This window comes from Trachinotus anak, unplaced genomic scaffold, assembly GCF_046630095.1.
Source record: "Trachinotus anak isolate AG129_WGS33_773 ecotype Australia unplaced genomic scaffold, CSIRO_AGI_Tana_v1 ptg000013l, whole genome shotgun sequence".
NCBI lineage: Eukaryota > Metazoa > Chordata > Actinopteri > Carangiformes > Carangidae > Trachinotus > Trachinotus anak.
The window spans coordinates 20,261,008-20,478,458 of record NW_027273864.1 but is presented as its reverse complement, the minus strand read 5'-3'; the positions used below and the strand labels follow the sequence as shown (position 1 = coordinate 20,478,458).

General features: G+C 40.4%; 12 protein-coding genes and 1 long non-coding RNA gene across 33 annotated transcripts; 8 read left to right on the top strand and 5 right to left on the bottom strand.

The window, feature by feature from the left end:
- Nucleotides 1-13,624: 13,624 nt before the first annotated feature.
- Nucleotides 13,625-35,860, bottom strand: LOC139630299 (uncharacterized). 4 transcript variants are annotated; one of them, XR_011693143.1, is made up of 6 exons: nucleotides 35,639-35,779; nucleotides 35,398-35,473; nucleotides 35,016-35,200; nucleotides 22,518-22,902; nucleotides 20,493-20,601; nucleotides 13,625-18,206 (listed from the first exon to the last, which is right to left on the bottom strand). It is a non-coding gene; the product is annotated as an uncharacterized lncRNA (long non-coding RNA). The 4 variants fall into 4 exon arrangements; XR_011693145.1 differs by lacking the exons at nucleotides 13,625-18,206; nucleotides 20,493-20,601 and having other exon boundaries at nucleotides 20,608-22,639; nucleotides 22,823-22,902; XR_011693144.1 differs by lacking the exons at nucleotides 13,625-18,206; nucleotides 20,493-20,601 and having other exon boundaries at nucleotides 20,608-22,902; nucleotides 35,738-35,860.
- On the top strand, nucleotides 24,400-29,107 carry sp7 (Sp7 transcription factor). Of its 2 annotated transcripts, none has more exons than XM_071493579.1 (2): nucleotides 24,400-24,532; nucleotides 26,266-29,107. In XM_071493579.1, the coding sequence occupies exons 1-2, from the start codon at nucleotides 24,512-24,514 to the stop codon at nucleotides 27,616-27,618; spliced, it is 1,374 nt and encodes a 457-aa protein (XP_071349680.1). In that variant the 5' UTR covers nucleotides 24,400-24,511; the 3' UTR covers nucleotides 27,619-29,107. The 2 variants fall into 2 exon arrangements, with proteins under 2 accessions (XP_071349680.1, XP_071349679.1); XM_071493578.1 differs by having other exon boundaries at nucleotides 24,412-24,547.
- A 106-nt stretch (nucleotides 35,861-35,966) lies between the features above and the next one.
- tarbp2 (TAR (HIV) RNA binding protein 2) lies at nucleotides 35,967-41,831 on the top strand. The gene is made up of 7 exons (XM_071493593.1): nucleotides 35,967-36,108; nucleotides 37,084-37,398; nucleotides 37,642-37,711; nucleotides 37,867-37,984; nucleotides 38,463-38,590; nucleotides 38,839-39,034; nucleotides 40,160-41,831. Exons 1-7 carry the CDS (start codon nucleotides 36,056-36,058, stop codon nucleotides 40,315-40,317), a joined length of 1,038 nt encoding a protein of 345 aa, XP_071349694.1. The 5' UTR covers nucleotides 35,967-36,055; the 3' UTR covers nucleotides 40,318-41,831.
- Nucleotides 41,832-42,335: 504 nt separating this feature from the next.
- tespa1 (thymocyte expressed, positive selection associated 1) lies at nucleotides 42,336-52,062 on the bottom strand. 2 transcript variants are annotated; one of them, XM_071493574.1, is made up of 12 exons: nucleotides 51,531-52,062; nucleotides 50,419-50,629; nucleotides 50,055-50,097; nucleotides 48,993-49,033; nucleotides 48,444-48,497; nucleotides 47,221-47,260; nucleotides 46,583-46,633; nucleotides 46,230-46,325; nucleotides 45,874-46,082; nucleotides 44,520-45,715; nucleotides 43,679-43,748; nucleotides 42,336-43,095 (listed from the first exon to the last, which is right to left on the bottom strand). In XM_071493574.1, the coding sequence occupies exons 2-12, from the start codon at nucleotides 50,561-50,563 to the stop codon at nucleotides 43,004-43,006; spliced, it is 2,037 nt and encodes a 678-aa protein (XP_071349675.1). In that variant the 5' UTR covers nucleotides 50,564-50,629; nucleotides 51,531-52,062; the 3' UTR covers nucleotides 42,336-43,003. The 2 variants fall into 2 exon arrangements, with proteins under 2 accessions (XP_071349675.1, XP_071349676.1); XM_071493575.1 differs by lacking the exon at nucleotides 51,531-52,062 and adding an exon at nucleotides 51,359-51,511.
- Nucleotides 52,063-54,585: 2,523 nt separating this feature from the next.
- Nucleotides 54,586-62,280, top strand: sp1 (sp1 transcription factor). Of its 2 annotated transcripts, none has more exons than XM_071493572.1 (6): nucleotides 54,586-54,675; nucleotides 55,324-55,397; nucleotides 56,275-57,697; nucleotides 59,141-59,282; nucleotides 59,645-59,838; nucleotides 60,247-62,280. In XM_071493572.1, the coding sequence occupies exons 1-6, from the start codon at nucleotides 54,669-54,671 to the stop codon at nucleotides 60,555-60,557; spliced, it is 2,151 nt and encodes a 716-aa protein (XP_071349673.1). In that variant the 5' UTR covers nucleotides 54,586-54,668; the 3' UTR covers nucleotides 60,558-62,280. The 2 variants fall into 2 exon arrangements, with proteins under 2 accessions (XP_071349673.1, XP_071349674.1); XM_071493573.1 differs by having other exon boundaries at nucleotides 54,587-54,675; nucleotides 59,648-59,838.
- Nucleotides 62,281-62,329: 49 nt separating this feature from the next.
- Nucleotides 62,330-66,442, bottom strand: LOC139630294 (cell division cycle-associated protein 7-like). Of its 2 annotated transcripts, none has more exons than XM_071493581.1 (10): nucleotides 66,419-66,442; nucleotides 65,813-65,890; nucleotides 65,651-65,737; nucleotides 64,994-65,356; nucleotides 64,637-64,732; nucleotides 64,225-64,377; nucleotides 63,761-63,904; nucleotides 63,316-63,465; nucleotides 62,793-62,929; nucleotides 62,330-62,499 (listed from the first exon to the last, which is right to left on the bottom strand). In XM_071493581.1, exons 1-10 carry the CDS (start codon nucleotides 66,425-66,427, stop codon nucleotides 62,454-62,456), a joined length of 1,263 nt encoding a protein of 420 aa, XP_071349682.1. In that variant the 5' UTR covers nucleotides 66,428-66,442; the 3' UTR covers nucleotides 62,330-62,453. The 2 variants fall into 2 exon arrangements, with proteins under 2 accessions (XP_071349682.1, XP_071349683.1); XM_071493582.1 differs by having other exon boundaries at nucleotides 64,994-65,353.
- LOC139630291 (anti-Muellerian hormone type-2 receptor-like) lies at nucleotides 65,958-73,277 on the top strand. Of its 2 annotated transcripts, XM_071493576.1 has the most exons (12): nucleotides 65,958-66,142; nucleotides 66,993-67,161; nucleotides 68,024-68,230; nucleotides 68,548-68,715; nucleotides 68,970-69,071; nucleotides 69,626-69,732; nucleotides 69,849-70,070; nucleotides 70,806-70,920; nucleotides 71,908-72,065; nucleotides 72,169-72,313; nucleotides 72,865-73,001; nucleotides 73,093-73,277. In XM_071493576.1, exons 2-12 carry the CDS (start codon nucleotides 67,125-67,127, stop codon nucleotides 73,207-73,209), a joined length of 1,515 nt encoding a protein of 504 aa, XP_071349677.1. In that variant the 5' UTR covers nucleotides 65,958-66,142; nucleotides 66,993-67,124; the 3' UTR covers nucleotides 73,210-73,277. The 2 variants fall into 2 exon arrangements, with proteins under 2 accessions (XP_071349677.1, XP_071349678.1); XM_071493577.1 differs by lacking the exon at nucleotides 65,958-66,142 and having other exon boundaries at nucleotides 66,582-67,161; nucleotides 68,641-68,715.
- Nucleotides 73,278-73,987: 710 nt separating this feature from the next.
- On the top strand, nucleotides 73,988-82,787 carry prr13 (proline rich 13). 4 transcript variants are annotated; one of them, XM_071493595.1, is made up of 4 exons: nucleotides 73,988-74,197; nucleotides 74,905-74,970; nucleotides 75,073-75,542; nucleotides 76,670-77,838. In XM_071493595.1, the coding sequence occupies exons 2-4, from the start codon at nucleotides 74,955-74,957 to the stop codon at nucleotides 76,709-76,711; spliced, it is 528 nt and encodes a 175-aa protein (XP_071349696.1). In that variant the 5' UTR covers nucleotides 73,988-74,197; nucleotides 74,905-74,954; the 3' UTR covers nucleotides 76,712-77,838. The 4 variants fall into 4 exon arrangements, with proteins under 4 accessions (XP_071349696.1, XP_071349695.1, XP_071349698.1 ...); XM_071493594.1 differs by having other exon boundaries at nucleotides 73,990-74,197; nucleotides 74,896-74,970; XM_071493597.1 differs by lacking the exons at nucleotides 74,905-74,970; nucleotides 75,073-75,542; nucleotides 76,670-77,838 and adding exons at nucleotides 80,288-80,344; nucleotides 80,463-80,914; nucleotides 82,114-82,787 and having other exon boundaries at nucleotides 74,013-74,197.
- A 439-nt stretch (nucleotides 82,788-83,226) lies between these two features.
- On the top strand, nucleotides 83,227-95,124 carry LOC139630296 (poly(rC)-binding protein 2). 6 transcript variants are annotated; one of them, XM_071493586.1, is made up of 14 exons: nucleotides 83,227-83,403; nucleotides 84,812-84,940; nucleotides 86,167-86,190; nucleotides 86,293-86,325; nucleotides 86,489-86,605; nucleotides 86,707-86,838; nucleotides 87,016-87,144; nucleotides 87,747-87,821; nucleotides 88,637-88,678; nucleotides 89,564-89,701; nucleotides 89,946-90,045; nucleotides 90,823-90,875; nucleotides 91,118-91,287; nucleotides 93,844-95,124. In XM_071493586.1, exons 2-14 carry the CDS (start codon nucleotides 84,872-84,874, stop codon nucleotides 93,878-93,880), a joined length of 1,119 nt encoding a protein of 372 aa, XP_071349687.1. In that variant the 5' UTR covers nucleotides 83,227-83,403; nucleotides 84,812-84,871; the 3' UTR covers nucleotides 93,881-95,124. The 6 variants fall into 6 exon arrangements, with proteins under 6 accessions (XP_071349687.1, XP_071349690.1, XP_071349693.1 ...); XM_071493587.1 differs by lacking the exon at nucleotides 83,227-83,403 and adding an exon at nucleotides 83,636-83,658; XM_071493589.1 differs by lacking the exon at nucleotides 89,564-89,701 and having other exon boundaries at nucleotides 83,235-83,403; nucleotides 89,973-90,045.
- A 49-nt stretch (nucleotides 95,125-95,173) lies between these two features.
- Nucleotides 95,174-123,199, bottom strand: LOC139630288 (mitogen-activated protein kinase kinase kinase 12-like). Of its 2 annotated transcripts, none has more exons than XM_071493570.1 (14): nucleotides 122,134-123,199; nucleotides 108,734-109,266; nucleotides 106,007-106,190; nucleotides 105,638-105,829; nucleotides 104,708-104,866; nucleotides 102,793-102,951; nucleotides 102,522-102,630; nucleotides 100,559-100,668; nucleotides 100,284-100,400; nucleotides 99,792-99,929; nucleotides 98,972-99,683; nucleotides 98,315-98,382; nucleotides 97,828-98,128; nucleotides 95,174-97,611 (listed from the first exon to the last, which is right to left on the bottom strand). In XM_071493570.1, the coding sequence occupies exons 2-14, from the start codon at nucleotides 109,224-109,226 to the stop codon at nucleotides 97,525-97,527; spliced, it is 2,829 nt and encodes a 942-aa protein (XP_071349671.1). In that variant the 5' UTR covers nucleotides 109,227-109,266; nucleotides 122,134-123,199; the 3' UTR covers nucleotides 95,174-97,524. The 2 variants fall into 2 exon arrangements, with proteins under 2 accessions (XP_071349671.1, XP_071349672.1); XM_071493571.1 differs by lacking the exon at nucleotides 122,134-123,199 and adding an exon at nucleotides 111,449-111,799.
- A 5,144-nt stretch (nucleotides 123,200-128,343) lies between these two features.
- On the top strand, nucleotides 128,344-149,485 carry myg1 (myg1 exonuclease). 3 transcript variants are annotated; one of them, XM_071493585.1, is made up of 8 exons: nucleotides 128,344-128,438; nucleotides 128,597-128,717; nucleotides 129,976-130,088; nucleotides 135,851-136,010; nucleotides 137,112-137,261; nucleotides 139,645-139,767; nucleotides 140,667-140,848; nucleotides 148,974-149,485. In XM_071493585.1, exons 2-8 carry the CDS (start codon nucleotides 128,625-128,627, stop codon nucleotides 149,161-149,163), a joined length of 1,011 nt encoding a protein of 336 aa, XP_071349686.1. In that variant the 5' UTR covers nucleotides 128,344-128,438; nucleotides 128,597-128,624; the 3' UTR covers nucleotides 149,164-149,485. The 3 variants fall into 3 exon arrangements, with proteins under 3 accessions (XP_071349686.1, XP_071349685.1, XP_071349684.1); XM_071493584.1 differs by having other exon boundaries at nucleotides 128,352-128,438; nucleotides 128,563-128,717; XM_071493583.1 differs by lacking the exon at nucleotides 128,344-128,438 and having other exon boundaries at nucleotides 128,445-128,717.
- Nucleotides 149,486-153,062: 3,577 nt separating this feature from the next.
- LOC139630506 (leucine-rich repeat-containing protein 3-like) lies at nucleotides 153,063-159,492 on the top strand. The gene is made up of 2 exons (XM_071494033.1): nucleotides 153,063-153,268; nucleotides 155,244-159,492. The coding sequence occupies exon 2, from the start codon at nucleotides 155,311-155,313 to the stop codon at nucleotides 156,166-156,168; it is 858 nt and encodes a 285-aa protein (XP_071350134.1). The 5' UTR covers nucleotides 153,063-153,268; nucleotides 155,244-155,310; the 3' UTR covers nucleotides 156,169-159,492.
- Nucleotides 159,493-160,247: 755 nt separating this feature from the next.
- Nucleotides 160,248-208,023, bottom strand: col2a1b (collagen, type II, alpha 1b). Of its 2 annotated transcripts, XM_071494030.1 has the most exons (54): nucleotides 207,795-208,023; nucleotides 204,416-204,625; nucleotides 202,891-202,907; nucleotides 202,435-202,467; nucleotides 201,208-201,240; nucleotides 200,934-200,987; nucleotides 199,362-199,463; nucleotides 198,461-198,538; nucleotides 196,128-196,172; nucleotides 194,475-194,528; nucleotides 192,684-192,737; nucleotides 191,498-191,551; nucleotides 190,828-190,881; nucleotides 190,663-190,716; nucleotides 190,344-190,388; nucleotides 190,166-190,219; nucleotides 189,732-189,776; nucleotides 189,485-189,538; nucleotides 185,769-185,867; nucleotides 185,493-185,537; nucleotides 184,949-185,047; nucleotides 184,668-184,721; nucleotides 184,267-184,374; nucleotides 183,955-184,008; nucleotides 182,192-182,290; nucleotides 180,386-180,439; nucleotides 179,476-179,574; nucleotides 179,198-179,251; nucleotides 178,840-178,893; nucleotides 178,348-178,401; nucleotides 178,120-178,173; nucleotides 177,512-177,556; nucleotides 177,333-177,431; nucleotides 175,338-175,445; nucleotides 175,173-175,226; nucleotides 174,924-174,977; nucleotides 174,678-174,731; nucleotides 174,382-174,435; nucleotides 171,743-171,850; nucleotides 171,315-171,368; nucleotides 171,158-171,211; nucleotides 170,296-170,457; nucleotides 168,434-168,541; nucleotides 166,796-166,903; nucleotides 166,484-166,537; nucleotides 165,832-165,939; nucleotides 165,079-165,132; nucleotides 164,784-164,891; nucleotides 164,565-164,618; nucleotides 164,340-164,447; nucleotides 162,784-163,072; nucleotides 162,331-162,518; nucleotides 161,333-161,575; nucleotides 160,248-161,102 (listed from the first exon to the last, which is right to left on the bottom strand). In XM_071494030.1, the coding sequence occupies exons 1-54, from the start codon at nucleotides 207,886-207,888 to the stop codon at nucleotides 160,956-160,958; spliced, it is 4,476 nt and encodes a 1,491-aa protein (XP_071350131.1). In that variant the 5' UTR covers nucleotides 207,889-208,023; the 3' UTR covers nucleotides 160,248-160,955. The 2 variants fall into 2 exon arrangements, with proteins under 2 accessions (XP_071350131.1, XP_071350132.1); XM_071494031.1 differs by lacking the exon at nucleotides 204,416-204,625.
- Between the last annotated feature and the right edge of the window lie 9,428 nt (nucleotides 208,024-217,451).

The window sequence follows — 217,451 nt, the reverse complement described above, 5'->3', positions numbered from 1 at the left end:
AGGGGACCACACACATATCTCTTGACACTGCCAAATAATTCAAGGGTTCTGGAAAAGTGTTAAAGAAGAAACTGACAGCATTTTAGAGGCGGATGTCCCCATGGAGCCATTATTATTATTATTATTGTTAGGAGCTGAACCTAAAGGAATGTATGACCCAGATCAGATATATCATTTTGCAGTAACATAGGATCAGAAGATGATTAATGAGAGTTGAAAGAAGAAAAACAAGCTCTGTTACACTAACCGGTTTTCTTTTCATGGGCTGTTTTCATTTGATTTCATCTTTTTTTAAAATCTTGAATAAGAGTTATGGAGGAAAAAAAAAAAAGCTCCTCATCCACCTGATGATGAAAACCAGTGTGAAGCTGCAGCAATGCCTCTGTCCTGTCAGGTTTGCAAATGAAAGGGGAATTTAATCAACACCCATTTGCTATTTTCCTATGTGTGATGAGTGATTAAATTAAAACAAATGAAGTTTCATTTTCACATTTAAAAATGCATCTCTGTCAAAGGGTGTATCCAGTTACAATGAAAATGAATGGTACCTAAAATGCTAACTTGGCTTTTGCATCTTGAAGTGTATTTCATGTCTGAAACTAATAAGAAATCAAACAAAATTTTCATTAAATGTCATTTGAGAAATGGCAGCACTCACCCACACTTTAAGAGAGGCTCTGTAGGCAGGATAACACTCTTTTGTCTGAGGACGCTGTTTATGATTAAGGTTTCCAGGTCTGTCTAGTCAAATCTGGGCTTGTAGTGAGGCACTTCTTTCTTTAGGCTTGTTTGTCTGTGGCTTAATAACAGCTGACACACAGACACATCACCGATGAAATAGCCATATCCTTTTACTGGACTCTTTGGTGTAATCGCTGATACGTTTAAGTTTCTGTCCTGAGCCGGCAGGTTCAAGTGTGAGCAGCGCTCTCACGGGGCTTGTTACTGAAATCAAAACCAGGTTTAGAAATCACAGAAGGAATCTCAGGACTCTCATCTCATTTACGGCTGCACAGATTGCTATATTACCTACAATACAGATTATATACCACACTTCTGCTTACTAGAACCCCTGTCCTCATCTACGTCCATACAGCTGACATGTGATACATCCATGTGACACCAGTATAGAGTGTTATTTCTAGAATACTCATGGGAAATACATTTTCAATGCTATCAACACATTCTTGGTTTTTGTCCGGTGTCTGTGCATGTCTGTGTTTTCACTTGTATTTAGGCTTCCACAATAGGCCTTTTTCCCAGAAGACATTTTGACATGTCACAGCAAGAAAAGCACAGGTGTAAACAATAGAATTAAAGACGGCTTATTCCCAAATCCAGTTTCAGGATCATGGCATTGTCCACATTGGCTCTGCATATCAAACTGCCATGACTAATTTGGACACTTGAACATAACAGAACTGTCATTAATGATAATAACACCTGTGTTTTTCCTACTACGACAAGTCAAAGCTTGAGATTGAAAAATACATGTTGCTCATAGTTATTTCTGCATGTTTGAACAAACATGCATGTATTACATTTATATTTGTGTGGGTTTAGAATATTTGTGTGTTTGGTGTAAATCGTGTGCTGCCATAGATGTGTGTATTTTTTTGCAAGCTTGCTCACAATTGTGCATCGAGCATGAATCACACCATTGAGTTCAATGGCTATGAATGATGCATTCCACCACAAGATGGCGACATTCAATTACCAGACCGAGAGCTCCAAGCATTTACATCATGTACAGGGACTGTGTAGGTACCAGGAAAACTTCAAAATAATGACAATTAAAATTATCATTATTAAAGAATTTTCCAATATATTGATATTAATTAACACATTTGTTCTCTCTCTCTGTCAGTTAATAGGCAAATAACTGCTGGTGAAAAAGACTGCATAGTCACAACCATCCATATACTAATACCAATATTTTTAGTTCTTATTTCCTAAAACCCAAATCATCCAAATGTGAGGTTTTTGCAAGAACAAATTTCATGAACTGACAGTGATGTAAAGCAGCGATAAAACCCAGCTAACATTTCTGTGGCCTGGAAAAGCAGCACTGCTTCATTCCTGCCTTCTCTGCCTCCCTGCCTTTTTTTGTAATTCCCTCAAAGGAAGAGCAATAAATGAGTCTAATCAGTTATTTATAGATTTTTCCACGCTTGAAGTGGAGTCAGGAGAATATTAAGGCACACAGTAGAAAAATGGAGCAACATTACAACTGAGTAGGGCCGGATATGGTCCCATATGTGGTTATGAGTGTAATGTATGCTGGGTGTTCATTAGTGGACAGAACCACTCAGATGCCTCGCTCTCTGAGGAGGATTTATGCCATCAGAGCACACCTCATTAGTGGTGCCAGTGGTCCTCCAGTCAATCTAGTTTCCTTTCTTTTCCTTTCCTTTCCTTTCCTTTCATTTCCTTTCCTTTCCTTTCTCCTCTCTTCCTCACTCCTCTCTCCTCATTTTTGGCTACATGGAAACATGGATGACTTCACAGTGTGGCCTGACATGGAGAGAGGGGAAGTCATTTGGGTATTCTGGGTTAACAAGGCGGCAAGCAGGATATGCAGACTTCAGCAGGAGCCTACATCAGCGCTGAGGGATGGCACTCATGCAGAGTAAACTTCCTCAGACGCAGCCTATGGCTTCCAATGTATTGCAATTTTTAACCGAGTTGGACAGTTAGAGCATGATGTAGTCTGGGCCTTATCCAGGGAAATAAATCTCTAAAAGCTGAATTGATCTGCCACACTGTTTGCAGCGCATATGTCTGTGTATTACTTATGACAGGCAATCTGAAAATTCCAAACTCCTTGCTCTTAAAGTCTGTATTCTTTAGTTGTTTAAATTCAGATGTAACAACTTCTAGTGCTTACAAAATCTGAAATATCAGTTTTGTCAGAAAGTGACTCCACATCCTTACTCTAGTAGGCTACTCTGATTAAGTACATTTTTTGGGTACCTTTACTTTACTTTAGAGGCATATGTTGTACTTCTACCCCACTGCGTTTATATGACTGCTATAGTTACTAATTACTATAGGCTACTATTACTATACTATACATCACTTTATGTTTTGCAACGTAGTCAAAACTTTCCAAAGCTTTCCCTCAACCAGCTATAACATTAAAATCCTGCTTACACAATACATCAGTAATAATAATAATCAAGTAAGTCTCTAGTAATATATAAAGTTAAATCATCCAATGAAAAATATATAAATTATGATTAGAGCAGCCTTTTACAATGTGGGCCATTTCTACTTAAAGGCGCTATTTGTAAGTTTTGCTATTGCTACATAGCCAGCGTTACCACTAACAGCTGTTTACTTACCAGTCTTGGCAAGAGCTTCACCCATTGTTGTGTTTATAAGAAAGAGGTTATAATTCACCCTCTGAGCAGCGCTACTTACTCAGGGCAGACTGGAAGCTACAGTGACTCAGTATCGGAGAGTGACGAGACGGTCCAGGGCTAGCTGGTTAGCATGCTAAACTTCAGTAGAAGAAAAGAAGCGATAAAAACAGAAAAGCCAAACAAAAGGGTTGCTTTCCACCGCTGGAGACAGCTCTTGGTGAGTAAAAGGAATGAAGTCTAATGCTGAACTTGCAAGGTTTCCTCTAGACTAAACAGCTCTTAATGCTAATGTTGGCTACGCAGCAATAGCAAAACTTAAAAATAGCTCCTCGAAGGCTGCGTTCTCTCTTTTTTTGGCCACTTGGTGGCAGCAGAACCAGCTGAAAATAAAACATCTGCCATATTATCACCTAAAAAAATTTCTACAGGAGTTGTATTGCCAAACAGTTCACACCCAGCAGCATTTATCTGGAGACGTCTTTTTGGCTACCCAACATTCACTCTCTTTTCAGCTCTGTAGGAAAATATGTGTCTCCAGCTTGCTAGTCGTTTGACTTTCGTCGTCAGTTGTGCAGGTCACACTCAGCTTATCAGAACATTTTTGAAGTTGATGAAAGCAGACAGCTCTGAAGAGTTCAGGAAACCTGTAGAGTCAGGCGATAATTCTCTGGGGGTTCATCGTTGTGTGTACGACTTTTCACATTATACGCAGCAATATAATTCCACTGTTAATGTAAATATAGATAAGGTAGAGCTTTTTTAAAGGCTCTAAATACTTCCTCCGCCACAGAACGTAATTCTGCTGCAGGATGAAGTGTCTTTATTACATCTTTCCATATTCCTTCTTCTTACCTTCTTCTTTGTGCACTCACTCCCACTCTGTCTCTTTTAAGGCCACTATAGACTAAACTGTGACCTACTGGAGACTGTCTCTAATTACTTTCTACTACAGTCACTACAGCCAGACAAACACCCCTGTCATCGCAGGGACCTCACCATGACCGTCAAAGAGGATCCTTTCACTGTGTGTGGCATTGGTTCATATTGTAGCTACATGCATAGGTTGGCACCTTTTGTTCATTCATTTTGTTCATCTTGCTCTGAAAGTATTTTCACTGGCACACACTTTCTGTCTCTTGGTGTTTTTTCTTTTTCTTTTGCCACATCCTTTCACCATTTCTCATGTCAACCGTGGTCTTAATACTTCCTCTCATACATAGATACACTACATGGGAACACATCCTGGTACTGAGTATACATCATCCTTCACAAGTCAAGCACATGTACACATGTATTATATATGGGCTCCATTTGTTCACCATTCTTGTCAGCAGTTTTTTTTTTTCTTTTCACAAGGCTGTCTCAGTCTCACCGCTACAGGGGACACACACCCAGCCAGCAGTGGTGGTGGAAGGACCACTGCTAGACAAAACAAAGAGAGGGAGAAGGGACATGTATGCGTACAGCTAATTTACTGCTGACAGGATATTAATAACTTTCTCTCAGAGGGCCTTTGGTTTTGTAGGTTTCCTTTCTTCATTACAGAATGCAATAACAATGTTTAGCTAAGCATTTGACCGCATCATTTGGGCTTCTTTTGGTCACTGTCTTGGACTGGAAATGTGTGAGGTTGATCAGTCAGTTTTTCTTGGAACAGATGACTTTTTTTGTTTTTTAAACATCCCTTAAAAAAGACATTACAAAGAACATATATGTGCCAAAGCCAGATGTCATATTATCCCTTAAAAAAATACTTTGTACAAATCAGCTAAAAATATTTATATTTATTCCTCAAACACAAAAATTGGCATTTATTTGCCAGAGAAGGTGTTTTCCTGTTTAGAGTGTATTTTTTGGATGGTAAATGGTAATCATAAATGAAATATAGGATATATGTGTATGTTGCATTATCCCCCCCCCAAAAAAATGTTTCTTCGAAATGCATATGTGTGTGTTTGAGGAGGACCTAGCTGGCTGCTGGCAGCCATGTGGTATAAAATGTTAGAAGTGGTCTCCTATGGTGTACTTGGCACGGACTGGAGGATAGTTTTAGCTTGCTGCCACGCCACAGACAGCCCGGCAGATAGACAAATAGAAAGTCTAATGGGCAATTTGGTGGACATGGAGGAAGAAAGACACATGGAGAGGAGAGGAGAGGAGAGGAGAAGAGAGGAGAGGAGGGCAAGAGGAGGCCAAAAGAGGAGAGGGAAGGTCTGCAAGGGGGAATTGGAAACATATGCAGTGGTCTGACTGCTGTCTTCCCCCCTCTGCCTCATCCAGACAACCACACACTGCAGAGACGGGAGATGGGCCAGAAATGGTGTGAGGCAGAGTGCGAAGGTGATGATACATGGGCAGTGACTGGCAGTATTTTATGGAAGAAAGACGGCAACTCGCAAACGCTAAACAAATGCAGATGCTATAAGTAATATATAAAAATATGCTGTGTTTTTTTGCAAAACCAAATAAGTCTTGTATGGAGGAAGGGAATGATAGTTGTTTGTAATTGTATGTTGCATAAGAAACAGGGAGTCTGAGGTTGTGTATGTAACCACACCTCTAAAAAGGTGCATTTTGACTACGATGAATATTCTTTCAGACAAGTTAAACGTACACAGATTGCCTTCTCTTCTTTAGAAGGCAGATATGATATCGCTTCAGCTGTAGCTAATTAATTTGATGAGTTGGCCAAATTAACAAAATGAGGTTCTTGGCTGTTGTTTGTCAACTTTGACTTTGGTAACACATCTGTGTGCTCTGCCAAAGATGGTTCCCCTAAAGAAAGACTCACCAGACTGGATTGTTTGTCTTTGTTGCCGAAAAACCAAACCGTGAGAATGACACATCAAATTTTGACTTGGTTTACAACTCATCATTCCAGGCATAGTTATGGTAACCAAGCCTGTCTTGGTGGCAACTAGTTAGGTAGTGGTCAGATGTTACTGACAGACAACAAGGGGACAATAAACAATGACTGGAATCAAGTTAAACTTTTAGCATTGTAATATCAATATTTAAGCTTGTTAGTGGCAAAAGTAAACAGCTGTCAACAATATAATTTATGGTTTTCACATTTGAACATGATGATAGTATTTGATTTGGAATATACATAAAGTTTTATATATAAAACCCGCACTCTATTTTTGTATGACAAAACTATTATTGATGAATTATTATGTATTCGTTATTTGATTCATTATTTGATTCCTGTTTTAAAGGATGTGCTCTGTTGCACTTTTATGATTTTGTTTACACGCCTTGTTTCAGTGTATTTAATGACATTTCAGATCTCATACTCAGGGTGTAGCCTCATGAGAATTTACTGAAATCTTTACCAGAAAACCCCCAGTTTTAGCAAAATGGATTATAGTTGTAGAAAGACAGTAACTATTGAAGCCTCAAGCACATAGCAGTCCATACTCAAATGTGGACGGAAAACAACATACTTCATTTTTTTAACTTCATATATTACTGGCCACAACAGCCCCAGCTTATCCCTGACTCCCCCACTCTCCCCTGTCAATCCCTTTATTTTACTCCAATAAATGAGGATTTGACCACAATACAATAACAATACGAGACAATTCTGATTGTGACAGAATTTGCCTTTGTAATTTCACTTTATGTTTGTATGTATTTTAAACTGCATTTTCAAAGCATAGCTGTATTTAAAACAGTGCGGTACAGTTTTTTTTCAATATTTCGAAAAAACTACAGAGCAGCTTTGAAGATTGGGTGAACTGTGTGTTAAACATTCAAATTATGAAATGCACAGACAAATAGCAAATTCTTAGCATGTTTTTACTGTGAGAGAAAAGTCATGAATGTAGCAGAACTGGAGAACATGTTAACATGTTATTGATGATTTCATGCAGTGGCTCATCACAGCAGCTGAGGAGCCTGCTGGCCCGAACTACATTTATCCACTGTATTATAATCATTTGCAACCCAAACTCTTTTCTCTCGGAGCAGTTTGCTAATTTTAAATCACCTCCAACAAATGTGAGACTCATTGCAATACTTTACAGCTAAAGTACATTCAGTACATTGATTTAAGGAAAACTACTTGCTAATTAAAATGATTGTATCCTGTAATAATCTGAAGGAAATCATTTATGCACTGTACCTTCATTTATCTGTTTTTATTCACTCACTTATTTCTCACTTTTCCAGCAGCTAGAATTTAAATAATATTTAACAACACCATATTTTCACTGGTTGTAAAGTTTAGAAGCAATTGTTGGATTTTAATGACCAAAAACCAAGTGACCATCTGGAACAGAATCAAAAGCGGTTCCTTTGTACCAGTGACTTTGTGAATTCATGTAAATTATTGTGGCATTTTTCTTGCTTCACAACAGTAAAACAGAACTGAAGGCGGAAATGATAAATTATTCATGTATTCTTGAGCAAATTTATGCCAGTGTGTGCGTGTTTACAAGCACATGTGCATAAGATTCAGCAGCTTGCAAGTCGCCCCACCTGCGCACGGCGGATGCTTATGCGTGTGCGCACAGTTTGTGCACTTGCACAAGTGTGCCCGGAGTGTGCCTGAGTGCGTGCAGTGATTAAAGTCAGGGTCCACAGCGAGAGAGTGAGAGAGTGTATGTATCATCAGTGCGGTGATGGTGGTGGTGGTTAGAGGAGGAGGAGGAGGAGGAGGAGGTGGAGGAGGGGGTCGGACACAGAGAGACAGACGCCAGCCTTGGTTTGGAGCTGAGCCTGAGGAGGGACTGTGGCTGACAGAGAGCAGAAGGACTGGGGAGCGAGGGAGAGGAGGATGAGGAGAGAATTTGGGGATTGAAAAGCTGAAATATAGATGAATTATGGAGGACAGGAGGAAGCTGCGTTGGCAATGAATGAGCTGAAAGAGCGGAAAGAGGCAGCAGCAAGAAGGAGAGAGATGTGTTATATTAGAATACCTCAGTGTGGAGAGGCGGGGGGGAGAAGGAAGGAAGGCAGGAGAAGAAGGAAAAAGAGAAGAAATGGGGGAGGTTGTGTCGTTTGAGCTTGCCACTGGAGGGATGCCGGGGCTGGGAGGTGAGGGGGGTGGGGGGGTGAGGAAGAAGAAGAAGAGGAGGAGGAGGAAGGGGGAGAGGGGGCTCATTAACCAGTGCGAGATTGGAGCCTCAGTGGCTTGCTCGCATTCAACCACACTCGGCCTTTGATGAGGGCTGGATCCTCAAGCTCAATCAGTCCCACATGAGTCCAACTGAGAGGGAGAGGGAGACAGAGAGGCCAGAAAGACTGAGAGAAGGAGACAGAGGGGGTGGTAGGGATGGAGAGAGGGAACTGAGAGAGGGATGGAAGGCAGGAAAAGAGACAGGAAACGGTAGATGTATAGAACAGGAGGAGTGACAGCCCAGGGGAAAGAAAGTAATAAAGGAGGCTAACGTCAGGACACGGCTAAATGGTCCGCTCCCAAAAAAGCCACAGAGAACTGGTTTTGGGACTTTTCCTTTTGAAAAACAAACTACTGTCCGGAGTGAAATTGTTTTCTTAATACAAAAATATTTGAGTGGATATATGAGTCACTCTGAGGGAGGATTCTTAAAAAGAAAACACACAGGGTTGTTTGTGACTGTGCATATATTTGCATCGAGCAGAACAGCATTACTGTGGACTGGATGTTTGCACATCGTTGTGTTTTCCGGCGTGTTAGATGTTATTTGCTTGTGCGTGAATCTGTGGGTTCAGTTCAACAACAACTTTAACTCTTTTATTTGATTGAGTCTGTGTACAGAAAACTCCTCTCGAGTCTGGTCTACACAAACTTCCCGTGTTGTGTTTAACGTCTCAGCATGCGTGCGTTCATACACTCAGATACATGTGTGTGAATGGTGAGTGAGACAGCTGTTGTTTGCTGTATTACGCATAAACAAAACAAAACAATCCGGACTCAAGATCCAAACATTAGCTTTTTCCTCAGCTGGCAACCATATCTCACAGCTTTTTCAGTTCTCCCAGAGGTAGTCCATTGATGTGAGCTCAACTGTTATGATTACACCCATAGCACTTTTGGGACTCCTTGTCTATGTTGACTGAAAAGTTAAATTAAAGGGGCTTTTTGTAAGTTCTTTCTGCCACTGAATGTGGTTTCTTGCCAGGAGCGAGCACTGAGCAGCGCTACTTCTTCAGGGCAGATTGGAGGCTACAGTGAGTCGCACTGGAAAGTGTTAGCTGGGCTAGCTGGTTACCGTGCTAACTTCAGTAGAAGAAAAGATGTGATAGAGACAAGAGCTTACATTGGTGTTGCTTTCCACCTCTGGAGACTTGGCTCTTGGCAAGTAAAGGAATTAATACTGATGCTTAACTTGCAACTTGTTTTTCTACCAAAGAAAGCTGTTAATGCTAATGCTGGCTATGTAGCAATAGCAAAACCTATGAATAGCTCCTATAATTTTTGACCTTAAAGAATGTAGTTTGACAAAACAAGATAAAGATCCTCTTAAACAAAACCATCTCCATGATAACTGGGCAAGTTCCATTCACTGATGAAGACAATGTGACGCGGCTGAAACTCTGAAGAAAAGATAGTAAGTGGACCATGAGTTGGCACCGTTTTGTCAAATGTCTGATGTTTTGTCTGACTTGCAGTATTTTTATATTTAATTAATGTCTTCTGTATCTGTGGTGCGTTTCTTTATGATCTTTCAAATCTGTTGTGACATTGGTAAAACTGCTACTTTGCTTTTGTTTAATTTATTTGCAAGGCAATGTTTTGTGTATTTGTTTGTGCTTGTGTGTTTTTTAAGCGGTATTGCATTGAGTTTCCTGGCAGCTACATACATGTGGGTTTAGGCTACCTGATGCATTTCAGCAAAAGAGAGATGTCTGTGTGTGTCTGCCTGTATGCGTGTGTGTGGCTGTGGGCACATGCTCGTACATGAGCGTGTGCCTGATCATGTGACTGCTGTGTGGCATGGCATGACTGCTGTGGATGAATGTGGCAGTATTTAGTGGTTCTCCTGAAGCTCAGGTCTCTCTCTCTTTTCCTTTCTTTGCTCTCTCTCTCTCAACACCACATCAGCACCAGAGGGCCACGGGATCATTACCCCATTACGCTGTCTCTACCAGAGGCAGGATTAAACTTACTGCCCCATCTGCCTCCTTCCTCCTCCTCCATTCTTATATACAGTCTTCTGCAGGAACCAATTAATCGCAGCAGCCATGAGGGTCGCAATTAGTAAGTGTTTAACTAAATCAAAACATGTCCCTCTCACTGCTCCACTATTAGTTCACTGTGCTGTCAGGGGACGCAAACATTGACTTACCCAGTGAAAGACTATTAAACTGGCTGAATGACTCCGTCTTGTGGAGAAGGACTGTGATATGTGAGATAATAAGACATTAAACCAACAAGGAACAAGCTCATCTCAAGTGATAAATGATAAGTGAAAGTACAATGTGATGTCCTGTGTCTGGTAAGGCAGAGAGGAGAGTAGCTGCAGAGCTGTAACTGCATCTATGGTATAAAACTGGATGATGTTATCTGGATGATAACCTAAAGGCTGGATGTAACTATATACTCTCCAGTTGAATCCCCTCTACCACTTGGCAGACGTATAGAACTGAGGTTGCTTTATTGGTTTCCCTAATTGGTGCCAGTTTCCATTTTCATTTCCAAAAATTACAGTGGCGTAGCAGCGTTCTGTTCATTCTGCCCACATCCATACTGTGCGTGTGTGTGTGTGTGTGAGAGAGAGAGAGTGAGTGAGTGTGCATAAGCGCGAGAGACACTGAAAGCAAGAAAGAAAGAAAGAGAGAGAGACGGGAGGGTGAAAAAGAAAAACAGATAGAGGGAGCTGAGAGACACTCTGCTGTGCTGCATGTGTAAACGTATGCAGTATCTCTGTGATGACTGTTTGCGCTTTGTTCTGTTTATGTGTGTATAATGAGTCATCAGTGATTGGCCAAGTTGATGTGGTCAGCGATGGAGGCAGAGGGAACACTTTACAGTAAGTGCATCGATGGAAAAGAACCTCTCTGGGAGGGAAGAGGAGGGGAGAAAGGAGGGGAGGGGGGGTCTGGGCAGAGCAGAGGAGCACATCATTCCTCCAACTGTAGGAGTAAATTACACAAAAATACACAAAACTCACCACAGTTGAGCACAAAAGCCACCGTGACGGAGGAGCAGAAAAAAAAAAAAGAATACTTTAGATTTGGATAAACACACGTGCAGGGGCTGCGGGAAAAGTAAACAAGGCAAAGACATTTTTTCTGGGACGAATGCATCACTGGAGACGGTGAGGTCGAGATGGAAGAAGGTAAAACTGCATCAAACTGTGTGATTTCAAATGTAATGTGTTATAGGCACGTTCAGGGCGGGACAGTGTACCAGAACCCCACTGTGATCTGGTTTAGCGGAACATGCTCACTATTCAAACATTAGTTTATCACAGTGCAGCTTAGCCTTTGAAAAAAGAAACTGTAAATCAAATGCCTTCAGGTTTCTCTCTCATGCACACACACACAAACACACACACACACACACACACACACACACACTGGGAGGGGCTGAATAAGGGAGGATACGCCACTGCCCCACTACTACACCCACTATGACCCATTATTCAGCAGCTCTTCCCCGTAAATGTGATAATTATATCCTTGCCCATTCGCAGAACAGCATAAATATACAAACCAAGCTGCTTCTGTTTATTCTCCCTGTAATTCCTCCTTTATTTCCTCCAACACTTAGTTAATCCATTATAAACCAACATTGTTAAGCAGTTTGTGCACTATTATGTGTATCAAGAATGTGAAGTTATTAGGTAATGTGAATTTTAGAAAAAATATACGTGTGTGTCCGGACTTCCATGCTGATCTATGTGTGTGTGTGAGTATATGGGTGCATGTGCGTGCATCCATGTGTGTCAAAATGTGTGTGTGTGTTTGTGCGTGTGTGCTGGCACGCCAAAGCGCTATTGTGCAGCAGCGACCACAGAGCACCCCCCCACCTCCAACCCCCCCCCCCCAACCCCGCCACAACAAAGAGCAATTAAACACCGCTGCCTTGCCAGCTGAGGAGCCAACCGCCAGCCACACTTCCACAAACAGGCAGATCTGTTTAAAACCAAAGGGGAGAAGCAATAAAAGCCAACCTACCGAGAGCAACCCCCTCCAATCCCCTTCCGCTGATTCAAACCAGAAGGTGACTGGCTGGGTTCACCCTATCACTCACAATCACCGTTCAGGCCGCATTACCATCAGATGTGTATGCAAAACTTAACCCGTGCAATGGCGTTCTACACACGGTTAGTGCACATCAGCTGCATGGGCATGGTTAAAAAACAAGGTTATGAGAAATGCAGCATCTCTCACAAATTGTGTTGAAGCATAGTGAGGCTATCGTGCTCACACTGCATATGACGAAGCCTCATTCCCTCCAGTTGTCTCTGTATTACAGGGCTTTAAGATGTGAGAAAATGAGCTCAGATGCACAGTGTCCTTTCAGGGTTTGTTGCTGTATGTTTCTTTCAATGACAGGCTACTTGTCCACAGGATGCGTACATGGAATTGCACTGTGTTTGTTTGACCTGCCAAAGATCCTTTTAAGGATTAAAGCCTTTTCCTCACCACATTAAAACAGTGGAAATGGTAGCACATAGCATACCAGCTCATTTCATTCTCTCATTTTTTGGCGTCAGTCTTTGCCAGGCACCTACTACTGACTGTGCATACTGTCTGTGTTTTGTACTGTCCCCTGTTTGTTTTTACTTCAAATGTCAAAGTGATTCTCTGGTATTGCTAGGGGTAGTACTCTATTACAAGTTAAGTCCTGCATGAACAATTACTTATGCAAAGTACAGATGTAATGAAGGCAAAATATACTCAAAGTATCAAAAATAAAGGTACTCAGGATGGTGCAGACTGGCTTTTATCAGTGTTATCATTGTATATATTGGAATATAACTATTGATGAATTAATATGTAAGTGGCTTTTTACTGTTGGCTTTGTTTGAGCCACTTAATGTAATGTTGGCTAGTTTAATTTATTGCAATGTATTATATATATATATATATATATATATATATATATATATATATATATATATATATATATATATATATATATATATATATATATATATAAATCTTAATCTTCAAAGTAACTGGTGACTATAGTTGCCAAAATGCAGTGTTGCTGAACTATAAGGTAGCATGAAATATAAATACTCAAGAAAAGTACAAGTATCTCAAAATTATACTTACTGCAAGTATGATATATAACTAAATGTACTTACTTGCATCCTAGGTGTGATCAAATATCATAATTGACCAATGTAAGCCAAATCTTTGAAAAAGTTGTTTAGTGTTATAATGCTCTTTATGTTTATCCTTTATTTTGAAAGAGGAACATGATTATTTTATTTTATTTTATCATTAAATACCAACATGGACATAAATAGATCAACAAATACATGAAAACAAATACACAATAAAAACAGAAAACACAGATGAAGACATTTAAGTTTTTGTTGAAATATTTCTTGGTGTGTCCAAGGTCCATGGCACTGATGGGCAGGTCTCTCTTTTTTCGCACATAATTTGTCCTGCCTTATTCCACTGTGACCCCAGCAGAGGGCAGGAGTGCAGGAACCTGCCATGAAGCAGCTGTGGATCCTGTCCTGGCCCTGGCCTAGTCCAGCCCACCCTAGCCCGGCTCGGCCCAGGTTCAGCGTGGGCCGCATCGCGGTGTCTCTGGTCAGGCAGCCTGGAGCCCTTGGGCGCTGGCAAGGGGTGCGGGCGTCCGGGAGGGGCCCCCTCAAAAGCCATCTACGAGGGGCCACACCCACACGGCCATTACGGTGGAGGCTGTTCTGGGCTTCTCCCGAGGCCGCCCGCCTGCCATTTTTAGAGCAGCAACAGAGTAGACCACATGCTGTGGCTTCAGGAAAGTGGGGGGAAGGAAGGTTTCTTCTTTATTTTCAGTCAAAGTGCCATTGGGCTTTGGGAGAATTTCTACATTTGCACTCCAGTTGACTCAGTCAGTGAGGAGAAATTGTTTATCTCTTAGATGAAACTAAAAAAAAAAAAACCCATCTTGCTTCCTGGTTTAAGTTTCTGACCCAGCTTTTGCTCAGCAACAAGGAACCTTTCATTCAAGACAAATGAAATTCCACAACCCAGTACCTTTAATGCGTCTGTTTTACTTGTGTGGTTTGGTGTTTCTTCCAATCATAAAAGAATAGATGAAAGTATTAAACTTAGTTCCAAGATCTTGTGAAATATGTGAAGCTTGGTTGATTCAGTCCTGCGCAGTCTCAGTGTTTTTCAGGAGAGTGTGTGGGTGAAGCTTTGGGTGGTCCAAAGGAGAGAAGACTTGAGCTTCCTCTTGCACACATATGGTGTGGCTTGGCCTTTTTGTTTTGATTTTAGGGGTTTTAGGTTATAAGTAATAAAGTCCCCTTTAGGTACGACCTGCTTATTTTACCTACCTATAATGTCATTCTATTTCTGTATTGTATGCCCTACCCAGTCCTCTCATCATTTCTGTCAGCACTTACAGCCTTTTTCCAGCTCCAGCCTGCTGCACATTCAAAATCTACACTTTTTGCATCTTGTCAATCACGTGTTTTTGACACTTTCAAACCTTGCTTTAATCCACAACTCCTGTCTGTCTAACTTCGCTTCTGCTCGTCTTGATCCTCCTCTTCCCTCTTGATCAGTATCACCAGGAAGTCCCCACATCAGTCTCCTCTCCAGAAGAGGAAACACAAGTCAAGAACACTTCACTTCTGTTCCACACAATCACTCAATACACAGGGACATCTGATACTCTTGGTCACCCATCTAGAACATAGAGGCAAATGCACTCTTTTGACCCACTTGAAGATATTATCCCTCTCCTGCAGTGCAATATGTCTTTCATAAATAAACGATAGTTCCAGTCCTCCAAACCACATCGTTATGGCACTAAGACATCAAATGTAAAGCTTTGAACGATCCACTGTTAGGAGTAAAAGAGCTAAGAGAGATGGAGGCTTTGTCTTGTGAGTGGTGGACCACAGAGCTGAAGTGGATCTCATGAGGGAGAGAAAAATGCTATACAGAAACAATCAGCGTCAGAGTTATACCATAGGCCCTCACAATGCACAAGATGTTTGTATTTTATGGGATTCATTTAGTAAAACCCATAGAAAAAAAATATTATAATTATATATATGGTGTGAAGACTGCTGTTTAACTGTAGGAAACATTAAGCATGAAAAAGAAAACAAGGAAAAGTAACAAAAAACACTACAAAACACTTCTTAAACTGGGAAAAAATCTGGTTATTTCAATACAATAAGAACATCCAGGAGGGGAGTTCATTAAATCAAGGAGAACGGAAGTTATTTCCAGTGTGAGGGGACTGCTGGTGGCACACACACGACACATGGAACAGATCACACGACGCATGGAGTTGGATTTGCCGTACGAAATAAAGTAACCCAAAAAAGAAAACCTCAATTTACTCCTTTTAAAAACCCTCCCCTCTTTTTGGCAGGGCTCCGCCAAGGAGTAATGAGCTCCCACCCAAACCTCAGCACCAGCTGCTGTCAGGGTCTGGGGGCACTGACTAAACATGTATAAACCAGCAGGGAGGGGTGGGGGGTGGGTGCTCTGTCCTTTGGAGTACAGTACAGCTCAGTACCTTCTGACATGACAGCGTTCAAAGGAATCGATAAGAGTTAACATCCGAGAGGAAAAAAGCTGCTAACACATAAAAAACACACAAGAAAACTGACAACTCCTTTCTTTTGAAAGACACCCGGGGGGGGGGGGGGGGGGGGGGGGCTGCTTTCAACTCATCCAGAGCAACTCTCATGTCAAGTCTTAAGGATAAAAACTGACTAGTTTACAGGCAAAAGTGTTTAGAGCAAGCGGCAACCTGCGGAAACCAACACAAAAGTGCCAGAAAACTGCAGTTCCTTGAGTGGCCACTTGAGGCTAGCTCCATAAGTGAGTCAGTCCCCATAGACGCCCATGTTAAAAGCAGATCATGAAACGTTTACAGCCTAATACAAAAAAACGTTTTGTCTGAATTAGCTAATGGAGGTGAGATTTTATAGATTGAGTGAAAGATGACATTTCATACAAACTGAAGCGTATACTTGCCACAAAATGGCATGCTCCGAAAGTGCCCCACCTCTTTGCCCATCTTTTTGGATTAGCCAGGAGTTAGGTGCAGTCAGGCACTGCCAAGATGGCGACAACGCAGCAGCCCTCAGAAATCTATATGTGACATCACCGAGGCTATGTCCGTCTTTACATATATGATGTATATAATTTGAAAGAGAATTGTGTGTACTCTCTAACCTCTGCACACCTGGCAAATTGCTGCATGCCCTTGTTGAATAGTCAGTTTTAGAAAGTACGACAATCATCTCGACAGTTACAACAATCCTACATAGTTAGTCCTACATTTTAAAAAAGGCAGCCCTATCTTTGATTTGAAAGAAGTCATTCCAGGTGTGCAGTAATATGCTCCAGCAAAACGACACAGAGGTTGTCTGGCAAAAAAGCTGAGCCAGGCTCAACCTTGGAAATGATGCAATATGACATCATCCGGCAAGGTGCTGTATTGACAACTTAGATACCTGCAAGCTCACATTTGTTCAGTGAATCTTGTAACATGAGCAAAGTATTTCAAGTGTTTACCTTGCAATGGTTGTGACAAAAGATAAAATAACTGCCACCTGATCATTTTCCAGGGCTGTAAAATCCTGTATAATGGGATGAAACAGTGTTGAGCCAGAATTGGAGACATCTTCAGATTCACAAATCTGTTCCTCAGACTGGACTTCCTGGATTGAATGGCTCACTAGTGCCTGAAGTAACATGCAGTGTTACTGTAACGTGTAACATTCAGTCAAAACATCCACCCAAACGATGTTTGATGATCTGACAAGTACCTTATTTGAAGCATATTGAGACCTTTAAGACCTTCAAGCAAGTCCACATGAAGTCACAATCTTTCAGATCTCAATGCTGACCATAAATATAACAAAATTTTCAAAGCTTTGTTAATATTGACTCAAACTGAGATCAATAATACAGAGGTCAAATAATTAAATGTAGGACCTGTCTGAAGTAGGTTGACTGCATGTAAAGCCTGAAATCCTCATTTCTGTGATGAATTTTGTACATGCTGTGCCTGGGCCCCTACTCACAAGCTTTTAAAGCTACTCGGGATGTCCCATTTTCACCCATTATGACTCATGATTATATACTTTTATTGTGTGTTTTATTTCTGTGAAATAAATCCGTAAAAATGAAATGAAATTAAATGTAGGGTTGACTTGCATTCAAGAGTCAAATATACAGCACTGCCATAAAATAACATATTCTTTAACAAAGACACTGCCATCAAACAATCAAATATTATATTTTCTAAAACACAAAATTCAAGATCAAATCAGTTCAATAAAGAGCCTAGTGTGGTTGGGGGTTACCATCCACATACATAACACAACATGCTTTTTATAACTTTCAGCAGAGGTTGCCTTAGATATTAAGAATCACCCACATACTCAGCCCTGCCACTCTGCATGTATGTTGCTTGAACCTGCCAGTGTCCAGCCAAAAGTGGAGTGCTCCTCCAAGTCCCTCTCATTTCACAAAGTATGTATAAAGAGATATTGAAACAGACTGTCATTGCTGTCATTGCGCCATCTTGAGCAATTGCATGCATGACGCCTGTTGGGGTCATTAGGTGGCCACAGGTCTCCTCGACAGACAGGGAGATTACAGGCCAGATGTCGGCTTGTATACAGCAAGAAGGCGGTGGACTGGGATTTGTTTGGGAGTAGATGGACTTCTGTGTTTCTCGAGCTGATACTTGCATGTAATACTCTGTATGACAAACAGCATATTCAGCATGTTACACAACATTTGCAATTCCAGAGTGGGATAATAAGTCTGACATTCTGCAAACAGTAAAAATTCTTCATAGAGGAAAACAATTAATGTCTCCCCAGTGCCATGTGGGATTATTTCTGACATGTGTGGTCACTGAGACATCACAGCGAGACGGGCGCAAACTAGACTTTGCTGGGGGTGGGGATGTCAGACTGAAATTATGTTGCTCTTTTAGAAACAAGATTCAAAGTAATAACAGGCGGGAAACTTTTTTGCAGCGTTTCTATTTGCATTTGCTCAAAAGTTCATGTCCAAAAAGGAAAAGTCTTATAGGGAGAGCATTTTCATCGCACTGCTATATGTGATCACCACCATGTCTGGTGCCTGAACATGTTCTGTCCATTGGTTGAAATGCAGCCTGTTGGTGGTTGAATTACTCAAAACCACCAACATGCCCCAAAGTAGAGACAGACCACTCGATCCGGGCAGGTCATTTTATTAAAAGCATGTTGTTGCTTTTCATGTCTGACATCGGGCTAACATCTGATGCCATAATCAGCAGCATCAACAGCAGTACAAATGGACATGATATTCACTGGTACGTTGTATATCCCACCACCCTGTCTCTTTCTCTCCCTCAGTCTCTCTGTCTATACGTCTCCCTCTTTCTCTCCTCTTCCCCACTTCTCTCGCTCTCTCATTTTCCGTTGACAAGCTCTCTGAATCTTTGACCACACAGCCTGGAAAAATAGCACGGAGTCATGCTGCAAGGCAAGTCTATCCCTGACCCTGATTCCCTCTCACCACATTTCCATCAGCAGCGAAGTAAAACACATCTAATCATTTCAATTTTCCCCCTCCGTCGCAGTATTATTAACATTGTTAATTTTCTGAGGGTTGCAGCCCAGAGGGGAATGTCAAGGGAAATGCATTATGGCGAGATATTCCATTGATCCACCATTATACACACTTACTTGGTTGCTGTAATGGCCTAATGATACCAAGAGGCCAATTTAAAACAAATGTAGAAAACAGAAGGCTATTCACCCCCCCAAAAAAAGATTTATTAAAAAGCATGTGATGTCAATGTATAGACATAGCCTCACAGCGAAAGAGTCCCACTGCTTTGTTTCATGCTTATTTGTACTGCTGCTGCGCTTTCCTGTTACCACCAAGATGAATTATCTGGCAAAACTTAGATTACTATTTCAAGAAAGATGCCTGCTGGATGAGCTTGCCGGTACTTAAGTGTACACAATGAAGCTACTGGGAGCACAGCAGAAATGCAGTGCTCCCAGTAGTCTGCTGATATTTTAATTTTCTTCATAGGAAGAAAAAAAAAAAAGCTGTCATATAAGTTGTAGTTTTATTTTATTTTACTATATCTTAAATATAGCAACTTTACTGGGATACTGATTACCTCTGCCAAGGAGGTTATGTTTTCACCAATTTGTCAGCAGGATTATGCAAAAAGTACTGAACTGATTTGTACTTGGTGGAGCGATGGAGCACTGGGGCATGGGCCATTACATTTTTGTGCAGATCTGGACCATTTACTTAGAATTTTCTTCTCTTAACTCTGGTGTATGTTGTTTAACATTGACGGAGGTCTGCTTCAGGTTGGAAATGAAGACCTAATGATTTAGGAAGTTTGAGGAGAGTGTTCAAAGATTGTTTTACAAGGATAAGTCTGAAAGTACAAAATCATAAACAAAGTCATGTGACATTATTTTTACTTACTGTATTGAATGTGAGCTACCCAAAGTTTCCCAGTTTCTGACCTAACAGGATTGTCCTTTGCAAACAATGTGATTTCCACTGCTTGTACACCTCTTCACTAGTTACTTCAATAAAATACCCAAGTATAATGTAGCACATCTATAATATAGTACAAATATGTTTTGTACTATACATTTTATTATAATTATTAACAGGTCTTTCTACAAAATATATAAATAAGCCAAATGTCCCAAAGGAATTAGTGTTTAATGCTCTCTTAACATAAAACATGAATTTTGCTTAAGTAAAATATAGTCTAAAATTCTGATTATATTTTCAATCTACCAAGGCAGGTGCACAGGTGAACTGTAATCTTGAAATATCTGATTAAAATATAAGAAACATGACCAAAAATTTGACCAAACATGCAATGCCAACTTTCTGTTTTTAAAGGTTTTCAATACTTGGTGCTATGGAAACACTGTGGGACTCAAAAAGTGTTGAGATTCATTATTCCTTCCATGCTTCATCACCTTTGTCCTCTGATTACCCTTCACTCACTTGAGCCTTGTTGGCACACATGTAGACTCCATCTCTGCTCAGAAGACTCGGTTGTAAGCAAACAAACTGCCATCTTCATTCAACTCGTCACTGGGAGTGGTTTCATTTTCTATGGAGCAGAGCAACCAGAAGAAGTTTCGCCAAAGTGAAACGGCTCAACTACAATGTTTGCATGGAAAAGTTGACCACTGGTGAGCATGATGCAGACAGTCCATGTTGGAGACAGTCTTATTGCTTCCTGTTTTTTTTTTTTTGTTTTTTTTTTATTATTATTACCAAAGCGAAATATCTTCTGGGAAAAAGTAAAGATTTTGTCAGTCAAAAGGCACAAGGGTATGGAACACTAATGTCTTTTCAAAAAATACAGTAATGAACGTTATGCGAACACACAGAGTTAGAGCATCGTTGTGTCTGTTCTTGATGGTTGTGAAAAATTGTGACAGCTAGTACATGGTGGATATGGTAACTGGTATATAGCCTGCAAGCACAAACAGGACTACAACAAAGTCAGTGAGAGTAATGAAGTGAATTCATTGCAATCACCTTGAGCACCCTGCACACCTACAGTAAATGTCTGTATATAATTTGGGTAATAAAGAACTTACTGTCTTAAGATTTGCTTTGCTTTTTCTGAAGTTGAAACAGTTGCGCTTTTTAATCCATACTTTTTGATGAAGTAAAATTGGTTAATTTTAAACGAGGTTCAAGCAGTATCGAATATCTCAAACCTCCTAATATACAAAAAAGAATTATATTACAACATCTGCAAAATGTGACTTAAAAAAACAGAGTATTTCCATCATGGAAACAAGTTGTGTTGACAGGGGTCCAGTGACAGATTTTTAAATATTTTGTCACATTTTGACATGTTTTTGTTTTCTTTGTCCAGGCATTTTTTTCCCCCTGTGTTATGGAAAATCTGATTAAAAGAAGTAAAGTTCAGTGTTTTTCATTTCAGATTCTAATGAACTATCAAACACGATGATCAAGTCCAAACCAAAGCACCAGTGCATCTAGTTCATCGAGGTCGCAGCACTGAGACAACCTTTGGAAAGCTGAGGTCTTTACCCAGAATGCCTGTGCTTCCCTGCACAGTAAGAAAAAGATGCAACACTCTTGTTTGAATAATGTGTCTCATCAGTTGCCTTGTTGAAACATTATTACTATATAAACCACAATGAAGTTGATACAAATACATTGATATTTTTTGTTAATGCAGCGATCATGAGCCTGGGCAAAGGTGCCAGCAATACTACAGAAACCTGGAACTACTAATACCTGTGATAGCTGTCATATGGACAATAACTATCCAAATGAAACATGTAATCAGCCCAGGGCAACATAATCATGCCCACCCAACGCCCCGAGGTTCATCAAGCCTGTGCTGCCTACTGTACGACCCAAAGACCTAAACCACACAGGGCAGAAAATAGTAAATAGAGCAGAGAAAGCTTTTTGAAGAGGCTGTTAAGAGCTTAACGCATTCTCTAATTATAGATCTCACTTGCTCTCTTTTGAAGAGAACTGTAAATGGGCACACGCCAAAGTTTTAGATTACTACAAGTCTTATAAAAATGAGGAAAAGCGGCCCATTGGAGACCACTTTTTAGCAGTATAGGAGCTTTTTACCTCCCCTCTCATTTCACTTAAATGTAAAACATATAAAGCATTAATGAACGCTAAGAAGAAAAGGAACACTTCACTTAAAGACTTACACCAGTGACACAATATGTGTCAAATGAGAGGGGAAAGAAATGCCTCAGAAAGTCTGAAAAGATTGCCACGTAGAACACATGTATCTGTGAGGATTCTGGCACGCTACAGTGCACTTACAGGAGGCCTTATTGATTCTATTTCTTATGGATTTCAGTAGATAGATACATAGCAGGTGTTGTCACGGTTTGCCTTCAGTGACACTTTGCCCTTAGTTTGAGGTGAGGTTTATATGACTGCGAGTACAGTCCTGTAGGAGTGTGTGACAGTGTAAACTACTGGATGTAGCAGCCTTTGTTCTTCTACTCACACCCCTTCTGGGATAAGAAAATAAAGCAATGAAGGTCAGTTGGAGAACAGACTGCCAAATATAGCTGCTGTGTTCATGTGAGGGCCAGACTCTCCAGAACGACAAGCCCTGCTCCAACCATGCCCTGTAATTGAGGAGAAAATAAGGACAGAAATTATATGTTTATTTTTGACAACAATTTTAATCTTCTGTGCTCTCCTTCAGAAAACGAGACGCCCACAAAAAGGCGCTGAGAATCCGTCTTACTCGAGACTGAAAGTTGAGTTTTTAAATTTTTCAACCAATAAATGAAATCAATGAAACATACACAGTCGTAGAAACCTGAATGACAGTTTCAATTTCAGCCTTTTTTTTCTCCTCCTTTCGATTGAGATCCATCTTCAGCACCTGTAAATCACACAGGTTAAGAGGAGCATATAAAGCATATTTTGCTTTCCAAACACTATGATCAGGATAGGTTTTGTTTTTCAAATAATACTTAAATTATCAAAATATTGCTTTTTCACTTTCATGTATTGTGACACTTATGTTATACCATAGGTGGACAAAAATGCTTAAATTGAATGGTTTCATATATTTGCACATTTTTAATGTGACTGTACATAATACTACTGTTTCTACTATGATGCATTACTATTTGTTATATGCAAATTTATGCAATAAAAAGAACAGTACAGCTTAATTGGGTTTGTCACAGTGCATCCCTTAATGCAGGTTAATTATTTTGTTTCTAAATAAAATCAAAAGTTGAATGATTCTCCGGAGTGTACAAGTTTATAATGAATTCGTATAGAGTTATGATTTTCTTCATGATTTTAAAAAGGTTTATACAAAGTTTGACAGACAAAAAAGACCACTGCCATAAGTTTACATGCTTGCAAGCAAACTGGGGGAGACATTTGAAATTGGTAAGTCAGCAAAATCAGGCAAATACACATTTTAATATTTTCCTCTGAAAAGTATTGACAACAGACTCGATTATCAATGATGACAGTAAGATATTTGGACGATTCTGAAATAGCACGCTGCAACCGACTTTGGCCGACTTTTTTCTTTTTCTTCTTCTTTTTTTTTTTTTTTTTTGGCACTTTTAAACTCTGTTTCAGCTTTCATCCTTCATTTTCTTCCTCTTTCTTGAGGAAACAATCCTGCGAGTCTCTTCCCCTCGTCAAATCGCCGTATGAATTCATTTTATTTGATGCGATAATCTCTTCTTTATTTTATTTAACGAGTTGATCCTTTACTTCTTCGCTTGTCTCTGTGCTTCAGTCTCTTTAACCATCACAGTTAATGTCTAAAAAGGCAGTTAACTGCATTTAAGAATATTGGAAACAGAGAGAGAGGGTTGAAACCAGAATAATAAAATCTCAGATGGAAACCACAGACTCGGTCAGCTTCATTTTTTTGATTTATGTGGCGTAGGCCGAGGGTACATGTTCTTTTGTTATTTTTCCTCTCTCAGAGGAGTCCGGGAAGGAGTTTTATAGTCCGACTTTTTATTTACAGTTCTCCTACAGTGATGTGTCTCATAGCATGAAAGCAACTGACAGTGTGTCTAGATCTGTTATCTTTATGCAGAAACCCGGCTGCATGTTTCTCTGTGAGATGAAGTTAAGTGTAATCTCTTGCCTCAGACTCCACTGCACTAATCCCAGTGGAAAAAATAATGCCAGTGAAATTGAAATAATGTCCACATGGTGATTGATGAGTAACCCATTCATGCGTTTATCTTGAAAAAGGATTCGACACTCTCCGTTTGGGGAGGTGGGATGTCCCCTTTTCATCCACCAATCTCCGTCCGTTTTCCTCCATCTCTGGGTTTTTATTGCTTCTTAGCGAGTCTTCAAAGAGCCCGGAGCCTGTAATTAGGGGGCGGGCTCCCTGCGCCTCAAAACACTTCCCCGCGGTACTGCCCGACTTCTCCCAAAGTGTCCCGGGACTCAGAGCTGCGCTTCTCCCGCTCCCCTCAGCTTCCTTAGGATTTTGTTTCTCAGGGATGGCCGCATCTATTCTGGAGGTAGGGAATGTAATTGTAAGTAGATTTGGGGTTTTTTTTTCTTCTTCTTCTTCTTCTTCACACGAAACCCAACTTTTATGATGTGAATATTGCTGAAATTCCGGCTAGAGCTTATTAAAAGAGTCAGGCAGTTGTAGCTTGATGTGAGGAAACTTAGCCCTGGAGTTTAATAAGAAGGTATCTGGCATATGGCAGATAATATATGACTGACTGTAAATCTGTGCCTTAACTAGATAATGGAAATTCAAATTTGCATTGATGAAGAAAGATCTTGGGTTTTCATTGTAAGTGATTTAAAGGAGCTTAAGGTTTGGCTGCTGACAGAGTTGCTCAGTCCCATGAAACTTTACTACTCACATTTTACCCTCTGCCTAAGCCTAAGATTTACATTTCCTCTATGCATTATTCATTCTATAGCCTACAGCAAACATAAAACTGTAAGGATCGCTTAACAAAACATAATCTCACATGGCCACAAGAAGCTTTACAGAAACCAGCAGTGGATGGAAATGAAGAAGACAGCAGGGACTGAAGGAGCAGTAAAACACCTTAGAGTCAGCGATGAAACTGTATCAATCTAAAAAAGGATGCAGAGGGTCAGACCCCAGGGCTTGTTGTAAGAGAGGGCGATAACTGCTAACCCCTTCTGAATGGGAGGTCAGTCTGCATAGAAAGACCAAGGTTTACGTGTGAGGATTTCCATTCACGCTTGTTCAAAGTTATCGGCTACAATTAAAAAGAGAAATAGTTTGCCTGAACACCAAAAAAGTTGACTTTAAAGCATATCATAAGAATGTTACACTAGATGAGTGATACCACATCAGATAACAAACAATTAGATACAACGAAGATAGTATAAACTCAAGAGTACATGTTATGGAAACACAGTGATATTCAACAGAAATATGATGTGAATGTGTAGTGATATTTCAGTCATCCACACCTACGGTGAGCAGTAACAAACACAGACACAACGCCTCTGATACGTCGTGCTGTGGTGTTAGTTACCCGCCACATGGAGAAGGAAAATACTAGAGAGGGAACTATTTAAAAAAAAAAACATCACATAATTTTTTTTTTTTTTTTTTGTCAGATATGCCCAAGAATTCACCACTGTTTTGTTTTCTAAAAGAGCTTATGAAGCTTCTGAATGTTTACAGGAAACACCACGGCATATATTGACATAAACACACACAATGGTTACATCTAAATCTGTAAGAACTTAAACAGGACAATGGTGTGACTGTTGTGACAAAGTGTACCACGTACCACCTTCAGTGTCATGGAGACCACTTAAAAAAAAACATGTGTGACTAGATTTCTGTGTCTGCTATAACTGAGACACAGTTACAGTTAAAAGTGCAGTCCTTAGATACATGCATACGCATTTTATTTTTATTTTTATCGTATGTTGCTGACTGTGGAGACAGGTGGAAAACTTTAAAACAAGCATGAATGCAAAATTAAGAATAGCTTGTAGACAGTGGTTAAAGTGAAACAAAAGAGCGAGGGAATTCCGCCTTTGCTGAGCGGAGCAGATCCTTCACAGGCATAAACATTCACTGCTTAAAATTGCCCTGACCACTTTGAAAACGGAGCGAGCAGGAAAAGCCAGCGGTGGCAGTCAGACATAAGTTTTTTATTAGAGTTGACACTGACAGAAGCAGCAGCAGCAAGCAGCCATTTCCTGCAGACAGACAGTCTCATTTTGTCCCATGTCTCCTCCTCCCCAGGAAGACGCACGCTATGGCTCCAGTCCTCTGGCTATGTTAACTGCTACCTGTAACAAGTTTGGCAGCACCAGCCCCGTCAGGGATTCGGCTACACCCGGTAAGACCGGCAGCACCACTCCAGTAAAGAAGCCCTACACCATGACCTCTGACCTTCAGACAGCTAAGAACGGACGGACCGCAGACGGCAGTGGCCTGGCAGACTCCTACACTGGCTCCTTCACCACAGCTGCAGGAGGAGGAGGAGGTGGCGGGCTGCTTACCCCAACTGGAAGCCCCCCTCCTTCAGCCGGAGGCTACACTACAGAATATAATCCTTTCTCCCACTCCTTCCAGACCTCTGTCTCCCAGGACCCGTCTCTTTTAGTGTCCAAGGCCCACGCTACGGCCGATTGCCTCACCAGTGTCTATACCTCACTGGACATGACACACCCTTATGGCTCCTGGTATAAAGCCGGCATTCACCCTGGCATTACTGCTGCCCCGGCCAATGCCACATCCTCCTGGTGGGACGTCCACCCCAACTCCAACTGGCTGTCAGCAACGCAGCCCCAGGCAGACGGAGGCCTCCAGGCCTCCCTGCAGCCTGTAGCACCGCAGGCCTCTCTGAGCCCACAACTACCCAGCTACAGCACCGACTTTACGCCCCTCAACCCAGCACCTTACCCCTCTGTTGGACTGGGCTCCTCCTCGCACCTCCTCCAGCCTTCCCAGCACATGCTGCCCCAGGACATGTACAAGCCCAAGCCTGTGCCAAGTGCAGGGCTGATTGAGAGTCCCATGGGCCTAAAGCCTGCTAGGGGATCAGGGGGCTACAGCGGAGGAGCAACACCCACTAGGTCCTCATGTGACTGCCCCAACTGCCAGGAGCTGGAGAGGCTGGGAGCCTCTGCTGCATCCCTGAGGAAGAAGCCCGTCCACAGCTGCCACATCCCAGGCTGTGGGAAGGTCTATGGCAAGGCCTCCCACCTCAAAGCCCACCTGCGCTGGCACACTGGAGAGCGGCCCTTTGTTTGCAACTGGCTGTTCTGCGGGAAGCGTTTCACTCGCTCAGACGAACTGGAGAGGCACGTGCGCACCCACACACGGGAGAAGAAGTTCACCTGTCTACTGTGCAACAAGCGTTTCACACGTAGCGACCACCTCTCAAAGCACCAGAAGACCCATGCGGATTCTGCAATGCAGGGGAAAGCTGTAGCCGTGGAGGGAGACACAGATCCTCGGAGTGAAGAGGCCGCAGAGCTCAACACCAGCGCTGTGCCCACCAATCCTGTCGCTGACCAAATCACCAATGGAGATGAGAAGACTGGCACACCTAACGGAGTGGAGAACAGCAGTGGACTGTTGGAGATCTGACTTCATTAAATCTTCTGTTCAGTACTATTTGAGACATGGTGGGTTAGTTTATTATGGTGAAAAAATCATCTTTTAAATAAAAAAAGACAGTATTTTGTTTCAAGATATACAAAGGACACCAGATCAAGTTTAAAAAGACTTGATATGATAAATGACTGAACATGTTGCAGGTAGCAATCATTTCATTTTCTCTGGACCACACAGACACACAGACACACAGAAACACACACGCACAACAAGAGCAAGCCTGCAAACATATACCAATGCATAAATGTATGCAGGCACACACAAATATGAGCAACCAAACCAGGATGTACATGAACACACGTACACATGCACAGAGATAACTATGAACAAATGTGCAAGCATATATTATGCATACATACAAGCAACCAAACACACAATACTCTGCCTGCAAACACACATGCACAAACACATACAAGTAAACAGGCTCATGCGCACATTTTGTAGCCTCCACACATTTTCTGCCTTTCAAATGAGACAAACCACTGGGGAAATTTAATCTGCAAAAGCAGAAGGAAAAGAGCTCTGAAGCCACAAAAGGAAAGTAGTTTTAGAATGAGACTTATGGTTGGGATGATGGAGTTGATGGAGCATTGCATGCCTAGAGAAAAATCTGATTTACAGCTGTACTTTGATACTTATTCATTATTCTTGAAACAATCAAAGGACAGTCTTACTTACTGCTTCTTGTTGCCAAAGACATTTTGATGTAAAAGGTTTTGCATTTCACTTTTGTTTGCTGTTTGCTTCTTACTATGTCTAATTTAATTTCATATTTACATAAATAATCTAATTTATGTCTTAAATTATACACATGGAAGATTATCTTGCACCCTGCAGGAAATATAATGCCTGGAAAGAAAACAACAAAAAAAACCAAAAAAAAAAAAAAAAAAACGCAAGATGGTTGAAGCTGGCCAAAAAGAAATTAAAATGCATTAAATTAATACTTTTTTCTTATTTATTAGTTAAAAGGTGGAGTTTGGGGCTATGTTTTTTAAGATTTATTTATAGATCTTGAAGTTAGATGTGCGTGTAAACTATTTCTCTATAATCTTTTAATTGTGAAGTCTTCCACACCTGGCAAAGTAATGATTAATAAGGGCTTCTCCTTGTTTGTACATACTATATATTTGCAACAATATATAGATATTGTTAGGTGTGTTATTTTTCTACTTTTTTATGTATTTTCTACATTTTGTATAACTTCCATGATGAAAAAGATGTCTATGTTGCTTCAGTTAAAAGAAACATAAACATAAGAGCTTAATTTGTTGTTCATAATTTGGCTCATTGTGGTAGTGCTGAACTGCCAGTGTTTTCTGATTTGTTGTGAAATGAGTGTATAAGATACTGTAAATAGGGATAAAGCATGAAACCTGGCGAAGGTATACATGTTGTAAAAGTTATGGTGTGGAATCATGACAATTTTGGTGCTTTTAAAAGTAAAGAAATTTCAAATGCATTTTCTTCGCTGGTGTTATTCTTATATAAGGACATTCAAATATATCAGTTTGACTTTAAGGTGCAAAAAATGAAAAGCAGTTGTCCGTTGAGCATGAAGCTCACTCGTCCACACTTCATCCCCTCCTCTCCTCGCTCACCATCATTCTTTTCATATCTTACTTTATTTCCATCTGACCACGGCCAACCAAATACTTTCATTATCTTTTGCAGCACAAACAAAGCCGTCCACTGAAGTGAAGTCTTAACTCCACACAATGACCCCCTTTCAGAGAGCCACTGTAGTTACACTCAAGACAATTACTCCACTCTCCAGCTTGAGAGGGGTAATTACTGAGAGCGATGCTCCAGCAGAATCAGGAGAGGGGAGAAGAGGGGATTAGGACATGGGAGCTGTGGTTGTATTGTTTATTGAGGGAGGTGGTCAAACAAAAGACCCCAATTAAGTCAGGATGCAGGACGAAAGACATGATGTGGAGATATGAACGCAGAGAAGAGGTTGGGCGGAGCATCAAGTATGTTTTATAGCCTGTCAAAAACCTCAGATTCTGCTGCCACTGCACATGGCATTTTCTTGTGTTTCTGCAACAGTTTAAGCCACTTTTTGTCCAGTGTTCTGTCAAGTCACTCAAGCTATACTGCAGACTAATAAAAATACTTGAGGTGGGTGGACTTCCCACTCTGCATTAAAGAACAGATAGCCTCAGGAAAGACTAAATGAAGCAGGCAACAGATGTGTTCTGCTCTGTAGTAACACCAGGCATAGAATTAAAGGAGTTCATCCTTACGACATGCTAATAACCATACTGTTAACAGGTGAGGTTTTAAAAGAATAAGCACATAAAACAAGCTTAGAGATTTGTTAAAATCCTTCCTCACCTTGGTGAAAAATTCATTTACTTAACCAGTCATAAGAAACAAATGGGACATGCAATGGGAAACCAAACATTTGTTATATAAAAGTAAGGATTTTCATCACAGAAGTGAAAACCTGTACCTAGAACCCCTCTGAAGCTGCCGACTCTCCTGTTGTAACATTTACACTTCCCTGGCTGCATGGTTCCAATTTAGGGCTTCTAATGAGCTGTAGTTGAGGTCAATTTATATAAAATGTCCTGAGGCCGACTCTGTCATCAGGGACCGACATGTTTATGGTGGTCTGAAGTGGGCGCACGGTTGAGTCCAAAGCATAAAAAGCAAACAGGGAGAATGGGGTATGGGTAGGGTGTGTCAGGCCAGCGAGTGAGGGTGGGGGGGTTAAGAAGACGGTCAGTGGCTTTTAAAACCTCTGCTGCTACTGGTATTTTCTGCCTTTTTAAAATACACTCCCTGAGCAGTGGTGGTGGTGTACTGTAGCCTTAACTTTATTTTTACTTCTTTTATTTAGAAAGCCAGGAAACATTAAATGTTGCTTCAAATAAGGTCATAAAAAGAAAATATACATGCAGTGACACATAGCAACAGAAGCTGGACAATCTGTTCCATATGGCTTGCCCACTCATGCCCCTGCACTCCATTTACAAAATCAAATTACTGTAGACTTAACAGGACTAAAAAGGTTATTCCAGAGGATCCCAGACACACCTGTTAAAGCCATCACACAGCCCATTTCCGACCTGACACAAAGAAGCAATTTTAAAACATTCACTCAAGCAGTGTTTACTTAAGTCTTGATGAGCTAGACAAACTTACACTTAATGAATTACTCCAGGGAGTTTCAACTTTCTGAGAGACTCCAATCCCAGCTCTTTAAGAAGGAGAGAGCAACTCATCATGATGTGTTGAACAAAATGCTAATGAACACTGCTTTTCCTGCTATTATCTGGTCCTAACTGAGTAGTCAAGTAAAACAATGGACTGTGCTCTGACATAGCCACAGGCACAGGTGCCTACTACTCAGTGTATACAGGGCAGGGGCTGGGGGTGGGGATGGGACTGTGGGATGCATGAGGCAGGACAAAAGCACAGGTGTCTGCAGGTGTGGCTGGGGTCTCTGTGACAGAGAGGGGGAAGAAAGGGAAAAGAATGTCAGGACGCCCAGAGGCTCAGCGGTCAGGCCAGAAGTAAAAACAAGATAAGGTTTTTTGGCAAAGGGGAAAGGCAAACTGACCTGAGTGAACCATAACATGACCTGGAGAGCAGAGGTCAGGCTAAATAAAAGAGGGGTTAAAGAGGAAAACATACCAGATAAGAGAGGGCAGGAGGTAAAAAGGTCAAGCTACCTTCCAGATGTACTTTATGTCTTCCTTGCTTATCATTTTAAGCCATCATTTACATGTCAGGAGAGGAAGCAGGGCCATGTTACAAAGACATGCAAAAGATGTGCCTCAGTCATTAAGTATCTTCATGTGCTTTTCTTCATTCATGCAGTAAATTCAGTTCAAACAACGTGCCACAGTCTGAGTCCAGCTGATGCAACAATGCTGTATCTTGCTGCACTACTTCCTATCTGTCCTCACTGCACTGTAGGAATCATTACTACAATGGTGATGGAGGTTAGACCACCCTCTCTTTTGACAAAACAAACAGCAGCCCGCGTGCCTTGCATCATCAAAACTCGAGTGCTTCTCATATTTCCAACTCTAATCATACAATATCGCAGCCTGTCCTCGCCTGAGAGCTGCCTTTAAAGTTTAAAGGGAGTCCTCCCTTGCTGCCCAATGCACCAAATGCACCACTAAATGAGGCCATTTTGTTTATAGGAACTGTGGGAGGGTTGTGGGTGACTCTGTGCCCCTTTTAAAAGATAATATCCTTCCCATTTAATGGCCTCCGGATGACAAATTGCTTCCAGGGGAAAATTAAGTTAAGAAAATTGCATGTGTGACACATAAAGTAAAGACAAATCCACTCTACTTAAGATGTTTGACATCCATAATTCAATTATGTGCAGCAGTAGGTGCAGATTTTTTGGAAAAACCACATTTGCCCAAGAGGCCTGAATAAAGTACATGCTTTAGCTCTTTATCAGTCATCTCAAGTATATCTCATCAAGTAGCATCAATGTACACTTCTAATTAAGGCAAACGATTAATTTTGCATACAGATTTCAAATTCAGTCACGTACGGAGACCTATAGTGAAAGCACGTATTGTAAAGTTCACTTGATTTTGACCTTTTTTTCATTGAAAAGAGGAACTGAGATGAGATATCTCTTGAGATGGTTGGAAAAACACTTAGAAAATTGATGGCCCATTATAACCTCATACTCTTACAAATATCTAGAACACCCATAAACTGTTCTTTCCTTTTCAAAATGCTTACTATCTTGATGGTATTCTGACTGACGTACAACCCAAACCGTTTTTGTTTGCTTTTTTTTTCCAAGTTCAAGCCACTAAATACTTCCTTGGAACATTTAAAATGAAGGGATTTAAGAGAGACAGTACAGAGCAGGGCTGGTGGATATGTAAAAACACAAAACCCTCAGGAGAGAAGGTAGAGAAAACACAATCAGGGAAACCTGCCACTAAAAGTACAGCGGTAAGTGAGAAAAGAGAAGGCAGCCAAATAGCAAATGAATCTGGATTTGGATCAACTGAATGAGGAAACTGTAGAAGGAAAAAGAGTCAGGGAGGAAGGAGGGGGAAAAGAGAGAGAGAGACAGTGAGACAGACGGAGAGAGAGAGAGAGAGCGAGAGAGAGAGAGAGAGAGAGAGAGAGTCAAAATGCAGAAAGAGAACTGAGTGATTTGGGTTGGAAGCGGGAGCACAGAGCCAGGGTTGGCAGGGTTTTGGTGGAGGAGTGTGGTGGTTCAGAAGTCCTCCAGCGCGAGGCGCCAGTGTGTCCAGCGGGGGCCCTGACCATGAGCTGCCTCACCCCCCCAGAGCCACGGCCACAAACTCCCTCTCCCCCTTCACCACCAGCACCGCCACCCATCCAACCCAAAACCCACTGGCAGTCAGCGCTTCACTGAAGCTGCTGCTGCTGCTGCATGTTTATTTAATATTCTGAAGAAATTGAAATATCTTTGTGGGTTAACTCACATACATACACAATTACATATCACTCACCCGCACACACACACATTCACACACATATGTACATGCACGCATACGTTCACACACATTACCACCACAATATATAAATAAATAAAGTAGAGTAATAACGTTCTCTTGATCTGAGGCCAAGAATAGAGTTGGAGAAAATCTTTTTCAAATGGTGTTTTCAGAAGTGTAGAGGGAGGAGCGTGAATGTCTGACACTGCATGTTGCCTGAGCAGGCGGCGTGTCTCAAACTGACTCCCACAGAGGAGAGAGAGCATTAACAAAGTGGTTTTACAAACAAGAAATAGTTCCCATGTGACAGGAACAGACTAACTGTGGCAAATAAATACGGGCAAACATTTGAATTTGTTGGGAAATCTAAATGCAGGTTTCATCATACATGGATGCCATTGGCTATATGAAAAAGTAAGCATTTCACATGTTAAGCAATTTAAAAACTCTGAGTGTGTGGTCTATAAATGAGAACATGTATATGAGGTGTTTGTGAAGTGCTAAATGCATGAATGTGCATGCCGGCCTTTTTCTGTGTGTGTGCGTATATTCATGCCTGAGAGCACACGCGCACACATCCATAATGAGACTCTGATCATTACAAAGCAATTCCTTCAGACAGAAATCCCTTAAACAGCCTTGGTTTTGGGCTTCACGCTATCCCCCTTCTGTCTCCTCTCTCCTCAACAGCCACCAACCACTGCTGCTGCCAAAAATAACACAGGAGCGCCACTCGAACCCGCGCCTCACCACAGCACAGCTTGGCCGCAAGAGAGGGATCAAAACACACACAAAAAAGGAAACACATCATATTGTGGAAGGAGGGAAAAAAGAGCATTCATACAGCTCCATGCTTGAAGATATCTACTGATGATTTTGGCAACCAAGGAACCACATATACTAATGCGCCAGGCCAAGACAGGGAAAAGGAAAGTGTGTTTGTGGATGTGTGCGTCTTTGTGTGCATACATTTCGGATGAAGTATATTGTCACTGCTGAGACAGTATTCATTTAAGGTCTCATTCACTCAGTGTTTTAACCGCTAGCTCAATAAAAACACTTACATTATCACGTTATAGGTCAATAAATTAGGGCTTTCAACCTACAAATGAGCGCCCGGAGAACAAGGCAAATTAACACTGAAAGTATGAATAATGAGCAGGAGGGGTATACTCTGGTCACAAATAAATCATGGTACTTTGATTGTAGGTTTGGGAGTTCAAATGGGAGACAACTTTACTCATTGTCACGGCCAGTTCACTTTGTGTTGCATTTGGCAAAACGTGCTTATCCACAGTGACACACTGATGCCAGTGAATGAAGCCATCAGAATCCGAGCTGTTTCAACGGTGGCCAGCAGGGGTTTACGAGCAAACCATCACGGGATTAATTGTCCAGCCACAGAAATAAAGGAAATGATGGAAAGGTGGAAAATGCACTGAAATATTTTATGGAAGTGCTGCTATATTAGTTGGGCAAGAGGTTCTGTACTTATGGGTCCAAATGAGTTTAAGGGTCTGCATGAATCCTCTGGGTTTTCACCGAGGCAAAGGGATTCAAACTAAACAAGAGAAACTGGACCCATGTTGGTATTGTTGTCAGTCTCTGATGTTATTCTATAATTAATTTCACTGCCATCAATTTCTTTCTAAATTATATATAATATGTTATCTAGTAGACCACACATTTATTTTCTTGCGTTGTATTTTGTTTTTTAATACTACTGGGCTCCACTTTGACTTGTTTAGACCAGGAACTCTCTATTTCATTTTTTGCTTATATTAAATTCTAGTGCCAAGAAGTGTGCCCATGTAAAAAAGCTTTTAACTTGTTAAGATGCTGTATAAGTAAAGTGTGTAACTACTATTATTTATCGTGGAGCTTTATCTCTGTAGGGTGTTCTTGACATACTGCAGTATGCTGTATGTCCAAAGCCTCTTTGTCTCTGTGTTGGTCTACAGTGGAGATGACAGGTGCCGGGGTACCTCGGTCCCCAAACCACCGACACAGTCCCGACAGAGGCTTGTCAGCCGCACAGATCAGCGACGAGCTGTCGCCCTCTTCCGGCCCTTTGTAGTCGTAAGAAATGCCAGGAGCTAGGGTGCAATAAAACTTGTGAGGCACAACAAATGCTTTTCTTTTTATTGCTGTAGCCTTTAATTGAGGAGCAAACTAAAAAAAAAAAAAAAATCTTACAGTTAAATAGCTACCCCGTGAATTGTGGGATGATTACTTGCTCACACGCTGAGCAAAACCAAGGTTAGCAAAAGAAACAACTGGTGCTGGTACTTACTTGAAAACTTCCATTTTGTGGTACATGTTCTTTTGAAGCAGTTGTTTGACAGCAGTGTTTTTAAGTTTTTAGTTAGCTGAAAAAAGAAATACAGTTATAAAAAAACAACGTTACACTCGTTTAGTGTGTTTTTGTAATGCAACAACAGTTCCTGCACTAACGTTAATAATTAAAACTCATGAGCGTTCATTTTACTGCACTAGCTAACGTCAGGTAAGCTAGGTTTGAACATTAATCCTACCTTATCCACATTTTTAAGTGGAAGTGTTCTACTTTTGGCGGATTATTTCCATATTTTAGTGACAGTGGTGCTTTTTTTTTTTTTCATCGGTGGATTCACCTGCTTCTGTCGTCGCTGCACATGGGTACCCGCCTGTTCCTGTCTCCTTGGTAAGACGCACTCGCCGGCGGTGGCTCCCGGCGTTCAAAACAAACGACGCCACTGCTTCTTCGGACCAATGAGAGTCCGAGTTTTGCCGGGGTACGTTATACGTCATAGCTGTTTTCTGTCGGAGCAGAGGGCGCCCGGTCTGCTCTTCACATGTCGCTGGCTCATCATCTGTCTGGGAAAATATCGTCTAATGAAAAGCACAGTGTGTGTTTTGGTGGGGGGATTCGCCATCCGAAACCGATCGGCTCTGTCTGCGTGAAATAGGGAATGAACGACGAGACAGCATCGGACAGCTGGAAGAGAAACTCCGGGTGCTCCAGGTGAAGCTGCACAGAAGCTAAGCTAACATAGCACTGACTATTACTTACTTCTGTTAGAAGATTTTCTGAACGGCTGCTGGTATTAAACAGCTGGCTGTAATTCTTTCTAACAGGCTGTAACTTTGCTAAGCTGGCTACTAAAATAAGGTGCCAGTTATGTGAATGAGTGTGACTGATCAGAACTGTAATCGTGTTGATTGATTAATAATACTGGAAGCTGGACCTCTTGATCACTGTGTGATTACTGATTCACTGAATCTAGAGAGACAAAAAGATTTGTAAGTACTATTAGACATCTGTAACCCCACATGTAACTGTATTAACAACCTATAGCAGTGTCCTCAGCCTTTTAAAAAGCTCAAACTGAGCACAAACTCTAACCGATTAACTGCTTTGATTATAGATTGCAATCTGTACTATTCATACAGTGTGTACCATACAGATGTCAATGCACAGACTTGCAAACTCTTGCTTCCTGCATATCCAGATATTTGTGAGCCTTTTTCCCCCACAGGAGCATATCTCCACATATATTACTTTTGTGCAAGACATTATTTATTCAGAGGGTCATTTCACCTAATATCACAACAAAAAGTTTTTTCTCAGTCATCCCTCTGGGTAGTCATGTGGATATATTCAGGTTCATATCCACTGCTGCAGTTTCTGTTGCCACAATAAAAAGTAGATATGTAAAAGGTTAGGTTATAGTTATTTGGTTCAACTTAAAGGTGAGGTTTTCTGGATTTGTGTAACCAGGACATTGTTTCTGGAGAGCTACAAGCTCTGTTGTATTGAGGTGTTGAGAGAAGTCTTGTGCCAGATATCTCAAAACCTTGTGTAATTTAGGCAAGTGCATACATTTTAGGATTAAAAAGTAAAAAATATAGGCTAAAGGACAAAAACTGCGTAGCCTTATTTCCTCTGACAAGCTGCAGTCAACTGTCCATCTCATGCTCTGGGTTTCCTTTTATTCAGTATTGAGCAAATGCTGGCTGTGAATCCCGGAAAGACGCCCATCAGTCTGCTGCAGGAGTATGGAACGCGGATAGGCAAGACCCCAGTGTATGACCTGCTTAAGGCCGAGGGACAGGCCCACCAGCCCAACTTCACTTTCCGCGTCTCCGTCGGAGAGATCAGCTGCACCGGCCAAGGGCCCAGCAAGAAGGCAGCCAAGCACAAAGCAGCCGAGGCTGCTCTGAAGATGCTCAAAGGAGGTCTCGGAGGTCCTGCCGGAGTTGGTGTTGGAGTAGACGGGTTTATTGGGGTTGACGTGTCTACTGATGGAGATGGGTCAGCTTCCTGTTTATTTGTTTTACTGTTTCTTTCCACAAGCTCTCCAGCAAAATGATACATGTAATGAGAAAACATGTGTGGATCCAGCAGCAGCTGATGTTGTAGCCAAAATAATATCTCAGTATGCTCTGTACATCTAATGGCTTGTCATCCGCCTGATATTTCAACATTGAACAAATGCAAGATTGAGGTCTGTGTGGTTTCTTTACTTCCTCTTGTTTTATCTCATCTTTTGTGCAGCTCCCCGTCGGAGATGAAGACCTCAGGCAGTTCTCAGCAGTCTGAATGTAACCCTGTTGGGGCTCTGCAGGTAATGAAACAAAGAAAACTGCATTGGTTAAAGTTAAATTTTGTTGTTTGACTTTCTTCTAATGAATACTGTCATTGTTTCATTGGTCCTTCCAGTCCAGTATGTCTCATTAACAATATCTGCAAATTGTTAATGTCTGTGCTCTTCTCTGCCAGGAACTGGTGGTGCAGAAAGGATGGCGTTTACCAGAGTACACGGTCACTCAGGAGTCTGGTCCAGCACACCGCAAAGAGTTCACCATGACCTGCAGAGTTGAGAGATTTGTGGAAATCGGTAAAATGCATAATCTTTCATTCTGAGTGTGCGTGTTGTGTATGTTTGCAGATTTTTGTCTGTTTTCCTCCACATTTCATGGTATTGAAATTTGTTTTAATAACCCACATGTACCATCTTCTCAAAAATACCATGTAGTTGGCCGTCGGTGATGAAACACTGAAGCACTTATGCTACTTAAGAAATACTGATGATAGAAAATAGCTCATTGAGACTGAAGAAAATCATACATACTTCCTTTTATAGGGGTGTTGAGTAGTTTGTGACCTTCACTGACCGCCACTGTTGATATGTAAATTGCAGTGGCACAGTTGCCACTAACAGACGGAAATATTGAGGTCCCATTTAACAAGATATACAAGCAAACTCTTAAGTTGCTTACAAAGTTGCAGTGAATGGCAATCATTAGGTCAGACCAGTTATCAATCAGTGGTCATTACTTGTGCAACATGACTGATAATTTCCAGTTCATCTGTAGGAAGTGGTACGTCCAAGAAGCTAGCCAAGAGAAATGCAGCAGCAAAGATGCTATCGCGTATACATGACGTCCCAGTAGACCTGAGGACCAGCAACGACGCCGACACAGAAGATGACACGTTCACCATGGTGAGAAACTAACAGAAACAAAACTTCTCTGTGCACCAGTTGGCAACATATACAGGAATACTGTAGGGTAACTTATTACATCCTCAATTATATTATATTTGCATCACATAGTGCTTAATAATGTCTGCTGCTTCCAGTCGTTTGTCATTCCAATATGCATCTGACATCCCATTACCCCTTTTCTTACTCACCAATCTTCCTGACAGGTAATAATGGTGTAATTTCATCTCTCCTGCACACACACACAGCACATGGGGAGCAGAGCTGAGTCTGGCAAAAGTAAAGGCTTCAGCTGCACATGGGACTCTCTGCGTAACTCTGCTGGAGAGAAGATCCTCCAGCTCCGCAGCCACCCTCTGGGCATGCCCTCCGACTCCAACTTCTGCTCCTTGCTGAGCGACCTGTCTGTGGAGCAGCGCTTTGACGTCAGTTACCTGGATCTAGGTGAGTTCACAAAACGGCAGCATTCAAATGAATTACAATGACATTTACTTGTGATGAGCACCACATTCTGACTACAGTGGAAGGCTGAGAGGAGTGTGTGACTGAATGGACATCGTCAGCTCCACGTCTACACACATGAAGAGAAGCATTTCAGTTAGGAGCATTCTCTCACTGCTTTCACATCTGCATCACAACACCTGCACAAACCAAGACTTGCAGAGCATCATGGGTACATTTTGATGGCGGCATTCTGTGTGGTTGCTACTACTGTCACCAGATATGGAGGAAGTAGCCTGCAGCTGCATGTTGTCACCTTGTGTGAACCACTTCATCTGTGGACAGCACTTCAGAGATTCACGAGAACGTCACGTTTTTTTTACAACTTGGGACTAAATTTGTTAAAATCAATTGCAATTTAATCGAGTAGAATATTTTCTGATTTCAAAATCAGAGTTGCTTGGTTTTCTCAGTATTGTATCATTAGATCTGATGTTAGTTAAAACTCTGCAGAAAACATTAATGATCAAATATTTAAGAAATATTAATTGATAAGATGATAACCAGTAGTTTTAGCCAAATACCTCAGTAAGAAATTAAGAAAACTACAAATAAATATTTATTATTTTCATACCTATATTCTGGCGAATACTGTTATAGCAAAATATTATTATGATACATTATACAGTATATAATAGATGTAATATCTGATAAGATCCTCTATTATACACCACTACATATTTCTATTTTTATTTTTTTTATTCTTATTTTATTTTACTTATTTATTGATGTATTCATTGTTTTGCTATTCATCTGGACAGATTTTCAATAAAGGCTCATCTTATTGTATGAAATGTCAAACCTGGATAGAATAAGACCTTGTCGACGTGCAGCTGGTATCACTTGGTGGTGTCACTTCAGGCATGTAAATGTTGTCACTCATATGTTTATGGTGAGAAAGAATGAAAAAGAATCACAGCTGTCAAATCCCTCATCAGATTGATAATGGCAATGAAACCTGTCTGTGAAATGCCACTGAAATGTCAAACAGATGTGGAGGCTGAGACACATCATCATCATCATCAGCTGTTCGGTGCTTTTCAACATTCTTGTTCTTTCCCATTTCAGAGGAGCGCAGCCTGAGCGGCCTGTGCCAGTGTCTAGTGGAGCTGTCCACACAGCCAATCACAGTGTGCCACGGCTTTGCTCCGAGCATAGATGCTGCTCGAGCCAACGCCGCCCACAATGCACTGCAGTACCTCAAAATCATGGCTGGAGGGAAGTGATGTCATCTTCCTCCTCACAGACTCAAACTTGCAACTACACATTGCCAGGATAAATTTCCACTTTGGACAACGGAGGCACTTTTGTGATGAGTTCAAATACCGTGAATCACCTCAAATAGAGAGAATGGAAATGTTTTCTGCCCCCAAATTAACCCCTGGAGCCCCTTTTTTGGTCATTTTGAGTTCTAATTGTCGCCAATGGACATTTACTTGCCCCAAAAACTCATATAAACTCCTCTCCTTGACATTTTGCATATTTTTCACAAATTATTTTAAAATGCATTGTCAGTATTTTTAGTTTTTGTTGTCCTCCATACACAGGGCTGTGTTTTCCCAAAATCTAGAGTTGAAAAAGTCTACCTGAAATTTTGAATGGTGCTTTTGGAATCGGTTGCCAAAAAAACTGGAGTCAAATTCTGGTGCAACAAAAAATTGCAAAAACGTCAAAGAGGCTCGTAGAAATTGGGCTATGGAATCACTAATCTCATCGATGGATGTTAAAAAAAATTACAGCCATGCTGCTGAAACATGGAGAAAGAGACTCTGCTGAATAAATAACAGAGGATAATTATTTTAAAGACTGCCCCTTTTTACACATGAGCTTGTGCGAGGCTTGAAAAATGTGGCTTCTCTTGTATATTAATTTGAATCCCTGAAACTTAAACTGTTTGTCTCTGTGATGTTCTTAATGTTTGGCCTTAAAGATTTGGATTTTGGACATTTTTCCCCCTCACAGTTAAAACTCACTCTCTCATTTTATCTGTATTTAACACACATTTTGAACTCATCAGGTTTTGTTTTTGTTTTTTTAAATGAACCCTTTGTAATCATGTTATTCTATTGAATTCACTGAAGTAGACTTGTGAGGAAGCTCCGTAGACTCTTTCATGAATTGCCCATATAAATTTGTGTGATTTTGCCCCTTTATAGAATTCCTTGCAAAGTACAGTGGGGACCAAGTACAGGAATGTTGATGCTGAATTCTTAATGCAAGGTTTTACATTTATGAACACTACGAGAGAAAACAATCAGAAGACCTCTTTTAATTGTGTGGATAGTTGAAATAACAATACAGTTCAATTTAAAATCTACTTATTGGTTCAGTTCACTTCTGAATGTGCAAACAACACAAAATGTAATTATCACAGCATCAAAATTTGCCATTTTCTCTAGTACCCTTGCATTAGGACCCTTGTAAATCCATTTCTGTGTAAGACAAAGGGCTTAAAAATCACTGAGTCTTCTGATAAAGAATTGTTGTTGTAATTAATGGATCACTAAACAAATTTTCAATTTTCAATATAATTGACCAGACAAATCAAGCTATGTGGAATTTCAAAGCAATTAACTGAAGAATCTTTTAGTGTTTGTTGTATTGTTTCATTTTTAATTTGTGTTTTTTTTTTTTTTGTTTGTTTGTTTGTTTGTTTTTCCTTTCAACAGTGTGACTGTGATTCCTGTGATGACATTTGAAAACTGATGATGGTCATTTTTCAGATTATATTCTCAGACTACCTGTGTCTCTCTGTGAGGTTTCATTACCACCTCTCTTACTGCAGCTGAATCTCTGTGGACATACCGCCTTGCACTCTGCTGAAGTGAGTATTGAAAATAGTTACCAGTTTGCACTACTTGAAAAGATAATGTCCTTTGCACAATGCAGGCTGACCGCGTTTCTGTACATCAACTCTGTCTGGTGTCAAGTACAGTACAGTGCATTTGATGTAACACTGACCTCATTTTCTCTGAAAAGGCAGATCTGCATGTTGGTTGTCCTTTTACTGAAATAGGGAATTTAACAGCTGGTTTTTAGTGAATTTTAACATTAAATTTGAGATATACTTCTTTTTCTTTTGTAAAAAATGTTGCCCCCCCCCCCTCCTTTTTTTTAACAGTGAACTACAGTATGAGCTCTATGTGAAATAAACTTTTTTTTTGTGAATTTACTGAGAACTGTTGTAATAAATCGAACATGCTGTAATTCCAGATTGACTGATTCAAATATGATCCACACAGTATTTTACCAAAACTTTAAAATAACCGTCTTTCTTTATTTACAGTATTCTGTATTGAGAATGACCACTGGGGGAAGACTTTAGGCCCTTGCATGGACACAATTTCCATATCATCGGCCACAGGTAGGGTTGCCACCTTCTGTGTGAAGAAATAAGCCCACCCCCCATAGCCAGTGATGCAAACATTTCTGGAGATTTCAAAATGCTGATACTCTTTCATTTTCTTAGAACCCTAAAATATCAAGTGTAACAGAAAAATGCAGTGTACTACTGATTTACAGTTAAGTATTAGAGAGGAAAGCAGAAGTCAGAGCAAAGGGCTGCAGGTCGGACTCAAACCCGGACCACTGTGGTTAAATATAAGCCATTAAGACCACTGGCGCCCCACACAGCATTGTCACTTTTATATACATAAAATGCAACCATACATGTATTTTCTAACAGAACACAGAGCTTGTCAGTCTACTGCTCATGATAAACTTCTTCAATCCACTTGTAGGCTATAACCGGTTTGGTTTTACTTAACATTACATTATTCACAGTACAGCATCACAGCACATTTATATTCCAATACGGGACAACGCTGTATTACACAGGACAGCTGGTAACACTAGCCACAAGCGAGAAAACTCTACTATGAACGTTGTTTACACGGAGCTCTGTGTTTCCTGTCATCTCCCATGTCTGTCTGATGAGGGACTGACTTCTTCATCTGCGTAGCCGCTGCTGTCTGACTGCACGCTGTCGCCACGGACCACTTCACCTAGGATGAGGACAGGAGCACAGTCAACTAACATATCCATGCACTGTATACCATCGCACACTCGCAGCTGCAGTCTGACCTGAATAGATACACAAATGCACGTTCAGTATGTTCCCAGTGACAAAGCCACCTGCACAGTGACCTGTATACACACGTGCCTCTCAGTCAGAAACCTCCCCTTTCCTCATAAATTCAACACATACGCACTTTTCTACATACAGTAAATTAAAACGTAAAATGTTCCAGTTCACCGAGATATTTTTTTGCTCACAAAAATTTGCATGTCTAATAACATCCTTCTGTTAACACATAGAGAAAGCTGCAGCGTGAACTAACAGCATGCTTTTTTTAACTACGTTTATAATCGTCTAAACAGCCTGAACGGTGTTTTATGAAGTTAGCAATTTGGTGGCCACACAAGCTGCTTATCAGTGGAAATAGACATTTTAAAATTATGATGAGTCATGTTCCTGTAAAGCACGACTACAGTGTAGCAACAATTGTAACTACTGACTGTGGCCGTCTGTGTTCATGCAAAAAAAAAATGTCACTTGCACACAAAGAAAATATAAATATACTTCACCTTTGTATTGTAATTTGGTGGACAATGTAGCATCTGAGAGTCCATAATCCTCCTCTCCTGCACTATGCACCTATTGTGAGAAATGTATAAAGCATTTATTATATACTGTATGTCTGCTGTGACTCTTGAATAATTAGAAAACAAGAATAAGAAAATCTGTAAAACCATTGGGGCTGGACAATACATTACAAACTGTTACATAATCAAAATAAACAAAATATGCTATGAGATAATCTACATCATGGTTCACTATGTAAACCTATTCACTGATAGAATATCAGAGGTTCAGTGGTATCACTCGTTCCTGGTTTCCTTTTTGATATATTAAAGACAAACACTTATTTAGCCTGATCTAATTAGATTCTGTTTATTGGTTCTGCAAATCATGCTTAACTTGTTTGACAAATAACCAATCAAAATCATTCTGACAACTGAACAACTGACAACTTAAAAAACGAAAGAATAAACTTTTTAATAATTTTTAAACTTTTTTTAATAAAGATGTTGATGAGCAATAACAGGCCCTGCGCTGACAGTGCACCAAGGAGCCATCCACTGGGGACCGCAGTAGGATGATTGTTTAAACTAATAATAATATGGGTCCTAATATGGGTCCTTTTTTCTACTAAATTCTTTCACCTTGTTTCTTTGACCCATTTACAGAAGAGGTCCCTTCTATTAGAGTATATCAAATTTGTTAAAACATCTGAAAATTTTTGTTTATTTCTTCTTTATAACCTCGCAATTTGTGATAAACTAAAATATCTCAAGGTTTTTTTCCCCACCACTGTTCAGTTTTGCATTCCTGTACTTGTGCAGTAGTATTGTTTCATGAACGTACCTCCTCCAGCTCAAACGAGTTAACCTGTTTTAGGTTACTGGAGAAATCCCCCAGGCCCCGGTGTAACAGTGGATTCAAGTACCGGCTTTTCCCCCTGTTCAACGACTCCTTACATGTCCGGACAGGAGGGATGGTTGAAGTATGGCTGGAATCTGGTGTGTTCAAGGAACAGGAAGAGGCATCGTCCCCCTCCCAGCCAGTCACAGTGATACAGTAATGGGTATGGCTGCCATTGGGGGCCAGGACAGGAAGTGATCTAGATGTATCCGCCTCTCCTGAGGAGGCAGCATCAGTGCCAGAGATAGGGCTTTGTGCATGGGGTTTATGTGATCCTGGACATGATGTGTCTGTGCTTTCTGTCTCAGAGCAGATAAGAGGTAAAGTGTTGGTTTTCGGGCCGTGTGTGTGCTGACAGCAGAAAGGCGCCTGGTGTACACTCTCGACTATCTGTGGACAGATGAGATCATACGTAACCTTGGCAACAGGCTTTACCTCAGCTGTCCTTGTGTCACTTTGAGTGGAATATGAGTCCTGCTCAGCCTGACATGAAAGAAAGTGATGATCTGTTTCTATCACAGTTTCTCCCGATAATGATGAGGCTAGAGATGTTCTCATGCTGTGAGTCCTGCTGTCAGGGTCTGTTGATTGGACACAGTTTTCATCAGTGCCATGGTTATCTGTTTGTTTACCACCCTGCATCTCATTATCACAGATTTTATTTCCATTTTGAAGAACGTGTATGTCCACCACGGTCTGCTGTGTTTGCTCTTCTTTGCCACTGTTACAGGGTTTATCATCCTCCACGACAAGCCTAACATCCACAGCTGAATTACTCCTGTTAAATTCCCCCAAATCCAGTCTCTTTGAAGCCCCGGCCTTGACTTTCACCAGGACTATATCCACGACATCAGGGAGGCTGGACCTTTTCCTGGGTGAGGGCTGCGGAGAGGTGGAGTCCGACCCGCGAGGAGAGCCGGTGTAGAGGCACATCTTGGAAACGGTGTCCTTCAGCCTCTCCACTGGAGAACGCGGCTCGCTGCGGACACTGCTCCTGAAACGTTCGATCCTCTCCACGGGAGAGGAGAAGGTAAACTCTGGTGTGGCCAGTTTCTGAAGAGGGGTACGTGACACATGGGAGTAGAGGGAGTAAAAAGCGTTGGCCATTGCTGTGAGCACTTGGACTTGTCTGAAACGGCCTGTTGAAAGAATAAGATGTAAAATAATACAAGTGATATGGATCTCATTTTCTACATCCCTGAATTTTTTTTACCATATCACACATCAAGCAATCTTACACAAGTCACATGACAAAGATAACCTACAGCTGAGTGATTCAGTAAATCCATAGTCTTACTAGCAAGAGAGAGGCTGGGGTCCTCCTCTCGTATCCGCCGTAGCTGTGAATCCAAGAAGAGGCGGAAGTTGATGCCCTGAGCCTGGGAGGGGAAGGTGAAGAAGCGAGGAGGGATGCGAACGGTGACCTGTGGCTCATCGCAGCCGAAGCCCAGCTCATACAACGTCTCCTCTGCATCCTCCGAACACATCTGCAGGACCTCGGACACACTATTGTGAGTGTGGGAGAATGGTAAAAGTCAGGTGAAGGCCAGAAAAAGAAAAATGTTAAGAAGACAACATTCAAGAGCAAAGAGTCTGGGGATGACTCTGCAGACCTACAGAGGAATGAACCTTTTGAAAGTGTTGCAGCCTCACCTTGATGTGGTTTTACAGGTGGAGGAGGAGAGGCAGCTGGAGGCCATGCTGTGGCCCAAGTTCAGTGACGGCAGACATAGTCCAGCACGAGGGGTGCTATAGACACGACATGTGAAAAGTTATTGTTGCGTGTGACCCACAAATAAGATGAATACTAAAACAAGTCATACAGCTGTGCTTTAGAATGTAATCAAAGACATTTCAGCTGATGTCTTTGATTACATTGATTACGCCTCATTTCTAAAAATAAAAAAATAACTTTTCCTCTAAAAAAAATCCTACGAAAATAATTTGATATCAGTGCTAGTTTTTCATCTCATCTGTTCACTTTGGTGGAGGAGGTTGTTACTGACCTGCTGGTGAGTCTGCTATGTTGTCGTGTCAGGGAAGGATGCTGTGAGGGGCTTCACAGTCAGCACAGAGTGAGAGAGGGAGGAAAAAACTTCCTTTACTATAGATTTACATTTATGTTACATTTACTCATTGGCAGACGCTTTTATCCAAAATAGATAAAGATTAATATAGACATAGATTGATTGATTTAACCAGTTCAGAAAGTCCCATGTCTTCACATATTCATTCAAAACTAAAAGAAGTGCATGAAATGGACCATATTTAGCCCACAGTGAAGTGATACATTTCTGTCACACTTCTTAATCACATTCAATAGAAACAGCATCAGTGTGCAGGGGTGTAACCACAAACTAAAAATATCAGTGAAGAGACTTGTTCATTTGCATCTAGATCTGATTAAACCTTGAGAAGCATCAAAGGCAGTTCATTTTTCTTCTAATTGAATTGAATTATGTTCTTCTTCAGAAAATAGGACATGGACTTAAAAATACAGAGTGGCCACTGTCAGTATAATGATTAAAGCAAAATGGATTTATATTATTCACTAATACAAAATTACATTCTTTGTATCCTGTGGGGTTTTTTTTGTTGTTGTTTGTTTGTTTCACTGACTGATAACATCACAGTTGCTACTCACCCAGCTTCACATAAAATTTCTCCACCATTTATGACGGAAGCTGAAACAATGAATGAAAGAGAATGAAACAGTGCTGAAATGCATCGGAGTGCCAGTTTCACAGTTAATTTACAAACTCATGACCATACGAATATCCCTGTGTTGTGTTGGCTTCCCCGGTGAAATTTAGATTAAAAGACCAGTGTGTAAGATTTAGTGATATCTAGTGGTGAGGTTGCAGATTGCAACCAATTAAATACCCTTCCCCTCACTCCTCACTTCCCACGCATGTAGAAGGGCCTACGAGTAATGTAAAAATGTGAAGGGCCCTCTCTGGAGCCAGTGTTTGGTTTGTCTGGGCTACTGTAGAAACATGGTGGTGCAACCACGGACCTGCTCCCTATGTTGATATGAAGGGCTCATTCTAACCTAACAAAAACACAATGATTCTTAGTTTCAAGCAATTATACACTAATTGAAATAATTATGAATGTTATATCCCATTTCTGCCAATAGATCTTAAACACCGGTCCGTTAACATCACAGCACCTCAGACCAGGATGTGACTCAAGGATGAATTTTTTGGTCATATCTAGTAAAGGTGAACTGATACAGATTATATAATATTACACATATTTTTTTACACTAAAAGACATACCTTACACTTTAAGTCATTAAGCAATTAAATTACAAGCATTATGTAATTCTTTACCCTGTTGATTTTAGTCTTACCACATAAAATCATAAACAGATGTTCAGATGTAACTTTCTTTTCAGATATAAATACTGTATGTGTGGCCCTGATAAGATATGGCAAATGAATCTCAAATAAAAACCAGCAATCATTTTTGGATTATTCACTTTTGAGTTGTTAAACAAACCAAAAAAAGAACTCTCTAAGTAACTCTTTCTGAAAAAACATGGCGGAGGCACAGTAAACCTATGTAACACCTGTCTTTTCTGTAAGATATCACAATTGATTTGCACAAATGGGCCAGTGTTACCACTATAACAAACACAACGATAGTAAGCTTGAGCAGAGAAAAAAAAAAAACATTCATGATACATACCTAATTTTCCTATAAGAACATTTCCTGCTTTGTTAATTTCCTTTGTGTGTGTGTCTGTCTGTCTGTCTGTCCGTGTGTGTGTGTGTGTGTGTGTGTGTGTGTGTGTGTGTGTGTGTGTGTGTGTGTGTGTGTGTGTGTGTGTGTGTGTGCGTGCGTGCGTGCGTGTGTACTTACCATCAGCGCCAAGAGTCAAGTCATCGTCAAAGTTGCTGGCTTTGAGCACAGACTCTGAAGAGAGGACACAGTCATTGATTTAGTTCCTTCATATCTAGTTGCACATTACATGTTAATTTCTGAGTGTGTGAATATAAGATCATTAGAATTAGCTCCACATTGACCAGCTGCTACTACAGTAAAATGCTACTAATGATCCACTAGTATGATGTTTAATAGCACAACCCTCATATGGGCAAGTTTTCTGAATTATGTTTTTTGTTTGTTTTTTGATACAGTAGGTACATTTTGATAATTATATTTTTACTGGAGTGAGATTTTACAGTATGTTAATATTGCAGGTCTTGTTACTTTCATTTAAGTAAAGGGTCTGAATACTTCCTCTCCAGACAGGGTTAAAGGCAGAAGAAAAGTGTATTTAAAACTGTATATTTGATTTGCATTAACTACAACAGTTAGTATGTTAACTACAACACAAATCCCATAACTGACTTATGGTAAATGATATGTTGTTATTCATGACAACGCTTTATTTCAGTTCATACTCACCAAAACTCAGCTGGCCGGTTTTCTCTGAGCAGGCCCCTGACCTATCAGACATATTTCAATATTTACTGAATAAATACACACACAAAGGCACACACACAGACACATGTCTATTCAGCGTTATCTGCATGTTTCTTCTGTCAAATAAGTCAATGTGTTTGCATATGATAGCAGCCTATCTACAGCCTATGACTGTGAGAATCACTCAGATCTGCTCTCTAATCAGCTCTGAACAGGCTGCAGAAGTCTGTCAACTTCCCCCTGTAGAAATGTTCACATGCTGAGCAGAACTATGGCCAACACCTCCAAACTAATGTGGTCATTTTCATGTCGACTTCTCAGCAGGCATAAATCACCAAGCCACTCCTTTTACTGTACTATGTCACGGTGTGGGCTGCCATTTAGATGCACACATACTGTATGCAATACCTCACTGGATTACCACTAGTGCATCTTGTTTTTCAATGACTGATAGAGGAAGATATTAAAAAAATTCTCTGTGTGCTCACCTCCTTCCTTCAATCAGTTCCATCCAGGAAATGGGAACTGTTATTTCTCTCTACTTACATAATTATTTTACTTTAAAACACACGGAAATGTTGAGAAAAGTCAAATGACTTAGGTTGTGTGAATTTTTTTGGTGTAACAGCCTCAGGGCTGGAAGACTGGTTAAAACGTTTGTATCTATATTTGAGAGTAACATTTTTAACATATTCAGCACAAGCTTCAAAAGCTGTGTGTGTGTATGTCATGGCCTATACAACGTCAGGCAAAGTCAGTTCAGTTCAGTCATAGCTTTTAAGAAATGAAAGAAGCATATATATATTTCCAATGGAATTATAAAAATGCATCATCTAAGACTATTGTGGTGAAAACAATGCAGCGGCCTCCTTCCTGCACCTTCTTCCTGGAACACCTGACCTCAGAGAGTTTCCACTTACTACTTGCTGTTGTTTTGTCAAATTGGTTTCCAGAGACTGACACCTTGACCTTCAGAGCCTGCTAGAGTCTGTACTCAAAAAATATTATCTTTCAAAAGCAAAACACTGAAGTAAAATGACTCACCCACAACCAAGGAGCCAGTTCTCAATCTTTCCTGTGAAGCATCCTGTAGAAATCATACACATGCAGCGCTTAGCTTTGTGAGTAATCCTCATTAAGCAAACAACTCCGCAGGTTCTTTTATTATTTTCTGTCTATAGCAACTGTAAGCAACACAGGCCTATTCTGTTATGAAAAAGTGGAACCTCTGATTGCATTTAAGTAATCCTGTAAATTATGCCATCTCTAAAAGAAGAAGTGATCCAACTTTTTATCATTTGGGCAATTTCTTTTATTACACGTATTTATAATAAAAGGCTCACATCCTTTGTTAACTGAACTGTATAGATACCGGACAGATTTGTGGATGGATCTCTCACACACTTACCATCAGAAAAAACATCGTCGTCCGCTATAGAGGCAGATTGGAGGTTGCACAGCGGCCCTTCAGGGTCCAGTTCCTCCAGAGTGGGCCACTGTCGGCTGCTGTTGATCCAGGCTCGCCGCCTCACAGTGGAGGACGGGCTCTCCATTGCTTCAGGTCACAGACAGCCGGGGGGACATGGTAGGACTCAAGCTACAGAGACACTATCACGGGCCTGAGATGAGATATGGACAATATGTCTTAGTTTTTTTACAAAGGATGAGACAGATACCACTTTTACACTGAAGTACATCATAGTTTGTATTACGTGTTGATCCTCATAGACTGCAACATTAAAGTTGGCAAAGAGTAAACTATAGTGTGACATTAAAACAATTAATAAAACATGTTATACCTTTTCAGACATACATGTTACAATGATGACATTCTCTGACATGGTAAAAGTTAACTAGTATAATATTACTTCATCCATAATATAAATCAAAAGAGCACAACTCTATCCAGTTCAGGTTCGAGGTCAAGTTTAAGTTTATTTGTCATTTTAAGAGTAAGAACATGTAAAACATGAAACATGTGAAGGTCAAGAAAACCCTGGTACCATAAAGATTATAGAGCAGAGTAAACATAAAACAAGATATATATATATATATATATATAAACACACACAGTGCATAGATGATAAATGGAAAATATAAAAGGAAGGAAGATATATAAAGACAGATCCAAACACAGAGTGACAGAGAGATCTATCCAAATCTATTTTAGTAAGAACATAATTTTAATTCATGCCTAAGTGAAAGTCATAATTTCTGTAATTCCTATGAGTCCAGCCAAACAACTGTTAGTTTAGATCAATACAATTTTAAGGAACAGAGATCATGTATCATATATATATATATAAATGAATAATACAGGTTGTGATTATAAAGAGAATACAGGCTACCTTTTTGGAAGTATAGGTGAATGTTTCGCAGATTTTCTTTTCGATTATAAAGTCTGACAAATAATCCTCTCGGTGTTTACAGGTGGCACTGACTGTCAGCTGAATGAAGGAAATGTGCCCGTTCAGAGAGCTAAAGGGCGAACAAAGTTACCAGAAGAAAAGCAGCTTTTACCTCCACCGATGCAGGTTTCAGTTCTGCGTCAGCGGCGCTCTTTCTCTCGTTTCCTGTTGTCGCAGGCTGAGCTGCCCGAGTCCTGCTCTCTGCATTCTTCAGAAACTCTGCTCCAGCCTCCAGCCTGCTCCGGGCTTTTCAGCGATCGACGCACGATCACGAGTTTCGTGTAATTTCCTCCAGCGCGATGCTCTCCGGCCGCTCGTCTCGCTGCATCCGCGCGGACCCTTCCTCGCCGGGGATGGTGTGTGCGAGCGAGCCGGAGGAAGTGACTTTGCATCTCATCTGAAATACAACAGTTTTACCAGCGTGGGACGCAGCTGCGGCACATCCTGCAGAGACAAAAAGCCGACAGACTGAAACCTGTTGCTGGAAATGTCAGGGGTGAAGGTTGAAGATTATGATCTCAGCAGCAGTGTAACGCACCAGGCGGGCAAACTCCAAGAGACAGCAAAGCAGATCCTCAGTTGCATGAATTTAGCTCCCCAGTGTCATGCATTTTGATTTGGGGTCTCCTCTCCAGTGTGTGTAAGGTAAATCAACAAAACATGGAGAATGGAAACCGTGACTGAAGACCCTGCAGTGGACAGTCATCATTCTCTGTGGTGATTTGTACATGAGGCAGGTCACACACACAAACTTTCAGATTAACTTTTTGCTGCTTTCTAATAAGTCACCCATAAAGAGTTTATATAATCTGTATCAAATGGGTTTATTAATGATGAATAAATTAGCCTACTTGAACTTCCCAGATCAGTTAAAAGTCATCATTAGCAGCTTTTTGGTTGTTGGCTGGTGTTTGTCCTCCTCCAGCAGTGCAGTTTTTTTTTTTCTTTAGTTGATCATGAAGATTGTACAACTTTGCTTGATCATTTCTGTGGTTATACTCCACTGCAGTTGACAGTTATAGTTTGCAGGTTAAGATTGTATGAGCTCACACAATATGAAGCATTATGGATTAAACTACACAAAAGTATGTAAAATAGTTATAATTTGCTCCACTGTGACATAATATTAGAGTAAAATGCTTTTTACATATTAAATCATTCTGCGTGACCAGTACTTTTCTTTAAAAACATTTTGCTGATAATCAATCAATCAATCAATCAATCAATCAATCAATCGGTCAGTCGAACACAGATCCTCCAGTTGGCTGACATGAAATGGAGCATTTGTGATATTTCCCCACAGACCCCTTTCTTCTTCCTTTCAATGATGCAAAACTAGAATTAAAAACCTTTTAAAAACACACAGACTTTTTTAGCCTGCAAACAGTGGGCGAGTAAATGTGATTTCAGATGGACTTTGAGTAAACTTTAAGTAAAGTTGAGAGGGAAGTATTTATATTGACTAGATACTTTACATATTTTTACACACAAAACATATCAGCTGTGATGCACTGTTACAGGTTACTCAACTGAATACAAAACTATTAAAATTAGCTCCAGCTACTAATGATCCACTAATATGATATTTAATGGTACATCCATACATGGGCCATTTTTCTGAAATATGAGTTATTTTGTTAGATTCATTTAATTACATAATACTTAAATACTTATACGTGAGTGACATTTCGATGACTTTGAATTTTAATGGAGTATTTTTGCATTGTAATATTGGTACTTTAACTTAAGTCAGATGAAGTCAAATTTTATTCATAAAGCCCAATATTCAAAATGAATACTTTGCCTTAAGGGGGTTAACAATCTGCACAGCACATGACAACCTTTGTCTGTAGACCTGGATGAGGAAAAACTCCCCCCAGAAAACTAACAGGTGAAAATGGAAGAAACTTCAGGCAGTGCAACCAAGAGGGGTGTTTCTTCCAGGATTGACAGACATGCATTAAATGATCTTAATAAATCTTCCATCACTGCCGGGGTAAATTAGAGCCGGGGCCTGTGGACTGAAACATTACACTCTTAGTCCTTATACTGTGTGGTGTGGTGCTGGGGATGAATGAGAGAATTTGGTCGAGGAGAAACAGACTGAAGACACATGAGTGCTTGACTGCAGACAGAGTTGGGTGGATGCAGGCCTGGGTTGAGGATGAACTCCACCCTCCGTGCTGTTTACATGGGCACATGTGCTGCTTCACTGACAGCCCCCTCATACATCCCAATAATAAAAGCCCTCCCACAAGCGAGCCATTTTTCTCCTCCCAGCGCGGTTACAGCCAGTGTGTGATGGTGGTGGGGTCTCCTCTCCTCCACCCTGGCTGACTCCTCCCGCCTCCTTGCTGTTTCCCAACCCACAGGGCGCCACCAGGGAGTGGCCAGCGGCCACGGAGGCAAGACTTAAATACCCAGAAGTCCGCCTTCCTCCTTCCTCACCTCCGTGTTCAGAGCAATGAGCATCCATGCGCTGAATTGTGAGACAATATCACAGCTGGAGCAAGCGGAAACATCACCATTTATGTGAACATGTTTACTAATGGCGCCTTTTGAGCGGAAAACAGATAACCCAACGTCAATCATGCTCAGGGATACACCCTAACATGCTGGATCCCGCCCTAAACCCCGCCTTCGCTCTAATTACATTGGCGGGTAGAGACTCGTAGGCAGAAACGACCTTTCCCATTGGACAAGAGCAGCGATCCTTCACAAGCAGCTCTCACAGGGGTGCGTTTGTTTTACTGATGAGTAAAGTGAGACATCACGTCCACCCAGTGTCAGAGGACTAAGTTGAATATTAAGCACAGCGCGATGTCCTTTCATGACTGGACGGTTATGTGACTAAAAAATATGTTCAAATCGAAACTAAAACCAATCAATGAATCGATTGACAGAAAATGGATTAGCAACAATTCTGATAAGGTGAAAATATTAACAATTTGCTGATTCCGGCTTCTCAATTGTAAAAATTTGATGCTTTTCTTCTGCCACACACAACAGCAAAGTGAATATCTGTGGGTTTTGGGTCAAGTTTATTTTGATAACCTATAATTCTTAGTTAATAGGAACATTTGCTGGTTGGCCTCCGTGTTTAGCGCAGGTTGGCTGGCTGCACGAATTCATTAATCGAGCGCACCCGTGTTTTTCTCCTTCATAGCGGGCGGCCCGTCAAGTTAGTGTGAAGTTGTGAAAAGTTGTCAACCCGAGAAAAGAGCAGAGAAACTCCTCCCGTCTTCAAATTATGAGCAGTAAGTGAACTTTTTAAACTCAGTGGCGTGTTGTGAACCAAACTTTAAGTTAACAGTTCGTAGTGAAATCATAGTACAGCGTTTTGAGTGTACTCACTGTTGTAAAATATGATGTTCTATTGTTTTCTAGCTAGCGTCTGAAGCTGTTTTAAAGTACCAACTACTTAACTGCTAATTGTCGGCACTTAGCTAACAACATTTAGCCAGTCAGGCAAAGCTGGCTAACTGGTGACTATTAACGTAACTTCTGCTCCTAAATGACACTGCCTGCTTACACAACAGTTCATCTTAGTCCTATTTCCTTGAGCTAGCTAACTAGTTATATTTAATAGTGCAGCTGAAACTCGTTAGCTAATACTTAGCACTTTTCCTTCGCATTGCTTGTTGTGGTGAGTTTACGTTAGCTTAGCTAACAGGCTAGCTGGCCCTTCGAGCACTTGTGGCATAAATTTCCTTGCATTTTCCTGCTGAATTTCTTCACGTTCACAATAAAAAGGTTTGGTTATTTTTTTTTGTGAGGTCGACTGTGCGTCCACTGCGGGGTTTTTACCCGGTTGTTGGATACAACGTGAAGTCAATGTAGTGGTGTGCTGGTTGTAAGTGACGGAACTTTTCTGAGGACTGATCTTACAAACTCTTCCTCCGCAGATCAGCAGCAGGGTGAAATGGCCGCTGTGGGGAGCGGTGGAGGCTTCAGTCAAAAGCGAAACACAAACTCTCAAGTAGGTTGACTGGTCACATTCACTTGCTTGATTGCCAAATCAGATGGTGAACATTTAACTATACTCCTCAGCCATACTCACTGAACCTGGTGTTTATTTCCTGTCTGATTAATTGGGTCTGTAACTCATCTGTGTCGGGACTAGTGCGGGGTTGTTGATTTTTCTCTCCAGAGCACATGTCACTGGGGTGGGGAATGGGCAGGTAAATTTCGCCCACACGGGGTGTTCCCGTCAAACCCCGGCACTTCGTGTGCATTTCGCTCGGCCCATTTGGCTGGCCTTGGAGGGGGTGGCTAGAGGAGTGTGTCAGTTTATAGGGCAAAATAAAAGTGTGGGAGGGAGATGGGTGGGTTTGGGGGGAGGGGAAGCCGAGCCCGCCGCTACTCCGGAAAAAATGTGGTCCCTCCCATACTCTCCCACCCGGCTTCACCCCCCCCCCCCCCCACCCCGGACAGCCCACTTCAAATGAAGTGCTGCAAAGAGAACTTGCATGACAAAAGTGGGTTAAATATTTTTAATGGAGCTTTGGGAGTGTTGCAGTGTAGCATGTTCAGATTTTATAAAGCAAGTCACACAATTTCTTTCATCATATTTTTTAGAAAGTTTTCAATACAATTTCTTTCAAAGTAATTTTTTTTATTTTATAATCCAAATGTCCTTTGGCTTATCTTCTCGTTTTATGAGTTTTTAAGAATGGCTCTTTTACTATAACTGTGTCTTTGCTTTTTTATTATTTTTGATCACTTGTGTGATTATCAATTATAACAATATAACAATTATATTTTACACAGCTGTTATTATTTCCTTTAGTATAAAGTATTTGCATACTGTATAAATTCTCTCTCTTCTCTTCTCCTTTCGTTTATACTCTTTCTAGGACTCACAGCAGCCATCTCCTCTTGCCTTGTTGGCAGCCACTTGCAGTCGAATTGACACCCCTGGAGAGAACGATTCACCTACAGACCAGCAACAACAAAACCAGCAGCAACAGCTGGACCTAAACCAGGGTGTTTTCACCTCCAGTGCCAACGGCTGGCAGGTTATCCCTCTCAGTGTTCAAGCATCCTCAGGCACTAACACAATCACCACTGACACTTCAGGGGTGATGACAGGAGGAGACCCAGGAAAGAGCAGACAGGTGCTGTCACCCTCAGCAGCTGTTGTAAGCACTCAGGGACAGCAGCAGCAGCCACAACAATATGTAGTAGCTCAGGCACCATCGATGCAGGGTCAGCAGGTGCTTACCACCATATCAGGTGTGATGCCCAATATTCAGTACCAGGTTATTCCCCAGTTTCAGACAGTAGATGGCCAGCCACTGCAGTTCGCACATGCTCCGCAGGATTCTGCTGTACCTGCTGCAGCTGGAGCAGGGCAACAGTTTCAGATTGTGTCTTCTCCTAATGGCCAGCAGATCATAGCTGCAACCAACAGAGCTGGTGCAGCAGGAAACATCATAACAATGCCCAGTCTCCTTCAGGGAGCCATCCCCATACAAAACATAAGCTTAGGTAATAGCGTGTTACAAAACCAGCCCCAGTTCCTGGCAAATATGCCTGTGTCACTAAATGGAAACATCACTTTGTTGCCTGTCAGTACTGGAACAAGTGGTGCAGGGGGAGATGCAAATGGTGGAGGGGATACAGGTGGAAACCAGCTCATACAACAGCAATCGCAACAGCCAGTGTCTTCCAGCAGTGGGGCAAGTTACATGACAAGTGCATCCGCTATCACCACCCAGACCCCCTCTTCTTATGGAATGACCCAAACACAGAACAGCAATGGAGCAGTAACAGGGACATATCAGCAGAACACAGCATCTTCTCTGGGTGTCCCAATACAACCAGACAACAGAGATGGACAGCAGCCACAGCAGATCCTTCTCCAGCCTCAGCAGGTTATCCAAGGTGCCACACCTCTCCAGACCATCCAGGCTGGGACTGTCACGACCGCAGGCGGTCAGGTATTTGCGGCTCCAACGCTCAGCCAGGAAGGGCTTCAAAATCTTCAAATTATGCCAAACACAGGCCCCATCCTCCTGCGTACTGTAGGTCCAAATGGTCAAGTGAGCTGGCAGACCATTCAGATCCAGAATCCGGCAGGAGCACAGATCACGCTGGCACCAGTACAGCCTCTTCCTCAACTCAGTCAGGCTCAGGGAGCTGCTGCAGCTGGAGGAGTATCTGTCAACACAGTGCAGATCCCAGGCATCCAGACCATAAATCTCAATACACTTGGAAGCGCCGGGCTACAGATGCACCAGCTGCAGGGAGTTCCCATTACCATCGCCAGCCCAGCAGGTCAGTCAGTAGCCTGTTGTTCAGGAATAATTTGTATTCAGTGTAAAAATGTATACATACTATTATGCAAATGTTTGCATAATATTTTGAGGAGTGAGCTATGTTAACATATATAATATAATTAGTATAGTTTGTGACGCAGTTGCCCCATGTGTAAAGAATAGTCTTATTTGTACGAAATGGTTATTTGACTTTATTGACTTTATATATGGTTATTTGTCATCATTATTCTTCAGAAATGTTCTCTCTGTTTATTTTGGCCTGGTTTTAAATAACAGAGGCTGTGTTAACCTTTAATTATAGTTAGTTCTTGTTATTTTAGACAAGACAGATCATTTCAGCTATTGTAGTACACAGCATTTGTACAGCAGTTAACTGACTGGCAGTTGGGCTGAGTTAACATAAATTAAAATTAGGTTTACTGGCTTTGTTTTTTCTTCCTAGATTTTTCCTCTGAAATGCAAACTGTCTTGTATCTCTGGATTTGATCTCCCTTGCTTTGTGTGAAGTGCACAATACTGGTTTAACCAGTTTAGCTGGCCCAGAGTGTTTGTGTTCAAACATTTTTTCTCTTTTATTTCTTTTCTTGGTAACACTGCATCTCATCAGATGATGGTCACATTACAGTACTGTAGCTATGAGTTGGCCACAATTTCTTTGTAATTGTAGGGATGTAACCTGACTCATTCCGTCTTAAAGGAAGGAAAACCCTCCTTGAGTTAAGTCACTGGCAGTCCCTCCCATTATTTTCCTATGTTTGTTAGTCTTCTTTTTATCAAATACTAACATTTTTGATGAATAATTGGGTCTGTCAGCCTTATCATGTAATAATGTGCTGCTACATATGTAGCAGGCTTTATTTGGGCAACAGCAGAACTGAATGGCTGATTTTTTTTGTGTCAGTGTCAATACTGACCTTAAACTTTTACTTTGCATAGTAGTTCAAATCTTAAGAGCTCAGGCTTATTTAACTGTATATTCAAGTGTACTCAGAGTACATCTTACCTGTACTTTGAATACTCCCTGCATTTAATATTGTTTGATTCTTAAGCAATGTTGAATAAAGATATAATGAGTACCCTAAATGAAGAAATAGTTGACATTAATTGGCGAAATTCATGTATCCTCCTGTCACTGGAAAAGACTTAAATTAGATCTTATCAGAAATTACCAAAATCTTGTAGTTGCAGGCAACATACAATTGTGGCTAGCACACATTTCTAATATACAGTGTGATCCAAAAAGTCTGAGTCTCTTTAACATCTGAGTGTTTGACATTTTCATAGGTTCTGAAAAACAAGCTGTGATCTCCTGTGGATTTTCCTACAGAAAAGACTGCAGAAAAATTAGATGTATGAATAAAATAGTATATAAAACCAAAACAATCTCAGACTATTGTATTAATGATCTTGTTCTTGAATATTTCCTGTTCCATCACTACAGGAGAGCAGGCGTTACAGACAGGCGGAGAAAGCTTGGATGATAGCACAGCCATGGATGATGAGGATATAAGCCCACCACCTCAAGGACGACGTAACCGAAGGGAAGCCTGTACCTGCCCCTTCTGCAAGGATGGAGAAGGACGGTATGTCACTGAAGCATATAATTTTTTAGAATGTAACTTCTTTTATCGTCATTTGTTGTTCAGATATTCTTAACTCATTGTCATTAAAGAACTTTGCACTTAATCAAATACTTGAACGAAAAGTAGTTAATCAGAACTGCTGTCCATAGCTACAAAAATAAAACCAGAATTATAATAAATCATAATTTTTCTTAAGAAAATATCAATGAGAAGAAAGTATTTTGCTGTAGTGACCAGGAAAAAACACAAACATTTTCACCTGATTGTAGACAGTGTCCTTACAGAGTGTAAGTGTGTTTGTAGCAGTATCACATGGAAAGGTCACTGTCTCTCTAACTCCAATTTGTGGTTTTTACATCAAGCAGTGACCCAAGTAAAAAGAAGCAGCACATTTGTCACATCAGTGGCTGTGGGAAGATCTATGGCAAGACTTCCCACCTGAGGGCTCACCTCCGCTGGCACACAGGAGAACGACCATTCGTCTGCGGCTGGTCTTTCTGTGGCAAACGATTCACCCGTTCAGATGAGCTTCAGCGCCATAAGAGGACGCACACAGGTACAAATGAGGACCTAGTTTATTGTGAGAAAGACATTGTGTCATCTTTGTAGTAGTGATGGTGATGTGCATGTTGGCTCATGTTCATACTGTCATTGCTCACTGGGACAGTTGAATAGAACAGAGACATCATTCATGTTATTAGTAACAACTGGGAGAGTAAAGATACGTCTCTGTGCACAAGTCGACTTGTGAAAGAGGCACATTTCATCATGAGGGAATCTTTTTTTTTTTTTTACCATGATTAATCTTAAATTTTACATCATCTTGAGGTCTTGAAGATTATTTTTCATTTCAGTGCACTGCATCAATACTTCATAAATGGACACTTAACAGTGTAGCTAGTCATGGTCTGAAGAAGTGCCAGCTGCAGCAGTTTTACTGATTTTTATTACTCCCCCTTTCCAGGAGAGAAAAAGTTTGTCTGCCCAGAGTGTCCCAAACGCTTCATGCGCAGCGATCATCTTTCAAAGCACATCAAGACCCATTCTAACAAGAAGGCCGCAGCCGCCACCACCAGCAGCACCACCACAGTCTCGACTGACGCCGCCTCTCCTGCAGCAGGAACAGAAGCCGGCACCGGGGCAGTGTCAGCCAATGACCAGCACACCATTGTCACCATGGAAACCTTATCTGCAGAGAGCATAGCTCGATTAGCCAGCAGTGGGATCAACATGATGCAAGTAGACCTTCACCAGATGAATGGCAACAGCTACTAAGGACGGTGGAGGAGCAGGAAGATGGCCTTGATGGATGTTGCTTTTGGACATTTGGGGTTAAAAAGGGCACGTCTTACTGCAGAAGCAGAACCTCTCAAAGGCTTCAGACTGGAGAGGTGGTCACAGATGCAACACAGCAGATGCTATTAAATTTGAAAAATGAGGCAGGAATATGATTTCTATCTTGTTCTATCTTGATTTCTAACCTGTGGCATTTAAGGGTCGGAAGTGGATGAGTTGGATTAAAATGTTAGATTAGAGGAGTCATCATGAAATTTTCCCAAATGGAAATGGCACTACACTAACATTTGTCCCACACAAAGACCCAATCTTACTTGATAGTGGGACTGCAATAAAACACAGACCAGCACACTTGATGTTGAATTGATAGCTAGTAATATTCTTTCTACAAGTAAAGAGGTGACACTACTAAGTCAGACACTCACACTTGTGTCTAAGGCTGTGTGCTTCGCTACTTGTCCCTCTTCACCTCAGGTGTTCACTGCCCTCTCAAACTGGGCTGCTGTATCAGGCCCCTCACGCTGATTGGCCCACATCAGCCCTTAATGCTCAAGTCCCCCCTAAAACTGAAATTGTAACAATCTGGAGCAGCAAATATGTTTCTCAGATTTCTGTGTTTTGGTAGAACTGGATGTGTTCACAAACTAGCAATCTAAGTATCATAGGAATAATATGCAAAGTTTTTTAGGGTGGACAGATTAGAAGGGGGCTGAAATACATGAGGTCACAACCAAGTCAGAGCCAGAAGCACTAATCAATGTGAGGATGTAGGTGTCAGAGCACTGAAATCCTGAGAATAACTCTTTAACCTCTTATGTAGGTACACACATTCAAGCCATCATGCTTTGATATGTTTATCATAGCAAAAACATTGATTTTTTTTTTTTTAATATGTGTATATATATATATTTTTGGTAATGTAAAGGCTACAGAAATCCTTAGCATAGGCAGGGTCATCTTACATGATTGCAAGAGAATGCCTTTCAGTTGTATGAACCTCTCATGCACAATCAATCTTAATCTTATGTTATTACTTTTATATATATATGTAGACAAATGTGTAAACTTAAGAGCTTCTCTGTCATAGAATTATGTTTTCTATACAGTCCAGATCTTCCCAGTACTTCTTATTCTGTGGTATACTTATCTTCCGAGACTTTGCCTTGCAGTCATGTTGGTTTCTATTTTCTTTCTGCAAAAAACTATTTGTTTAGTCATATCTGGTCAGAGTGAATTATTTTGTTATTTCCTGACAGCATAAACATGTAAGCTCAAAACCAAAGTTTCATACTCATTTTATAAGAAAAACTAGGAAATCCTTCTTTGGTCCATGAACTTTCTAATAATTTTTACGCTTGGTATGCATATGTTAAAGTTCTAACTGGAAAAGATCCAGCTTGAGGCAAACCTCGGACACACATCCCTTTGTTGTTTAAATAAATAAGTTGCAAAAGGTGACTTAGTGGTTACATCCGTTTTTCTGAACAGATCTTTTTCACCACTGTTTTCTTTGCTTCAGCATTCTGCTTAATTTTACATAACTTGTATAAAATGTGTTTAAAAATGATCCTGAAACTCGATAGAGTAGGTTCAGACAACAAGTGCTCTTACTTTCTTTTTACCCCATTTTAAATAAGGGATTTTATATTGTGTGTAAACAACTACTGCAAATGCCAACAGCTGGATTAAAATTATGAATATGCTTGGTCTCATTTCTTTCCAAACTTGTGTCTCAATCTGACAAGCAACAATCAGCTGACCAAAAAATACTTTATTCATTTAAAACCACAGGTTGTGTATGTTTGATGAAAACTTATCAACTTAAACACAGAGAACATAAAACAGTTTGAACAATTGCTCCCCCTAGTGTTGAAATCACATCTCTACAGCATCATCCTCACTCTTCAGTTTGTTACGGAGGCTGTAAGGAGAGAAAAGATACATTTTAGAAGTTTTGTCCGCTTGAGTTATGCAGAATTATAACCAGAGCTTTAATACAGATTATTAGTCATTGTTAGTCCCTTAGACCAGGTCAAATTCCTGGTCTAAAGGACCACTTTGTTGGGCCTGGAGCATCTCCATATAAATATATAGTTACACATTATTTTCCAATGTAAAAAAACCCATTGCTTAAATTCTGTGTTCCTGCTAAATTAGTCAGTAGTTTGAGAACACTGTAATTTATCAAACGTAGTCTTATGGTGCAGTACCCACCTGCTGAGGTAGGAGTGGACGTCAGAGAAGCCGTGGTATTGAGCCAAGGGGAACAGGATGCCAGTTGGGCAGCGGCCCTCACGCTGGCGGCAGAAGCTGCAGTTGCAAATGCCTCGACAAGGAGGACACTTCCACTCCTGCAAAAAAGAAAACGCAGTTCACTACATTTTCCTCATATCGATCAAGGAATGACAGTAAACAAACAATGTTTATATTTATTTAGTACACGGAAGGATTACTGAACAGGTGTATGGGCCTGAGGCTCTGTATGACTGTTAGTATTTTTTGTTTGAAAGTCACAGAGCTCAGTTAAAAGACAAGTCTCAAACTGCATGAAAAGAGGAAGTGTAGTGCAGTCTTTGACTTCATTTTAAGTGATCACATCATTATATCACTTGACCTTCATATATAAACTGTGTTTGTAACCCTGCCCCCTAGATCTCTCTATGTAACTTTGTCAATGTGCAAATGTCAGCGCTAACATACAGGTGCAGAGTGTGTGTTGGTGTTTCAGCAGACTGACCGGATCGAGCAGCGCCTTCCTGACGTCCTCTCCGTATCTGTTCCTCAGGCACGGCCCACAGAACTGACCCTGAATCCCGCGACAGCCCTCACTGCGGCAGCACGTCTTTGTGTCAACAGTTTTCTGACGGCACTGATGACATGTGGAGCCCTGAAAGTACACGAAGATCCCTCAACAACAGAGATGGACAGGTACACTGGCTGTTGTATTACATTTGTGCACATCTGTCAAAATTATGTCTGGTACACAGAGGGGGAGCATGATTTCACCTGGTGGTGACGTGATGACTTCATCAGCTTTTCCTATGATGTCAGTACCCTGAACTAAAGCTGCCACAGGGATTCTGTTAGTGGTCCCTGGCAGAAACTAACCAGATATTGGCACTAATTTGTCAATGTACTGTATCATTCCCATATATTTCAGGACAGTCTGGCTGGTAACTCACTGTGACTCTGTTGTAGACTTTCTCAGTCATGTTGTCTGCAATCAGCTGGAGCTCATCCTCTGTGATGTCGTCCACGGGACGGATAAAATGAGGTTTGCTCTGATTCGGCCGCGGGGTGCCACGGCGCTGTGGGGCTCGGCGTACCTGGAATACAGAGACGAAAATAATGGTCTGTTTAGAAGGTGTCGCACAGAAACTGACATGATACAGTCAGCCCTACACAAAGCTGAACACATGGTCATTTCTCATTATACATTACATATTTCAAATACAAAATGGAATAAAAATAGAGGTCCCAAAACATCAACCAAACTTGTCTACATTTCTGACGAGAAAAGTTCAATCAAACTTATTGCACAGTTTGTTGAGCAAACACATAAGATATGAATAAACAAAGCACTGTAGGGGCTTCCAATCCTTTTCTAAATATTTCTACCTGGTCCTTGATAAATGACAGAACTGACCTCCAGTAGCTCCTCCTCCAAGCTAAGCTCTAGTTCTTCCTCCTTGGGGGTTAAAAGATTCTCACATCCCCCCATCGAGCGGGTCTGTCTGCGGGACGCCCGCTCTGGGTTCCTCCTGGACTCTCCTCCAGCCGTACTGGAGCGCGGTGGACGCTGTAGGTGAGGTTGAATAAAAATCACTAAAGTACATCGGTCTGCAAAGAAATACTGATATTCAGAGTTTGACTGGCTGAATCATGAAGATAAGAGGATTAAAGGATTTTGGCCACTTCGTTTAGCTGAAAATGTTGAATCACCTTTTGTTTAGTGGAGACTTTTATCAAAATGTGGACTGGTCGGGTCTGAATTTCTGCCCACTTTTCATCATAACAAATATTACCCATTGCCCCTTTCCCCATCATCTTCTACTCACAGAGCCCCTCTCTTTTGTCTTCTGTTTGCCTGCCTGTTTTTTCAGAAACCCTGCGCCTCCGGGCATTTTCTGCAGGTCTGCCATCAGCTGAGCCAGCTGTCAGAAAACACGGAAGATAAAAAAGCGTTACAGCCATGACAGATGACAAACATCCTGAGTCACTGTAGAGGTGCAATTTGACAGCACTTGAAATTAAACGTAGTTTTGCATGACAAACAATATCACAATTCCCCGAACTCTCTGTGGGGTAATGTCATGAATGTAATTTTGTTGGGGACCCTGATCATTTTTCCAAATAAACCTGGGTATTCTAAGGGAACCTGCATGTGTGTATGCGGTTCAGTGTTGCCGGTTTACCATGGCTTTGTTGGCCTTGATGTTCTGCTCTCTCTTTGCCAGGAAAGAATCAGACACGTCCTCTGCTGAATCAGATCCACGCTCTTCAGAGGGAGATTTCTGAGCCACTGCCGTCTCTTCATCCTCAAATTTAACACGTCTCTGACCGGTCTTTCCTGCCTTCTTCGGCCCTCTCTTTTCTGTCCTCTTTCCCTCCTCATCACCAGTGGACTGCTGGGTGGAGGGAGTGGAGCGGAGTGCCACCCTCAGCCTGAAGGGCTGGGCGCCAGCAGATGGTTTAGATGTGACTTCCTGCTTCTTGGGGGTCAGGGCAGGCTTAGCTTCATCTTCATCTTCATCTTCATCTTCATGCTTTGTATTCTGCTGGACATAAACCCAGGTGATTTCTCATTTGGCAGGTGCCACAGCTCTTACACGCCACACACCACAGCATTCACAGTAGAATTGATCAGTTTCTGTCAAAAAGCCTTTTTGTGGCAGAAAATAAAAAGCGTGGTCTCTGTATTGAAGTGACCATGAGTGGGCTACCTGTGGCAGATCATTACAGGGCAGTATTCCTGATTCAACACCATTATATCATAACATAATCGCAGCTGAATCTAAGTCTCACTATTTCCCTGTAGTATGTAAAACTGCTTCTGGAGACGAAACACGCACCTCATCGCTGAGTTCACTGTCAGAAAAGCCGTAAAATGTTCTCTCACTTTCAGAGTCCTCCGCAAAAACATCAGCTAAAGCCCCCGCCTGAGGACAGACACATCAACAAAATTAGGTTCACGACATTATATTGATGAGCGAATAAGTACGAAGTTGCTTTACCATTTGATTCGTGACAAACGTGGACTGTAGGCGAGTGCCAGCTCCTGAGTTTCGGTCAGACCCGCCCGGCTCCGGTACCTGTCCAATTAATGTGATTAAAAATTGGATGCGCTTGATTTGTAGTACAGGGCAGCGCAAAGAGCACCGATTAGCCCGGGTGCAGTAACTCCGCCCTCCGGGAGTGAACTGAATAGCTGAACTTAAAACCTTTGAAACAGAAAAACAACAGCGGTTGTCTTTAAATTTTGTTAAATTGTCTGGTTAATTTCGAAAAGGAGGTCACAAAGAGCTATCTCCTTCAAAACGCACTTGGTTTGAGCGTCAGCAAAGGTGAGTTTGTTTATGGAGGAACATTCCCGCCAGAAAAAGAAGTGAGTGAAAAGTTATAAATAAATTTACTCCTGGTAAATCATAATTATGGGACTCTAAGTTAAATGTATAACAATAAATAATGTAAACCAGAAGGGCACTCAGATGAGTCTGAGCCAGTGTCAAACAACTTACCCCAGATTTCAAATAAAAAATTCAAATTCAAATTTCAAATTTCAAATTTCAAATTTCAAATTAAATGATCCTAATCTGCCAAAACATTGAATGGGTTCTTACCTGGCTCATGTCCCATCCCTTCACCCAGTTCAGTGCAAATCGGTTCAGTAATTTCAGTAATTTGTAATCCTGCTGACAAATAAACAGGCATGGGTGAAAACAGTCATTTCAAACTTAAGGTTAAAACTGAGGAAGTCAAAATTCTGACTTTTTAAGATAAAATTATGATTATATTTATTATATTTATTATATTATTAAAACTCAGGTACAGCTGAGCCTGGTGGAAATGTGATCAGTCACTTTGACTCAAAAAGTCATTCTTTGACCAAGTATCTCATCATCTGCACATAAATTTGAGATGTAACTTTGATTTAATATCTCATGGTTGTGACTCAGTTTGGTAAATTTTTAGTTAGTAAGTCAAAATGATGAGATCTGTTCCTATCTTGGTGCAAATGCTCAAACCCAAATTCCACATTTGGTTGAGGGACTATAGTAAAGAGGGGGAAGATAAGCAAAAATGCCTGAAAGGTAAAGAACCGAGACAGCTGCAGACAACACCCCACTTGACTCCAGATGATACTCCTAAACAATGGAAGATTATTATGCTGATAAATGCTCTGTATTCCCACAGACTGATATTTGGCCGACAGTATGTGTAGCACACGCAGGTGTGTGGCAGTGGGAGTGATGCTGGGAAACGTGGGAAAGTCCTCTCACATTCCCAGAACACTCCCTGCTTGGCTGCTCTGGTCTCAGAGGGACCATGATCCTGCAACGCTGGCTGGTGATTTTGGCTGTTGGTGAGAACACTTGCTATTTAAAAAAATGACTTCCTTTGGAGCGCTGATGCTGTATGTGTATGTGTTTCTGTCCACTTTTTGGTACTTCTGATTGATTATTTACTTCTAATTTGCAGTCAGCTGATAGTATTTAATTGCTGGGTTGCTGAAGCATTGTGCTCTGTAAGTGGCAACTTACAAGTGTGTCTGTTGTAACTCCTAAACTTTACAGTAACATCATCATCTCCCCACAAAACAATATTAGATCATGAAAATTTTGAATATAGGAAATTAAATATTTAGTTTTTTTTGAAATTGTAGTAACTTCTTTGTGTCAAAAGCAGTAAACTGGTGCATGTAGGGGTGTTTCTGGTGTTTTGTACTGAGGCTGCTGATAAGATGCACGTTTGGGTCTCTTCTTGACTTATCCACATAAAAACTACCCAGAACCAAGTCTTTATATTCAATCTACAGGCAAACATTTGCCTGAGCTAAAGTGGTTACACTTTGATAAATATGTGCACCTTGTCTATTTAGAAAGTCTAGTTGTTTCCCCACTCAGTGCAATGAAGTTGATTGCCTGTGTAAATAAATTCAATAACTGTAATAAGAAGTGAAATTGTTTCCAGTAAATCCTCTCATAATGATCAAAGAAGGTTAGAGAGCTAAAACTGTAGCTTATAATTAAATATTTACTTACTTTATTTAAGAGGCTTTTAGAAAATGTTGTCCGCTAGAAAGACAAACTGTGAGTGCAACAGTAGATAATAAGCTTAAGATTCATGCCAGCAAACTATAAATACATACAACCAGAGAGAAAGAGTAAGTTTGCCCAGATAAACCACGTCTACAGCAGCTGTTTGTCTTTCTTCCTCTTCCCCAGAATGCATCTTCATCTGTATCTCTGACCAGTTTTTACTTCAGAAGAGACGGTGTGTATTCCAAGTGAACAGAACGGCAAATACACAACAGAACAACAGATACGGGACTGCAGGCAATGTGAGTGGGTCGGTGCAGGTCTGTGAGAACACCCATTGCTGTTTGGGATATTTTCTGATCATCGATGGCCGGCCCGAGGTTGACCTTCTTGGTGAGAAAACCTTAAATCTTATTAGGTGTCTGGACCTGTGTTAATGAATTGGACTTGACTACAGGCTGGATTGTTGTTGTGCCATTAGAACGAGTCATAAACATCTTTTTCCACTTTGCATTTTTGTGAAGTCAGTGATTTAAGATTTAATTTAAGCCTCAAAGCCGATCAATATCAGAGCATCCCTGACTGATAGTAGCTGATAGCTATATAATCTAATATGTAATAAATATAGTTGAGTCTACAGACATAGTGCAGTTCTCTGTTTTATGTTTTCTTTAAATTGTCTGTTGCTGTTGCCGATTTTTCTGTCGCAGCTTGCGACGTGGCTGAAAAGTCTTGCCCAGATGCAACCTGCGAGCCTCAAACGCGGTTAAACAGTCACTTCATTAAATGTGTATGCAACACAGACTTCTGCAATGGCAACGTCACTTGGCAGCCACATTCAGCGGAACAGCCTCGACTCACCTCCTCTTATTCTGAAGGTATGATAATAATAAGACCACTATACAGTCATCGACTATCACTTGCAAGCCACATAGTGATAAAATGCCATTCTGACGTTATACCAGAGTTAGATACGTTATCATTGCTTCAGAAGACATCTACCACCACACCTTCACCCTTACATTACATAGATAAACATTTAATTGATGAATTGACTGAAATAAAATGGGTATTATTCATCATTCACAAAAAAAAAAAAAAAATCAGCGTATGCTTTTTGTTTTCTTTGTAGGTGATTTCATGAAAGTTGGTGTAATAGTTGTGATTGGAACTTTGCTCGTCCTGTGCTTCATGATCACTGCTGCCAAATGGAAAAGCTTCTTCAAAGAAAAAAGTAAGGTCCTTTTTTTATTCTGCTCTATTACTTTCACTGGAAGATGAGTTTCAGTTTCAGTTTTCAATTTAACCACTATCCACTTTAGTGGATGACATTGGGAATTTAGCTTAATTTGACCGTGCTGATTGCAGTATGCATCATGTAGGCTTCCACATACTGCTCACCCTGGGGAGATGGAGTTAATATAAAAGCTCCATATAATCCCTCATTATTCTTTTGGACTGGATTCAGAACAGACAGTCTCTATAGCTGTTTCTCTTAAAAAGTTAAATAGTGTTGTTTTGTATCAAATATCCTTTCTGCTTTTCAAAGGATTAGAGAAAAACACTCAGATTCAGTTCTCATGATTTCTTTGTTTGGCCTTGGAACTGTTTCATTCTTTGTGCTGGACTGACCTTGGTGTTTATCTCTGCTGTAATACTCCCTTTTACCTGTATCCTTTCTTTGTTACTCTTCAGCCAGGCTTCTGTGTTGTCTGTGGCTATTCAGCCAGGTTATTCTAAAATCAAATGTGAGTGTTAATTCAGACTTGTCTACTTTCATTATTTTAGAGGAGAATCTGGAAGCCTGCCCTCATGATTACAGTGTCTCACCACTGTGTTCCTGCCAAACAACAAAAACCTCTGAGATTGACGTAGTTGAAATTGAACTACAGCGGGTAAGCTTAGCTATCAAATGGATTTCTATTGGCCGTGTGCAGAATATTGGTTAATCAGACAGTTAGGTGATATATTTTACAATGTTCTTTTGCCCTTATCTTCATATCTTTTTCAGATTGTGGGCCGTGGGTATTTTGCAACTGTCTGGCAGGGGAAATACCAAGGATCCATGGTGGCTGTGAAAGTTTTCCCTGCAGGCTGGAAACATAAATTTACTGCAGAGAAGGAGGTTTATGAGCTACCACTGATGAAGCATGAAGGGATTCTCCACTTCCTGGGCACCGGGAGGGAACCGGATGGTAGCAGCTGGCTCATTGTTCTGCAGTTTGCCGAATACGTAAGTGGCAACCATTCGTTAATGGAAAATGAAGTTGTTAGTTTCCCCATTTTATAGGACATCAAAAGTTATTCAAGGAACAGGAAAAGGAGACAGGGTGAGGACGCAAAGAAAGACCATAAGTATTTGACTCTTGTAAGACAGCAAATATCTAATCTTGAATTCTAAATGTCAAAATTTAAATACCACATATATCGTTCAAATATTTTACTCTGAAAATCAGTATTACTTTCAAAAACTTGATGTTAAATATATTTTTTTTATGTTGTTTTTTCCAAATTGTTAAAAACAAAAACAATTCAAGTTGTTGAGATTCAGTCAGTCATTTTTAGACCTAGAAGTTCAAGTCAATTCACGACATTACATAGGTTGCACAAATCGAACGTGTGCACTTCAACCAAGACATTCAAACTGAAAACTCAGTTGCTCATACAATTTAAACTGTTTTGGCCTTTCTTTACTTCCATATTAAGGGTGCATGTAACTTTGCAGTCACCTCATATTTATGGGCTACTGTGTTCCCATTGTTCTGACCAGGATAATTAGCATTTCTCCAGCTGAGAGCTGGTTGTACACAGACTTCATGTCATACATACATTTTGAACTTAGCTCAGCATCTGCAGTCTATCTTACAAAATCCTCTCACATCCGTACGTTTATTGTATACCTGAAGCCAAAGTGGCCAAACTCTTTAATGTTCACATTCTTCAATAACTGGTGTGCCTCTGTTTTCAGGGTTCTCTCCATTCCTTTCTGTGTGAACACAGCACCAGCTGGATGCTGTCACTGAAGTTGTGCCACTCTTTATCACAGGGACTTTCCTATCTCCACTCTGACCTTCATAGAAATGGTATTGTCCATAGTATTACACGTTTGTGTCTGTGTGTAATAGCCCACCTAAAGTGGCATGAAAAAGTATGTGAACTCTTTGGACTGACCCGGTTTTCTGCACTGATTGGTCACAAAAATGCAATATGATAATATCACACAAACAATTATGACCTTTTGTGTCAGAGTATCAAACACAGCCATTAAACATTCACAGAGCTGGTGGAAAAAGTAAGTGAACCCTTGGATTTAATAGCCTCAAACAAGCATTTCTGGTAGCTGCTAATTAGACCTGCATAATGTTCAAGTTTAACTTTATTTCCAGGTTCATCTGTGTAATCCGCTGTATCTCTGTGCACTACTTGGATATATACTATACCTTACCTCCAGTATGATGATAAGTGTGTTAAAATTCATGCGGAGGCCTCCACCTGCGGAGAATCGCTCCACAGCATCTGTTGCCTTATGAATCTGAGCTGGGAGGTAATGTAACACTGGAGAGAATTTGGGGCCATTTTTCCTACAGAACGGCCTCAGCACAGACATATTCTCAGGATGTCAGCATCTTTACTGGATTCACGTGTGGGCTGTTGCTGGGCCGTTTTTTTAGGGTCATTGTCCTGCTGCATCACCCAGCTTCTACTGAGCTTCGACTAGCAGACAACCACCCTGATATTACACTGTGAGAGACCTTGATAAAATTTGGAATTCATTTTCTCCTACATGACAGTGAACTGTCCAGGCCCAGAGGCAGCAAAGCAGCACCAAATCATTACGCTCCCTCCACCCTGCTTCAGCTTTGGGATGACGTTTTCATGTTGGAATACAGTGCTCCTTTTACACCATACATAGCGCTGCATGCTCTTCCTAAACAATTCAACCTTTGTTTCATCAGACCACAAAACAGTTTCCCAGTAGTGTTGTGGAGTGTCAAGGTGCTCTTTGGCAAGCATACATATTCCATAGCCTGAGGTTCTTTGTCACCATCCACATGTGCCTTTTCTTGCAGATGTGCATAAACCTCCTGTGGCTCATGGAGACCTCAGCAGCTCCAATGTGCTTGTAAGAGCCGATGGTACCTGTGTCCTGTGTGATTTTGGATGCTCCACCATCCTGCGTCTTTGTTCAGGACATCACAGCTGGCACAGCAACACAACAAACATGAAGGTGAGGCAAAGCTGGAGTCCCAATTTACTACTGTTAATTAACAGTAAAATCTAATGAAGATAGAGACGCTCACATTTCTGTCCATCTACTGGGTCATCCTCAGTTGGGCACACTGCGCTACATGTCCCCTGAGTTCCTGGAGGGGTCTGTGAACCTCAGCAGCAGCTGGTGTCTCATGCAGGGGGACATCTATGCTCTGGGACTGCTGCTGTGGGAGACCTGGATGCGCTGCTCTGACTTATTTGAAGGTAAATTTCCTTTCAGAACGACCAGGTACAAAATAATCAGGTATCTTGAATTATCATGAAAAACCATCAGTAACTTAGATGAATGTGCATTCTCATCACCCTTGAAAATGCTATCGTAATTCAGTTTGATTCTGCAACTCTAGATGTAATCATTCAGAATTTGTGCTAATCGAGTCAGTTATGGGCATTTAATCTGGTGTCTTGTAACGCTCAAGAACAACACGCATCATAATATTTAATAAAAACTAGTTTTTAGATAACAATCAGATCCAAAAGACTAAAGAAGGAATGTGCTTCAAAAAGTTTGTAACAGGAAAGGGAATGATCTTCAGGCACTGTTTTTTAGGTTATGCGAGTAGGAAAGCCTTTATTTATTCAGGCATAATGGTCGTAACATCAGTCAATACTGTCAGATTTTCCGTTTTAACTTTATTTTGAGGTTCATCTGTGTAATCAGCTGTATCTCTGTGCACTACTTGGGTATATACTGTACCTTACCTCCAGTATGATGATAAGTGTGTTAAAATTCATGCGGATGCCTCCACCTGCAGGCAGAATTGCTCCACAGCATCTGTTGCCTTATGAATCTGAGCTGGGAGGTAATGTAACACTGGAGAGCCTCATCACGTACGTGTCTAACATGGACAAGAGACCCTCCATACCTAAACACTGGGGGCTGCTACCACAGGTATCCCTACACAGCTGCTTCTTACTTGGACGTATGGTTTGTGTGTTCTGTGTTTTAGTAAGATAAGTTTGTGAATGTACTGACTTTTCAGGGATCTGCACTGCAGGAGCTCCTGACAGATTGTTGGGACTGTGACCCGGACGCCCGACTGACAGCTCAGTGTGTTGCAGACAGATTAGTCTCTCTTCAGTCTTGTTTCTCTCCTTGACTATTTATTTTCTAGGTTGCTATAGTCTTTTGTTTTGCTATTGTTTTTGAGAGAGAATGAAGAGAGATGTGCCCAATTTTGTTACTGTGATATATATTATTTTTCCTCTATATTTAAATAATAATAAAAAAAAAAACAATTGAAGCACTGATAATAGATAATATTAATGATAATAGATACATTTAACTACTCTAATAAACCATGGTAAGCTAGCGTAATGAGGCTAAATTCCATTTAGCTGCTTCAGTGTCAGGGTCCTGGTGTTGTTCATGCTGACTCACTGTCACACTGTCATGGTTCGCTGGCACACATCAACAGAACATCATTGTTTTTATTGTTGTTGTTATCATTGTTATTAGTAACAGTTGTGTCTTTCCTACTATAACAAGTCAAACTGTCTTCTCTTGCCTGCTGTAACTTTCCTCTCATGAAATGTCCAAATGTCTGTATTGATATTTTTAATAAAGAAAAACATGTTGCACATGGGTTGGTTTGGTTGTGTAGCTGAGCTTAAACAAAGTTTTGAGTTTTTTTCTGGGCAACATCTTTGCAGTTTTTGTTTAGATTAAATAAATAAAAGGTAGAAGTCTCTGTGTCCTAAGACCAACTCTTTACATAACTGTTGCTCCATGATGTAATGGATGTAGCCTGTATCTGACAATGGAATATGATTCAGAGGTGTTGACAGTAATTTCAAGTCAGGTGTGTGTGTGTGTGTGTGTCTCTGTGTGAGTGTGTGCCCCGCCCATCATCACTCCATTATCACTGCCTTTTGTGCCACAGAAACTAGTCGATCAATCAGCTTCTCATTCACACTGTCATTCTCATTCCTTCAGGAATTTCTCCATTGCGTAAATAATGTACGTAGCCTTTAACAGCGGGCGTGGTTTTTGCTGCTGCTGCTCGGGTTGAAAGCGGAAGACAAACACAGCCGGAGCTCAGTCTGAATTCCTGACAAACTTACCCAGACCCGAGGCAAGTTTCTAAGGTAAGCCCACGAAATCTAGCCATTGGCAAACTGTGATTATAAGTGGCGTGTATGGGACAAAACAACGTGAAACTACCTCAGTCGGATGAGTTCGACCTATTTTTGTGATTCCTGTCTTATCATACCTGAAACCTGAGTTAAATGGAGAAAGTGTTGCGTAATTACAGGTGGATAAATTACTCTAACTAATGAAAAGATACTTTCGTGGTAATCAGATTTTCTACACAGGAGTGTGCTGAGGAGTGACCCGAGGATTTCAAGTTTTAATGTCTATTTTACTGATACAATTAATTAGTCAGTCTACTAATTGATCAGCTGATTGACAGAACATTAATCATCAATAATTTTGATAAATGATCAGTCGTCAGTTCTCACATGTGATTATTTGCTGTTTTCCTTCATTTTATATTGTAAATTGAACAGCTTTGGGGTTTGAACTTTCTGTTGGACATGAATGATTGGAGGACATTTTCTTGGGCTTTGGGAAATTGTTTATTTTTCACTATCTTTGTTCACTATTGTAAAAAATAATAAATAACTGACAGAATTCATCAAAAATAAAAATAACTATTATCTGAAATGCTAATTGATTATTGAAATCAGTTTTGTAGGATTATAATATTGGAAATATTTTCAGTGCTTTAAGTATTTTGCATGTCGGTTTTTACGAAATGTTCATTGCGTTTAATTTTTCACAGTTTCCCCAGGTTTCTCTCTGAAGTGTTTGATCACTCAGGTCAAAAACAAACAACAAAGCATGTGGCCAAACCAAGGTGGGAAATCTCACATAACCAGCATAATATTTCAAGACTTGTTCATACCTGTTTTATAAAATAGGTGTTAATAAGGTGTGCGTGTGCTTTGATATGTATCAGGGCCTCCCCTGCCAATGGGCCCACCAAACTCTGCCTACCCTCCTGGCTACAACCCTGCATATCCTGCTGCACCTCCTTCAGGAGTCTTCCCTCACCCTCCAAATCCAGCGTACCCACCTGCCTATTACCCAGCTGGCATGAACCCAGCTATGGTACCAAATGCACCTCCAGGGGTGATGCCCTATGGAGCTCCAGGAACTCATCCTTATCCTATGGCTCCAGGTGGATATCCAGCGGTCCCTCCTGCAGGTGTTCACCCAGGACCATACCCACACTCTCCAAATTGGGGTCACCATAAAGGCCACTACAAATATCATCATCATCATGGAGGGATGAATCCTATGTCTGGAGCGTTAGCTGGGGGATTGACAGCAATGGTTATGGGGACGGTTGGACACAAAGCCCACAAAAAGATGAAGAAGAAGATGAAGAAAGCACATAAGTGGAACAAGCATATGTACTATGGCAAGGTGAGATTGGGTTTTAAAGGTACACCATGTAAGAGATGTTTAAGATGAAATATTAACCCCAGGCCTCCGACTTCATTTCACCAGTTTTCACTAAACAATGTAAATGTAGTCATGAACCAACAAGCACAAAGTGCAGCACAACCAGTAAAACGCAGTACTGTTGGGAATCAACATGATTTCCATTCTACTGGAAAAGGGATATATATCATCATGATTGGATCTTCTTATCTTTAAGATGAACAGTCATGTGATTGTATTATGAAACATGATATTTGCTTGTGTGAGTACAGACCAAACAACACATTATAATCATAACTGAGGGACAGTAATGCTATTCCTTTTCTACGCCCTGTGTGTTTAATACGATGCTGTAGCTAATTCCAGTTAGTCCAGTTAGTCTTCTTTGGAAACATGATGTGGTGTTTTCTCTGTCATTCTGGATTTGACTATCTTAGATCGTACATGTGGGTTTGAACAGGTTCAGCTAAGGCTGGTGCTTTCAGGAGTCTCACATACAACAGTGGTTTAATTTTCCAGTCACATATAATGGTTGCTGTGAGTACACACCCGTGTATCAGCCTAGCCTAATTCTTGATGGTATAAGTTTGATTTAATAGAACTGCTATTAAGCTAAATACAAATCAGCCTAATTTTTTATTAGATGTGGCCATAAAGCATTTTAACAATCCTTATTTTTCAAAACACACCACAGTTTTGACAGTATAAACTCCAATTATGTAACTGTAGCAGCTAAGATGAGTGTACCAAACACCTCGTAAAAAACTGTAGTCATGTCTCCCCTTCATATTTTGTTATGGTGGTTTGGTCCAGGGTGTATTTTACAGATACTGATCACAGAACTACAGGCAGGAGTGTGTCTCTATGATCCTCTTGCTCTTCAACAACTACGTGTTTCTACTTGTCACTTTGATCATGAAGATGACACTTCTCTATACAGTACATATGCCATAATATAGTATAGAGTTGAGTATTCATAGTGTATAGTTTAGAGAATGTTATAGATAAAAGAAACAGAAGGGAGGGACTGAGAGAAATAGGCACAATTATAAACCCGTGTGCTACTTCATGAAATTAAACATATGTCATTTTTCTCTTTCTCTCCACAGTACTGCAGCAGCAGCAGCAGCAGCAGCAGCGACTCAGACTGAGACCAAATGTTCAAGACACGGCTTTCACAGAAATGCTGCTTCACAATAGAGCAGCCTTACTATACATCATAAACACAAACGTCATTCTTGTCACTTTTAACAGGATTTCTAGAAAAATATAGTATTTTACCATATCTACTGAGTGCTATTTTTAACACTTGAATGTATTTAAATGTTTTTACTTTTTTATTTATTTTTTGTGGCATTTCAGGTCAAATTTTTTGTAGTTATGGTTTCTGTCAAAAAGTTAAAATGCATACACTAGTGTGCAAATATTGAAAAATAATGCAGCAACGTGCACAACTTTCTTAAGGGACAGATTATTCTTTGGATTTTTGAGAAATCTAACTTTTAATTACTAAAAGCAAAAAATAGATAAATAAATAAAATACAATAAATTAAAAAAGCAAATATGTGTAAATATGTTTTGTATTTTCTCAGGGAAATTTAACGTAGAGGTGGATATGATACATTTATCGAGTGTCTTTATTTAGGCGCACTGACTTTTTTCCTACTTTCATGGCAGACATTTTGGTTTGTCATGGCAGAGAAATCACAGGCGGAGCTAATACTGTTAATGATGGCTCTGTCACGTGTAACGACTCTAGCAGGCCACACCAGTCGGCAGCATGCACTTGAGAAAAAGACAGGTGTGAATAATAAAATTAACGTGGCTAAATTCCATTTCGCTGCATTTCGGCGTCAGGGTCATGGTGTTGTTCGTGCTGACTCACTGTGACACTGCCACAGCTTACTGGGAGACATCAACAGAACAGAGTCACTGATACTGTTAGTAACGGTTGTGCTTCTCCTGCTGTGAAAGGTTAAACTGTCTGCTGTTAAAAAGGCCTTTACCTAAACCCTGGAAACTGGCACATCTAAACTGAATGCAGCCATCATCATTGTTATTAATTGCAGCAGTGCTTTTCCTATTATGAAATGTCTGAATGTCTGTATTGGTATTTGTATTAAAAACTCCCAACTATTGCCTCACCTTGCAGTTTACATCCATGTCTGTCATATAATAGTATGTATAATATATGTATAAAGACTTTTTAAAAATGAGATAAATGGTATGAAGTCGATTTGTGATATTGGTATATATAAATAAAATTGATTTGACTCGACTTTGTTAAGCTTTATTCCTGTGCTGCTATGCCTCGACTGTATTAGTGTGTAAGTTCATTGAGAGAAAAAAAAAACAGACTTATGTTTTCCCTTCCCTGGCCAATTAAACTGAGTCTGATTAAACACAAAGTTGTAGCCATGACAACAGACGATGCTTCAGATATGGATGTTGATGCAAAGAAGCTCTACACCATTGATGCTCCTACTCAATATCCGGCCAAATGTGAAATATGGTCACAATCTCCCCTTATGTTCCTGAGTTATGATGTTGTATAAAGGCCAGAAAAGTGGGAATATGATTTTGGCTGTGTTCCAGGGCGAGAACATATTAAATCTACCTTATTAATATGCAAAAGATCACAATGTGATTGGTTCTATCTACACACTGTTGATACATATTTCTGTTTACTCTGACAATAGGGACCTGGTTCATTAGTAACGATGGTGTGAATCTTTAGTTTTGAAACAATATATTGTTCATTTTGACAACTGATAATGAGGTGTCAGTTCATTTTGACAGTACAGTATTTTACAACAAAAAACAACGATATCACCGGTGCATGGCGTTTGGCTCCCCAGTTCCACTACCCAATCGACGGACAAGGCAGGGGGAATCATTTACATATCTTCTAACCACTAACCCTAACTGTAATGTCTGATATGACAAACCTGATGTCTAGATAGTGGTAGCTTGTTTGTTTGGTCTTGAGCTGATTATGAGTATTATAAACCATCTTTACAGATCAGGTGGAGACACAACAATACACAGGTGCAAACAGTAACCAATAAATAAGCTCCATTACGTTCTCAGGTACTATGGTCCTCGCCACTGACAACTGACACCTGGAAAAGTGTTACTGCCTTCAACCTTTTGGATATCAAAGTTATCACTTCATCATTTTATTCAATTAGACATTCGTGTGAACTTTTGTCATAATTAGTATATGGGAGATCTCAGGGAGATGTTGTGTCACAGTGACCTTGACTTTTGACTTTTGAACATCAGTCAGCTCATCCTTGAATCCAAGTGAACGTTTGTCTTAAAGAAATTCCTTCAAGGCGTCAGAGAGATGTCACGTTCACGGACAGACAACCTGAATCCAGTGCCTCTGGTCATATCTGTTGGTTTGGTTGTGTAGCTGAGCCCAAACAAAGTCTTGAGTAATTCAGAGCAAATGTTGTTTTTGTGAAGATGGAATAACCAAAGCAATAGAAAGGTTTGTGTTGCAGGGCTAACTGTTATGTAACTGTTGATCCATGATGTCATGGATGTATATGTGACAACTGAATATGATTCATAGGTGTTAACAATAATTTCAAGTCAGGTGTGTGTGTGTGTGTGTGTGTGTGTGTGTGTGTGTGTCCTGGAAAAACCCGCCTCCTCCCTTCATAATATAACTGATGGTTGGAGTAAACACCACCACTCCACTATCACTGCCTTTTGTACCACAGAAACTAGTAAAACAGCTTCCCTGCTTATAACCACCAGGAACTTCTCCATTGCGTAAATAATGTGCGTAGCCTTTAACAACGGGCGTGGTTTCCTGATGCCCTTTTTTTTTTTTTGCTGCTGATGTTCAGTTCAATGCGGAAGACAAACACAGTCGGAGCTCAGTCTGAATTCCTGACAAACTTACCCAGACCCGAGGCAAGTTTCTAAGGTAAGCCCATGAAATCTAGCCATTGACAAACTGTGATTATAAGTGGCGTGTATGGGACAAAACAACGTACAAACTACAACAGTCAGATGAGTTCGACCTATTTTTGTGATTTCTGTCATATCATGTAGTTAAATGGAGAAAGTGTTGCGAAAGTTCAGGGGATTATTGAGGGATTAGACTATAATTTAGACATGATGTTATAACGCCATTACCTGTGATAAGTATATTTGTGTGACGGTGTTTGAAAATGTAACCCGAGCAAGGGGCATATTTTGCGATTCAATAATAATAATAATAATAAATACTTTGTTACATAGAAAAATCCTTCAAACACTTTCTTAAGGAAAAGCTTTCCCAGGAAAATGTAGTTAAAGTATCAAAAGTAAAAGTACTCAGTATTATGTTATTGGATTATTATTATTACTGAGGCAATACTATGTAAACAGCATTTTTATATTACAACTGGTGAGATCACATATTTTGTTAGTAATACCAGAAACGGTCAAATAAATGTAGTGGGGTAAATTACTATAATATGCAATTTAATGCAATAAGTAGCATCAAATTGTAATACTAACCAGATGTAGTGACAAACACCAAAGGTATCATCTCACATCGGCAACCACAGAACTGTTTGGAAAGAAGGTCTGGTGACTTGTTTGATTTGGATTGAATCAACGACAGATACTAAATTATGTGATAGATACAGTTCAGTAAAACTCTGCCTTTTACATGTAATATAATTTTACTAAATATCATTGCATTTTATTCCTCTTTGTTTCCCCAGGTTTTTATCTCTGAAGTGTTGACCTGTCAGGCCAAAAAAACATGTGGCCAAATCAAGGTGGGTGGGATATCACACATAATCAACATATAATTATAATATTTCATGACTTGTTCATACCCATTTTATAATATAGATGTTCTGAAGAATATTATATGTGTGCTTTTATGTGTATCAGGACCTGCCCCAAACCCTGCCTATCCTCCTGGCTACAACCCTGCATATCCTACTGCACCTCCTTCAGGAGTCTTCCCTCAGCCTCCAAATGCAGCGTACCCACCTGGCCAGTACCCAGCTGGTATGAACCCAGCTATGGTACCAAATGCTCCTCCCGGGGCGATGCCTTATGGAGCTCCAGGAACTCATCCTTATCCTATGGCTCCAGGTGGTTATCCAGCGGTCCCTCCTGCAGGTGTTCACCCAGGCCCATACCCACACTCTCCTAAAGGGGGTCACCATAAAGGCCACCACAAAGGCCATCATGGAGGGATGAATCCTATGGCTGGAGCGTTAGCTGGAGGATTGGCAGGAATGGGAATGGGGATGGGTGGACATAAAGCCCACAAAAAGATGAAGAAGATGAAGAAAGCACATAAGGGGCACAAGCATGGGCACCACAAACACGGCAAGGTGAGATTGGGTTCAAAGGTACACCATGCAAGAGTTGTGTAAAATGGCCCCTTCTGCAGGTGAAACATTAATGCAAATACTAGATAAAAAGAAGTAACTTGAACCTGCCAACGCCTCTCGCCCCAAGGCCTCCAACTTCATTTCAGTCTGCAAACATAACCTGTCACCAAACAATATAATTGCAGTCATGAATCCACTAGTGCAAAGTGCAGCACAACCAGTGAAACACAGTACTGTTGGGAAGCAACATGATTTCCATTCTATATTATTATTATTATTATTATTATTACTATTATATATTATTGTACATTAGATTAAGAGTAACTAGATAGTAATATGAAACATGATACTAGTAATGCTATTCCTTCTCTAGACCTTGTTTGTTTAATGTTACTCTGCAACTAATGATTAATCCAAATATTGAATTTTCTGCAAAACACTGCAACTAATGATTAATCCAAATGTTGATTATTCAGCAAAACAGTTAGAAAATAGTGAAAAACAGAGTAAATTGACTAATCAAAATGCATTTTCTTGTCAGTCAGAAAACTGATCAAATGTTTCAGCTCTACTTAGATATCTCTGCTTTGAGGAAACATTTACAGAAGGAAATGGAAAAAGAAAAGGCAACATAAAACTACTTTACATCAAATTTTAGTAATTTATCTATAATTACTCAGGAAATGTATTGTGTCAAACTCAGCAAGCCTTGACTAATTCACCAGGTAAAAACCTCACATTAGCAGTGACATACACTGATGCAAAAAATAAAAGTTTTGATATAGTGACCTCTAAAGGCATCTGGGAGATTTATACAAGACACAGCAGCTGGGTTTGTGTGGCGAAACAATATGTAAGCACATACATTCATCTCAATTCTAATGTAATGTAATGAAGTGGATCTAGTAACAGATGTGAGATTCACATTTTCACTTTTTGATTTTCTGGAAAGATTGTAGGCAGGATGAAACGGAAAATCTATGATCCACTACAATCACTGATGACAGACTTGTAGTCACCGAGCCTTGAAAATAGTCAGATGATAATAGCATTCCTTCCACTTGACCGTCACATGACTCATACAACCCTGTTATCCCTAACGTTTCACCTAGACCATAAAGATTTTATAGCGGGTTTTGCATGTGTATAATGCAGATTAAATGAAATTAAACGTATACCATGTTTCTCTTTCTCCACAGTCCTCCAGCAGCAGCAGCAGCAGCAGCAGCAGCAGTGACTCAGACTGAGGCCACCAGTTCAAGACACGGCTGTCACAGAAATGTTGCTTCACAAAAGAGTAGCCTTACTATAAATCATAAACACACAAACGCAACTGTTTTCACTCTCACAGTATTTTATCATATCAAGTATGTGCTATTTATAAGACTAGAAATATATGCATAGGATGTGAGCATCCCCACAGCATTAATCTTTATTGGTATTCTAACGTCACGTTTTTTTTGGTTTTTTTTTGTGTTGTTTCTGTATTTATGGTTTCTATTAAACAATAAAAATACATACACTAGTGTGCAAACTTACCCTGAAGTGGCAATGCAGCAATGTGCACACAGCTCTCTGAATGGACAGATTAATCTTTGGATTTTTGTGGAAATCTTACATTGAGATTTAGTAAAACCAAAAAAAAGATGTAAATATGTTTGTTTTTATTTTCTCAGAAAGATTAACCTAGAGGTGGATATGATGCAGGCGAATTGTCTTTATTTAGGCTTATTGATTTTTTATTTTCTTTGTTAATTTTATGTTTATAACTATACATGACTACAGAAAAACATCATTCTTTATTGCTTCGTGTCTGCACGAATTGTACAGGACCTTCAATTCATCCTGCTGAATAAATAGATGTAAATGAGAAGTCTGAGACGCATGTGTTGTCCCCATGATGGTAAATAATTTAAGTTATCAACAGTTGCAATACACTTTGCGCCCACTAGTGGCTCCATAAATAAGTATTTTATTGAAGTTTGTAAATATGAACATATTAGATACACTTGTAAAGCATACGTCTATTTGATAATTAATGTTTAAATACATATAAAACACGTGGGTCATCGGTGATTTCAGACAGCAGGTTCTTGCTGTTTTACTCCAGTGCAACTCCATTGTACGCAATAACTTATTTTTTTAATGACATCCCTCCTTTTAAACTGCCATATTGTAGCATAGTGTCCCACAAATGTGCCGCTATAACTTTTTTTTATTTTTATTTTATTTTTTTTAAGGGCCGTGATTTTGGGGCGTCTTCGGGTCAGACTCAGGATGGGGGGTTTGGTTTGGGTGAAAGGGGAAAGTTCAGAGGTGATGATTTTGTTGTCTTTGTGTAAAGGAGTGGAGCTCGATCTCACATCACTCTTCCCTCTTCCCCGAGTCCTCTCTAAACTCTCCCCCGGGTTTCTACCCTCCCGAACCTCTCCCCTTCTACCCTTACAACCCCAACCCTCCCCCCGGTCACTTACCAGCGCAGGAGTCAGGTGAGTTTTATTTCGATGTCCGCTGTCTTTATATTTGTTGTTATGATCAGAAGTAGCGGAAAGAAATCGCGCCCAGCAGCTAGCGGCTGCTCGTCCAGCAGCGTGCTAACAGGCCGCACGGCGATGAACACGCAGTCTCAGCCCTGGGAAGTTTGACTTTAATGTCGCCTCTAAAAACTGATGTGTGCTGTTTATCGCTCGCTCTGGATCAAAAGAGGACCTTGATACCACGCCATGAGTGGCGGCAGTTATTAGGTCAGCTATTAATAAACGTTGAGCGATTTAGCGAAGTAGCTAGCTTTGCTAAGTAGCGCACGCATGCTCCATTCATTTTCCACACACGGTGAGCAACCGAAATGCTAAACGGCTAACTGACTTACAACAAGCATTAATAGTTAAATGGACTTACTTTAAACTTAAAAACACAAGCGTGGTCAGCAGCTAATGTATTTCCTTTTCATACCGAAAATTCCTGTGGGTGAATATTACGAAATATAGCTCTAACTGTGGTAATGAGGGAATGAATTGTCCGCATGTTTGTTGATAAACTTGATTCATAGCTAATGATGAGGGCATCGTTAGCACACAGCCCATATGTTTTCCAGTTAGCATTGAGATGAATTTAGCGCTAATTTACTTGTTTGGAGTCCTGTAACTTGGGTCAGAGCAGCATTCAGGTGTTTTCAAAATTAAATGCACTCAACTAGCAGCCTGTAGTTGGTACAGTGAAAGTCCCTTAGCTGCTTCATCGTAGTACGCATCAGCTGCCATTGACATTACGTTAGCATCGGCTGTGACACAGAATTACTATGTACATTTTTGAATTGGTTCATGTTTATTTTCCGAAGGGAAAATGTGTCTTATGGTAAACCAACATGCCGTATATAACATGATATATTTAAAAAAAAAAAAAAAAATGTCATCCAACTTTGCACAATTAGCCAAAGGATGGGACATGGGTCTGGTGTGACTTTACTGGATGTTTTAGTTTGTCATATAATTATTAAGATAGGAGCCTTCAAATGCTTTGTGTCACTGTGACGTTTAAATACGTGACATTAAGCAACGTTATATGTGTATTCTCAAGAACTTTAGAAACTCAATAGGTCAGAAAATGTATATATTAGCCTGTGCTAGGATGTACCATTAACTCACCATGAGTATGAATGTTGCTATAAGTTTATGCGACAGAGAGACCTTTCTTGTTAACTACTTTGTTTACCATGTGTCAGTCAGTGTTTACAGACCACTTTCATACATGGGATTGAGGCAGACCACCCGTCTTACTTTTGTTACCTCTAATCTGCAATCATATTGTGTGTTGTTTTTTTTTTTTTTTTTAACCCAATTCAGTCTTGTCACATGATCAACCTCGGTATATAATTTCTTGTCTGCTATGTCCCTTTAGATCCACCTCGGTGACCAAAGACCCCAGTTCTGTACGGACGGCTCGGTTACAGTTGCAGTTATGGACTCCGGTGTGATTGAAGGAGGGCTCAATGTCACCCTTACCATTAGGCTGCTCATGCATGGCAAGGTGAGGTCACCATCAGCTGCTTGTGTCGGCACTCTAATAGCCTATGACGTTATATTTATGGAAATGAAGTCCTTTGGGGATTGCAAAGGGCAGGGACTTTGATGTGATGAGTAAGGGTATTGACATGGCGATGGCATCCTGTATCCCAAAGCAAAGTGGGATGGTGTTCTGGCATGTTACACTGCTGGGGCTTGCACATAAGAGATCGTGTTTGCCACACGTCTGAATCTCTCAAGTTGTACTCACTGTACTAAAATATTAAAATGCTCCTCTTTGCTGTTGTTTAGTTATTCCATAAATATTTATTTTTCTCATCACCTTCAGAAGTCAGCAGTTATGTCCTTTATACCTAGAAACATCTTAGAGACGTCTCCCTCCCCTGCATTCCTCTCTAAAAGATCACAAAGCAGCTTCAAATATCAAATGATATTGCAAACAGCCATTTCTACATCTCTGTCAAACACTCGGTAAAATTTGCAAACAGGAGCTGCCTAGAATTGCATTTCTCGCAGTCACTCATCCACCTGGCTTTTACAACAGTGCCATAGCCACACACTTGTTGCATCTTGAGTTCCACAGTGATGCAGCGTCCTAAAATCTAACTCTGACACATCAGCTTACACTGCTGTCAAAACCAAACTGTGATACATCCAAAAAAAAAAAAAAAAAAAAAAAGATCCTCCAAAAGCTGAGCTAGTTTGTAGCATCCTGAAACAAGCCCCCGTCGCTGGCTGTGGATTAGCAGCCTACAGATACTGTGGGCTTGACTGCATCCTGGGTCTCACTGTGGTCAACAATGCCATCTTAAGTCTGTGTGAGATTAGATAGAAACAGAATCTGCCTATGATAGAGATCTTGGGAATTCATAATGGGTCAAGCTGTTTGAGACCACTAACTGGTCAAATTTGTAAACATTTGTTGTCCTGTTTTCATCAGCAGCTGATGAGTAGAACCATCCTGAATTAGTATAATGGATTAGATCTTGTGCCCATAGCCTTTTGAATAATTTCTGAAGGATGTGCACACACAGTGACACTTTTTATTGTTGTCCAAGTCTTGGGAAACTATACAGCTTTATTCACTGAAGCTTCTTCATTGCCAGAGAAACTAAGCAAGCCTTAGCTAGAGAGTTTGGATGTGTCCTTCTCTGTGGTTGTACAAAAGTGACAGGCGCGAAAAGGTGATTATTCAGCCTAATAGAACTTTATCTCTTTTCCTGTTTTTAGGAAGTCGGAAGTATTATCGGAAAGGTAAGCCTCTGCCTGATATGACTGATTTTAATTTCTGTTGTTGTTTGAAGATGTGTGTCTTTAAGTGATAATGACCCTGACTTTGTGATCCTCTGCTAATAGAAAGGTGAATCTGTGAAGAAGATGAGAGAAGAGGTGAGGTCTTTTCTTCCCGTGTCTTTTCTCTGGTTACGACACGGTACAATGGGCTGTAATGTTATAATTATCAAGAGGACACAGTTGGAAGATTTACACAGTTTGTCCTTTCTAATCTTCAAAATGTCTTCTTTCAATTCTTTGCTTTTCTTTTTGTCTGTAGAGTGGGGCTCGCATCAACATCTCTGAGGGCAATTGTCCTGAGAGGATCATTACATTGGCAGGTCCAACCACCGCCATCTTTAAAGCATTCTCCATGATCATTGAAAAGCTGGAAGAGGTAGGTCACGATTTATACTGACTAATGGATTCACAGGTCAACAGTAACCAGCCTAAATACAAACTGGATTAACCTTCGTCTTCACATTTTGCTTTGGCCAGGACATAAGCAGCTCAATGACAAACAGCACAGCTACCAGCAAGCCCCCAGTGACCCTACGCATTGTGGTGCCTGCCAGCCAGTGTGGCTCCCTCATCGGGAAAGGTGGCTGCAAAATCAAGGAAATTCGAGAGGTATGAAGAAATGAATGCATATAATGCAAAACCTATAAAACCAAAACATGTGAGCACCAATCCCCTCAGTGTAACCTGATCATTTCTTTCTACCTGTGGAATGTAGTACATCAAACACTGATTATACACAGCAGGTCTTACATTCTTTGCTGATTTCCCTCCATCTGTATGCTTCAGTCAACCGGTGCTCAGGTACAAGTGGCAGGAGACATGCTCCCCAACTCCACGGAGCGTGCCATCACCATCGCAGGCACTCCCCAGTCAATAATTGAGTGTGTGAAGCAGATCTGTGTGGTCATGCTTGAGGTCAGTGGACTCATGAAAGCAATGAAGCAAATGAAGTAGCAGCTGTTGTCCTGTAAATTAATGATGTGAAATACTGTGATCTCTGGTCCTTTGGCTGTTGTGTTTTGGGCTTGGACCAGGGACGTCTTAAAGTGATCGACATGATTGGGTTGTGTTTTGAATATATTGTTAACACACTATAGGGCACTAAATGAAACATAATCTGATTCTCTACAAAATATTACAGGTAATTATTGAAGAAAACTCACGTGAAGCAATTAGAGAATATTTACTTTTCTCTAAGCATATTTATTTTTCTCCTAAGCAGGAAAATATAAACATATTGAGACAGATGCTCAAAGGATGAGGCAAAACTAAATTAAGACATTCCTATCATGGACCTAATGAAAATTTTAAGACTTAAAGTTGCTATACTTTGTATTGTATCTGTGATAGTACTAGTACCAGTAATAATACCAGTTATACTTTTGCAGTATAGTACACTACTAATGTTACATATCTGATGTCTAGTGTGATTAGATTTCTCCAAGCAAATTGTGTATTGTATATTGTTAAATGACATGGGTAGTAATGTAGTGATGCATCCTTTGTCTCCTGTACAGTCTCCCCCTAAGGGGGTCACTATCCCCTACCGACCCAAGCCTTCAGGATCGCCCGTCATCTTTGCAGGCGGACAGGTATATACGACACTTGAGGGGGACACGGGATCCTACCTGTTTATTCATGATGTTTTGGGGGGGTATTTATTGCTGCAGTTGTCTCATTTGGGTTTCGATGAGGGTGGGATACATATTTCTATATATGTATATATATGTATGTCTGGAAATCTTGATGTGTGATGAAAAGCTCTGAATATGCTAAACGCAAAGTAAGATAAACATCTCAAATGACAAATCCACTTTTGATACATGTGCAGGATTGGTCGAGTGCACAACAGTCCAGTTAAAAGAGTAGCCGTTGCAGGTATTTAAGTTTAGAGAACAGTTGCAACCAGAGCTGCTTGTGCTGATGGTTTGAAAAATGTATTAGCAACTTCAGTAGTCTAATCATTAAACATTTGCCCTAGAGGCAGTTTGTTACAGGGCCTTTTATTTCTTTAATTGCCCAGAATCAGTTTCATTGTTTTGAACCTTTGGTTTCAAAAGTGAGGTGGCCTATTTCCTTCTACTGTTGTTCTGAACCAAATGCTTTCTGGTGCTCGTTGGCCTAATATTACAAAGTCTTTTATCTTACTAAATACCTTTTTCCTGGTTTTCCTTAATTCCACTGCAACGTCTCTAAAGATTTCCCTTTTCCAGAAATGTGGAGACTTTGGACAAGACATTCCTGCCGATATTTTTAAATAATATTTAATTTATTTTTTCAATTTAGAAAAGCTTTGAGTTGGAGTCTAATGGAGATATTTAAATATTAGGAGGATGTAGCTGGAGCAGTAATGTGTCCGACGAAATCAGATGTGAGGCCTATGAAAGCTTTGTTTCATTTGTTTCAGGCGTATGCCGTACAAGGACAGCACGCGATTCCACAGCCAGATGTAAGTGCAGTAGACATTTTTACATGACCCCCCCTCCACCCCCACCACCCCCACTCCCACCCATAATTACAACGGTCCTCTACCAAAATGTACAACCGCCCACCCCTCATTTTACAGCCTGTAACTGTGGATGCACTTGCCCCCTAATTTTATTTCATTGTGCCTCCTTTCGATCTACTATTATCAGATTTTGTAACCATTTCGAGAGCAGCGCTGTCAGTACTTCATGTTTGTGTAGTTCCTCAATTGGCTGCCAGTCAGTTGTTAATGAAGCTGACATTTGTTGTTTGTGTTTGTCCAGATTCTCCACTGTTCCATGAATAATAATCTGTTCCTGCTGCTCACTCTTTTCTGTTTTCCGTTTTGTTCTGTCTGGTTTTACATGTTTCGTTCATCGTAGTCTGTCCCAAATAAATTGTTTTTATTCTGTCTTTATTAACTCTTCATTATCACTTTGTGCTCTGCCCACTTGTCTCTTTACTCAATTAATCTTTCTCTTTCTCTTTATTGAGGTTTAGATGTTCATTAAGGAGTTTTACTTGTGTTAGACCAGGCATTATTAGTCTTACCTGCCACTGAATATTAGTAACAGTAAGGAAGTGCCAGCCAGACATAAGATATTATATGTTAAAATAAATATAGCAGAGATTGTTTTGTTTTTAAAGGTCCTTAAGCAGTCTCATACTTTTATGTAATTAGTTTGTCATTGCTAAAAGCAGTTTTTGTTTAGTGAAACTAAAACGAAAATAAGTTTATTAAAGGGACACAGACCTCATCTCGTCCTTAAATCTTCCCTTCCAGCTGTAATGGTGATAACTGGTACAGTGTTAAGCTAAGTTGAACCTGTCTCAGTTCATCTTTGGGTCCTGTATTGGTGTTGGTTAGGTAATCCCCTGCATATTGAGAGTTTCCTCCCTTGTGCATTGTGACTTTCCCTTGACCGTGAAGACTGCAAGAAAGCATTACCAAGAGAACCAGCCTGCACTATGGAGAAAAAACCTATGGGGTACCCTACATAGACAGGTCCTAAAACACACTGATTGTCAGACACCAGTGATCCATGTAGAGCTTTTTGAAAGCATAAGAGATCTTTCTACACACCACTATATTAACCGATGTGTGTGAAATCTTTTTTTTTTTTTTGTCTTTGGAGGTCTTTTGTGTGGCTGTCTGTACTGACTGTGATTTTGTTTTGTTCTGTTTTTCCCTCTTCCTGTGTTTTCCATTTCCTCCACTTCTCTCCCTGCCTCCCCTCTCACTCTCACAGTCTTCCTCTGCTGCTATCTCTCCACAGCTCACCAAGCTTCACCAGCTGGCTATGCAGCAGAGCCCCTTCCCCATCGCACCAAGCAACCAGGGATTCACTGGTATGCAGCATGACATGACCCACCGCCTGTCGATGGCACATTTTATTAACTTGTTTGCCTCAAAAGTCTTTTAGACATGAGCAGAAAAACCTTATTCTGTGTTTGACCTTGTGAGACACGCATAACTAGGATTGTACCAACCCGAGGAAAACACAATTCTTCCTATTGATATTTCCTTTTCACGTGGTTGAATGGATTTGTCGTTTACCTCCAGAAGTCAGTTGCTGGACAAAGTTTACAGATAACTTTGCGTTGAGAAATATCTGACTGTGCACAGCCAAACCACCACCACCACACTGCTGATGTCAAGTCTTTTTTTGGCACCAGCTCCTCATCTACCTTGCCTCTAGCTCATGTTTAATTGTTTTTCAAATACTTTACGCATGAAAAAGCCCCTATACAGACACACCATATAATTTGGCCAGTCAGCACAGTCATTTAGCAATCTGTTGGTTTGTTGATGTAGTGTGGATCCACGTTATGAGGGTTGACAATCCTACAATTTGCTTGAAAAGTAGATCACAGACATCTTGAAGGTGGATCACGAGATAAAATTGTCAGATTGCACACCCCTAATGTGGGGCTTCAAAATTTTCAGTTTCACAACAAATTTTTCAGGGCATGTTAATCTCAACACCTTCTGATTTAGTTACTAATAACAACACCTATCATCCAAGTGCTCCACATTTCCTATTACTTGTAGACTCATTTGAATATTTGAACATTGCTTTGGTTATTTAATCATTGTTTCTTATCATTTCCTTGTTTATTTTTCAGGAATAGATGCTTCTGCTCAAACCAGTTCCCATGAGATGACCATTCCAAATGATGTAAGCGCAAAAGTACATTTTTATCACTGTTAAACAGTTAAAGTTAAGGTAGATTATCTCATCCACTCACCTCATTAAAAAAACAACAAAGTAACACGGTAAAAAAATACACAAAATGTGTAAAATCCTTAATCCAAGTTAATTCCAGGTCGCTAACTCAACCTGAGGCATGTGTCTATTATGTAGTTAAGGGTCTGTTAAGCTCTCTTGACGCTTAACTTTCCCGCTCTTCTCCACCGTAGCTTATTGGGTGCATCATCGGCCGCCAGGGAGCCAAGATCAATGAGATCAGGCAAATGTCAGGCGCCCAGATCAAGATTGCGAATCCAGTGGACGGATCGACCGACCGCCAGGTCACCATCACAGGCTCCCCCGCCAGCATCAGTCTGGCGGAGTACCTCATTAACGCCAGGTGAGATAATCAGTTATGTAATAAATTAACAAGTTCATTCAGTCACAGGTTTTAATAAATAAAAAAGTTACATTAGCTGTTACACAAAGTTAAATATAAACTATTATATTAAAGTAAAAAGAAAAAAAAAACACATAACTTACTTGGGCCCACTTGATTTCTTTCTTTGACTGTTCTGTCCCACACTGCTGTGCTGGGCTGTCACATTTCATTTCTCCTAATGTTATCCATAAGAGAATAACACACTTTATGTTCCCGTTATGTGCTCATACATAACTGACCTACCTGCTCATGTGTGCAATGCAGCCCCTTTTCTGGTTTGGATATTTGTGCAAGTCTACACTTGTGTTTATTTCCTTTTTCTGCCTTTTACTTGGCTCCACATTGATCCATCACAAGAGATGTGATTTTTTTTTTCCCGTCTTTGCTTTTCTTTGTAACTGACACATTTATTTCTAATGAAGCTTTTTCTTCTGTGTTTTGGTCACATCCCTGAGTGATTCCCCCACACCCGACCACTCTTCCCACCCCTAACTCCCCCCTCCCACCCATTGCTCACCAGCCTGCCCTGTGACCCATCCCGACTGTGTTGTCCCTCTCTCCTTGTCTCTCTTTCTACAGTGTAGAGTCCTCTAAACCTCCTCCCTCCTCCTCCTCCTTGAACCCTGAACAGACCAGCCTGTGCCCTCCCTCCACCTCTACTACTACTACTACTACCACTACTACTACTACTACTACCACCACCTCCTCTGCTGCTACCTCCTCCTTCTCTTCCTCCTCCTCCTCTTCCTCCTGTGTGGTGCCCCCCTCAGCCTCCATCCCTCTGTCCTTGTTGGCTCCAGGGCCGCCTCCTCCCTCCTCCTCTTCCTCCTCTTCCTCCTCCACTGATTCCCTGCTCCCCAGCTCTCCTGCCTGTGTGTCGAGTCTCCTCAGTCTCAAGCCCCTCCCTCTCCTGGCCCTCCATGTTGTCAGCGGGTCCAGTAACCCTGCACACCCAATCCCCACTGAGCCCAAAATCGCCCCAGAGCTCAGCTCCAAGTCTAAAAGGCGAAGGCTCTCCCCTTACTAACGAAGGAAACATAAGTCATCTACTACTAAAGTACTGACAATGCTATTTGTTGTCTGTACCTGCACTTGCTTTTGTATCTGGCTGTGCCATGCCATGCTTACTACAGAAAACAAATGCACACAAACAAGTGATATACAGCCAGAAAGATGGTTGCTGCCATATTTATAAAATAGATATCTGTAGCTTGATCTGGCCTGTCTCCTAAAGAAATGACATGTTGAGTGCATTATATTTTTAAATAACTTTGAACTTAGCATGGACGGTGAATTATTTCACTGATGTACTGAAGCATTTCTCTCTTTGTGTAAGCTCTGCTCAGGTAGCGGCTCTCTTTTAAGATGTCAAATTGTATTTATGGGAATAGGTTTTCTTGTAGTGAATTTTAAGTGACTAATGTTAGCTGTCATAATGGAGAATATATGTATCACTTTTTTCTGCTTATGTAAGAAGTTATTGTAATTTGAATTCCAACAAAATCTGCCCTCAGGTATCAAAGGCACCAAATCATCCTTTAGATCATGTTGTAGATATAAAAACGACCAGTTTAGCTTCAAGGAATAGTTTGACATTTCAGGATATTCATGTTATAAAGACTGATACCAGTGTCATGTCTATACAGTAAATATGGAGCTGGAGTGAGAAGCTGGTTAGCTTAGCGTAGCATAAAGACTGGAAATGAGCAGAAACAGTTAGGCTGGCTCTGCCAAAGGTAACAAAATGCACCTACCACCTTTTTAAGATCGCTAATTGGCATGTTAAAATGCATTAGTTTAATATGCACAAAAACCATACTGTAGTAACGACACATGGTTTTACAGGGGGTTGTGTGTGTGAGGCTATTTCTTGGGGCAGTCACTTCTTGGACTGACAACAAGACCTCACAAACTTACTTTGCCCAGTCAAGAATCGGTCCAACTCATCACCTCCTTTATAACCACGAGTGTTGCTTTACGGCTACACTTGCACATTTGGGTTTGTGTTGTCAGATTAAACAAAGAAGATGCAATGTTTTAATTCCTGAGCATCAGAGATGCTGGTAGGAGGATTTTGTCACAGAGCTAAGCGAGTTGTTTGCAGTCTGTTTGCCAAGCTGAGATAACCAGCGTATAGACATGAGAGTGGCATTGAACTTCTGATTCATCTAATTCTCTGCAAGAATTCAAAGTACATTTTCCCAAATGTTGAACTCTTTCTTTAGCACAGCCCCATTACCAAACCATTAAGTATCATCATGTGATCTGACTGATCAGCTGTCATGTTAGTCATCGTTGACAATAGGAGCAGCCAGACCGGACACCTGATGATCTTTTTCTATATCAGAGCATCAATTTCCCATTGAGTAAATTCATCTGATCTGCTTATACAGAGTTTTATTATAATAATATAATGTACAGTTAATGAGGTTGACATTTATCTTGTCTGTTGATTGCATGCCTTATTCTCTCTCCCTCCCTGGTCTCTGGGTGTCTCTCTGTCTGTTTCTCCAGGCTTTCCTCTGAGGCCACAGGACTGGCAGCCAACTGATAAGACACTGCATCTGCACTAAATCTCACTTTTATATCATCGGCTACCATAAACCAGTCAATGCAACTATCCGACTTAAGAGTTTATATATTATACTGCCTCTTCCTCATTTGAAGGTCAACCGCCACTGATTTGATCCGCTCAGTTCATTATTTATTTCCTTTGTTTTGGTTTTAGTCAAAAGAAGCAAACAATTAGGTTTTTAATTCCCTTTTTGAGTCCAGTTGGAGGTTTTAATGATTTGTTATTAGACTTTTTTTTTTTTTCTTTGGATGGATCCCTCGCTGTCTTCCCTTTTTCTTTCTTTGCCATCACAGAGGAGTAGAGTTGGAAAACTCTGAATGGGCATATAGATTTAGTTCTATACAGTCAGTTTTTTTCTTTAAAAAGGAAAAGACAAAAAAGGAAAAATAAACAAAAGTATCAAAAATAAGAATAGAGTGACTGTTTTATTCTGTGTTTATATACGACCCCCCCTTTTTTTTCTCATCCAGTTCCACAAGTCGGTCTGTCCACTTCATGTCCACACTCACTTGCTTTAAATATACACAGCTTTCTCCCCCCTTTGTCACCTTATCAATTGAAGTGCTTGTAACATGGATTACGCTCGTGTCACTGAGGAGAATACGTAGCTGTACATGCACTATCACTGATTATATTTGGTTATGATGACAAATGTTCTAACACTCACGGTTGAATTTGTCCAGATAATTTAAAAAGTGTATTACTACGCATGTCAGTCCCCCCACCCCTCCTCCCCTCTACATGTCATTCCTGTTTTTCCCCTCTCCTGGTCCTGAGATCATGTGTTGATATTTTGCTGGGATGGGGGGTTTTTCGGGGTTTGGGCTTGGCTCAAGGGATTGGAAGCAGAGGGTTCTCCTCGCTTTTTTTGTAAAGACTGATATATACTAAAAAAAAAAAAAAAATGTTGGAATATTTGTTTTAAATGGAGGAAATATTTTTTTTTAACTACCAAAGGGGGATTAACTCCTGGACACTGATCTGTCTATTAAACGTGATGAGGCTGAGAACTGAAATCATTGAAGCTCTGGAACTAGACAAAGAAAGGGTTGTGATTTAACACTAGTTTCCTGCTCTTTGCTTTGCTCAAGTCAGAATTTATTTTATTTTTTATTTGCAGGAAAGAAAACTTTTGTGCACGTTTTTGAGACTGTAGACCTGGGTGCCACAACATTGTTAAAAAAAATACAGAAATAAAGATGTGAAATGCTCAAACCACAGACTGTCTTGAGTCTTCTGCCGCTGTTTTAAGTAGACTTAGCACAGGAGTTGAGTTTTTACAGGTTTGATTTTATTTTAAATTGTTTCTTAAATATATTTATTGTACAGTTACAATAATGCAGTATAAAAAGCAAACATTTCAGTTCATACCAGGTTGTTTCAATCGGCATCATAGGAAAGTACCTCCACAGTCGAGACACTAGAGGGCAGTAGTTTTGCTTTTTGGCAACATTTTATCCTGCATGAGGATTTTTAGCTTTAAACCATGGGGGCTCAATCAGTTTAAAATGCTCTATAAATTTAAACTTTAAGACTTAAAACACCAAATTTTAAAAAAACAAAACAAAAAAACAAGCTGCCGTTTCTAGCTTATTGAGTTTGACCTGATCAGTCATGTATGAATGGAACAGGATGTAATGTGCTGTTGTAGAGTCGGATTGAACCACATGCACATAAAGAAGGCTTGTCAAGAGACACGAGCACATCAGAGCAGCACAGTTTTATCTGTCATACTGTTGATTATGAGGGAGCCCTTACACAGTTGTGAAAAATGACCATCTGTTGGTGAGGACAAAGTCAGAGTGATCTTCCTCTAAGCTGATGAGCCTCACTGGGCTTGTAAAGCATCAGCATATAAATAATCTGCTATGTTGGGGGTAGGCAATAACTACAAGTGGACAAATTGGGGTATTACAGGCCATTTTGAAGTGTACACTGATTTTATGAGTGAGCAGAAAAACCGCAAAGTTGAGGTCCAAAATGTTCAGCATTTTTACCCCCTGACGTTGAATGAAAGGTGGATTCTCTGTGATTTATTTACTAAAACAATACTAGAATCCACAGTCTAGAACCAAGATGGTGTTTGCATAAACGAGCCACATTATTATGTTTCCCCAGATAATCTCCTCTCCTCTATGCTAGCACGCTGCATACATAGTGTGGCTGCTGGTCTGACAATGCTAGAACTGAGCGAGGGCAGAAACCATGAATGGCATCGTATTTTTCAGTGATTCTGAGATCTGTTTTGGTGTTCCGTGTCCCTGTCATCCATACGCCTTCTGTCATTAAACTTGACGTTAAATGCCCGCCATAAATCAGCAGTCGTGTTGCATTCGTCCTCTATGGATAGGTCTAATTTTTCATTTTGATCTGAGTCACAAACAGTGACAGATTTTGATTCATACATATCCAATGGGCTGTCCATACCTTTTCACCAGCATGCTTTTTTTGATATACACACGTAGATGCTCAGAAAAGGATTTTCAAACTGGTATTGCATTAATACAATAAACACTGCAATACTAATAAAAAAGCCTGTCTGCCCTGAATGAAACCACACATGGTTCCTTCAACCTGTCACATGACAAGACGTATTGTACCGGAGCAGACATATTGCTTCTTTGTTCACATGTTGTTCCTCTTTTCTCTGTGTTTCGATGCTCAGACATGAACAGCAGCTACAGTACATTCTACTACCATAAGCTTTTTGAGGTTCAAATAGAATAGCGCCACCTAATTAGAAACATCAGCACCTTTAAATTATACAATCTCACATTTTTAAAAATTTGTTCATTGTACAACATCACATATTTACATTAATATTAAAACACAGAAGTATAAAATGGCAACATAATCCGTGTTACAAATATAAATAAAAAAATGTAAACAACACAAATGGAAAAATGTAAACTTTGTTTTCTTTTTTTAAATTCGCTGTAAATGAACAATAAATTAGTCAGTGCATAATGCTTTGAGAGGATATGACACAATAATAACAGGGAACATTTTCATAAATTAAGTGCAAATTGCAACATCAGTGGGTGTCCCAGAAACGTTGACGACGGAAACGTTAAAATATAGTAGAAGCCCTGATAGGATTTCATAAACATGTTCTCATATGACACGACATGAAATAACATGACACACATTTTTCATGACGGAGATAAAAATACAAACTGACATGGAAGATGACAAGAGACGTTTGAACAGACGGTTGTGTAGTTGGCCTCTTTTGACTGAGGCCTCTGTCGCTGAGGTGTCATTTCATGTGTTTTTGTGAAGCTGATCTTGGGCCAGTTGCTATGGAGGGAACAGACGAGGCAGCTGCTCCATCATCTTGGCTAGTGCCCCAGTTCAGTTTCACATCCCTGTGATTTATCTCAAACAGAATAGGAGTTTTCAGTTTTTTCCCCCAGGTTCTCGGGTTTTTCATCCCACTCAACATTTTTCATAGATTTTTTTGTGTTGCTGCTTGTAATGTAGGAGACAGACCTTCATTTCCTGACTCTCTGCAATGTCCCTCATCACGACTCAGTGTTTTTTTTTAAGTCTGTGAGAATGAAAGAGGCATTCAGAGGACAAGGTCTGTGAGTGTCTGAGTGGGCTGAGGTGTTGGGTTTTCACCAGTTGGTTGGAGGTTGGTTGGGCTCTGCAATGCCTGAATGGTCCAGCTCTGCACTGTCACAGTCCGAATCATCATACAGCCCCTGGTTTGGAGAACCAAAAAAAAAAAAAAAAAAGATTTATTTTAGTTAGAACAGCAACAGATTCTTTAACATTTATCTACAAATCAGATTCGTGAAGGGAGAAGTATTGTTTGCTTGCCATTGTCTGTACCTTAGCGTCTGTCAGCCATATCTCTATACTGCATATCTGACTACTATTTTGTCTCTTTCTGTTCATTCCCTTTTTTCCTTGCCTACCTCATAATTATGGTCATTTGAAGCGAGCTGTGTCTTGACTTGTCGTAGAATAGCTTCCTTCTCAGACAGCCCGTCCGAGCCCAGCTGGGTCGGGTCAGACGGGTCGGCGGGAATCTCCGAGCCCTGAGACAGCAGGTCATCGCTCTTGTCATCCAGACGCTCATCGGTGTTGGTGCTGACCACGTCCGGTGTGCCGCTGTGGGAGTGGTCACTGGTGTTTCCCTCCTCGCCGTCCGAGACTGACAAGTTCTCAGAGCTAAACGTTGACAGGGACTGGCATTTGGTCATGCTCACGGGACGCCTAAGAGGGCAATCCAATAGGAGAGAGGCGATTAGTGGATTTGAAAGTGCTTCTCACCCTTACAGGTGCAACAAACTGTCTGAGACCAGGTCTAATCAGGCAAAATAAATTGAAACTCCACCAAGAATACAAAGATTTAAACGTAAATGAAGCAGGTATTCAATAATTCTATCCAAAAACTCGTACCGTCTTCTTGGCAACTCCACTTCACTGTCCACTTCTCCTTCCTCTTCCTCTGACGACACGCCACGTCTCTGTGGGGAATATTTACGGTAAGTATGAAACATCCATGTTTACCTGTTTCACAGCAGACTAATTGCCCACCATCCTGCCAACATATCACAGCCATCTGGTAAATTATGACCCCGATGACGCACTGGATACATACTAGTGTCAGAAGGCCCGGTCTGCTCTGGTTTTGAATTGACTGAGCTTGAGGCTCACTGAATCATCACCAGTGTAATTCTTAATTATCATTACATTTTGTAACAGGTGCAACATACGGCTAACCTCAGCTATGCACGGGTAGCAGTAATTAACTACTAATTAAATGGCCTGTAATAAAACACATGAAGCCTTTCTGCCAGGCTCCATGACTATGGTGTCTTTAATATTCTTTGTATCAATAAGAAAGGTGGTTGTACTCAATGGGAAGCTTATTCCATAAATCAGAAAACAAAAGTAATTTGTAGATGCCCACAAAGTCCTCGTAGAAGTCTAATCAGTGAGGGAAATAAGTGTGAGTGTATCTTTGTTCTGTTTTAAGGCAGAAGCCAAAATGATTTTGTTAAAACTGGGCTACAGTTAGTTCATCATCATTTTTCACTGCAGTGAAAGTCTCACCTGACTTCGTGTCACTGCTGCCCTGTATAGCAGTGCTGCAGGTGTGAGGCGTTGACTTCTGGGTGAGCGTGTGATCACCGTCCCTTCCTCCTTCTCCTCGCCCTCGTGGGGAACGCGAGGGCTCCCGAGCACAGACGCCCTCCCGGCAGCGGCTCCCCTGCCGCATGGCGAGTCAGGGCTACTGGAGAAAGGAATAGAGGCTGCATCTTCGCTGGGCGTGTCACTGCGTGGAGGTGTTTCTGCCAGGTCATCAGTCCCTACTCCCACATCTGGCCCCTCCTCTGGCCCTCCAGTCCTTCTGCTCTCCCCCAGACCGGCTGAGGCGCTCTGACTGCCCGCTCTGTCCAGCCCGGGCCTCACTTGCCCCTTCCTCCGGCCTTCAGCCTCCAGGGTGGTTGAAATGAGATCGGGGCTGGAGGAGGACATCTTCTTGAGCAGCAGGTCATGCTGCAGACCCCTGAGGGCTGCACTGGGGTCTAGATGGTGCTTGCTGCTGGGAACAGATGAGGTGGCGTTGACCATTGCTAAAGAGGAAGAGAGGGTGGCTTTTAGCTGAGCCAAATCCCCACTGCTGCCTTTTCCAGCCTTCCTGTAGCGAGGTTTTCCTCGACGTGAGCGGCCAGGGGAGGTAGAGCCTTTGTTGGGTATTGTGACCTGGGTCATGGACGAGTCCAGTTTGGGAAGGATAACTTCAGACTTCAGTAAGTCTGGCCTGGAAAAGACAGGGACAGAATTAATTAAAAAAAAAAAACAGACTATATAAATAAACTATATCACTTAATGCAGCCCTGCAAAGTCAATAATTTCCTTCCTGTCTCACCTCTTACTGTGTGTGGGCAGTTTCTGAGGTACGTTGCGTTTCTTCATTAGCTTCTCCATTGAGTTGGAGGAGGCTGACTGTCTGGAGCTGTGGTGCTTGAAGCAGCTTGGGTACTTCTTGTCCAGTGACTGCTCCCTCCTGATGTTGGAACACAGAGCCAATATTCTTTTAATGGATGTCAATGGCTGCTCAGCATGGTGTACGAGAGCACTTTGTTACATGCAATGGCCCTGTGTAACTGGATGTAATGGCCATTAGCTTCACATTGTGGATGAACTTTTCCATTCTTGTTCATACCAAACACACTGCTCAGCCAAAGTTGGTGGATAACAAGCTGTTAGTGGAAGGTATCTGAATAATTAAAACCCTGGTTTTTAAAATGTTACAGCTGTAATGTTACAATTTTTCAGGAACTAGGACTTTAATGCAATGTACTGCCCTAAGCCTCCTTCAATCATTTGAAAATAATGCACAGAGTTAATGTTTTCTTACTTGAGCAGTTCTTTCTCTTTGATCTCCAGCTGCAGCATGATAGCATTGAGCTCCATGTAGAGATTGTTGGCCCTCTCCAGTTTCCTCTCATAGTGCTCCCGGATGTCCAGCGCATGTCTGTGTGGAGAGGAACGTGAGGAGAGGGACATAAATACACAGACGTGCACGTTTATCTGCTACTTCCATAATTGCATCTGCTCTTTTCTCAATAGTCTCGACAGCTTTCGAGGTGTCCGTCCTCGTTTTGTGCCCTTATTCCCATTTCATTGGCTAACCTGAGTTCTTCTCTGCGTCGTTTGATCAGCTCCTCGTCCAGCCTGTGGAGACACGTCCCCTCAGACTTGATCTTCTCAAAGTGGTGCCTCACCTCGTCTCTCCACTCCGCCTGGCAAGACACATACAACACATTCCCTTTCGCATTATTTCACCATTTTACAGTCAGGAATGAAAAATGATGAAAAGAGACTTCAGATACTTTTAAAATACAAATGATGTTTAATATTATTACTACTACCACTTCTTCTTCTATTCCCAATATTGCTCTTGCTATTGTTACCAGAAAACAGTGGCCTGCGCTTGAATACAAAATAAAATCCTCATTGTTACTTGTCTCTGTAGCTGACATCAAAACGTACGACAATTTTCTAAGCATCTGCTATTAAATTCTGTGTTGTATTAGATTTGGAAAATGCTGCCATTCCTGTGTTTTTCATCAGGATAATAAAGTGTGACTCAACTTCATTTGACTAATGATATTAACAACAAATTATATTTAGATTGAGATTAAATTTCATTGCACCTTGATGTAGTAAAAAAAAAAAAAAAAGCTCTTAATTTGCAGAGAGACTGAGGTTCATGTGTATCATTGAAACAAAACCCATTAAGCTGTCAGATGATAATCAATACACAGGGAGCAACACTGAACATGAACTGACATGACATGAAGACGAAAAAAAAAAAAAAAACGCAGCTTGGGCATTTTCTTGCTCACATTGAAGCGTGACAGCTGTTATCTGATACCTGTCATATCAAAGGACAAAGGAAGTTTGATATATGAGCGTGTGCACGTACATGCGCGCGTGTGTGTGTGTTTCCGTCTGTGCACGAGCAATGCTGTTCTTATTAAGCTAATGGACTCTGTGCGCACTCTTCTATGTCTCCGGTCCCCTCTTTCTCTCTCCCTTTGCTCTCTGCTCCCTGCCATTAAAGCAATCAATACACTCCAAGAGAAAATACTTCTTTCTAACGTCGCAAGAAAAATCCATTATGGGGCAGAGAGGAGAGAAACTGCGGAGGGTAGCAGGGGGGGGAAGGGGGGACAGGGAGAAATAAAGGATCAAGGATAAGTGGAGGGAGTGAAAGAGGTTTGTGTTTTGCATCATACAAAAAAAAAAAAAAAAAAGTGGAGAGGTGGAGGAAGGAGGGTTGCAGCTGAGATGAAATAAAATCGTATTTATTCTGTGTTTGTGTGCACAAGTGTGTCTCATGATTACACACGCATGAGTTATAAATGGATCTGTGCTTTTAAGACATATCTTCCACGCAATTATACTTTTCTAAGTCTCCCTGTTTGGGGTTGCAGTTGTCCCATCCCCCACCCAGTCACAGGCAGATGTGACACGCCCTCCATCGCACAGCCCTTCTTGTTTTGATGTGATGGGAGGTTGGAAAAGGTTCTCGCTTTGACCACGAATCAGCACTCACACGTGACAGGGAACAAGGACCAAGGAACCAACAATAATATGTTGTGATTGAAAGGACAGGTATTATTATTAGTGGGGCTCCCGAGAGGCCTGGGGCCCCAGGCAAGCTGCACGCTGCACTGCCTGAAATCACTGCAGCAGACTGGAAACAAATGGCAGTGGCTTGACTGCAAAATAACTGTTAGAGATACTGGGAGCTGTTGACATGAGGTTCTCCACCCTACCCTTGTCTGATGTCCATTTATTTGACCAGGGTGACTGTGACTTGAGAAGTGATTGATCTCAGTTATATTTTACTCTACTGTACATACACAATATTTTATATCTGTATATATCTAATATGAAGCTTCATCAGTCTGAATTGGACTAATTCAAGGGAGTATCTTCCGAAATTTAAGTGATTTTTGTGCAAATTTTTCTCTTTGTGTTACATTTCCTTCACTCCAGCCCATTGAAAACACAAAGAGGGGATTTTGCACTAAAAACACAAATCTGATTTGTTTAAGTCAGATGTTGAGGGATAAAGGGAGCTTACCTGAGACTGAAAGTACGTCTCTTGCGGCGTAGATAAGATATCTGCTGAGGCGATGTCCAGATGCAGGAGAATCTGTCGAAACGATGGCCTGTTTCTTGGCTTGCAGTTCCTGTGAATGGATTAAACAATGTTTTCTGAGGCACTTTATTATATTCTCTCACTGCTAATTCCTCAACTTTCTTTTTCCACATTACTCTTCTTTCCAGCATCTCTCTCTCTCGCTCCTTCCCTCCCCTCTCCTCCCCCTCCTCCCCCCTCCCAGCATGCTCACCAGCATTGCCTCAGGAGCAGTTTGAAGCTGTCTGGACAGCTATCGGGTACGGGCAGCTGTAGACTGTTGTTACCCACTCCCCAGATGATAGCGGAGGAGTCCACATCTTTATAGGGCACCTCTCCTGTCAGCATCTCCCACAGCACAACGCCGAACGACCTGCAGAGAGATGTGGCACAGTTACTCTCAGATACCCTGATAAATATATGAAGTACGCAGATGAAAGGCAGCACGACTGCAATGTCACACGTTTAAACTTTCTGCAAAGAAATCTGACTTTTGCTACAAAGACTGGTGCAACTATACTTTATCTCTGTAAAAAGATATTTATCTCTCATGAAAAAGTCTTTGATGCTCATGTCTTGAGGAATTTAGTTCAATATTATGAAAAGTTACTGGTAAAAAATGTTCTCATTGAAAACATGCCTGTAAATGCTGTACAGTTACACTGGTAATAGCCAAAATATTCCACAAATTCCCAGTGATTGTTCCCATATATGTACGTGTATGTATGTTTTACAAATATTACAGATGTTTAGCCACTTTACTATATTAACCCATAACTGCAGGAAACAGTTTACATATGATTTAATATGATTTGTCAAACTTTGCCAAAATGTGATGTTTTATTTCATTTAATTGATGAAACACTGAATTGTTTTGTAGGAGAGCAGGACAGCAGGCCCATGGGGATGGTAACTAAGGAAAGTCTGTTGTTGGTGACCCTCTGGGTTGCCACGGTGATCATGTGCAGTATCCATGGTGCCAGTAGCATCACGTACAGCATTGAGGGGGTGTGTGATGTTGTGTTTACATGAGTATTTTTAGAGTCCCTCCATGTCCTCGTTCATGATTAGTAGTGCATTTCTATACAGTGTGATATTATTTAAAAATATGATCAATGATTTGTCAAATGATTTGTCAATTCAATGGAACTTATATTAAAGTAACGTACAAAAATGTGAAAATACTCCACTATGCTCTCAATAAAAGTAATTTAGTTCACTTCATTTGAAGACAGATTTATTATATATATATATATATATATATATATATATATATATATATATACATATATTTAGCTCTGTCATTAACAGTGTTCTTTTCTTCTCCTGTTTATTGTTTTTATTTGCTGAACTGGGTGTTGAGCTGCTGCATACAATTTCCTTTGCAGAAATAAATACAGTTGCACTGAACTGAAAGGTTTTATTTTGTTTCGCTAATTTGTATTACTTAAAAATATATTTATGCTAAATTTTATGCTGTTTTAGTATAGTCCTTAAGTAAAAGTCAAAAATGAGCATTGTACTAGCTGCCATCACAAACAGAGGCTGTGGTGAAGTATGATGTTGGTCCCTCTTTCTTTTGTGGTATGAAGTTCTATCAATTGATTTATATACATTTTAACAAAACCATACAGTATACACCCATGCCTTGCTTTCTTTCTGCATCAAGAGCTTTTTAATCCTATTTTCACTTCTCTGCTAATGCACTGCTGGCCTCGGGCCAAACCATCCGCAGGCTCGGACGGTTATTCCAGCCTTTCCTGAGCACTGCAGCATCTGGCAAATCAATTATTAAATTAGCCAGCGTTCCTTTCAGGACGGAAAGGCAGAGTGATGGAGGGATGTAGGATGGGAGAGAGAGGGAGGGAGAATGTACTAGGGGAGATCAGGGCTTCACACAGGGGCAACCCATCAGACATGGCAGAGACCCTATAGAATTTCATGTAATGAGATATTGTACATAATACTGAATAGATTTTCTGGAAACAGGATCCTGAGCTCTATACTGTAGCAGGCTGTAACTGATGAGATTCTATGTTGATTCAGACACAGATAAGACAAATCATAAGAGAAAATTGCAAACCTTGATTAATGCAAAAGGATAGTTTAAAAGGGATTATGACACTTACCAAATATCCACCTTCTCTGAGACGGGTTCATTGCGAATGACCTCAGGGGCCATCCAGGCCACCGTCCCAGCAAAGGACATCTTGGTGCTCTTGTCACTGAGCTCTTTGGATGTGCCGAAGTCAGAGATCTTCACTGAGTCGTCGTAGGTGATCAGCATGCTGGAATGAAATGTAGGATAACAGTTGCCATGTTTATTTCTCAAAAAAAAGATAAATTAGATCAACTGAAATCTGTCACATGACACATATCACTTGTCAAAACCTGTCCAGTGGTATGGCAGTCAGGGCCTTTCAGGATTAGAGATTCGCCCATTAATTGTAGCATCTATGTAAATTTGGCCAATTGGAGAAACTTTCTAAAGCAGTGGTTCCCAACCTGGGGCTTGTGACCGCAACTGTGAATCTCAAGATAAATCTTAGGGGACAGGAAATGACAAAAGAAATATTTCTGCTAAACAAAATTATATTTGTTTTTTCATATTATCTTTGCTTTTTCCTTGTTAAGTCCTCAATAATTAAATTTCTTTAGGCCTCTTAAAAGTCTTCAAATGGCCTGATTACAGCTGGTGGACACATGCAACCTGTGATGAGTGGATTCAAGTAGACATTGCTTTGTTTTAAGGGGTCAAAGCCTAAAAAGGTTGGGGACCATTGTTCTAAAGCTTGGAACATAGTAGAAATATTCATCGTCACTCCAATGGTGATCCAAGTCAGACTGATCATGACTGATGTATCACACTGGCCCTGAAAACTGTGTCTAAATAACAAAATCACGCAGTTTGTTATTTGTCTTTTTTTAATGTGTCTCTATCTCTACAGACACATTGTGACAGTTTCTAAGCATGAAGTGTATCTATTTGGTGACTTGTTTGCTCTAATACTCTCATTTACATTCGAACTGCGGAATTGTGATCACACAGTGAAACTCACTTTGGTGACTTGAGGTCTCGGTGGATGATCTTGTGGAGATGAAGGTAGTTCATGCCCCCTGCGATGCCCATGGCCCAGTCCATGAGCAGGGATGGTGTGATCTTCCTGCCTGCTCTCAGCACCTCGTACAGCTGCCCCTGGGCACAGTACTCCATGATGATGCAGTAACACGGAGCCTGGGTACAAATACCTCTGAAAGTGTAGGAAAGCATGGACAGTATGTTAGGATAAAACACATTAGGGTTGTTGCAATGGAAGTGATGAATGTAAAACTTGAAACCGCCTGTCTTAGGGATTTCACATTATAATTTCAGTGGGAAACTCTGCGCTTCTTGTGATATAACAAGCCAACCGATCATTTCTGCTCACTTGAAAGTGATGATGTTGGGGTGTTTGAGCTTGCGCAGGTGCTTGATGTCAGTCTCTTTGATGTTTCTCACTTTCTTTACCGCCACTTCCTGCCCGTGCAGTTTACCCAGGAAGACAGCGCCCTGGGCTCCGCTGCCCACCCACTGCAGGTCCGATATCTCCTCGAACGGGACCTCCCACGCTTCTGAGAAAGGGGAAGAAGATGTTGGCAAAGTGGTTGGTGAGTTTATCAGTGAACATGTCAATTATGGATATAGTACGGAGTGATAATTGTATTAACTGATTACAGGTCAATTTCACGAATGTGTATCACAAAACTATGCCTCAAAACCATGTTCTTAAGAGCTGCTAATGTTTATAGCTGCTACTAAGTATCACATATTTAGTGAGTAATAGAAATATACCTTTAATTTATTTATTTTCAAACATTTTAGTCTATTTTATTTTGTCGCTTTTAGCCATGCTTGCCACATGGCTCTATGGATGGCAACATTAGTCCAACACTTTGGACCAGACTTCAACATCTCAACAACTATTATATGGATTGCTGTAAAGTTGCTGAACATCAGCATGATAGCATTGTAATTGTGAGCATGTTAGCACCAATGTGCCTACGTAGAGCCTCACTGACCTGCTAGTGTGGTGGGAGATTCTTAGTCTTGTTTCAGTTTTTTTGTATGGATGTTGCAGTTATTATTATGTCTTATTGCCTACGTTTTTATATAGCTTCCTGTTTGTCTGGTTACACATCTAAGTTATTTTGTTGTCTATCTCCTCAAACTTTAATATGTCAGCATGTCTTATGGAACAGCATTCTGTGTAGCACACTTACTGGTATATGTGGAAGTGCTACTAAAATGAAAAAGAAGCATTCTCAATCCATATTAAATTGCCAAATAGACTCAGCAACAATGTCAAAATACTCAATGATTACACAATGACAGAAAAAACACACAAACATGTCTGTAACTTAACAACAGCACCACAGTTGCTGCAATATCTTTAACATCCTGTGACAGTAAAAGCTCCTGTAAGCCTGAACTCAGAGCGACAGTTTACATCTTGTTCTGTAGTTGAACCTCACCTTAACCTAAGACTCAGGGTGCGCAGGCAGGCAGACAGGGAGCTCTAATCTCCTGTGGGTAAGTCTCCCTCAGCCTCCTAAATCCTGCTTAGTGCCATTGTGGGGCTGACGCAAAACAGGGGTCCAACGCGCAGGAGGGGGTTGGAAGAGGGACAGGATTTGAGAGCCTAATGTGGATGTATGGTGAATAGAGAGGTGGAGGGGAAGTGATGACGGTGGTGGTGGTGGTGGTTACTGTGAGTGCATGTGTGTGTAAAGAGAAGAGATGGGAGGGGGATTCCCCCACGGGTCGACAGGGGGTCCATGTGGCTAAAGACAGACTGTTAATACAGAGAGAATTTACAGCCTGCTCTGCTGCTGTTCTTAACAAGGGGGTAGAAGCTACATTTATCACATTAATAAGGATGATATGAATGATTAATGCTCTTCAGTGATTGATTGAGGGCTCAGCCACTAATGAGCCCCTCAAATTTCCTACAATGAAGACCACATCTGATACACCAGAATTTTTCCCCTGGTCTGCTTTGTTTGATCTGAAAAATTTAGCACATCACCAGACACCCCAAAGTCCTCCAGAAGCAATAAAGGACAGACAGTTTTCCTGTTTTCTATTGTGCTACATTGTTCCTTCCGATCAAAGCTTCATAATAGACCATTGTCATACGGTAGGCAGGCAGTCACTTGAAATACCCCTATTTATTTCACTTTTATAATATCCGTTTTGCTCCCCTCAGTGTGTATGACTCCCTGTGATGGTGCACAGAGGAGGGGAGCAGCAAGGTGCAGATGGGCTGGGAGTGATAACAGCACAGGATGAAAAGGAGTGGAAAGGAGACAATGAGGGATGGAAGGAGGAGGGGAGCGAAGGGGAGATGTGGAAGTCAAACGGGTGATAAAATATCAGGAGGCTATAAAGACAAGGAGCGATATAAAACTGCCACCTCCATGCCTGATGTGGTGAGGCTGTATGTATCTTATCAAGTTTGTTTTTGACGTCTTATCTGATTTTATGTCTTCATGTCAGTGCTAGATATTATTTAGTGCTTCTATTTGTGGGTGTGTTTGTGTGTGTGTGCATTCATCCTTGGGCGCATGCTCGCTTGCATGCGTGTGTGTCAGGTTTGCGTTAATAGAGATGAGAGGCGCAGGGTCAGAGCGTGGCCATGCATAATTCATGAAGCAGATTTGGCAGAGGAGTCCCAGGGGAGCTCTGCGCTATTGTAGTGGCTGCAGACATAAACAACACAGCGTCACAGGGAGCTAGTTTCGTTGGGGAGGGTAGTCATGGGAGGGAGGTGGGGTGGAGTGGCCACAAGAAGGCAAAAGGATGGGGGGGTGTATCAGGGGAAAATAAGCCCTTTGCAGCTTTGATAGAGTCTCTTTCTGGCTGCAGCTCATTCACGTCAAAGAAAGTGTTTGTTTACAACATGGCCTTTGTGGGAGTCATTTTTCTACCAACTGTTTAATGTAATTAAACTGGGGGATAGGATCATTTAATTAGCATATCAAAGCTTCAGACTGGAATTTAATGGGAGCTAGTGGCTGCTTTTATTGGAAAACTAAAAGCAACCACTGGTCCCACTGTGTCTGGATGCGACTGTGTTTGCACAGTGTACTGAAATGAATTTGACTGCTAGACTTACCGTCCAGGTCATGTTTGTGCTCTGTGGAGTAGGCTTTGCCAATCATAGTCCAGACGGGCCGCAGACACCCAAACAACCCCTCCAGAAACCCTCCTCCCCCTCCGGTAGACTGGCACTGTAGCCTGGCATCGCCCGCCTGGCTCCTGACCGCGCTGCTGTCCGGCTCCTGCCCGTCTCCCTCCGTCCTTCCGGGACTCCCATCATGCTCGTGGAGCTTCAGGACACTGTTGGCAAAGTGCTCCTGTTGTTCCTCACCTGGTGTTTGGTTGTGCCCAGCAGTCTGACCCTCTCCACCTCCACCCCCAGGCTCAACAACGCCCCCAGTGTCTATGGAGAGGACGTTACGAAGGACGCACTGAGTCGGGGTCAAGTCCATTTCTGGGGTGCATGGTGTTTCTGCATCGAGCCGCCGAAATGATGGAGGATCAGACAGGGGTGTGTTGAAGCCAGAGAGAGAAGGAGAGGGGGCACGAGGTTCATGAATGAGCGCCATGAGGGACTGCAGTCATCCGAACAACTAGAGAACTTGGAGCCTTGACAAGACCAAACATAGAAAGAGAGGGAGAGACAAAGAGGATGGAAATTGTTATAAATCAATAACATCAAAGGTTAAACCATCATTTTTTTCCATTCTGTGAGCCGCGTAGGCCGAATTAACTGAATGTTGAGTTTGCTGGAGGGTGTCACCTCTGTATGATGATTATTTAGGCCCACTATCAGTAGAACCTTTAGCTATAGTTATTAGGTTATCACAATGGGAAGAGAAATTCAGTGGAGTGATTGTTCTTTATCACAAAATGCCAAAATCTGACCTAAGTAGCACTGAACTACCTGCAAATGCAGGCAAACACACATCCCCCTTGAGCAACGATCAATATCACAGAAATGCACATTCATAGTTTCTATGCTCATCTTATTCAGGTCAATGTTTTGTTTTGTTGTATCACCCAGATTGCTGTGCAGCTTCCTATAAACTGGGCCTTTAATGACTGTGCAGTGGTCTATGGTGAAAGGTAACATTTCAGAGAGTACAACACAGATACAGTTCATCATCAACACAGACGATAAATGTCATGGAACAAAGACCACACATAATTGTTTTCAGCATTTCTCACTACTCAAAAGTAACGGCCTATTGCTTGATGCACCATGGGTGCAATTTTGTAATCTGATGAAGGTGAGAGTATAGTGGCTATTACTCCACATGCACCATGTGATCAGGGCACTGACATTAACTAATGAGTCATGATGTATGTGAAGATATTAAATCAATACTAGAACGTGAAACATGATTCGGGAAGGACAAAAGAGCAGCCCGTCTGGACCATAAATCTGAGACAGCCTCAGGTCAGCACTAGATTTGATGAAGTGCACAGCAGATAAAACAAGAGCCTGCTCTTGGGCTAACTTTACAACCACGTATAGGTGTCACAGCATTACAGTAAATGAATGAAATGATTCCACATCTGAGAGAATATTATAATAATAGTATTGTAGTGTCGTTGTTTAGCATGTCCGTGGTGCAGAATGGTGCCACAGCTGGTGATTTACATTCTACATTCAAGCAATATCACTGCTATATTAAAATGGATGAGATCAGATGATGGCTGTATAACACTGAGAGACTTCAGAAAGCCTCTTTAAAGGCTTGTCATTTCTCCAAGGACAACAGCACATACACGCTCAGCCGAGAATGAAAATGCATTATTTCTGTTCAGAGCCTTCTGAAGTGATCCACTCCTCCTGCGCTGTCTGTGACAAGCAGGACTAAGAAGTGACAGGTTTTACCTGCTCAGTAAAATAATGATATAATCAAAACCCTCACTGTACTAAAAAAAACTGTTGTAGTGCAAACTACACAAAAAAAATTCTAAACATGCATCTCATCAGTTTCTAGATCATTTCATTCAGTCATTGTGAGGTGCACTTCAGGTATCTTATATTTCATGTTCATATCTTCATCAGTCTAAAGGGCAATTTGAGTCAAATTACTAATCCTAAATGTTCCAGTATGCTTTTACAGACTGCTATATTGATTATCCTTCTGTGACAATTAGTAATGCTGCAGGAGTCTGACGCATGAGCCATCAACCATACTGTGATACCCACTGTATATAGCTGTGTGTAACTATACTTCACAAACAGGAAGAGAGAAATCATACACAGTCCAACACAAGAAAGACACGGTCATGATTATTCATTAGCAGAGGCACAACCGTAAACCCTAAAGTCTGTTTAAAAAAAAAAAACAAAAAAACCCTAATTATAATTTTCTGCGCAGAGAGAAATCCAACCACTGAGACACATCTGGTGTCTGAGAGCTGGAATAATCACATATCATTCACATCCGACTGATCCTGTCTCCTAATAGTCCTGCTCCTGCTCCCTCACTTTATTTATTTGGGGGGGGGGGGGGATCAGCTGCAGGAGCTGCAGGAGCAGTCTGTTACAGGCCAGTGCATCGTGGATGTATCGCAGCGGTGTCTTGTGCGCATCATCGCCTCTCCTCCTCGCAGCCTCCTGCGGTTACGATCCCCGCTGCATCAGTGGAGCATCGCTGACAGCACTGAAGTCGCAGTCAAATACAACACCACTGTAGCGTGTTCTTCTACAATGAAGGACATGCTGCGTTATTTCTGTGCCAAGACCAGCTGCCTTCTCCCCGTCTACCTGCTCATCACGCAGACTGAAAGCTGCCAATGTAACGCCTCCTACCTTACTGCAGACAGCGTAAGTCCATCGCTGGTGAACGCAGACGCTTATTCCACTTCAGTTTGGGATTTATTCTAATATCAGTCGCCTACAAATTCTGCCTGTCTCGGTTTGTCGGTGTAATCGGCATCCACGCTCTCTCCTCCCTCCTCCTCCTTCCTTCTCTCCGCATCCAGTGAGGTTTCTCAGCCGTGGAGGGGGGGGGGGGGGGGGGCTGTGTGGAAGTCTGAGCGTTTATCCCAGTGAACAGTAAACACAGCTATAGCTACACTCCCCTGGTTCGCTTGTTTTCCTGCTCCTGCGCCTCCTCCTCCTTCTCCAATTCTCCTCTGAGGATGCGATCCGCGCACACTCAGGAATTTATACGGCGATCTCACCTATGGTAAACACGACCGGAGAGGGGGGGGGGGGGGGGGGGGGGGGGGGGGAGGGGAGGGGAGGGTGAGACGGGGCGGGAGGGGGCCAATGCTGGTGTCCACCTATCAGAAGGGGAAATGTGCCTGTGACGCGCTCAGTCCGGTGTGACACGGGACAACCGCAGGTAAACGGGTTTATGTGTGAGTGAGGCTACTCTAAGGGTAGGGAGGGGGAGGAGGTGGAGGTGGCGGTGGTGGTGGGGGGGGGGGGGGGGGGGGGGGGGGGGTCAGCCGGTATGTGAGGTGATCAAAATGATGTCATCCCCAAAGCATGCAGCATTTGACTGGACAGAGCCATGAAAATCCCCTCAAACCCTATTAACGCCCTCTGCATTGAGAGTATAATCTGTGGGCACAACGCAGTGAAGTACGCGAAGGAAGGACGGCAGGTCGGTTTTTATTATTATCATCAACTCCAATCTCTGCTGACCCATTTCTCTGAGACTGAGGGAGATCGGGACAGCACATGCAGGAGCCGAAATGGGACTTTCCCCAGGCGTGATTTGTTTCCCTCAGCGACTTTAATTAACCCGAATGATATAAAATACCACGCTAATTTGAACAACTGTCACCTTTTAAAACTTCATGTCATTTTGTGTTTGAAGATCTCAATACATGCAATTACACTATAACCTTGTCTTCAAAGCATATTTTTATTATTCAAGTTTTTTTTTTTTTTATTACTAGCACACATGAACTTGCACAACACCACAAAGTCATGTAAGCCAGATTCAGAATGCTGTGCATACACTATCAAACAATAAAAAGTCCCAAAATAAAAAAATCATTATCACATTTTCAGACCTGTATGTCTGCAGCAAAATTCAGAAATTGCTGACAAAACCATGTGCTGTATAATACTAGGAAAATCTGAATAAACACTAAATAAACAAGAGCGACACTCTGCCAAGGCCAGTGTCAAACAACACAGACCAGACTTCAGAGAAAAAAAAATCAAATTCATAGTAAATGATCCAAATCTGCCCCAAAATTTCATAGGTTCTTCCGCAGCCCATGGCCCATCCCTCCACCAAGTTCTGTGCAAATCAGCACAGTACTTTTTGTGTAATCCTGCTGCCAAACAAACAAACCAAAAGATAAATGTGAAAACATAACCTCCTTGACGGACGTAATCATCCATCTTCCTTTCTTTTTCAAGCTCTTAAAACAAAGTTTGCTGACCTATGTACAATACAATAGAAACTCACTCTCCACCTCTCACAGATTCAAGTCAAGCAAGCCCTGCATGATGAATGCAGGCCAATTTAACTCTGCAGGCCAACTGGGAGATCATCAAATCACTGTAAACACTGGAGAATCTTCCCAGAGTCAAAATATTTGGCTGACGCAGAGGAAGATGTGAGTTTGTGGAACAGCTGGGGATCCTATGTCTGAGCTGCGTATTTACTGAGCGTCTAAATTGTTGTAACTACATGACCCTTTTTGAGTGCTAAATCCAAATCCAGCCCTTATCTCCCAGATTAAGCTCATGTTAGGCTTAAACCCACAACGATGACCTCATCGTGCTGCTTGTAGACAGGCGGTGGGGAAACCCTAACTAGTGTACAGACGAACCATGTGAGACTGAGAAACCTGCACACACACAAGCATTCGAAGCCTCCCCCCTCTGTCTCTTACTGCTGTGCTTTATGAAATCCTGATGAAAAAACAAAAAGATCACTGCAGTGCAGGAGTTTGGCACATCCACTGAAATTACATTTTGGAAAAACTGACTGCTTCTGTTTTTCTTTATTCATTTTTTTTGGGTCATCCTCTGCCTCGTGCTTTCATGTGAATCCTTCCCAAATTAAAAGAAATATTTCTTTATTTCCTGAGTGCAGTTAGTTTGGTGGTTCATGGAGTAACACAGTAACACAGTTTAGGCAGGCTGAACCACAACAAGAGTTTTAGTTATTTATTTTTAAATAATGCTTCATTCTTGCTAAAGGGGACCAGACAGAAACAGCAAACTAATACTGGACCTATTTTTATACTAGTAATTAAATATTCAACTACATATTTTACAACATAGAGGATCACAGTGGGACAGCGTCAGGGATCATCATGCATGTATTTTAACTCTACAATTTAATTTTACCATCATTTCAACATTATTCTCAAGTCCCCTCACGTCCCAAGGCCAAAATGTGATTTATTAATATTTCATGTAGATTTTAATATCATACGAAATAGAAATAGTGGGGGAAAAAAATCCAGCAGCTTTAATCATTCTTGCTATTTTATGCACAGTTCTTCTCCCTACTGTCTTAAGGCAGTCTGAATGGAGCGGTACAGCCTCTGTTCTATTTCTATCTTTTTCTTAAAAACTTTCTCTATCATTTATTTATTGGTGCTTGCAGTTGCGGCACGGCTCCTCGACAGGGATGTTCAGGCCTCTGAGGATCAGTGCAGCCGCCTCTGATGTCCACCAACACAGCTTCTTCATCTGTTGTGGTTGCTCCAGAAGAAACAAGCACAGAATGAACACCGCGGGGTATCACTCCTTATCAGATGAAAACCTCAAATCTACAAAGTGACAGGTTTTCCTCGTCAGGGATGTTTTGATTTTTTTTTTTTCAATGTTGCACAATGGATTCTGGTTGAGCTATGTGCGTTTTGCTGTCGTATCCAGCACATAAATGCAAATATCATTGTGTAAAAATTAGAAATGCAAAGCTTTAATCTGGCTACAGCAGGCACCGAGTGGTATCCATACAAATGGCTGATGTAAAATGCTGCATTGTTTGGCAACATGCCTCATAATCTGCAGGAGAGAATTAACACAAGCCTGCAGTGAAGGATGTCGAGAGGAATGTCATGTGTGTGCATGTGTCTATACATGCCTCTGAGAATGCGTGGACAGTATGTTGTGTGAGGCCCAGTGCCAAGTGGTCACAGATTGTCCCAGTCCGGTTAAGGAGGAAGGGGGTAGAGTAGAGGTGTGTGTGTGTGTGTGTGTGTGTGTGTGTGTGTGTGTGTGTGTGTGTGTGTGTGTGTGTGTGTGTGTGTGTGTGTGTGTGTGTGCGTGCGTGTGGGTGTCAACTAGAGAACGAGGGGGAGGGCAGCTTCTGGCTCACTGGAGAGCCTATTTATGGATCCTCATTGAGAGCCCCTTGTGTTACTCATTGTCACTTTCACTCACACACTGGTGAGTAGGTGGCCAATCATCAAATCCACTCAACTCTGTTCCTAAAGGAAACGTGAACAAAAGAGGTACAGATAATTGGCACTCTGGTTCAACATCATATTGAGTGAAAACCAACAGCACAACACCAGAGATATTCTTCTAGATTTCCAGTGAAAGAAAACAAGGTAAGTGCGTGTCTGTGTGTTTGTGTACGTCTGTTAGGGGAAGCTGATATTGGACAGTATTGTCATCAATCAGGTTGCCACTACTGTGGGCTTCATCCATACTGTCAACCGATGGGATTCATTAAGATTGGCGCCACCCAGTATTGGTGGGTGTCTAGGGGAGGTGTAGTGGGCGGGGGATTCTTCATTTCAACAAGATGATCTCACCTCATGTCTGCAGCTCAGGAAGAAGAGTTTTCATTCATGAAGTCCATCCATTCACACATGTATGACCTCAGATGTGCAACACACACACACACACACACACACAACCAACATATCTCCCAACGGGATGCTGAGGAAACAATTGAGCCCATGAAACAATATTCAGGTGAGATCACTGCCGGACGCCAAGGTTCCTCTTCCTGTTTCAAAACTCTACAAAAGGATGAGTGTTTATCGACTTTTCTCACTTGATCTTGCCCGCATTACAGCATCACAAACTCAGGGGCGGAAAGAAAGAAGAGATGTCATATAAACCTCACTGATTCTGTAACTTGTTGAACAGAAGTTATAAAGTCATAAACCGTATGCGCACAATTTACGCTTCCCTGAATTTGCCTAAACCTGCATAACCTAATTTTCTGGCCACTTGGGGGCAGCGGAAACAAGCTATGAACAGCTTTAATGTTGATAGAGTTGGTAGAGTCAACGTGTAATTTCTTACATTTTGTGTCAATATAATTTTTGCACAACAACAGACGGGATTGATAATCATAATTATTATTATCTTTTTTAAAGAAGTGCTGACGTTCTGTGTGTATGTTACATCACTGGCTTTGAGTCAAAATACATTGGCAAGAAGACTTTTTTTTTTTTTTTTTACAGAAGTAAATTCAACAGCAGTTTGTCTCAAATAGAGAGGAGAAGGCTAGGGACCTGCTAGCTAAACTTAACTCTCCACAACGTGCTCTGTTGCAGCCGTGCAACTGTGTCTGCTGAGAGTGTGCGGCCTAAACCGGTGCGGGCTTTCTCCCAAATCAGCTTGGCCCGGGACACCCTTACCTGCCGCATCGAGCACATGGCTCAAGACATCAGTGAACGAATCATGTATCAAGAAAAGCGGACTTTCTGCCTCCATTGCAACAAGAGCAATTTAAAGTGTAAGAATCTGGCTGACTTTACAACTGATGGAGCCCCGTCAAAGGTACAGAAGGAATCAGGCCTCACTGCACTGCTATCTGAGAAAGTCTGCAAGGGAAGTTGATAATCAGCCAGCTGTTTGATCATGTCAGAGCCGTCAAGCAAAAACTACTACTGCTCAGCAGACATCTCTCAGCAGGTGACATTCTTACTGCTTATGTGAAATAATTATTCAGCATAAAATTTGTATCATCCTATTAATGTATCTGGGTATTTTCTATACCCAGATACTTACAGGCAGTGCCTCTCTTTTTCTCAGGTCTCCACATTTGTACGCTCACCTCCAAGACATCCTCACTCTATACTGATTTATTATCCAGTGTCGTCACTCTTTATTATCCAGTGTTGTCACTCTTTATTATTCAGTGTTGTCACTCTTTATTATCCAGTGTTTATCCAGTGACTATTTCGTCAATTTTTCCAGCTGAAGTCAAACCTCCACTCTTGATTACAAAGGTGGACAATACAACTGTTTAACTTAATTTTCATAAGTTTTCATAGTTTTCAGAAAGTTCATGCATTCACTTTCTGTCAGCAAAGTGTCAGCAGATTAAAGAGTAGTGTTTTTATTTGTTTGAAATTTTATTTTAGATTTAATTCATTTGGATTCAGGACTCTGGCTACCTAATGAATCTAAGTTCAATATTCACTTTTATTTCTGCTGTTTTTGGTCTCTACCACGTCCTGAGGGAAAAATCTAGCTGTTTAATCTTCCACTATGATCACCAGCTGGTGGCTAACTGTGTCTGTTTTCTGTGTGGTACTGAGCAGGTACTGAGAAGTATAGGAGGAACGAGAGTGAACTGAAACAATAAACTTGTTATTAACTATGCTATTAATGGCACTAATAGTATAAGTTGCAAGAAAGAAAACCAAAGCAATGGGTCTAAAGTTGTTATAAAAATCTATAAAGCTGAGAGGAACTTCAGAATTAGCTGATTCAGTTGTGAGTCTATTACTACAAGTGAACCCTTTCATAATCAAGTAGTCATGTGATTGATTCATTGTTAACATAAAAATCCATTACACTATTCCACCAGGGAGGCATCTGGTAGCATCCTGCAGCATGACAACGACCCCAAACAAACAGCCAGTCATAATGAACTAGAGGGACACTCAGAGAGCACAGACCTCCGCCAAGGCCAATGTCAAACAGCATACAGCAAAGTTCATAGAGAAAAAAATCAAATTCATAGTAAATGATCCAGATCTGACCCAAAGTTTAATGGGTTCCTCTCATCCATCCACCAGGTTTGGTGCAAATCAGTTCAGTACTCTTTGCGTAATCCTCCTGACATATATACAGACACACTTGGTGCAGGTAACCATCGTCAACTACAAGAACAAGGAGTCCTGCAACAGATGGCCTGACTCCAACAGAGTCCTGATCTCAACATCATTGAGTCCGTCTGTTATTACATGAAGAGGCAGAAGACACAGAGACAGAAGAACTGTGGCAAGTTCTCCAAGATACTTGGAACAACCTGCCTGCTAAGTACCTTGAAAAACACCATGTGAGAACTATTGCTGTTTTACAGCCAAAGGGTGGTCACAACAAATACTGATTTGATTTAGTTGTTTTCTGTTTACTGCTCTTTGCATGAGGTTAACTGATAAATAAAAACTATCTATGGTGTTATTTTTGAAAGCATCCTTCCTTACTTTACTTTTATGTCTTAAAACTTTTGCACAGTCTGTATACAGCTCTAAACTTCATAGAAAAGTTAGAAGTAGTGTCACAGCTAATGGAGGAACCATACTGACTTATTCTTGTGTGTTCTAAAATATGCTAATCCAACATTTAGATCAAGCACTGCTTTGATCTTCCAGGGAGATTAGAGATGCATCTGATTTCCCTTTGAAACCTCTGAGAGGCGAGAAGCCAGCTTGGCAGCCTGCTGTGGAGAGCCTCTGGCAGCAGCCTGGTCAGGAGAGGGTTAATGAACATAAAGGGGAGGATGGAGAAGCCTTCCTGAAAGTCACATGGTCTGTGCCGGGAAGGGGGTGTGTGGGTGGGTGGGGGGGTTAGAGGAGAAGAGGGAGGAAGGGACGAAGGATGGGTGGTGGGGATGAGAGGGGGAGGAGTCTGGAGCGTGTTGCCGTAGAAACAGAATCCTCAGTTGGCTGGTGTGAAGTCAGAGGCGTAATATTAGGCGGTGACTGCAGCTAGATGCTGCTGGTGGTGTGAGGTGGGTGGATGGGAGGGGAGGGGAGGGGGAGATGAGGGACGGTGGGTGACTCACACTGGAGGACGTACTCTGCATTCTAATGGATGGACATGCACACACACATACACTACTCTCTCGCTCAAACACAGACACATACACCTTCCTTGGCTACATCGCCTAAAACCTTCAACCCTCACTCCGTTTCTCCTCTTAAAATCTCACGCATCTCTCTACTACATCTTCTGCTGTATAGCATGGCTCAGCATTATCCTGCAACACTCTGCTTCAGAACATATAATTAATTCATTATGTCGATGGAAAATCCATTAGTGTACATCTTGGTGGCTTCACTTCCATGCGCTGATAAAGGGCATCTATTAGAGGGAACCAAATGCTTAGACAGGCTAGTAAACTATAGCCATGTAATTGGTGACGGTATAATTGCATAGCACACATGGCAATTAAAGTGATAATATGTGTAAACCACACTCAAGATTATCATTGGATTAACTACACTTCCCAAATGCCCTTGAGTGTAGAGGCTCACCAGCTGTTACAGGGGAAGTGTTAATAATTATGTTGACGATTTTAGGCTGTTGTTTTGTGGGTCTCTTCTTTTTGGCTGCAGGGAAGTCAGTTTGTATCTCATTAGATGTGCTGTGGGGAAATACTTCGTGATAATGAACTTTTTCTCTCAGGGTGCAGGGCAAGAGAGCATAAGCAGAAATACTAACTAGATACTTGTGAGTATCTATTTATACTAGATATGATTCAAAATCCTAACAATTTATAAGATTTGTGATGCTTCAGGACTGAAGAAAGCAATTCATTACAATGTGTAAAATCACTAATTATGCTTATGGACTCTCTAAATTCACGCAATATGTGCATCTTTTTTTTTGTCTAATATTATATATTATAACGAAAACAAGTCTGAAAGATGAGATGTTAGAGACTTGAATAAATTTGCTTAAATAAAGAGTTAATTGTATGGTCATGAATTATTAATACTTTAATGTAAAGGTCACTTGGGAGTTTAAATCATCTTATGTCTGCTGTGTATTTTTCATTGTATGGGAGACTTATCTGCCTATTGAACTTTTAGTAAAACAGATTTGATTTCTCTCATTTATGTAATCATTAACATAATCAATATCCAGTGATGAGAAATAATCTGCTGTTTAAGCATAAGTTATGAGATATTGTTTTTTTCAAATGTTGTAACTATAAATGTTTCCTCACAAGACCAAAAAAATGCCCTATATTTGTTCTTCGCTTTACTATCTGACATCCTCAGCCAAGACACCATAGCTTCTGCTGCTCAAAGCAGCCACTGCAGTGTTATAACTCAGGGGAATGTGACGTTCACTTGCCCTATAGCGAATAATTGACTTTTTGATTGAACGCTGCTTTGCTCTTCCTTTTAAGGAAAGCTGGGGCAGGTTCATTTCCCATCACTGCTATGTGTAAAACTGGAAGCAGCAGGAAAATCACAAGCAGTGTGACGAGTTCTCAGTCACCACCCACAACTGTATCTCATGGTGCGAGGCGAGCCAATGGGGCGCAGGCTCGCTGGCTGATGAACATTATCTGCAGGCTTGTTTATTACCAGTTTGCCTGTGACTGTGACTCATTCAATTTTTGGGAAAAAGGAGCAGCTACAGTACTCCTGAGGCAAAACCCAACTGGATATCCCCTGAGTCTTGATAGTTCAGATTTGCTCTCTGTCTGTAAATTTAAGACAAAAGCAATTTCTCTTACTCAGAGTGTTTGATTTGAAGGGTTTTTACACACCTGATGAGAAAAACAAAAACTAGAGAAAAGTCAGAAAAAATAAACTACATTTTGTGTGACAGAACAGCACAGAAAAGTACTTGCCAAAATAATACTTAAATCGTGGATCTGTGTTTGATGCTGTCGTTAGAGTCAGATAAATGACAATTATATCTAAATTAGTTGCCTTCTTGAAGAATGTCCTACCTTTGTTTAACTGATTCATGTTGTGCGTCACCCCTGATGGGTGACATTGTCCTGTTATGACTGTACTTTATATTTTGTCTGGACTCTACACCATGAAATCATGGTCTTGAGTATATGAATCTGGATCTGAGGATTTTTTCCTCATCTTCTATCAACACAATCACCTTATGACCCCTCACATTTATCTCTCTTTATCTTACGTCTGTCTGAGACTTTTCTTCTTCTTCTTCTATCTTTGCATGTTTCTGCTCTGTTGGGCAGCTACATGTCCAGCGATACCTTGTCAACACACATAACACTGAATGTATTTCCTAATATATGCAGAATCATGAGAGGCAGTGGTTCTGTTTTCCAAATTTGTATTCTGGAGGAATACCAGTCCCCAATTATACAGTGTTATGCTAATTATCCACTTGACTTTATCACATATTAGATGCATTAAGAGCCACTAATTCAGCTGAAGTAAAGAGGCCAATTATTATTCTTTACAAACCTGTGATGGAAGTGATACCACATCAACAATGTGAGAATGAAAGGCTTTTGTTGTTTCAAAAACAAGACCCGCTGTGCAACATGAGGAGGCAAGTGCGCTGACCATGGTGCTGATCAAGGGCTATAAAGCCTACTGGTAATTCCAAGAGGTTCCTCCAGTATTTACTCATTTTACCTGTGGCTGTGAATCCGAATAAGACATTTAAAATGGTGGAGAGGGTTGGAATATGTAATATAACTTTGTTTCAGTCTTTCAGTCTCAGTTTCCTGAAACCAATGAAAACCAATCAGCCAAATAAAATGGTAGTACCTTTCCCGACCCTTAGGAGTGGCATTATCTTAAAAAGAGTTCCTTCATAATTTAACCAGTAATTTAATGAACTTTTTCTTTAATCAGCAAGTCAAACTCTTACTGAAATATTTCTCTTCCTATTGACAAATAACCTTTAAGGCTCAATACAAGCCCAAAAAGTTCGTGAAACCTTCTTTCTCCTCGGACGCATTTTTTTTCTTTAAATCTCCTAATATGCCAAACTTGTTTGTTTTTTTTTTTTTTTTTTTTTACCATATCTACTGCAGGTGATTTTTTTTTAGCAAATCAAAGGCAAGATGTCAGGTTATTACAGCAAGAAGTGGATGGACCGTGGGCTGAAGGTCATTTTCAACAGAAACCCTACACCCTACCCTGTCGGGAAAATGGAAGCCCCCTCAAAAAAAAAAAAAAAAAAAAAAAAAAAAAAGTCAATGTTCATCGATTTCATTACGCAAAATAAATAGCTGTCAACGTGCCTGGTGAAGTGGTGATGTACGATCAAGCAGCTCCAGCAGAATGACTGACCCACAGCGCCACCTAGCGGCTGTAAACTCAACCTGCATCTGCACCAAAAAAAAAAAAAAAAAAAAAAAAATCGACTACTAGATTTACTGATCTAAATCTGGTAGCCGTGCAGTGACTCTCCATTGTGCCGAAATGAAGACAGAAATTGCGTCTCAACTCATGGTACCTGCCTGTGCAGCTGTATTATTACCAGTGCATTATGTACATGCATCATCGGACTGGTGCGTTCACACTAAACAGCATCGGAAGGATGAACCATGCCCTGCAAGAAACACACATGACTCGTGTAGAAAAACATACCGTTTGCAGGCTCGGTGCTGTTCAGTGTTGCTGACTGTTTGGTTTCCACTGGTGGGTCGGTTTGTAACTGAAGAAATAACGGTGAAATCCGTGGTGTCTCAGCCCAGCCTGACTACTACAGGGGTCCCATCTGGCTAATTACCTTGTCAATAAATCTTGAAGGTAATATCGCGAGAGCGAGAGACGGGGACGAGGGCTCAGTCTGACCCTCCTTAATAGCCACACCCCGATTCCGATGTTGCACCCATAGAGTGTATATAAAAAGGTTGCACCTCACATGCATTTATAATTGTATTCATTTAGAATTGAAATACAGAGAGAAAAGATGGCGGTAGTTATGGGTAGACACAGAAATCCTTCCAATTATTATTATTATTATTAGTGGTAGTATTTATATTGTTATGAGAAAGAACATCAGAAATAAACAACTACAAAAATAGTAATTAAAAAAATCCCAGAAACGTTGTGGGATACTATAATTACTTTTACCACTAGTAAATACACACTTTTTTTTAAACCAGCCACAGTGAACCTGAAGCCTTAATCCAGCCAATAATATATAATCTAGTATTAATGATATGTAACTCTTAATGTCTTATTATCCAGACATTATTTAGTTTGGTTTTTGTTGTGATATTTATGTAATGTATTAATTCCTCTTCAATGTGTTCATAGTTTTATACTGTTGGAAGGTTAAAACACAATACACTGCAGATATGTTAAAATATGTCACAGCCACAATCAAGGCTTGATTGCAAACAACTGAGCAAAAGCCCAAGGGTCTACTTCTACATTCAGTAGGTTTACTGCCTTATCATTTGGCATCTACATAATTTGATTAATCACAAATGTGTTTAAAATTTGCATCACTAAAGACGAATATCAAATAGGATGGGTCTTCAATGTGTAGCCTTGTTTTATAGAAGGGATCAGTATCAAAATCTAGTTTTAAGACTCTTAACTGTTTTAGTTTATGTTGTGGTCGTTTGTGATAAAGTTATAATTTTTCTTCCACTTTTCTCTGTGTCAAGAAACACACAGGAAATCTTAGGGAAGTTGGTGTTATTCCATCACAAGAGCACAGTAAGGCTACAATCAACAATGTCCTTTATCAAAACATCTGACGATTAAAGTAAGTAAACCGTAAAATATCAGAAAATGGTTAAAATGCCATCATTATTCCCAGTGAGCATATTCAGTTTTATTTTTGACTGTGAGTCAGAAATACAAGATGAGATTATAAATTTATAAATAGTTTTTTTTTTTTTTTGCATTTTGGCTTCAAAAAGTGACTCAAAGCTGTTGCCAGTCTCCATGTTGAGGATTTGTTGTAGTCTGTTTGCTGCGCCCTCTGCTGTCACAGCATAAAACTTGCATAAAATTACACTGATAAACATGTGGTAATTTATTTTACGTTACATAAAACCGCTTATAGAAAATATTTCGATATTCAGATCACCGTTTTATGTTTCTGTGATTTTCTTATCACAGAGACATATACTTTTTACATACAGTCTATGGACATATATATGTATATGACACCATGGATGTATTATAAGACAAGGAAGTGACATCCTCACTGATGACCTGCCTCAATGAGAGGACTGAGTGCATTTTCATTTTGACCCCTAAAGAGCGCAGTGACATGTAAATGTAAATGCAATGGCCTGACGGCTGTTTGTGCAGAGCAGGTTCAGTCTTTGAAAATCATCATTATAATATGTTCGTAGATGAGTACACACATGAGTATGTGAAAATGAAAATGCAAAATGGAGTACTGCATTTTCTTTTTAAATTATACTTAAATAAAGCATCCTGTGGGAAGTGGGGTCACATGACTGCTGGGCTGAGGAGCACAGGTGGAGAACTGGGCAGCTCACACAGGTGTCTTGAGTTTTCTTTGTTCTGTGTCCTGAGCTCATTCTCCATTTGTCCTTCAGCTGAGCTGCTCTCACCTTTGTTCCTGAGTGTGTCGAGTGTGTAGTTTATTTCATTATATTTCCTCAAGTCATGTGTATTTTGTTGTTAAGTGGTACATTTAATCTCCTTGGTTTGTTCTCCCACGATTATATATTTAAAGCGATAATGTACATACTGATTTTGATTTAGAATTGTTTGTTGATTAATTCAAGATAAAGTGATAGAATTTGGTTCTGGTATCTTCATCTCTATCGCACATCCTGAAAGATGTGGTAGATTTTCAAGATGGACGACAGTGCTGGCTTTAATATCTACTACACCGTTCAGGATCTGCGACGGATGAAGGCAACCGAACCACCTGCCCTCTGAGTGGAATCTGCTTTGTGATTGGACTGTCTTTGTCCAATCATTTTTAAAGTGTAAGGATGGAGTCAAAATTGTACTTGTAACCTCAGGGTCGTACACTGTGTAGGAATTTTGAGCATCAAGTTCTACAGTTTGCTGCTCTGTATCTGTTCACAGATTTGGCAAAAGCACCGTCTTCCACAGTGTCTTTGTGTTACCTCACCACTGATATCAGTTGCTCAGTTTTTATTTTTCAGTTCAGTTTTTCTTTTTACAAATGCAAATCTTATTTGCATCTTTCACTTTACACTAATAAGACATAACAAGCTGTATTTGGTATGAAATTAGACAAAACTAGAATTATGTTCTTAGAGGGTAATTTACAACACATTAGAACAGAACTATGTTGTAAACTAAAGGGAACTTTTTCTTTTTTTTTTTACAGCTTGCATAGCTTTGGTGAGCAAAGTGATGCATCAAACAGAGTTGTTACAGAGTAGCTCCTCATTACTTCGTCATTATATCACAATGAATTACTTCACAACGAATAGAGACGGCAAGTTTCAACACAAGTATTCATATTTGTAATCACATCCATGTTGGTTTTTTGATAAATTAGTGATGACAATTAATATACTTGTTTGGAAACTTGCTGTGTCTGATTGGTTGTTAAGGAACTTATTTGATGATATAATGATGAATTAATGAGGAACTACTTGGTAACAACTCTGTTTGATTTATCACTTTACTGACCAAGACTCCACAAGGTGTAAAATATCACTTTATCTACAACTTTGCCCTGCAATGGAAAGTCATTTTATTTAATACAGTACCATTGTATGTTTTCATAGGGATGCCGGAATCCAACTCGGGCCAATACCACACCTTGTCGTCCTCCACAACCAGAAAAAATGGTAAGTCATATTCATGACTCCACCCCATACTGATATAGGCTCAAATTAGGGTCCAAATGATTTTGAACTTGTGAAGTGATGTTCACAAATAATTCCAACGTTTGTAGTTGTAAATCAACCTTTGTAAACCTGTGAAATAAATCTGTATGAGAAAGTCAAGTCTGTGCATGGGAAAATTAATTTTTCCTTTTGACAAAGACATTTGTATTTGTTACAAAAAAAAGACTTTGTGACTCAAAACTATGAACAAATGATCAGTGTTGAGGTTAAACAAAAACACTAAATAAATAAATGGTTTTGTCAACAACTGTGCAGAGCAGGAAACTGTGAAACTCTGCTGTGTGTGACCTGCTGAGTTTTACAGTTTTCAGGTTTTTATCTGTACACAGACATTCACAAAAGCATTTCTTTTATGTGTTAAACCCTCACCACTGACCATTTGTGTAGTTTTATTCAGAGAGTCTGTCTTTGTAGCAAATACAAATGTCTTTGTCAAAGGATACTTTTTTTTTTTTCACATGCACAAACTTCCATTTCTCCTGCGGATTTATTTTACAGGTTTACAAAGTTTGATTTACAACTACAACTTTCGGAATTATTTGTAAACATTACTTCCCAAATTCAAAATCATTTGGACCCTAATTTGAGCCTACATAGGTGTCGGGGGAGTAGGTTGGTCCAGCAGGGCCCCCTGGGGGGGAGGGCTGTCCATCCTCGTGCGAGACTCCCATGCTAATGCTAATGCTATGCTAAGGCTAATACTGCTAGCTAACCCCTCTTGTGTCCTTTTCTCACAGGTTGCAGGTGACAGCCGGTGCCTCAGTCAGTGCATTGTCCAACCATACATATGTACATGCGCATCTCAGGTGATGTAGTTCCATGAAGCAGGTCGTTTCTGTGAGAAGGACGAGGTTTTGAATGCACTGTGCTGTTACAAAAAATCTGAATACTTCCCCGACTACTGCTGAAGGTCAACACCTTCTGGGAGTCATCACACAGCATACAGATGCTGTTGTTTATGTCAGCATGTAGTGTATTGTACAGTTTGTTGTGTTTTAACTTGAAATTGACATTTATAATTGCTAATCTGATGATGAATGGTTTACCAACATTCAGTGCATTATCACTGTATAGAAACACAGCCATGTCATTGCCAAAACATCTTATTTAAACAGAGTACACTGATCAAAGAGAGTCTTCATGCAAACAACAGAATGGGAACTTAAAAATGTAATAAAGTAGTAAACAACTCTTAGCATCAACACTTCACATTTACAGTTCTAGTTATAATTATAATCTTCATAAACTACATAAACTATTGACTGATTGATAAAACATTAACAAAGGACTCAAGCATTAATTACAGCTTCTAAACCCTTTATGAATGGTGCCTTTTTGTGTGGGGTATTGTGTGTAGAATTTTGAGGTAATAAATGAATTTCATCCAGTCTGGAATAAGGCTATAACATAACAAAATGTGGAAAAAGTGAAGCGCTGTGAATACTTTCCGGATGCACTGTATGTGATTTCTAGCTTTAGGATTATACAGACTTAACTGTCCTTAGGCACAGGAATAATATAAGTTACATTTAAGACATTCATTTAATCAAAATGTTTCAAATGAATGAACTGTACGTTTATGACTAACTTCAACTTTGAGCATAGTTGGACTTTACTTGCAGTTTACCTTCACCTACTGCTGCAGCTTATGAACACTGAGCATCCCTTCACTCTCTGCTTAAGTTTATGGATTTTGTTGATGCTGCATGTGACAGATAACTACAACTCATCAGATAAAGCTATTACGTTTACTTTCTCTCATTGAGAAGCGTATTTATACGGCATGCCTTCTTTAAAAAAAAAAACAAAAAAACAACCAAAACTGTGCAGGGCTGTAGTTATGCTTTATGTCCCGTCATTGCTCTTTCTATTTTTCACTGTTCTGTTTCACAGATATTTGATTTGAAAATGAAAAATATGTCAATTATTTTTTATAAAGATTTAATTTAAATGATGAATGCCACTGAACATTTAGCAAACTGTATACTGCGCACACACTGAGGACGTGGGGAGTTAGAGAGGCGATGGTGAGGACGTCCAGGACGGTTCTTCCCCTCAGGGACAGAGAGGGGCAGCGGGCTGCAGCGGCTCAGGCCACCGCTGCTGACCCGGAGGACGCTGCATCCAGGCCGGGCTCAGTTATAGTTTAACCCGCTGACACAGTGAAGGTCATTAATCTATAAAATAATAAGGCGGTTGTTGTGAGCGGATGACTGGCTGGTGACCTGCAGTCAGGATGAGACACTGCTGCTCACACATCACAGAAACTACCACACAGAAGCACAGTGACTTAAATTAAAATACCTGAAGAAACTGACGGAGGAAGTTATGAAAAATCATGGCGGCGTCTTAGTGAATCCGGTTAAGCGGCGAATATATCGATTAAAAACAATTACATTCCTGAAAAAAGTGTAAGAAGTGACGAATAAATGCGACAAAAAAAATCACAAAATCAAGGAGAAGAAAACTCGCCTTTGTTTGTTTATTCACTTTTCATTAACTTGTTCTCGTCCTGACGACGCTGGCAGTAACCTAGCAACCATCCTCGTTCCCGAGACACAGCGTGACCGCGGATAGAGTGCACGTACACAGTGGTGACGTCACTCAGAGAAAAAAATACTCTACTGGGCTTTTTCTGAGCTTTGAAAAACTTTTACAAAGATTAAAAACCCATGGCTTAACAATGTAGAATAGAAAGATTGATATTCGGCTGTGTGCACAGCTGGAGGTGTCCTGTTGAAAGTTTTACAGGCCTCTCTTTTACTATTGCGGTCGATGGGAAAAATGCTTTTTGGGCCGCAGGGGGATTTTTCGCTGCAATACCACGAGTGGCCACTGGAAAAATTCAGTCTTATCAGGTCTTTTCCTTTTTTTAATTTAATTTTATTTTTTTTATTCATACATACATACATACATACATACATGGATGTAATACATATATTTTTATTTACAGTCTATGTGTATGACACACATATACTCACCCGGATCACAAAACAAGCGCACCATATCCGGTCCGGCTGTCAGAGCCGTCCGCCACCAACGCGCCTCGCCGTGTGTTTGAATCAGGTTTGGATGTGGCATATTCATATGATAGTGCTTAACTTGACAAGAAACACGTCTTTAACAAACGTTGGCAAATTTGCGGGTGTTTTACGGCTGCAAGCTAACCGTGTTTGTTTGCTCTCTGTAGACGTTGCTTGCATAAAACAACGATACATGTCAAGTGAAGCTAAGAGACTCTGCTCAGAAAACATGACCATTAAAAAGATCGGGACCCATAACGGCACCTTCCACTGTGACGAGGCTCTGGCCTGTTTCTTCCTCCGCCAGTTACCTGAGTACAAGGTGAGCACAGAAAGCTGCTGAAGTGTGTTTATTGTTTTCCTGATTGCCGGTGTGTAACCACAGCCTGCTACTTCAATTCAAAGGCTCCTGTTAATAAACCTACACAGCGAAGTTGTATCTTCATTTTACATTCTGCTACTTTTTGGAGAGATATTTATTGTATTCCAATGTAATGGGCTTCATGTTATGTTAAAACACGCCAAATGGGGGTGCTGCTGTATAGATGGATCTCCCTGAAAGATGCCATGCATCTATAATGATTTCAGTATAATGATATATTCTACATATTAGGTGGAAATATCATAGTAAAAAGTGAGTCAGATTAATGTTTGGATGGAGCCAAATTTGTAAATAACATTTAAGAAATTAATCAATTTAGCATGAATCTGATTTTCACAGAATTTTTCTCTCTTGATGGCATAATCATTTATCCAGCTGTAAGCTAAGGTATAACATCACCACCTAAACGCTACAAGACTGGATGATAAAATCCTCTGTCACAGAATGGTTACATATAATTTTATATTCTTGATACGGTAACATTTTTGGAAAATAGATAGAAAAATTCTTTGGCTGATCTAGCAAATTAAATAGGTAGCGAGTACCTTTAATCATACATACATACAATATTGTCATAAAGCAGATTTGCAGCATTGACCAGAATGGTCTATTACAACCAGATATTAAAGGACTAGCAGCCAGAGTATAAACAATATGGCAAAATGTATCATGTCATGTCATCATATTGTCCCTTCCTACACCACTGGATAATAACTGGTTTAAAATAAGATAACTAGGTGTTGTTATCTGATGTGATCGGTCTGTCTACATCAGTAATGTAAATGCAGCATCAGGCAGGTCTGTATTCTCAGTTATGATCAGATGAGAAGAAGTAAGTATAATGCTTATTATTCATTTCTAAGAAAGAGTCTTCAGTTGTGTATGTGGATGCACATGTAATCTATATACTATTAAAAATTACTGATTGGGCCTTTAACTAAAGGTCAGAGCCCAAACGGGCAACAGGCCTACTTCCAGTGGGTCCAATTAGGGCCACACTATTGGAATAATTAATGGGCACCATTGAATTTATTTCAGTCCATTTGGCTCTTGGTTTGATGGGGGTTTAGAAAATGTAAATGAGCTCTATACATGAAATCCAGAAGTAATTTATTTCCTGGAAATCTTCTCCTCCACTTTACCAGATGCTTCATAATACATACTTGCAGATCTACAAATCTTTCTATTTATTGCGCAGGATGCTGAAATCGTTCGGACCAGGGATCCAGCGCAGCTGGCACAGTGCGATGTTGTTGTAGATGTGGGAGGAGAGTTTGACCCAAAGAGGCACCGATATGACCATCATCAGAGGTACAGCACTGACAGAAAACTCCTGCAGACAGATTGAGTTTTACATTTTTGATCTCAATAGATGTTTGGAATAAAATGAACCAAGACTGGGGAGTATATGAATATTTGTTAATACATACAGTAATCATAGTGTGGGTTTGTTTTAAGATGGTTAATCATGATACAGTGATTTTTAAACCATTACTAAATTAATACTAGAAAGCAATTACAAAGTCAGATTTCTCACAGAGTAATTTTGTTAAACGTTTTAGAATACCTGCTGAAAGTGGCAGCTCAAGTTTGACTTTAAATCGGTGTACTAATTATGATTTTTTTTCTAAAATCACTCAGCGTTTATATGCAGCTAAAAGAAAAGCACACCATGTTTTTTTAGCAATGGAAAAAAAAAAACTACCCAAATACTGTAAAATAGTAGAGAGGTCCTTTAAGTGTGATAGCTGCAGAGCACAGGTGTAACGAAAATCATTAATGATGGCTGGTTCCATTTAAATGTGCTAGAAAGCCATATCATTGAGCCAGCTGACATAATTAACACCTGGGCTTTTCCTGCTTTAATATGTCATAAGGTCAGCAACCACTTGTCCTGTTTTTATGAGATCTTATCAGATCTTATCAGCCAGTTTCTTGCAGATATATCTGTATCCACTGCAGCTGAAACAAATTCATTTTTAATTTATAAGTGCATCAAAATAAAATCCATTGGCAGCAGTTTTGATAATCAATTAATTGTTCAGGTAAGTTTTCAAGCAAAAAATCCAAACATTCAGGGGATCCAGGGCCTCAAATGTGAAGATTTGCTGTTTTTCTTTGTTTGTGTGTGTGTCTTTGGGTATGTTAGACCTGAAACAATTTGTTGATTAATTGATTTGTTGAGTCATAGAAACTATTTTAATAATTGATTAATCATTTGTGTAGTTTTCCCAAAAAATCAATTTATTCTAGCTTATAAAATGGGAGGATGTGCTGCTTTTTTCCCTGTTTTATATCTTTGCAAATGTAATATTTTTGGGTTTCGTACTATTGGTCGAACAAAAAAAGGCATTTGCAGACATCATCTCAGACATTGGGAAATTACAATGGAAATTTTTCTCTATTTTCTTACATTTTACAGACAAAATAATTAATCAAGATAACAGCTGTCAGATTAATCAATAAAGAAAAATAATGGTTAGACAATTTTATGACATTTTCTAGACCAAATGATTAATCAGTCAAATAGGAATATTAAAGACGTGTTTGAGGGAATTTAGAAACATTTTTGTTTAGGATGTAGAATGTACATATCTTGGCCAGAGTTCACACATTCGAGTGATCCCTATCAGAAATATTTATCTCATGTAATCTTAATGTCAAGAAGTGGATAGCAGTCAGCATGTTGTTATAAACTTTTGTAACTCTCAAATATTGATACCAGTATCAACCTCAAAATTCCAGTATCAGTTTTGCTATTTGTACTGTTTTCAAAGGTGAGAAAGCATAGGCTTCAGATTTCAGACCTGTTGCTATTTTTTTTTTGTTGTTGTCCTTAGAAACAAAGTTAAGAAAGTTGTATTTGTATTGTGTCCAAGGATGAGAAAGTTGATTTCTGGATTTAAGGCTTCTGCCATCCTTGAAGCACCCTGATTGCATGAATCATGAAAGAGCAGACTCTGTGTTTTCTGCTAAGTTTCCTGCCAAAGTTCTGAATGATTGCATTCACTCGAGGTCTCATCACGTTGAGTAATCAGCCCATTCCAGGTGTCTTGTCAGCTTAATGTCCTGATGATAATCAGAGATAGCTTTTATGACCACGGTGATAAAGATATGCCAGGGTTCTCTTCCTGGCAGGCGGTTAGTGATAATTAGCACTCCTTCAGTTGAACGCCCCCCTACTGTTGGCTCACGAGGCCACGACACTGTGAGGGGCCACAGGAGAATGTGGCTGTCACTCACACATGCAGATGGGGGCAAGGTGGTTGTGATGGCGGGGATTGATGTAAGTGGGCTGGGGTACTTTAGGAAGTTGGAGAATGATTAGACAAGGATGATTAGAATCCTCATTTCAGTAGCACTTTAAAAGCAGCGACAATGTGCAGATGAAGTTGACAGCAAAACCAATACATCATGGCTGGAAATGTAAAATAAGAGCACAAAATTATGCCAATAAAGGAGTAGTATGACATTTTTGGATAATTGCTTCTTGCTGAGAGTTAGATGAGAAAATACCACTCCCATGTCTGTCTTTTTAATAAAAGGCTATAGCCAGGAGATGATTAGTGTAAAACTCAAAGACTAAAAACAGGGGAAACAGCCATAGACACTTTGAAGCTGAAACAGCTCTGCCCTGTTTCCAGTCTTTAGGCAATGCTAAGCTAAGTGACTGTTGGCTCCAGCTCAAATTGAACGCACACTTAAGAGAGTAATATTGATCTTCTCATCTAACTCTGTGCCAAGGCAAACATAAAAAATACAAAAGTGTATGTCCCAAAATGTTGAACTATTCCTTTAAAGACAGGTCATGGACAATTCATAGGGGATCTTAGTTTGGTTTTCATTCAAACATTGGAGCATAGAAAATGGACCATATGATTATAAAAACTGTATTCATGAATCATTTCTATTCTTAAGACAAGTTCCGCCATGAAAAACCTGCTGGAGATATTGAAAACTTTTATCCTAGAAGTCTTTACAAGAAGAAAATGGCTGTAGGAGAAATGTTCTCTGAATACAGACGGGTAGTTAAGCCATTCTCCCTTTCACTGTTATTTTCCTCTCGCTCAGTCACTCCCATCTCCTGATAATCAGCATAGAAATGCCTCACAATCACAACAGATCAGATGCGGCAGGGATTAAGTTTGTGGTTGAATCGGCACTCACTGCTCCCATGCAGGAAAGAAATAAAAGTAAGAAAATATATTTCTGTAACAATTCAGCAGTTATGAATATGGTCTGTCTATTGTAGCCCCTCATCAGCACAGCATCAGTGTGTCACTTTGCAAAATCAGTATAGCAGGATTCATGGACACAGCAGGCTTCCCTTTCCCCTGTATTCACCAGAAATCTATTCAGCATAACATGGTCAAAGTTTATTTCACACTTTAATTTGGCGTTTGAGTTTTTTGTTGATGATCAACACAGACTCTATGTATCATTTGTAATAATAATTTTCATCTTAGGTCTAACTCTTCTCATACAAAATGTTTGATGACACTGTGCAGTTAGAAATGTGGAGGTGTTCTCATGTCTCACTGAAATAATTTCCCCAGAAAGTCAGGAGTTAGAGCAGCAATGATCCAGAGACTGCCACGGTTTCTGTAGACCTTCTATAATACGATTTAGTCTACTCTACAGTGGCGAAGATCACAGTGGGATCTAAGTGATTTAAATTGGAGCATTCCCCTCCATCTCCCTCTCAAAGGAGGACATGAGTAACCAGATAGATATTTCTCAATCCAGTTTGGAATTTTTACCAATGAAAACTATTAGACTGAACAATTTCTGTTGACACAACATGAGAAAAAATAAGATAGTTTGGAGATGGGTCGTTATTTAGCAAAAAATAATAGGCCAGGAATGTTGAATGGTTCAACCTAGAGTACACTTGTTTAGAAAAGGGGAAAAAACTCAGTGACTAAAATGTTCACTGAAGGAAGTAAATACCAAGCACGATCATTATGACCGGAGCAATGAATTCAAGTTGAATAGCTACAGTGACATTGGCCTTTTTTGTAACAATATTTTAAAAACATTGATTTTTAAAGTTTACACTCTTACTTAACACACTTTCTGTCTCTCTGCAAGCCAAATTTCCCATCATTCTAAGCGGCTACTGGGCTCAGAATGATGGGAAATGACTGGCCAGTCGTATTCTTATTTCATAAAGTGCTGAGTGTCTTGTGATGCTTCAAGTAGGGGAAATGTTGATGAATGCAGTGAAGAGTATGCGATAAGGCCATTCTTTCTATTGATATAGCATGATCAGCAAAAGTGGTGCAGCTACTGCAGTATGAAAATCATAATATATTACATGTGAATTATGTTTAAAGGATGCCTATAAATACTTAATTCTTGCCATGATATGTCCAAATGGTTGGTTTTTATATTCCTCTTCACTGACTTACCTTGATTTAGTTCTGTGTGGTAAATGGTCAGAGATGTGACCGTCTTTGATTTCACACAAACATTTTCATGACTTCTCTTTAGTAAGCATATCTTTTTCAGCCATTCTCCCTTTCACTGTTATTTTCCTCTCGCTCAGTCACTCCCATCACCTGATAATCAGCATAGAAATGCCTCAGCTTGGCCAATTAGTCCTGTAATGGCTGTGATTACCCCCCCCCCCCCCTTTCCAGAATGTCACTCATTCACTTGACGGTCTGTTTTCCGCTGTGCTGCAGCCCAAGCATCCTAATTAAGCCTGAATTAAATGACCAGCAGTGGCTCAGTGCTGGAGCCCACCCATCTCAGCACGTGGCTGAGGAGAGACCTCCGGTGGCTTTTATTTATGTGTGCTCACGCTTACAAACACGCCTGTGCATGCTTTCTCTCTGCGGTCAATGCAAACTCACTCTCTGAAGCTACAAAGAAGATTTATTGCTACAAGTCGTCTTTACTGAAATCTGATTCACATCCAGTAATGTTCAGCATACAGCTGAATGCAGCAGGCTTTTACTCAAGAGGCCTGTCATTGGGAAAAATGTGAGTCGTCTCTGAGCAGTTTATGAGCGGAACACTAATGTCTAATCACCCAAGCCTTTGCCGTAGTATTGAGTACATACAGCTATGATTTGATTTAATTAGATTTTTTTTTACATAAGCAAAGAAATTATCAGTAGTTTCTCTTCACAATTACATTTGTCAAGGTGGGAACTGGCTGCACAACAGAACAAATTAATGTAGCATTCCAACTAGGACTGTGACCATGGCTGCAACTAACTGTTTCATTACTGATTAATATGCAAATCATTTTTTGGATTAATTGATTCATCTATAGTACATAACATGTAGAGAAACATTTTCTCCTCTATAATCCTCTATAGCACTTCATAAATGCATGATTTAACCCTTTGATGCATAAGAGGTACAGCATCTTGCCCATTTTTCACTGCTGACGAGTGGTTCCCAGCAATCAATAGATAGACAGGGAAAATATCTGTTGATAGTAATACTGTCATGATGCAGCAACAATATAAATAACTGACACATTTCACTATAGCTTCAATGTCTGGACTTTATCTGAATATGGCACAGACATGTAAAAATATATAACTTTATGTAATATATATATAACTAATAATATGTATAAAATATATAATTTTTAAAACCATTTTAGCAACTGCATGGAGAGACAGAGGAGGCCACATGTACTATATGGTTATAGTAGAAAACCAATGTTGGTTATAATTATATTATGTCATTAATTTAGCAGGTCAAGGGCAGTATTTTACTAATGCTCTCTCTTGTGCACTCTGTGTGTGTCTTGCTCTGAATGAGGATAAACAAAAGTCGAGGCGAACTCTGTGTAGACGGACAGAGCTGGCAGCAGCAGCGACGTAGCCGCCACACACATTCAAGGCAGACAGTGTACCAATGCTGTTTCTTCTCTGAACCAATCCATCTGCCCCCATCTTGAGTTACAGTTTCTAAACACGTCCACTCTAGATACAAACACACACACACACCTCTCCACACCTAGGCTACGTCACAATATTGTCTTGTGTTAAAAGGACTTTTCTGTCTCTGTCACAGTCAGCTAACGGGTTGTCATCTTTCTTTTTGTTCAGGTCATTTACAGAGAGCTTCCATAGCTTATGTCCAGAGAAACCATGGGTGACCAAGCTCAGCTCAGCCGGCCTGGTCTACTTGCACTTTGGTCGTCAGCTGCTGGCCCATCTGACGCAGCTGAAGGAGGATGACAAGCAGCTGGAGGTGCTGTATGACAAGGTCAGAGGAAACATTTATTCACAACACCAACACTTCTTTGGAAACAGATGTTTTCCATTTCCGCACTCATGTCAAAATGTTTTATCTGGCACATCGAATCTAAACACAGTGAATATTCCTCATGGAGTGGAGAGACAAAAGGAACAAAAGTTTGTTTAGTGGTAAAGAGAAAAGATACTGTAGCTTCTTTCCATCTACGTCACATGAGAGGAAACTACAGTACTAACAGGTGCCTGATCCTTGTTGGTAGTTTCAAAAACAGGAACCATGCAGTCATTTTCTGTAGGAAATGTAGAATGTTTATTGCCTAACAGTTTATGGCTTTTTGCTTTCATCAGACAGTTGGCAGTGGAGTGGGACTAGAAATAAAAGCAGAGAGACAGGGATGTGACAAAGTTTCCTCTCCAGATTCAATCAGAGGAAGCTGCAGTTATATTTAATGCATTTCAGACAGCTTGGCCAGCAGGACTCTTCAGCACATAGAACATTTAATGTCCAGGCACAGTAAGCCAGCCAAATCTTAGCTCACCATGAATATTAGCACTATTAACTCACACTATCATTGGCCTTTTGATGTCTAAAGCCCAGAATAATCCTTTTATTCATGGCTGGGGGCTTTATTTATTTTAGGATGTTGCGTGTCAGACAAACCTAACCTCTTTTTTGCCCCAAAGCTTAATTACACTTGTAAGTCTCTTGTAAAATGTCAACTCTTTGGTGATTGACCCTCTGATGTACTGAGTTCACTTTTCAGCCCTGAATATGTTTCAGCTTCTCTGCTCCTCTTCCGCTTCTTTTTGGACTTTTGCCAGCGAGCTGTAAAATAGGAGCAATTTGCCAATTTCCTTTTTGGTGTAATGATTCAGCCGTGCACTTTAGCCTTCAGTAAATGCCCACACACCGACCAAGTGGGTTTCAATCAACATAATCTAATCCCAGTGCATTTCTCTCTCCTGAAAGTCCTCTCTGTCCTTACAACGCTGACTTAAAAAAAGGAAGCCAGTTCTTCTTTTTGAAGCAAGCATAAACATGAAACTGCTGAAACTGCTCCCATTCATCACAGGCTCATAAACCTCTCATGTCTCTTTCAATTCCTTGCAGCTGTACGAGAACTTTGTGGAGGAGGTGGATGCTATAGACAACGGCATTTCACAGTATGACGGGGAGGCCCGCTACTCCATCTCCACCAACCTGAGCGCACGTGTCAGCTATCTGAACCCGTGCTGGAACAGCAAGAGTCAGGACACTGAGGTGAGCGCACGCGAGTGATCGTGTGACTGGGAATGTGTAGTCACACTTAGCACACAAACCGGTCTGATGCAGAGCTTTTGTTTTATATCAGCTTGAATAGACTGAAATGTTCATCTTTAAAGGTTGCTGATTGCATTTAATGTGTGAGGCTCTGAATCTGATATGAGATTATCATATTAGAAAATAGTTTTTGTGTCTCTCTGTTTTAATTTCAAGTGGCTATAACAGATATTTATATAATACAATGTATCAAATGACAGCGTGACTTCACTTTACTATGCTTTATACCAAATTTCAGCTGATATAAAGTGTCCACCCTGGATCACTCTCATTGCTCCCATGGTTTTGTTTTGAGACGCAGCCGGCAGCAGGTGACCTCAGATGGAATGAAAAATTAGAAAAACCCTGAAACTGTGCAGATTTCACAGGTTTAGTTTTTGAGATTACAAGATTAGGGATATGCTTAGGAAATGGTTAGAAATTGGATTTAGCTTTAACATTAAAAATGGGATTAGATTTGCTTTGGGCATCGGAGAAGGTTGATGTGAGTAACAACACATTTCACTAGAAGGACGTGTGAGAATGTGGGTTTGTAACAACAGGTTAGACACAAGGTTGAATCAGGTTGTTGTTGATACAGTGTACATCAGAATATCTTGAGTCACAGTGTGACGAGCACAACTACTTAACAACAGCAGGTTTTATGACCATTTAAGCCTGTCTGTCGAAAATATTGGTTGCACTTAAGTATGTCACAGTGCTCTGTGACTCTATCTGCTGATGGAAAAAACACATCAAAAACTAACAGTGTCATACAGACAAGTTTCAAACCCTGTGAAGCTAATATTGTTTAAGGTTTTATGTCTTTTTCTCTTTTTTCTCTCCTCAAATCTGGAAATACAATTAATATCCAAAGAGGGGATTTTTATAATGTTCATTAATTTTTGGAGCTGCAAGACTCATTGAATCCAAGGAATAACATATCAAAATGAGAACACTTATTAAGACTGCAACTGACAACTAGGTCAGAAAAAATGAAAAATGCTCATCACGGTTTCTTAAAGCACAAAATGATGTCTGAAAATTGCTTTCATATTACATTTTTTTTTTCCAAACAGCAGTCCCAAACCTAAAGATACAAAATAACTATTGCAAAGACTGAGAGAAACAACAAATCCTCACAATGGAAAACTTTGAACTGGGCATGTTTGGCATTTTTGCTCACAAAATGACTTTAGTATTAATTTAGTTAATAATCAACTGATCATTCAATTAACTAACTGCTTCAGCCCTGCATATTTTCAACAACTGTTAATGCAAACGTTGGCTATGTACTAATAGCAAAACTTACAAACAGGTCCTTTATTGATTATATTGCACAAACGGTAGTGACACAAAAACATGGTTGGTTAATAAACTTGTGGTAGATGCAACAGGTGCAGTCAGTGTTCAGAAGTTGTTTCCAGAGCTGTGCAGAAACAAGACCCAGAAAGATCTAGAAAGGGCCCAGTGTGACTTTTCTGTCTCAGTGTAGGAGGGGAAATCCTGCAGGGAAACAGCCCCTGCAGACTCTCATGTGATACCCGCAGCCTAGCTACATGTAGGTTGACTGTGCCAACGTTTCATCTCAGTGGAGTAGCTGGCCTATTTGTGTTTTTTTTTCACATCTCAGTTCAAATGATTATAATTCATGTCACGGCACTTTCCTCTAATTTTCCCACTGACAGTGCTGAGGGATCCGACAGCGAGAGAGATATGTATTGAAAAATGTTTGGCAGAGAACTTAATGGTAGACTGACATGGTGAACTCTCAACAGTAGCTGTTTGTCATAATTGAAAAACATTATGGATATTTCGTCTCCAATATCTATTGCACTGCAGCTCCCTCAATCAGATGCATGGAGATTATACTTCTGCACGACACTGTGCGTGTCTGTTTGTGCAAGTGTTCATGACGGCATGTGTTTGGGCCTGTATCTCTGTCTGTCTTTCTCATGCTCTCTTGGGTTTCTGCTCAGGAGATGATGAGAGAGGGAGCTCAGACTGAGGTTTGTGGAGGACATGACATGAAGCTGATAAAACAACTGCAAAGATCAGGAGAAGAATGTTAGACTTTATTATCCCCATTTTATCTGGCCCACAGTATTTGACATCAAACTGCACTGGAATTCAGAGGTGGTGTTGTATTGTGATGAAAGCTGTGAATGATCACAAGGATTTTGAAACATGTGGAGCATATTCTTTTTTTCATCAAAATGACATCTTAAGTCAGTTGTCAGAGCAATGTGAACACTGTGCCTTCATGTTATGATTCTGTACTACTCTCACATTATTTCATTGTACTTGACAATAGCATGTCTGTGTTTACTTGTGTTTTCTCCAGGAGGGTTTCAGGAAGGCCATGAAAATGGTTGGAGAGGAGTTCCTGGGCAAACTGGATTATTACCAGTCTGCCTGGTTGCCGGCTCGTGTGGTGGTGGAGGCAGCTGTTAAAAAGAGGCATCAGGTACAAGACTGTCCCATCTAATGTTTACATTTTAGTCTAGTTTTCCCACTTTGTTATCACTGTAAGTTAGGTCCTTAAAACAGACTTTGTGAAGCTGCTGATTGTCCATCAATTGATCTCTGGTTCGTGTCCCCTTAATTATAAAGAAATACTGAAAGCAGTAACACAGTTAATAATGCATCATTAATCAGTTTCTCTCTCAATTTTTTCCCCTTTTATGGGTAGTTGTGAAATAATAGTGTACTGTGAAAACTGTGTGATGTAATATACAGTATGAATGGATTGGTAATATGGCAACTAATACCAAACATACTTATCACTAGATAATTATTCAGCCATTATCTCTGTAATTATATGTAATAATTATGAATTATTATTATTATTATTATTGAAATGTGTAATAAAAAATGACAATCATGTTCAGGCACTTTCAAACACATTATTTAATTCTGTTTTTTATTTATTGGTGATATTTTTGTTTTCCAAGTACAGTTTTTTACTTTCTGTTCTCTGTCACCTGCATGGAGAGGGGCAGCTGCGTGATTTTTCTAATGGAAAAATATAATATTTTTGGCCGCAATTCAATACCAGTGTTTCCTTTTTCAGTTGAAGTTTTCATTTCAACGCCAAAAACTAAGGCCTGTGTTCTGGCTCCATATTTTAGCTGCTGTTAAATCATATAAATAGATCTGATGATAATTGAGAAACTTGACTATAAGGCTGTAAGATCAAGCTATTTTTTGTTTATTCTTTTCCCTTATTTTCCAATAAATCCTAAATTACACACAGAAAACTGCAATTGTTGCCTCTTTATTAAAGTTGAAGCTCCACTCTTTGTGCTTGTCCTGTATCTTGCACATTAGCAACCTACCGTTTTCTGGTTCCCTTCTCATTACCAGGTAGATCCCAGTGGGGAGGTGTTGTTGTTCCCTGAGGCCGGGTGTCCCTGGAAGGAGCATCTGTTCGCTCTGGAGAAGGAGCACCAAATCCAGACACCCATCAAGTTTGTCCTTTACCCAGACCAAAACGGACAGTGGAGGGTCCAATGTGTTCCCGCTGGGCTCAACACCTTTGAGAACAGGTGATTTTTTTTTTCTTGTATTCTAAATGCAAGAGCTACAACTGTGCCTTGATCCAAAGTCTATTTTTAGTTAGATTTGATTAAAGGTTATTTAAATGCCATTTCTGCCTCTTGGGGAGCACTTTGTGATCTCATGTGCGGAGGGAGCACCTTGCATGAGTTACCTAAGCAGAAATCAAGCATGCAGAACACACAGGGATATTTTGACACTCACTCACACACAAGAAATTCTCCCAGACAGGATTTATTTAAACATTGGAGGAGAACACAGTTACAGACACAGCTTTAGAGTCTCCCAGATGTGCTGAATTGAGTTGAGCTCTGGTGACAGAGATGAGCCATAGTGTATGATTTAACTTTCATGCTTTTTGGACTGTTTGACAACTACTCACAGCGGGCTGGTGTCCAGTGAGAGAGTAAGTCCTGTTAGGGTAGAAATACTTGTTTGTACGATGAGGATGAGCCTTTAGTTCAGACAGAGGGTTTGTTCTCACATTGTTCTCTGAGGGTTTGAAAGGATGTAAACACTCAACACCTCAGCACAGCCACCTGAGCCCTTTCTCCACACACACCCCTCTCACTCAGGTGTTTCTCCTTTGTTTTCCTAATGCTAATGGAACGCTCCGCTTCAAATACACATGTACTGTATGGTGCTTGCTGGTTTGGCAGTTTGACAAACTCTTTTATTTACAGCCACTTATTTAAACATGCTCCAGCATTTTCATGAAGGTGAATATTAATGAATGTGAGATTTACGCTCTACCGAACAACAGACTCACTCTCACAATCACAGCCCTCTTGTAATATGAATATAATTTAGGCCTTGGAAGTTACATAGCTGCAATCTTTGAGTTTTCCCTGTCACATTAAATCTTTAAATAAGAGCACTGAATAAATCAGCGGTTGGATGTGCCAATGTGATAAAGTTACAAATATTTTTTGTTGGTGAAGATGAAAATCAAATGTCATTACTCACCTTGAATCCTGTTCCTCGAGGACTGAAAATCAAATCGGCAATGTTGGTGTAGTGAATGCAGTAATACACAAATTTTAACAGCCCAGTCAGTCAAAATTACTCCAGTTTCCTTGTTGTAACAAGACTAAGAGTCTACTAGCAGCTCGATAAGGCTGTATTTAGCCACAGCGGTCCTTTAAGCTAAATGCTAACATATGCATGCTAACATGCGCATATTGACAAATGCTAACATGCTAATGCTTAGCAGGTATAATATTTACCATGTTAAACATCTTAGTTTAGTGTGCTAGCATGCTGAGATTTGCTAACACAAAATACAAAGGGTTGTGGAAATGTCATTAGTTTTCCAGGATTTTGGTCATAAAAGTATTTGACGGATTGAAATCTTGGCCTGATGATGGCACTAGATGAAAAGTTAAGTAATCACCTGTCATATCGTATTCATAGTCAATCCATCTACTAGCTAGGGCTCATTCACTTCACTCATTCAGAACGCTGCTGGTTGAGTTCTTACAAAACTAAAGAATATGGGTCACACAACTTCAGTTCTCAGATCACTGCCGAGTCAAGTAATGTGCAGGAGTATGAACTTAATGATACTATTACATGTTGATGTTAATAAACCGCTACATTGATAACGGACAAAGTACTTGTGTTTCTGCTTCTCTTACAATTCTCCAGAAATGATTTAGCTCTGAGACTGCACTATTTTTATTCTGTTGTCTATTACTCTTGTCTATTTTTTCTTTATATCATGATATGCTATTTTAATGTATAATCTTTTAAATGTTTAAATACTTATTTAAGCATTATGCACTGTAACAGGCTTAGAGTTGTGTTTGTGCCATACATATAAATGCCTTACGTTTCCTTGTCTTGTGCATCATTCCCTGCAGCTGTAGTTGCTGAGCATTTTCTCATCTTCTAGCAATAATGAGGTTTTGAGCCCACAAGCCTTAAATCAAAGGTGCCTTGCTTATTAAATCACGTTAGTATTCTTGTCTTGTCACTCGGTACATAATGACCGTGGTAACGAGACAAGGACCCTCTGTGTGAATTTGTGAGATGATTAACACCTATCAAGTCTGTGTTTGTTACCGCTGGAGGGGAATTGTTTACTTGAGGAGGGCCTCTCTCTTGCATGCCCACCTGCAGTGCTGCTCCCATAACGTCATCAGCATCCCCAGTGGAGTTCTAGCTGATGTGTTGTTTGACTTCGCACAAAATCCTACAGAACACATTATCAAGGCAATGTGCTCCAGGCTTTTCCCGCATCATCTGTAGGGATACTCGCATCCAGGTTTGATGACTTGTGATGTTTCACACCGATCTCTGCTTTTCAAAGTGATGTCCACTTATGCACCACTGACGGAGATGATAGAATATTTGTAGCGACTTGTGCTTTAAAAAGCTACAGAGAGGAACAATATTGCCTACAAATGAGTTCTGATGTCCAGTTCCGTTTTGGATCCTGGTCGGCCAAATACCTGGATTCATAAGGCTCCAACTCTTAGAACAATGCAAAACATGTAGTTCAAGTTCAGTTTTATTGTCATTTTCATATATGTATGGAAAAATAAAACAAAAAAAAAAGAGTCCATGATGTAGATGCAGACCTGTGGTATTGTCTGTGAGGAGGATTGAGTTGGCCTATATGTGCAAATTGGCACCAGGCTTCTCATCATTAGCTGACCATTGTTTAAAATGACAAGATGCCACTGTCAGGCAGATTAGATCTGCTGCAACTAATTAACGTTAATTTGGTAAAGGCTTAAATGAAAAGGTTGGCTGTTTACCGGTTGAAGGGCTCTCTGCAGCTGATCTCTGTGTTCAGCCAAACACTGAGTAAAAAGACTCGTCAAACTGTAACACCAGTGTGCAACTGTGAGTGGATGGTGCGTTTCAGTAGCTCAACGGGAACCAACAGAGTGGAGTATTTTCTCTCAGGTTCATTTAACTAACATTTCATACTGTGTATTTTCCTCCTCGTCTCATTTTCAGGTTGTTGGATCCAGGTTATGAACATGCATTAGGCTGCCTCTAACAACAGTTCTCCTGCTTACTCAGTCAACTTGAGTTGTAGTTAATTTAGCTTTTAGTTACTTGAAAGGTACACTTAATAAGGTTAGAGAAGAGATTTGAAAGGTTTCAGATTGAAGAAATGAATTTGATACTGTATTCAATAATTTGTTAAAATGCTGTCAAAACCCCATTCTAGTACTTTCTGTGGCTGTGTGAAAATGAAAGCAGGTAATGCTTTAGGGAATGAGGAAGGAAGAAAGTCATTAGTGTTGCCTGTGGATCAACTAATGAAGTCGCTCAGACTCTGTGTGTGTGTGTGTGTGTGTGTGTGTGTGTGTGTGTGTGTGTGTGTGTGTGTAGATTTTCCTTCATCTTTTGTTACACTGTCCTCTCACTCTGCTTAATCTGCAATATTTCTGTATGGATTATGTTCAGAAGGGTAGTTCAGGGTCGTTCAGTTTTGTAGCCTTTAGACAAAATAAAGTTAAATCCTACCTTAGTGTTGATTGACATCCTCATGTTTATTATTTATTCCCCCCGGAGCACAAATCATCCAGCTTTCGGTCACATTTTTCTGTGGGTTAATAATTATTATTGCAACTTCTATTTCATATATTCATCCCCGTCCTACTCTCTCAATATGGATTATGTTAAGGGGCAATTTTCATCCACAGACTGATCCCAAGTGGAAATTTAATAGAAAATGTGATTTTTTTTTTTTTTAAATATATCAAAAAGAGCTTCTTTAACAAGTGTCAGAGAAGATAATGTTGTGTACAGCTGTGATAAGCTGTGAAATTTTCTATGTAATTTCAACTCCCAGCATTCCAGGTATTTTTCTGTCTGTAGAAATCCCCCCTGAGCAAGTACTTTGTTATTTTTTTTAACCTTTTTCAAATCTTGAAAATTTGCCCAACCTCTAATAATCAAATGCACTGAAACGTTTTAACTCCTTGCACACACTTTTTACTCATTATTACACAGTGTGTACTCACTTTGATGACAAATCCATTGTGGCTACTGTTGCTTTGTCTCAGTCTGTCGAATGGGTTTTGAGAACCAGCAGCAGTAGGATATGTTTGCTTTGCATCAGCATAAATTTATTACCGCCCTGAATGGAGCGAAGAGTCAAAAGTGAGGCTGATCGATGAGATAAAATTACAGAGTTTATTATTGAATGATCTAATGCATCTATTGTTTCCTGTCAGTCCCTTGTGAAATTTTAATATCATGCGGGAATGGCTGACTGCACCACTGATTATTGAAACCTCTATTATAGAGAGTTATGTGTAATGGAGGGAAATCGAATAATAGAATAAATACTGTCCATACATAGAAAGGATCTTAAGGACTTTAATGTGGTCATTCTGATTCTGCACATGCTACCTCTGTCTGTTTTGTTCAAGTCCATCCTGTGTTGCTCTTCTTGATCTGTCTCCCTTTTCTTATTTGAAGGTTTTTTTGGTTTTTTTTGTGGAATTTCTGTAATTTGAATCAACTGGCAGACGATAGACGGTGTCGAATGTTCTTCAGATCTGAGGTAGATTTGCAATTTTGGGTTGTATGAAGATTGACTTGACAAATATGACATCTCTCCTCGTAGGCTCATAGTAGGCTTGAGAACTCACTATCACAGCAGATGGTCTCTGAGTCACTAGTCCAGCGGACTGCCGTGTTCTTTAAAAGTGCTGTTACCTCTGACAGTATGTGCCCTCGTGCTTTTATCCTGGGTTTGACATGTCTCATTATTGATACACTGTGGGTTGCTTGGGAGCAGTAGGGGGCTCCCTGAGCACATCGTGCCCAAAGACACAAGAAGAGGGTAGAATATCTTTTATATTCAGGCCTGGCTGCTCTGTTTCATGCTTTCTATTTCCACCTCTTTCCATGAGCTCCCCTTGCTCCTGGCTCCCCTATTAGTGTTTCTTTTCTGCCTCTCTGTCGCTCTCTCATGTACAGTATTTCTGTCTCTTTCCTGTAATCACCCCATTCCATTTCATCACCTTTTCCCCCATCTGTCTTGCTCTCTTTCTATTAATCCTGTTTCTCCCCTCTTTTCCTCCAACTCCTGTTCATCCACCCCCTCCCCTGTTTGGCCGTCTCACCTTTCACACCTTCCACCCCTCCCTCTCCTCATCCCTGCGCTAGATTTTTTTTTTTCCACTTCACTGGAAATTCTCATCAGACAGCCTTTAGTGCTTTACACTAAAAAGACACTGGCACCTGTATATGGTGGTGGAGTACTTCAAGGATTTAATTTAATGCAAACATGGCGGTTGGGGTTGAGCTACATGAGAACAATGGCTTGTGAGATGGATTAAAAAAAACATGGCTCCAGATGGCTCTTTCTCTGGGTGGTGTGCTTCCTCCCAGTAGGCTTGTGCCGACTCTGCGAAAGGGGTGTTGTTATCACCTGTGTCCCTGCCACTGCACCTGGGGGAAAAAAAGGTCTATTTTTATCAGCATCACATTGCTAAGGAAATGTGAGCCGGGAGAAGGAAGAGGAGAGTGGACGCAGTCTTTCCTCAGAGATGTACAGTATAGGATAATACTGTAGGTTGACAGCAATACGGGCTGGACCAGAATATTTCTAGAAAAATGCACTGGCTGCTGTCCCAGTTATCTGCTAAGCCTCTGTATTTGGGTTGCAACTAATGATTATTGGCCGACGTATTTATTTATTTATTTATCAGTCATCAGGCCAGTAAAATGTCAGAAAATAGTGAAAATCCCCACCACAATTTCCAAAGTCCCTATCTGACATTTTCAGATATCTGTTAAAAAGCTAAAGCTATTCAATCAGCTATCACATGGGTAGAAGAAAAGCAGTAAATACCCACAAATGAGAAGCTGGGACTGGAGTGTTTGGCATTTTTGCTTGAAAAATTACAAAAAGAATTTACTGAGTAATCCCATGTTATTAACTTTTGAAAGAGAACAAAATTATTGAAGTTTTCCCTCCAAGCCTTCTTATGATGCCACTTCGCTTAATCGCCGCTATGGCCCTCTTTTGAAAGGAGAAAAATGCGTGAAATGTGTAACACCTCGAGCATTGTGATAGTATCCATGAAGCGTGAGTCAGCTAGCTGCAGGAGGATGCAACACTGCGTGTCTTGTATCATAAATTAAAACTTCACAGAGGGTTCGGACTCTGTACAACATCTCTAAACACAAGCAGATTTTCTGTTTTGATAACCCATTATCTCCAGTGTACCTAATCTTGAGTAACATGTTTTTTCCTAATGAAACACTCCTTCCCAATATCTGTCTCATTATGGTATGATAAAGGTCTGAGGGGGGTCTTATTCCATGAGAAGAGCAATTTGCTAATTGTAGGCTTATTTTTAGACTGGTCATCTTGAAGATTCAGAGCTTCCTGGCCTGTCATAACAACAACAGTCATCCCCCTCCTACTCCTTCCCTCATTACCAGCCCTGTTGACCTTTCCTCAGCTCATTTTCCAGCCATACTGTGGAGCTATCGATTGGTTGATTCATTTAACAGGGATTATGGGTTTGCCCTGCTTCCCTCCCCAGGTTGTCCTGTGAACAGTCTTAATGGGGATAAGACTGTGTAGACCAGAGTTAATGGCATGGAGTTGGAGAAAAAATATGTTTCAGTGCACGTGTGCATATCAACTACACTTTCTTGAAGCTTCTCACCCTCTGAATGTTATAATTATAGAGGATTTAATATTCAAAGGCAAAAGGAAAATCTGAGAACTGAACCTCAAAATTGAGCACACAAGAAAACACTTCCCTCATTTCAAACCTGCAGCCGTGTCTGACAGGCTTGTCACTTTATTCCTCACAAGTTCGACTGCGCAGTAACATAATTCATCAAGCGTGTGACAGAGAGGAAGAGAGGCATGACATGTTTAATGAAATCCGAAGCTTTTAGCGGATTGAGCCGGTTTTTAAGGCATTTAAAGTCTATTTCAGAAGCAGTGAAAAGGTGAGAGGTGAGTGATGAAGTGATGAAGCAGAATTCAATCAGAAACTGTGTGAAAGATGGCTAAATATATCAATACTTCTAGAGGAACAGTGGTCTGAGATAATGGAGATAATAACCCCATCGAGGAAATGCACACACACTCACTCACACGCCAAAGAAAACTGGTAATGTGTTTTAAACGATCTGCCAGGCTGTAGACAGGGGTGTGTGCTACATCCAGTGGGTGGTAAATGAGCTGCTCTACATTTTTATGAATTTTCAGCTTCTGTATGCTACATCCAGAGGCACTTTCTCGAGGTCAGCTCGTAAACCCTCACAGAGCCAATCTTTTTCCCACTTTGTAAGATTGCCTGTTGACTCCGCTGCCACTGTATGGCTCTCCAACCGCTGTGTCGATCTGTGATTTTCCACGTTACTGGAGAAGAATAAAGCTGATTTTATTGGTCATTTCGGTGGCACTGATTGCAGTGGTTCTATGTGTAGTTTACCTTTTAATGGCAGCAGTTCACCTCACATCCATCTGGTCATCTGAAAAGACCACTGTAACGTTTGTGCAAATCCATAAAGAAATAATGGAAGGAAATCATTATCATCATTTCATTCACATCTTTACAATTCTTAGTGTTGTTTTTGTTCTTTTGCTGTTACTTTGCTTTTTATTTTCTAAATTTGTTCATAAATAACATGTCAGAAAATTGTGCGAAAATGGATATTGCAGTTTTCTAAAGCCCAAGGAGAAATACTCATATTGCTTGTTTTGTCCGACTAACAGTCCAGAACCCTAAGATATTCTGTTTACTATCATATAAGACAAAGTAAAGAAACAAATCTTTACATTTGAAAAGATGGAGCCAGCAAATGTTTGATATTTTTGCCTAAAAAGTGACTCAATTAACCAATCAGCAAAATAGTTGCCTATTATTTTTCCATCAGTTGACTTATTCTTGCAGCTTTATTTGGTTTTATTCTTTTCATTGATGCGTATTATTATATATAATTAGTATTTACATCATTCCTGAGATCAGAATTGCTTCTGTATTTGCTGGTTTTCTGCTTGTGCAGAGATGTACAGCACAGTGTGTTTTGCAAAAGTAATGAGTCAACAGGAAGTGAGCAGCTGACCACACAGCGTCCATCTGTAAGCCAACTTGCCCTTCTGTCTTCCTTTCCTAGGCTGTCCCTGCTAGAAGAGTGGCGTGGCATTCGAGATGAAGCGCTGTCGGAGCTCAGCGGGATTAAGGAATGCATCTTCGTCCACGCTGGAGGCTTTATTGGCGGGAACAAGACTCAGGAAGGAGCCCTGGAGATGGCCCGGAGGACCCTGCAGGCTGCCGCCCAGTCCCCTGCAAACGGAAGCAGCTGATGGGCCAGAGAGGACGGCACATTTTGTTCAGGAGCAGCACATTTTGTTCTTGTGGTTATTCTTAGAGAGGATAGCAAGGATTGAAATGTTAATTTGCTAGCTTGCAGCTTGTTCATCCAAGCCAGGGCTAATGTTGTTTTGTTGTGTCTTGCCAGAATAGGGATGGTATGTAAATGGCCACCAAATAACCTTGGACCAGCTCCCTAAATACCTATATTTCAAAATACTGACTCTGAATCATAATGTAGACTCATTTTGTCCTCCTTCTCTCTGCCTGTACTGTTTTGGTATTCATTTTCAATAAACAACTATTTGGATTATATTCTGGTCTTCTGTGAACAACTCCATAAATCCATAAATCCTATATTGTTTTTCCAATTCTCCTCACATCTCTCCATTTTCACCATCAGCTGAGGTAATACGCTGCTGTCTGTCCAACCAACTCCAGCATCTTCAAAGCCTGTGAATACCACGGCCGTACCTTTCAAGGGTTGATCTATAGAGACACCTGGACGGTGGTTCATCCTTTCATTTCCAGCATGCTCACATAAACTGTAGCACTACAAAGAGATACAGAGGCCACTTCCGCTGGCTCCAAGATCAAAGCATCAATAATGAGGCCTGATTAATTCTGAGAAAATTATATTTCCAAACGGCACAAAAAGGTGCTCCTTGTGGCAGCCAGTGTCGTGACAAGGTTACGTCCAGTGGGACAAGCCGTACAGTCAATTTCCCTGTAATAAAGTCAGGGGATGTGCCTTGAATTTTCTCATTAATACACCACATTTTCTTTCCACCTAGCTCTCTCTTCCTGTTAGTCCTCCCATATTACAGTCTCCACAAAGCTGCCCTGCTGCTGTTACCCTATGTTACGTAGCGCTCTATAATTTCATTGCTATGCATTTTATTTCCATCAGTGCCGGTGTCATTGTGCAAATGCCCCAGCAGAGAACAAGCTCTGCTTCTTTTCTTTTCCCTCAATTGTCATTTATTGTGTTCAGTGGTGTGGACTGTCAATTCTTCAGTGACAAGACCCTTTTACCATGTTTCTTTGTCACCCTTTAGATTTCCTTGTTTCTCTCTTAGGTGAAACAGAGAAGCTTTTTTACGCTCTGAGTGGATCCTGTCGAGAAACACAAACATCTAATGCCTTTAAGGCAACACATTTGCAAAGATAATGCACGGTCATAACAACAAACCTTTTGCTTTGTCATCTAATCTATATTTAGTCTCAAGTTTCAACTGCTTAGTTATTGCTTCCCTTTAAGCTGAGAGCTATTTTTAATGGCTTTGGAAAAGTATTCTTCCTCTGGCGTCTTCTTTGCCACATTTCCTTTGTCTCACACACACGCACGCACACACACACACACACACACATTTTAGTGTTATTACTGTGCTCTCTATTTTGCTGGACCTGAGCCAAGGTCTCAATCCAATCTATACACATTTATGACAGCCTTTCACAGTCACATGGTTTATATTGTAATCTCTGCCAACCAGTGCTGTGTTGTTTTGGGAGACACTGACGATGACCCTATTTTCCCAGCAGGAGACAGCCAAGGTGTGTTCACCACGGCGGTGTAATTTCAGACAGTCTGAGAGAAACATCAAATTGAAAGAAAAAGATTGCAAAAAAACGGACTTGTAGCCTAATATGTATTGATTTGAGTTTCTAGCCACTACTTTACCCTTGCATGCACAATTTCAGGCTTATTCATGATCAAGTGCACTTGCCTGATTGCTTTGCACAGGAAATCACAGGATGCTGCGACTGTATTTTCAAATTCAAAATGTTCCCAAGAGCTTTTTCCTGCATTTCTGCTTTTCTCATTTATTTTAGCCTATGCTCTGCTTTTCCCCCTACAGAGACAGGAAGAACTAGCCAGCATGAAGTCGCCCAAATCACATACAAAGCAACATTTTTTTAATACATTTTGTTACGTTTTGTCAGCAGCTGTGATTTTCCGTCAGCGTTGTAGTTTCTAACGACACAGCAACAGTTCAAACCTTTGTGTTGGTCCTCAGTTGTAAGCATTTTTAGACTCCAGCCCCGGCAAGTCCCAGTTGGCCACGCTGTGGAAAAATGGCATACTGAGAGGGCTCAGCAGAACACCTGCCCCCGGCCTGACCTGTTGTTAGTGGATTTGATCCCAGGAGAATGATAGGCTAGTTACAAGAAATGCTCCACTGCTTTTTTTTTTATCTCTGTCTCTCCCACTCCATCAGGCTTACTTGACACGCAGCCAGGACATGTATTTTGTGGATTCTGTCCTCCTTTCTTTTCATAACACACATAATGGTCAAAATCATAAACAAGCAAAGCGCTCTGCGTCTTGGAGGAGCAGATTTCTGCTACTGGCTGTCAAAGCTTTTCCACTGCCTCTATCTGTTTACAAATTTCTGTAAGGTTCATTCAGTTTTCCTCTTGGGGGACCACAGCCAAACTGCTTCACTTCACTGAAGTCAGGTTTTCCAGTAGAGTTCACATTGTCATCAACAAACTGCTCCCAGGCATGTATATCCATTAGAATTGCTTCCTATGAGAATATCCCAAATGGTCACTGCATAACCACCTCCTTTCCCGGCTCAACTCATTTCTTCCAATTCTATTTTTCTTGGTGCAAATTGAACTTCTCAGACATCATCATGCCATTCACTCTCAGTTCAGGGACCAGGAAACTAGACAATGTGTAATACTTTTTTTGGAATTTAATTCTCTGCCATCATGTGTTTTTTCATTAAGCACCCCTTTGTCCCCTTGTTTTCTATCCGACGAACCACAAAATTCAGCTTGTCGGCAGCCCCGTCTCTGGCCACAATGGAGACAATCACTTGTCAAGGGCATTCACAAAAATTCAGCTGTTAAGTGGTGGTTAAAAAAAACATTAGACTTGTAGCATTCTGTATTATATTTGTCAGGAGTGGAAATGTCATAGTTTTTAGCAGGTTGATGGGAGCAGGACAGGCTGGGGAGCCAGAGGACGATATGTGGTGCCATCATAGCTGTCAGGCTTGTCCTTTCCCCCCCGAGGGCTCTTCTGTAGATGGGCAGATATTCTTGCATTTTTTTTGCAACATTTTTTGTTCATACAGTATTTGTATTGTGTGCCACTGTGTGTGTTTGTGTGTCTATGTCCTTGTTATTTATATGGAAATTTGTGACCCTGGTAAGTGTGGAGGTCTCAAGGTTGTTGTCCTTCCTCTCCTCTGTGTTTGTAAGTGCATGCATTTATTTGTGTGCATGTAGAGGCATTATCTGCTGTATGTCTACATGTTCAAATCAGTCTTCATCCTTAACTTGATGTCAGGCGGATCCCTGCAGTTTGATGATAGATGAAGTGTGTTTCTGCCTAACCCTCAGTACTAGTGCATCTTCCCTTTAATATTATTTCTTTCAGTTCTAGTTCACCACTTCTCTGTCTCATGTGACAGCTGCATATAAGATGTATGTATAGGTGTATGTATGTATGTATGTATATATATATATATATATATATATATATATATATATATATATATATATATATATATATATATATATATATATATATATATATAATTTTGTTAATTGGGGATTTGCATGCATCTGCAACCAGTATGTTAATAATGGATGGGTGAGGACTGGTGAACTAAATATACATATATATGTATGTAATATGATTTTTTGTTTCTCTTCACCTGCAATCAACATTTTTTTCGAGGAAGATGTAACGAATGAAGAATCTGATTATACCTACAGGTAAATACTGTAAGTTAATAGCTCATCTGGACGTACGCAGTGTTTTCTCAGAAATCTGAGACTGATGTCCACTATAGTGATGATGACACACCTCCATATTTGTCTCTTTGTCTGTTACACACGGACTGAGAGAGAGAGAGAGAGAGAGAGTTTGCCCCACATCCCTCTTGCTGGAACTGCCCTCCGGTACGACAGTCAGTGATGAAGCCGTCTGCAGGCGACAAACACGGATCTGCAAAGGACTCTTTTCTTATCGCTCTTTGAAAACTGTATCTAGAGTAAAGAAGTGTAGGAAAAAAAAAAAAAAAAAAAAAAAAACCTTAATCCGCCTTCTGGATCTGAAACTTCACCAGACGCCGTATACAGGTAAGTTCATTTTGCGAATACTTAATTTCCATTTCTTCCTTTTTAATCTTACTGTGTCCGAAGCATTAGTTGTAACCCTGTCACCGCTGTGGTCTGGTGTCAGTCGTTCATTACTCATTTTAATCTGTATTAACTTTTAGCGGGGAGAAGAAAAAGCTAACAAAGAGAATAAGTGCGTTAAAACCTCGCAATTGCGACTCAAAAGTTCCACAACACTGTGTAAAACTAATGTGTTTCTTTGCTCGCATGAAGCTAAAAAGGGCTTTTCTCAGTTTCCTCACCTTCTCATGGCCCTGCTAACCTGTGCCACTCAGATTTATGTCTTTTATAGTCTCAAAGAAATTTCCTCGTAATTGTTGAGGTTAATCTTATAAAGGTGAGGCACCAGAAATGAAGTCAGACTCAGGAAAAAAGCTGTTATATTTTAGATATATGTTATTTCCTTTACTTAGAGAGATAGGGGGCAGTATCAAAAAAAAAGAAAAAACACAAAACAAACAAAACACCACGGTCATTGGCTACAGCCACAGTGGCAGCTGTATTTGCTTTTGGAGAGTCTCTCTCGATCCCTGTCTTTCAACCTTTCTCATTCCCATTCTTATTCATGCAGCTGATGATTATTTTTGTTAATCGAGGATTTGCATGCATCTACATTCAGTATGTTAATAACGGATGACTAATGACTGGTGAACTAAATCCGCACAGGGACACACAGGGCCACTTGATGGACATCACAGGCCTGTCAGTCAGTCAGACAGTCAGTCTGTCACCTTTGGGCATATCAGTCCAATCTAGGCCACTGTTACTCTGGGGTAGAAGCCTTTAGTGAATGCCCTCTATGCAGGGGACACATGACAGTTTTGATTCTATTATGAAGACGGGGACAAAGCAGAAAGTGCTTGACATTTAAGAGGATGGTCTTTTAATCAAATTCAAGAAGTGTATTGTGATGTCAGTCTTGGAACAAGACCATCATTTGGCTGTACATCTCAACAAAACAAAAATGTTCTAAAGACACCTGATTGGATTGTCTGAACAAACTATACTGACACCATTTCCAGACCACGGAGATAAAAAGAAAAAAGTCAGAGAAACCGGCAGGCAGGCAGATGAGACTGAGCGGCTCTAAAATAGCTTAACACACATAACACATGTAATGTATTCTCCCCAGTGGTTTTGCCCTTGTGATACAGAGTCTAGCCAGATTGCTTTTTTTAAACTTTTGCCTCCAAACCGCAGGAGCAGTGAGCAGATGCTAACACCCAGACTACTGCTGGGTTATTTTTCCAGCTCTATCACTTATTGACACTGTGGGACTCAGGCAGGATTGATGATCTTGCCGTTAATAGTGTAGCAGGCAATACTTGGGCTATCGATCCCACCGCCCCACATCCATGCACTCATGGAATATGATTAAGGGGCTACGGCATCATGAGAAAATAAAGAGAGGGATAAATGAGAAGAACATTTATTGATGAGTGTAATGTGATGCTTTTCTTCTTGGGTGGGAGAGGTTCAAACAATCGTGCATGATGATTTATGTCCTTTTGATGCAGAAATACAAGAGGGATTTTCAACCTGATTAGATCACTTAAAGTATCATTACTGCTGCTTAGACAGTGATTCATGAGGGAATCACTGCAATGAAACACTGTTCTAAAAGTCCAATTTTTTTTCAAAGGCATGAACAAGCACCACCACCAAACATAAATTAGTACAATATGAATGCAGAGAGATGTTTTTCTTGCATTGACATTGTCGTCCTCTGATCGTATTTATCAACTAAACCGGTTTAAGCTCATTTCAGCGTCTATCTCTTTACCTACTGACCTTTTTTCTCCTCCTCCTCCTCTTAAACAAATAATCTCCCCTGTCAGCATTCATTTGATTGTATGTGTTGTTTAAAGGGTTTGTAAAGAGAGAGATATGGAGACCCATCTTTCCCAGACTGACCCCTTTTCTCTCAATCTGTCAGATTCTGCTGGTGCGACTGTGTGTGTCTGTTTGGGACCTGGTGTGTGTCAGGGGGCTATGGTGACGCGATGTGCACAGGCTGGTGTGAGGAGAGATGTACCAGCGCCAGTGGAGGAAGACGGAGGGGTAAAAGAGCGGATCTTCATTCATGGCTGTGCGTCTCACTCTTGTTCTCCGTTCTGTGGGGCCAAGCGTCCCCCCAGTGCCCGGACAGCTGCCACTGCGCCTGGGACACGGCCACGGTGCAGTGCTCAGACGCCGGGCTGCGGGAGATCCCAGAGGGGATCCCACCTGAAACTGTCTCCCTCCACCTGGAACGCAACTACATCCGGAACATCCCAGAGAGCGCCTTCAGTGACCTGGTCCACCTGCGGGACCTGTACCTGTCCCACAACCGCATCGACTCGCTCGCCTCGGGGGCCCTGCGGCATCTGGGCCCCGAGCTGCGCCTGCTCGACCTCTCACATAACCAGCTGAAGCAGGCCAACAGGGAGGAGTTTGGCTCCACACGTGCAAAGACGCGCCTGTACCACAACCCCTGGCACTGTGACTGCGCCCTCCAGGAGTTGATGGAGACTCTGTACCTGGAGCCCGAGACGGTGAACGGGATCGTTTGTGAGACCTCTGTGCGGGGTGTGGGCGAGGGGAGCAGGTGGGAGGACCCGGGGTCGCAGGGCGAGCATGCAGGTCAGCCACTGGTCAAACTGTTGGATTCTGGGGTGAATTTCTGCAGCCTGCAGAGGAAAACCACTGATGTGGCCATGCTGGTGACAATGTTTGTGTGGTTCTTTATGGTCATTGTGTATGTAGTGTACTATGTGAGGCAGAACCAAGCCGAGGCCCGCAGGCATTTGGAGTACCTGAAGAGTTTACCCAGCCCACGCAAGACCCCCACTGAGACAGACACTCTCAGCACCGGTTTCTGAACTCCTGCTCGGCTGCAATTTAAATGGAATAATCAATTTTATGGAGAGTTACTGATAAACTTCAAAATGCTATGTGGAGTTACTGTAAGCTGACTGCAGGACGCAGATACAGAGGAAATGGACCTTTTAAAGCCGAGTTTTTTGATTCCAAGATTTCTTTACATTTGTTACTGCTGACCCCCCATTTGTTTTTGCTGACAAAAAAAATGTTTGTCTTCATATTTCCTTTCCTATTGCATTTTTCTCTGTTTCTCATTTCACCAGCTGCACAGACAAGAGAGGGAACGAGAAAAATGATGACGAAAGGAAATAAGAATGTGTCCAAAGAAATTGTTTGAACCTTATAACCTTCTTCTCCCTTTGTAGTCCCTCTTCTCCTTTTCTTCATGCCTCATACTGTGTCCTTTTATCTTTCATTAAGCTCTAATTAGGAGTCTTTGACCAACTGACCCTTAATGAACACTTGAAAGGCACTAATCAGGTGGAGTGTGTTTATCAGGTCAAAAGGGAGAGTGTGCAAACTCAAACGTGTGTCCTCGTCTAATTGCTTGTTTCATTTGTGCATGTGTGTGTGTGTGTGTGTGTGTGTGCGGATGTGGTGTTTTGTGCATTGTTGTTGCGGCCGTTTTTACTTTAATAGCATTGATTTTGCACGGATGCTATTTAAGCCTTTCCCAACGCACGGTAACTAAGCCAGTTGTTTCTTGTGCTTGTGGAGAACTGCTGATCTAAATTTACTCTCAGGGAGCTGATAGAGCTGGAGGTGAACTATATTGTCTCCAAGCTGCAGCCACGAGCTCCAAAATATCTGGCTTAGTGTCCATACAGTGATTACTGATTTCTACAGAGAAATTTCAACCAGAAATGGGTCGCTGTTATAAATTACATTAGTATAGCCATTTATCCTGAGAGGAGCTGTTAGTTTAGCTTTAATTAATCTCTTGAGTCCTGCTTCCTCTCTGCACTGATTGCTGTGTACAAATTGTTCCGTCTCCCATTTTCCATATAGGCCGTATAACTGATTTTTTTTTTATCCACTGTGGAAATGAGCACTTTGATAATAAATGGATTTTTTTTTTTCAGTTAGTACATCTAATGCTTGTAATGTTAGGAGTAATGCCATTCCTGACAAGCCGGGTGTATACTGTAGGTGCACTGAATATCCAGCTCAGAGTAAATGGAACAAAACGTGACTGGATTAACAGCCACCTTTTTTAATTTCACTTGAGTTCATCCTAATCATATTTACTGTGAGCTGGAGCATTATTCTCTGAGGGGAGGGGGTATCTGTCATTCTTCACAGTTACAAATAGAAACTGTAAAAGGGTTCTCTCAGATATTTAGTCGGCAACATTTAATTTGAATTTAGGACAGTGGTTCCCAACTTGGGGGTCAGAACCTCCACAGGGCGGGTAAATTAGTAAAATACACAAAATTATGTTCATTTTGTTTTTCAGATTTTCTACTGTATCATTTTAGGCTCTCAGACTTTCAAAGATTATTTAGACAAAATAAGGAAGAAAAAAATCCCTCTTGTCCAGTAGATATTGGCTGCAACAGGTTAGGTGGAGTCAGGAGTATTCATTGGGTCGTTTTAAGGGGTCAAAAGACAAACAGGCTGTGAACAACCAGTTTAAGTCGATGTTTTTAGCCATGCTAGCAGTGTCGCTCTGTGGATGTCAATGTCTGTTCATCTGTTGATCACCAACTTTTGGATGGCTAATGATGAAATTTGGTACGAACATTCATGTTCCTCTCTGAGCATGATACCTTAATATTTCCTCTAACAGCAGATCAAATATTTTATTTAGTTTAAAACTAAATACCTACAAAATAATGACATTATTCATCCTCAGCTGTACTTTGTGTTCAGTGCTACTTAGCAAATGGTCAAACATTAACATCAGCATGTTAGCATTGTCATTGTGAGCATGTTGCTCAAAGTGCCGCTGTGCAGCTAGCATGGCTGTCTCTCTCACTATTCATATGTCTTTAATCCGTGCTGGATTAAAGTGTACAGTTACAAACTTCTAAGCGTTCATGGATATAGTAAAGTGTAACTGTACCCCATTTTATCTAGCAATTAGGTTGGTGACAGTGGAGGCAAAACCTAGAATAGGTCAACCTTCTGTGTGCTGTAACGTGCTAAATGTGGTGTGCGTGTTTTGTGATCTACAGAGAAAGACTGGATCAAGTCTGTGTTGTTCAGGATGAACACGTAATGTGAATTAGAACTAGAGGCAGTCAAACTATGAGTAGAACGATGTTGATATTGTTATGATAAAAAAAAAAAACTGGTCTCTGGTGGTAGATCACAGGCTAAAAGATGAGAATAAAAAAGGTGGATATTCTGTGACTTTAAAAACAAAACTTTCTGTGGATACCCTTGTGAAGCTCTGTTGGTGTAACTTCACATGCTTTCCTGAATGTTATCTGTCTGTCACAAATCATACATCTAATGAGGATGTTGCCAGAGTTTAGTTTCCTGAAAACTATCAATATTAACTAATATTAATTAAATGTTAGCCCCCTTTGGCTCATTACGGTACAATGATGCTGATAACCCAAAACACAAGAACCAAGCATGTCATCTGTGTGTAGTTTTTTCTGTAAGTATTTTTTTTTTATTGGTGATGTATTTCTGTTTTGGTGATTTGTCTTCTCTCCTGCTTGTTTGCCATTAATTATTCAAACAAAGATAAAGTCATAGATTGGAAACCATTACATTAAATAATAAATGAACTATCAAAAAGTGATGTCAGGAAAAAAAACAAAAAGAACAACAAATATATAAAAAATAAAAGAAACATTGCTCTACTTTGTTCATAGAAATGCTTCTACCTTTTATTGCTACTGTAAGTTGAAAAAGGCAAGAGGATGAGAAGTAATAGAAGTACAGGAAGACATTCAGTTCACAGAATGAGCTGATCATGGTCGGCAGTGTTTCCTATTTCTACTCTACCATGCGTTAAAATGAAAGAAAATGACTGGAAAACTATTTTACATATATAAAAAGTACATGAACTTTCACCACCTCCTTCTTCAACGTTTGTTTTTTTATCACCATCAAACCAATTTTGAAATGGCCCCACATTCATCCCTCTCTCCACTGCCTTTGCTTGACATCTGACCTGTTTCTCCCCCTGGAAATATATCTGGACATCACCACAAAAACACCAAGTGGAAGCAGGGCACAGCGAAATGTTTAGGTGTGACTTTTTCTTTTTAAGGAATTTCCTTGGGGAAGAGTAAAACCCATTGCCCCAGATATTTCAACATGGGGGAGAACAAAGCAGAATATAAATAAAAAGCAACTTCAGCCTGTTACTTGGTTTTGTCTTTTATTTCCAATTTACATTAATTAAAACGTAACAAAAACAAGTCATGATCATAATAATAATATAATAATGCTATTATTATTAATAATAATACTATTATTAATAATAAAAAATATACACAACCTCACACAAATGAACCCTCTGCGCTGGCTGTCGAACTGGAGCAACAAAGTCAAACACACCCTAAATCTCTTCAGCAGTGTGCGTGTGTACACCGAGGCAGAGGGCACGCCCTGTGTGAGGGGACTGATGGGAGGAAGTAGAGAGGGATGGGGGGGGGTCAAAGGTCACAGCAAATGCGGGGCAGCAGACTGAGCTTTTATGACTAAACGTTTGAAAACATTGGTCATATTGTTATTTGCCTAAATATGGGATTTGTAAACAAAGATGGGGGGGGGGGGGGGGGGGGGGGCTTAGTTTCATTTGTGATGTTTTTTAGTGTGAGGTAGCTTTAAAATATTAAAACAAATATAAAGGAAACTAAAAAAAAAAAAAAAAAAGAAATGCGTTCCAAATTGGACATGCCTTGATCGTAAAAACCTATCAGGGACATGTTTGTTTACATACAAGGGTTGAAGCAGGAAGGTGGGGCAAGGCAGGGGACATATATCACCCTGAAATCCCAGGGTGAATTGCTCTCTCTGAGAAACTGTATATATATGTATACACACATATACATATATATATACATATAAACAAGTCACTACAAATGAGTATCTGGTTGTTAAAAAATACAGACTGTTTTACAACAATAGCACCATTGACTTTTATTATAATACACAGTAACTTTTTGATACACTGTGGCGGTAGAAATAGGAACACCTGCACTTTTAAGAAGATAGTTTTTTGGCATCAAAGAGATATTTATGTTTTAGTGGATATGGTACAGGGGGTGGTTAGAAAAGAGGAGGAAGTAAGAGAGGGAGTTGGTGGAAGGTTTTTTTTAAATATGTGTAAGTGGGCTTTTTATTACTTAGCAACAAACTCAGTCCTACTGCACCTGGGACCCAAACCTAAACAATAAATAAATAACACCAACACATTTTTCTCTCTCTAGTTCCCTGGTATGTTCCCGAGCTCTCCTCATACTTCCTCCTTCTTGTTCGTGGATGTGGGGTAGGGGTAGGTAAGGGGGGGGGATTCACCCAGGGCGAAGTGGGGGCTTTTTGGGGAATGCCGGGTGTCCATGGGGCAGGGCGAGTTGACTGGAGGCAATGCTGGATGAATCACAGATGACAGTTGCTAGTGCCATTCAGTGCAGATATCCTACGGAGTTCAACTTGGAAAAAAGCACTTTTTACTTAGAAAAAAAGTCCCGTTTAAAAAAAGTGTCTTGATTTTTCTTTTTCTCTCTTTCTCTCCTCCTTTATCTGAAGTGTGCTCCTTTTTCATTTAAATTTTTTTCAAATTTCCACTTTTTTGTTTCTCCTCTTCTCGATCCCTCATTCTCTACAAGAAGCAGACTGCCCCAACGTCGACGCCGAACTCCTGGTCTGCTCCACCAATATCCATGGGGGCAATGTCCACAATGGGGAGACGAGAAGTCTTCTGCGATCTGTATTCGATTACTGTCTTGCCCCACTGTCCTGTGTGTTTCTGCACAGACGGAAAAAAAAATACAATGGCTGTTAAATGACCTATGACTTCATGAAAACTGCAAGAGAGTGAGCCTAGTTAGGCGAATCTGAGTGAGTAAAAAAGACAGCGTATAATGTTTGTGATAAAGGGAAAGTGAATTGTGTGCCAATGTGTCCCAATTTCTAAAATGATTTTGCTCAAGCAAAAAATCTGTGCGTGTCTGAGCGTGTTGAATCTGCCAGCCTTACCGTGCAGCCATCCTCCATCACGCTGTAAGTGAAGCGGCTGTTGCCCTCGGCTCTGATCTCCACGTCGTTGGAGCCCTGCAGCAGCACAGCCTTCTTCAGGTTGCCCACTGAGGCGTCCATGTAGGCCACGCTGTTCTTACAGTGGTAGGTGAGGTTCTGAGAGGCCTCGGTGGACAGCAGTCTCAGGAAGGTCATCTGAATGGCAGCAGTGTTGGGTGCCAGGCTGTCATCACCATAGCTAAACTGCATGAGGCCACAAGTAAGAAAGAGGAATGTGCTTTTGATTAATTAACTCTTATTTTAGTTCAAACATTTTTACAGAGATGCCCAGATTTTTTTTAAAGCCCCTGTGCTATAAAATGTTGATATAAGTTTTAAGCCATTAATGGGAAAGGGGGGGGATTAGCTTTACGCCAGCGGATACCACCACTAGGAGTCACCAAAGTCAGACATTTTCAAATCCTACAGATAGGGGCTTTAAAACACATTTGTTTTAACCAATTTTCAAGCAGATTTAATTTTCCTTCACTTTGATATGCACCTTACAGTGGGAAGATTGTTCTGCGAAGAAAACATAAATGTTTAATAAACAACAGGCTGGAAAGCAGTCTTAGTGGTGGTATTTTATGAATCAGATTTTCACCCAGATTTTTCTGTTACTAGTTTTCTTAAAAACCTTAATAAATGTAAAAGTTTGTTAATAATCAAAATCCATCCACTATCAGTGCCCACTGTGCAGGTGAATGGGGTAGAACATATCCCAGCACTCACTGGGTGAGAGGACAATAATCAATGTAACGTCAATAAATTCCCTGACCCTTGTTTTTACAAATAAGAAAACAAAATATAAAATAAAATAATGAGACTTGTGCCAAATTCTAAATAAATTGCTAATGTTAAGAGCAAGTCCACGACTACATTACAGTACAAATAGAAGTGGTGGGCATGTTTCAGCTCAACTGTTTGCGCAGGCAACTGAAAATCATGGTGCGACTTACGTGGAATCCTCCATTCATTGTCTCTCCGAACCAGACGTGTTTGCGGTCTTTGCTCTTGCTGGACCACCAGTTCTTGCGAGGGATGCTGGAAGGCTTGGGGTGGACACAAGACTCTCCTGTCTCCATGTTACAGAAGACCTTGATTGCATCAACGGTGCAGCCCTGATTGGGGTCAATCCAGTACTCTCCTACAGGCAAAAAAAACATTAGGGTGAGATTTCTCCTCACATTTAAGCCCCTCTTTGGCTGAATAAAAAAGTGATTATATTGAAGGTTTAGCATAGAATGGAATGATATTTTGTTATATTTGTTATGGTATATTGTGATATATCAGCCACGTGCGAACACTCCCAGACTTTACCAAACTTGAGGTGCCAACTTGAAATGCTACATAACTTGTGTCTACTTTATTGTCTCACCCCAATCTGACCAATTCCTCCCGGTGTCACTCACCGCTCTTCCAGTCGGGATGACAGAGCTTCAGGTCCCTGCAGGTGCGAGCAGGGTTCTTCTTGGATCCCTCAGGGCTGCGGATGTTCTCGATCTGGTTGTTGAGAGATTTGAGGGTGGCGTCAACCTCAGCATCGTGCTGACGGAGGTTTCCGGAGGCCTGGTCGGCCCTCATGTACCTGAGAGGATCGGGAGACTTCTCAGTCTGACCCAGGCCGGCGAAGGCAGACATATCGATGCCAGGGCCAGGGGGACCAGGAGGACCAGGGGGTCCAGGGTTTCCGGGGGGACCCTGAGAGAGAAAAGGGAGAGAGAAAGACAGAAAGATTATATTTAGTACATAACTTGGTCATTTCTTTTTTTGTCCCCTCCACTCCACTTGTGTATTCTCATTTCTTGCTCACAAATGGAGGATTATTCTTCCTTCTCCAATCAGACTAGACAAGTCCCTCCTCACCTCCCACAATAGGTGCAGGAAATACTGCCATCTGTTCTGCAATCTGGTCTCTCGTTTTAGTTTCCTGGTATTAGACACTCAGTTTGAACAACACGTGTTGCGCAGACAAATTAATGTGACGCAAACAAAAGCTCTCGCTACATCTTATTCACAGTGCATTCATAAAGTAGCTCAGGTGCCTCCCATCTCTCTTGATCATCTCTGAGATGTTACTAAACCTTGACTGGAGGGTAATTTAATGAGAGATTTTAGCATAAGGCTGCAACATAACAAAATATGAAAACCATGAAACTGTTAAATATGAAAGCGGTGAAGGCAAGGCCTGAACACTTTCTGAATGCACCGTAGTTGCTTTAAAACTCCTTTTTAACTTAATCTTAGATTAAGTTTTTCTCTCCTTTTTTTGTGTCAGTTTTCAATATAATTTATTGATTGATTGATTGCTTCATTTGCAGTTTAATCTGATCTATTTATTGATGGAGTAAATTTTAGTAATCCCTCTCTTTAATCCACACTTTAGTATCAAAGAATGAATTACAAAAGCATTATGATGTTTAATTGTATTACAGCCTTTAAATATGTCAACAATTGATTCATTTTTATTCCTGTATGAAAATTGACTAAAATGTGACATGTAGAAAATGCAGAAATATCTTAATCGATTAAATTGTGACAGAATTTCTAATATGTCTAATATTAGCTGTTATATAGTATTTCATGAACCCATCATTTTTATATGGATTGTATGTTTTCAAGTGCTATCAAGATACTACTCAGATGTTTAAACATGTTTATTTCTTTATTGGGCCAAGATGTCGGTTGTTGGCCAATGGCAGCATGCAATTTCAAACTTGTGCCACATTTCTGGTTTCAGAACAATGCTATTATTTATGGCTCTGGATGTTTAATGCAGTTCTAGGGTAGAGGCCAGAGAATAATTGATTAAAATCATGAATGCAATGATTCTGATATTTTCCATTCAATTTTAGCTGAATAATCCACAACTGTGGTGCCTGCCTATCAGCTCTTCTTCATAATGATTTATTGTTTCCATTTGTATCTTTGTTTATTTACAGGTGGAGAAAGTTCTCTGGGTACTCACAGCGGGACCGGTCTCTCCACTGCGACCACGAGGTCCAGGGGGTCCAATGGGTCCTGGCATACCATTTGCACCGTCCTTTCCAGCAGGGCCAACAGGTCCAGGTGGTCCCTACATACACAAATGGAGAAAAAGGCTTGGTGTTAAGCTCCACAGAAACTACATGTGAAGTGATATTCCAAACTTTTTTTTATTACAACTGAGTAATTTGCTAGTGTTTATACTCACTCTTTGTCCAGAAGGTCCTGCAGGTCCAGTAGCACCCTGGTCTCCAGATTGACCCTAGTGCAGATGATGATTACATTTATATATAGTTTAAAAAAACATCAGTGGGATGATGATAAAAAGCAATAAACTGTGGCTAAAACAAGAATCGCTTAAAGTCGTCTGACAAGCGTAACAAAAGGTGTGGATGCACATTTATTCGTATTCTGTCTGGATGCTTACCGGAGGTCCGGGCAGACCTTGCAGACCAGTGAAGCCTCTGTGTCCCTTCTGTCCTCTCTCACCGGACTCTCCAGCCTCACCTTTGTCACCACGGGGTCCTTGGGGTCCCTGAGAACAAGTGGAAAACGTCCTAATTTACCTGTGTTTGTCTGGTGAAGTGTTTCTATCCTGTGAACTCCAAATGTTAATTTCACTCTTGGGTGGATAGACCAATTCTACGGTCAGACTTTTGCTTGTGCAGAAATAATTTAAAAACTGTGAATGCATGCGTGTTAATGTTCAGAATGATACGCACGGGCATTCCTCTGGCACCGGCAGGTCCTGGAGGTCCAGAAGGTCCTTGTGCACCCTGAGAAAGAAGAAGAAAAAAAGGGACTGATTTTACAGTAGAAACACAGTGCTTGGAAAATAACTGGTACGGTACGTTTTTACTGTTATGGTATCTTTTAATATGTGGGTTATTCCCATCATCATCTGCTACTGTTTTTCCTTTTTTCAAAGGTGCTGCCACCCAAACACCTACAAGTCAGTGTGTGTACATACTGTATACCCATCTCCTATGTGCCCTACTGTTCCTTTACTAGTTGGTGGGGAGTAGTTGATTGCTAGAAGGCCTGTAGGTAATTAGTACTAAAGATAAGAATGCAATTTTCCAAAAGCACTCTTTTAACCCATAATGTCAAATATGTGTTCTGGAGCAAGACATTTTGCACTATGGTTCATTTAAGGAGCAAATAAAACAGATTAGAAGACGCCTCAATAAAATACACTGAATAAATGCCATTAAAAAGGGGAGAAGTGTTTTCTCTTTAACCACATGTCAGTTAGTCAGTGATAAAACACTTGAGACATCCTCCTCTGTACTTGTATAAATGTGCTATCAGACAGTATGCTAATTTCCAGCAGGTGAAGAATCCTCCTCATTAAAATCACGTCTCTTCCTTGCTGGCAGTAAAACTCTTCTAAAAACATGCTACTGTATTAAGAAAATGTCATCACATTTTTTTTTTTTTTGGACAATTTCACTTGTGCTGGAGCTACTACTTACAGACTCTCCTCTGTCTCCCTGTTTGCCAGTAGGACCCACAGGACCAGGGGCACCAGGAGCGCCTGGAGCACCGGGAGCACCAGCAGGACCAGTGTTACCACGATCACCCTGCAGCACAGAGAGCACAACAGTCACGACAGGGAGGCTATGAACACATGATTGCCTACTTTTAGTCTACACTGCAAGTAGAAATGTTGAGTTACAGACCCAGATAGAAAAAAAAAAAAAAAAAATGCAATCAAACGGTGCACTTAAGGGGAAACAGCAGCAACAAGACAAGAAGCAGGTCTGTCGTCTGACAACAAGAACTCTTGTATGCTGAAAGGATGAGCTAATAGCCTACTTGCTATGTTGTGGCAGCAGACTAAGAACAAGATGATAGAGCATGATTCTGTTTGTGTTAAAGGTTACTGCATTTTCAGCAATTTAGTCATTTACAGGCGGTTTTAGAGCAGCTCTGGCAACGTGTTGACTAAATCAATAAAATTCATCCCATCAGGCCAGATTAAAAGTGAAACAGCAGGTTTATATTATTTAAACCAGAGTTGCTGGTGTTGTCATGCAATCAGCGTCCAATAAGTTGATTTATGTCACAGAACAAGTACAATGATTTGTAATTACTATGTTTGATGTAGTGTTCTGTGTTTCTCACCTTGATTCCAGTAGCACCATCTCTACCAGGAGGTCCATCAGATCCAGGGTTGCCCTATCAGATGACAGAACAATATCAGGTGTTAATAGCTTCCACCTCCACTGAGCCAGATGTCCTACTGAATACTGATGAGCTGCATTAATGATACGGTGCAAACACAATGCAAATGTATACATGATGCAAATCGCAGTGTATTTCAATGGACTTGGCCTCCAGATCAAAATTCTGCCATTTCAGTCCTGGGATTATGAACAGTTAAGAGCCCCTGGAGAAGATACAATTTGACATGCTGTGTGCTGGAGATTCTCTGACCTCTCTGCCAGGCTCTCCTGCAGGTCCAGTGAGTCCAGGAGGTCCAACAGGTCCAGGGGGTCCACGGTCTCCAGGGCCACCAGAAGCTCCCTGCTTTCCAGGCTCACCCTGAGAAAAGAAGACTCATTACTACACTTAAAGTAAACCCTAATAAATCACACTGTACGAAAATATAATTTACCTAGAAATACAACTCATCATATGATTGGATCCCAGTCTGACCTTTGCTACATAAAGTTGTTTATAAATGGTTGCCATGGTGACAGGCTCTATGATGACATAAAATGCATGATATATAAAATATGGCATGTTTTTGCACCTGTTCGACTTATTCATCTCCTCTTATTCATCTCCACTACTACCCAAAGCCAGAAACTGGCTTTGGGTAGTGTTGGAGATGTTTCCAGCACAGCCGCCAAGCTTTTTCAGTTTGAAAATCAGAAGCAAAGACGACTGATGCATTCATCCAGTCAGGTGTAGGAAGCGTTGATGTTGATGTCTTAATTAATTACACATCTATTACACAGACAACTTGAAATGCTAATTTACCCACAAACAAGCTATTTAATCTAAAAACTTAATTTATTCATTTATTTTTTTTAATAGCACATACTATTGCCTCAATCTAGATATACCAAACTCTGGGCACGTGCTGCCTTCAAGGGGTCCTAACTCTAAATCTACACAGCACCAAAGAGACTGTATCTGCACTTCAAACTCCACTTCCGTTACTGAAAGCTTGTTCTCGGTTTGAAACATTCCTGGGTGAGTTTAGCTGCTTTATTGGCATCGCTTTCATGCATACTGATGAATAATTAAAGGTAAGGACATGCCCACTGAGATGTTGTAAGTAGGGGACATGGCCCAAGTCACGTATCAGATAGTGAGAGATCTAAGCAGTGGGAGCTGTCTTGTCTCATGTCATACTGTACATCAAATGGAGTTCAGCAGGAGAGAAGCCCTGGCTCATGTTAGATGTGACTTGACTGTGATCTAATTAGGACAGCAGAATGACAGTCCAGAGCCTGTCTGAGGGTTTCTACCATTCACTTGGACTAAGTAACAAAACATTAGGTAATGTGATGAGTTCCAGCTTCTCAACTGTGAGGATTATCTATATATTTTTCTATTTTTTACTCAGTGATATTGGTGTGTAGGGCTGTAACTCATGACTATTTTTCTTTTCAATTAATCTGCCGATTATTTTCTTGAGCAATCGTTAAGTGAATCGTTTGATCCACAAAAATGTCCAGAAAAAATGAAGAGTATGATAGGCAAGTGAGCTCAACACACTGCACCTTATGGGAAGAGGAGCCAACAGACGTGTGTGTTCTTGTGCTGCAGTGTAATGAGCTCTCTCAGCCACAGAATGATTGATGTCATCACTATTACTATTCCATATCTTATACATTTATACAAAACATGCAATTTGAAGGTACCACCTTTGCCGCTAGGAAATTGTGACGGCAATCTTTCAGTTTGTTTGACATATATTATAGCCAAAAAAATGATTATTATAGACTAAAATATGATTCAATTAAAATAAATAAATAATTGTCAGATAATGAAAAGAATTGTTATGCTACATCCTTAATCTGTATATTGATTACTTGAGTAAGTGAACATTTTGTTACTTACAGAAGGTCCAGGCAGACCAGGGAAACCTCTCTCACCACGCTGTCCAGGTAGACCGACAATACCGCGCTGACCAGCCAAACCCTGAGGACCTGAAGGACCTGGAGGGCCCTGTGAGGGGAAAAAAAGAGGCAGAAAACACAGTTAACATATGGCAAATGTATTATTGTTTGTTGCCACTTGTGCCAATTCATTTAATTAGAGTTTGGTATTTTTTCATTATATTTTTTTTCTTCCATTTTTTCTTTATTGAAATAACATAAAACCACACAGGATTTTGAGGCTAATGACATTAATAATACATTGGCCTATGTCCTTTTATTTTTACAACCCTTAAATTATATTAAATTGTAAGACGTACACAATAATAAGTTGAATGAATAAATAAATAAATAAGTAAAGATTAAAATAAACTTATTCAAATGAATTACATCATTTTTTCTAAACCTGTTTGTAATATACACAATTTTCTTTTATACTTTCATAGTCTTTTAGCTTTCCTTGCCTATTTGCAATTATACTTTACGTGAAATACATTAAATAAAACCATCTGTCCTTTTCAAATTGAAATAAACTTTTTAGCCATTATTACAACAGTATTTTGAGCAAACCATGTCTTAAAGGAATAGTTTCATATTTTGGGAAATATACTTATTATCTTCCGGGCTAACAGGTACGATGAAAAGATCCATACCACTCTCAAGACTATGCGGTAAATATTGAGCTATAGTGAGCAGCCAGTTAGCTTAGCCCAGCTTAGCTTAGCATAAAAGCAAAGCACCTATAAAGGGTGGTTTTATGTATCAGTCTATTTTTTGGCTGTGAGCAGTGATTTCTGGAGTTTTGTTGTTGCTGTGAGGTTGCACACCAACTGACAAAGACTCCTTTGAGTCACCAAGCATTATAGTTTGTTGACAGATGCATACAACTGAATACAGAGCGAGTTATTTTAATGTTTGTTTTTTAGCAAAGTTTTGTTTGTGTCCTGTTCTTTTCTCTCTTTGCCTCTGTTTCTGTCATGTCACCTCTGATTTATTTATATCTTCTGTCATTTGCTCTATCTGGGATTTTACCACTCTCAGCTGCAGCTACACACATCACATCAATCTGTCCATCCATCTTTTCAGATCTACTTCATCCATACCACCTCAGTCCACTCTGCCACATGTCCTGAGGTGTGCAGCAGTGAAAGCTCCCTTAACCCATGTTCACAGAGAACACCTGAGACACATGGTTCAGCTGACAGAGACGCCGATGTGTTGATACATGGGTCAAGATTTCACATATGTAATCTATAGGTGGGAAGGGTCTGGACCCGGCAGCTATCTTCATGTTTGAGTATGTAATCATCTGTGATGTGTCATTAGCTTGACAGGACTCATTGTGTGTTTATGATGGGTGTGTGTGCAGTGCTAAGTGTAGGAAAGGTAGGAGCCTGGGGTCCTGTCATCTTTCTGTCACCGGGGCTGCACTGCCCCATGCTCTCATGTGTCTTGGTCTGTTATTACAGTCAGTGATGGACACTGACAGCTGTGTGTATTAATGGAGAATGTGCTCAGCTGCTGTCCATTACTGATGAAATTGGCTCTTGGTACTGACAGAGCGACACAAAAGTCGACAGAAATGTAGAAAACAAACACATTTAATAATTTTCTTCTCCCTGTAATGGACACCTGAGTTCACCTTGACGGTGTTCAAGGAGATGTGCGGTCTGAAGAGTGGCTAAATATGCGTGCCTGTGGGTGCTGGAGGGATTGTAGTGGTATTTCAAGTGTCACAAGGTCAAGAAGTTACAGATTATGTAACAGCCCAGCGGTGTCTTGAGTGGTATAAAGAGGAATATGATTAAAGAATGACAAACTCACAGGAGGACCATCCTCTCCAGCATCTCCCTTCTCTCCAGCAGCCCCAGCAGGACCGCGGAGCCCTGCGTCACCCTGTCTGCCTGGTGGTCCACCATCTCCCCTCACACCCTTGGGTCCATCTTTGCCAGGGGGGCCAGCAGGACCAGCGGGTCCAGGATTACCCTGAGAATTGTAAGGAGGATGACATAAAATACATTAAATGGAAAATAACATTATAATATCTGTCAGCTCTATAGGGCCCAAGCCCACATACACAAGCAATCATATTTCTATTATTTCAATGAGCCCAAGGGCTTCTGAGAAATTCTAAATAACTTTTAATGACACATATCTCACATTAGCAGGTTTACACAATCAGACTTCGTTCTCACAATATGTTGCACTTCTTTTTAGCGAGTCTATAAAAGATATTCTAAACAAGCTACAACGGGTCCCACTGTGTCACACATGCTGCTCTGGTAGTGTGTTTGTGCTGAAACAGCAAGTTTACAGTTTACAGGTGCAAATTAAAAAGGCTTCCTGCGTGACAATAAGTCAGGTGGCATTTAGGAAACATTCCTTTATCTGTTCTGCTGCACCTGGTTCTTCCTTGTAAAATGTAAATCAAGCTCGTTTTCCTTCTTCTTTCTCATACTTGGGGTTATATATGAAGCTTTTTTTATGTTTCCCATACTAACAGACATTATCCAACAGTTTATTTATACTGGACATCTTTGTAAAAGTAGGATAGATCACAAAAATATCTGTCAAATAATGTAGAAAATATCTACATTAATGTGATGTATGTGGTTTCTGGTTACAACACTATAGCTGTATTTTTAGCTACAGGGGAACTCAGTCGGATGATGCAGACTGAACTTACATTGGGACCAGGTGGTCCGACTCTGCCAGCGGCTCCAGGGAAACCAGTGGCACCCTGACAGAGAAAGATTAATTTAGACAAAGCCAAAAATAATCCCACAAAATAATCATTTCTGCATGTGTTACTACGAGACAAAGATAAAAGTATGTTCACTTACAGGAGGGCCCTGAGCACCACGAGCACCTTTAGGTCCAGAAACACCTGTAGGACCCTGGAACAGAAAAGTACATTACTGTCTGACATTTGTTTTATATTTATAGAGGACAATATAAACCTATCTAAAAAACACATTCAGTTGCTGTTAAATAATGCTGCAATATATTGAGTTGGCGGGGAGGCTGTCTGCCTTTTTTATTCTGCCTGGTGCGGCCCTGGAATGATGTTTACCCCTCAACAGATGTTCAACAAAGAGGAAAAAGTAGGATTTTTCTTCTGATTTGTGGATTTTTCTCTTCTCATAAGAAAGACATCTGTCTTGCTGTTGTTTATAAGCCTTCATTGTTTAGGGATTAGACAAAGGTAGCAAGAAAATCACTCTTTAGTTTAGCAGCAGTGTAAAAAATAAAAATCTAGAGTGACACCCACTGCAGGTCCAGGGGCACCAGATGGTCCTTGGGGTCCAGGGGCACCAGCGTCTCCCTTCTGTCCGGATTCTCCCTGCTCTCCCTTGGTTCCAGGTTGACCATCAGCACCCTGAAAGAAAAAGACAGAAACAGTTATGAAACACGTCCAATGTCAAAACAACAGATGTTTATATTTGTGAGTGAGCTACTTGTCTTCTGTGGCTTCATAAGAGGATTTATAACAGAAAGCCTGCATTATAAATTGGAGGTGTGGAGTATTTCTCTAGCATGGAAAGTCTAATGAAAATATGCTACTCAGTTGCACCATGGGAATTGTAGTATCCAGGGTTTTTGGAACTTGAGCTACACTAAAAGTTGGGATAGCTTATCCTCTACTACTTAGATTTTGACCATTATCTTTTAAATGTGTCCCTGTTGGCGTCCAAACTTTGTGGAAGTGCAATACCAAATCAGTGGAGTGCAGTTAAGATGGAGAAAGCATACATACATTTATGCTTTAAATCGCAGTCATACACGACATGACCCCACATGAAGCCACAACTACTAAGCTTTACTCATCTACACTGAAGATTCAAACTCCCAGTTACAGTGGTGGGAAGGAGCTAAATACAATTTTCAGGTACTTGTACGTTACTGGAATATTTTCATTTTCTGTGGCTTTACACTTACTACACTACATTAATTCAATACTTTTAGTGACTAGTTACTTGGCAGATTCAGAGTAATAACACAAAATATAATCAACAAACAAATGATGATGCATTATCTATGGAAAAAGAAAAGACTTTACAGACATTACAGCAATTTACACAACAATACATCAATAATAATTCAATAATATAATAAACATTATGCTGAAATGGGCCTTGCATACTTTTTTGCACATTGAGCAGATTTTGACACTAACATTTTTCTACATTAAGTTAAGCTTTGAATGCAGTATTAGATCAGAGCACCATATCATTCTTTTAAAGTGAAACTATGCAATATTTGAAATAACATATAATATATAATATGTATAACATATACATATTATTATATATATTTATATAAGTCCTCCTACAATTTAAATAAAACACAACACAACTGCTCAATTTAAACTCTGATAGAACCTTAATGGGCCTGGTATGGCCATTAGCTCCTGGTGGCTAATGTTAGCAAAACTTTACATAGATATTGTCTGTTCACTGACTTATGATTGTGCTCTACAAGTCCTACCGCTACACTGCATTTTTAGCATTTGCCCCACATTTAATGGTCACTGTGGCCACAGTGGCTGGTGTCACATAGATTTGACTACAAGTAGCAGAAAGTGCTATTTACTGTGCAGATGAGTTTTCTTTCACCTTCCTTCCTTCTCTCATGTTTTTTCTTCCACATAAATATTGATTGAGACTGTGACTGCTTCGACACCAATTAGATGTCTGCATCCGTCAACCCAGATTTCAAAATATCTAATAGGTGCTGCCGATGTTTTGTATAATATCTATGTCTGTGTTCAGTCTGTGAGGTGATAAGCTGTGATGTTACAACCTGTGAGCTGTCAACAAAAATATTTAGACACCTTGTAGTGTTATTCATCTTGACATAAATTCAATAATTAATCATGGTGCAACCTAGACAAAAAAAAACCAAAACATTTGATTGATTGTGTTGGTAGCAAAACATTGATGAAACTCCATTTGGCAGGATGCAGCTTATTAAAAACATTTAGCTGATGACGGCCCGGAGACTTTGGGAGGAACTAAATGGATGAGTGATGTGGAGACTTCCGACTATCTACACACTCATCTCTCTCCGCTGAATAATATACCGAGGAAACTGTGCCAGGATAAAAAATGATTCAGTGAGATCTGAAAAAGAGGTGAAGGCAATGGAATATCCAAGTGTTTCCAGATAGTAGTAATAAAGAGCAAAGCTGTGTCTGGGAGTCTCATTTTCCAGGTAACAAAACATGAGGTGAGGGTTTGAATCTTTTTTTTTTTTTTAGAATAAAACAACGACATTTTCACTGTAACTGATTATTATCAAACTCAAACATACATCTGTTGTATATCTTCTGTACTGTGTATTTCAAAGACTCTGGAATAGGCTATATACATATTAATTAACTATATAATATTTAAATAAACTTGCCTTGCCTTTCATCCAATAATTAAATGTTACATCTTTTTTACACTGGAAGAGTTAGTAATTACTGTGCTTATTATTTTTCCAACTTTTGCAACTGGTTTTTAAAAGGGTGGTAGTTATAGTGCTTTTAAGTTAAATGTAGGTGTATTATATTTTTAATTTCAGTGCATGTACACAACGTACATACACTCACAACTGTGAAGTATTTAGCCATGTTTTAAAACTAGCTGTATCTGTAACTTCTTTTCTGTCCATAGTGTTACTTAAGATCAGTGATGAGGTGACAACTCCATGGAAATCTACAAAATAATCTATAGTAACATTTTTTTAACTAAGATTTTTATTTTTTTTTTATTTTAAGTTTTTATTGCTATGGATCTCTCAGCCTTGCAAACAATTCTCAAAGGCCGTAGACCACGCTTTGTTATTTAGTCTACGGCTCTGCAGTGATGTTCTTGAGATTTCTGCAGACCTATGACCTAGTCACTTTGTGTTTTTGTTACTTACAGGGGGTCCAGCAAATCCAGCAGGCCCAGGAGGTCCAGTCTCACCCCTGTCACCCTGAAAGAAGCAAAAAAAAAAACTCAGAGGGTAGTTCAGGCTGCGACGCAGAGTGCAGAAGCAAGAGAAATGTGTTCTCTCTGAACTCCAATAACACAACAACAACACAGATCACCTCTGTTCTAAAACTTATCATCTCTGATCCTTCTGGCTGGTAATGTACTACAAGGCACTATATATACACAAAATTCATAAACTCTTTTAACTAAATGAATTGATACTGGTTAAACTGTGACACTTACAGGAGCACCGCGGGTACCAGGAGCTCCGGAGGGACCAGCAGGACCAGATTCACCCTGGAAGGGAAGACAGCATCAAGCCATAAACACTGGGCTCAGATACACAGTCAGTGACAGATATGGCCTTCATACCTTAAGACACTTAAAGCAATAAATTATGTCAAAAAGAAATTATACAAACTAATATTGACAGACCACAAAGATGATTTCAACTCACATGTAGACTTAAAAAAATGGTGCAGTACTCACCTTCTCACCGTTGGGACCAGAAGGACCAGGAGGACCAATGGGACCAGTGAGACCCTGTGACAGGAAGCAGATGTAAAAAAAAGTTTGAGGCAGGATGGGAATAAACAAATTTAAGGTTCCAATTAGTAAGAACAAAGAATTTTAACTTTTTTTTTTTTTTTGAACAGTTGCAAGTGAATACATTCTGTCCATATACAACACTGACTATTACTGTTTATGAAAAAAATAAAATGGATGACAGTGACTCACTCTGGCACCGTCTTTGCCGGAAGCACCTTCAGGTCCTTTCTCTCCAAGGTCACCCTATGGGGTTTAATAAAAAAACAAATCAGTCACCTGGTAGTTTTAGGCATAAAACTTCAACTTAAGTAAATATGCATATTCTGTCATTAACACGTTCCCGCCATGGCTTACTCTGTCTCCTTTAGGTCCAGGAATGCCAGCAGCTCCTCTCTCTCCAGGCATACCCTGCAGGCCAGGGGGTCCCTGAGCTCCGCCGGCACCAGCAGGTCCAATGGCTCCCTATTATGGAGCAGAAATAAATGGAGATGGGTTAGTGCAGTAACAAGTGTTTGATGTAAGCACCTACTACAGATGTGAGGTGCTGTGTGCTTATTGATGCATTCAAGGTTTGGGGCTGAGACAAGGCGTTTGTTGAGCATGTTTTGTTGTCACTTTTCAGATTGCTTTTGCTAAGACGTTTTGTTTTTATTTACATGTGAGTCAGAAACACGCAAATGATGCTGTCACAGTGAGGAAGCATCTACTTATTCAACAAAACAGACCCACATTCATCTTTGTTGCGGCATGTTCTGCTTGAAGGTTATCAGAGGATGGAAAAAGCAGCTGTTAAATATTACCCGCCTGACACAGGTTGTTCACTTTCTGGATTAAAATAAATTTTGACCAAAAACATTAACTCAGTCGGTCAGTTTTAGATATAAAAAAATATCTCAAATTCCATGTGTTCCTCTCTGTTTTGAGTAGGAAAGGGAGTTTGATCATAAAAAAAAAAAAAACTCTATTCCACATATCAAAGGCAAGAAAATGGAAGCAAGTGCACACTTTGATTTTGTTCGTAAGTGGCTCCACCAGGCCCACTCCTGGTCAAAAGTTGTCAGGCTTATCAGCGGTGCTTTCTGCTGCAGCCTCAGACTGTAGATCAGACACAGCAACTCTGCTGCCTATCTCCAGTCATTAAGCTGTAACCACAGGGCTCACGCAGCCTCCATGCTGCCTGCGAATGCATTAAAACTGTACATCATCAGCCCCCTTAAGTTCCAATAAAAAGTGTCTTGTGCAACAAATCCTTCTCAATCTTTCTCAGATTCCTGCTTCACCCTCCACAAACGCTCTGTTGATTCCTCCTCCATCACTCATGTCAGCTCTATAATCCTCACCCTCTCTATCCACTCCTGTCTGACCTCAAGGGGGGAAAAAAAACCTATGAACTGGGATTAAAATCTGACCAGATAACAAAGCAAAAGTGGGAATTGCAACCGCTCTGAGCTCTTTCTCTACTTACAGTGCAGTTGTGAGAAATTACTGCGGTGGCAGAAATGTGCTGATGGCTGATAAACAAGTGACTGTGCAGCCTGATTGGAAATACACTGAGGTATCAGTTGTTCAGGGAATACAGAGAAAATATAATTTCTTTTGAAAACACACACACATTTTTATGAACTAATTTTTATGTAGTATTAGAATGCAGGTCAAGAGTCTTGAATCGTAGAGATATTTATTATGGTAATAAAATACTTTTCTGTTCAAGTGATATCTGGTTTCCAGCAGTTTCTACATATAGTGCTTATACATGAACACTATCCATTATACAGTGGTATAGTGTTTATATCCAGATACGTGTCAGTGTGTTTGACTGTCTGGTCTTATATGGAGCATATGAGACTGGATGTATATGTCCACATGAATATCATATTTTCCTTATTTAATATTTGTTTCTTTTTTTTTATTTTAAGTTCGTGAAATGGGTTGTGACATGCAGCAAATGCCTCTGGCCGTTAGCTGTTGTCCCCAATGTTTTCTGCTTGTGACTCCTTAAATCAAAACAATGTCTGCTTGCGACCTTTTGTCACAGGTCATTTCCTATAGCAAGTGCCTTATACACCACCACTAGACTATCATCTACTAATGAAATGGGTCAGGATTTGGGTGGTTGATTTCCTCCCACAGACAAAACACTGAATGTTCACAGCTCAACTCACAAAAACCCGAAGCAATCGTTTAATCGCATGCTCCGACTGCTGCGTTTCTGCTGCTGCATGTGAAAAGATTATATCAAATCTGGCGTAAGGAACACAGAATATTATTTGCCAGTCATGTGAGTAAATTTCAGAGAATAACATTTAATGATCTGAAAATCCGCCTGGTTTTTCCAAATGCTGGACTCACCTTGGGTCCGTCAGTTCCAGGAGTTCCAGGCAGACCTCTGGGTCCCTGCAGACCCTGAGGGCCAGCAGCACCTCTCTCTCCGGGGAAACCGCGCTCTCCCTGAACAGTGACACAACGACAATCAGCAGACATGTCTGACAATCAGTCGAACGGAGAGCAGAGAAGTTAAATCAACTTACTCTGGGGCCAGTGGCGCCGGCAGCTCCAGCCTCTCCGGGAACACCCTGAAATGACAGACAGAAAGTGAGGTTAAGAGAAAAGACAAGTGGGATCAGTGTCTGACAAATCAAGCCATGTATACTCTGTATAAGAGGAACTACTACAATTAGTACTACTGCTACTACTGCTACTACTGCTACATAGATTTAATTATACTCCAGACTGGCTTACCGCAGTGACCGGGCTAACTCAAAAATCAGTAGAACCAGATATTACGGGATGTGTTACATAAAAAAATGATAATAACATTGTAATGCTTTTCCATCCATAGTGAAACTATTGTCTCAGAGTTCATTGTTTGATTCATTTTAAGACAAAGACCTGATATAAAATGTTCAGAATCACAGAAATGGTGGAGCAGGAAACTGATTTTATTCATTTTATTGAACCTTTATGTGCACTGGGTAAGTTTTCTGAGTACACCTGCTCTTATACAGCAAGATCCACTTAACAGGATAGTAAAACTAATACTAATGCAGGATCGCTTCTCTTGACAGATTAATACTAGTTATCCACTGTGATTTTGTGACCTTAAAAGCTATATTTCACCAAAAAAAAGTGCACCCACCTGGTCTCCGGGCTTGCCTCCCTCACCAGGGGGGCCAGGAGGTCCAGGCAGACCCTGTGTATGGGAGGGAAACAAGTGTAGTGATGTGTACACTGCTGAATACCACAGATAAACTGAGTGACTGATGTTTTTATTTGCAAGTCTTCCATTGTAAAAGCAGTGAAACATTTACTACTTTACTTAGAGACAGTTAGAAAATCAGCTGAAGATTTGAGCAGACAGACTCACCTGGAAGCCAGAGGGACCGGGCTGTCCTTGCTCTCCTCTCTCTCCAGCAGGGCCCTACACAGATAATCCATAATTCATATTCTTAGTCAACTTCTATCATTAAGTAAATGTCAGCAATTTCACATTTGACTTTGATGGTTAACATGGTGGGAAAACGTCGCTAAACTTGCCATTAATGCAGCTCTGGTATCGGTCAACATCATATGAATAATTGTGCTTTTCCATATCAGATTAACTCAGGTCAAATAGGCTTTATTCTATTTAGACACAAACTTCAAAACAAGTTGAAAGTCTGTGAGTAAGTGATGCCATCTTACAATATTCAGACATTTGTGTCAAAGACTTTTTTTTCCCCCAGACAGAGCTATGATCGAGGCAGTCCAGCAAATGGAGATACTGAAGGTTGCTTCTAAGAGCAGACCGAGGAAAGGCGAAGATAATATCAGTGTTGAAGCTATTGGAGTGGGATGGGGGGAGATATGAGATACGTACAGCGGGGCCGGGGGGTCCAGCAGATCCAGTTTCTCCATCTTTGCCAGGCAGACCCTGAGGAGAGGAAGAAAGAGCGGGATGAGGAAGGAGGGGACAACAAATAGATAGCTATCAACAGTTAAGCCAAAGGTGATGCTATTAACTATCTGATAGCTATAATTGAGCTTTTCAACATGCTTCTCATGTGGAAGCTGAACTACACACATCATGGTAGATCAGTGGTGAGTCACAGTAGATACACAGTATTAAACATCCTGTGTATTTGAACAAAAAGCTTCAGTTTGATGTGTTTAAATAAGATGGTTGACTTTTTGTAATGACAAAGAGGCAGTAGGTTATTTAAGGTGAACTAACTTACTCTCAGACCAGGAGCTCCAGACAGTCCTTTCTCACCAGACTTGCCAGGTTCACCCTAATCACAACACAAACAAAATGCAGTGGTTAGTCAAGAGGCTGCGGCTGATTTGCTTGGTCCTGTGCCTATTTCGGGAGCAGAGGGTACACGTGATGTGCACACTGAATAGCAGTAATCCAGGAGAAGGTCCAGGTCTAACTGGCCCACAGCGATGATATTAAAACAGTAGAAGATTTTTCCTACACAGATATCTTTGGCTTTGTTATAAATATTGTACTTACAGTTGCTCCCTTGGGTCCGGGGAATCCCATGACACCAGGCTGTCCACGGGCTCCCTGTGGGCCGGGGGGTCCTGGACGTCCATCCTCACCAGGAGCTCCCTGGTGAAGTAAAGTGAAGTCAGTTTTGTAACATTTGCAAATAAGAAATGGTGCTTTACAGAGAAATGAAAAATCTAAGCAATACACAGCACACATATAGTCATGATCACATTTGTACGAAAAGGAAAAGCTGTTGTGAGAAGATGGGTCTGATAACGAGGGGTGAACTGTTTCTACATCTTGGGTCATCAGTGGAAAACGCTGATTTATCAATGAGTCCATATGCCAGTCCTTCAATCACCAAGTTACAAAGCGAAACAACTGCTTAATCTGCCAGTGAACGACAGTATAATGTTCTACTGAGATAAAGTTCCCAGACAGAAAAAAATGTCTATGTATTTAAAAAAAAATGAACATAATATTTATTCAGCCCACATGAAAGAGTTTAGAAACAGACTGGACTGAAAACAAAGTGCATACACTTCAGGAGTAAGTGTTATCATGAAAAACAGGAGCCTGTTCAGCAAAGGGAGCCCAAGTGGAGAAAATTAGTGTGCTCTGACTTCAATGTGAAAGCTGCAGTGTGTCAGACTTTGTTGCTCTTTAAACAGTTGAGCTTATTTAAAACACAAGCGCCACTGGGATAAGGCTGGTGGATAATTGGTAGATAAATCTCCTGTAATTCAATTTGATGAAACCACTTATGAATCATTATGTGATGAGAGCGCATTTGATAAAATTACGAGTCCCTCCCTGGTTGTAACATAAAAAAAAATAAAACATACAGCCCATAATACTGCATGAAGATACATGCTGTGTGATTGTTTTTTATTGAAACAACAACAACATTATTGTAAAAAAGTGCACTTACAGAAGGTCCAACTTTGCCTTGAGGACCAGCGTCACCAGGGCGACCAGTCAGGCCCTGTCAGAGAGCAAACATAGTCAAATTCCAGATGAGTCATCATACATCTCTAGGCAGATGTGCTAAATAAGGCGAGAACATATGGCACTCTGGGAAACTGGGTTTACACCTTTGATTGGTCCTGTGTGCAAGAAGCGACAGCTGAACACCTGCTGATGGAAATGACTGAGAACTGAAACATGATTGAAGGATCAGCTTGGTTCACTACAGGTGCTTTTTCCATACTACCTTGTAGTTGTACACAAACATTAACAACTATTTGCGTCACTTTGGGGAGATAATATCCTTTCAGAATCAGAATCAGAATCAGAATCAGAATCAGGTTTATTGTCAAGTATGTTTTCACGTACAAGGAATTTGTTCTGGTGATTGGTGCAGAGCGCACCAAAACACAGAGGCAGCCATCTGCGGCGCCATTAAGGAGGAAGCACAAATTCTGTCTACTGAAAACCATGTATCTCCAAGATTGGTGATGGTGAATTTAATAAATAAACTGAAGGATGAGGCATAACTCCACCAATTTTACGCATCAAGCTACACTCCCTGTGAAATCAGTTATTTCGGGCCATCTGTGGCTGCAGCCGAGCTTTGTCAAGTGTCAGGATTAATGTCAGCTTGGCTTAGAGATTTTCTACGTAAACTAAAAGGGAGCTCCACCTATTTTAAACACCAAAATCTGTCTATAGCTCTTAGGAAGGACGACTGTATATGATAAAAAAGTTCGATAGGAACTTTTTGATGCTCCTGAGGGAGCTGTGAGGAATCTGATGAACTGCCTCAAATGATGTCACTTGAGTCAGCGTTGGCTGGGGCTGGGGGACTACAAATTTGAAAATGAGCAAAATCTGGGAGTGTGGAGTGTGAGCTTATCAAACCTCTGTAGCTCACTCCTTATCTCTGCTTGAGGCTACGTTAGTTGTGACTAGTATACCACATCTGAATCTCTGACCAAAGTGTTGGTGTTTATGCTGCATTGTGGGTAATGTAGGCACCATGTTTTGACAAGGAAGAGGAATGCCTGGAATAATAAAAGACTGTTCTGTTGCATGAGTTGCATGAAAATGAAACTATCCATCCATATAATATCTGACAATGTTACAGCAGTACAATGTTAATCAGTGGAATACTCCTTTAACAGAGAACCAGTGCTGAGAATGTGTGTTTAACAAGCAGGTAGAGTTTAATGAGTTTTAAAATGCAATTGGGTGCATTGTGGAAAACATAATATATATTAGGATCCAGGATTTTGTTTCTAATTAACCCACAGAAGGGACTGAAACTCAAGACATCTCAGCATTTACAGATTCAGAATTGGTTTTCAGTCTATCTCTCTGAGTCTCCTAAATTTATATAAGTGTAACACTAAATCACTGAAGTGTTCATTCATGTGTATAAATAACCACTTCTTAAGCTAAATTAACCATAAAAAACTCATTGTCACAAAGCTGAAAATGGGGCCGTTTTTCTTATGGCATGAAGATGTACTTTTTGGAGATACATGGTTTTCACAGGTTGTGGGGATCTAAGAATTAAAATACAGCAACAAATTAGGACTGAGCCCAGTCTACAGCTAGATAATAATTTGTTAAATATTACCACTACCACATTATCTTCGGTTGCAGTGACATCTGACACTGTGTGTATTGTACTGATATGGACTCTTATTATTCTTGCATGTTTTAAAGCACATTTCTGTAGATCACCAACATCCAGATCTGCGATAATCAAACTGTAGGTAAAGGACAAACTTACCCTGGCACCAGGCAGACCAGACTCTCCAGGACGGCCAGGGTCACCATTAGCGCCCTTGGGACCACTGGCACCAGCAGGTCCACGCTCACCGGGGGCTCCCTGTGTTAGGAGAAAGAATATAAAACAGGGGTCGGTCACTCAGAAAATCACAAAGGAGGCAACGCTTCAATTCTCAAACTGAAGAGGAAATGAGTTTTCCTTTTAATAGTGCGAAGGAGTTTCATTGACCCACTGGAGATGAGAAGATTAAATTTTGACAGACTCATTTTGGTAGAAATGAAATTGTGCAGGGGGAGAAGATAATGTTAAATGAGATACCGGCCTCGCTGATATGGGACATGTAGGTCACAAGTGCATGACAGGCTTATGAGCTATGCTGCCATCTTGAGGCCACATGGTGGAGTTACATGTGTCGCTGCTGCCTCTGAAGTGAACATCCCATCAATCATGAAGACAGAGGCGAACTGACAAATTTCATTTTTGCTCATCACAGATAAAAAAAAAAAAAAAAAAAAAAAAATGATGTTCTACATTTTCACGTCAGGGAAACACCAGTGACATGTTATGTTGGAGAAATATATATTTTAGTTTTCATTTTTTATTTATTATCATTTATTATTTATCTAAAAAATTAATGCAATTTTGTAGAACTCATTCTTCTCAAAGAATACAGTAAAAACAAAAAATAATTTCTGGATTTATGGCTTTTGAGAGATACTCACATGAAATTGTATATCTTGAATTATCACTGCTCTTCATTTTTTGTTCTAAACCTAACACTAATGTTTTGGAATTTTCACAACTGACACCAGATATGAACTAAAATCCTGATTGCACTTCAGTGTTGATAAAGGACATCTATTAAAATATATTTCCCAGTTGGTTGTAATGATGCAGTTTGAGGCCAAATTGTTCACCTCAGTGTGAAAAACTATCTGACTGCTGAGTAAGAGTCAAATTGAAAGATTCCCATTTTTAATAAACTAAACTTTTTTTTCCCCAAAGCAAGAATAAGAAGACCAGAATAACCTATATTACATCATCTGATAACCAGGATAAACAAGATACCATCTTTATGAGACAGAACAGTGTCTACATTAAAATGAAAAAGCCATCTAGAGAGTTTAGCCAAGTTTGTGTTTGGTTTCTGCAGAGGACTGCCATCCATTGTGAATGACATTTGTGTGGAGGTGGATTTATTTTCAGGCAAGAGGGAGAATGTATACAGGCCTGTTTGAAGCCCAGAGAGTGCTAAGTCTTTGCTTTTCAAAGCCTGTCACAGCAGAATAATGTCACTCCTCATATAATGTTGGACAGATGACACAACACTACGAGTGTGAATCAGCGAGAGCCTTATCTTTCTATGGTTGGATTTGAGGGTTATCCAATCACATCGAGTGAAATTGAATTTCAGTTTATGGTGATGTGATTTTTAATCAATATGCGTCCGACACTATGTGACAACACAGTGATTAGATGATTCAGAAATGTCAGATTAAAAAAAAAACCAAAGTCATGGCCAACAGAAATTTTCAAATCCAATTTGAAGCAGATGGAATATGTTAATTGTCAGTTTCACAGATTTACACCCGTAGATACCGACGCCATCAGCTGCATTCACTTCTAGCTCTAGGCCTTTCTCGTCCAGATCTGTATCCTGTAAATGCATCTCTGTTCGTTTTCTCCTTTAGAGCAGATTTTCTGTCCTGACAGCAACAATAAAACCTCCTGTGGGGAACAAGTGAAACTATGATGATACTCACCTTGGAACCAGCCAGACCATCTTGACCGGGGAAACCACGGTTACCAGGGGCTCCCTACACAGAAAACATAAAACCAGAGTCAAGGTTATGATTACAGCAACAATATCAACAAAACAACATCAATATGTCAATGAATCTCATAATGGTCCTTGAAGAGGTTCCCTGGTTGTATCCAACAAATTAAAAAGACCTTAATTCCATTAAATCTATCAAATACACAAGTGTACACAAGAGGAAAGCTGTTACTCTGATGTGGTGCAAAACAGCATTCAATTTTTAAAACTTAGAAAATAACCTGATTCCAGTACTTACTCTCTCTCCAGGAGGTCCAAGTGGTCCAGCAGCACCAGGCTCACCCCTAGGTCCTCTCTTGCCCTCTTCTCCCTGTGGGCCAGGTGCTCCCTGAGGACCAGCTGGTCCCTGCAAAGCACATTCGTAACAAACTGTGTTAATACAGGAAAAGGAAGATATGTTGTTTTCCCACATATAAAACTATGTGAAAACCCATCAGAAGCACGAGTTCTTTTCAGTGTCATTTAAAGTGTGTAACTGCTGAATTCAGACTTACTTGATCTTGGTAGTTATTGTTATCCATGCTTATTATTTGGCTGAATACAGTGTATACATACTGTAACGGTGGATTTGGATTTTGTGGAATAGATAAACAATCGGGGAATACGGGGACAGTTAAAAGACAACAAAACAAAACTCACAATTTCTCCTTTTGGTCCAGCCTCTCCCTTGAATCCTGGGATACCTGGGTCTCCCTAAACACCATAGACAGACAGACAAGAGAGAGGGAGAGTGAGAGAGAGAGAGAAAGCAGCAAGTTATTAGTATTTTTTCAGCTCCATTTCATTATTTGGAAAATGGAATCAGCAGCTGATATCGTCTGTGGAACTGGGAATAACCTTGGAGCTAAACTGTTTCCAAACAACACAAATCCAATGACAGGAACTATCTGTGGTTCACAAATAATTCAGTGAGTACATACAGATGTTCCTTTGGGCCCGAGAGGTCCAGTAGCTCCCTGAGGCCCAGGAGGCCCACGAGGTCCTGGGAAACCAGGAGCACCAGCGATACCAGGAGCACCCTTAAGAGAGAGAAAGAGACATGAAGACAGTCAGCTGATGTTTTTTTTAACCATCCATCTAAGTGGAAGGTCAATAAGTTATAAATGATCATAAATAAGATATAAGATAAAAGCATCAGTGACAACAATGGCTACAACTGCAATGTTTTTCTGCAAAGTTTTAAAGATGCAATAGAAAGCTCAGTGTTAGTTTGTTCTGTTCATGTGTTGGATTCTGACCAGCTACCACTTCGGACTGATGATGTGAAACATGTTGCAATTTAACACTGTGGGCCTGGCCTTCTATAAAATATATCAGACGTATCGATTATGTTCAATACAGCAGTTCTGAAAGTGACTGTGAGAAAACATCACCAGCACTTCTGCTGTACAACAGCTAAACAGGAAAATCTACAGTAAGAAGAAGGCAGTTTGAAATACAGACAAATAGCAGCTTTAAACTTACAGCTGATCCTTTAGCTCCAGGGATACCATCAGTACCGGGGTTGCCCTGTCAAGAAAACGTGACAAAGCATGTCAATAAACTGCAATAACTGGTCCTGATTCAATTATTGATCTGGGACTGTTTGGTATAATCAACAATGAGAATAATGATAAAAACATCAACTGACATGACACAAGGAGACATATTTAAGGTGTGTTATTTAAGATAAAGTAATGCTTTTCTATAGTTCATAAGCTAAGTTTTCCCTTTTAAATACATGTTTATAGCATCACTTACAGAAGCGCCAGAAGGTCCAGGTGATCCAGGAGTGCCAGATTCTCCACGAGGTCCCTGAGCACCCTCAGGTCCACGTGCACCAGTAGGACCAGCTTCTCCCTGGTCAGCAACACAGAGGAAAGAAAAAAAAAGATGACATCAAATTAAAATGCCAGCACAGATCTTTGGAAAGTTTAAGTACATGTCATAATTGGCAACCAGCAAAAAAAAAAAAACAAAAAAGAAATGGACAAATCCTACAGAAAACAAGCTACAGAAAGAGCTGAGACAATGATAAACATCTCTCTTACAGGATAAAGCTCAGAAAAGGACAAGAGGGGATTAGACTCAACCCAAACTTAAACTGAATTAAATGCAGTAATTAAAAAAAAAAAAAATCTCAAATACTATATGTATTAGAATGGAGGCTTATCTACACAACAGGACTAAAATTCATGTCAGTGCAATGCCTCTGTATCTCTGGCCATAAGCCTGGTACAAAAAGGTATATATAACCTAAAATATATTTAAAAACCAGTGTTAATAATGTAATAAAGAAAAAATGTGTGGAATGATCTTCTATGACAGAACAGTGCTTAGAGTTAGGGCGATATGAATTAAATCCATATCCCGATTTTACTATGAATATTTTTTCCAATATTTAAACATATATGACAATACATCTAATGTATGAATAAAAATATAACCAGCATCTAATACAATGAAATGCTTTACATTAAACTAAACTCTTCACACTCTCTGTGCCGCTTTTTAAGTCTCGTTGAGAATGTTTTACATCTCTTTGTAGATATTTTGCATCTCCATGTTGGTGGTTTAGTATCTTTTTCTAGTGGTCTTGAATCTCTATGTATATGTTTTACATCTCTTTGTGGTCTTTTGCATCTGTTTTTGGTGGTTTTGGATTGTTTGTGTGTTTTTGTAGTCGTTTTGCATCTCTTTTTGGTCATTTAGTGTCTGATTCTGGGATTTTTAGCAGGTGAAGACCAGGTGCCCCCAACCCCTTGTACCCCTGGGCCAGTTCCCGGTGGACCCGTACATCCATGATGACCCATATAACCGACGCACCCCTTATTTACACAGTCAATGTCCACTCTTTGACTGGTATCCTGCTTCCTTATTGTTTATTTGAAAGCTCTGCTAACAACTGCTGTTACCATCATCAGAGTTTAAACTGTGACGGTTTGAGATGTTTGAGTTGCTGACCTGACTCTGTTCGTCAGTCATTATCCTGTTCCTGTCAGCTCAGGGGCCCGCTCCAACTCTGACCAAAGGATGTACACTAATCATCACTGCATCACTTCAACTATATTCATTTCTAATAAGCCTGTCATCATGCGCTGTCTTTGTTATCATCAGTTGGTGTTTGGTTCCTCGGAGAAGCAGCTGTGCACTGCTCCTCATCGGAGGTGAACCAGACAAACCAACCATTTAGCCAAACAGTAGTTTTAGGTTTTACAAGATAATGCTGCTGCTGCTGGTATGTGTGTGTTTCCTCCGTTCAGCTTCTGCTGCTGGCTGTTAATTTCTAATCTTATGCGGCTGTTATTTGCCCACATGAAGTTTTATCCGGTATTGGTTGTATTTTTTCCTTCTGTGGCTGCTGAGCTCATTTTTCTTTTGGTTGCTGTTTGGTATATAACATGAGGCTTTCCTGCTCTATGTTTACATTGTGATAAAATATGCTTGAGTAGAATTATGAGCACTGTTGGCCAATTTTATTTTGTGGCATGTTTCCTCCGTCTTACTGTTGTTTTGGCAACTTTATTTTACTTTTTTTATAGCTTTAACTCTTGCAAAGAGGCCATTCATTAACATAACAATTTCCCCGTAGCTGGAACAAAAACTCTACATGGCTTTTGACACACACAATATGAAAAGTCACTAAGTCACAACCTTTTCCTCACACACTTCACAGACAACATAACAACAGAAGAAAATCGACTTGCTTTATTATTCTTCACACCCAATTTTCTCTATATCTTAATAACTCAATTCAGTTTCAATTCAATTTTATTTGTTTAGCGCCGAATCACAGTATTCATTATCTCTAGGCCGTAAAATATTATAGAGAGAAATCCAACAGAGAAGAAAAAAAGCTGCTTTGAGTTGAATTTTTATAAAACAGTAGCATTTAAATGAACAGAATAATGACTTTGCTGTCTTTTCTATGCCTCTCCAAGGCGTGTTATCCAGAGCCAAGTGCATAATGTTTTATGGACCTTCTGAGTCAGTATTAAAACTGACTTCAGCCTCTATTCAGAGGAACTGAAGTCAATATTTTGCATCCCCTCCCCTCCTATGGACACAAGCCAAAGATTTTACCACAGTGATGGTATGCAGCCTCATGGTGGTGAATGGAATTCCTTTGCTATTGCTGCAGCTTCGTATACTTTGCAGACTCAATAGTATGACATAACAGAGTTTGTGAGTGTTTGCAAAAATGGTGACGCAGTAGTTTGAACTTCTCTTCTTTTTAAGCTGCCTGTTAAGGCCAGTATTTTACAGGCGGTGAAACTGAGGTGAAAACTGGGACAAAAAGAGAAACATTGCGAGTTTATCTTTAAATAAACATATGGTTAATTAAGTTTTTCCCTATTTAAGAGGTTGTTGCTTGTACTGTGCTTATACCATTTATATATACTCAGATGGAGCTGGATAGAATTGTCCCATTTAAAACAGCAAGGTTTATTCAGTTGAAGTACTGATAATGGTGTTGTTTCTGTCTTGCTTGCTTTTTTTTACTGTGTTAGTCTTGGATCCATGTATATGTGCAAAGCCTTTCTCATAAGGCTCAGAAAGGAAAAAAACTAAAATGAGGCTGTAGGGAGTTAACAGGCAGGCCTGATCCAAACAGACAGAGTGTGGGCTCCTACAGGTACAGCAAAGTAATGTAATGTGAGATTTTTAATGTTCTTCACCATGGGACACTTCCCCGGATGTTAAAGCCACGAAAAAACACCCATTCACAGAGGCACACAGGCTCTCCTGCAGAAAAACATTAAACTATACTGTTTGTGTTATAGATGTAACTTTATACAATGCATAACCACACGTACAGACACACATTATCACGTCTTGAGCCTAGTTTGATTACTTCGAGGGAGAACTCCTGGATTTTGCAAAGAGATATTCCATGTGTAATTCCTAAAAGTTTTCCCGAACTATCAAGGGGCTCAAGGAAGAAAGCAAACCACCAGCACTAGGCCCTCGAGCACAGATCTGAGCCTTGTCTGCCATGCTGGAGGAATAAATCATATGCAAAGCAGTGAGAGAAAAGCAAAAAAAAAAATGAAGACAGTGAGCGCGAGTGAGTAAGAGAGAATAACACTTTAAAACCCCCTCCTCCCTAATTTTCCACACAGATGGAGGCTTAAAGCACTTTTCAATGCAGTGCAGCTTTCTCCAATTTCACTAAAGCATTTCAACTTGTCTCCACAAATCCTCCCTGAGCTGAGTGCTGCCGTTTTCTCAGATATAAACCTTTTTGATTTGATTCAAGAAAGTCTTATTTTATACATAGAATTCACAAAAACCCATTTTTTCACCTGTTACACACACAGTTTTGTTTTGGCTGGGAATAAGTCAGTTCAGTTGCTTTGGCTAGATTTATCGCAGAAAGAAACAGAAAGAAAGGGTGAACACAGACACACTCAGTCATTCTCTCAAACACAACAGTGGTGAAGGGAAAGAGGAAACGGTGGCACCAGTCGACTCACCTTTGCACCAGGGGAGCCAGGGAAGCCAGGAGCTCCAGAGGGACCAACAGGGCCCTACAGAGAGGAAAAGACAGACTTTTAGCTCAACTATTACTCACTGAGACTTCCAGAGATGTAGAGACTTTTCTCGTAGTGCAAAGGGATGTGTGTGCAGACGTGAGGGTTAGAAGAAACAGGGATGTGTTTCTCAGTAAATCTCAAACCAACTGGTAACAGTGAATTCAGTGAGACTCATGATGATACTCACTGGGGGACCAGCAGGGCCGGGCAAGCCATCATTTCCACGTGCTCCCTGAATAGAGTAAGAAATGCACCGTCAGCATGTGGATGAAAAACAGTTGGACAAACGTTTCCTTAATAATAGGACGTAAGTAGTTTCACACAAGCTGTTCAAATTAGCAAACCAGTACATTAGAGTAACGGAATGGATAACGCTTTACACAATGAGGCTCACTCCTCCAAATTACAAAGCAATTATTACCAGAAGTGCCACTGCTTGGTTCATTCAAGGTAAAACCTCTGAACTGTGCTATAAGGATTTGTTCACCAACCCTGCAGTAGACACTAAGAAAGCCAAGGGAAGCATCTAAACCATGTGTTGTGAATCAGATGTTACTTTTGTGTCCAATATGAGTTTTTAGTTTAAAAAAAAAAAAAACAAAACAAAAAGATGACACTCACAGCAGCTCCACTGGGTCCAGGACGACCTCTCTCACCAGGCAAACCACGGGGGCCCTATGTAGATGAGAGAAAGAGGAAAAGAAACCTTCCCGATCAGATTGCTGTTATAAATAAGAGTGGGCTTGTACATATTTTTCCGTGTTGATGTTTGATTGTTGTGATCTCCAGAAATTCACACCATTGGTCCAGGAGCGCCGTTCTCTCCGGGAGCACCAGCCTCACCCTAAAGAGAGGGAAGATTTAACAGTTAGTATGGCAAGGTAAACTTTGTTTGAATCCCCTTTAATTGTCACCTTGGTAACATATACTATTTCAAGGGCCATATACTGTCAATAAAAAAAAATCATGTTATAGGCCCACCAAGTGTTATTTGAGTTGTTGTTGCCTTTTTTATGCTAGGCTGCGTCCTTTTTAGTGGGGCTGCCATTAACACAGACAGAAACAAACATGATGTGTTAAACCACAAAACAGTCAGTATGCACATAAACAAATCTTACCTTAGAACCAACAGCTCCAGTCTCTCCCTTTGCCCCATCAAGACCTGGATAACCCTACAAGATTGCACACAGTGACAGTGCACAGTTAGGAAACCAATAATAAGAACACAAACAACAAGCACCTCATTTTCCTGGAAATCATCAACAGATGACAAACACACTCACTCTGTGTCCCTTGATGCCAGGCAGACCAGGAGTTCCTGGGAATCCACGAGCTCCCTGTAATGCAAGAGGAGAGATGAAGCACAAGATTAATACACAGCGAAGGGAAAGATGATGAAACAGAGAGTATAAAATAATGTTGAGGTCAAGATTCCCTCCTCTGGTCAGGAACAATTTTGCAACAAGTTCTAAAACAGATTAGATTATTATTATTATGATTATTATTATAATTATTTGATTTGATTTTTTTTTCAAATGAACTTTCAAAAGATAATATAATAATAATATTGGTCACCAAATGCTGAGATTCTTGGCTTGAGATGATAAATGACTCCATCTAAACTCAAAATAATTATCCTTAAAGTAACTTTCACATTGTAACACTCTATCAGCCATGTGAGAGCTGCTTTATTGTATAATCAGGATAGAGTGAAATGTTGTATAAAAGGTCAGACAGACATTGAGCAGTTCCCCCAAATCTTTCTATTTATTGCCATAGAATCAGCTTCAGTCTGTGAACTGGTATAAGAAGCTCATTTCTTGCCACTCATTATGACACTAGTTGCTGGCTACCAAAGAGACAAACAAAGCCTTTCAGTATATGAGGTAAGGCCTTCCTTTAAAATGCCCAGTTAAAAAAAAACTAAAGAAACAACAGCCTGAGAAATCTCACCTGAGGTCCGGTAGGTCCACGCTCGCCTGATTTGCCTGGCTTGCCAGCTTCACCCTAAAAGAGAAACAGAGGAAATGTTGTGTAAAATAAAAATATAGTCTCAAAAATGGGTGCATTTATTAATTTCATTTTTCAACCTCTGCTTTTTAAAACATCAAATGCTGCACAGTATGGTATAGTAATATATGGTTGATGTGAGTGAGCACTCCTAGTGGACACAATACGATATGTCATGTCTGCTGCCATCATGTGGATACAAGTAGAAATTACACATTGACATGTATAACTCTTTTGTTAGGTAGATAAGCAATAAACATGTCACTTACAGGGAAAAGAAAAATTCATGTTATTTTACCAGCAATTTCCCATAATACATAACAATGGCTGATTAAGAATCCATTCTTATAACGACTATAAAGACACACGAATGTGAGCTCCAATAATAATAATGAGTTACAGAACACGCACCATGAGTGTTTTGTTTGGTCACAGTAACAACTACAAAAGACAAAAGGTAGTTTGGTAGGTAATCTGTGTCTCTGACTGAAACAGTCTAATTAGCAAGAATAATTTAGTGAACAGAATAAAGGCCATAATAACACATATTATATCTCATAGTACTGTCAGAGCTTAACCCTGAATTGCAAATTGTGATTTAAACAGTGAAATATGAAATACAGTTGCAACATTTCTATTTTTTATTCCTGTGTTTTATATGGTATTATTGCAGTAATAATACCAAACTAAAAAATATTAGACACTGTAGATATAGCAAGATGCTGAAAATAACCTTCAGAAGGTTATAAAATGGTAGAGTAGTAATAAGTTGAGTTTGTAACACCGTGATATATTCTTTTATAAATGTGTACTAAAAACAAATAACACATATATAAAAAACCAAAGCAGTATTTCTGTGTATTTCTGTGAATGTTTAGTGTTATGACTATGCATGGGAAATTAATACTCAGCATAATTCATCCATGATAATCATAACAGTGACACAGTTCTCCTGTAGGTGGAGTCAGAAAAGGCTTCAAGAGAAGGCCTCTTTCTCTTTCTGCTGGTTTTTAGGTCAAATTTAGATACAAAACACTGGGGTCCAGTTGAAATGAATGGGAAACTGGTCTCAGATTTTTGGACCCTAACTCAATCTAATTACAGTTTTATAAAGTTGTGACACACTTACATCCTCTCCAGGTTTTCCAGAAGGTCCAGGGGGGCCACGGGGACCCATGGGACCCTATAATTACGAGTAAGAAAAAACAAGCAAAGGTGAGACACGTTTACCATTTATAACCAACAGAGGGCAGCACTTTGAACTTTGGGTCAAAATTCATAGCATGCAGGGACAAAACATAAATCAGACACATAAAACACACTTCTACACATGACTTAAATGACCATTCAACCTGTAGAAGTGAATTTTAAACTCACTGACATCAGCTGACATTAATGATGTGTTTACTATTGTATTAATCAAAAACAGTTATCTTGCTGATCTGAAACACTTTGAACATTGCTTCTTAATTAATATGAACATGACTTTGCACACAAGCACAATGAAGGATTTATATTCCTAAACAATAGCGACAATATTGAAAGTATTTCTCAATGAGAAATGGTCAGAATAAGCAGGATTTGCGGAGGAGGTCAGGCCAAAAAGTTGGAACAAATATCCTTATTATACAGTTCAGCTGTTTCCAATTTGTCTCTCTTTCTGCCTGCCAGTTTCTTCTGACTTACCCATTGATCTATTTGTATTGTCATTATTTCTATGTCTATAGATGACCCTTCTCCTTTTCTCTGTATTAGTCTGTCTGGTCTGTCTGAAGTGCTCATATTGAATGAAACACTGACCTAAATGGTGTTACATTAAAAATAGAAATATATTAATGGCAGGTTGTCGGTCATTTTCTACTCTGATGAAAAACAAAACTGACTCATTATAATTTGAAAGGTTAAAATTTATCTCTGAACTTCACAAACACTGAGCCAACACTGTGACCCTTCTCCAACTGTCAAGTTATTTTCCTGCTGGAAGCTTGATTTTAATCGCACATAACGATGCGCTGGCATGTATTTAAAAGAGAGGGCACCTCCACCTGCCTATCTGAACTCCACAGGAGCAGATTAACACAGCAGTGGGGAGACCCTGAATTGTGTACCTGCTGAGGGAACGGGAAGGACAGAAGGCCAGTGTAAGCTACAGGCGGGGTAAGAAAGTTCAGAGGAGGAATTGTAAGAACAGAAAATGAAAACTAATGGAAAGGCTTAGGGCCTTCTGTCTGAGAGGAGTTATTTGAGGGGGAGGGAATTACCTGAAGAGAAAAATAACAGAACAGGAGAGGTACCCTCTCTTTGACCATTAAATGTCAGGCTTCACACAGATGTGAGTTTGCATCTGTGAGGACTGACTGACTGTGAGGGTTGTAAATGTTGAAATGTAAGGAGCTGGCTACTCAAATATAGGATTTAGAAGTTGTTGGCCTGCAATGAAAGGTTAGAAAGTGTTAATGTAAATGAAGTGTAGCTACACTGGGGCCGCTGTGGCAGAAGTTTCCACGTGAAGTAGTAAAACTGAATAGGATGAGGTTAACAGTCCTCCAGTTATCCAGTTCAGTGATGTTTTGGTTCTTTTATTTTTGTTTCTCTTAAAAACCCTTTTTATAGCATCCTGTCTCACTTGTACACACTATACTGTATAAACAGTATCTGATTTTCCTTTTCACTTTCACTATGTTACCTGTTAAAGTAATTTCAAAGCTAATAGTGCTTTTGTGGATCATGCCATCCTTTTAAAAAGTTAGACATGAGTAGAGGGAGATGGATAAAAAAGAAAAGAAGAAGAGAGGCTTGTAAGTGCCTGGAGGGGAGATGAGATATCTAAAGAGGTTTGGAAAAAAGCTGTAGAGCAAGAATTTATAATAACGCATGTGATGTGGACCGGGGAAGGAATAGCACTCTGTGGGACACTTACAGATTGTCCGGGCTCTCCAGCCTCTCCTGGGTTGCCTTGGAAACCTTGTGGGCCCTGAAATGTAGAAAGAGACAGACTGTTTGATGAGGGTGTAACTTTTTTATATACACAGTGGCAAAAACGTGGCTAAGTGAGACTGTGGACTTTGATGGTGATGTCATTGGAGTTGGAGAGATAAGTTGATTAACATAAAATTATTCATGAACTACTTTAATAACTGTAATGTAAGTGTAATTTTGAAGCAAACATTCTCTGATGTCTATCTTTGATAGTAAACACAACTTGACATATTGAAAACAAGCAGTTTCAATATGTCAACAGTTTAGGAAATCATGGTGAGAGTATTTTCCTCTATTTTCTGATATTTTATTGATCAAACAATCAGTTGATCAAAATAATAATTGTCAGATCAGTTGATTATAAAAAAAAAAAAATTGTTGGTTGCATCACTAAATCTTACTTTTAAGCTGAGCTCACTGTTATTGCAGATTGTGTTATGTGGAAACTCTCTAAATGTTTGTAATTTGCATGGCTGCAACTGAGAATCATTTTCATAACTGATTAATTAATACTATGTTCAAATAAAGTGAAAAATGCCCATTACAGCTTCCAGAAACCCAAAACCCATTCTTCACATGTCTTGTTTTGTCTGAACTAAAGTCTGAAACCTAAAGGTGTTCAGTTTGGGGGCAAATTCCTCACATGGAAGAACCTGAAACCAAAGAATGTGTAGTTTTTTTTCCCACTATTTTTATTTGAATGATTACTTGTCTGGCAATTGATTAATCCATTAATCAGCTACTTTCTTCAGCTCTAGTCATTTGTAGCAGATGTCACTACCCTAACCCTAATTCAAATTCAATTAATCACTTCATTTAAATTGCAATATAGAGCACATCTATACATTCAGCAAAATTGACACCTGCTGCAGCACAAAGTAAAAATACACAAGCAGTCATTAAAAAACAACCTCCTTTATATTTCTATCTGTTTGTCTACATTTCAGTCTACAGCTATTTAAAACGACACAGGCCATCTGTTTGGATCACATCTAAAAGCAGCTGTAGGTACCCAAGAAGAAGATATTCCTGTCCAAATGTGGGTTTAGGGTGATCAAACCATCAAGTTGAGGCAAGTCAGCTGGCACTGCCTACAACTTAATATCTCTTCTCTGGAAATTAGAGCTCAGTTGTCGGCAGGAACAGAAAAACGTGGGGAGGTAGGGGATGGAGGGTAAAGCCCAGTAGGCTCTGTGAAAGGTAAATTGTCAGGTGTTCTACAGTGTGTCTGGGTGGTGGCATAGGAAAAAGCCCTGGAGCCTGCAGCTGGGAGACAAAAGTATTCTCTGTGTGCCACCTTCCTCCACAAAACAGCAGACACCTGTGGTTAAAACAGGGCTGTGTGTAAACATTTATCTCTGGTGGAAGGTGGTATGCTCTCTACTGGTCATTTTGGGGGCATAGAATATTAATTTAACTCTTATTAAATACACTCAGGGGAAGTAGACAAAGTGGCATACTGTGAGTATGTGGCATCAAGCAAATTGCAACTATAAGATTTAATCTTCAGTGTCCTGTCTGTGACTGAACACAGGATCTTGTCTACAGGTGTGCCCGGCTTGTGTGTTGTTTGGGGAGAAGAGGAGGTACTTACAGGTGCTCCACTGGGGCCAGGTGGTCCTCTGGGTCCCATAGGGCCCTGAGGGGAAGAAAACAGACAGGAGACACAACATCAGGCTAACCACATATAATTACAGTTTAAACTACACAAACACATAGTGCACAATTATTTTACACATTTTGCTATTCCGTTTAAGTGTATAAGGAAGAAATCCCGCACTCTTGTCCACTTAAATTCTGTCAGAAGCTTTAAAAAACCATTTCACCTGCTTTGCCCTAAAGCTACACAAAACTCAACAGCTCTACTTGTCAAATCCATAAATCGTTTGAAATTCCTCAGTGGCATTCAGACTTTCTCCTGCTCTCAATCCCTCTCTTTTCACTTGTTTCCAACCCCCTCCCTTTCTTTTTCTGTCAGCTCCTCTTCCCCAAGTCCTGTGTGTTTCTGTAGTTCAAAGGTCATCAGTGGTAGTGCTGTACTCTTAAGGGAAGCGCTTGAACTCTACATGACTTCTTACACTTTGACATTGAATGAAAAACAACATAATACTGAGCTGTCTGGGTTTAGAGAAATTCCTCATCCCAGAGATGTGAGATTTCAGGCACCAAAACAGGACGAGGTGAGGTCTCTTAAACTAAATTCTCTCTGACTGAACCTTAATCTCTTCTGAGAGTGCTTCTGGCTGGAGTCACATGCCTAAGTCATTTCTACTTTAGCTTCATGCATCGGTGCTTCACAAGAGAAAATCACATTCTGTGGAGGTGATGAACCAAATCTTCATGAATACACTCATATACACAAAGAAAATCAGCTGTAAAGGAACAGCTGGGGCTATAAGAGTTGGTGTCAATAAAGTTTCACAAGATTCCATGTTCTCAAGTAAGTATCTTAAGAAAAACGATCCAGATTACGTGGGACAGCTTTCTTTTTGGATGAAAACATATTCCTTTCAGTGAGCTTGCTTTTATAACCTCTCATTTCAGCATCACGGTTATGCTTTAAAAAATCAGGCATGGCAGCCAAAGAAAGCGTCACAGCACGGCACAGTGGTCCTCAGAGGGGAATGAAAGTCACCTTTCAGTGGGTGTGGGAACCCTTCACCACCATCAATGGGGCTCTATATCTTCAGGAACTTCTCAATATGTCTTTGAGGGACATGTGTATGTGTGCTTACTGTATGTGTGTGTGCATACATTTCAGTAAGAGTGTTGTTTGTAAGTGTATGGATATGATTTGGGGTCCTGTGTGTGTGTGTGTGTGTGTGTGTGTGTGTGTGTGTGTGTGTGAGTGAGTGGGTTATATGCTTGACTTGTGATTTAACATCAGTCCAGTCTGTTCTTTCACTGCTCTCCCCCAAGGCTGGCAAACGCCAAAGTAAATGTGGGCTGGCTTCAAAAAGGCTCAGCACTGTGGTGTGCTCTCAGACATGTGGAGGGACAGTCAGTCAGAGTGAAGCCACACACACTGCTGCTAGCTGTGGGGATCTGATTCACTCCAGCCGCCGCCACCTCCTCCACCGCCCCCACCCCCCCACCCCCAACCCTTCTACCCCTCCTGGTGTCTCAAACCTCTGCTGGGCTGAGACACTGCCAAGCTGCTCTGCGGCTCTCTTAACCAAAATAGCTCCCAGTGTGCTCCTCACTCCAGCTCAGGCAGGCTGCCATGCCAGCTAACTGACGGCAGCAGTGGTTTTTCATGGGTTTGGAATATAATGACAATCAATGGCTGTTTCCTCAATTTATAAAATAACCCTCTGTACTCCATGTGAGGTGTTTGTTTTCCTTCAGGATGCAGAACTTTGTAGATTCTTTTCTCCAACACTTTGGCAAGTTCACACTTTCATCGCTTAGGTTTCTTCCCAAACCATTAACAACATGTGTGATGCTGCATATCACTTGGACTAGGTTTGAATCAGCAGTCTGTGTAGTTTCCACCCAGCCTTGATGATTTTAATCCTATATGGGTATCTCCTCTTCGGGTGAAGAATAATGGTGATGATGTGTCCTTCTTGTGGTTTACAAACGTGATAACTGTCACGTTTGCTTCTGTGGTTCATGTAAAGAAGGTGAATGTGCTCTTCCACAAGGGTCAAAGTGAAGAATCAGCCACAGAAAAAATTGATTGGCATATAGAATTTCACTCCAACACTTTGAGATGTCGCAGATGTTGGCTGATGCAGAATTTTAACCTGGGTCTTCAAATGGAAAAACAGGTCTGTCTACGCACTTGGCTTTGCTCCCGATTGCTCAAAATGTTGCATCCTGGTAGATTCATAAGCAGCTGACTGTTTAAAAAAAGCCCCAAAAAAAACCAAAAACAAAACAAAAACACAGGAGGGGCAGCAGCTTTCATCATCACTCGCTCACCATTGGTCCTTGCATCACACCCATCTGTGCGCCGCCGGCCTTCTCGTCAAACCCACCAGCCATCTGAGCAGCGAAGTTCTGAAAAATACAAAAAGACAAGGCAGTGAGATTTTTTACTTTCATGAGATATGAAGGTTGTTTTTCTATATTTAGTGAAATCAAGCTTTTAAAGTCATCTGTTGAAAGTCATCTGCATCTGTTGGAAAAGAAAATATGTCATATTGACTGCAGGGTAAAAAGCATCTGGTTGGAATAGACTGAAAAGAAAAGGCCAACAAAAAAAAAATCAAATTGTATCAACTTTAAAACCGAGCTCTGGCTATTTCAGTGTCCATGTTGCAAAATGTTGGTATCTTGTGTTGTTAAATGTGTTGTTCTTGAATTGAAGAGTTTGGAGGATTCAGTGTGACACTTCAGCAGGAGAGAGTCTGTCAGCAGCAGAGCTTATTATGTGAATCCTGATGCAGACAGAGGAGAGACAGAGGGCATGTGAACAGTTTTCATCTCTCTCTCCTTCACAAAGACTCTCCTTGTCTCCCCCCCCTCCCCGAGAAAAGCCGTTTCCCTCCCCCTCCCCAAGTCTGTCATACTACCTCCTGCCCTTCCACCTCCCCTCCGTCCACCTCCTCCCCTCTTTTCTCCTGAAAAGAATGAGAGGCATTCGATCTATTCTCTCTCTCTGCATCCACTCGCTGTTGTCTTTTGGCCTCCTCCCATCGCCAGCAGTTTCCCACATCTTTTGTGCCCTTGAATTCTTCCCTGCTCCATTTTACCATTCTCTCTGCTTATTCCACCCATTCAAAGTGAACCGCTCTTGGCCCTGCATCAGTGTTCGACCTGTCAGCTCCTACGTCTCCAGTGAATGCCAGACCACCACCCCTGCTTGTTGCGAGATACTTACTCCACCGAGGCCAGGGGGTCCATTAGGTCCTGGAGGTCCAGGGGGGCCGGGGTTTCCGGGGGTGCCAGGCTCACCATCTCTGCCACGGGGACCAGGGCTTCCCTGAAATAGATTTAAAAAATTTAAAATAAATAAAACAGAACAAAACCTAAGGTAGGGTCATAATGAGCACTTGACTCATTTGGTCCGTAAAATGTGAGAAAATTGCAAAAGGTGCCCATCACAAAAGCCTTAGTCGACATTTTTAAATGTCTAGTTTGTCTGACCAACAGTCCAAAACTGATAACTATTTAACTATCTATTATACATAACAAAGAAAATATTCACATTTGAGAGGCTGTATCCAGAGAAGGTGTGGTATTTTTTACTTAAAAAAAAGACTTAAAGTAATGTATTTTCTGTCTACCAACTTATCGGTTAATCAACAAATCATTTTTGCTCTACTCAAATATCCTTTCCGCAATGTCCTTGTTTGACAACTAAAAATAAAATAAGAAAATAAAATGCATATTACACCTCCTGTTTTGTTTTGACCTTATTGTGAACTATAAGTACACCTAGCCAAATAACATGGACCTTCTAAGCACAAATGTGCAGCAAAAGTGTTAAATGATAATTGTTACATCACAGCATTGATTCATTTTAGGCCTTTGTGCCAACACTTGAACTCAGTACTTTGGATAAATCATTAGACAGTTGCTGGCAGACGATGCTGTGCTGGACTACATTTGTCAGATACTGTTGACAGAGGCCTAATGTTCAGTTGAACCTTCTCCAAACTGCACTGACACTACATGAGGGAACTTGACTACCCCGACACACTGGTAGCAGTGATCCATCAGGACTGAAGTTTGTCTTTATGAACTCAACCACACTGGACATTTAAAGGTAAAAAAGCTGAAAAATAGGCAAAACTTTTACACCAGTTGCAAGTTATACAATTCAAAACAAAATGCTGATTTTCTTTCCTTAGGGGTTGATGATTTATCAGCCCAAATCAGACTACCTGGCATACCTCTGTGCATGTAGTGACAAATTACCCTGCAAGGGGATACTGAACAAAAGAATGTGCACTTAACCTCTGCTAGCCAAAACCCAGTGTGCTTAAATCTGCATAAACAAGATGACTACACTACATAAACTCTGCGCCTGCAGCCATTATCACATACAAGTGTTATTGCATCGATGTGATGATCAAAGCCAGGCGAACGCGGCGACGCTGATTTCCCACACTGATTGACTGTGAGGCCTCAGAGAGGAGCTGAGGTTTACATTATGAGACTCCGACAGTCCCATGTCTGTTTAACAACCCAGACCACACACCCTAATGGAAACGACACATGACTAGTTAGACTGAGCTGCTTGGTGAAAGGCTACCATTCTGCAAAACTGCAAGCAATAGCAGGTACCCCACCCCCCCTACCTCCACCACTGCCCCAAAGACCTAAAGCTATCAGATTCAATAGGACATACTGTACCTCTTAGGGGAGCAGAGTGTGGGTCTAGTTTTTTTTAAGGGTCAGGGTAAGACTAAGACATCCATTAAAAAAAAAAAACACTTTTCAAACTGACCTTCTCTCCCTTCTCTCCTCTTGCTCCACGGGGTCCTTGCTCTCCTGAAGGGCCCTGGGTGAAAAGGAGACAGTGAATTAGTAACTTCAGGTGTGATCTCAATATGCGAGTTGAGCTGAGAGGCAGACACAACTTGTGAACTCTGCTACCATTAATGTCAGATCATAGAGGTAGTCTCTCTCTGTCTTGCATGAACATGGATAGCAGAGAATACTTTGCGAGGTCTAAAAGCTCTCTAAGGAAAAAATATACAAATGGAGAAATAGGTGCATACCATTGGGCCAGGTGGTCCTCTTGGTCCTACAACCTGCACAAGTGAAGGAAGAAAATAGAAAAAAATATATAAAGATATTTGCTTGAAGATATAGCTTTTATAAAATGTTACCCTCAGTCTTAGAAGTCGTGTTAGTATAGCATGTTGGGGTGCATAAACTGAATCCTCTTAAAATTTACACCCATTACTAAAACTTGAATTTAGCAGATGTATTTGCCCACGAGAGGTTTAGATCTCCTTGCACATGAGCGGAAACATTATCTGGCTCTCATCAGAGCAGACCTGTTAATTGCTAATCTCTTCGGGCAAAGCATTATCAGAAACATACAATAAACAATGCCTTCTTATTTCCTGCCATGAACTTGTATTCCCTCCAATGGGTAAAACATTTCCAGGTGCAGCTCTGCAGCAGCAGGGAGTTTTCCCTCTCCCTCTCTCTCTCTCTGTCTGTCTCTCTCTCCTGGCCTATGAAGATCTTTACGGGGGATTGTATGGAGGGCTTATTGTGCTTGGCTGTCTTCCTGATGAGTGGGCTAACAGACCTGCCTCCCCTTTCTCTCTCTCTGTCTCTCTGTCTGTCTCTCTCTCTCTCTCCCCCCTTTGTAGGCTGGCAGTACACAATCTTTAATTTCTTAAATTATTATTTTATAATACTGAGTTGTGTAACTGTGACAATACGCTACTAAAAGTGGGGGAATGTAACTAAGTACGTGTAATCAAGCAATCTGAGGTACCTGCACTTTACTTAAGTATTTCCAGTTCATGCTACTTCTATTACTTTACTTCAATGCATTTATTAGATTTCTTTATTGTCATTGTATTTCATACAACAAAATTTGTATGCACCTCTTAAAGTGCCATATCATAAGTTACGAGTTTTTTTGCAGATTAAGACTTTACAAACCAAACCAGTTCATAAAATATGATGCAGTCATATAGATTAACATACTATTTTTCAGAAATTCCACTTATACTTTTGTTAAAATACATACATACTTTTCATTTCAGGGCTTTTACTTATGATGGTGCATTTTCATATTGCAGTACTGTTAATTTTTACTTTAGTGAAGGATCTGAATACTTCACCAGTGACTACAAGTAAAGGTTGTAAGAGTTTCATGTGAGGTTGAGGGAAATTTCAATCAAAATATTTCAGTTATGAGCATTTTCAATGAAAAAAAAGATTACATTATTTTCAGTACAGGGGGTTGTGTGGTGTCAACTTACATCAGTAATGTCTCCGGGTTCACCTTTCTGACCCTGATATTGAAAAAAAATAAAGCATAAAAACATAAATTAGCATTAGGACTACACAATTGTTTCAACCATTGTTTTCTCACCCACAATTTTCTTTTATCAGGAAACTTGTCAAAGGCCAAATGTTGAAGATAAGTATCTCCTACAGTATCATCAAACACATAAATATGACACACAGTGTGGGGGAGGAAATAACTATTATCCAGCTGGACAAGCTTTTTCACATCAAAGTCTCATCTAAATCCATAAACTACAAGGCCCCTGCAACACTGATATGAGTCTGGGACAGGTACTGATTTAATTGCAGGTGCTGGGTAACTTCATGTCACAGACACACACACACAGACAGACATACAGCACCATGATCACATACACAGACAAATCCTTACACAGACACAGTATCTTAATATCCCACAGTGTTCTCACCTTTGCTCCAGGTACTCCTGTTATGTAGTCGGGAGAGGTAGGGGAAAACAGATTGTAGTTAGTGACTGGCACACTCAAAAGCAATCGAGGAGGGTTACACAATATTTCCCAGTAGCCCTCAAAGTGCGCACATGCTGATAAGCCGTTGTCCTTTCCTAAATTAAACTACTTTAAAGACCACCACCAAATCACACTTGTGGTACCCAAGGACCCCATCAGGATTGAAAAAGTGTTGGCTGAATCACCATCTTAAGAGCTCAAAGCAGAAGCAAAGCAGCAGCAAGTAAAAGAGACTCATAGGGAGCAAAAGCATTGGAAGGGTCTGTGTAAAGTACATGTTGTCATTACAATATTAAATCAGATGTATTTTAGGCCCGAGCTGGATCTTTCTTTTTTATATTTTGAAGCATTCTAATGAGCATGGTTAGGTAGCAATATTGATCAATTATGAGTTTGCACAGGGCTGGAAATCTCTAAAATGAAATAGATTATAATATTTTGTGCTAGTGCAAATATGATACCTACGTTTAATTACTGATTCCAAAACAGCATGTTCCTTACTTGGAACAAAAACAAGCCAAACTTCTCAAATGTTAAACGCTGTCTAAAGTAACCTGAAGACATACGCCTCCATAAAATAGTCTAAACTGATTAAAATCAGGAACTATCTGTTTAGAGAATAAGTAAACAAGATAACAAATTTGACCTGACAATCAGTGCCAACATTTTGCACCTGACTGTGCTCGATTATCTGTGGTCTATACTCATTTCTGTTGTATTGAGATCTGTCAGCCAGCCCTATTTGTAGGTGGTTGAAATGATGGGTTACATGTTACATACTTCTTACTAAGCACTTAGCTTTGCCTTGAATGGAAGACAAGTATTTCATAAAGCATTTTAATCAGGTAGCATGCATTGCAAACAATGACACTTCTGATTTCAATCATGCTCCTCAACCAAATTTGTCAGCATTTCCAAAGCTGTCTGAAAAGCTCCCTGTTTAACGGGAAGCAAATGGCAGTTTTAGATGTGGCGAATAACCTTCAAATAGCCTCAACCCTCAGTTGAGTGTCAATGTTTTTTTTCTCTCGCCATCAGATCAGCAGAAATCCACAGAGAGGATATAGAGTAGAAATGCGAGGCCATGTCTGCTTGACTGAGGTATTTCCTTAATGGCTCCCACATGTTTTCATGATACTCAGGGAAGGACAGAGTATTCAAACAAGATGGGGCCAAGGTGAGCCAGCTATAGAAAAACGTCAATGAGGTTGCATTTCACTGAAATCTGCTCAGATGTGTCACTGTTGTTGTTCACTTCTTATCATTTGTTTGCTTTGGGGACAGAAAACAGTTTTCAAAATCAAAGGGCGACATACAATAAAGGTCTGGTTGATAGAGGTTAAACTGTACCCGGCCAACCTTTGATTGATACCAAACTGTCCATGTGTCATTTTCTCCCAAAATAAACAACATGATGTTGTACAGTAATTTATTTATGAGAGGTGTTAAATAAATAAATTACAACCAATGGGCGTAGATGTGTCAGCTGCGCAGATGGGGCAACACTCTCCAAATGGGATTTCAGGTTTGGGGCAGTCTTTTAGCTCCTCGCAGACAATTTCATCACACAGGACGGTTCCAGTGTCACACACACAGATGCGACAAGGCTCTGGTTTCCATACGTCCTTGTCGCTATAGCGCTGTCCGTCCTGTATACAGCTAAAAGCATCCTCCTCTGTGTGTGAGCAAGGGACACACAGAGGCCCAGGCAGGTAGATGATGGGAGGAAAAAGAAGATTATGCATCAGGTCTAACAGTCAATGCAAACTGTAACTCATAAACAAACAAGTGTAGTATTTACTGTAAGTCGTAAGATGTTTTGTTTGTGATAGGATGGTAACCAAATGTTTTGTTGAAGTGGAAAACGCATAGAGTACAATAACAGGTCGTCCAAAGTGTTAATGCAAAAACACATTGGAAAGCATGAACCTAAACGCTAAACAAACCCCCAGAATCCTTGTGAGAACATTTCTGAGGAATTCACAATGTCTGCTGCAGACAAGTGTTACTGACGCTGGTTGAGATGAGACCAGTGGGACATCAGCAGGGCAGATGCAACAAAAGCACTTGCGCTGTTGTCATCTGCCTCTTTCAAACTGATCTCCCACCAACTGATGAACGATTTCATCAATATATAGCTCTTTATCAGCACAGTCTCTACAAACAAACAAACAAACAAACAAACAAAAAAATCCTATCTCATCATTACATTTATGAACCATCACAGTGACCAGTTATTGAACTAATACATGCAATCTCTAAAGTAGCCACATGGTGGCAGTGTAACCTCACAGATTCACAGTGAAGCTGGGTAACACCAGTAGGAAACCTCCAATAACTTCACAGGAGCTGGAGACCATGTGCCCAAATTCCTCCACAAGTTAAATATAGGGCGAGTTTACATTGCAGGATACACCCTAATTTACTGCAAAGGGGACAGACTTTGCATTCAGCAAATGAAAAAAATGTTTGGATTTTTTTTTCAGCCCACAGCTTGGCAAACAGAGAAAATAGAGTCATGTGATGGATGAGAGGCATGTTTCAATAGAGTACTGTACCAGTCTAAATTACACCACTCAAGAAAAGTTAACAATAGACATAGGCAATTAGCCATATTCCAGTTCATTTTACAGTCTGACAGTTTAGTCAATAGTCAACAGAAGACCAAACACTTGCTCAAAGAAATGCTCTCATTAGAGCCACTAAACCTGCACCAAGGGGTGAAAGTGTGTGACGTATCAAAAGAAAGGTCTCAGGGTACAGAGAGCTGAGAGGGTGAGAGGAGAACGGGCAAGTACAGTAGCTATATTTACCTTTGAGCGCTGCTTAAGTCTAGGTAACCTAACGGACCTCAGCAGCAATGAATGAGGTCTTTCTGGAAAGGCACAGAGTGGGCAATTCACAAACTATTGCCTTGTATAAACACGGGGCACATTTTAAACCCCATCTGGAAGCCATAGCTGTGTCAGATGCCAGTTCAAGCACGTCAGGAAAAAGAAAATGGTCAGCTTTCATGCACATACCTTGCGGTTTTGACATTTAGTTTTACAGGCCTGGATGTACTATCAAAGGCCTGCACCTGCCCTTTCACTGACTTAGGTATGAAAGATTCTTCTGATATGGGATATTCTGGGGCAAGGGCTCCTCTATCTGCCAGAGAGCTGATATAAAGCTGGGTTTTCGTCACTGAGGATCATTTCTGAGTCTCCTCTCTCATGTGTTGGCAGACATACTGTTTTCCAGGGAGGTAAAAGAACAATGAAAATTGTAAATTGAACCCAGGTGTAGTAACTTTTAAGCCTCTATCTAGTCTGATTAGCTTTCTGGCCTCCTCACCTGCAAGAACAGGGCAGTCTGTGGCCTCAAAACTTAGAGCTGAAGAACTGACCCCTGTCCTCTCTGGGCCATTGTGCCTGCTGTGCTCAGGTCACAATCAGACCTCTTTACCACTTCAGTGTCTCCCAGAAAAATTTCTGCCTCCAGTTAACGCAGAGGAAAGGGCTTTCATTATATCCAGGGGCCTACATCTCTAAAAGAGTAACCTGAGACTTGCAGTTGCTTTGGCATGAGCATTTTCTCCCTTTTTTCTCATTCCTCTTGAAAAAACACCTTTTCTTCACTTTAAAAGCTCTTTTAAACCTGACCTATTGTATACTAAGAAGACTGCACTTCTCAGAATTACAATAAAAAAAAATCCCTGTCTTATATTTTTCCAATCACCTCTCTCTTGCACCCTGGCTCTGCCTCTCTCTGGGCTGACTGTCACAGCTTATGGGTAATCTTTTAAGCAGATGGAAACCCTGAAATCATATGGAACATTATTTCTGGCCCCAAATCTGCTGGCATACCTTAACTATCACATGCCTCTTGCGGATACTAAAATCAATAGTGATGATGAAGAATCCCACTCCAATATTATAAAAAAAAAAAAAAAAGCAGAGACAGAAGAAAGTCTTCAGGTATGAAGAATAACAGAAGGGCCATTTGATTCTTAATGGAGTTTTTTTAAAATGGAAATTGTGGTTTTTAGTCCACCTTCTGCCTCAACAAGCCAGGATTTGCCTGGATGCCCTCTGACAGCAATGGAATGTGAACACTTTTCACCAAAGGCCCTTGAGCCTGACCACCTTTCACTTTTCGCCCATCCCCTCCCCCCATCTCACCCTCTATATTAAGTGAATCTGCAGTTAAAAGGAAGGCTTGTCAAGGCCCCCGAAGCACCCACAGGTGTCTGGCAGCTTAACTTAGGAAAGAAAAGGGGAGGTAGGGTAAGGAATTGAGCACCACTGTAGTGGAGCAAAATCTGAATCTAGTGATTTTCGCTTTCCAAACTATAACTGAGAATGTAAACTTTAACAAGAATAAACAAATACTGCGGACAACGTATGAACCTGAATAACTTTACACAACCTAGAAATCAAATTTAAGCTTTGTGCGCCTTATTTCGCGTAAACGTCCCACATCCTTCCATCCATTCCATCACTTTTACGCACGTCCACATCTCTGATAAACTGAGTTTTACCACAGCTCCTGGACACAGTAATATCTGTACTTTTGGTAAACAGGTAGTCCAGAACTATCATCAATCAAAAAATAACTTTACCTGCAAAAGAGTACCCAAACAAAGGTGAACTTTCTGTGCGTAAAAGTTGCGAAGGGAGATAACAAAATCACTCCGAGCACCGACAGCCTCAAAACTGTTCAAAGTTGATGTACTATGCTTTAAAATAAACATATTTCAGAGTAAGCTTACTTGGATAATAACTTTTACTGTCCATATGCACCTTATGACAACTTAAGCTTTTCTTCATTAAAGCTCTGAGAAAAATAAAACTGTCACTTACGGTCGTCCTCCTCCTGACATCTCACAACAGATAATAGACAGACTTGGGTTGCTACAAGTAGCAGTACAGTCCTGGAATCCATAAAGCTGAACATGTCTAAATATTAGACATGCAGGGCCCTTAAGGGAGAAAGAAGGGTGCGAAGGGAGCGGAGGCTTCTCTCAGTATTTAGTGTGTGTCCCCAGTTACAAAAGCCGAACTTTTCGACATTCACCCTTCCCAAAAACCGATGGGGGAATCCAGCGGCAGGACCCGGACCTGCAGCAGAAACTCAGCACCGACCACTTCAGGCCAGACGCTGTAGTTTTATGTCCCCGTTGCCTTCAATGAATCTTCGTATATTCCCAAATATCAGTCCGGCCCCTTACCCCCTGTCAGGCTGAAATCTGAGCCCCGTTTCCCTCCCATTCTGTCTCCCAGGTTCCATTATTCCAGCCCCAGACCACTCCTTTCTCCACGTGCTGCTACTGAACCCAAAAAAAAAAAAAAAAAAAAACCTGAAACTTTTTTTTCTTTGGTGCCCTCCCTTTCCTCCCCCCACCTTGTTCATCGAAAGCATAGCGATGTCAGGGTCGTTTCGTTACGCCAAATGAAGGCGCTTCTTCTGTATTTTGGCATGTGCAGTCTAATAGATAAAGTCTATTTCCAAGTCCAAGTGCTGTGTGGCTGTTATGAGTTAGGCTGTAATATTTGCAAGTGTGCTACGTGGTAATTCACAGAATAATGTCATCAGTTTATGAAAACACAATAAAACAGAACAGTCCTTTTTACAGATGCAATCAGAATCAGATTTGGGATGGATTTGGTTGCAGATGAATCAATGCCAAATATGATCATTAGGTGCTGGCTGAATGGAGTTTGTGAGGGTAAATGCATTAAATAAGCATGGTTTGTGTCTCTGTGTTCATCAACACTATAGATGATTGCTTTCACACTTATCAGTTACATAACTTCTGTGTCATTCAAGGTATGAGGCAAAATGGTTCAACTTCCAAGTATTTCACTAAACCAGGGTATTGTTATTTTTTTTCTTTCACTGGCTTGAAACCTGAGGTTTACCAGAAATTTATTTACTTACCTGATTTGTTTGCTGTGATGTGACTCTGCTGGCTGTGATAAACACACTGTGTGTACAAAGGATGAATTTGATCTGATGGTGAGGCCTGTGTGAATGACCGTGGCTGAGGCTGAGGGCAGGCAGCATCATATAACATGTGAGATGGACATGTATGATTGCTGAATACTTGGAAGAGATGTTGCCTGTTTGACTTATTCCTGTATTTCACTCGTTACCATGTTGGTCTGGTTCTGTTATGGCTCCGGTGTCAGATTGGATATTTCTTTCTCAAGCTGTCTGCAGCCAGCTCACCGATTTTAAACCAAAAAATGATCCCAGCTGATGTTGAAGCTGCTCTTAGTAGCTGCTACTCCCTAATTTCTGTGTCTCACTGGTTGATAACAAGTATAAAAGAGTAGACTTAAAAACTGTGGTTAAAAATAGAGGAAGACAGACATTAAACTGAGGTTTTTTTAATGACATACCTTTAATGCTACTCACTTCAGAAACTACTGGGTGCATTTTAAAGGACTGCAGCTGTAAGGACTTTGTATAATGCACTGACAGTGATAGTCTCATCAACACTGATATAGGCTAGATAAGATTTCATAAAGCTGGTGAAGTAAAAAGACATTTTCTGTGCTCGTTATAAAACATGAGAGAATGACTTGATGTGCACTGCTCAGAGTTGTTACAGTTACAGTGGATTGTCCTCATAAACTCTGTCTTCAACACAGACTCTTCCCATGCAGCGTGGACCATGGTTAAATGTTTAATGTTATAATTTTGTCACTTCAGGTATTTTACAGGCTGTCCACTGTTAATACTCTAACCATGGCCATAACCACAGCAGTGCTACCCCAAACCTCAACCCAACTTGTCAAGCTCCACTCTCAATTAACCAGTTATGATTTGAGTAAACACTGGGCAATTAATCCAAATTTTAAAACAAGTCTTTTTAAGGCCACCCTCGGCTGGGAATATGACTGCGATGGATTATTCTTATTATAAGCACGGTGGAGGGGTGGAGGAAGTATTGAAAGAAATTCAAGCTTTCAGAATTTAACTTCAGTTACAGTGCAGACATATTAAAAGATAAATATACTTAAAGTATCAAAAGTAAAAGTAAAGTACTCATTCTGATGAAAATTGGGCCCTGTGAGTGATATAGTGTAATAGTAGATTTTTAATACTGATGTAATAATGTGCAAGAAGCATGTTGCTGTTGTAGCTGCTCGTGTATATAGAGTTAGTGTATGTAGGTGTAGTCCTGTGGTTCCCATCTTAAGGGTTGGGCCTCCTCCAGAAGTTCCCAAGATAAATCTGGGAGGTCATGGATTGTTGGATTGTTGTATCTCTGTGGGCACACTCCCCTAAAATGAACCATCTGAGCTGTTTGGAGGGGAGTCTACCCTTTCATAGACATCTGAAACGTGTGAATAAGGGCCACAAGATTTAATATGCTCATTATATGTTTTTGTATGTGGAACTGTAAACTGTAAACTAAAATAAACTGTCAGATTAATGTGGTAGAATAACAAGTACAATATTTCCCACTGGTATGTAGTAGAAGCACAAAGTAGCAGAACATATAAATACTCAAAGTAAGTAAATAAAGTACCTCAATTGTACTTAAGTGCAGTGGTTGAGTAAATGTACTTAGTTACATTCCACCACTGATCATAATTCTCCTTGTTAAAACAACACATCCTCTAAATTTAAACCACAGTAGCTGCAGCAGGAACATCCTTTACTATATTCTCTTTAATATGATGATCGCCAGGACCACTTCTGTTAATAGATGCAACACATGGCCAAACCAAACGGCCTTGATCTTCTCATCAGACCTGTGCACAAAGTCTACAGTTTGTGCTATATAATGATACTTGTGTCCCTGGTGTCACCCTGTCACATGTAATTGAGGTTATAAATCACAGCAGCTAACTGAGCGCTCATGCCATGAAGAGCCACTTGCGACAACTCTAGCTATATATAAATGGCAAGGGGCAGTTTGGTTGCATCATTTATGTAGGGTCCTCACCCCTCTGCAGGTTGTGACCTGTGAGCTTTGACCTTTGACCCCCTTACACTTTATTGGAAACAGGAGCAGCTGGTGCATCCTGAGCGTGCAGCATTAGTGCCGTTCTCTGGCTCTCAGCTGTCTATAGAGAACTCTGGTTGTCTGTCAGGTCACAGAATCATACTGCAAGTTTGTTTGTTTTTCAGGTGCATTTACTGAGTCCAGGTTCAGGTCAAGTACATAACTGATCACGGATCAGTGGCGTATCCTGTTTTACACACCTGCAAACATATTCATCACTGAAACTTGCAAGCAGACACCTGCAAGTTTAAACATTACAACACAGTGAGGGGTTAAATAGATGATAATTTGACTTAAATACTTTAATACCAGTTCGGCTATGTGGGTCCAATGTGGTCAAAAGCTGAGTCATATTTAATTTTTGTCTTTAAGTTTTCATTCACATAGGTATAAACCATGTAAATGTAAATATAAAATAAATGTTATATTTTTTATGCAATCCCTGCTCCACAATCTTACACTGAAACTGAACAACCTGTCATTTTGCATAGCTTAAGACATTTTGTGCGGTTGGTATTGCACAAAAAGCTTATGTCTGACTATGTATAGCAAAATTCCAAGCAAATGACAATCATTTTCATTTTGTCATCTTGTGGCTTGCCCATAAACATGTGCAACCCCGGGATCAAAGACTCTGGATAACAGAACCACCAATTATCTATTTATAGACTGGAGAGCTAAAATCAGCTATAGCTTATTGCTGTAATTGGCCAGTGCTTTGCGGACTGAAAATTTGTCAGCATTTGTAAAACCAATAACACACTGCCTCTTAACAAGAGTTTGTATGCTGCTTCATGTTCTCAGTGCATAGATGTGTGAGGTATTGTTGAGCAGAGGTGTTGCTCTGTATGTGCACATGATCAATTTCATTAAGTCTCTTCCAAGACAGCTCCCAACGAAATGATGCCCTGTGTCTGTGACAGTTTTAGATAGTTTTCATATTTGCTGAATCTCATCTCGGTGTCTGTGAGTGTGCATGCATGGTTTAAGTATTAACAATTGCTGTCAGCGAGTCCAGACGAGACATTGCTTTGTTTCAGACGTGCAAACCTCAGTTATGCCTGGAAAAGAGACGGGCTGCAGTGTCCTGTTTCTGGATTTTGATGACTTCTTCAGAGCTTCTCTGTGCCGAACTGACAGACGTGTCCCCCTCTCCAACAGGGTGAGGGGTTAAGGGTGACAGAGTCCCTGATGCTGCAGAAAGGATGAGAAAATAAACACTGGCACTTGAAGTATCAAATGTGTGTCATGTGAGCACCCAAGCCTCAGAGATTAGGAATAATTCCTGCCAGCATGAGGACAGAAAAAGTCACTAGTCTTACCCTTTTAACAACGTTCTTATCATGTTTTGAAGTTTATATACACACACACACACACACACACACACACACACACACACACACACACACACACACACACACACACACACACATATATATATATACACACACATATATATGTGTATATATATAATTTTTTTTTTTTTATCAAGGACACACTGCATATATTTAGGGTGTTTTCTTGAAATAAAAATATATTGCCTTCCAACAATTTGCAATTGCTATATGTGCTGTTTCGAAATATTTTTCTGTGTAGTTATGATGTGGTGACAAATTACAGCTACAGGAAGTTCAATCTGATTATGATTCATGCTGAAGACCTGTGCTTTAAAGAGGTAGAAAATGATGGGAAGACTATAGGTCTGTAGTTGTTTAGGAATGAAGACTGTCTGACTGATGGAAAGATAATCAGAGAGTATGGGGGAAAAAGGAAGAGAGAGAGAGAGAGAGAGAGAGAGAGAGGCAGACAGAGATGGGATTTGCAGAAAAATTGAAAATGAGGGAGAGAGTGAGAGAGGAGAGGTAATGTGGGTGGGAGGAAGGAGACAGTTGAAAGAGGAGGAGAGGGTGGGACCATGAGAGTGGGAAGGAGATGGATAATGAAGAGAAAGAGAGAGAGAGAGAGAGAGAGAGAGAGAGGTGCACACAGCAGGGAGAGCTTTAACTGAGGCCATATGAGATTGCCACTGAAATAACAAAAGCCATGACATCACCAGCTGGGTTGGATGTGAAAGAAGGCACTGTCAGACTACCTACTGCCTTAATAACACTACTCCAAATAGCCTTGTTTCCACTATGGGGCCAAATGGGGATAGCCAGAGTTTACTACCCACACTTTTCACATTGTTAGAAAGTTAAGTTTAAGTTTTCCAAATTCCAAAATATCACTTTTGTTAAACCAACAATAACTGATTACTTTGCCCACTGACATATCATTACAATTAATATGATATGGTGACCTTGTTAACAAACAGCTACTTATTTATGGGGCAGCATTATAATTTATTTTTCTGGTCACCTGAAAAATGTAACTCCAACATTCACCCTCTTCAATAATGCGGTGAAAAAAAAAGAAAAAAGTTGAGCTGAAACTCACTATAAAGCGCCACAAAGCTGAGTGGAGGATTGGGATTGACCCCTCTCACATTGTCATTTGATACAGTACATTATATTATATGTTATTATAAAAATAAAAAAAAGTGATTATTGCCATTATTGATTTTCTATATCTCTGTTATTGTCAACAAATAAGATGAAAAGTGCCCATGTTCATCGTAACAAAGGAACATGTCAGCCAATGTAATGTTGTGGATCACCAATGTGGATTTATTAGTTTTCAGATGACTATGGAACTGAATGGCACAGAGTAATAAACTGCATTAGGCTTGTGAATTGGATTAATGATCAACTCTTTGCTGGTTTTCGCATTTTTGTTCACATTAAGAATAATATCATTAGAAATATTCTTTAACTCATTTTAAAATGACAACTAATGCCCTTTTGGTTTTTGCACCACAAATTATATCATGTCTAAATCAGCCAGCCACCCATAATTAATGTAAATAAATCTATAGTCTCGACTTATGAACTTGGAAGTTTATTGATGGAGCATGAAAAAAGGCTGGGAACCAGCACTCTGATGTGTTTCCAGCTTGGCTAAATAAACTGTAGCCACTAAACAAACTATGTTGTATGGATATCGAACATCGCCATGAAAGTTATGTGCGTACAAGCAAATGGGTTAATTATGTTTGTTAGCATATGCGTGTTTTTAGTATTTCCCTGTTTTGCACAGGATGTCAGAATCCTTCTCCTGCTTTGGTAAGTGATGTGTGGTCAACATCACATTATGCTCTCTGAAGTGCATTTGAGAAAAAAGAAGTTGCACTTTCTTTGCTGCTCCATCATATTATCTGTGTGGATGTGTTTGGTGTGTGAATGCAGACATCTGTGCATATTTGTCTGTGTATTTTTGAGTGGCCACCTCTGTGTACCTGATGATTCAGCCTCAGAGACACCCCTCTGTCTGGCTTGGTGCACATCAGTCAATAACACAGCCCAATTCTGTTTGCATAAGTCAATGACTGTCTCGCACAAAGCCCTCACTATTTGAATTAGCAGCAGTTGACACCAAAGTGTGAGCCCAAGTAAAAAAATGAGAAAGAGTTAGGCTCACAATAAGAGCCATGAAAAAACCTTCACTCTATATATGATATAAGCTTTTGAAGACACAACTGATACAACAGTGAGGAACAATGTTTGTAAAAGAATAGACAGATCTCAGATTCTGACCACATTAATAGTTCAGATGAGTTAGAAAGACAGAGTCAGAAAATGAGAGGAAAATAGAGGAAAGCGGTAGAATGTGGCAGCGTCTGTGGAAATCTCTTCAAGGTGTCGGGGGTGGGGAGTACTCTGAAATAGTCCAAATCTCTGGAAGAGCTTGGTTTCAGTGGTCCGGGCATGTGTTGTTGAGACTCCTCCACTGTGAGAGAGTCACAGAGAGAGTGAGAGAGAGAGAGAGAGTGGAGTGATGATGATGAAGGAGGGGGGAAGAAGTGGAAACTTCATGGCATTTGTGAAAGCTGACGTACACATTATTGAACTGCTTCACATATTTTTTAAAAGAAAGTATTTTTAGAAGAATTTAAGAGTGAGATATCCTGCCAAATAATGATTTCAGCAGTTCTGATATATACTTTGTATAAACAAATGCTCTTACAGTGTTACTTATGTCCTTTGTCTATCTAGAAGGTAGCATTGGCTGACAGCCACTGGAAACACTTCAGATATGAGAAAAATACAGTTTTAACAGCAAGAGAAACATGAAGCTTTGATTATTTTTTTTTACCGAGTGCATTTCTCTTCAACTCCTCTCTTTTTTTTGTTTCCTAGTTCTCCGTCTCCTTTTCTCTGAATGTGTCTGGTTTGTCTATCAGTGTGATCAATGTTCCCACCTCTCTAACGGGCCCAGCTTTGGGACCTGGGAAGGTTTTTCTTTCGGCAGTGCTGTTGAGTTTCCTGCTAACTGTTCTCAATACATCAAACACATCCAAAAAGTCCACTGTTTTTCATCTGTAACGTTCCCCGAACAATGTATCCTGTTGCAACTCTGATACACTGGGCCAAAGATAACTGATATGCTGAAGAAATTAAAAATGTAAAAATGAAATGAAATGAAAATTCTTATATGTTAATGAAAATTTCTCACTTGAATGATCTTTAATGGTTTACAGTAAGTTTAGAGTAAAGATATGCATCATCTATGTCTTAAATATGCAGAGATTTTTCCACTTTAAAATCTTTTTACAGCTTTTGTGGGATGCAGTGTTTAGGAACCACTGTGGTAAATGGTATTAAAGATACTTGCTGAAAGACTACTTGACAGTTAAAGCGTCCGTGAACACCCACGGTCTCACACCTGTGCCAGCCCTTCACATCTGCTCTCCATGGCCTCTTGAGATTTCCAACAGAATCCACCTGAAGAGCTGCCATTCAGCTTAACTGTAAACTGACCTCAGCTGGCTTCCTTTCTCTTCCTGCTTGTGCTTTATTGTTGTTGCAAAATTTGACCTATAAATGCAATTAATCAAACTTTTAGAATGAACTGTCTAATAAAAGCATTTCCATCCACCTGCTTTTATCTGCTTTTTCATTGGTGCTTTAAAAAAACCTGAGTGGAAACACCAGATATTTGAAAAAAAAAAAAAAAAAAAGTTCAATATTGCAAACAGCTTTTACATTTGGCGGGAGTGGAGAATTGGTGTATCAGTAAAAGCCATGAAAAAACAGAGGAGGAAAACGCTTCCCAAGCAGGTCAGTCAAAGTACTCAGAAAAAGGGGAGAGAGCCAGGAGATGCTGTCTGAGGAAGAGTGCCGAGCTTGAAACGCGTTGCAGTCCAGAGTTGCTGCTGAACGAAGCATTTTCTGTGTTCTATGTGCCATTTAGCGCACATATTGAGCATATTACCATCTTCAATCAAAACAAAATGTGACAAAGTGCAACAGAAACACACTTGGTGAATAAATCATGCTGGACATGAAACGTGTGTCTTAAATGCCACTTGTCACATTATGGTAGACAAAAACATCAGTTATGTGTTGACTGATGAGGAAACTATGCCTCAAATTAATAAATGATACTCATAAACATGTTATATTTCCATCACCATGTCCACATTGTTTTCATTTGTTTGAGGTTTGACTGTCATCAGTCACGTCATCTTGTCGTTGCCTCTTGTTCTGCAGTGGTTTAATGACACCTGACCGGAGAATTAGAGCCACCAGCTGTTTATGTTCATCTGCCAGACTTATAATATTCCCTGGGCAGAAATGGATGGAAACTCGTGTGTATTTGCATTTTCTTTTCTGGGAATTCGGTTAATTCGGTTTACGGTATATTGCAATGGAAACTTGACTTAAAGTATGGGTTAATTGCAATTTTTCAACTCTTTTTACTGTAAAATTTTGTCAAAAGTTTTTCCAAATTGAGCTGCAGTGGAGGGATGGTAACAAAGAGGGAGTTTTGTACTAAAAGACTGAAAGTTTGGTATTGATATCCACTCGGTTTGTCTAACACAGACTTTTGAAGCCTCATATAAGTCTTAAATGAACTTTGGAATATATATATATACTTGCACAAAACAAGTACTGTAAAAAAAATCATGAACCTAGACATCTGATCTTCAACTCTAGTCACACTTATTTACAAACACAATAGATGTGTCATATTATGTTGAATTTCAATAAGCAGCATTATTAGCAATAAAAAAAACCTCATATGTGCAGGTTTTCACAATAGTCATATTGCTGTCCAAATTTGAGGTGCATCAGTACAAGATATATGATATTAAATGAATAAACAAATACAGGAACAGGCATGCAACCCACATTAAAATGAGCCACCTGTGAAGCATTGCTTTCAAAAGTGTTCTTCTTCTTGAAGTGTTTATTTAATTCACCCCTGTAGAGTAATGGAATGAGTGTACTGCAATTAAAAAGAAGAGAAAAATGTTCCTGGAAATGTTAGCTGTTGCTGATGTTCTCGTGGCCCGCTCACTGTCACCACCATGAACATATTGTAGTATATTTAGAGGCTAATCAATGACGGCTGTGGTAAGTTGTGTAATTCCCATTTAAATGGGCCAAACAAACAATCA

Excerpts from the sequence above, each read along its gene's own strand:
- sp7 (XM_071493578.1), top strand. The coding sequence starts at position 24,512 with ATGGCCGCATCTATTCTGGAGGTAGGGAATGTAATT. Across the intron at positions 24,548-26,265 it reads TGGAGGTAGGGAATGTAATT|GAAGACGCACGCTATGGCTC; the intron begins GTAAGTAGATTT and ends CCTCCTCCCCAG.
- LOC139630291 (XM_071493576.1), top strand. The coding sequence starts at position 67,125 with ATGATCCTGCAACGCTGGCTGGTGATTTTGGCTGTTG. Across the intron at positions 69,733-69,848 it reads TTGAAATTGAACTACAGCGG|ATTGTGGGCCGTGGGTATTT; the intron begins GTAAGCTTAGCT and ends TATCTTTTTCAG. Across the intron at positions 73,002-73,092 it reads ACTGGGGGCTGCTACCACAG|GGATCTGCACTGCAGGAGCT; the intron begins GTATCCCTACAC and ends CTGACTTTTCAG.
- sp1 (XM_071493572.1), top strand. Across the intron at positions 55,398-56,274 it reads AGCGAAACACAAACTCTCAA|GACTCACAGCAGCCATCTCC; the intron begins GTAGGTTGACTG and ends TACTCTTTCTAG. Across the intron at positions 59,839-60,246 it reads CCATAAGAGGACGCACACAG|GAGAGAAAAAGTTTGTCTGC; the intron begins GTACAAATGAGG and ends CCCCCTTTCCAG.
- prr13 (XM_071493595.1), top strand. Across the intron at positions 75,543-76,669 it reads AGCATATGTACTATGGCAAG|TACTGCAGCAGCAGCAGCAG; the intron begins GTGAGATTGGGT and ends TTCTCTCCACAG.
- LOC139630288 (XM_071493570.1), bottom strand. The coding sequence starts at position 109,226 with ATGGCGCTCATTCATGAACCTCGTGCCCCCTCTCCTTCTCTCTCTGGC. Across the intron at positions 104,867-105,637 it reads CGAGACCTCAAGTCACCAAA|CATGCTGATCACCTACGACG; the intron begins GTGAGTTTCACT and ends ATTTCATTCCAG. Across the intron at positions 102,952-104,707 it reads TCAGAGAAGGTGGATATTTG|GTCGTTCGGCGTTGTGCTGT; the intron begins GTAAGTGTCATA and ends ATCTCTCTGCAG.
- LOC139630506 (XM_071494033.1), top strand. The coding sequence starts at position 155,311 with ATGTGCACAGGCTGGTGTGAGGAGAGATGTACCAGCGCCAGTGGAGGA.
- col2a1b (XM_071494030.1), bottom strand. The coding sequence starts at position 207,888 with ATGTTCAGCTTTATGGATTCCAGGACTGTACTGCTACTTGTAGCAACC. Across the intron at positions 198,539-199,361 it reads GACCCCCTGGCCTCGGTGGA|AACTTCGCTGCTCAGATGGC; the intron begins GTAAGTATCTCG and ends TGTATTTTTCAG. Across the intron at positions 179,575-180,385 it reads AAGGCAAAGTTGGACCTTCT|GGAGCTCCTGGTGAGGATGG; the intron begins GTAAGTGCACTT and ends TTACTTCACCAG.
- tespa1 (XM_071493574.1), bottom strand. The coding sequence starts at position 50,563 with ATGGAGAGCCCGTCCTCCACTGTGAGGCGGCGAGCCTGGATCAACAGC. Across the intron at positions 46,083-46,229 it reads ACCTGTAAAACCACATCAAG|TGTGTCCGAGGTCCTGCAGA; the intron begins GTGAGGCTGCAA and ends CACTCACAATAG. Across the intron at positions 43,096-43,678 it reads CACCAAATTACAATACAAAG|GTGAAGTGGTCCGTGGCGAC; the intron begins GTGAAGTATATT and ends TCCTCATCCTAG.
- myg1 (XM_071493583.1), top strand. The coding sequence starts at position 128,445 with ATGTGGCATATTCATATGATAGTGCTTAACTTGACAAGAAACACGTCT. Across the intron at positions 130,089-135,850 it reads CGATATGACCATCATCAGAG|GTCATTTACAGAGAGCTTCC; the intron begins GTACAGCACTGA and ends CTTTTTGTTCAG. Across the intron at positions 139,768-140,666 it reads CTGTTAAAAAGAGGCATCAG|GTAGATCCCAGTGGGGAGGT; the intron begins GTACAAGACTGT and ends TCTCATTACCAG.
- LOC139630296 (XM_071493586.1), top strand. The coding sequence starts at position 84,872 with ATGGACTCCGGTGTGATTGAAGGAGGGCTCAATGTCACCCTTACCATT. Across the intron at positions 88,679-89,563 it reads ACGCGATTCCACAGCCAGAT|GTAATCCCCTGCATATTGAG; the intron begins GTAAGTGCAGTA and ends GGTGTTGGTTAG. Across the intron at positions 90,876-91,117 it reads AGATGACCATTCCAAATGAT|CTTATTGGGTGCATCATCGG; the intron begins GTAAGCGCAAAA and ends TCTCCACCGTAG.
- tarbp2 (XM_071493593.1), top strand. The coding sequence starts at position 36,056 with ATGAACGACGAGACAGCATCGGACAGCTGGAAGAGAAACTCCGGGTGC. Across the intron at positions 36,109-37,083 it reads AGAAACTCCGGGTGCTCCAG|TATTGAGCAAATGCTGGCTG; the intron begins GTGAAGCTGCAC and ends CCTTTTATTCAG. Across the intron at positions 37,712-37,866 it reads ACCCTGTTGGGGCTCTGCAG|GAACTGGTGGTGCAGAAAGG; the intron begins GTAATGAAACAA and ends CTTCTCTGCCAG.
- LOC139630294 (XM_071493581.1), bottom strand. Across the intron at positions 65,357-65,650 it reads ACAGTGAACTCAGCGATGAG|CAGAATACAAAGCATGAAGA; the intron begins GTGCGTGTTTCG and ends GTTTATGTCCAG. Across the intron at positions 63,466-63,760 it reads AAGTCTACAACAGAGTCACA|GGCTCCACATGTCATCAGTG; the intron begins GTGAGTTACCAG and ends GTGTACTTTCAG.